Source organism: Leptopilina boulardi, unplaced genomic scaffold (genome assembly GCF_019393585.1).
Source record: "Leptopilina boulardi isolate dan_hultmark-lab unplaced genomic scaffold, ZJU_Lbou_2.1 LbouV2_137, whole genome shotgun sequence".
In the NCBI taxonomy this organism is placed as follows: Eukaryota; Metazoa; Arthropoda; class Insecta; order Hymenoptera; family Figitidae; genus Leptopilina; species Leptopilina boulardi.
Window position 1 is genome coordinate 1664465 of NW_026137682.1, and position 249726 is coordinate 1914190.

The 249726-nt window shown below is 26.1% G+C and overlaps 3 protein-coding genes, 2 long non-coding RNA genes and 1 other non-coding gene across 20 annotated transcripts; 3 read left to right on the forward strand and 3 right to left on the reverse strand.

Moving 5' to 3' along the window:
• Window positions 1-9065: 9065 nt before the first annotated feature.
• On the forward strand, window positions 9066-77083 carry LOC127291408 (uncharacterized). Its single transcript, XR_007844601.1, has 3 exons — window positions 9066-9798; window positions 18733-18771; window positions 76968-77083. It is a non-coding gene; the product is annotated as an uncharacterized LOC127291408 (long non-coding RNA).
• Window positions 46398-47326, forward strand: LOC127291407 (uncharacterized). Its single transcript, XR_007844599.1, has 3 exons — window positions 46398-46488; window positions 46847-46946; window positions 47027-47326. It is a non-coding gene; the product is annotated as an uncharacterized LOC127291407 (long non-coding RNA).
• A 15032-nt stretch (window positions 77084-92115) lies between the features above and the next one.
• Window positions 92116-151635, reverse strand: LOC127291390 (echinoderm microtubule-associated protein-like 2). Of its 12 annotated transcripts, none has more exons than XM_051320497.1 (19): window positions 150878-151635; window positions 143394-143503; window positions 126908-127138; window positions 114738-114900; window positions 113837-113950; window positions 113385-113516; window positions 111265-111333; window positions 105777-106082; window positions 101789-101858; window positions 100073-100279; window positions 99110-99347; window positions 98566-98723; window positions 97771-98028; window positions 97260-97397; window positions 96733-96849; window positions 96552-96575; window positions 95651-95738; window positions 95054-95280; window positions 92116-94790 (listed from the first exon to the last, which is right to left on the reverse strand). In XM_051320497.1, exons 2-19 carry the CDS (start codon window positions 143437-143439, stop codon window positions 94665-94667), a joined length of 2712 nt encoding a protein of 903 aa, XP_051176454.1. In that variant the 5' UTR covers window positions 143440-143503; window positions 150878-151635; the 3' UTR covers window positions 92116-94664. The 12 variants fall into 12 exon arrangements, with proteins under 12 accessions (XP_051176454.1, XP_051176453.1, XP_051176455.1 ...); XM_051320496.1 differs by having other exon boundaries at window positions 143394-143507; window positions 150878-151634; XM_051320498.1 differs by having other exon boundaries at window positions 143394-143507; window positions 151560-151574.
• Window positions 151636-156232: 4597 nt separating this feature from the next.
• Window positions 156233-156314, forward strand: Trnas-cga (transfer RNA serine (anticodon CGA)). Its single transcript has one exon. It is a non-coding gene; the product is annotated as a tRNA-Ser (tRNA).
• A 475-nt stretch (window positions 156315-156789) lies between these two features.
• Window positions 156790-159567, reverse strand: LOC127291403 (MD-2-related lipid-recognition protein-like). Its single transcript, XM_051320529.1, has 4 exons — window positions 159404-159567; window positions 157646-157768; window positions 157138-157307; window positions 156790-156962 (listed from the first exon to the last, which is right to left on the reverse strand). Exons 1-4 carry the CDS (start codon window positions 159489-159491, stop codon window positions 156873-156875), a joined length of 471 nt encoding a protein of 156 aa, XP_051176486.1. The 5' UTR covers window positions 159492-159567; the 3' UTR covers window positions 156790-156872.
• Window positions 159568-163459: 3892 nt separating this feature from the next.
• Window positions 163460-222617, reverse strand: LOC127291388 (putative mediator of RNA polymerase II transcription subunit 26). 4 transcript variants are annotated; one of them, XM_051320486.1, is made up of 16 exons: window positions 187031-187810; window positions 186774-186919; window positions 183399-183673; window positions 178945-179082; window positions 173524-173588; window positions 172812-173107; window positions 172352-172614; window positions 171679-172106; window positions 169292-170073; window positions 168996-169176; window positions 168550-168680; window positions 168027-168175; window positions 167551-167730; window positions 167269-167373; window positions 166898-167098; window positions 163464-164728 (listed from the first exon to the last, which is right to left on the reverse strand). In XM_051320486.1, the coding sequence occupies exons 2-16, from the start codon at window positions 186853-186855 to the stop codon at window positions 164567-164569; spliced, it is 3438 nt and encodes a 1145-aa protein (XP_051176443.1). In that variant the 5' UTR covers window positions 186856-186919; window positions 187031-187810; the 3' UTR covers window positions 163464-164566. The 4 variants fall into 4 exon arrangements, with proteins under 4 accessions (XP_051176445.1, XP_051176444.1, XP_051176443.1 ...); XM_051320488.1 differs by having other exon boundaries at window positions 163460-164728; window positions 166905-167098; window positions 186774-187811; XM_051320487.1 differs by having other exon boundaries at window positions 163463-164728; window positions 171679-172064; window positions 186774-187811.
• Between the last annotated feature and the right edge of the window lie 27109 nt (window positions 222618-249726).

A 249726-nucleotide genomic window follows, 5' to 3' on the forward strand; every position in this document is an offset into this window, starting at 1 on the left:
AATTTTAATATGTAATTTGTATAATATTAAAGAATATTCATGATTTTTTTTAGATCAAAATTAGCCCGATAACAGGTTTAAACATTAATAAAAAAAATTTTTTTTTAAATAAATAATATAAAAATTATAAAATATTAAAAATAAAAATCATTTTCTTAAAATTCAATAATTTTTGAAGAAAAAACATTTAAAACACTTTTCTGTACAAAGAAAAATGAAAAAGTTATAGTGAAAAGAAATTTACCGTGCATGGCTCTATCGGCGCGCAGCATGGGATCTAACCCAAGCGCTGACCGATGCGACCGCTAGAGCCATGCACGGTAAATTTCAAAAATTTTTTTCTCGAGAACAAAAAATAATGCATTCACCAAATTTTAATATGTGATTTGTATAATATTGAAGAATATTCATGATTTTTTTTAGATCGAAATTAGCCCGATAACAGGTTTAAACATTAATAAAAAAATTTTTTTTTTAAATAAATAATATAAAAATTATAAAATATTAAAAATAAAAATCATTTTTTTAAAATTCAATAATTTTTAAAGAAAAAACATTTAAAACATTTTTCTGTACAAAGAAAAATGAAAAAGTTATACTGAAAAGAAAAAAAAGTGTCTTAAATTTGTTAATGTAAATAACTTGAAAAATACTTAAGATTTTTAATTAAAATTTTGCACACTTATTTAAGTCCCCAAACAATACAAAAAAACGAAATATTAAAAAAATCTATGACATGACTGATCGTTTTCAAATGAAATGCCTCAATTACAATATTCAAAATTTTTCTGTAAAAATAAATTGAAGAATCACATTTTTCTTTTATACGAATATATATTTATACACATATACTAAAGCTGTTAATCGCGCTGTGAATTTACAATTGATTTACACACGTCTATAATTTATTTTACAATCAAAGAAAAAAAAAAAATAATTTGCACTTGGCAAAAGATTGCGTAGATTGTTATCTGTCATGTAAAAATAATGAAACGAAAAAATACAACGTGCTTTCAAGTTAAGAAAAGTTTATAGGCTGCGATCGCGTAGAAAATCGAATGGATAATTAATAGTCGTCGAACGTAAATTATTTGTTATATAATTTAAGAGAGTTACAAAAGCTCTCGGGATATTTAGTAGTGTGTTTAAAACCACATTGTACCGCGTTGTCGATAAGAGCAAATTAAAAAAAAAAAAGTGACTAATACTCTTCAATTATTATATTTGGTTCAATTCAGTGGCAATTTTTTTTCCCCCTTTTTTTACACACTATACACTCATAACAATTACTGCGAACAATGAAAGCGTATAAACAAAGACAAAAAAAGAATTCTTGCAAACAAAGAAATTGTCGCATTTTAATGATGTTAGAAAGAAATTTTTTTTTTTTTCCAAGAACAATTTTCATTCATCAACAAGTTGGAGACAGTGTCACTTTTGTCTATATAGTAGATGTCAAGTGTAAATTTCTTTTCTAAGAAGAATTTTTCCTCTCGTAAAGATTTTTCCCCTTCTTTTTGTAAAAAGAAAAGATACCGGAGATATTTTTAGATCATTTTTTTTTAATACTTTTATAATATCATTTTTTTTTTCTTGGGAATATTTTTTGTATTTCTCGGAGAAGGAAAAGTGTCGATTTTTTACAACTTTTTTTTCTTCAAATAATTATCGCTACACTTAATATAAAATATGGTACTCTTGAGAAGAAAATTCGTAAATGTGTTGATTCTTCATTCAAAACCCCATTACCGAAGGGGACAAATTTCCGTGTCTAATTAGGGAGACGAAATTTCTAGGCAAACCCAAGAAAGCTCGTAAGTCATTTGACAAGATGACGACCCTTGACCCTCGGGAATCTCATCTGAAATATCGTCTCTTTCCATGGAGGTCTTTTTTTTTTTTTTGCTAACCAAAGCCCATGTGTGGAAACAGGCTTGAACACCCCCATAAAGAGACCTTCACAGATCAACCAATTCTTAACCGTCAATTGGGGTGTGTTGTGGTTCGTGGGAAAGAGGAAGTTGGGCTGAAATATTTTGAACACATATGTGAAATGTAAAATCAAAGATATCTTCATTTTTCTTTAAAGGAAAAAAATTGAAAATATTATTATACAATGAAAAATGAATTTATTATTTTTTTTCATTGATAGTTTAATTCAATTGGAAAATGAGAATCGTCAGAATTAGATAGATTTGCCAATGACTATTGGACAAAACTTATTCTGTCTGTTGTGAGTACATGTGTGCCGCATCCCCAAGACGCTTGTCTCACTCTCTCCCTCAAGGGCGTAGAATCATTTTAAATCCCTTTCCAAGAAGTTGTTTGAGAAAAATAAACAAACGGCTGAAAATAAGCGTCTTATTCGACGTGGAAGGAAAATAACAAGCAGAAAAAGAAATAAATTTGTTAGTTCCAAAATATAGGAAAAAAAATTTTGGTATACAGTTTTTCCGAGTTTATATAATATACACACACAGTTTGTTTTAAGAAACTTTATTTGAAAAATTTTTTTACATACGTCAAATATAAATAATCTTGTAATTTTTATTGTTTTGAAATATTTCTACTAGAGAAAAATTTTGTATATATCCAATCAAAAATTTACTAATGGCGCAGTACTGGCACCCAGTATTGGCAACAGAGTTGGCACCAGTACTGGTAACCACTACTGGTTCAGTACTGGCCGAGAACTGGTAGTTTTGTAATTTATTGTATATAAAAAGAAAGCTTTAATTGTAACAGAGGTAAGTTTCACTCCAGGTAATACTTTTTTGGTATACTTAGAAAAAAGTGTCTGAAATTTTTAGTAACCCAACAGAAATTAAATATTAATTAAATTAGTCAACTAACTAATTAATATTTTATTATATAAAATCGAAAACACCAAGAATTTTTATTCCTCATTATAATATATATTGCAAATTATTATTTTAAAAAATCAAAAAATAAATATAAAAATATGTTTATTATAAAACCAAAGTTCTGAGAAAAAAAATATACGTAATTTTTTGTAGGTTTATAAATTTTCGGCTAAAAATGTTTAAATTTAAGTTTTTTTCAAAAGTATAATATCTATTTTTAATCACATACACAGAAAAAACGCTGGGTAAAATTTGTTGCAGGTAATTTTTATACCGATTTTGGGGTAAAAATTCTACTTTTTTTTCGTGTGTATATACATATATTTGCATCGAAGGAAATTTTTGAAAAACTTTTTTAAAAAAATAAAAGTTGTTTTTTGATTTTTAACAATAATTTAACAATTTTTAACAAAAAAGCAAAATAAAATCCATTTTAATTTTGAAAAAGAAAATCAAGGTAAAAAAATGTTTATAAACAAATATATAAGCTTATTATTGTAATCCAATTTTGCTTATTTTAATCCATTTTGGTATTAAAAGAAGCAAAATTGTATTAAAATAATAAGCGTTGCAGCTTATTTTAAAATACCTTACAATTTTCTGTGTTATCATTAAGCAGTAGTGTATAAATTTAAAAGTAAAGTTCGTTTTTTTTGTATGGTCTAAAACAATCCTTATATTACGTGAGATAAATTTCGGTGTATGTAAAGTAAATTTCAGTGCGTAAAGTGAATCACTTTACACACCGTTTTAAAAAGACCCAAGTAGAAATATCCGTAGCTCGCCGTAATTAAACACCGGCATGGTACTGATCCAATACTGGCTGTCGGTATTGACTTTCAGTACTGGCAGTGTACTGACTAATACACCGAATCAGTACTATGTCGGAGGTAAAAAAATATTAAAACCAGTACTGGCAGTACACTGTCATTCACACCGAATCAGTACTATGTCGGTGATAAAAAACATTAAATGAAAAAGTCTTTAAATTATTCCAATAGGTAGAAAACGATGATTTTTTATTTAAAAAAATGTATATTAATTTCTTTCGAATACTTTCCCTCAAAATTTTGGATGTAATTGTAATGTATTATTATATACCTATATAAAATATATTTATGTTTTTTTAGTTATTTTAGTACTCATTGAAATATGTGCATTAAGTTATTTATCATGCATACAATAACAATAAGTTGAGAATTTTTTTCTAATAGTTTTAAAAATAAAGCAAATGTAATTTTTTCACTGTAATTTTTAAATATTATTAATAATTAAATATTAAATTTAAAAAATTTTTTACCATTCATATTTTACAGTCGTCTTTTATTAACTTATTTTTAATTATGTAATTCATCAATCATTTTTGTCTGTTTTAATATTATTTACGGTAAAAATAATTTATTAAAAATATTTAACTGAAATTGATATCCAGTTTTATTTCATTAAATCTTTGTAAAAATTGAAAAAATTTTGTAAGTTTAAAAAATTTAAGAATAAATTCATTTTATTTTCGTGATCAATAGATAATACAAACTTTGAAATCAAAACTTTTGTATTAGGTGAACTACTTCAAGTCAGCACTTCAAGCCAGCGCGGCTGTGCGGTATGCGTATCTGACTTGCGTTCTAAGGGTTTAGGGTTCGATCCCCCATGCGTGCGAGATTTTTCGTTCTTAGTTTTAAGTGTTATAAGTACAATATTTGTTCATGTGTAATATCAATTATTAAATAATTATTAAATTAAGTATAAGTGCAAAGTAAAAAAAATTAAATATTATGAATTTAAAAAAATAAAAAAATTTCCAACACAAATTATTTTTTGTAAAATAATTTATTAAAAATAAAATAATTTAATTAATATAAATGATAATTATTATTTTAATTATTTATTGTTAATAATATTTTATATATTCTAAATAACATTAACTATTATTGGCTTCACATTACCTGTTCGTGGTAAAAATGGGAGTAATAAGCTAATAAGGATGAAATTTGCATTGGAAAGCGTGTTTTAGCATTTTGTAAAAAAGTGAGATTTTAAGTCCGGATGAGTACTTTGCCAGTATTATGCCAGTATTATTCTAGTACTACGTTAGTACTGGTGAGCGGGACAAAATCAGTACTGGACAGCGTTACCAGCCAGGGTTGGTCTACTACTGGCCCAGTACGGCAGTCAGTACTATTATACTGACTGGCAGTGTTAAGTCAGTACTATGCCAGTGGCACATTTCTACTTGGGGGAGCTTCATTACACACACATTTCAGTTTGTAAAAATTAACTTTAGAGGTTAGTGTTGCAAAAACAAATTTATTTATTTTTCGTTTGATCGTTTAAAAATTTTTTTTGGTTTATTGTATATCTGAAAAAAAATGAAAATCTTGCAAAATGTTTTAGGCTTGGTCTTAGGAAACTTTTTGTTTGAATAATTTTACCCACAGAAAAGCAAAATAAAGTACATTTTAATTTTGAAAAATAAAATCAAGTTGAAAAAATTTTGATGAACAAAATATTTAAACATAAAGATTCATCAGGTTCACTCTAGAACTTTTTGTAAACTTGTATTAATCAAAAAGAAAACCAATTTAGCCAGTACACGGAGAGAAATAGATGGTACGGGGTACTATCTAGATAGTACCAGGTACCATATTTGATCTTACATATACGGACAGCAATCTAGATTCTATCAGTTACTATCCAGATTGTACGGAGTAACATCTTGATTCTAGTGGGTAACATAACCATACTTTTTGTAACATCTTTGATAGTACCGAGTAGCATAATGATAGTACCGGATAACATCTACTTTTTACCATCTCAAGGTCATAAGTTCTTACCATCAATTTCTCTCCGTGTACTGGCTTAATATCGGCTCAATACTGGTTTACCAGTATTGGGAGGGTTATACTGCACCAGTACTGCGCCAGTAGTCAACTCTGGTATAATACTGAAATTTTTGTTTGGGTATTAATTAAAATGGTGTTAAACAATTATAAAAATGGAAGTATATCTATATTTGTGTAAAATAGGATTAATAATAATGAAGTAATTATTTGGAAGTTTCCGTTTAACACATTACACTTATCACTGATAAGAGAATATATTTAAAAATTTCAAACATAATAATTTAAGACAACCTGTTTACTTATTAAAAGTTTATTTTGTATAATATTGACAATGAAAAATCAGTAAACAAATATAAATATTAATTACATAATGAAATATTGTTTTCGATTTTGAATTTTCGTGTATTTATTACATATACGAATGTGGAAAAACCTGCTTTTTTAAATCCCATTGGAATTATAAATATTATAACTCGCTGTGAATTCTTCTAAACATATATCGCTATAGAAAATCTTCTTTGGAATTTTTATATCGTATATATATATATATTTTATAAGCCAACTCACCAATTGCTACAGGTTTCCTAATCATATAAATTGTAGATTCCACATATTCAAAAATTGAGATAACCTTCAAATCCGGATCCAGATTTGAATATATCATATGCGATTTTGTTATACCTATACAGAAGAAAAAAAAATGGAAAAAAAACATTTTGAGAAATTAATGTTTTTGAATTTTATTTTCCAAATTAATTTTTATTAGAAAATAACATTTTTTCATTTTTGTCATTGATATTTTATTTTTACACATATGTTATAAAACATTCTTCATTAAAAATTTTTCTCTAACTTTATTTTTTCCTATCAAACCACAAATGATTCCAAGTTGAATTTCTTTTTCTCATATATACTTTTATTTTAAACAATGATAATGTTGGATATATTTCGATATTTGTGGTCAGGATGATTTTAACATTCAGTTATTCAGTCTGTGATGACTCATCTTTTGTCGTCTCTTTTTTTTTTTTCTTAAATGCAACTTTGGTATTTAAATAAAGCAGGAACTCATCATTTACTCAAAAAAAAAAAATTCTTTATTCTCGAGTAGTTTTTAGACATGTATGAAATTCCTGACAATATTTTTAAAAATAAATTAAAATAATTGATTTTCAAAGAAATATAATTTTTTCTTTTTTTTTCTATAAAGGACATTCCACATAAGATTTCCACTCAAAAAATTTTTTAACTCCACTGAAAAGAAAATTTATTTGATTCAAATACAAATACCATTTAATTGACTCAAATAATAATTATTTGATACAAATAAATATTTATTTGATAATAATCAGGTAATCGATTATTTGTCAAGTGTGTTTATAAAAGTATAAAAAAATTTTTTCAAAATTTTTTATTTTTTTGTAAATAAATTTTTTATTTGGTTCGTAAAAAAATGTTTCTATCATACAAAGAAATATTTTCTTGAATCGTTTTTTTTTTCAAACAAAAAATGTTTTTTACATTTTGTTGTAAAGAAAGAAATTTCGCTTCAATTCTTTTTTTTATATTAGCAAAAAAAAAATGGTCTTTTGCTTCTCCCTCTCTTTGTCTCTCGTCTTTGTGAGCGTAATTATTATGAGAAAAATTGCAATTGAAAAATATGATTTTACGCCAATGTGGGGCTTCTTTTTTTTAGGTCCCTTTCGTAGGAGGCAGCACCTGCTTTCATCCCTGTTTCATTATAAGGGTATAAAACGGGGGTGTGTAACGGCAGGTCACGACAAAAAACTGAGAAGGGGAACTCGGAGATAAAAAGATATAGATTATAAGAAGCGTGTGTCTTTCTTCTCTCTCTTATTCGTTCTCTGGACCACGGTAAGAAGAGGGTCCACCAAAGTTTAGACCCATTTCTTCGTGCAGTTATATAGGAAAGGGGGGGACCCCAGTATTTTACTCACGTGTCCCTTCTTTATTATTCTATGAGACACCTGTGAGCCCGACCCGTATATTTATTTATCCACGGGGGAATCGAATGCACACACACATATATATATATATATATTTCTATATACCTGGCGAGGCGTTGTGGAGGCTGTGAATGCACCCGAATCCACTTCAAGGATGGTCCCTAAAGTTTTTTTTTTTTTTTTTTTATTTTTTTTTATAGAGGAAACCGTATAAGAGGGGTGAAAATTTACCGTGACCTTTCACTATATTCCGACAGTTATATAGTTATACTTTTAGATTTTTGATCTGACATTGGATAGAGAGAACCCCTCTGATCTTGAATTTATATGCACACCAATTCTGATTCATATTATATGCAGACGTAACATCACCCTCGTACCTGGATACAAATCAAAAATTTTACTAAAGAATATTTTCTTTTCTTCGTTTTGCATTTTTCACCTGCTATATTATAGTTTTTTGTGTGTATGTGAATATTTTTCAATAAAAAGTGAAAACTTATTGTTGATATAGTTGATGGAATATATGGAAAAGTATTTTATGGGAAAGAAAAGAAGTGCAATTTTTTATTTGTAACAAAGGAATTGTATTATAGTAATTTTTGAAATTTTATTCATAATCCCCACAGGGAGTCGATTATGTAAATCCATGTCCATTTCTACTTCTATTTCCACTTTTTCCAATTTCCATTCCCACTTCCATTTATTTTAATTTATACTCTCATTTATATTTCCACTTTTTCCAATTTCTATTCTCACTTACACTTTTTCTAATTTCTACTCCCAATTACACTTTCACTTCCATTTTCACTCCCACTTCTACTTTTTCCAAATTTAATTCTCATTTCCATTTTTTCTAATTTACACTTTTTCTTCCGCTTTTTCTAATTTTCTTTCAGATATCGAATTTTTATGTTACAAAATTACTCTCTATCCAAATTTTTATTTAAAAAATTCTAATTTAACCGAATATTAATTTAGCACAATTATCATTTAACAGAATTTTAAATGACTCAAAATTTTCCATTCATCGAATCTTCATTTATCCGAATTTTTATTTGATAGAATTTTTAAAAAGCCGTATTTACATTAGTCGAAAATAGTAAGAAAGATTTCGGCGCGAATTTAAAAATTAACCATTCAGAAATGAAATTATCAAGAAAATTTGGAAAAATGAAAGTGGAAATGGAAGTGAGAGAGAAAATTAGAAAAAGTGTAAATGGAATTATGGTAATGAAAACAAATACCATTTAATTAACTCAAATAATAATTGTAATTGTGTACTCTAATTATTTAATACAAATAAATAATTATTTAGATATAATAGTCAAGTAACCGATTATTTGAATCAAGTAAATTTTTTTTTCAGTGTATAAAATTTTTCTCTACGCTGATGGAAATAATTTTTTTCTGATAAATATATTTTTTACACTTTAAAAAAAAACAAGCATCCTATCTTTATTAGTTTACAATACACATATATGTATACCACTTTGCAAATATCGTAAAGAATAATTCTCTCATCGCGAATACACATCAATCTTTGGTTTGACTATTAATAATACCTTATCAGCGCAATAACTCGCAGTGTAACATTAATTCTGAAACGTGAACAAATTTCTCTTCATAAGTATTATATAGTCATCACTATATTCTAATGTGTACATATATATACGCAATGGAAAGTGAAATTTTGAGCTGCACAATGATTTGGACAAAACATATATTATAAGACAATCTTGAGGTTATAGACTTTGTTAGAAACTCACGGGGAAGACTATAGCTTCCGACTTTCGTTTGTTCGTTCGTTATATAGACTGCGAGAGATCATCAGGTGAGAATTCAAGACGGAGAAAGTGCTTTTCGGTATATATCGTGTAGGAAAAAGAAGACAGTCAATCCTTTATATATATATATATATAGTTATATCTTGGAGACTCGAAGAGCAAAAGGTAAACGCGAACAAACTTTCTGCGAAGGCAAGCCGCGCAGCATCCAATGAACTGGGGGAGCGACCTAAGGAAATTGTCGAGAGTCGACCGGTTTCTTCACCAATCGCTGAATAAGACGATGTCATCGTGCCAAGAAAAGTGGCATTTATTTCTCTGCTAGAAGGATATTTCAGTACATATATATATATATATATAATTTTTTTTTTCCTATCAAAATTAGTCTCTTGTTTCAACATCATTGATGTACCAACTTTGCTCTCGTATAATCAAATTTTCTCTTCCTTTATTTTCAGTACTTTCACAGAAAATTAAAAGGCATTAAAATAAGCTGCAACGCTTCTTATTTTTATCCAATTTTGCTTATTTTAATCCATTTTGGTATTAAAATAAGCAAAATTGGATTAAAATAAGAAGCGTTGCAGCTTATTTTAATGCCTTTTAATTTTCTGTGTTGACATTTGTCACATAATTAACTTTTTTTTTGTTATTCATATACGAAATGCGCGCTCTTTTAATAATCGCAATAATTTCATTTTCCTTTTGATTTAATAGGTAATACATAGTGAATGTCAGAAAATTATTTTTTGTCAACTATTGTTCTTAAGATATTATAAATATCAAATTTTTTTTCCTCTGACTCATTTGGTTTTCAATTTAATCTCTTCGATTTTTATATATTCTGCTACTTCTGCGCGTGTCATATTATACTTATTTTTATATGCGCGTTTTATCATTTTTTTTCCTGTTACTCATTTATTATTGTTTATGTCGTTTTGATCATCCAATAGAAAATCTTATAATTTTGCAAAAAAAAGTAAATCGCATTATTAGTGATTTGTAAATTGGAATAAAGTACATTTTAAAAAGAATTATCATATTTGAGGAAAGAGATATTTTTTTGGGGGTCAGAATTTCTCAATCGAATCACCTAAAATTAACAAACTTAATTTTCAATGTGAAATGGTCTTTTTACTCCTACTGTGATCAAAATAAGTTTCTGAAAACATTTAGAAAAAAAATATTGTTAAAGTTATAAATAATTGACTTCGGTGAGTTCACAAAGTTTATGTTCAAGAATTAAAAATAAAAAATATTTTTTAACTGCAAAATAATAAAATTTTTCTTTTAATTTGTTGTTTCAGAAACATTGGATAAATTTTTTCAAACAAAAAATTATAATAATTTGTATAGAAAAATGTTTTTTTTTTCTAAGTCGTTGATCATAACCGTTTTGAATTTCACCAACGTAATAATTACGATGCTGAAGTTCACGTTTATGATCAACGATTTTTTTTTGTCTCAAAAATTTTTCTTGCAATGTTTATTAATCGACAATTTATAAAAAAAAACATTTTTTTAGATATAATTGTTTATAATTTTCCGTCTTTAAATAAATTTGTTTTCTAATCGTTTATCATAAATGTTGTGGATTTCAGTATCGTTAACAAAATTAAAATTTATAGCTGTTTTAACTAAAAAAAAATATTTTTCTTGAAATTAAGTTGATAAATTAAAAAAAAAAAATTTTTTCTATAAACTTTAAAAAAATTTTTTTATTTATAAAATGTTAATAAAAAACAGTGATCTTCATGTTCTATGTAAAATTTAAATGGTTAATTTAAAATTGTTTTTTATTATTTTTAAATACCACATTCCAAGACGAGAAAAATATATAGTTTTTGTTTTTAAATTTGTCAACTGGATCTCGAGAATTTTTTTTTTTTTTTTTTTTTTTTAAGACAGCTAACAATTGTAACTATAACTTTAAGAAAAAAATTTTGGACTAATATTTTTGAATCTTATTTTGATTACGTATAAAAAAAATTTAACATTAAAAACTAAATACTTTGTTTAGGTGAATTTTTAAAAATTTTAGGTGATCCGTTAGTGAAATTTTGACCCTTTTATCCGAAAATTATATAGTCATGAAACTATTACCTGAAGGACTCATTATATATTCTAAAAAAATATATATATATGTTACTTTTATACAAATAACCGATGTAATAGAATAAAAAATTTAATGTTGAGAAAAAAACAGGAATAAGTATGTGTATAAGAAAAAAACACGAAAATAACAATTTGCGTGAAAAAGTGCAAAATATTTTGTCAAGAACTGAAATGACTAGTGATTGTTATGGAAATGATGTATCTAATAATGAGCCAGAAAAATGCAAAAGATGCTAAAACCAGTTTTGTTCCCAGAGGCCGTTGCATGAAAATTTTTCCATAAAACCGGATATTGCTTGCACATATTGGTTTGTGAATGACTTGGTGCAAATTTGACTACATTAAGCTCCCTGAGAACCGGTCAGAGGCGTCTCCATGTCCGTTTTCATATGTGGAATTCTGAGTTATTGAACCTCTAAACATATATCTATATAATGTTGTATATGATATTTTTGAATTTTTTTTACAATTTTTCCCAAATCATACATATATTTGTCTTTGTCGATTTTTTCACAAGTCAAATTCTATAATTAATTTATATACACTGAGTACATGGAGAGAAATTTCTAGGAAAATTTACCGTACTGCCACCTAAAAGTGAGTGCAAAGTATACACAGAAAATTATAAGGTATTAAAATAAGCTGCAACGCTTATTATTTTAATCCAATTTTGCTAATTTTAATCCATTTTGATATTAAAATAAGCAAAATTGGATTAAAATAATAAGCGTTGCAGCTTATTTTAATGCCTTTTAATTTTCTGTGTACATTCTGGCAGTTTTTACTGTACTGCCTCTACAATCTGTAATGCAAAATTGTAGGGGTAGTACAGCAAAAACTGCCAGAATATACTTTGCACTCACTTTCAGGTGGCAGCACGGTAAATATTTCTAGAAATTTCTCTCCGTGTAGAGAACGATGTTTTTGGTTTATATTATATTTAATTGAAACTGATTTTATCATATTGCTACTCTTTAAATGTGAATTAGTAGTTTTCTACTAATAAAAGAGTACAGATTCGTTTACCAATTGAATTAGTAACAGTTTTGACTCTTTTTTTTAGTAGAAAACTACTAATTCATGGAGTAAATTGGCTTACTAATTTAAAATAGTAAAAAATACGATTTACTCCATGAATTAGTAGTTTTCTACTAGCAATTAGTAGTTTTCTACTAAAAAAGAGTCAAAACTGTTACTAATTCAATTGGTAAACGAATCCGCACTCTTTCATTAGTAGAAAACTATTAATTCAGATTTAGAGAGTATACAGAATGATTATGGATCCCATTTACCTGCCTTGTTACCATTTAAATAAAAATATTAATCCTAATCTCGATCCTAATTTTGATCTCTTTTTCTGCAATGTTCTTTCCAAAAATCTGAATTAGTGAAAAGTGAGTTACTAATTTAAATTATTCAGCATTTTTTTCAAGAAATATATATATATTTTTTTCTTTAAAGTTCAAAAATTGTTACCAAAAATTGAAATTCTTCTGTATTGCATCATGAATACGCAAAGAATGACAGGATCTGCAAATACAATCTTGAAATTCTAGGATGTTTCTTCCAATTTTAGCTGGCTTCAAAATCCTTACAGTTTTACACACCAGCCCTAAAATTTCTCTTTTTTTCATGAAAATAATAATAAAAAAAAAAAAAAGAACAAACGTCATTTCATAGCCCTAAAATTTTACAACAGTTGTATCAAAAAGATCATAAACTGTTTGAGAAAAAAAATATGCCTTCTCTATTGCGTTTGAAAGTGAAATTTTTTTACATCATTTTAATTTTTTTTTTTTATTCTCTTTATTGTCAGAGAAACATTGTAAAAATATATTGTTTTATTTATATATGGTAGGCTGTCAAGAACGTATATGTTGTATGACGTTGAAAGTTTTTGGTGAATTGTGGTTAACTATAATATACATTATATATATATGTGTGTGTATGTATACGTTAAAAGTAAGGATCGGTTTGTATCAGCACAGCGGATGATACAACCATAGGCCTCTTAAACTCTGGCTCTTAACTCTTCGGCTTGAGGCGAGCGTGGACCAGGCACGGCCATATTTCTGACCTTGAAGGGATAAAAAATCTTCAAGACGAGGCTTGGGGCGCCCTCTTTCTCATTCTATCCTTATTCCTCTCTTTCCTCTCTCTTTCTCGCGCGCACTCTCATCCAAGTTCTTTTTTTTCAGTTTTTTTTTTTCTTTCTTGAGGGGCGTCTCGACCTCTCGCTCTTGTGGATATCACTCTCTCTTTCTTCACAGGGCTGTAGTGAAATCACAGCAATTTCTAAATTTTATTCTTTATTGCAAGAGTATATATGTATTTTGTTTTTAAAATATATTTATCACGTTCAATATATTAATGATTATTTTTTTATTCTGCTTTTGTTGCATAAATTGTGTGAGTTTTTTTTTTTTTTCTATTTGAAAAATAATTTTGTTTGTCTTACATTTGTTTTGAAATAATTCTAATCAAAAAAATTTTACTAATCTAAATTTGATTGAGACGGTAAAATTTATTATCCTCACAAATACTATGGATAAAATTTTTAATTTTAAAAAAAGGATATTATCGAAAACGTATAATGGATTAGAATCACTTTAGAATATAGTACAATTCACAGTAATAGATTAACAGATGGTACTAAATGAATTGTAAAAGCTTAACACCAGATTGTAAATGTATAGTGCTGAATTCTTGGGATTTTTTTTTAAAAGGGAAATAGAAATAACATGGTGGATAATAGTTTAGGATTTTTTTTTTTAGTGAGAAAATTTGATTAATTGGGAACCATTGAAGACGTACAGCCCTGATTCTGCATCAGCAAAAGTTTTGCGACTGTCTCTGTCTGTCTCGTTAGGTTTCTTATCTTAAACTCGCTCCGTTCTTGGCGATACCCATCGAGCCTTTCGCAAAAGGGGACTCAGTTACACGCATGTAATATGTTGCATGTGTGTGCCAGCGGGGTTATATCAATTTCTCTGCAATAACAGAACTTATGGTTCGAAGAGCGTTGGTTCTGGTATGTTTAGTCTTCATGTGTTGTTTGGCCATTTCGATTTTACTATAGTCAAATATATATTTTCTAACCAATTAACCAAACAATTGATGTCAAATAGTAGCCCTCCTGCAACAATTGCTTCTATTAAATATGGTCCACTGGATGTGACATGACATTTCTTTATTAGTTACTTATTGCTTTCAAAGCATATTAATAAATATATATATATGTGTAAAATTGGGTCATTCATTAAGAAAACACCATCTTGTTGATCAACTATGAAAACATTTTACATTATTTATTCTCATATATATTTTTGACTTATTTTTACTTACGAATATAAATATTTCTCAAAGGTTCGTTTTTAAGTATTTTGTTTCTTAATAAATATCCAAATAGCATGTAAAATATAGTGTGGCAAAATTTCCGTAAGCTTCAAATTTCTTACCTATGGTAAGCGTACAGTGTATAGGCTTGAGGCAAGTAAAACAAGAACTGTCCGCAGTTTCTGATAACACAGCCCCACAAAAAAAAAAAAGTGTCATGTACTTTTGACCGGAATACCCTAACCCTATGTATTTTGACGCGCTGAACACGAATCCGAAGTCCGTTTTGCTCCATCACGTCAGGATTTTTTTCTAACCTCAAAAAACATGTCGGATTTTGAGAAGTAGGCGATTTTTTTAAAAATTGATGTATTAACTTCAAACTTGGTATCTGGGGGTTTTTTGTGTCGCTGATTACGAATCTGAAGTTAGATTTTCAAAATCAAAAATGGCAGATCCAATATGGCGGACGAATTTTGAAAAAATTTTAAGATTTACTTCAAACTTGGTATCTAGGGGTTTTTTGGGTCGCTGATTACGAATCTGATGTCAGATTTCCGAAATTCGATATGTCTGATTCAATATTAAGGAATTATTTTTAAAAAATTGTCAGATTATTATGAAATTTGGTATCTACAGGTTTTCTAAGTTGCTGACAAGTAACACTAGGGAAGTGCCATACGCCGATTGTTCTGAAACTTGGCAGTTTTGTAGTTTTTTGAAAACAATTTGACACGTATGTTTTGTTTTTCCCCAAAAGCTGTTTTATGGGGAGGAAATACCCCTTGAATTTTTTTTGGTAAGGGGACATTATTTTACGAAATTTTTCAAAAATTAATGTGCAATAGTGTATCTGGGGGTTTTTTGGGTCACTGATTATGAATCTGATGTCAGATTTCAAAAATTCAAAATGGCATATCCAACATGGACTTCTATCGGCCACATTAGATACGCCATTATCAATTTTTGAAAACTGACATCAGATTCGTAATCAGCGACCCAAAAAACCCCTAGATACCAAGTTTGAAGTAAATCTTAAAATTTTTTCAAAATTCGTCTGCCATATTGGATCCGCCATTTTTGATTTTGAAAATCTATCTTCAGATTCGTAATCAGCGACACAAAAAACCCCCAGATACCAAGTTTGAAGTTAATACATCAATTTTTAAAAAAATCGCCTACTTCTCAAAATCCGACATGTTTTTTGAGGTTAGAAAAAAATCCTGACGTGATGGAGCAAAACGGACTTCGGATTCGTGTTCAGCGCGTCAAAATACATAGGGTTAGGGTATTCCGGTCAAAAGTACATGACACTTTTTTTTTTTTGTGGGGCTGTGTAATTTTTACTCCAGAAATAGTAAAATTTACTCCTGAAATAGTAAAAATTATTCCGGAAATAGTAAATTTAACTATTTCTGGAGTAAAAATTGCCAGACTAACTGTTTTGTGAAAACAAAATACTTTTTTCATTTTGTACAATAATTAAAAACATCGCCTGCAAAGTCCTGAACGTTAGTGAAAATAATAAATTATTAATTTATTATTTTCGGATACAGAAGGAAAATATTTTTTATATAGTAAAATTTGAAGTTAAAAAAGAGTAGTAAACAAAAATTGTCTTTTATAATTTCAGGCATATATGAGAGATTCTTTTTCAATCGCCCCAGCCCAAAAAGTCAATGTTCTGGGATTGGCTTCATACTTTGGTAAATTGTTGTCCTATATGATAGTAATAAATCCCTAAAATATAAACTAATTAAAAAAATATTTGTAGAAAGTAGAGGGGGTTGAAGTTTTGACGTTAAGGGTAACATTGTCATTTTCAAATCCGTTTAACTATGACAAAAGTTAATGGATTTTAATTTATCTATAATGAATTTTATTGAATTTTTCACGTACTTTTCAAAAATGTATATGAAATTTAAAAAAAAAAATTTTTAACCCCTTTTTTGTCAAAATCAACCCTTATTTTTCGATTTTCACCCCTTCGGGTATTTTTTTTTTTTTTTTTTTATTTTCATTGGAAAGCTGAGGTTTTTTCCGATGAGCTATGTAAATATGAAAATGGGACAACAATAATTTTGTGAGTAACAGAATATTAAAGTAGGCGGTGCCGATAAGGGGTGTACCTGGAGATCATCTTTGAGGATTTAGATAGGCACCGCCTAATTTAATATTATGTTTCTCACAAAATTATTGTTGTCCCATTTTCATATTTACATAGCTCATGGGAAAAAACCTCAGCTTTCCAATGAATATAAAAAAAAACAAAAAAAAATTCCTGAAGGGGTGAAAATCGAAAAATAAGGGTTGATTTTGAAAAAAAAGGGGTCAAAATTTTTTTTTTTTAAATTTTGTATACATTTTTGAAAAGTACGTGAAAAATGCAATAAAATTCATTATAGATAAATTAAAATCCATTAACTTTTGTCATAGTTATACAGATTTCGACAGATTTGAAAATGACAATGTTACCCTTAACGGCACCCTTATCGGCACCGCCTACTTTAATATTCTGTTTCTCACAAAATTATTGTTGTCCCATTTTCATATTTACATAGCTCATCGGAAAAAACCTCAGCTTTCCAATGAAAATAAAAAAAAAAAAAAAAAAAATACCCGAAGGGGTGAAAATCGAAAAATAAGGGTTGATTTTGACAAAAAAGGGGTTAAAAATTTTTTTTTTTAAATTTCATATACATTTTTGAAAAGTACGTGAAAAATGCAATAAAATTCATTATAGATAAATTAAAATCCATTAACTTTTGTCATAGTTAAACGGATTTGAAAATGACAATGTTACCCTTAACGTCAAAACTTCAACCCCCTCTACTTTCTACAAATATTTTTTTAATTAGTTTATATTTTAGGGATTTATTACTATCATATAGGACAACAATTTACCAAAGTATGAAGCCAATCCCAGAACATTGACTTTTTGGGCTGGGGCGATTGAAAAAGAATCTCTCATATGTAAAAAAAAAAAAAAAACATTTGAATTGGTTAAAACAGAAAGGGGAAAATAAACGAAAAATATACATTTTAGAAGATACCTAATTTCAATTACAAATGACATAACTTTTTTACTCAGATAAAATTTTTTTTTTAGAAGAGTTGGATCTAAAACCTGTTTTTTGAATGTTTCTGGTTCCATTACTTATTTTTTTTTTGTAGTGCTCATTTCTGAGTATCAATTCACGTTTTTCCATTTGAGCACGCCCCCAGGGTCGTTTTAGATAAACAAAAATTAACGTCGCGCTGCCTCGCGACACGTTTAAAATCCGGTTGGAGCATTTCGATACGGTGTGAATATTGTGAAAATCAACGTATACTGTATGTGAGACGTACCTCTTATGCACCATCATCCTTAACCCTCGACTCTCATCCCTTCTTGTCGCAGGTCAGCAGCAATTATTGGTCTAGCTCAGGGGTCCTCTGTTGCATCAACTTTGACAAAATAAATTTCCATTTTGGACAAGGTAAAAGTTAGTGGGCTTTTATATATATTTTTTCTTACAATACACACACACACACAGAATATACATAAACTTCCTTAAGCAGTCTAGACTTGTTTGAAGTAATGGGACTTTAAATTTGACCCTGAACAAAAGCTCTCGAATGTTTTTGGGACCTTCAAAAATTATTTTTAAAGCCAAAAAGGAATTTTTTTTCTATATATATGCTTATTTATTGTGCAATTTTTAATCTTGAATTATTTGTTTATTTTTCTCATGTAGAAGAATAGTAAATATTTTTGATATTTAATTAATTGTACCTATTGTTATCATTTTTTTTTTAAATACATTTTTTATTTTTTCAGTTCACGCCGATATGACAACCTGAAGGACAAAAGATGAATGTAAGTAAAGTAAAATTTTTTGTAATATTCTAAAATTTGTCTTTGTTTTGTTTGGATATATATATACCCTATCAAAAATTGGCTACTGTCACAGTACTGGCGTTGTACTACTTTGGCAATTTTTGGTATGTATTTTATATAAATTTTGTGAATATTAAAATATTTGAAAAATTAAAAATTCTGTTAATTTTGGTAAATAATTTCTTCGGTAATTTAAAAAAAGAAAAATTCTCATATATTTTCAACTTGATTAATGTTTGGATTAATTGTCTCGTGTTTTGAATATATAAAAACTTCAATTAAGCCCATTGTGGAATACTATGGAGGGAAATGTTAATTTTAAATTGACATGGCGAAGTAAATGCTATTGTCGAGGTCAGAAATGTACAGCTGCAGTTAATTTTAATTTTTTTTTTTGGCCCTCTCCTTTCGTTTTTGTTTTGAAATTTTCTCTCTTTCTCTTCCATATGTTGAAAAGAAATGCATTTTTGTCCTGTCACATGGGAGCAAGCCAATAGATTTTTCAAAAGAAAAGTTTCGCCTTTCAAATGGTCCCAGATCGGTGTCAGACCCCATGCGTCTGCGATGGATCAAGATGCGAAATTTGCCTTTTTGGGGATCTCTCTCTCTCTCTCTCTCTCTCTCTCTTTTTCGCGTTATATTTATATGCTTTAAAGAATCGAAGAGATGGGTTCTCTCTGCGGTGAGTCGAGAGAGAAAAAGAGAGAGAGAGAGAGAGCCCTGCACCTATTCGAGTTTCATTTTTCAAGGGGTCTAAAGGACCTGCTCTTTGCCCCCCCCCCCTCTATCTCTCTCTTTCTTTCGCACATATGGGCCCCTCCTTCAGTCAGGGCTATACAAAATGCTTTCTTATTTTGGTTCTTGGTTCGTTCCTCTCCAAGGGCCAACTCACGTTGCCAGATTTCATCTCAGACACGACTTATAACCAGTACCTTTTTTAAAGTAGTTTTTTCTCTCTCCGAATTTCGACCCAAGTTCTATGTACACATATTTTTATTTATTTATTTTTTCTTCAATTTAATTCTAACTGTTCCAAATTGTTCCAAATTAGAAAAAATTTATTTTTCATTATTTATATTAGTTAAATCTATTTTATTTTTTCATAATTATACCAAAGATAATATAATTCTATTGATTAAATTAATTATTTTTATTTTTATTAAAATTTTTTTTTTCATAACGAGAAATGAATATTTGTGATTTATTTATTTTTAATTTTAATATTTTGGCATAATTTTTATTGTTATTTGAGAGAGGGAAATTTGGAAGAAGAAAAATATTTTTGTTATGAATTGGAACTTTGTGTAAATTTTATGATTCAATAATCGTTCCAAACTGATGACTAGAAAAAATAATCCTGTCAAAACAACCTGCCACTCATTGAACTCTGAAAAGTCGCATCGTAATCGATGCATGAAGAGCCATCCTTGAGACTCTCCTCTCTTGTGAACTTTTATTATAAAGAATTTTGACGAGAAACGAATATATATATATATATATATATATATATATATATATATATATATATATATTATAGTAAAATGCACCTCTTCACCCAACTGCAGTATGCTTTCGTAACCATTTTCACTAAGTGCCTGTTATTAATGAATAGGACAGACGTCAAGAAATAAATAAACAGAACAATAAAATCGTATTGAAAAGGAAATGTTCACAAAACGAGGCGTTTATAAAAGTTTTATGAGCCAAGGAAAAAATTTTATTTAAAAATTAATTTAAAAGATATTTTAAAACTACTTTTCAAATTAATAATTGTCAAAAAAAAAAAAATTGAAATTAAAAAATAAGAAAAAATATGAAATTGGAGTAAAAAAAAAGTTTAATAATTAAAAAATGAAGAGGTGCAATGTAGACCTTTTTATTTTATAATGATAATAATAATAATAAAAAATATTAAATATTATTATAATAATATAAAAACAGTTTTAACATAAAGTAAATATTAAAAAAAGTTGAATTTATTAATAACTTCTTTTTGGATTAGGTATAATAAAATTTAATCGCGTACATATAAAAATGTAGTTTATTACATAAAATGAAAAGTGTAAGTAAGCAAAAATAATGAGAAGCCTAAATTACATTTTTTTTTAGTTCTCTCAAGATAAGGGGAACTAGAAATAAAAGCGATTTATCAGAAAATGTTTCATGTGTGAAAAACATTATGAAATGATTAGTTCATTATCGTAATACTATATAGAGATAATAGAGGCAGAAATTTTATTTATTTTTATTTTTTATTTCCCAGTGATATAAGAATCACTCTAAATTTCACTTGATGTTCAAAGTTTAATATAATTTAGCAATTTTTACCATCATTAATTTCGCAAACGTTCACTATATATATATACACTATTGAGAGTTTCCCCTATTACTCCATTTTTTTATCTATATTTTAAAGAATAATTTCGTGGTCTATAGCTTCACCTCGATAATTTCCGGTTTTAAAATATTGGTGTAAATTTTGTAATTTATATATTTATTACTTTATCGTCAATTTTATTATCAACTGTTACAAATTGTACATATTTTGTTATATAATTTATTATTTTATTTATTATTTCATTTGTCATTTAATTTTTTATTACATTTATTATTTAATTTATTAAAATATAAATTTACTAGTTTTTAATTTGTTTGTAATTTTTTTTTAAGCGAAAAGAAAAAAGTGAGTTGAAAATCATGTTTTTTTTCAGTAACAATTATGTTTACAGACTTTAACGTATCTATAATTAAAACATTTATGAAATGATCATTAAAGTACAGTAAATATGAAAAATAACGATATTCAACAATATTATAGTTTGTAAATTTTTGTATTCGACTGTACGTGGCTCAGTTGTTTACATTTTAACTGGTGGCAGCGTTGCCAAGTCTAAAAAGACCTGTTGCTCACATCACGTTAAGCATTTCCCATTAATGTTTGGTCCTCGATTTAATTCGCCATCCCCGTAATCTTGATTATCCACTCATTTGAAAAAAGGGACCAAAAAAAAAAAACAAATTCCAAATTAAATTTCATCTTTCGTGACACAAAACTTGAAATGATCTTTTAGATAATTCTATATTTTTTGTTTATTTAGATAAAAAATAATAATAAATTCCATTTCGTTTTTTATGCAATATTTTTGTCATTTTTCTCTTTTTTAATTTTTTGCTTTCTCACTTTTGAACTGAATATAATTTATTATGTACACGTATAACTTGTATCAGAAGAAAAATTTGGATCAATGCGAGTTGGTGAAAAAAAAAAAATATGTGGGTAGAATTATTCATATACATATATATAGGGTTCGTTGATTCAATGACCTTCTTAACTGATAGTCTCATTCTAATATTATTTGAACTGGAAACTCTCTTTAACGTCAGGTTTTTTTTTCCAAGTTTTATATTCTAGGTTTTCATATATTTCACAGACAGCGAGAAACTCGAACTTTAGAGTTTCCCAAGTAAAGTATATCGGGTGTATAGAGATGATAAGGATTCTACTTGCGTGGGTTCGTATGTGCTGTTGAACGATAAGAACTTATCATATCCGGCTCCTCTTACACATATATACTTGGGACAGTTACTTTAGAAGTATAAAATTTAATACGAACTCAATTTGACTCACCCTTTTTTTTCATCTCTTCCCTCTCGCATCTTTAACCTTCACTATTTCATCTTTAAATTCATTTTTTTCTTTTATCAGAATTGTAAATAACTTTTGATAAAGAAAATATATATATAATCTTGAGAAGTTTCAAAATTTGATAAAAAAAAATCTGCACTAAATAGAAATTTTGCAAAAAAAAGTTATGTATTTTTTTTCTCATATATTACCTGAAATTGATTTATTTTCACTTTTACTTTCAGTTATTGCAAACTTTCAAAACTTCCGTATTTATTTGTGTTAAAAAGAAAAGAAAAAAAAAACTTTCAGTATATTGTATATATTGACAGTTAATCATGGACCATGAAAGATTAAATTTGCAGTAGAGACAGAGAGTGATATATAAGTTGAAAACTATATGCTCACAATTTTTTTGAAATTCAATACTTTGCAACACAGACATTTTGACAATGTGAATTGTCATGAACCACTTGTAACCGGTTTTTAGTAAATATACACATATCTTAAAGTAATTGTTACAATCATTATATTGCATTTAACAAATTATATTAAACTGGTTTATCTAATCATTACATTCCTTACAATACATAGTTTTATTATTATTCTATCAATCTCTACGTGAAAATAATTTCGGCATTCTTATATAATTACTTTTTTTTTCATTTTTATCGACAGTCTTAATTAATTCAATTTCATTTGTGTCCTTTTTTTTATTAACCCATTGCTTATCGATAATTATGAATCTGACATCAATTTTTTAAAATTCAAAATGGCGGATCCAATATGGCGAATCAAAATTACTAAAAATGGGCAGATTCACCTGAAACTTGTTACTCAGGGGTTATTGGTGTCAGTTTTTCAAAATTCAAAATGGCGTATCCAATATGGCGGAAAACTGTTTAAAATTGATCGACTTCGCCTGAAACTCATTATTCAGGGGTTTTTGGAGTCGTTGATTATGAATTTGGCATCAGTTTTTCAAAATTCAAAATGGCGGTTTAAAATTGTAATAATTTCGATCCGCCATTTTGAATTTTGAAAAACTAAAATCAAATTTGTAAGTAGTGTCCTCAAAAACCCCTGAGTATCGAGTTTCAGGCGAATATGATGAATTTTTAAAAAGCTGCTCGCCATATTGAATCCGTCATTTTGAATTTAGAAAATTTTTAAAAACTGACATCGTATTCGTAATTAGCGACCCCGAAAACCTTAAGATACAATACTCCTTTTTTTTACCGGAAAAATACCTACGGACAGTCTAAACAAAAGTTAGTCACAATTTCACATTTTCGTATTTTTTGATTAAAAAAAAAGTATTTAATACCATTCTTAAACCGCTGAATTTTCATTTATTTAAAATTGCAAATGGCCAAATAAATATATCAACAGAAAGAATTCGGAGCTGCTTTGAAAATTTTACCATTTTCTTGTTAATTTATGATTGGTCAATTTTTAAAAATCGCGCCGAAATTTTTCTCTTGATTGCATATTCGGACATTTGCAATTTCGGACAAATTAAGAAAAAAAAAAACAAAATTGTTTTAAAAATTATATATCAAATATAAGAATTCGTACAAATAAAAATTCCAACAAATGAAGATTTTCGGCGAGTTAGAAATTTTGACATTATTGAAAAATTCGTATCACTTATTAAAATATTCTTTTAAATAAGAATTATGCTAAATTAAAATTCAGTTAAATTAAAATTATTTTGAATAAAAAGTTGCGGGTAAAAAAAATTCCGTAAAATAAAAATTCTGCCAAATAAAAATTCGGTCTAAAAATTATTTATATCTTAATAAAATTCTTTACTCTCTAAATCTGAATTAGTAAAAATCTTAACTAATTTAAATTATAGTGATTCATTTTTTGCTTTTGAATTAGTAAAATTTAACTAATAGAAAAGTAAAAAAAAAGCCCTGAAACATTATAGTTCCTGAATATATTTTTTAACTTATAAATCCATAAATAAAATGTGTGCTTATAATTAAAAAATTTTTATATATTTATATTGTTAAATCGTACGGTTCCGTGGATTTGTCCATATTCGCGAGGCGAGTTTTCCAAAGTAAAAATGAATATATGCTCATTAATATCAATTATTCGGTCCTTGCAATAAACTGCTATGATTTCCAGCAGCTATGCCCTTTGCTATTTCCGATTGCTTATGCAATTATGCATATTCATTTATATATATATATAAGTGAACGCTTATATTGCCATAGAGTAACTCATCGTGCGTTTTCTTGTAATAGTAATAGCGCAGCTCCAGCAGGTTTATTAGTCGGCTCGTGCTTCAACAGTTTAAAAAAAAAAAATCCCAACGCGCCGCTGTGCAAAAGCCGATCTATCCTTCCTTTTTTCTCACGTAACAGACCTCGTGTCCTGTTCACCCATTTCCGAAGGACCTTATCCAACCATGACCAAAGTTGCCTATGTTGTGTACTTGCACTTATTTATGCTAACCAACTATACACTGGAAGATATAGCTTCACTGTATAATTTAAGATATTCCCCCTCGTTTTTAGTGTTGTTTAATTGTTAGATAATCTTTTAATAAGACGTTATTTTTAATTTTACAGTGGAATATGAGCAAAAAATGTTCTTTACGTTCAAAGGTCTTTATTTTCATGGATCTTTAAAGTTGTATACAATATTAGTAAACAATTTTATAATATTTGAAAATAATGCAGACAAATTTTTTTTTCATTGAAACACAAAAAATGTCAAAATTTAAAAACATACACCGAAAAAAATAAAATCTTAAAATGAGAAGAAAATTCCTCTCAACATTTACTTTTACATTTTATTTTCAATATGTGAATATTCATCTAAAAAATAGAGGATTCTTTTTTTTAATTAAGAACATTTTGGTTAGATGATTACTTTTAATCTTTCTTTTTCAATTGAGATTTTTTTTCTATAATTGAGATTATTCCTCTAGAAATATAGTTTTTTGTTTTTTTACGCACACCTTCAAACTGTTCGAAAACTGACAGTTAAAAAATAAATAATGGACATCCCACTAAGAAACCTTCTATGTAAAGTGGGACTAACAAATTACATGTGTAATTTTGAAAATAATATTAATTACTTATAATCAATAATGTTATTATAATAAATTACGAAGCTGAAATACGCAACGTTTATGATAAACGATTTTTTAAAATAAAAATTCTATAATTTTTTGCCTAAAAAATATTTTTTTTATAATTTGCTGATTAATGAAAACTACAAGAAATATTTTTTAGGCAAAAAATTACAGAATTTTTCATTTTACAGCTTCGTAATAAATTAATGTCAATTTGTAGGAATGTTTATAAATTAATTTTTCGATTTTTTGGAAGGAAGTAAATAAAAATTATTCTGTAAATAATTCATAAACTTTTTCACTTGCATACTATTCATTTTATTTTTAAATTAATCTAAGTTAAAAGTATTTTTCATAAACTAAAAAATTTTAGTATTTTTATTAAATAGAAAATCGTGTTTTTGCCATGTTTCGTTCTCTAAAATGATTTACTTTCCTATAAATAAATAAATCCAAGTTCTAAAGGGTGAACTAACCCATATAATTTCTTTTAATTAAAAAAAGAAGATTGACATTTCTGAACTTAACGTAGGATGAATATCTCTGTATTTGAGATTATTCCTCTCAAAATATAGAAGAGGAAAATCCTCTTAATTAGATATGAATACTTTAGTGCTCATATATAAGAGGAAAAAATGCGTCAAAAGAAGAGAAATCCTCTAAAATTAAGAACTTATTTTTTTCGGTGTAATTATTTATGAAATTTTATAATTTAGAGAAAAATCTGTAATGGGATATTATTATCAATATTAAATTAAAAGTTATATCCTTTTTTATTAAGTCAAAAACGATATTTAATAAACAAATATAATGTATTAAATAATTTTATTTTTGCCACTTTGAACTTTAAAAAATTTGCCATTTGATAAAGATTAAATTTTCTGACATTAGGACTAATTGATTTTGATTTGAAAAATAATAGTGGTACTGTACAATAGAGAGAGCATTATTTCTGTTTTCCATTTTTTTAGTATAATTTTTTTCTGTGTATATAAAAATATTAAAAAATATAGTTGAAAGAAAATATTATCTTTTACTTTTCATTTTGTTATTTGAACGAAAAATGAATTAAAATTTTATCTAAATGTACATAATCCAAAAATAATTTGAACACAATTCTTGTTATTGTGATAATAATTTATTCAGACGAATTCCTCATGAATTGTTTGAAAAATACATCAAAATTCAATATAGTTTTTACTCGTTTACTTTATAATAAAATTTGAAAAAAAATTTTTTAAATAGCAAGAGAAAACGGCAGAAACAACCATAACTCTTTGAGAAAAACACATTTAATTTTTTTTTTCATTATTTGATTATACATACATAAGTACATACATTGTGCTATAACTTTTGATAGGAGTTAAATTTCATCATAAAATTTTAAACCTGCATTCTAGAGACATTAAGAAAAGCAAAAATGCAAAAAAAAAAAAAAATCGAAAAACATTTGCTTTCATGAGGAATTCCCTTTAATTTATTGAAGAATAATTTTATCATGTTATCATTGAGATATATAGACTTATAAGAAATTTAAAAAATTCGATTTTATATTATTATTAAATAAATACACTTTCTATCGTTGTGTGAATAATAAATATTGTATAATTATGGCATAATTTAAAGACAACAATAACTTTTAACTTTCAAATCCATTTGGCAAAGGTATAATTTTAAAACTGAAAATTTGCTCCTAGGGTGAAGAACGTTATATAATTTTCATATATTATATTATACTTGTTAAAAATAACAAATGAGAAATAAAAATTTGAATGTTACAGATGATAATTTGCCAAAGAATATAAATTCAACTGCTTATATTATAAATAATAATTAATATTTCTTAACAGTTGTAAGAAAATTTAAAAATTTTAAATATTTATCAGATTATAAGGTCACACCACTATATATTATTTACATATGCTAATAGAATTTTTTGAAAATTCTTATCATATGTTAAATATCTATTCCCGCAATAGAAAAAAAAATGTTAATATTTAACTAGTATTTTTTATTCGATCGAAAAAAATAAATTTTTTTTTTTGAGAATAATAAAAAGTTTTGTGGTTGTCGCATACACACACACACATTCTCAATTCGCAAGTTCAGGTGATGTCAATATAGATTCAGGTGCATAATATATAAGGTATTTGGTATGCAAAAAGATAACAAATAACCAAAAAGAAATTTTTTTTAAAGACTCAACATGTTTCACGATATGACTTTTATCTATATGTATATAATAATAATAATAATAATAATAATAATAATAATAATAATCAAAATAAGTATTTGTAACAATATATATCATAAACATTTCTATGTGCGAAGATCTTTATTTTTATTTATTTTTTTCATCTTTTTATGTAAATTCTCTCAGCATTCTCTAGTAATTCGTGACAAGATTTTATATTGCGGAAACGACACCTTTCCTCATATATATACGTATCTTATTCACCTGAGTGTTGGATATTTACAAGCGGAATAAAATATTCACTATCGGACATAAAAGACAATATTTCCAAAGTCTTGAAACCTTCAACATTTCTATATTCCACGCAGGAGTTTATTTCCAAATAAAAAAATCCGTTAATAAAAAGAATTTGAATTAACTATTTTTTTCTTGTGGAATTGAAAATGAGAATGAATTAAAATTTTAAATATCGTTTATAGCAAAAATGATATTTTTTTTTTATTGTAAAACTTAATATTTTTTTAATATACAACTTTGGAATTTAAATTTTATACGAATGTAGTTTCCGCGTATTTAGTTTTTTGAGAAAAAATAAACATGGAGCATTTTCAAATTAATAAATTTCAAAATAGATTATTTAGTGAACTATTGATTTGTCTGGAAAAAAAGTATTATGTAAATTTCTATACAATCAGAAATTGCAAATACCGGTTTAAATAATAATTTGGTTAAGTTTCTTTTCGTCATTGAACCGCAACTCGCAGTTTCAATAACTTGATTCATTGAGAAAACAGGTCATTTATATATACATAACAAGAAATTTATTACTGGCGCAGTATTGGCGCAACTTTAGGATGATTTTACCAGTATTGGTTATCAGAGTTGGCACCAGTACTGGTTCAGTATTAAATTTTTGTATTATTGTATTAAAAATCAGTACTACTAGATTACTCCCATGTAATACTGGGCCAGTACTGGACGAAATTATTGTGTACGAAAAGAAAACTTTAACTGGAACATATAAAGTTTCACTGCAATAGTGAATATTTTCGCTATTCTAATGAAACTTATCTCTGCTCTATAGGTAATATTTTTTTTTGATGTCCTTAGAAAAAAGTGTCTAAAATTTTTAAAAACGCAAAACAAATTTTATGAAAGAAATTAAATATAAAAAAAATATAAAAAAAATTATTATTATTAAGACTGTTATTATTATGATTTAAAGAACGTGGAAAGAAAAAATATTAAATTAAAAAAAGAAAATTTAAATGAAAAGTTAAATTAATTAAAAACCGATCAGTACTGCTATAGTACTGATATAATACTGCAAATTTTTTATTGTGATAGAGATTGGAGAATTTATCATTTTTCCTACACGGAGAAAAATGGGATTGTTTTGCAAACAATTTTTGGATTGTTGTCAGTAGATTTGTTGATATTACAATTCGAAATGTTAATATTACAATTCAGATTGTTGTCAATACAAATGTATGTTGTTTAAACACACAGTAAACTTGGTTGTATCTTTTTCTATTGCAACGTTTTGATGCACATAAGTTATATCAAAAAGAGATCGTTTTGTGTATCATTTTTAGAAATGATAATATACGAAACGGTCTCATTTTTTGATACAAAAAATTTAATCAATTTATATCAATCATGGCCGAATTGAATCGACTCAAAATTAAACGAATTTTTTTCAGATATTTTGGTAATAGTACAATTGCGGAGACCATTTCATTATTTAATTTGAAAATGAAAATAACAGAAAATCAAAGACAATGTGCAATTCGATAATTAAAAAGTGACAGCTTATAAACATAACCTAAAATGCATGAGAAAAAATTTGTCGATAAAATCAATATAGCCGAGCTTTATAGAAGGTAGATGGCAGTTTTGCTTTTTATAAAAACGATTCAGAAAAAATTTAAAGAAAGAAAATAGATGAGTGCTGCCATCTACCTTCTAAAAAGCTCGGCTATATTGATTTTATCGACAAATTTTTTCTCATGCATTTTAGGTTATGTTTATAAGCTGTCACTTTTTAATTATCGAATTGCACATTGTCTTTGATTTTCTGTTATTTTCATTTTCAAATTAAATAGTGAAATAGTCTCCGCAATTGTACTATTACCAAAATATCTGAAAAAAATTCGTTTAATTTTGAGTCGATTTAATTCGGCCATGATTGATATAAATTGATTAAATTTTTTGTATCAAAAAATGAGACCGTTTCGTATATTATCATTTCTAAAAATGATACACAAAACGATCTCTTTTTGATATAACTTATGTGCATCAAAACGTTGCAAAGATTTGATGCAATTTTTGGTCTCAATTTGATACTTTTAGGAAAACTGTGGCAACAATAAGAATTTTTTGTTGTCAGTTTGCAATTCCGTACAGTTGTAGAAGCAAACTCTCTGTCGATTGCTGATGGAACAATCCGGATTTGTTCAGCTGACAGGTTTATTGTTCCATGTTACGTGTTCATCTTATATTCTCGCAAACTGGCGTGCAGATCGTCGCGTCGTTTGCTTTTGGCAAATGTGCCACTTTTGCTTTTATTATTAGTTTTTTTTTTTAAAATGACAAAGTGCTGTTAAATAATGAATACGGTTAAAGTGAGAAATCTTTTGCAAGTGTGGTAAATGGTTGAAGAGACAATTTCATCGTTTATCGGTAAGTTATACTCGGTTACTATTGAACATAACCTCACCCTAAAAAATACAAAGTGTATATTAAATATTATTTAACAACAAATTTCAACTCAAAATAATTTTTTGGTTTCAGGTCAAAGAAATTTGATTCAGAAGCTGCATGTTCCACAGATTTTAATGCAAATGAAACTTGTGATATGACCTACGGAAATTATTTCACAGAAAACTAAAAGGTATTAAAATAAGCTGCAACGCTTCTTATTTTAATCAAATTTTTCTTATTTTAATCCATTTTTACTTAATTTAATACCAAAATGGATTAAAATAAGAAAAATTTGATTAAAATAAGAAGCGTTGCAGCTTATTTTAATACCTTTTAGTTTTCTGTGTTTAGAAGTCGAAGGAACTGAACAAATTGTATTAGACGGATCAAAGCTTTGTTAATAAAACAAATTGTATTGCCGATTTAACAATTTAGTTTTGTTATTTCAACTGTTCCATGACAATTTTCTTTGTTTATCAAACAATTCTGTTTGTTTACCGAACAATCCGAATAGTTTTAATAACAATCCCATTTTAACAATTTTTTTTTGTCCCAAAAACAAATAGGAACTGCTGGTTCTATATTGAACAATCCGGAATTGTTGCGTGGACTTAATTTTTAGTAACCACAACAATTCTTTTTTCTCTGTATGTATATATGTACTTTATTCTCACTATGTCTTTTACTCTCGGTTAAAGAAAAAAAAATTTTCCTCCTTAAAACTCATATATATTGAATGTCAGCTTTTGCCATTTAATTCTTGTTTGACTATACATGTATATAGCTTACTCAATATTTTATTGGTGTTCGATCCTCTCGGGTGTGCCGAATTTGTTACGAAATTTCCAGCGAAATTTGAGTTTATTATTATTCGTACCTGTGATATTTACTTTCTCTTTCTCTTTTCTTATATAGGAGACAATTTCACTTAAAACATTACGTCTAATTTGGATATTAGAAATTTTTCAGATGAGACTAATGCTCGTAATTGTTAAATAAATGTTAATATTTTTGGAAATAGTGATAGAAAAAAAAATGCAAAATACTAATTTCATTAGTAAAAATCTTTAAAGTGTTTGTATTTATCTTTAGATTATACGAAAGTTAAGGTGCTTTTTCAAAACTTTCTCATCGCGTCTTTTCGAGTGTGTACCTGCTACAAAAGATCAGAATCTAATTTAAATAATGACTTTTGGGTTCTAAAATGATGACGGTCTTAAGTTTTCTAACAAAAATATATATACACACATATATACATATATAAGAAAATTTGTTTTTGAATACGTGCGATATTTGTCTTTTTGTGTATAATTTTTTTTTTCGAATTTAGCATTCTTTTTTTTTGTATGCCAGTTAATATTAAGGGATAAATGGTTTGAAAAAATAGATACTTTGAATTAAATAAGGATTTTCACCTGTTATTATTCGTTTTTTGATGAAAAGCAAAAGGAGACAGGTATAACAATGAAAAGGACAAAGAAGATTCGAAGAGAAAGGAAAATTCAAAAGTCAACTGTCACTCCCTCGAAAACATGACATGAGAGATCTGACGCGTTATTCGGGATTATCCTTTTAGAGTTATGCCTCTTACCTCCACTTTTTTTTGTACCTGTATACATATATATATATATATATATATATATATATTGTCTTCTTGCTCTTCAGAGTGCTCCATGTACCAAATTTACGGTATTTCTCCGTAGAGAAAGAGAGAGAGAAAAAAAAATAGAAATCCTTCGAATGTCTCCCACTTTTTCACCCTTTGTATTTTTTTTCTAAAGCGAGTTGTTATTCTTCTTTTTTTGTCATCTAAATTACGTATTCTTCTCTTACACAATTGTTAATGTCTACTTGGAATAATTTGTCGAGTACCAAAATTTCACTTTTTGCCATTTTTCAAATTTCTTCAAAATTGGAAAATCTTTTATTTTAATTATACATTTTTCTTTACAATAAGTCTATATATTTTTGTTTTAAATGAAAATTTTTTCAAGTAAAAGAAAAAGTGATTTTATTTTAAATAAATAACAACATATATGTGCGTGTTATCGAATTTTAAATAAAGATGAGATATTTGAGTCTCATGAAAATATATATATATATATATATGTATATGAGAGGAAGAGAGAGAAAAATATTTTCACACTTCTTTTTTCGGAGTCGTCTTTCTTATATTCTAGAAAAGAGATTTTTTTCGTATGTTTTGCACGTCCTAAGCAAATATTGTGTTTCTTCGCATGATTGCTGCAAGGGCTTTTTACTATTTTTCTTTACTTTTGACTTATATATTCTATTCGAAAAGAAAACGCTTTACGTTTATGATCTTCACTTATTGTTGATGGCACGTTCGTGCCGACTACAAAAATAATTATCGGGTAAGGTCCCTATATTGCGCGGTGTAATAACTTCAAATTTTATTTCAGCACCCGCGGCTCACAACCGCATCTCTTGGGTAAAAAAAGAAAAAAAAAAAGAGCAAGGAGAACTTCTCTCGAAAATAATATCCCCTTGTCTCCCATTCATCAACTTCAGTTTCTTTCACAACCTTCGAAATCCGTGGAGAAAGATTTTTCAAAACTTATAATATACTCTCATTTGAACATACATGTCAATGTTTTGCAAAAGATATCCTCGAAATCATTCAAATATGAATTTTTCATTTTAAAAATAAACTTTGTCTTTTTTTTCTTATTGAGCGAGTGAAAATTGTATTTTTTTTTTTTGAACATTTCGACTATAAGTGTTTACGAAAAATTGTCTAATTCTAAAGTATTTTGGAGAGTTGATAATAATAATAATTAAATATACACAGTGTGAATTTTCGAGACAAGTGACAGTTGTTTTTTTTAATATTAGGTCTTGAGCATGTGCAATAATAAAAAACAAAAGAAAAAAAAAACATCAACCAGTGGAGGTAATGCGTTAGGGACCTCGTGTGGGGGCAATGATATTTTCTTTATCCAGTGTATATTCGCATCGTGCTAAAAAACCATTCGGGCCCCATGGACCACCTCTCAAGGGCGCAAGAAACCTTTTACATTTTTACACGCCCCACGCTGAGAAACAAGTGAAAAGATCGTTTCACACTGAAAAAAATTTCTTTTCAAAAATGAAATTCTCAAATTTTTGTTTTGCCTATATAAATTTCAAATAAATTTCATTTAAATTTTAATTAAAAATTAACTCAATATTAAATTTAATTGAATTTCAATTTATTATCATTAATATTATTATAATATTTTACATGTGAATATTTTCTGAAAATGAATTTTAAAAGTCTTAACAAATAGTAAAAATTAGTCAACCTTTTATTTTTTTTTTTTAAACAGTATTAAAAAAACATTTTTAGCACTTTTTCTTTTCTTTCCTTTATGGACTAGAAAAAAAGTTTACTCGATTCAAATAAATATATTTACTTGAACAAAAAATTATTTTTTATTTCAATTAGACAAACTGTATTTATGCATTAAGGTATTTTTCTTGCTAGATACAGGAATTCAGAAAAAAAACTATAATAATATTACCTTTTGAAGAATTAAAATGTTTCTCTAAATTATATAATGTAGAAGAAAAAATTTCGATTTTTTTAGGAAAAATTTTTGTAATTTAAAAATTTTGTATTTACCCATATTTTTTGGCAATCAAACTTTTTTTATCATTATTACACAAATTTCTAAAAAATATGCAGTTTTTGTTTACGATGACTTATTTTCTATAAATAAATTATCTACAACTTCATAAAAAAAATTTTTTGAAAATAATGCACCGTTTTTTAAATATGATTATCATGTTTAATAACAAAAATGTGCAATTTTCTTTAGTGCATTTTTTCCAAAAAAAAAACAAATAATTATATTTTCGAAATGGTGGGTTTTTTTTGAAAATTTTTTTTTTTAGTGAAGTTGTAGATATAATCTATTTAGAAAATAAGCCATAGTAAACAAAAATTGCATCATTTTTAAAAATTTATGTAATAGCGATATGAAAAAAAAATTTGATTGCCTAAAAATTTGTGTAAATAAACAAATTTTTAGATTATAAAATTTATTCTTTAAAATTTTACATTTTTTCTTCTGAAATTTAGAAATACATTTTAATTCTTCATATATAGCTATAGATAATAATAATAATAACAATAATAATAATAATAACAATAATAATAATATTAATAACAATAATAATAATAATAATAATAAAAATAAAAATAATAAATAATTCAATTGGTAATAACTTGAAATAAACACTGAGAAAAAAAATTTAGTGTTTGCAAGAAAATTGTTTGATTAGGCAATTTTGGTTCTTGTAACCAAATTTTGGTTGGCTGAAACAAAGTCGTAGAGTTATCTCAACCAAACATTTTGTTTGGCCAACAAAATTATTTGGTTGAACATTTTTAAATTCCAACCAAAATTTGGTTTCGACAACAAAATAATTTGGTTAACACAACAAAATAGTTTGGTCTAAATCTTTCACAAGAATGGGTAGTCCAGTGGTTAGAGCTCCCGGCCTTCAGTTTTAAAACAGATGTTCGATCCCAGGCGGAGATGAGATTTTTCAAAGTCCTCAAATATTTTAATTGGATAAATATAAATTCAATGTTAAATTGATAATAAATAAATAATGAAATAAATAAAAATGATAAAAAGAAAAGAGATAAGGTAGAATAAAGTTTTTAATCTTACAAAAAAAACTGTTGGTTTCATCAACCAAACATTTTTGTTGACCTAACAAAAAAAATTTGGTTAGGCTAACCAAACATTTTTGTTATGCCAACAAAAAACACTCAACCAATTTTTTTGGTTGACTCAAATAAATAGTTTGGTTGCTTAAATACCAATAAAATTTTTTTGTTGGCCCAAACAAATTTTGGTTGCTTTGACTAAACATTTTTCTCAGTGAATGAAATATAATCCCAATCAAAAATTTACTAATGCCGCAGTACTGGCGCAGTACTGACAAATACTGGCGCAGTACTGGCACCCAGTATTGGCGCCAGAGTTGGCGTAACTTTGGGATGATAACATTTTACCAGTATTGGCTGCCAGAGTTGGCACCAGTATTGGTAACCACTACTGGTTCAGTACTGGCCGAGTACTGGCAGTTTTGTAATTTATTGTACACGAAAAGAAAGCTTTAACTGTAACAATATTAGTTTACAAATTAACTCCTCACAAATATAATGATTTAATAAATAATGAATACTAAATTCCTGAAATTAGGTAATTATTAAAAAAATTATCTAAATTATTTTTAAATTAACATTAAATTTTTGTTTATAATTCACTTTTGAAAAATAAACTGAAGAATAACATCCAGAAACAAATTACAATAATTTTATTGACCATTGAAATATATAAGTTTGTAGGTTTAATTATTTTTTATAATTTCTATTAAGAAAGGTTAATTATATACTTTATATTATTGATAATATAACATTTGTGCAATTTTACTTGCGATTGTATTTAATTCTTTAAATTAAATTTATATTATAAATTTTATTTTAAAAAATATTAATTTTTTATAAACAAATTTATTTATTTTTAGTTTAATCGTTTAAATTTTTTTTTGGTTTATTTCATATCTGAAAATAAAAAGAAAATATTGCAAAATGTTTTAGACTTGGTCTCAGGAAACTTTTTCTTTAAATAATTTTACACACAGAAAAGAAAAATAAAGTGCATTTTAATTTTGAAAAATAAAATCAAGTTGAAAAAATTTTGATGAACAAAATATTTAAACAAAAAGATTCATCGGGTTCACTCTAGAACTTTTTTTGTAAACTAGTATTAATCAAAAAGAAAACCTATTTGAGCCAGTACTGGCTTAATATCGGCTCAGTACTGGTTTGCCAGTACTGGGAGGCTGGTACTGCACCAGTACGGATACAATGAAAATACCAGTACTGGTTCAGTACAGACTGCCCAGCCTCGGCAGCCAATACTAAACCAGTACTGCGCCAGTAGTCAACTCTGGTATAATACTGAAATTTTTGGTTGGGATGTTAATTATATAAATAATTTTTGTTTTTTATTTTTTTTTGTCTATTTTATTATTCAATTGAATAATTTATGTATATTAAAGATTTAATTAGAAAAGTTAATAGAATAATAATAATAATCTGATAGAAATAAGATAAAGAGTTCTGATAAAGATAAAACACTTGACAGAATTGTTTGATACGCCACTGTAAGTGCAAACTATATACGAGCATCTAGCACGCTATTTGTGATACTTATAGGGCACGTGATGCGAATCACGAGAGCTAACTCTCTTACGTTATTAGACCGATCGTACGTGGTTGTGATATCCACTATTAACCCCTTGAGGCTGTGAGTCTCGATTTTGATAATAAAATTGATTTTAACGCTCCATTGGATCTTCACTTTATAAGTTAACACTTATTTCTCAGAGGGGAGAACAAGATTGATTGAGTCCAACAATTCCAAACTCATTTTCAACAATTGGTCAATGGTCATCCTTTTTTTTATACTAATCAAAATGAATATAACAAGAGGCATCGAAATATTTCATATAAATAGTGTTTCATTAATCATTTCGTTAAAAAGCTTTCTTTAAATATGCAATCAACTTAAAAATTAAATACCGGTTTATACGCGAAATGATGTTTAAAAATATAAATATAACAAGCGATTTCTTGTGAAATTTTTAGTCTACATTTTTAGATTCGGTTAAATACAGTGAAGAAAAAATTTATTTTATTCAAAAAATCAGACACTTGACTTATTTATCAGATAAATATTTATTTGCATTAAATAATTATTATTTGAGTTAATTAAATGGTATTTATTTTAAATACATAAATTATTGGTCCAAATAAAATGTATTTAATTCAATTAAAAATTATTTGATGTTTATTAAAAAATTATTTGGTTCAAGTAAATATTTATTTGATAGTTGTCAAATAATCGATTATTTGAATTAAATAAATTTTGTATATTATTCTTTTGTTCTTAAATCATTTAATTGTTAAAAAAATGAAGTTCAATAAAAAATAACTAGTTTTTAGTATTAAAGACGATTAAAAAATTGTCTATTACTATAAATTTATTTAAACAGAAAGTTGCAAATAATATTATTAAAAAAATTTTTTTTTTTTTTTTTTTTTACAAAATCTTCTTAGTATTCTTAGGTATGTATTAATAAATAAAGTATTAAATAAACAACTCCAAAGGAAAAAAATTAATTTGTTTATAAAAATTATTATATTAGAAATAAATATGGAAATTAAATCTTTCAGATTAAAATAAATATAGTTTTATTTAGCTATATGAGACAATAAATTATATATTTTTATTTAATTAAAATAAATTATATATTTTTGGTTTGAGTAAAAAAAAATTCCACCACGGTCGTAGGGATCATAAATATTAGTGCAAATTTTTTTTTTCAAATAATTTACGTTTTTTAAATAGACGAAGGTGTCACTTTGAAATTCGTAGAAACTTTAAATTGAACAAGAAATTAGAGACCTACGCTTTATTTGACTTGTAATTTAGAAGAAATTTGTTTCACAAAAAAAAAGAAGAAGAAAATAAATAAACTTATATCAGGTTAGTAAAATAGATTTTCATTTAGTTTTTGATAAAATAAATAAAATTTCCCCAATGGAAAAAATAGATTTATAATTTATTTAATTTTTTTTCTAATGGAAAAATTTGAAAATTGCTAAAATCAGTAAAGTAACTAAAAAAAAAAAGGTCAAGTGTAAAGTTTGAGAGTCGAAAAATATTGAAAAAGAAAATTGTCGAGATTCCGTTTGTTGTTTGTCAGCTGATTATCATCATCGCATAGATATTCTCATTATGTGTGTGTGTATATATGTATTGCTGTATGTATATTGGTTGAATATTTTACAGTGTAAACTAGGCTCACTATAAGTTTCAACCTTGGCGTGTCTTAAAAACACAGACGTATACTAAGACAACAACAAGGGGTATCTCTCCTCATTTGAAAGTTTTCTGAGACGAAAGATAGGGCCCCGGACCCCTAAACTTTTTAAATAGTTCCAAGATAGGATCCCCGATATATATACACACTTGGTCCTAAACCAAGGTTTGTCTCAAATCTCAAACTTGGAACAGGTCAAAAACAATCCCGAGTCCTGTCAAAGGATATTGACCATTAAACCTACTTGAAATTTGAGCACCGAAAATAATGATCGACTGTTATCGAGACTTGGAGACCTAGAGAGAAAAAGAAAGAGAGATAAAAAAAGGAAGAGAGAGAAGGAGAGGGAGACCTTTAGTCGACCCCTCGTTATGCCTCAATAATCTTTTTCCTTCCTTTTTTTTACTTCTTTCGACAAACTACATTTCTACTCTCGACCCCTCCTCATACTTTGCTCTCGAGGCTCAGAAAGACTTAACATGAAAACGTGCTCGAATGATGCAAACCAGACCTCTTAACGATCCCGGGGTGTTTTGATGGTCAAACTGTGTTTTGGGCGGCCATGAATTGCCAAAGGAATATAACGAGAAAAAAAAATCAAAAGAAACTTTAATAAACAGAAGATATATATATATATATATATATATTTACTTATGTTATGTTATTCGTTAATCATGATGTGGCTCCAAATTTTTTTCTTCGAAAACAAAGCGTAATTGCTAATTCAGGAACATAGTAAAAAAAATATTATTTTTAGTTAAATTTAAAAAAAAACAACAAAGATTCGAACATTTCCTACAAACTTCATTTTCAATTTTTTACATGTCAAATAGTTATTGAGAAGCATGAATAAACTAATTTGGTAGAATTTCTATTTGATGGAATTTCATTAGATATAAAATTTTCTTTTAGTCGAATTTTTTTTTGCAGAATTTCAATTAAATCGATTTTATATATACTACAGAACTTTTATATAACCAAACCCAATCAAAAATTTACTAATGGCGCAGTACTGACAAATACTGGCGCAGTATTGGCACCCAGTATTGGCGCCAGAGTTGGCGTAACTTTGGAATGATAACATTTTACCAGTATTGGCTACCAGGGTGGGAACCAGTATTGGTAACCACTACTGGTTCAGTACTAGTCAAATACTGGCAGTTTTGTAATTTATTGTATACGAAAAGAAAGGTTTAACTGTAACAGAGATAAGTTTCACTCCAGATAATACTTTCTTGGTATACTTAGGAAAAAGTGTCTGAAATTTTTAGTAGCCCAACACAAATTAAATATTAATTAAATTAGTCAACTAACTAATTAATATTTTATTATATAAAATCGAAAACACAAAGAATTTTCATTCCTTCTTATAAAATATATTGCAAATTATTATGTTAAAAAATCAAAAAATAAATATAAAAATATGTTTATTATAAAACCAAAGTTTTTACAATATATAAAAACAGTTCAGTAAAAATAAAAATGTTTATAAAATATGTATAAAAATATATATAATAAAAATATATTATATATAAAATTATGCAATTAACTATTTAATTATTTTATTATTCACTTTAATTTATTAATTATTATATCAAATATAAATAAATTAACATTGAAATTCAATTCAATTTACATAAAACAAAATTAGTTTACAAATTAACTCATCTCAAATATAATGATTTAATAAATACTGAACTCTCTAAATATGAATCAGTGAAAAAGTCACTGGTCCCAAATCAGTCGCTAAATTCTAGCTATTTGAATCAGTAGTTATCACTGACAGTTAGTGACATTTCACTGGAGAATCAATTACTTTGACTGAAAATCAGTGAAATGTTACTGATTCAAATAGCTAGAATTTAGCGACTGATTTGAGACCAGTGACTTTTTCACTGATTCAAATTTAGAGAGAATACTAAATTCCTGAAATTAGGTAATGAATAAAAAAATTATCTATATTATTTTTAAATTAACATTAAATTTTTGTTTATAATTCACTTTTGGAAAAAAACTGAAGAATAACATCCAGAAACAAATTACAATAATTTTATTGACCATTGAAATATATAAGTTTGTAGGTTTAACTATTTTTTATAATTTCTATTAAGAAAGGTTAATTATATATTTTATATTATTGATTTTTACTTGCGATTGTATTTAATTTTTTAAATTAAATTTATATTATAAATTTTACTTTAAAGAATATTAATTTTTTATAAACAAATTTATTTATTTTTAGTTTCATCGTTTAAAATTTTTTTTGGTTTATTGCATATCTGAAAACAGAAAGAAAATATTGCAAAATGTTTTAGACTTGGTCTCAGGAAACTTTTTGTTTAAATAATTTTACCCACAAAAAAAAAAAAATAAAGTACATTTTAATTTTGAAAAATAAAATCAAGTTGAAAAAATTTTGATGAACAAAATATTTTAACAAAAAGATTCATCGTGTTCACTCTAGAACTTTTTGTAAACTAGTATTAATCAAAAAGAAAATCTATTTGAGCCAATATTGGCTCAATATCGGCTCAGTACTGGTTTGCCAGTACTGGCAGAGTGGTACTGCACCAGTTCTGATACAATGAAAATACCAGTACTGGTTCAGTACAGACTGCCCAGTCTCGACAGCCAATACTGAACCAGTACTGCGCCAGTAGTCAGCTCTGGAATAATACTGAAATTTTTGGTTGGGAACATTTAATTCACAGAATTTCTATTAGAACGAATTTTTATTTGTCAGAACTTTCATTTGTTCGAATAAAAAATTGTCAGAAATATGTTTCGACGTGAATTTAAAAATTAACTAATCAAAATTTCACTGTAAATAGAAAGTACTAAAACAGTACCGATTTTAGGTATATTAAAATAGAACCAAATGATAATTTAGTACCCAAAATCGGTATTAAATTAATACCTTTTTTTTACAGTGTTTATAGGTAATTTCTGATTGGTTAATTTTTTAAATTCGCTCCCAAAAAAAGTTTCTGCTGGAAATTAATTCTTGCAAATGAAAGTTTTGCAAATAATAAGTCAAACAAATAAAAATTCTCAAAAAAACGTATTCTTTTTTTATTTTGTTTAATAAGAAAATTTACCAACTATTTTTATAATAATAATTTATAAAGCATATTTTTCAATTTATGTTATATTGTTAAATTATGTTAAAGTACTCATTTCTTTCGTATTAATTTTAATTCCATATAATTAAATGTGTAATAATGATAATAATAATAATTTATTGGAATATAAAGGCAGATTTAAATATGGAACCTCTGACCTTTGATATCTGGGCTAAATAGATACAAAAAGAACGTGTACGTGAAGCGACATTTTGCAATCAGTGAATTTCTATTACCCGATTATGAAATTTGCAAATGATGCGTGAAAACTCGACACAAGTTTCATTATTTTTCAATTTAATATTAATAATTATAATAATTTATTTACAAATTTTAACGGATTTGCAAAAAAAGCAAAAATTTTCTTTCATACTCTTCAAAGAATTAGTAAAAATTTTAACTAATTTGAATTGGTGATTGACATTTTTCTTTCAAATCAGTTAAATTTTACTAAATTCAAAAGAAAAAAGTCAGACACTAATAAAAAATAAAATTCATTTCAAAATTTATTAAAACTTTTTTAAAAATATAAAAAGTTTTGCCTGTCGTATGTTTTTAAATTTTTAGAAATTTTAAACAATGCCTTATTTATATGGTGTTCTATTGACAAAAGTAACAATGACACAAAAATAGACAACAACAATGAGAGTGAAAAATTGTTCTCTAGACATTAAAAAAAAAGGAATTGTCTTTTTTTTGCTATTTAAAAATACCAATATAAAAAGCACAACAGGAGAACAAAATTATTCGATTTCTTTAGAAAGGATACTTCCTTCTAAAGAGGAATGGATGTAAAAGAAGGAACAGCACGATAAAACAATTCATGAGAGTAGAGGGTCATGTTGTGGTCCCTCGTCTGGTATTCCAAGAATGGTAAAACTGTTCCAAAGTGTTCTACTTCCTTCTAAATAGCATCGATGATCAAATATCGACTGCTTCAAGTAAATGGATCTTTTATGCTATTGGAAAATAGAACAACGACCCTGGAACGTATATCTATGGCAATATACTTATATTGACATATGTATATACAGGAAGGAATTTCACATAAATTTTTTTCTTCGTTTTCAAGTGCAAAAAAAAAAAAAAAAACGGGACGCATAAATAAGTTCTAAAAATCATTAGTTAGAATTTTCATTTTACAGAATTTCATTTGATATAATTATATCTTTGAGCCGAATTTTTATTTATTTGAATTTTATTATTTGAGTTTAAAAATATTTTTTTATCACTTTTATTATTGACAATAAAATGGAAAGGAAAGTCTTTATTTATATAAATGGTATAGAAAAGAAAAAGGATTCATTGAAATTTCAAGACAAACGCGTCCCTTTTCGACAGATAGACGACGTTTATCTCTATAGAAGTAGCATATATATAGAAAAAAAGAGAGCGCGGCTTCTCGTTGTGATTTGCCCTTCGCGAAGTCGACGCATTTCTTATCGAGTCAACTATTGTTCTCCCGCAGGTGTCTTCAACGGTCCTATGTCTTTCAATCTCTTCTCAGAGAGACAAAGGCAAGACAGATGAAATTTCAAGATCATCATTCTCTTATTTCCGTGAAATCTAAACCAAAAAAAAAAAGGGCAACGATTTTTATAATATTTAAACCTTTCTATTGTACTATATATATGTATAGCATTCCATATTTTTATCATTGTTCTAGATTTTGTTAAGTTATTGAGAAGAAAAATTTTCTATTTTTAAAAAAATTAAAATTTCGAACTTGAAGATTATGTACTTTTGGTAAATAATATTTTGTTTTTAAAGTTATGTTTTTTTTTTTTTTAAATAGAAGTAATTTTAAATATTTAAATTTAAATCTTAAAGATAATGGAAAATTTCAGATGTAAATTATAAAAGCGTCTTATTAACATCGAAGAAGTAGTATTATAAATTTTCATAAGTCACTGTGGTTGCGTGGTAAATTACATGCGCTTCGCGTCTCTATGGCCCAGGGTTCGATTCTCTATGTGTGCAAAAAATTTTAATTCTTATATTTTAATATCACATGTACAGTAATTGTTAATTAATCATATCTACTCAATCAAAAATTTACTAATGGCGCAGTACTGGCACCCAGTATTGGCGTAACTTTGGCCAATACTTTACCAGTATTGGCTACCAGAGTTGGCACCAGTACTGGTAACCACTACTGGTTCAGTACTGGCCGAGTACTGGCAGTTTTGTAATTTCTTGTATATGAAAAGAAAGATTGAACTGTAACAGAGATAAGTCTCACTCCAGGTAATACTTTTTTGGTATACTTAGGAAAAAGTGTCTGAAATTTTTAGTAACCCAAGACAAATTAAATATTAATTAAATTAGTCAACTAACTAATTAATATTTTATTATATAAAATCGAAAACACAAAGAATTTTCATTCCTTCTTATAATATATATTGCAAATTATTATTTTAAAAAAATCAAAAAATAAATATAAAAATATGTTTATTATAAAACCAAAATTTTTACAATATATAAAAACAGTTCAGTAAAAATAAAAATGTTTATAAAATAATTATAATGTATATAATTATGAATTATGCAATTAACTATTTAATTATTTGTAATGAATAAAAAAATTATCTATATTATTTTTAAATTAACATTAAATTTTTGTTTATAATTCACTTTTGGAAAAAAACTGAAGAATAACATCCAGAAACAAATTACAATAATTTTATTGACCATTGAAATATATAAGTTTGTAGGTTTAACTATTTTTTATAATTTCTATTAAGAAAGGTTAATTATATATTTTATATTATTGATAATATAACATTTGTGCAATTTTACTTGCGATTGTATTTAACTTTTTAAATTAAATTTACATTATAAATTTTATTTTAAAAAATATTAATTTTTTATAAACAAATTTATTTATTTTTAGTTCGATCGTTGAAATTTTTTTTTAGTTTATTGCATATCTGAAAACAAAAAGAAAATCTATTTGAGCCAGTACTGGCTCAATATCGGCTCAGTACTGGTTTGCCAGTACTGGGAGGCTGGTACTGCACCAGTACGGATACAATGAAAATACCAGTACTGGTTCAGTACAGAATGCCCAGCCACGGCAGCCAATACTGAACCAGTACTGCGCCAGTAGTTAACTCTGGTATAATACTGAAATTTTTGGTTGGGTAGAATCATTTAAAAATTCATTCATCATAAAACAAACAGAAAATTCTGTTTATTAATAAAAATTAATTAAAATTTTTTCCTTATTTTTTTCTGGAATATATATATAATTTCGAGGGAAAAAACTGCTTTTTCATAAATTTTATTGCGTCCCTGGATCGTTTACTTAAAGTCCCATATTCGTTCGAGTCATTAACTTCCTTACTGTTAAAAACGAAGGTAAAGAAGCTTGACGATTAAATTCACATGGTGTGACGCCACCGTTGGAGAATTGAGTCCATATATATACGAATTTTTTATAACGATCTGAAGCGCATATTTATAAAGTTCAAGAAAAAAGCAGTAGACATATATATATATATATATGTTCACTGTTGCCAGACAATTTTTGTTTATACCATCAGAGAAGTTAAAATGTAGATGAATCAGGGGGTTTTACCTTCGCAATGAAAATAACGTTACACATTTTTACGTACATATGAACATTAAAAATGTATATGTGGCTTCTTGAATATACATGTATGTATTTATAGGGTAATATTTCGCTTTGGTAGGACTTACGCATATTTATATACACACATGTGCATCACGCACGTGGGCGTCATTGACGAACAAAGGAAACTTTGCTGCACTGTTTTTGGAAGGTATATATATAATGATCGTTCAAGGCCGGAAGTTGTTGCAAATTACACCTGTACTTGAGAATCAGTGCGCGAGAAAGAAGAAGGAGAAAATTAAGAGACTCACAAAAATAGAGTTTTGGTCCACGCTTAATAAAAAAATATATATTTAATTTCAATAAGAACATTAGAAATAGTAAACATTTTTCAATTTAGGAAAAACGTGTTAAAATGTGAAATATTGATGTAAAAAATATTAAATCTCAAAAAAGAGTTTGTAGAATTATTAAAAAATTTTTATTAAAGTTCATAAATATGTTTATTACGATTTGAAAAATATTTATTTAAAATTGAAATATATTTTTTACTTTCTGTATCAAAATTTTTTATTTTGAATTTTTAACATAAGTTTCTAAACTATTAAAAATTGAGATGTTTTTTGCATATATTTATTTATTTAAAAACAAAAATGACGTTAAATTAAAATATAATGTGCATATTAACATATGTGTGTAAGTATGTAACAATAACATTAAATAAGGAAACAAGTTGTATAGTCTGTTGTTCTAAATAAATATCTCCATTCATTTCTTTTATGGCGACTTCCCGTAAGTAATAAAAATCTTTAAAATTACTTCCGTCACTAGAAATCGTTGCTTGTGTGCGAAGTAGAGAAAAAAAACATATCCAGACGAGATATATAGTAACTCGAACGTGCTTCTGCGTTATATGGAATTCAAAAAGGGACGAGAAAGATTGCATATAAGCAGAAAACAGAAGGCCTATATGTATATGGGGCATTCCACGGGAAATTTTAATTCGAAATTTTTTTCTTTTGACCGAAACATTTTTTTTTCGAAATCTGTGTGAAAAATAAGAAAATACGTATTTTTTTATTTGATAAAAATGAAGAAAGTTATTATTTTTTAAAATTTAACCTTCATTAAAGGCAGTGTTTTGTTGCTTTCATTATAGGTACGTTATTTTTGAGCATATATTTGAAAAATTTAAGAATAATTAAAAAATTTCATATACCTACAGCATAATTTTTTATACATTACTCTCTAAATTTAAATCAGCGGAAATTTCGCTGATTTTCTCAGTGGCTTTAACTTTCACTGAGAATCAGCGACAACCGGTGGAAAATCAGTACATACAAAATTGTAGGTTTGATTCTGCGCAGTAAATTCTATCAAAGCGACGCGACATTTTGTGCATTACGCGTATATGTTTATTTATAAGATAAAAGTTGAGAAAATTAACAGATATCAAATAAAATTGTTAAAATAGTAAGTATATTCACAATAATTTTATGTGTCTTCCTTATTGTAAGTTTCATGTCAATTAGTACTTCAAATTAAATCCAATTTTGGCAATGATTTACTTCTGTTTACATCAGTTTTGTTTATATTTTTGTAAGAAATTTTATAAAATATTAAATAATGATAATTAATTTTATAAATTATTTTTTGTACCATGCATTATTATTCTTATTTGTGAAGTGTATGAATTTAAACTCATGTGAAAAATAATTGACTTATTTAAATTGAAACATAACTTCACTTATTTGCTTTACATGATTTTACACTATTATGTTATATTAATTATTTATAAAATATAGACTTAAGTTTTCTTTTAAATTTGTAGAATAATAGCTTCAACGTGAAATGGATTCGGAATTTATCAAGAAACTAAAGGAAAATAATGTTCCAGAGGAATGTTTACAAATTTTGAAAGGTTTGTACCTGTAAGTTGAATTTAAAAAAAAATTTAATATTAAATAATTTAATGCAAACTTTTTATCCTGTACAATTTTCTATTTTATAGGAAGGAACAAATTTGCCGAACACAGTTTGTGATGTGAGAAAAGAAGTATCAGCATCAGTCCAACCATATATCCTTTTCGTGAAAGGATCAAAACAAAATTCCTTTTTAGTCCAAGGGGATGGAAGTTCTGTCAATGGCTTCGACCTATTGTTTAAATTTTATTACGTGTTAAATCTTTGTTATCCACCCGGGTTGCAAATTTTTTATAATTTTATTGAAAATTATATTTATGGCCTTAACACAGGAGCTCGAAGTGTTGTTGCATTGTTGCATATCAATTTGTGTAATATTATCGGGGAAGAAAACGAAGTGATTTTTATTTTTTTAATTAATGTATTTGAATAAAAAAATAAATAATCAGAAAACTTTTCTTCTTTCTTTTGTCACAAAAACTACTAGTAATAAATATTTATTTCACTGATGACTTCAGTGAAAACTAATAATTAAACCAGTGACCGTTCACTGATCACTTCAGTGAATAAATTTTTCACTGATTGAAATAGCGAAAATTCGCTGATTTTCAGTGGTATACTTATAGCTATTTCAATCAGTGACTATTCACTGAGAACCAGTGGGATTTCGCTGATTCAAATTTAGAGAGATAGTACAATAGATAAAAAAAAATGTTTCAAAAATACACTGCTTTTGATGACGTTAAATTTTAAAAAATCATAACTTTTTTCATTTTTACCAAATAAAAAATTACGTATTTTCTTATTTTTCATATATAGATTTCGAAAAAAAAAAATGATTCGGGTAAAAAAATAAATTTTAAATGAAAATTTCCCGTGGAATGCCCCATATACATGCAAAGTATATATTTGAGATGAAGTTTTAGTCATTCCTATAATACTCCCCCTTTGTTTGTGTACAGTATTCTAAATATACGGGGTCAGAAGGTCCCATTGATATTTTCTTTCTCAGCTGATGACTCCGTGTGCGAGTGTATAGTGTTTACGCGCAGGAAGTTTACTGCAAAAAATTACTAATTCTGGATGCTGTTTTAAAATTCAAACGATATATTGTACCGCATATAACACATACATAATATATTAAATTATAATGTAGTCGATTTTTCTTTTCTTTTTAATTTCGAGTTAGGTCGAAAGGTTTTGAGTATTAAATTTTAGAACTCGTATATTACGTTCATTCATTTTTTTCATATTAAAGAATGTAAAATATAATAAAATCTATCATAATATTCGGATTGATTCGGACGATTGAAAAAAATGTATATGGGTGATTCTCCGCGTAGCAAAATGATGGTTTAGCTTTTTAATTTGTATTTTAAAAATAATATTTAATTTTATAAATTAAAATGACAATAGACTTTTGTTTGTAAACACTAAAGTTACTTTTTCACGTTGGATTCATTGCAATATGTACAATTTATTTCTTAAAAAACACAAGGGATATAGAATTGTACGCTTCGTGGAGAATTATTCATATATATTTTTCATTCGGAAAATAATAATTAATTTTTTACCTACAAGGAAAAAAATATAAAGTATCTTGTACTATTTACAAAGTGAAACTTTTGTTCCGGAAATAGGCAAAATTACTACTGAAATAGTCAAATTTACTCTGGAAATGGTAATATTTACTATTTACGGAACAAAAGTTCTTAAAAATGCGCAGAAATTACGGGTATAGCTTAGGATTTACTACGCAGAAAAAACCTGGAAGTGCAACAAAAATGAACCAGGTTATTGGTGACGCCACTATCTATGTCGTTTAGCATTGGCTCATTTTGAGATGCAACAACAATGATAGACTAGGTTTTTTCTGTGATACGGAAGTATGGTAAAAATTACTTTTATTTTGTTTTCCATTTTTCCTAGCTTTTATTTTATGTTAATTTTTTTAAAATTACTCTATAAAAAAAGGGAATTAGACTTTAAATATACATTTGTAAAATAAATATTTAGCTCTGAGATAAATAAAAAATTTTCTCTTCAGATACATTTACCATAGAATCAAAACCAATTTGTTTCACCTCATTTTGCTTTCTCATGAAGAAGCTTCGCATTCGTGACGATTTTCGATTTTTTAAAATTGGGTTATATGGACTCATTTTCATCTATAGATATAATATATATGAAGTCCTGAGCAAATGTCCAGATGTCTGTGTGTGTGTATGTCACAAAATATTGTGTACAAATTATCTCAGAAACGTTTTAAGGAATTGTCCTGAAATTTTGTATGCTTATTGTAATCATTAATAGGGTAAATGCACCAGTGGTGGATCAGGCACCAATGGTTCATCAACAGCGTTAAATAGGTTAAAATAAGCTATTTCTAATTGAACTAAATGTTTCAATAGTTTAGGGGAGGTGTATAGATAAGTTTTATGAAATAAAATCATTTGAAAATATTTAGGAAAACAGAGCAATACAACAATTGTTGATTTTATGCTTTTTCACATGAAATCTTAAAAAATAATTGTTTAGTCTAAATTTTTTTAATTTTTAGAGTAGAAAGTAATCAATTCTTTCCATATAGAATACTTTTGGAAAAAAATTTACATCATTAAGTTATTTTTGTGTAGTGTAAAGGGGTAAATGATCCACGACTGGAGCAATGTCATTTTATTGTTGAATGGGAGTGTGAGGGGGTGTAAACGTTACAAGCAGGTCGAAAACTACACGATAGTGTCCTTGGAGACTTGTTAATTCATACTATTATAAAGATTACCCTATATTTTTCATCTGAAAAAATCTGTACACCTTTAAAGTCAAAATAATAAATTTAGTAGGCTTAATTGATCCACCACTGGTGCAGTTACCCTACTTAAAATCTGACACAAGAATTTCCGAATATATTCACAACATTTTATTTTTTACAATTTTTTCAAAATTTAAAAACAAAATTTTTTTTCAAAATATTTTTTTCTTTGTCAATTTAATTTTGTTTACTAAAAAAACTTATTTCTTGCATTAAAACGAGTCGATTAGCCTATATAAAGTTCATATTTTACTGAAATCTATAGATTAAATCATTTTTTGGAGTTTTTGAAAATAATCGTTTTTCGTATTTTTTGCAATAACTTTTTCTGATATAAAAATTTTAATTAATTCTTGTCAAAATTGTATTTCTGGCATAAAAACGAAACGATTGAGGTGCACAAAGTTTACATTTTACTAATATTTATAAAATTGATCGCTATATTAGTTGTAATCCTTCTTTTAATCTTGAATATAAGTGTATCATGATGAGGAAGCTAAATGGTCATGAAATGAACACCTATAGTTATTTTTAAACACAGAAAAAGAACAATAATTTTTTATTGTCATTTGAAAAATTTTCAATGTACATAATGTAACAAAAATATTGTTTTTGTTAAATTTTTATAAAAGAAGAGGAAAGAAAAAGAATATTCTCTTTGTGAGTAAAAATTTATTTTTGAACTTTTAGTTTGTTTCGAATAAGTTGAAAAGAAAGGAAAGAAAAATAAAGAGAGAAAATTTGCATTTGTAAATACTTCCGAGGAAAATATGAGTTGTGACAAAGGTTCTTTCTCTTGGTTATATTGCGAACGTTGACTGCACATGCGGCGGTCTTTGTCATCACGATATAGCGGCCGTGAACATAGAGTGTTAATGAAAACAAGACAAAATGATCGAACAAGGACTCAGCGGGATTTTCTTGCAATATACATATATATATATATATATACATAAGTATTTCCATCTCTGTTCTTTTTCACCCTTTCTTTCTCATCTCACTTCATGTTCAGTATAACTTCCCTTTTGGTCTCCACCTCCTCCTACTCTTCCACCCAACCCCCGTCACTTTTTCCAATGACTGTACACTTCTCAGAATTACACGGTTCTCCCATATAGTATATATAAGAGATGCTGCGAGTGTATATGTGTCTGGACCATTGGTTATCTCTCTGACAGTGTTTCTCAGACAGTGTGTGCGCGCGCCTATGGGGTTGTCGATCCTTTTCTCTCTCTTGCACCTTTTCAAAGTCATGATTGTCTGTCTTTTTTCCGACCTTGGTCCACGCTCTCTACATCTCACTAGAATTTTATGTTTTGCAGACTGCCTTCAACAAAAGGCTATCTACTACAATTTCAGGGTATTCTTTTTCTCTTCGGCGATATTATATATGTATATATATGGTTGTGTGTGCATTTCAGTAAAGAAGAATTGAGCGGGTGGTGGGACGATGAGATAAGTTTTCGAGAATTTACAATTCTCGTTAAAAACATGTCAAATTTCTTCTTCCCATCAAATTTTTATCAGAGTGGCATAAATTACACTTTTTTTCTACACGGAGAAAAATAGTTAGCTATATTAGTTAAAATTTAGTTACCTTAGCTAACCACAATTGAGGGGCCGGAAACAATAACAACCAGTACGCTCGGCCGGTCGCTTTGAAGCCAATCAACACCTCAAAATTGAAACTCAAAATTCGGATTTTTCAGAACCAATACCTTATAGAAAATAAAAAAACATATCTTTTTTCTCTTAGAAACTTTTTTTTAAATCCAATATTTTTGATAATAAAAGCAAAAAGCCCAAAAAAAATTTTATCAAATGTAATGAAATTTTAAAATGTAAACGATTATTTCTTTCACAAATAGTAATAAATTTGTTTACAACTTGGTATACATACTAAATTAGGTCTAATAAAGCCATTAAAAACATTAGAAAAGGCAAAAAAAATTATTGTTTTATTATTTTTAATTAAAAATTGAAAGAGGTCGATATTCACATTTTCTAACTTTTGACGATAAAATGTCTGCAGGGAATTTCAAAACTGTAAGAACTTCTCTTATAATATTTATTCACTACTATTTCAGGAAGTTTTCTGCAAAATTCCAAATCAATTCCTGTTACAGTTTTTAAAAAAATTAATTTTCAAGAAAAAGCGGATAGCCCATCGCGTTCACTTAACCCGCTGGAGACTCTTTCTTGAAGTATGTGAAATTATTTCGGCTCGAATAATAAGAAATTAGTGAAATAAGAAGAAAGTTATGTTTATTTTTTGTGATCAGTATTTTATATGTATGTACATTAGTATTAGAATTGTTAACAATATTAATATTAGTAACATTTATAATTCATACTTGATATTTTGTAAATATTTAAAATACGCATATTATAAATATAATATAAATAAATATAAAGAATATAAATATTATAAGAGAAGTTCTAACAGTTTTGAAATTCCCTGTAGACATTTTATCGTCAAAAGTTAGAGAATGTGAATATCGACCTCTTTCAATTTTTAATTAAAAATAATAAAACAATAATTTTTTTTCCCCTTTTCTAATGTTTTAATGGCTTTATTAGACCTAATTTAGTATGTATACCAAGTTGTAAATAAATTTATTACTAATTGTGAAAGAAATGATCGTTTATATTTCAAAATTTAATTAAATTTGAGAAAATTTTTTTTTGGGTTTTTTGCTTTTATTATAAAAAATATTGGATTTAGAAAAAAATTTCTGAGAGAAAAAAGATGAATTTTTTTATCTTCTATAAAGTATTGCTTCTGAAAAATCCGAATTTTGAGTTTCAATTTTTTCACCTTTTTGACGTGTTGACTGGCTTCAAAGCGACCGGCCGAGCGTACTGGTTGTTATTGTTTCCGGCCCCTCAATTGCTATTATATGGATAGCAATTATTGTTAGCTAATACAGCTAATAATTAGCTTCCAAAGCTAACATGTTTTGCTGTGGTAGCTAAATATTAGCTACCGCAGAGCTAAAAATTTGCTATCCATATAATAGCAAACTCATTTTTCTCCGTGTACAAAAAAATAAAAACAATTTTTTTTTATTAATTAACAAATTTTTATGTCATCCTTATCCTGTCAAATCTTGACTACTGGAAATTTTTGGTAAAGAGGGTGGCGACAATATGAATTTTCCTTTGCAGAATTTGATAAACAGTTTTAGGACTCATTACAGTGAAAAGAACCTTATATAGTTGCAAAAAAATTTTGTGTTTTTTAAATTTTACATTAGTGATTGTATATTGAGAGTTAACCCTAGACAGAACAACTGGGGTAGAAAAGTACCCCAAAAAATTCAAACTTTGTCATTTTTTGCTGTTTTTGTGTTTTGGTTTTTGTAATTTTTTCACCATATTTTTGATTCTAACGAAAAACAAAAAACGCTACACGGAAGAAAAAGAATTGTTGTGGTTACTAAAAATTAAGTTCACACAACAATTCCGGATTGTCAATATAGAACCAGCAATTTTATTTGTTGTTGGGACAAAAAAAATTGTTAAAATAGGATTGTTATTAAAACTATTCAGATTGTTCGATGAACAAATAGAATTGTTTGATGAGCAAAGAAAATTGTTATGGAACAGTTGAAATAACAAAACTAAATTGTTAAATCGGCAATACAATTTGTTTTATTATTAACAAAGCTTCATCCATTCACCACACTTCCAATAGATTTCTCACTTTAACCGGATTCATTATGTACTTAACAGCACTTTGTCATTTTAAAAAAAACTAATAATAAAAGCAAAAGTGGCCAGTTTGCGAGAATTTAAGATGACCACGTGACATGGAGCAATAAACCTGTCAGCTGAACAAATCCGGATTGTTTCATCAGCAATCAACAAAGAGTTTTCTTCTGCAACTGTGCGGAATTTCAAACTGAACAAATCTGACAACAAAAAATTTGTACTGTTGTTTAAAACAACATACATTTGTATTGACAACAATCTGAATTGTAATATTAACATTTCGAATTGTAATATCAACAAATCTACTGACAACAATCCAAAAATTGTTTGCACAACAATCCAATTGCCTGCTAAGGTAACGTTTACTACCATAGTAACGGTTGCTATGGAAACGGTTTCTATGGTAACGGCTGCTATGGTAATGGTTGCTTTAAAAATAAAAAAATTCACAGTTGGATTAACTTTTTTTCCGATTATTTGTCTGATTCTTCCTTAAATTATCGATTTCAAATTTAATTTGAGACTTGTAGGTACATCTTAAAATAAAATTTCCTTTTCATTGTATTCTATATCCGCTAATTGGTTTTTAACCTATAAATTAAACATTTAGTGAAAGACTTTTTATACTTTTTTTTACTATATATATATATATATATATATATATAGTAAAACAGTGATTCTTTCATTTATTTTTGAAATTATATATATGAATGCAGTTCTCGATGAAGTAGCGATAAGATATGAGTGAATACGAATTCCCACGATTTCTGTGAAAAATATATATTATATGTATAACACTAAAAACCGGAATGAAAGTCATTTTAAATTATCTGGTAGTTTATACTCTTTTGCTTTGTATTCTACTATCATGTAAAAATGGAAAGGGGTGGCTGGCAATCGTCTGCCGTCAACGATAATTCTTATTTTCTTTCTTTTTTTTTTTCATTCGATATGACTTTGCATTCTGTCGAAGTGGCTGTTTTGGTGATAAGCTAACTCTGAAAGAGAAAAAAAAAGGAGGTGGTTCTATGATAAAGGTATATCTTGCAGTCTTAGAGAAGGGGACACACAGTTATTGAAAAGAAACAACGTAGGTCTTTGTTGGTTTTACTATATACAGACATATTTCTATATCGACAGTTTTTTAAATGATACTATTTTACTGTTCTAAGAAATACTTTTTATTATATCAGTTCATTCATTTATATTTACTCCATTATTGCCATTATTATTATTATTTTTTTATTATTTATTAAATTCTAAAATTGACTGTATATTTGAAAAATATTATTTTATAAAAAGTATATGACGTCATTTATATATTTTTTTTCAATGAAAATTAGTCAAAAAAAAAAATCACTAATTCGTAGAATAATATTAAAATGGAAAAAATTAACAAAAAGTTATAAAAGTTTCTTTCTAGTTGGTATTTGTTTCTGAAATCAACTGATTAAGCATTTAAAAAAATACATTTTTTATCTTCTTATGATGCTTTTGATGAAAAAAAAACTATTTACAATATTAATGAAATTATAGAATGAAAATCATAATTGAGTATTCAGATAAGAGACAAACAAAAATGAATCATGACAATCAGTGACTCAGTGAATTATAAAGCATTAATATTAACTTAAAAAAAAAACAATCAACTCAAAAGATTATATGTTTCACTGGCAATTTTTGCTTCAATGACATAAAAATTAATAAATTACCGTTATATCGCTGTAAAAATAATTAATGTGCTTATCATTTCAATATAGTAGATTTTTTTTGACTAATATACAAAAAGATAGTTACTAATATAAATATATTATTTAATTTGTATTATATATTAATTAATTACTACTAATTAATTAATAAGTTAATGCCAGAATGAAGTTACTTGTGAATTTTTTACTTATTTAAATTTAGAAAATATTACCACCAACGGGAATCGAACTCGGGTTAGCTAATTTGCAGTCAATCGTTTTCACATTGATCTACCAGAAAACAATTTTTTCCCCTCTTTTATTTTATCACAAACACAAATAAATTTGTTTTTTTTTAGTAATTCATAGAGAAACTTATTGATTTATTTTTATGTGAAATAATTTTTAATAAAAATTCTTATTAATTCAATAAGTAAACTGACTCATCATTTTTTTTTTTTCATGTAAATTTTTATATAAATTAAAATTGAAAAACATATGATGAATATGTACTTTTAAAGAAAATGTATATATATAGAATATTATTTATTGAAATTAATTTTTGAAAATATGATGAAAAATCTATATAGAGAAAATAAAATTATGTTTATTATGTAATTTGGAAGTAAATTATAATTGAGTCGCACAAGGTGGCAGTAATTTGTTCATCCCTAGAGGGTATATCAGTGTGGACAATAAATCTTATTTGCATTAAATTGACAAGTGTATATAGTGATGGACGCGTGTACCATTATCTCTCGAGTCTTCTTTCGTCCCTGAATTGCCATGGACAGGTTCTCGAACCCGCGCGCTCTCTGTTCAACGAATAAGATAACCTGCGTGGAAGTGCTTGTCGAGAACATTCATTGATACGCAATCGTCTTTTTCATTTATTGCCTCTGCCATCAATAATTTTCTTATTGCGCAAATCCAATCGCAGATTATAAATGCGGCCTTTAATGATCATTTTCTTTTATTTCTATCAAAAAAAATAATCTTCTATTCAATATCAATATGTGTGTGTGTGTGTGTGGTTTTATGTATTATTAATTAAACTATCGGTTTATTTTTTTTTTTTAATGTAGAAAAATGTCCCATTCTTTTTTTTCATATTATATCCGATCGAAAAGAAAAAAATTCACACTCGATTTGGGATTGGAAACAATTTTACTAATCGATTTTTTTTATTATATTTATTTATAAAATTTTTAATATATAAATAAACTATTATAATTATTAATTATTATTATAATTTTATAAATAAACTATATTTGAACCAATGATTTCTGTATTTAAAACAAATACCTTTTTAATTGACTCAAAAATTATTTGGTTCAAGTAATTTTTTAAAATTTAATATTAATTTCATTTGAATCAAATAAATTTTTTTTCCAGTGTATCAAGATTATTAATTCAAAATAATCAATCAAAATTACAGTCCTTTATTATAGGTTTATAATATAGTATATATTATAAGAGAAAAAAATGTATTAAATTAAAAAAAAAAACACATTTCTTGATAGTATAGTTACGATACGCGCCTATCAACCCAGGAAGACATGATTGATTAGGGGGAGACAAAAACGAAAGTTACAAAATCTATTTTCGTTCATATATATATTTCATTATGAACTGCGCAAAGACTTTATTAAAGTATATATATACTTAAATCTCGCTATGCTCATTATTTTTGCGATTTCTGATTAACGTAAATTACTTCTTGTGTATGTGAAAAGGTTATCACTTTTCGTGCGTAGCAATTTTCATATCTTGTTGCTAAAGAGGCATATTCACTTTGCAAATGAATGTGCTTGTTATCACAGACACGTAAAGCGAAAAAAATTTTTTTTTCAAATATTTATAATTTTAACCCAATAAATTATTTTTTTTAATCTAAAAAATATTTAGTTTTGAATTTGAATTTAATTTATTAATATTAATTTCAATTTCAATTCAATAGAAATTTTTTATTCATAATGTGACGCTCGACAAGAAAAGGGACCTTATAGGTAAAAAATTTAAGGTTATTTTTTCTTCTTTCTTTTTTAGATTGAAAATAAATGAAGAGAAATAACTCTTAATACAAACTACTCTGTCTTTATATTAGATCTAAAATATTAAATAGAAAGTGATTTTGATTTCACATAATTAAAAATAAAAATAAAATTAATTAAACTATCACTAATCATAATCTAAAATTTTTGTTTCTTTAAGGTCCCCTTTCTCGTGAAGCGTCACATATGTAAAGTGACTTTATTTTGTGACCAAATAATTTTTATTTGAATTAAATAAATTGTATTTAAACCAATAATAATTTTATTGACGTTTATTTTAAACAAATAAAATTTATTTAAAGCAAATAAAAATATATTTGTCTCAGAGCTTAATAACTTTTTATTTGTTTCAAATAAAAAAAATTATTAAGCACAAATAAAATTTTCTTTTTTCTTTCTTTCGCTTTTTTCTCAAAATATTTTATATATTTATATAAAAATATGTATATATATATATGTATGTATATGGGAAGAAGACGAATGGAGATCGAGATAATTGTTGTTCGCTGAGAAGAGGGTTCCTTTTCAGCCCGGAAAAATATAAATTGAAGACGATTCGAACCCTGACCTGAGTGATAAGTTTTTGCCGATTCGTTGTGTAAATGAAATGAGAGAAAAAAAAATCGAAATTACTTATCAGCTGGTGGCCTGCGTCAATTGAGTCGCGTTATCTCTCGACGCTATAGTTAATTGCCTTTTACGAATCTCATTAACATTATGACGTTAACTTCCCGTTGTCTGACCAATCAAAATACGCGACCCATTTGGTACGACCCTCAAACACTCTCATCTCGTGGCTTTCTTTAATTTAGTCACGATTAATATATTGCTCTGACTTTTGAATAAAAATTCCATGACGAGCGATATATATATACATCTATCTTTCTATAATTTTATATATATATATAACATTTACGTTTGGTAATACAAAAACGGTTATCTATTTTTTAATATATTTGTATTAAATATTTCTACATCGTTTCTTCAAATCACTGAATTATAAAATATAAAGAAAAATTGATAAAAATTTTGTCGACTGGTATTTTGATATATATTTTTGATGATTATTATTTATCGAAATTATCAATTTTCACATTATCTTCTCTTTATAAATTTGAATTAGTGAGAATTCATTCATTAATTTAAATTAGTGAAAATGTTTACTAATTTTTAGTCATTTTGCACTAAAACTTTATAGTAAAATAAAAATAGTAGATATATTTATTAAATTAAATAGTAATATTTGACTGGAAATTAGTGAAAATTTCTACCAATTTTTAGTCCATTTTTCACTGAAACTTTAGTAAAAAAAAATAAATAACTAAATCAAATAGTAATATTTAACTAAAAGTTAGTGAAAATTTAGACCAATTTGAATAAGTAAACGAATTCTTACTATTTCAAATTTAGAGAGTTGATTTTTTAATTGTCACCTATTTAGATCTAAATTAGTGAAAAATGAGGTACTAATTTAAATTAGTAAGATTTTTCACTAATTTTTAGTCACTTTTTACTAAAAATTTAGTAAAAAATTTTTAAACTACTAATACAAATAGTAATATTTTACTAAAAATTAGTAAAAATTCTTACACTGAGAAAAAAAATTTAATGTTTGCAACAAAATTGTTTGGTAAGGCAATTTTGGTTCTTGTAGACAAATTTTGGTTGGCTGAAACAAAGTCGTAGAGTTATCTCAACCAAACATTTGGTTAGGTCAACAAAATTATTTGGTTGAACATTTTTAAATTCCAACTAAAATTTGGTTTCGACAACAAAATAATTTGGTTAACACAACAAAATAGTTTGGTCTAAAAAACCAAATGATCGTTTGTTGTCCTAATTAAAATTTGGTTGCGACAACCAAATAATTTGATTCGCTCTCAGCTTATAGCTTAAGAGGACAGTTAGTTTAAATCTCTCACAAGGATGGGTAGTCCAGTGTTCAGAGCTCCCGACCTTCAGTTTTAAAACAGAGGTTCGATCCCAGGCGAAATGTTATTGGGCTAACCAAACATTTTTTTTATGCCAACAAAAAACACTCAACCAAATTTTTTGGTTGACTACACAGAAAAAACTTGGACTCATTTTTGTTGCAACTCATTTTCTTTTGGGTATCGAAATGAGTATGGGACAAACTTTATGTTATTCAAAATGATATTGGCTGGAATTTCAGATTTCTAAGTTGGCATCATAAGCAGAGTAATTTTGTATTTCAATTATTGTTTCTAATGTTTCAACAACACCAGAAAGATTATTTTGACAGTACGAATATTTAGAAGTTTTTAAATAAAAATTATTTATTATTATTTACGTAGATAATAATTAATTTCATAAGTTTTTAAATTTACCGCTATTATTTAAGTTGGCAGTACCGTTCCTGTTGTCAAAACACATGTTTTCATTTTTCTAACCTAAAAACATATTTCCTTTATTATTTTATTACGCGATTACAAGCAATTTTTAATCAAATATATTAAGTCTAGCGTGTTATTTACTTCTTTGTAATTATTATATTTCATGTTTTTGTGCAAAATTATTCGTTATTTCACAATATTTTTCCATTTTTCTTTTTCTCAAAATGAAACTTGCCTGTTTCATTTTGATACTTTTACCTTAGAACTCGAAATGAGACAACCAGTTTCATTTTTGTTGCGAATCAAATTGAGTATAGAATCTATACTCAATTTGAATTCAGGTTTTTTCTGTGGCTCAAACAAATAGTTTGGTTGCTTAAATACCAACAAAATTTTTTTGTTGGCCCAACCAAATTTTGGTTGCTCTAAATTTTTCTCAGTGTACTAATGTCAATTAGTAGGACCACTTTTTACTATTTAAAATTTAGAGAGACAGCTATAATTTTTATTTCTTTATGTTACATTAAATTTTGATTGGAGAATTTTTATCGATATATGTATATAAGCTATATTTTTTTTGCACGAGAAAATGTTATAGATAAATTATATAACTATTATAACGAGAATCCTGTTTGTTCCGTCAAACTTTTTAGTTTAGATCATGATTATAGAGATTAAGAGCTCACGAGATGTAACTTCCTGAAAATTTCTTTATCTATTTATATATTGGTTCGTGGGAATTCATTGTCGGCCGGATGATGACCGCGTTATTAGCAATTTTTATTAAACATGAATGACCTTTCATCTTTTACCTAAGGTCTAAACTATTATTTATATCCATACACGTATGAAGTTTATAAGCAGAATCCCGAGCATAATTGTTAACTTCTGTTATAAGACAAAGATCACACGACAAGCGGAATATGATAAATAATTTTCCAGATTATGGGTTTAATTAAATTGCACCTATATTTAATAATAATTAATCAATCTAGTTGATTAATAATTGGGGCCCAGATTTATTTATATTAATTTTATAATTAACATATTATGAATAAAGATATACAGTTTAAAATGAAGACAAAGAATAAATTTGTCCAATATTTTCGCAATGAGAGAAGGGTAATTGTATTTAATATATAATATGGACAAAAAATATTTCACAGATGAAGAGAAAGTTACATTCAAATTTGAATTATATTTTTTTATGACAATTTCCGCATTTTTCTTCACTGATAATTATATAGACGAACTATCGCCTCTATTTTACAATAATTGCATAGAGCCGACAATAAAGAGAAAGAGGACATTGTTCTCTTTGAGAGAAAAAAAAAAGTGAAAAGTGAAATCGTTTTTACTTTCAGCCGAAAAATGCCTTTTTTTAAAACAAATATTATTCTTTTTATATTTGCAAAGAAATTTTCATGCTTATCTCAAAAGTTAACAGAGAATTTGAAATGGAACTCGCGAGACAATCAGTTTTTTTTACTTTTACTGTAATTAAAATAAGTTTCTAAAAATATTAGAACAAAAAAATTTTTTTTAACATTTAAAATAAAAACATTTTTTAAAACAAAAACTACTTTTTATAATAACGAGAAAAACATAATTTTTTGTTTTTAAATTTTTTAACTGGATCTCGAGAAATTTTTTTTTTTTATTTAACACATAGCTAAAAATTTCAATTGTTTATAACTTTAAAAAACAATTTATTTTTCTTCTAAATATTTCAGAAAATTATTTTAATCACAGTAGGAGTAAAAAAAAACATTTAACATTAAAAATTAAATTTTTTTGATCCGTTTAAAAAATTCTGACCCAATATTTATTTTAAAAAAAAAAATTTTTTTTTTTTTTGTTAATTTTGATATCTATTTATATAAAAAAATACCTAGATGGTTTGTAATATATGAATTGTTTTGATATATGGAACAATTATAATTTGAAAGTTTCAACGACAAAGATATAAGTTATGATAAGTTCGGACATATACATATATAAGAATATAATGACGTCAGCGGCGACATCAACGGCACCCTGTTCATTGTTTCTAATCCAACAATAAATTGAAGCAGCTGTACAGACAATTGATACAAATAAAACTTGTACAGTCTGATTCAGAACATTTTTATGACAAATTCAATTTATTATCGTCAATCATCGGGGCTATTATTGTACAAAAAAAGCAATTTTTTTTTCTATGCTCAATCAAAATTCTAATTTTTATAAAAAAATATTTTCAACTATTTAATTGTGTTTTGGACTAATAATTAATTCCCCACTTGGAAATATTCCCCGGAAAGTGCCCCCTGAAGGTTCTATCAGAATTCCGCCGGAATTTCCAACGTAATTCCGTCGGAATTCCAAAGAATTTTCGATGGGATTCCGACGGAATTCCGATTAATTTTTTCAAAATTTTTAGAGTCCTAATTCCATCGGAATTCCGGCGGAATTCTGATAGAACCTCCAGGGGGCACTTTCCGGGGAATCTTTCAAAGTGGGCGTGAGCAAAATATTAAAGTATACTAATTGAAAAAATACTAAAATTAAACTAATTCAGATTTAGAGAGTATAAATACGTTTTTGAATTTGAAATTTTCAATGTGAGTGATTTTTTTCACATATATATATATATATATATACAATATATACATTCTCACTATATATAATCAAACACTATCCCTATATTTTCTTGGAAGTTTTGGAAATATTCTAATTCAACACGATTCTAAATGTCCCGATGTCTTTACACATGTAACAACAATACAAATTACATATGCTGAAGATGGAGCGTCTCGGGGAGGAATTTTTTTTTTTTTTTCATTATTTCTTGTTTGTACCCCAAGTTGATAACAGTGTCACGTACCAGACTTCCTACATGCTCTTCTGAATATGAAAAGCTTTCGTCCGATCTTAAATTTTTAAGGCGCGTAAAGAAACTATCATCGATATATTTCCTTTAAAAAAAAACTTTTAAAAAAAAATAAGAATTATATACTACAATTAGTAATTTTTTTCTATAGGATTAATTTTATTTTTGAATCCATATTAAGACTGTATTTTGCAATAATTGTGAATTAATTATTTAAAAAAATTTTGTTAATTAAAATTTTTATTTCATCAAAATTTTTAATTAATTAATTGGTAGACAAATGTTTGGTTAATCAAACCAAGTTTCTTTTTATAATTAGGTTTTTTTTTCAATGCGAAAATAAATAATCACTGAAAAGTATAATATGAGTGGTAATTCAGTTTTCACTTGAAATCATATTTCAGATAATAGAATAATAATAGATGTATTTCTCGGCACAGTTTTGCTATTAAAAATTCTAGAAAAGGTCGTCTTTGTCAAGTAACAATGTAACATAAATAGTACGTGATTTTGCAACTACTTCTCTCCACACCCAACACATATTATATACATTTATTTTACATTAATTTTTTGATTCTAAAAAAATCAATTCTCAATTATTGACAGGAATTTTATATTCTCTTTTTCTCCACTTTATTATGTCGTATAAGGTTTTTTTGCTGAACGTGCAAATTTTCAAGATTGTCTCATCTCGAAGCTGGTTTCTTCCATAGAGATTACAAATTCTTATTTGTCCTCACTTTCTTTATAATCAAAACGTTATTTGTGTTACGTCTACGTGACAATAGTTGCGTACATTCATATATAGTTATAATTATATCCTGAATCTTTTTCGAAGAATTATATTTCCACAATATATGTATGTGAAAATTTTTTCTTCATTTTTTTCCTCGTTAATTAATTTAATCCTTAAAAAAAATAGTTTTAAAAAAAATTTCTTAATTTCTTAAAACTCAATATAATTACCAAAATATAGTGCTTATTTTTGCATCTCGTGAGATATAATCAATTTCTAAATAAATAGACAATTTAGATTTAATTCAGTTTTTTTCTCTATTGGGAGGCTGTATTTGTGTTAAAATTTTGATATAATTCTGAATAAAGAATAAAAAAAATACAGTTCTTGAAATGCGTGAAAGTACAAAATGAAGTGCATCTAATGCTATCTCACACAGATATACATATATATATATATATATATATATATATATATAATCATGAGAGATCACGTACGATAAGACGAAGGCTCCTATTAATGAATACTGGCTCGCGAGAAGATTTCAAGGAAAGAAAATTATCATTCTAAAGCTAAACGAAAGCCATGAGAAACTTGCAAGGTCTTTTCACTTTTAACAGTTTATATAATATATAAATAAAAGGTGTAATTTTCGGTGAATGAATCGTGCGTGAGAGAAAAGAATAAGTTGTAATTTTCCACGAAATTTTTATACTTATATATATTTTTATAATACTTTTGATATTCGTATTTATAACTTTTATGAAAATACAAGTAAATTATATTTGTAAAATATATTTTTCATACGCAACTATATAGGAAAATTACACATAGAGAAAAGATATATTTAAAATAAATTTTATTTGGTAATAATTTTCTTTTATTTATTAAAATAAATAAAAAATTATTATTCTCTAAGACAAATATATTTTTTATTTGATTCAAACAAATTTTATTCTATTCAAATAAATTCTTTTTTTTTGTCTCAAATAAATCCAAATAAAAGATTTCTCTGTGTGTATAAAAGAATTAAAAAAAAAAAAACTCGTATTAAAAATTTAATAATATTGAAAATTATATATTACAGAAAAATTCCATTATATCCATAAAGTAGAAAACTACGCCAAAAATGATAAATATGTATATACCCAATTCATTATTATTGAACTCATGAAATCCAGGATGTGAATATATAATACTATATTTTAAGCGTATTCAAATTTCATTAATTTTTTTTTTCCACCTATCGAGGTAGAGAAAAAATTTGAAATAAGATAAAACTAATAGTTTTATCTCATATAAATTATTTTTCCAAACTGGACGTGTCAATGACTAGATTTAACCTTGAATAAAACATAAAAGGGCAATGTATTTAGTTACACACACTGAAGTTTACATTTCACGATATAGCTATATATACATAAAACAGAAAGTATGTAAATGGATATATACGCACGCATGTATATATTATAAAAAAAAAGAAGTATAAAAAATGTGGGTGTGCAAATGAACGAGTACCATGTATATATGGCGAATTATATTTATAAATGAGTAATGGGAATGAATCCTGATGAAATCACCTACATTTATGTTCATGTACATCCTTTGTAAACTTTCCCATAATCAATATATTAAATATTGAGTGTCGATTTATTAAGCAATTAAATATTCTTTTCTTTTAGAGAAATAAGTAATTTTACTTCTATATCGAAAAAAAAAATTATTCTACGATAGAAGGAAATTTAAAATAATTAGGAATATTAATATGTTTCCATTTCAATAAAAGAGATCGTGCTGAAAAAAATAAATGTCATGCTAATAAACTTGAAAAATCAGAAACACCGTCCGACACAATTTTTGACCCACAAAAAAATTTAACATTTTCGGAAACTAGGACCCAAAAAAATACCCGTATCTGGTCGTTTGTGGTTTTTAGAGGTGAAAACAACCCCTAAATGAAAAGTGACAAGTTATCTTTTAAAAATTATTAATATTTTATAAAACTTGGTATCTGGAGGTTTTCGGGGTCACTGATTATTAATCTGATGTCAGATTTTCAAAATTCAAAATGACCGATCCAATATGGCGATCAAATTTTTAAAAAGTTATTAATTTTTTATTTTATATCCGCCATTTTGAATTTTAACAATTTAACATCAGATTCGTCATCAGCGACCCAAAAAAACCCCTAGATATCAAGGTTTAAAAAAAATTTAATAATTTTTTAGAATTTTGACCGCCATATTGAATCCGCTATTTTGAATTTTGAAAATCTGACATCAGATTAATAATCAGCGACTCCGAAAACCCCAGATACCAAGTTTTATAAAATATTAATAATTTTTAAAAGATAACTTGTCACTTTTCATTTAGGGATTGTTTTCACCTCTAAAAACCACAAACGACTTGATCTAGCAAAACGGCCAGATACGGGTATTTTTTTTAGGTCCTAGTTTCCAAAAATGTTGGATTTTTTTGTGGGTCAAAAAAAAGTTGAATTTTGTCGGACGGTGAAATATATCAATTTAACTCGTAGTCTAGTGGATAGCACTCTTGACTTGCAATACAGATTTCGGGGTTCGAATCCCAACAGTGTTAAGATTTTTTCCGCGACATCTTAGCAAATATTTTACACCACTGACTATATAACATTGTAAATACTATTGTTTATTACTAGTATAATTATAATTGATAATTATAATTATACCAATAATTACAGGGACTGTCACGAAAACGATCAATGTCGTGTTAAACTGAACCAAGGACACGAAAACTTTTTAAAAAATTAAATGTGTTATTGTCTTGACACGAAAACATCAAAATATTTCTAAATTGTTGTTGCCTCAACTTTTGAAAAAATCAAATATGTTCGTGTCCTGTACAAGGTTGGAGTGCGAATTTTTTTTTTTTTTTTTTTTTTTAATTCCATTAAAGAAGGTTCATTAAGAATACAAGTGTGTTATTAAAATCCCTCATTTATAAGAGAGTTGCACCATGAAGAATTTCTCATAAAACTCACTATATTTTACTTTCATCATTTTTTTTTCTTCTATCTCCTGCGCTCATTCTTTATTGTAACTCTTATAGAATGTTGTCTTATTATTATATCTGTTATCTTTTGTTGCAATCTTATCCCAGTTTTATTTTTATTAACCATTTTTATATTATACCTCTATCTAGATATATTTTAATTTCTTTGCTGTAACGATTTGTATCCTCAGATCAATCAATAGATTTTATTAATTTATAGTTCTGAAAAGTATAGATGAAAAAATAATTATTCTTCAGATTTATGGTAAACAGCTATTTCAAGTTATTTCAAATATATATATAAAAATGCTTTAAATTATAACCTTTTGCACTCGAGTGACTTTATGATAGAGAAAAAAAAACTAGTATATTACCTTATCAATTACTTATCTATTAGTGATTGAGCCAATTACTTATTATCACAATGTATCATTACTATCATCTTTCATGTATACTGATTATTATTATTTTTTGTAAAAAATGTTTATTGGCAATTATACGCGAGTTTTCACACACACACACACACACACACACAAATAGAGAATATTTGCAATAATTATCATCGGGAATTTTTGCATAACTAGGCGTGTTAAATAGTGCAAGCAATTGCTGATGTAAATTTTCTTTCTTTTTTTTTTAATCCACTCATATTCAAGTAAACACACATTCATGTAAAAATCAATAATAAAATGCTTGAATAAATATTCAATCATTTTATTATTGATTTTTACATAAATCACTCTTCTCCAATAAAACAGTGGTTATTTTAATTTTTAATTTAATGTTTACATCTGTTTTTGTTAATTTGTATATAAAATAAAATTTGTTGATTCAATTAGAAAAATTAAAATTAATGAAAAATAAAATTTTTTCATAGTTTATAAAAATATTATATTTAAGTTAGTCAAATTAATATTAATTCCTTTAAACAAAAATTATACTTCAAAAATATTATTAATTTTCTATTTGTCTTAATTTGTTCAATAGAATTATTTAAATAATTAGTATAAAACAATAACATTTGAATTAATTATTTTATTATAAAGAAAATTTATTAAGAAACAAAATGTGCCATCTGATTAATTACACATACATAGCTTGTGTCAATAAAAGATTGATTGATTGATAAAAAATTGACTATAGATTTACAGCTTGATTTGATGATTAGGCAAGATTAAGTGGCTGATAAAATTAAATTAATTAGGATTTTTTTTACAACCGACTAATTTATCGCTTTTTTGTATCATTAAGAAATACGTTTTCTTTATAAATGACGCACCTTATATATAAATACTTTGTAGAGTAAAGGAATCAATTGTCGATAGAAGTACTTTATTTGTTTATTGTATATTATATATAGTGTTAAGAAGGTTATTATTATTATTATTATTATTATTATTTTATATTGTAAACGAGGGGGAATTTACTCAGGTAGTCAAGTGTACACTCTTTCTGTAATACTTGTGTAATATCGTATAATACCGTGTAATAATTCGTTATTACTGTGCTGTAATAACGCAAAAAAGTCTGTAATATCTCTGTAATAATGTGTAATACTCTGTAATAACGTGTAATGCTTAGTAATAAGGGTAATATGAGGTGTATTACCGGTAGTCAAGTGTACACGTTTTTAACTAGTAAATTCCCCCTCGATTGTAAATATAAAACAAATTTCACATCATCAAAGATATAAAGTATTTACAGGACAAATTTTTTATTTTATTATAAAAAATATTTTATATTTTAATCTCAAAAATTGGAACTACCTCAGAATTGCTATTTGTATAAAAATAATTTTTTTTTTTCAAATCATATATAATATACTTTTTGCAGCAAAAAGATCCTGAGAATTATTAAACATTTTTTATTGTAAAAAGAAATAACTTTTGAATAATTAGAATTTGTGTTGAGATAATCATATGGCTGGGCCTTTAACAAAAGGTTGTTGATTGACTTCACTCCCGCTGATTGCTGAAGATTTATGTGGAATCCGATTGCTGACATCAGTTGTTCAATTGAAGAGCGATGCGAAATAATACCTCAATAATATTATATGCACCAAGTTCTCATTTACGATTTTATTATCAATCAACAAAGTACTAATAGAAAAAGAAAAAGAAAAAGAAAAAAAATTTTTTTACTCGGATTATTGAAGCGTTAAATTTATTCACAAATATAAATTTTCTATTTTATACAATGTGTGTGTGTGTGTGTGTGATAAATTTTTCTCTAATTTCTAAAAACCATTTTTTTTTTCTTAAAATCGCACTTGACAAGAATTTTACAACTCAACATAAATTAGCATCTTTTTGTCGAAACATTTCAAGAAGTCACTTGAAAGATTTAAATAAATTTGAATATTCACTCAAGTTTAACTGCTGATAATTTCCAATAGCATCTCATTGGATAATACCGAGAGATGTTTATTTTAATTGGTCTTAAAAAGTGTCCCGTAAGAATTATCTGTCAAACATTATAACGAGAAACTTAAACGGAAACTATTAAATGCAAAAAAAGCTAATAATAATAATAATAATTAGCCTTGAAATAATAACATTGAACGTGAAATTGACACGGAGAAAAATGGGATTGCTGTGCAAATAATTTTTGGATTGTTGTCAATAGATTTGTTGATATTACAATTCGAAATGTTAATATTACAATTCGGATTGTTGTCAATACAAATGTATGTTGTTTTAAAAACAATAAGAATTTTTTGTTGTCAGTTTTGTTCAGTTTGCAATTCCGTACAGTTGCAGAAGCAAAATCTCTGTCGATTGTTGATGGAACAATCCGGATTTGTTCAGCTGAGAAGTTTATTGTTCCATGTCACGTGGTCATCTTGAATTCTCGCAAACTGGCGTGCAGATTTTATTTATTAGTTTTTATTAGCTTAGCTTTTATTATTAGTTTTTTTTAAATGACAAAGTGCTGTTAAATACATAATGAATCCGGTTAAAATGAGAAATCTATTGCAAGTGTATAGTGAATGGATGAAGAGACAATTTCATCGTTTATCGGTAAGTTATACACGGTTACTATTGAACATAACCTCACCTTAAAAAATAAAAAATGTATATTAAATTCTATATTCATTTAGCTTAACTGGAATAATTGACCTAATTCTTATTTGGCCTAATCTTTACTGCAAAAAGAAGTATCTTATTATAAGATACATTGGAAGCAAGTTACCAAAAATATCTTCCTATCCATCTTATATCTTAAGAAACTAATGCATTTGAAGTTGTTTTAGATAACTTAGAAGCAAGTTATAAAAAACATCTTAAAAAGGCGACCAAAACATCTTAAAATAAGATACTTCTTTTTGCAGTGTTTTTGCAACCTACTTCTTATTTTGCCTAATTTTTGTCAAACCTAATTCTTAAGGGGTCGGTATCATATTGACACAAAATTTTTTGTGAAAATTGTTATATTGTACAAATGAAGATTATGTTATTTTGTACAACTTGTAAAACGAAAAATGTTATTTTGTATAACATTGAATCACAAATTTGTTATATTGTATAAACTTAACTTTTTTTTGCTAATTGTTATATTGTACAACAAAAATTATGATCTTAAAAAAAACGAGAAATAGTTTTTTCTTCGCATAATGTTTTAAAATTTTACATGTTTTCAAAACACACAAAATACAAGTTAGTGTTTTAAAAATTTTAATTATAGCTTGAAGCTTGTTACTTCGGACGCAAATTGAAGTTAATGATTACTATTCTTTCATCACATTTTAAAAATTTTAAATGGCACATTTAAGTGCCCAAAGTACAGATATTGATTAAATTTTTTAAAGTTTAGGGGTCGGGAACTAATTATTGGAACTTTGATTTAAAAAGTAAACTTAGTTGATAAAATTGTGAAATTATAATTATTGTAAACTAATTAAAATTTTTGTTTAATTTAAAAGTTTTAAATTTATAAAACTATAAGTACAAAAATAAATTTTTAAAGTAATTGGTATAACTAAGAATTTATTAACTATTATAATTATTAACTATTATAATAATATTATACAATATAACAAATTTGTAATTCAATGTTATACAAAATAACACTTTTCGTTTTAAAGTTGTACAAAATAACATAATCGTCATTTGTACAATATAACAATTTTCACAAAAAATTTTGTGTCAATATGATACCGACCCTTCTTAAGTGATCTTATATCTAATTGATACATGATTCTTATTTGGCTCAAGTTTTTATTTAAAAATTTAACCTAATTGAAATTGACCTAATTCTCATTTGGGTTAGTCTTTTTGTAACCTACACCCTAAAAAAAGTAATTTTCAATCTAGAGGATTCCTCTAAAATAAATGCATATTTTCCTCTTAATTTTGGTATCAAAATTATTATTCTTCATTTAAGAGGATTTTCCTCTTAAATTAAATGTCGACATCCAAACCTCGTAAAATTGTTTTTAATGTCAAAGCCATCAATAAAATATTTATAATTTCAATCAAATAATAAAATCTTTGCAGAAAATACATTTTTAAATTAAAATTAAGTAAAATTATAATAGTTCATTTCAATATAATAATAAAAATTGTTTTTTAATATAACATTAACAATGTCATGTTTTTGATTAATTATCAACATTTTATATTGATAATTAAAATACAAAAAATAAGTTTTCATTAATCAGTTGTAATGATCAACGAGATTTTCAGCGCAAAAATAATTTTAAAACATGATGATATGTTTAAAAGTTAACATTTTTTATAGGACAGAAAAAAATTTCATATATGAAATTATTTAACGTTTTAAAACTTTTTTAAAAAAGTAAATAAAAAGATTTAAAAAATTCGAAAGATTCAAAAATGGGGTTATAGTATTTCTATTTACCTGAGTAGTAAAATTTCACAAGAAATATCCAAATTTTTTTAAATCTAAAAATAGCGTTAAAAATATTCATTTAATTTGAATTTAACTATATTTTCTGTATTTTTAATAAAGCAAATCCATTTTTTTGTCCTTTTTGTTGACATTTTACCAGAAATATTAAAACTGAAAGGTTAAAAAACAACTTCACAACTATCATACCCAGGGAAAGGGATCAAACGATTACATTATTTTTTTCCGTTTCCTTTTTTTAAATCTTCTAAATTTAAAACGGAAAATCTTAATTAAAGAGGAAAATACAAAAGGAATCCTTTTGCCATTCTTCCATTAAAATGAAGAATAAAAATATTCTACATTTCAATTGAATAATCTTGTTTTAAGAGGAAATATTTAGAGGATATTAGAAGAGGAATTTTCCTCTAAGTATAAGATTACTTTTTTTTGGGTGTACTTCTTTGCCTAATTTTTGTCAGACGTAATTCTTATACACGGAAAAAAATAGTTCGCGAAACTTTCGTAAACTAGTTTTTCACTTTAGGACGGTCCCAAAGTTTGGAAATATTTCATTAACTTTTTCCAAGATTTCACGAACGTTCATCACTCTTTTTATGACAATCAATGTCTGCGCACGCGCACGAAAAAAAGTTTGTGGAATCTTGAAAAAAGTTAATGAAAGATTTCCAAACTTTGAGCCGAGCCAAAAGTGAACAACTAGTTTACGAAAGTTTCACGAACTATTTTTTCCCGTGTAGGTGATCTAATATTTATTTGAAACATATTAGGCCAAATAAAAATTAGATAAAAAAATTAGAAAAATTAGAAAATTTTAACAAAAAGAAATAATTCCAATCAAAATGTCATCAGGTAGCGATTTCGGGCTCAAAGCTCGTTTTAAAATGTCCTGCATTTAACGAAGGATCAAAAAAAAAAAAAAAGAAGAAGAAGAAGAAAGTCAGTAGAGAAGCTGCATAAGGCTCGAAGGGAAGAGTCGTCTTCTTCTTCGTCGTCGTCGTCGTTGGGTCCGGGTTTTGCTACCCCCGGGGTCCATCTTTACTTCTCCTTTTAACTGGGTTTCTTTTTATTTTTTCTTTTGCCTTTGCTCTCTTTTCCTGCGTCTTTTGCTCGCTTACCTCGGTGCGGTACACGCAGCCGTGAATTAACGAGCAAGGACGTTGTCCAAGAACCGACTATTTTCCAACATCCACCCTATATATACCTTATACACATATATATATATATATATACTGATATGAAAGGAATATAACGAACACGAGAGCCTCGATGAATCCTTTCAAGAATGAAACGCAATATATTTTACTGAAATTAATATCCTCGTTCTGCAGCATCAATCATGTTTTAATGCTGTCCTATTGGTTATCTCGCGTACCACTTTATTTTTCAGAATTACAAATTTTTTGTCATTTTGATATTTCTTTTTTCAGAGAATTAATATACCGCTGTATTTGTTTTTTAATTTTTTTGAAAGTGAGTTGTATATGAAAAAAATTATTTTACCTATATATATATATATATATTTGAGACGGGATTCGAACGCCGAACTCATTTTGAAGTTGTGCCTTACGCCCCACAGCTAATTTCTTCTTTTATTGTAATGGCTGACAAAATTTTGCCCTACTTCAGAATCATGGACCAGACTATACTTTTCCGAAGCATTTTGACGTGCTGAATTTGAATTTGACCTCAGAATTGACTCAGCACCTCAGGTTTTTGAGATATTTTAACCTACAGCATCTAAAAGTACTATTCTTACCCTTTAAAATGCATTTTGAAACTTTAGAAAATCTTTATTTGGCTCTGAGTTATCGTTATTTGAATTTTCTGAGTGGTGAATGTTTCAATATTCTGTATATGCTTGAAAAAAATCAAATGACGATAACTCAGAGCCAAATAAAGATTTTTGAAAATTTCAAAATGCAGTTTAAAGGGAAAATATAGTACTTCCAAATGCTGTAACGATCTTTTTGAAAAAAATGATCTCTTGTTGTGTTACATATGGTAAAAACAAAGGTATTTTTTTTGCACTTTTAGGTCAGTAGTAGAAGTAAACTTTGAATTGGGCCAAAATTTTGTCTGTGTTATTTTTATTATTTCTATTACTCATTTCGTATGGAAAATGAGTGTTTTAGGCCTCATAATTTTATCGCAGTACTATATATTAAAATATGGAGTAAGTGAACAAGCCGGTGAATTTGCAAAGCTCCGTAAAAACAAGATCAATTAAAAACACTGGTCCTATAAAAAGATAATGAAATAAAAAGTATATGTCCGAACGTCAATTACTATACAGCTGATACATTTTGTTCGAAACGAGTTCAGCCCAAAAGGGACTCTCATATTCGGGAGAGGGTTAATTTCCATCTTTATCCTTGTATCTTTATATGCACGTGAAGCGCCGAAAGCCATAAAGGGTTAATTTTAATGCTGCACGGCTTTCATGAGTTCCTTCTACTTCTTCTTCATCTTCTTCTTATTTTTTTCTTTGTCCTTCTTTCTTAATTTCTCTTTTTATATTATCGTTTCTCTTTCATTCTCTCACCTGAATCGATTGTGCTTTTCGTTCTTCTATAAGTGCATATATGTATAAGATAGATATAGAGTCTTAATGAAATGCGATAAGAATTTATCTAAGCTAAACCAATTCCCTTTTGAAATTATATGCGTAGTGTATATATATATTTTTTTTTTTTTGGTTTCGTCTCTCGTGTAATCTCGTTTCACTATATAACGTCTCTTCGAGACAAAAAAAAAATCGGAGAGAGTGAAAAAAAGCTTGCTCGAGTCTTATATGTAAGATTTTTCTCAGAAGAGAGGATACGACCTTATCCTCAACCACTGATGGAAATATGGTGTGTGGAGGCATATTTAACCGTAAAATATGGATGGTCCTATCACATTTATCCTTGTGAAGAAATGAGTTAGCCCTGAAATTATAGTCAGTTTAAAACGATATTGTTCTCTCGCATATACTCGTTTTTGGCTCGTATATTTTCTTTTCCTACTTTTGCATTTCTAATTATTATATTTAGATTTTGCCCATTTGCATGTTAAACACTTGTTGATTTTATCGTTTCTATAAATTTTCTTCTCTTGACAAGCAAAAATATATTAAATGCTTTTAAGTATTTAAAAAAAAATTATGTTACATATTTAATTGGTAAAACTGCTATTTTTTTATAATTTGTGTTAAAAAAATTGAAACAATGTTATTACAAAATTAGTTAATAACAAATTATACAATTATTTCCCTTTAAAAAAGGGAACAATGTCAAAATTATTTTTATGTAAATTTTAAATTGGTCCAAAATGAAATAAAATAACATTAATTCAGTAATGAGAAGATAAAAAATATTCTAGCCGCACAATATCATAATATCAATATTTTAGTACCGAGAATAACAGTTGCAAATAAAATTTCTCAAAGAGATAGAATTTTTTTGCTTGTTTATCTCGTTTGCAGAAATAATGTTTAATAAGTTCATCGCACCCTCGTATAATAAAAAAGTATGTTTCTAAGAAATAATTTATGATTACTAAAAGAGGAGAAGAGCGTGTGTTGTTACAACAATGAATGATAATGCAAAAACGTGTTTTTTTTCCTTAAATAAAACTATCATATATGGTGTGTATATATATATACATTATGTCAATCTAATTTTCCAAACCCGCATTATATATATATATATACACATACAAACTCTGATTTAATCGTAAATAATTATTTTAAAAAAATATTCTTTTTATATATTACTCACACCTAATGAATTATTTTATTTTATTTTTTAATATCAAATTAACATTTTTTATTCTTTTGTTCTTTGTAATTATTATTCACTTTTGATTTTTTTGTTTACGGATTACTATTTTACAATTATAATATTTTTTTATTCTTTCAATAGTTTTCCTATATTTTTTTCATTTAAACAATACTTAAATTCAGTATTAAAAGGTAGGTCCTAATTTTTAATTTTACACAAATCTATTAATCTTTTTTTTTTTTTAAATTTAATTGTTATATCTTTAAAAAAAAAAATTTAATATCCTTTATAATAAATATATTTGAATGATAAAGCCATGAAATTCTGTGATTTTATCTTGTTTGTATAATTACAATAATTGTCTATAGAAAATAATAGTCTGTAACGCAGTAACTGTTAAGTAACATCTGAACAATAATTAAATATTACGTAAAAACTTGTTGACTTTTTTTTTGAAATTTTATGTTTACAATCGATATTGGAAATTTTTTCAAGTTGAAAAATAATTCTTTTCATTGTTCTAAAGACAAATTCACTGAGAAAAATGTTTAGTCAGAGCAACTAAAATTTGGTTGGTCTAACAAAAAAATTTTGTTTGTATTTAAGCAACCAAACTATTTTTGGTTAGGACAACAAACGATCATTTGGTTTTTCAGACCAAACTATTTTGTTGTGTTCACCAAATTATTTTGTTGTCGAAACCAAATAATTTGGTTGGCCTATAACCAAATGTTTGGTTGAGATAACTCTACGACTTTGTTTCAGCCAACCAAAATTTGGCTACAAGAACCAAAATTGACTAACCAAACAATTTTGTTGCAAACACTAAATTTTTTTTCTCAGTGTATCCTATATAATTTAAATAAATAAAAATTAAGAAAAATTAATAAAAATAAATAACAAGTTGAAAATTAGGTTCATTTTATGAATATTTGCTTTCTTATAAATTTTGTCAACTTGTTTTGAATTCAAATGAATTGAATTTGAGTTCAACTTCAACGAATCCTGTGTATTATATAAACTTTATATTATGCCAATCGCTTTTTTCTTTAATGAACAATAATTATTTAAACTTAAAAGAAGATTTTGAAATAATCCATAATTTTAATTTTTTTTTAAAATAAAAATATCAACTACTTTTTTTAAGTATTAGTAAAATATTGTATATTTAATTTATAGATTTTAATACAATCCATTTTTAAAAAATCGAAAATCGTCACGAATACAAAGCTTCCTCGGTAGGTGAAGAAGCAAAAATGTATAAAAATGAATAAAATTAAATAAAAGTAAAAAAAAATACATTGAAGTATGTATATATATTTGATTTTTTATCGTGTCGGAATTACAACTGATATTCATATAGGGTCATTTTCCGAACCCGCATATAATCATACAATTTGGAAATTGGTCTTTGTGTATTACTAGGTCGCGTGTTGCTGAAATACGGGCGCATTAATTGTCATAAATTGACTGAAACGCGGTCGATAATAATAATATATTATATAGTCGACATTCATAAATGAATACTCCGCAACAGAAGTGACTATCTCTTTAATTCAACAATAATGTTCATTCTTTTCATCTTTATTCCGTGACATAATTTATCATTGCAACATATATTGTATATATATATGCTACTAAATAGATATTATTGTGCCTTTTTTCCTGCTAATTATTTTTAAAAATGTCAAACATTATTTTGAAAAAAATAAATATTCCCTAAAAATTAATAATACAATTTTTGTATAAAACCTCTTGATTAATTGGTGATTTAAAAGGCTTTTCGGTCATGTTAAGTATTAAATTTTTATTATTTTCAAAAATATAAAAATTATAAAAATGTCGATTATTTTTGAAAATAATAAAAAAATTTTTGAAAATAATAAAAATTTAATACTTAACATGACCGAAAAGCCTTTTAAATCACCAAAATATACTTAACGGTCACTAACTTCAAATAAACTCTTGATTAATTATTATTATTATTATTTAATTATATTTTTATTTTAATCAATTAATTATATTATTAATTAATTATAATTTAATTACTCATTATACAAAAAAAAGTGTATTATATTTTTCTGTAATTGTAAATATTTCAATTGTTTACTAATTTGTAATTATATATTTTTACAGGAAATTGTACGGGGATTAATATTCAAAAACATAAATGAACTACTTTTGACGGTGAGTAATTTTGTAATTTTATTTTATAAATTAGATTAGACTAATAGGATATCAAATTTTTTCCCTACTCGTATTTTATGAAAGTAATAGGACAATTAGAATATGGTTAACAAAATGATTATCCGAATATTCATTCGACAAAATTTTTATTTATAGTTTTAGTTTAGTTTTTTGAAACGTCAAAATTTTAATAAAACTGACCTGCTTGTTCGAAAAATCGAAATAAGTGTCATTTTTTCAAATTATTGAATTATTACTCGGACGTTAAAGATTACGATTTTTATTATATCAAATAAATCCTTGGTTGTCGACGAGATTTCCACTGTTTGGATCAAAAGTGTGTTGAAAAAAATTTTAACAGAATTTCATGAAACTTGGTATATTAAAGGTTTTTAGGGTTGCTGATCACGAATCTGACATCAGTTTTTCAAAATTCAAAATGGCGGATCCAATATGGTGGATTGAAATTTTAAAAAATGTGCGGATTCAATTATTGTCATATTGAATCCGTCATTTTGAATTTTGAAAAACTGATGTCAGATTTGAAATCAGCGACCCCGAAAATCCCCGAGTATAACCAGTTTGAGGAATATTTAAGATTTTTTTAATCACTTTTTATAAATTGCGCTGTATATGCGTCAGCGAAAGGCAACGGATTAAATAATTATTATATTTGAGTCAATTAAATAGTATTTGTTTCAAATATAGGTACCCAGATAACCAGCGTACTAGTACGATGCAAGTACAATACGAGTACGGCGTACTAAGCGTACTAGTACTGTACCCGCCATCTACCTCCGTAGGGTACCAGGTACTGTACTGGTACGTCGTATTATTACGCTGTACTGGTACAATACTAGTACGATAAAAGTATGGCGTACTGAAAGTCTTTTGTGAATTAGTATAACGTACCGTTATTGTACTGGTACAATACTGGTATGCTGTATAAAGTAAAAATTCTATACCCCCTCCCTCTCTCCTTCTACAATAGTATTTTAATTATTTTAATTTATTATTAAAAAGGAAAATCTTTGGGAGGACTGAAATAATAATAATTCATTTTTATTTATTTTTATTCAATAATTTTTTTTATTTATATCATATATGTCTTTGCATATATTATATAAAATATGTAACTTGTATTCTCACTTATCTTAGAATATCTCATGTTTTATATTATTCTAATTAATTAACTTTATTAAGTATTAATTGACTGCTTGCTTGTATTTAAACATTATTTCAAAAGAATTTTAAACTTGATGTTTCAAATTGTTTTGATGTTGGGTGAAACATCTTATCACATCCTAACCTATAAATATGTTATATATGTATAAGAAAAACTATAGCGAAGTAACACAATTCAATTTATATTAATATCATCAAGATTAAGTTTACGAATTTTTTTCAATATAAATTTATAAAAAAGTTTATAAAAGAAAAGATTTAGATTTTTTTCAATGAAAGAACACTGTGGCACAAAGCGTCATGTCAAAGCAAAACAACATAAATCTTATAAAAATCGATAATTTAATATAAATTTAATCACGGATATTCAAGATAAGTACAGAAGCACAAGTTACAAACGTTAAAACTTTTTTGCTGCATCATAAACCACTTTTTTCACCAACATTTATTGCACCGTTTTCAGTGACGCGTTCATAGTTGACAACTGTTAAGAAAGTGAGGTTAGGTTGGCATTACCAGCAAAGAGTCACAGTACGACGTACCAGCATTATACTTGTATCGTACGAGTATGTTGTGCTTCTTATTTCAGAAGTACGACGTACTGGCATTGTACTAGTACTATACTTTTATCGAGTACTCACATTTTATAATTCTAACAGTACGACATACTTTTATTATACTAGTACTGCACTGGTACGTACATACATAATTATTTTGTACTGGTATGAAACTAGTATAATACCAGTACTCCGTACTCGTAAATAACGTTTAGTACGCTTGGCTATCTGGGTACATAAAATTTTATTTATTATTTTTATCTATAATTTTATAAACAAATATTTGAATAAAATAAATTTTTTTCTATGAACGTCAATATTTAATTTTTCAACTAAATTCTTCTAAATCGTTTCAATATATAGAAATGCAGTTCAATTATATATTGACAATTTTCTTTATGTTTCGTATCTGAAGCCTGTCGCCTGTAAAAATCGATCTGCGAATGAAAAAAAAAAAAAAAAAAACAGGGAGAAAAATAGAATGATGAAAATAATACAAATGATTTTAGATTGAGAGACCCGTTTTTATCGATGCGCACGACCGATCGAGTTCGACCTTTAAAGTGATCGGTCATGTCATTTGTGCAATGTTTGTGAAAAGTATTATCATCAACAACACGGAAGTAACATCCTGTGTGTCGCGTTGCAATGTTTCCTTCCGGCATCATTCTCGTTATATATTTATATACACCCAGAGAAATATTTTATTTGAACCAAATATAATATATTTGAATTAAATAAACGTATATTTTTCTCACAGCCTACTATCGCCCATTTATTTGGCGTAAATAAATTTTTTTATTTAAATCAAATAAAAATTTATTTGAATCAAATAAATATTTATTAGGCTCTGAGACAAATATATCATTTCTCTGGGTGTATTTCTTGGAATAAAAAGAAATGCAATTGTTTATTATTGACTGTAAAAATTTGCAAAGAAAATATTTTCCCTTTCGTGTGTCATTGACATCGACTTTTCTCGTCGTTTGCCTCTTTTGTTATGAAGATTTGTTTTTTTTTTTACAAAATAATGTTGCATAAATGTCATCGTTAACCGTGAAACTAACTCACGTGTCTTGTTCGCTTCAGTGCGATTGGATACTTATTTTATGAAGTGGATTTTACGACAAACAAGGTTGCGCTATATTGCATATTTTTCACATGAGTTTCAAATTGAAAGAGATATTTTCAGTTTTTATATTCCATCTCCTTGAAAGGAAAATTCTTTTAATGCAAAGAATTATATATACGCTTGTTATAAAGTTGTTGTTGTTGTTATTTGCGCGAGTTTATTAACATAAAAAAAATAATAATAAATATTAAATTATAATAATTACTTTATCACAATTTTCATGGAAAAATAAAAGTTGGAATATAAAATTTTCAAATGATTAAATAAATTTGTTTTTTCTTAGTAATTTTACTGTGCCTTTTAAAAACCATATATTTTTAGATTGGTAATAAAATTCTTGGTCTCTGCATTTTGCAGACTGTATTCGAATTCGAAACGAGTATTCGTGCAGCAATGCATTTTGTTTAAGAATTCCGCTCATCTTTTATGTGCGATTTGGATTTCCTTCGTCGTGTGTTTAGTTTGTCCTCGAGTCTTTTTAAATTTAAAATAAAGTCCTCTTATTGTAAAGTGCCTGGTGAATTTTAGGGGAATTTGCAACAACAAAAAACTATTATACTTTTTTTTATTTTAATATTTAAGAGAAAAAAAAAATAATTACAAGAAAAATGCCATTTTTTTACCCTTTGATGAATTTACGTGAAATACCCCATGAACGAAATCATTTTTTTTTTTTTAATTTGCATTTATTTGCCTCAAATAAAAATATATTTGTCTCAGAGCCTAATAACTTTCTATTTGTTTCAAAAAAAAAAAAAATTTATTTATACCACGAATAAATTTTTACTTAACGCAAATAAATTCTATATTTAAACAAAATAAAATTTAATTCACTCTGAGACAAATATTATATCTTTTCTCTGTGAGTGTATTACACTGAAAAATAAATTTATTTGATTCAAATACTCGATTACTTGACTATTATCAAATAAATATTTACTTGAACCAAATAATTTTTATTTGAATTAAATAAATTTTATTTGAACCAATAATTTTTGTATTTTAAATAAATAAATATTCAAATAATATTTATTTGATACAAATATTATAATTATTTGATAATAGTCAAGTAATTGAGTATTTAAATCAAATAAATTATTTTTCAGTGTAAACTTTTAATAAATTATTTGTTTCTTTAGATATTGAAAGAAATATTTTATAAAATAAATTAATTTTATAATAAAAATGCCTTGTACGGTTTTATTTTAACAAATATAGCAAATATTTTATAATAAAATTTGAAGTTAAAATAGTAGTGAACAAATTTTTTGTTCATTTGAACGTTCTAAATTTTAGGCACATATATTATTTCACTCGTAAGTTAAAAATATTTCATTTGTTTAGTCACACCGAAAAAAATAAAATCTTAAAATGAGAAGAAAATTCCTCTCAACATTTACTTTTACATTTTATTTTCAATATGTGAATATTCATCTAAAAAATAGAGGATTCTTTTTTTTAATTAAGAACATTTTGGTTAGATGATTACTTTTAATCTTTCTTTTTCGATTGAAAGTATTCTTTTTCAGTTGAGATTTTTTTTCTATAATTGAGATTATTCCTCTAGAAATATAGTTTTTTGTTTTTTTACGCACACCTTCAAACTGTTCGAAAACTGACAGTTAAAAAATAAATAATGGACATCCCACTAAGAAACCTTCTATGTAAAGTGGGACTAACAAATTACATGTGTAATTTTGAAAATAATATTAATTACTTATAATCAATAATGTTATTATAATAAATTACGAAGCTGAAGTACGCAACGTTTATGATAAACGATTTTTTAAGAAATAATTTTTTAAAATAAAAATTCTATAATTTTTTGCCTAAAAAATATTTTTTTTACAATTTGCTGATTAATGAAAAACTACAAGAAATATTTTTTAGGCAAAAAATTACAGAATTTTTCATCTTAAAAAATTTTTTCTTCAAAAATCGTTTATCATAAACGTTGCGTACTATAGCTTCGTAATAAACTAATGTCAATGTGTTTAACCCCTATTCTTTCTATGATTAGAATTTTGTAATATTCCAGTTAGAATTAATTTTTTTTCAGCATCATAATCTATAAATATTATTTTAAAAATATATTCATTTTTATATAAATAAAAATAAGAATGAATTTTTCTCTTCCATATTTTTATTTGTAGGAATGTTTATAAATGAATTTTTCGATTTTTTGGAAGGAAGTAAATAAAAATTATTCTGTAAATAATTCATAAACTTTTTCACTTGCATACTATTCATTTTATTTTTAAATTAATCTAAGTTAAAAGTATTTTTCATAAACTAAAAAATTTTAGTATTTTTATTAAATAGAAAATCGTGTTTTTGCCATGTTTCGTTCTCTAAAATGATTTACTTTCCTATAAATAAATAAATCCAAGTTCTAAAGGGTGAACTAACCCATATAATTTCTTCTACACCCAAAAAAAAGTAATCTTATACTTAGAGGAAAATTCCTCTTCTAATATCCTCTAAATATTTCCTCTTAAAACAAGATTATTCAATTGAAATGTAGAATATTTTTATTCTTCATTTTAATGGAAGAATGACAAAAGGATTCCTTTTGTATTTTCCTCTTTAATTAAGATTTTCCGTTTTAAATTTAGAAGATTTAAAAAAAGGAAACGGAAAAAAATAATGTAATCGTTTGATCCCTTTCCCTGGGTATGATAGTTGTGAAGTTGTTTTTTAACCTTTCAGTTTTAATATTTCTGGTAAAATGTCAACAAAAAGGACAAAAAAATGGATTTGCTTTATTAAAAATACAGAAAATATAGTTAAATTCAAATTAAATGAATATTTTTAACGCTATTTTTAGATTTAAAAAAATTTGGATATTTCTTGTGAAATTTTACTACTCAGGTAAATAGAAATACTATAACCCCATTTTTGAATCTTTCGAATTTTTTAAATCTTTTTATTTACTTTTTTAAAAAAGTTTTAAAACGTTAAATAATTTCATATATGAAATTTTTTTCTGTCCTATAAAAAATGTTAACTTTTAAACATATCATCATGTTTTAAAATTATTTTTGCGCTGAAAATCTCGTTGATCATTACAACTGATTAATGAAAACTTATTTTTTGTATTTTAATTATCAATATAAAATGTTGATAATTAACCAAAAACATGACATTGTTAATGTTATATTAAAAAACAATTTTTATTATTATATTGAAATGAACTATTATAATTTTACTTAATTTTAATTTAAAAATGTATTTTCTGCAAAGATTTTATTATTTGATTGAAATTATAAATATTTTATTGATGGCTTTGACATTAAAAACAATTTTACGAGGTTTGGATGTCGACATTTAATTTAAGAGGAAAATCCTCTTAAATGAAGAATAATAATTTTGATACCAAAATTAAGAGGAAAATATGCATTTATTTTAGAGGAATCCTCTAGATTGAAAATTACTTTTTTTAGGGTGTAATTAAATAAAGAAGATTGACATTTCTGAACTTAACGTAGGATGAATATCTCTGTATTTGAGATTATTCCTCTCAAAATATAGAAGAGGAAAATCCTCTCAATTAGATATGAATACTTTAGTGCCCATATATAAGAGGAAAATATGCGTCAAAAGAAGAGGAATCCTCTAAAATTAAGAACTTATTTTTTTCGGTGTACTTTTTTCGAAATAAGAAAATTTAAAATAAAATGATTTTTAACAAAATTATTATAATTTTTCTTAAACAATATTGTTTTATCTCAGTCAGAAATGTTAATAATGATATCGTTGAGTATTTTTCTTTTCTTATGAGTAACACATATAATACATATTGTATATTATATATTATTATCAACTTAAAACAAAAATGAAAATAATTGTTAAGAGCTGATATTAGCGTCACGTTTCATATGATTTATGAAGAATTTGTAAAAATAAAATACTTCCACTGAAGTATATTTTTATTTATAAATTATATTCTATTGAAAAATATTAAAATATGAAGTTGAACTTTTCTTTCGATTCTGTTGAACGAAATAATTTTATTTTTTTTTGAATTAAATAAAGTGTATCTAAAGCAATAATTTCTGCTTTTAAAACAAATACCATTTAATTGACTGAAATAATAATTATTTAATAAAAATAAATATTTAGTTGATAATATAGTCAAGTAAACGATTATTTGAATCAAATAGGTAATTTTTTTTTCAATGTATAAAAGAACGTTTAGCTCGATTTTTCTAGTATGTAGTAAGTACTATCTTCATAATCCGATCTACCTGGCGTCTGTGCTTACAACTGGAAGCCTCGCAATCGATTGAACGTGACCTTCTCTAATCGAGAAATTTGACCTCTTATTAATGATGAAATGAAAAGGTCGATAAAATCGAATGCCAATAACGAATATAGGGATATATTATTATTATTGTTATTATTGCGTGGGTCTAGGCACATTGGTTTCGTCCTTGATGTTGTATTATACGGATTAAAGAAAACCGCAGGGGTCAGTGAAGTCACCCAGGGGTGGTTTAGGCAGTGCCCTCAGGCATCTTGGACACCTGAGAGGATCACACACTGGAAAAGGAAAGGGTAAATCTTTAAAAAAAAAAAAAAGAGGAATAAAAAAAAAATGTCGAGGAAAAAAAATTGGGCCCCCAAACAAGGAGGGGAGACCGGTTAGTCTGGTCCTTGATTTGAAGCCATGCCAAGTTCTTCTTTTTTATGCTCTCTCTTTTTTTTCTTTTCTTCTCTCTCCCTCTATTTTTCTCTCTTTTTCGATGATGCCATCTTCTTCCTCAAGCCAAAGCGATTTCTCTCTCTCTCTCTCTCTCTTTCGACGTACATTAAGGGCGTTGGCTATATCGCCACTGAAATCACGCTTCTTTGTTTACTAACAAATCCTGGGCCTTCGAGACTCTTCGAGGCCCTAAAAATGAAAGGTCCCTTTTGGTGCCTTCATATAATGTTTTAGTTGTCAATAGTTTTTATTTTATTTTATTTTCAAGTTGTGTAAAATGCATCCCAACTTTATATATGTATAAAATACACACTAACGAGTTTCTGCCACCGAAGCAAGTGCAAATAAAATCATTCGACACTAATTATAAGAAGGAAAATGCAAATGAGGATTGGTGAATATGAGATTTTTTTTTCTTTTTTTTTTTTTGAACGACAAGCATTTATGTAAAAGGTCTTTAAGCACCTTTTTCAACAAGGATTATCAACACTTTAATTAAAAATCCCAACTGATGTTTGCAATAAAAAAAAATATATATATATAGCAGCAATTTTATATTTGCTTTTAGATAAGCAATTTCGTTTTTAATTAATAATTATGAGTCAAATTTAATTTTTTTTTAATAATTCGGTAAGAAACAAATTTTAAATAAAATTTGATATTAGAAATAGAAAGTTTTAATCAACTTACGGATGAGAATTAATTTTCCAAGGAATCTATACGCTGGTATATTTTAGTCTAAACTGAATTACAGTGAAAGAGCATTATTTTTAAATAATATTTTTTAAACGAGACATACACTGGAAAAAAAGATTTTGTGTTTGCAACAAAATCGTAGAGTTATCTCAACTAAACATTTTTGTTGACCTGATAAAAAAATTTGGTTGAGTTAACCAAAAATTTTTGTTATACCAACAAAAAACACTCAACCAAATAATTTGGTTGCTTAAATATACCAACAAAATTTTTTTGTTGGCCCAACCAAATTTTGATAAACATTTTTCTCAGTGTATGCATGAAAAAGTTTTCTGTAAATTTTTAATAATTAACACTAATTTTGTTTATCACAGTAAACTTTTTCGTTGTGAAAGGAAAAAATTTAGCTGTGGTTACTAAGTTTGTTAGATCCGATAGCAAACATAAATTAGTGTCTGTAAGCAATTTATTTTTTTTCCGTGTAAAAATTTCTGAGAAATATATTTATTAGTGCGGATATATATATATATATATATACATATATTTGAAAAATTATTCTTTTCACCTTCGAGTGAAATGAAAGGCTCCGAGTTGAAGATGGTGTTTATCGCGCCTTTGATGAAAAGATTGTTAAATGCGTCAGCGATTAAGGCTATGTATGAATCTAGGGCGCAGTTATACAGTACTTATGTTATTGATAAAAAAAATTAAATTCGAAGGATATTCAACATGGTAATTTCTGATATCACTACACTCAAATTGCCTGTCAATTATAAGTCTTTTAATTTTAATTGACCTCAAAGCTCTGCGCTTCACAAAAACAATAATTATATGTACATATATGCCAATGATATTATAATAATTATACAATCATATACGTGGAAAAATTAAGCAATTTTTTTTTTTTGGCAATATTTGTAATTTGGATAAAGGAAAAAATATTTATTATTATTATTATTATATTAAATAAATAACTAAGTAAAAATATTATTAATTTAAATAAATTAATTAATGTCAATTTTATTAATTAAATTTAATGAAATAAATATTGTTAATTTATTATGTAAGCGAAATTCAAGAAATAAATGTTATTTAACATTTAAAAATTATTTTTAATTAAATGCCTATAATAATTAACAATTTATAATTTAAAGTCATATCAGTTTTAATATAAGAATCAGAAAATTTATTCATAAAATTATTATCGAATAAAATACAGAATAAAAAATACCAGGTCAAAGAGAGAAAAAAAAGAATGTAAAATGGATAGAATTTTTAAACACTATTATATATATAAAGATTTTTGTATTACATAATTCAAAATAAATGGATTGCATAATTATTAAAATCAGGAACATTTTCTCGTCTGACCCATTTTTCAAATATACATATACATAATAAAATTGTGTTTCGACCGTAAAACATAAATTTATTTTTCTTGAATTCTTTGACAATTAATTTTTAGAAAAGCGACTTCTCGGTCTAAAAACTCGCGCAGCGAGTTTTCGTTTTCACTCATGGCGTGCAACGCGTTTGGAAAGCAAAAGTTATCCCAACAGGGATGGTAACCGAAACCGAAACCTACATTTATATATCTTTTATAATGATCTACGTGTTATATATATATATATATATATATATATATATATATATATATATATATATATATATATATATATATATATATAAAAGATTAATGGTAAATTTAATTTCCTAAAAGAAGATTTGATTTTTTTTTTAATTTAAGAATATTATAATCTAAACATTTATAAGAATAAATCGCAGACATGATTTTATTTTCAAATAGATGACAATATTGATTCTTTATTCAATTTTTTTTTTTTTATTTATTCAATTTGTTCTGTTTTTTTGAATTGAATAATAAATATTTTGAGGCCTCTAAAAGTTAAAAATATTTAAATAATTAATTAATTATTATTAATATTGTATTACAAGTTTATTTGTGCGTATACCGGAAATCCGTTCAAAGCCAAATGGCATGATCTATGAATAATAAATAATAAAAAATAGTTCTAATAATACTAATACTAATACTAATTGTATTAATTTATAGAAGTTTCATTAAAATTTTAGTTTTTTTTTCAAAACCTAAAAATGAATTTAACTAATAATAATAATTAGTTAGTTTTAACAAAATGATTAGTAGAAAATATAGAAATATTTCTATTTGAATTAGTGACTAACTTTTTGCTATCGAATTATAGTTATTTTTTATTCATTCAAATTTAGAGAGTACATGAGTTATTATAATAACAATATTAATTAATATAATAATAATAATAATAATAATAATAATAATAATAATAATAATAATGATAAATAACTATTAACAAAAAATAAATAAAGAAGGAAATTTCCAATACATTAGATCGTTAATGAAACATCGATCATGATCAACATTCCTGGATATTATACATATATTTCGAAATATATTGTATATGAGGCATTTCATATGAGAATACTGGGTCATGTCTCGGATTTTTCTTAAAATTCGGTAAATTGTAGTGATAGTGGTGCTAAATAAGTGTACAAATTTTGAATTTGAAATTTTTAATGTTTTTCGAGATATTTACAATAACAAATTTGAGCAATATTTTTTTGCTTTACTTATAACTTTTTCCTTACTAAAAATAGAGAAAAATGTTGTAAATGTTTTTTACGCAGAAGACCTTAAACTCTTAGAAAAAAATTATTTTTTAAAAAAAATATTAATTTTTAAACAATTTGTTTAAAAAAAATATGTTTATAACTTTTAAACATGTTCTCCCTTATTTAGAAGCGCGAAAAAAATCATGAATATTGTTTAAGTCATAATAAATCGATAGTTACATTTTTGAGATATGGCATTATTTTTTGTTTTCGAGATATTAATGCGTAAAAAACATTTACAACATTTTTCTCTATTTTTAGTAGGGAAAAAGTTATAAGTAAAGCAAAAAAATATTGCTCAAATTTGTTATTGTAAATATCTCGAAAAATATTAAAAATTTCAAATTCAAAATTTGTATACTTATTTAGCACCACTATCACTACAATTTACCGAATTTTGAGAAAAATCCCAGACATGACCCTGCGTATTCTCATATGAAATGCCTCATATATATATATATATAAACTGTATGTAAAATATCTCGATAATAAATACAATATAAAAACAATAGAAAAATATGTAAGCACACAATATAAAATATATGAAAGTAATAAAAATCTATAAATATATTCAAGTAGAAAGCTCATGATCTGATCGACTCTCTTATAAAAAGATCAATATATTTCCATATATGTATTTATCTGAAATTTATATTGGTATAGGTTTATATGATCCATACAAACAACAACTATAATGGAATATGTGTATGATTATATATATATATATATATGTATATACTTATTTATTTATTTATTTATATGTAGTTGTATATACAGTACGTTATGTTGTATATTCAAGCAAGCAACTTAAGGGAAAGTGGTGTCCTACTTGTGTGCCAGTTACCAACACGGCGACAAACTTAAAGAATCCTTTATGTAATCGAGCGTGTAACTCGGAGAGCGTGTCGCAAGATTCCATGAATGAATCGCTGTTTCGTATATATATATATATATGTATAGCGCGCCAACGGATCGATCAATGACGATTCGATAGACAAATCGAGTGATTGCTCTCCTCCTCGCACTGGAGAGATCAATCGATTTGCTTGACCGAGAACTATACAACCAATTCTGGTTTTTTTCTCTTCTTCCTGCATGAGGAAATAACCGCAAAATCCAAGATAGATATTTTATGGTTTTCGACATCAGAATTCAATCTCATTTTCGCGTAGAGGATTAAGAAGAAAAAAAAAATTATATACATTTACTCAGTAAAATGTATTTTTGAGGTCTATAAGCATTCATTTCTTTTTTTATTTATAGCAGTTAAAATAACATTATGTTTTCAATATCTTTTTTTTTTTGGTACGGTTTCCCTAGGAGATAAAAAAAAAACTAGAAATTGGATTGCGGATTTCATTTTATATTCGTTATTTAGATAATATTTCTTCCTTCACTGAATAGCAAAAGGGAAAAAAATTAAATTTCAAATATCCTCTTTTTATATTCTTGGAATTAAAATATGATACAAAATAAAAATAATTTATTGTTAATATTAACATTTTCCTCTAAGATTAAGAGTTGATAGTAAGATTACTTTTAAAAGAAAAAGACATATTCTTTTCATGTTGTAAATATACACAAAAAAAAACATATTTGCGCCTGAGAACTAAATAAATATTTATTTTTTCAAATGAATTTTATGTGGTTGAAACAAAAATTTTATTTGCGTAAAATAAAAATTTATTTCTATTAAATAAACATTTTTATTTGTACCAAAATAATCTTATATTTGAAGCAAATAAATATTATATAGTTATATCCTACACTAAAAAAAAAGTTATTTGATTCAAATAATCGGTTATTAAATAAATATTTATTTGGATCAAACAATTTTTATTTGAATTAAATATTTGTTTCAAATACATTTTGAATAAAAATTATTTGAATCAATATTATTTAAGTTAAAAAAATCTCTGAATGTATAAAAGGAAAAGTTGCATAATATAAATATAAGAGAAATACGTTATTTTTTTTTCTCTATATTGTAATGAAAAAAATAATGTATAATTAAATTAATATAAATTTTGTTTATATTTATTAAGACTTTCGACTTGGAAAGTTTTATAATATAATTTGATGAACTTTCTTGAAGCTGTCAATAATTTCAAAATCTTTTGGGATTATACTTTCACTTTTTAGAAAATAATTGAGAGTGTTTTTCATCTTGAGGAATATAAAATATTATATTAGACCTTTATACATATATAAATTGGATTTTTTTCTCTTACATAATAAAGATTTCATGTAATAATTTTATTACAACGATATTCATTAAGAATTTACAAAGTTGTAAATTTGTAGGTCTATTGCATAAGCATGAGTAATTAATAAAATTAAGAAAATATTCCGTATTTATATGATAAGAGACAAAAAAAATATTTGTTTGTGTGCCTTATATACATATAGAAAATAATGTTCGATTTGTCAATAACAAATCAAAATATAGTAAAACTGCAAGAAAGTGATTTCACTTTCTATTTCAGCTTTCAAGTGTTTTTTCTTTTAAAAGTAAAAGTATTCCCTATAATTATACTATTCATATTATACACATATAGGTAATCTTTTAAGAACATATATATATATATGTATATTATTCAGCGAACAGGTCATTAACATTTAATTGAACGTATAATTTCTATTCAGCATCGCGCAAAAAAAAATTTCAATGCTCTTTATAATTTTTGGTAACTAAATTTTTATTTTCATTTTGTTTTCAAAAAAAAAATTTTTTTTTTTTTATGCTACTTTCTCGTTATTATTTTGGAGTTTCAGTTGCTTTTTTCACGCACTCACTTTCTGTAATTATTCATAAGTCATTCATTATTTTAAAGACAACTCGAACAACTTTCAACGCTTATTAAGAAATATATTTTTTTTTAATTCAGCAAACTACTTACAGTTTCTAATACATGTTTGCCAATCTATTACTCAAAGGTATATCGATTTTACTTATTTATTAATGAAATCGTAAATAAAATTGAATGAAAAAAAGAAAGAAACAAAATTTAAGCTAACCTATTACAAAAATTGTAAATAATTTTCAGTTTAATTTGAATTAAAAAAAAAAAAAAAAATAATTCAAATTTAATTTAAATATTAAATGTTATATGAATTATAAATATCAAAATAAATAGTATTTAAAAAAAACTTTCTTACATAACTTTTGGTTATTAAGTTTTTTGTTCTATATATTTGAAACAAGATAATTACTTTATTTTTTCAATCGATGTTCATCGTGTTTCAAAAGTGTCAGATAAAATCCGTGCTCGCGCACCATTACGTAAATGTTTATTATTTTGATAAATTAGTTTCATAAAAGTGGATTTCAATCAACAAAGATATATCAAAATGTCAATAGATAAAATTTAAGAAAATGTCTCAAACAGAACAAAAATTATTATCATACATGTAAGGAGAAATAATTCATTATTAATTCAAATAACCTACATATACATTTTAAATGCAACTTTTTTCCATAATCTTTTACTTTTTAAATATTTTTTTAAAAATTTAATTTTAATTTAATTTAAAAAAAAAAAAAATTTTTTTTTGTAATTGTTATTAAAAATTTTTCTAACAATATATAATAATTAATTTATTTCAAAGGCAAATGAAAGTCAATGAATTAAATTCAAAATTCACATGGAACACTGATCCAACGCGAAATGTATTTTTAAAAATGGAATGCTATAAATTACGTGATGAATTATTAAATGGAAATCGAGAATTAATAATGAAAAGAAGAGAAAATTTAAAAATGTTATTTTTGCAAGATGCAATGGACCAAGAAAAATCTATGAGAGAACATGGTTACGCCTACATTCCTACACAACCGTGACGACAAATAATTATTATTTTTATTTCAAAACTCATTTCTCAGGCTTCTCATTATTTTCACGATCTTGACCGATATTTTATATTTTATCATCTTTGAAAAAAAGACAAAAAAAAATAAAGTCATAAGAGTTTACTAAATTATTTCCATATTTAGATTTCGCAGAAGGAAATCTCTATTCAATTAACATTAATTAAAATTAATAAATATTGTCAATTTTCTATACGTTTTCTTAAAAAAAAAAAAAGGACAATGACGAGACATTTTTTATTCAATATTCATTTGTCCTTAGGAGAATTGCAAATAATAACATGTTTTCAGGAAAATTCATATTTATTATATATACTTCGAAGAGCTTACAATTTTATCATCATTGACAGACATAAATAAAATATATATGTATATTTAGGTAAGATATCTTACACGATCACGGAGAGAAGAAAATATATTGAAAAATTCTCGCGCGCATTTATTAAGTATGACTTTGGTTCATTCCAAAAAAAAGAACAGAGAAATTTTCTTCTCTTTGATTTTTTTTTTTTTTTTTTTTTACTGAGAAAAAGGCCTCAATTATATATATATATATTTGTCTTGCATTTCTCTTATCTTTGAAACTTTACACGCATATATGAAGGAATGAAAATTTTGTTTCCTACTTCCTATATTTAATTACTACAAAATTACATTTTTTTTTTTAAACTTGCAATTTCGCTGAATATTTTTTTTTTCTTTTCAATAAAAATTATAATCGTATACGATTTTAACATTTTTCATTTAAAAAATATTGCTTTTTAATTTTTATTAATTATTATTGCCAGTTTCTAATTAGATTTTCAATTTTTTGCTTTCAATTTATTAATTAGCTATATTCTGTTCTAATTTGAACTAAATTATTTTTTATTAGTTATAGTTAGTTTATTAAATTTCGAATTTTTAATAAATAAAGCTTCGAATTTTAATACATTGAAAATTCGAAATTAAAAATTAATTTTTAATTAAACTTCTCTTTTTAAATTCAATTGAACTAATAAATATTTTCAATATATTTACACCAAAATTTGTGTTTTTTTTTTTTTTTTTTAAATTCTAGAGAAATTTTCACTCACTTGCGATCTGAATATTGTCAAAGGCCTCTGACTGGTTTGGCAAATTTTTTTTTTTTTTTTTTTTTACAATTTTGTCGAATCACCTTGAATTTATATCTTGAACTTTATGGACGGCAATTGTCGCATATATGGAGTTTATTAGTTTGACGAAGACAAGAGACTAATAAAATTTCGAAGGTTATTTTTCATTTCGCTATCAAACATTATAAATAAGTACTTTTTATAAAGTATAATATAATTATTTAATAATACAATTATTGTGCATTTATTAACATAAAGTATATTTTTTTTATGTTCCTATTCGCGCATAATAAAAGATGAAAATTAATCCTTTTTTCAACGTCTATAAATAATTTTGATTTTTACAAAACCAGTTAGGTCTACTTTTAAAACGATAATTCCATATATCTAATTAATATCTAATTATAATAATTTATAATAATAGTAATAATAATAATAATAATAATAATAATAATAATAATAATAATAATAATAATAATATTACAATACATATTTTAATATTTTTGAATATTAATTACTAATATTACTTAATTAATTGATAATACATATTATTACTACATACATTAATTTAATATTATTATTTAGTAATAATTATGCAGACATTTTAATGTCAAATAATAGTATTTGGCATGGCAACATGAACAAATTTTGTGCGCAGCGTTTTATTTTTTCAAATTGAAACAGTATTTACGCCTTAAAATATATTTATTTTAACTTTTTAACATCTAATATCTTCTCGTGATAATTCAAATAAATAATGCAGTATAGATTTTTTCGTAAGAAAAAAACTTAAAATTTTATGTTTAATACTTTCTCGCATAACATAATTAAATGATTATTTTTTTAATAATAATTATAAAAAAATTGTTTCGTCAAGTCTCTTGTCTTCGTTTAGAATTCGAAGCTTTCTTTTTAACAACAAATTAAAATTTATTCATCTCAAAAAACTATAATTTTGAAACTAACATAGCTTATCGAAAAATATTATGTATTTCAAATAGTTAATTTCTGATTTTAATATGTATTCGATATTTCTATCAATACAATAATAACATATTTTTGTTATGTGGACAGAAATTTTTTTATTTTTTACAATCCTGCTTTTTATTGTGCATAAAAAATTTGTCTAAAAATAGTATTTTCATTACATGAGAGGTATATATAATTGTTTTTATAGTTTATAAATCTGATTTTTCTTTTTTTTTTTTCATAAATTTATATATGTAATTTGCAAGTTTTCGTTGAATAAAATTTATCAAGTCAAACTTTTTGGAATAAATATCTAAACTTGAAAAAAAAAAAATGAAAAAGAAATATTGATAAATTTATTGAAACTGTTTTTGTAAAAATGTAATAAATAATTTTTGAGGCCTTTAGAAGAGAAAGAAATTCGTTTCTTTAAATTTTTGTTTGAAAATATAAAACTATGAAATCAACCTCAAAAATTATTAATTGAAATATAAATATATATTTCATTTTTTATTATTTACAATCGAACGCGCTAATAATTGTAAAATTAATTATAAAAGCGAAATTGCATTTGATAGGCGGACATAAAGACACGGTTGAGAAACACTGTTTAAAACCGAAAGTCGTCCTGTTCGGATGTTGAAAGAAAGTGATTTCGCGTCTCGCTTTCTCCATTTTTCATCTATCGATTAGTTTGGAAAGAAAAATGGTGTTATCGCAAATTTCCGATGATGTCATTTCCGTTTTTTTTTTTTTTTTTCATGAATCTAATTTACAATCCACTGTAAAACGCTGGTATCACCCCCTCCAATTGATACAAGTCGAGTATCATCCTGTAGAAAGGCCACATTTGTCACATGACTCGAATGACCTCCATAAGAATGATGAAGAGACTAGGAGGAAAAAAATCCAAAATTATTATGCAAGTGAAATTTTAAAATTCGATTTTTAAATAAAAATTTTTTTTTAATTTTCAATTTTTGAGATTTAAATAATTGAAATTTATATTAATTAAATAATTTTAATTTTAATTACATTTTTGCAAAAAAAAAAGTACAATTTTTATTTTTAGGAATTGAAATAAATAAATTTAAAAATCAAAATAAAAAATATTTTAACTGTTACGAAGTTTTGAAAAATATTTTTTGACTCTTACCTTTGGTTGGCAAGCTGGATAAGAAAAGAGTTTGACTTTACCAAAATCATCTCCAGTGGCAAGTAACTTGCCATCGCCACTACGAGAACAATTATTAACATCAGTACCGTCGGCACCATCCGGCCAAATTCCAATTGTTTCAAAAGAAATAACACAACTCTGCGTTGACCAATCAACATCCCTTAAACTTGATGATTGAGGAATTTGTCGGCAAACTCCCGGATTCCCTAAAAAAATCGAATTTGAATTTTTTTTTATTATCCACTGTCAGTAAGGTAGATTTCATTTATTGTAGAATTTTCTCTTTACTAGACAAGATAATTTTTATTTTATTTATTCAGAAAAAATGTTATTTGTTTAAAATTGTTAAAATTCTTTTTTAAATTTTTACAAATTTCTTTCAATTATTTTATAATTTATATCAAAATCTTCTCTCAATCTTTCAAAATTCATAATATTTTCTCGAAACAAATTCAAAATCTGTTTTTAAAACTTTTTCATAAAATTGAAAAAAATGAAATAATTTTCAACAATAAAACAAGAAAAAAAAGAAACAAAATAAAAGGTTTTAAAAGTAAATTTAAAAATTATACTCACAATAAAGTAATTCGTAATCTCCGCTGTTACTTCGAAGATAATTTCCATCTGCCGACCAATCTAAATGAGTTATAAAACTGGAATGTCCCTGAAAATAAATAAATAATTTTAGTTTGATTTTTTTTTTTTTAATAGTTTTATAATTAAAAAATATATTACTACATTGCATTGCATTTTCTTGTACAGTAAATTCTCGATATTTGATCATGTTATGGTTTGAGAAAAAGTTGAAAATAAATTTTTTATAACTATAAACAAATTTATTGAAAATACATTGTATATTTATAATTATTAAAATACACAGCACCTATTAAAATCAAATTACTTTGCATGATTTATTTCTCAATGTTAAATAAAAATATATTTATTTCAAAAAATTATCGAGACGATACTGTTAATAATTTTTAGAGAATTTTTAAAAACTAATCCTAAATTTGTCTCGAACATGCGGTTTTGCTGCAAAATAATAATGATGCAAGAAATGCTATAAAAATATATAGAAAACAAATTTAAAGCGTGCTTGTGATGAGTGATGGCTTGTCTATATATATATAATACTTATTTTTATATGATAAAAAATAAATCTCTACTTTCTATTTTTCTAGAAAATGGTTTTTTTTTTAAACGAGACATTTTAAGATTTTTCAAATTTCAATTTAATTAGCTAAAATTTATAATAATCAAATTTAAATTAAATAAATTGTAATTTTCATATATTATTTTAGAAAAAGAAGAAAAAAGGAATCAGAAAATATTTTTAAAAAATCACAAAATAAGTCAATGAAAAATAAAATTATACTAATTTTTTTTTTAAATTATAATCTAAAAATTAAAAAACTATATATAGTTTTTGAATGGCATTTTGAAAATGTCTCTTTTAAAGATGAATGACAAATCTTACTCCGCGTCTTCGAATCCTCTTTGGCTGGAATGCGAAAAAAAATGATATTACTTCAATTATTTTTGATAAAAAAAAGAAGCCTTGAAATTTTATGACATAATTAATATTCTCGATTTAATTTTTATAAAGTTTTCCAAAAAAAAAATAAATAAATAAAAACTCATTGAATATTTCAACCTACCATACAACGTCCAACTCGACTGTATTTTATTGCTTCTTCGTTCACTTGATAAATGTAAATGTGATTATCTCTAGAACCAATAGCAAGCAATGAGCCATCCGGGGAAAATTTCATTACCTAAAAAAATTATCATTATTATATTTAAATCTTCATTGATGTTTTGTCCGAATTAATATAAATTATAATATTTTTTAAAATTTCGTCAATTTTTTTTTTCAAAAAAAAAAAAAAAAACAAAAATTCGTTCAATCTAAGTGTAATTAAAATTTTTTTTTTTTATAAAGACAGAGGCTAAAATTACGTAAAGTTTGAAAAAATTGTCAATAAAGTGCAAAATTGCTCAATTTAATTGGAAGATTTCCAAAAAGAAGTTTGCCAATTTTTTTTTTCGCTTAATTTATATGCTTGATGAGAGAATTGGGATACATTTACTATAAGAAAATCACAATTGTTACAATTACATTATCTCAAATTGTTCATATTGTTTTCCCTATTATCTAGATATATATTGCAAAATCAATTCTCACCTGAATTGGCTCAGAACCATCTGTATGATGACTGTATAATTCTCTAGTTTCACTGTCAATCACTAACCATTTTCCATTTGTACAACCGACAACCAATATATTTCCATCTGGCGAAAAGCAGACACTTTGCGCTTGCTCCTAATAATAATTGACATTTTCAATTAACAATTTACTCCAAATAAAATATTAAATAAGAACAATAAAATTTTTTTCAAAAAAATATTTTAATATATAAATATTTTTCCTATTTATAAATTATTTTAACAGTTTATAAATAAAGAAATAAATTTTAAAAAAATTATTTATAACAAAAATTATTTTTAAATACTTTGTTTCAAGACAAGAAAAATATATTTCTTTTTTTAAATTTGTCAACTGGATCTCAAGGAAATATTTTTTTTTTTTTTTTTTATTAAAAAATTTCAATTTGTTTCTAACTTTAAGAAACAATTTTTTTTCTGATATTTTCAGAAACTTATTTTTATCACAGTGAGTAAAAAAAAAAACTCACCCCGATGTCCTTACTCCAAACGACAGTGTGACTGAGACTATCCCACATTTGTAATAAACGATCATGAGCTGCAGTTGCAAATTGTGGCAAAGTTGGATGTGATGCCAAACCCCATACCTCGTCAGCGTGTCCCAAAACCGTTGGATGAAATTCCATTTCCATATCACCAACCAAAATACAATTTCTCGTTGTACCCACTAAAAATTGAGAACCTCTGCCTTCGTTGACTGTACGAATTCCACCAAAGTGATCCTCAATCTGGCAAAAATTGTTTATAATATATAACAGTGAAATTACCCAATCTCTTCAATGCCACGACCTATATATATATGTATATAATAAGAGACCTTATTGTAATTTTGGACAACGAGGACATTTGTGAAACGAGATTCATTAATATATTCTCTCCTTTTAATTTTAAGTTTAAATTTCAGTTAACCATATTTAACTATAAAATTATTTTTAACCAATAGAAAAAAAATCTAGAAAAAAGCTTTTTTCTATCAGAATCACCAATCAATAAAAAATCGATTTTTTCAGACATCCTTTTATCTGTCCAGATCAAATTTAATAAATTATTTGATTTATTTTTTTGATATCCTATATAAAGCAATATTTTATAATAAAATTCAATGTTACAAAAATAAGTAAACAAATTCGTTTGTTTGAACGAAACTAAGAAAAAGTGTTTTATTTAAAACAAAAATTTTTGAAATAAAGCATTTGTAAATTAGAAAAAGCTTTTTTGAATAAAAAAATTTTTTTTTGGGATTAATAAAATGGTTATTTATCTACCTGTGCACTTTGGCCAGTTTTGTTCAAGGACCCATCAAGATGATAAAGCATTCCATCCTTGCCACCACCTGTGACGATATTTCCATCCTTTAAAACACACATGGAAAATATCGATCCCTCGTGGACATTTTTCACCAGCCTTGCAATTGTATTCGTTCCTTGTAAGAGAAAAATAGAATTTTTTTTTTTTATTTATAAAAATATATTTACAAATAAAAAAGTTTTTATCATAAAAAGAAAAATTTGTCAGTTAATTTTTTTTTTCAAAGTAAATCGTAATTTGATCGAAATTTTTTCAGTATCGAAATATTTCAGTTTCAATTTAAAATTAAATTTCAGATTAAAATAAAATAAAAATTTTAAATTACTTTGATGGACCAAAGGCCAGAAAATCCTTACTTTTTTATACTACTAATTAATGTCCTTGAAAATCAATAATTGAAAAATTCGAATTTTAGATTAAATTTAATTTATGTATGTTTTTTTTTTTTTTTTAATATTATTTGAGAAATAATAAATAATTCTTTACTGATTTTGTGTATACCTCTTGCCCAAACAATAATGTTTCCATTACTATCACCAGTGAGGACATCACCATTTTGATTGAAAGCAACACAAGTCACGTATCTTGGCTTTTCGCGACTCTCAAAAACTCCCATTTTCTTGTAAAGCATTCCACCATTGTCCAAGGACCAAAAGGATACGTGACCTTTGCCACATGAGACAATCTGATTTCGTTCCAGCGGATGCCATTCGGCGCATACCACCGTATCAACCGAACACTGTAATTGAAAATCGTCGTCCGTTTAATCATTTACTTCCGGTACTAAAAAAACAACATTTAACAACAATATAGCTAACGAACCAAAAAAAAAAGAAAAGAAAACTAATGTCACGATTTTTCTGTTTATTTGTATATATATATATTTTTTTTCTTCAATGTTAAATTTTCATTAGATGGAATTTCATTATACTATATAGAATTTACTATTGGTTGAATTTTTATTTTTTCGAATTATTATTTAACAGAAGTTCAATTTAAACGAATAGAAATTCGTTTAAATTGAACTTCTTCTATCTTACAGCATTTAACGAATTTTCATTTGTTAAAATTTACATTTCACAGAAGTTTTAAAACGTTACATTTTTTTTTTTTACAGAACTCTCGTTTGTACGAATAAATATCCGAAAGGAAAATTAGCGCTCAAATTTTTCTGACAGATATGTTTATTTGAAAAAATGAAAGTTTTGTAAAATCAAAAATTCGTCGTTTTATGAATTCTCTAAAATGTAAATTCGAAATATAATGAAAAATTTACTAGAAACAAATTCTTATTAATTCCCATTCTTTCTGTAAAATAAAAATTCTTTTAAATAACTATTTGGTCTAATAAAAATTCGAGCATAATAATTTGTAAAAAATTATTATAATTATTATTATAATCAGTCAAAATGGATTAATTTTAACAAATTAATTTTTGAGCTTAAAAAAAAAAAAGAATCTTACCTTCGTCTCGGTGACTTTGACGCCTCGATCACCTTTTTGCCAATCCCAAATGGAAATATTATGATCCGCAGTTTCATCAATAGCGCACAAAAAATTTCCCCCATCTGCTTTTGAAAATGATAAACAGCAAATTGATCCATCAAATTCACCGCTACCGATTACTGACAGTGTTGTTAAACTCACTGAATTCCATATCCTAATGTGTGGCTAAAAATATTTAATCGAAAAATGTATAGTAAACAAATTATTATAAGGTTCAAGTTAAAAAAATTAAAAAAAAAAAAATTATACTCTTAATTTAAGAGGGCTTTCCTCTCAAAGTACAATTTTTTTTATGATAATAAATTAATTAATATTAAATTTAAATAAATAATAATATTTATAATATAATTAATAAATTTATTTAAATAAATTTATATACGTGCCATTCCAGGAGTTTTTTAGTACTTTTCGGAGTAACCTTTCCAAATTAAATGAAACATTTTTTTATTAATATTTATTAATATAAAGGTCCAAAAAAATCACTTTTTAAGTAAAAACAATTGTTTATTTAAAAAATACAACAATAAATAATGCAAAAAATTCACTTTTTTCCTGCAACTCCAAATAAATTGGTTTAAAGATCAAAATTTTCCTTATCTTTCAAGCTTTAATACCGCACAAGAAACATTGAGTCCGGGAAAATATTCAACTCACAATTTTTTAAACAATGTTTGTTTACTTTTTTGTATTTTATTTACTGTGAAACGTCTGCTAAAGCTGCGCGCGACGTTTGGAAGTTGTCGCTTTCCTTATTGAGCAGAAGCTCATTACACTAGCGTAGTAAAAAACTTGTTGTGTGAAAAGTGAGGTTTTTCATCCTTCAAAAATGTTTTTTATGATTTTTTACTGCAAAGTAGATAATTAAAAACCATTCAATGTGATAACCAGAAATTTTTACGTTTCGTTTAATGACAACATAACCTCACTTTTCGCACAACATGCTTTCTACTACGCTAGTGTAATGAGCTTCTGCTCAATAAGGAAAGCGACAACTTCCAAACGTCGCGCGCAGCTTTAGCAGACGTTTCACAGTAAATAAAATACAAAAAAGTAAACAAACATTGTTTAAAAAATTGTGAGTTGAATATTTTCCCGGACTCAATGTTTCTTGTGCGGTATTAAAGCTTGAAAGATAAGGAAAATTTTGATCTTTAAACCAATTTATTTGGAGTTGCAGGAAAAAAGTGAATTTTTTGCATTATTTATTGTTGTATTTTTTAAATAAACAATTGTTTTTACTTAAAAAGTGATTTTTTTGGACCTTTATATTAATAAATATTAATAAAAAAATGTTTCATTTAATTTGGAAAGGTTACTCCGAAAAGTGCTAAAAAACTCCTGGAATGGCACATACAATTTTTTATTAATTTATTTTCATATTTATAATTTATAATAATAAATAGTAGTAATAAATAAATTTGTTATTCAGATTAAAAATTCCTCGTGTTTATCTTTAATACTTATATATCAGTAGTAAAAAGAGGTGTTTAGTCAGACAGAACTTTTGTGAATTCTTTTTTGTAATTTTGACATCAAATAAAGTTTCAATCAGAATTTGTTAAAACTTCAATAGATATATAAATAATATATTTAACTTTAATTAAATTATTTTATTGAATTTTGCTAAATTTTTTTTTAAATAATATTTATAATTTGATATAAATAATTATTTACCATAGCATTTCGATCTACGCCAGCAACTTGACCAGTGGCGACAACTAATTTATTAGGATGTATGGCCATGCTGGAAAAAAATATTTTCTTTCTTTTATAAACATTTTACATTTTATATTGTCCATTAATTATCATCGCAATAATCATTAATTAAATAAATTATTTTTGCACTTTAATTATAAATATCGGACGTTTATTTTGTTAATTTCATTTAATTGAATTAAAACAAATTAATCGGTTATTTTTTGTGATCACCGATTACGAATCTGATAACGTATTTTCAAAATTAAAAATGGTGAATCCAATATGGTGGACTTTTTTTAACTTGTTATAGATTTACTTGAATGAGTTTTTATACAGGGTGTTCCAAAAGTATGGAAACTTGCAAATATCTCGAAAACTACGAATTTTCGTAAAAAAATGTTCAACACAAAAGTTGTTTCAAACAAAAAGATCTACATTTTTGAAACCAAAAAATTGGTCCCGAAGCCCAACGTTGGGCCCTATAATGAAAAAAGTGCGGTTTTCTTAAATGAGACTACCAATTTTCAGTATCAAATTCGTAATTCCCATGAAATTTTGCGTTCAGACATGTGGTATAAGTGCCCAAAATATTGGGCCCAAAATTTTTCTATAGATAAATAAATTTTGAAAAATCAAACCTTGGGGGGTTTTCGGAGTCACAGGTTTAGAAATTCTCAAATAATTCTTAAATTGGGTACAGAACCCAATGAGAGATTTCGCGGCCCAATATGAGGCCCAATTAAAAAAATTTGTTTTCTTAAATAAAACCCTTCTAATTTTCAGTATCCATTTCGTAATCTTAGTCTCATCCTCATACTTTTTTACCCACCCTCCTCTCTTCATCAGATTCACAAACTTGATTCTAATTTTAGTGATGTCATTTAAAAAAAAAAAAAATTTACTGTGGGCCTCAAATTGGGCCGAAAAATTTTACATTTGGCTCTAAAAGACTAATTTGAAAATTAGCTTCAAATTTCTAATCCTGTAACCCCAAAAACCTCCCAAAATGAGATTGTTTTAAATTTATTTGTAGAAAAAATGTTGGGCCCAATGTCTGTGATTGGGCCCAATATTTTTCACATTTGTACAATAAGCCTAAACCCAAAATTTCATAACGATTACGAAATAGATATTGCAAATTAGAGGGTTTTATTTAAGGAAACAAATTTTTTAATTGGGCCGCGGAATCTCACATCGGGTTCTGTGCCCAATTTGAAAATTATCTTGGAATTTCTAATCCTGTGACTACAAAAACCCTCCAAGGTTTGATTTTCCAAAATTTATTTATCTGTAGAAAAATTTTGAGCCCATTATCTTAGATTGGGCCCAATATTTTGGGCACTTATACCACATGTCTGAATGCAGAATTTCATGGGAATTACGAATTTGAAACTGAAAATTGGTGATCTCATTTAAAAAAACTACTTTTTTCATTATAGGGCCCAACGTTGGGCTCCGGGAACAATTTTTTGGTTTCAAAAATGTAGATCTTTTATGTTGAACATTTTTTACGAAAATTCGTATTTTTCGAGATATTTGCAAGTTTCCGTACTTTTGGAACAACCTGTATATGGGCATATCTCTGGAACTTTTAAACTTTGAGATATTAGAAAAATTAATTTTTTTTTCAGGGCACATTCGTGAAACAAATTTTATTGTCTTCAGTATTGATCAAATACTATAAAAAATTTGCGTAACTTATTTTTACACATTGTTACGCAGCACAGTGGGCCTTATTGCAAAAAACCTGCCCAAAATCTCTAGATGTGTTTAAAACTGACTGAAATTTGTTACTCGCGGATTTTTTTGGTCGCTGATTACAAATCCGACGTTAGTTTTTCAAAATTCAAAATGGCGGATCCAATATGGCGGACGACTTTTAAAAAAATTGTTCCAATTGGCCTGAAATTTGTTACTTGGGGGTTTTCGTAGCTTAGTTTTTGTAACCATGTACATAAAATTTAAAGTTTCATTACTAATATTTAAAATGGTGTATCAAATATGTCAGAAAGATATTTTTCAATTATTCAATTTTTTAAAAAATTTTGTTTGCAATTTTGGATCCATCATTTTGAATTTTGAAAAATTAAGTTCAGATTCGTAATCAGCGACCCCATAAACCCCCGAGTAACAAATTTTAGGCCAATGGGATAAATTTTGTAAAAAGTCATCCGCCATATTGAATCCGCCATTATGAATTTTGTAAAACTAAGTTCAGATTCGTAGTTAGCGACGCAAAAAACACCCGAGTAACGAATTTCAGGCCAATTGGATCAATTTTTATAAAAGTCATCCGCCATATTGGATCCGCCATTTTGAATTTTGAAAAACAAAGTTCAGATTCATAATCAGCGACCCCAAAAACCTTCGAGTGAGAAATATCAGCCAGATTTAAACACATCTATTAGTTAATACTTACTTTTCTTCACAAACTATGCGTCGGACAGTTTAGGTTTATATTCATTATTAATTATACAGTTTTAATGAAGTGTGCAAAGGTTAACGATTTTTCTGTAGACTTTTATAATGCATGAGAAGAGATTACAATGAGTTGGGAGCATTTAGAAGCATAATTCAACATGTGTTTTTCAAATATGTGGTTTTTTTATATGAGTTACGTTTTAAAATTTAATGTTTGAAGTCATTGCATTCTTTGTGTAAAGGAGGCACACATTCCTGTATGGGTTCAAATTACTTCTTATTAGGTAGATAATATAATCCCGTTGTGCCGTTACTCAAAAACCTTCGTTAAAAAAGTTATATCAGTTTAACTGCTAACTTGTAGAAATTTTGAAAAACTTGTCTCGCAAGTTTGAAGCTACATATTTTTTATTCAATTTGAGGCACATGATTGTTTCATGGATTTTTTGGTTCTTTACACTCCCACCTACTTCTATTGCAAGCCACAAGACACCACAGAAAAAACTTGGACTCATTTTTGTTGCAACTCATTTTCTTTTGGGTATCGAAATGAGTATGGGACAAACTTCATGTTATTCAAAATGATATTGGCTGGAATTTCAGATTTCTAAGTTGGCATCATAAGCAGAGTAATTTTGTATTTCAATTATTGTTTCTAATATTTCAACAACACCTGAAAGATTATTTTGACCAGTACGAATATTTAGAAGTTTTTAAATAAAAATTATTTATTATTATTTACGTAGATAATAATTAATTTCATAAGTTTTTAAATTTACCGCTATTATTTAAGTTGGCAGTACCGTTCCTGTTGTCAAAACACATGTTTTCATTTTTCTAACCTAAAAACATATTTCCTTTATTATTTTATTACGCGATTACAAGCAATTTTTAATCAAATATATTAAGTCTAGCGTGTTATTTACTTCTTTGTAATTATTATATTTCATGTTTTTGTGCAAAATTATTCGTTATTTCACAATATTTTTCCATTTTTCTTTTTCTCAAAATGAAACTTGCCTGTTTCATTTTGATACTTTTACCTTAGAACTCGAAATGAGACAACCAGTTTCATTTTTGTTGCGAATCAAATTGAGTATAGAATCTATACTCAATTTGAATTCAGGTTTTTTCTGTGACACAATGTTTCGTTAAAAAAGTTACAGTTTATAAACTAAAACAAACAGTCAATATCACACACTAGAAACTGTCGATTTCACCACTTTAACTTACGTTTGTCATTTCCTACATAATTAAAAAAATTATATAACGCATGATACATTTAAAAAGCCCTATAATTTGTCAAATTATGATATTGAAAAATTATTAAAAAAATTCTTAATGTATCATAATGAGCGATAACATAAAGTTTAAAAGTTCTAGAGATATGCCCATATATATGAATAAAGTTAACTGAATATATAGGAATTTTTCGATTAGGACAGCTGGTGCATTAAAATTTTTTCAGAGCAGTTATATATTATTTGTTTTTATTAAATTAAAAAAAAAAATTGAAAGCCATAAATAAATAGAGTAAACATACCACTTGACATCGTCAGTATGACCAATGTAATGTCTTTGACTGTGAACTTCCATATTATAAAGGACAACAACGCCAGCGACAAAATAGACAATTTCTCCAGTTGGAAGGAGATGTAAATTATTTCGACAGTCTCTTCCTCTGTATCCATAGACCCAGTCTAATTTCAATTTACTCTGAGGTGGTGTATTAACCTTATGGGGATCGTAGGTCTCCACCAATGGAGTAGGCACATAAAGGAGAATTGGTCGTCCTCGAAGGTATATTCGTACAGTACCATCATCCTCGTTGTACTGCATGTCTCTCGTGCTGTCAAATAACAAAAACTCATATAAATTTTCCACCTTCCATAAAATTATCCCCATAAATCATATTTAAATATTGAAAAAAGGAAGAAATAATTTTATCTATATTATTTCTGACAGAGTATACGTTTTATTATAGAAATTTATTTACACTCGTTATATGTGGCTTAAATATATATTTCCTGATATTCTCCATACAATATATTATTTTATTTAATTAAATCTTCGCTGAATTTTTTTTTGTACTTTTTTCTCAGAAAAATGAAAAAATCCAGTCTTTGTTTTAATATTTAAATTTTAAATCTTTCTTTTTATTCTATCAAAATTTGACGTTGGGGAACAAGATACTTTTTATGCTTATTGCATTTTTAAAATCTGATTTAAAAATGAATTTATTAAGGTTAAAATGTAAGTATTTTTAAAAACTGAAGTTTGATGTCTGATTATTAATTTTAAATTTAACTTAAATTTATTTTAAATTTAAAATTAACTTCTGTTTCCCTTACGTTAAACTATGATAGAATGAAAAGGAAGATTTATTTTAAATATTAAAACACTGACTGTATTTTTTCATTTTTCTGAAAAGGAGTTATTAGTATTTCAAAACCAGTGGAAAAATTTCAAAACCTCAACATTGAAGATAAAGTTTTCAATATTTTTATAATTTTACATTACACCCAGAAAAATGGTATATTTGTCTCGCAGCCTAATAAATATTTATTTGATTCAAATAAATTTTTATTTGATTTAAATAAAAAAATTTCTTTACACCAAATAAATGGGCTAGTAGGCTGTGAGACAAATATAAGTTTATTTAATTTAAATATACTATATTTGGTTTAAATAAAACATTTCTCTGGGTGTAAAAAATTTATCATTATCTATATTATTTTTGTGTTTTTTAATTAAATTTTTACAGCTGTCAAATTAACCTTTTTTCCTTGCTAAGTACTCATATTTTTAAAATTCAAATTCCAAGTTAAATATTCAAATTTTATTAAATAATTGTCAAAAATGAATTGTACGTATATTCAAAATGATTATTATGAATTATTTTTAGTATTGACCCTTATCGTAATATTTACACTTGATTTAATTCTTTATGCTTTATTTTTTTTTAATTAAATTTTTTTAAAATTAAGTTGGTTTTACTGACTATATTTTTAGTTTGATCCTTTAATATAAGTTTTGGTTTTATTTTATTATTCACGGATAAAAAGATTTACATGGAACAGCAAAAGGTTTCACTATAGAATAGTAAAATATTTAACTGAAACAATTAAAACTTTTGCTATTCTAACGAAATCTTTCTTTGTTCCAGGTAAATCTGTTTTATTATAATTTTTTTAATAATAATTTTTATAATTATTTATTTTATTATTTTTATAATTGAAAGTTTATAAAACTTACATATATATACACTACTATTTTTTGTTGTTAATTAATTTAAAATCTTTTTTGGTTACATGGAAAAAAATCTTCACCTGGAACAGCGATAAGTTTCACTGAAACAACGATATATTTTTCTAAAACAGCGAAAGTTTTCGCTATTCCAAAGAAACATATCGCTGTTCCAGATAAAGATTTTTTTTTCCCTGTAAGTTACTGCGAAGAAAATTGTAATTAGTTATTTCCATTGAATCAATTAAATGGATCATTTAAATTTCTTGCCTTATTTAAAATTACATGACTCACAAAATGATCTAGGACGCTAACTTGGTAAAGTGAATTTAAAAGTGCAGCCACTCCAGCTGGAAGCTGTTGCACCACTGGTTTACGAGTTGGATTACGAGGATGAAATTATTGGTAAAACGGAGGGACTTTTTTTTTGCAAGTCGCTGACTCATTTCTGTTCTGTGCGCGAGGACTGCGAATGCACCTTCTCGTTCTCATGTTCACTCAAAAGTAACAAGACATGCTTCGCGAATCACGTCGCGGTTTTCATTATATTTTCACTTTTCTTTGTCTCAAACGCACATTCTAGATAAATATATTCAAATAAATATATATATATATATGAGCAAATCCACGAAACTTATAACTTTTGTGATTCTCAAATTGAACACTTAAAAATCTGAATTATTTTTAATTAAAACTTTGGGTATCATTTTTTTTTTTTTGCTAAATTATATACAAAGGAACATTTATGTACAGTATTAGAACAAAATATTTTTCAATTTTATATGTAATTTATTAACATTAAAGAGTTAAACATTGACGGCGTGAGCTAAAAATGAATCACGCATATGAATTTGTAGTGCTAAAATGTACTTGAACGTGTATACAAAAAGTGACATCAATGTGCCTGCAAATTAAAAAAAGAAATTTTCTTTTTCTTGAAAGTTAAAAGTTTCGTGGATTTGCCCATATCTTCTTTTATCCTCAGCTGTATATTATATTTGAAAATTCAACTTCCGGTTACAGATTCATTATTTCGTAAACTTTGAAATTTTACTGATTCACAGAAAATTAAAAGGCATTAAAATAAGTTGCAACGCTTATTATTTTAATCCAATTTTGCTTATTTTAATACCAAAATGGATTAAAATAAGAAAAATTGGATTAAAATAATAAGCGTTGCAACTTATTTTAATGCCTTTTAATTTTCTGTGTTATCATTAATAGATGATAAAATTCCAAATGAAAATAGAAGCACCTTTGAAAAGGATAAATATTTTGCATTATTTTTTAGTTTATTTTTTGTTTTCTTTGTTTAGCATATACAATTGTAATTTTAAATTTGAAGACCCAGATTCGGAGGAAACGTGACTTCCGGTTTCGAACAGAAACGACATTGAAATTGTTGAGGAACTCTCATAAAAATAAATAGAGTTACTACTGTGGTTTTTTTTTTTATTACACTCTCAGAGAAATACAATATAATTGAAATTGGATTCTTGTAATTTTCAGAATTGTTCAAGTATAAAATAAATAATCTTTAATGTGTCCTTCATATTCGGATTTTGTAATAATTTTAATTTTATCCTGTCCCCAATTAATTTAGGGCAAGTTTTCACCAACTCCGATTAAGAGTTAATTAGCGATTAAATATTAAATAAATTAATCGAATTATTTAATTTTTATTGTCAATAATAATAATAACAATTAATGATATATATTTTTCTTTAATTATTATTATTTACATTATTATTGCTATGATGATGATTATTATTATTATTATTTTCACAATTATTTGTAGCGTAAATTAAATTTTTCTTGATGAAAAAGAATTTTTTTTTTCCATTCATGTGCGCGACAATGAAATGTAATGATGCATTTCAAGTTAAAATTAAAAATTGCTCTCTTCATTAACACCATTCGCCTACTCACGAATTAAATGAACCGTTGTGAAAAAGAGAGACACGAATGTAACGTGTATCCAGGTTAGAATATCCTCATCCAATTACCTGAAATACCGTTATTAAGTATATAAAGAATGTCTTATATAATCCAAGTTTGCAATCAGAAATTTTTTCTCATCTACATAAATATTTATACAAGCAAAAAAAAAAAAAAGTAACGCACATTTAATAATAATCAATCTTTTTTCGACTCTTTCAATTTTATAATTAAAATCAACTTTCTTGTAATTATTTTCAATTCAATTTTTTAATTGACACTAAAAAAAAGAATTGTTTTCTTTAAAAATATTCAGAATGAATTATTTTATTATTTAATTTGTCAAAAAGATTTTTATTATATTTAATTAATTATGTTTAAATACACGGAACATAAAACAGCTTATTTTGAAGATGTATTTGATTGTCTATAAAACAAAGATATTTCTAATTTGAGATTTATATCGTTAAATTTATCGGTGCAAAAAAAAAACTATTTAATGATATTCAGGAATGCTAGTATTTCCTTAAAGGTAAAACGCGAAACTCCTTCGTTTTGATAAATATGGAAACTCGTTTTCTACTTGACGGAGAATTGAATTTAAATTTATACTAAAAAGCCAAACAAACTAAATATGTAGTGGGAGTATCGTTTATTTCTTTTTCAACTTTTGATTTAATCGAATTAAGTCAAGATTTAATTCTTTTCCGAGCATTGACTTGAAAAATCGGTATATATTTATATGATCTCTAAGCCAGTTTATCAACCCATAAGTATCTACGCAAATTATGCAAGCCGCCTCTGCCCACCTTCCGTATAATGAGAGTTCCCCAACCTCGGAAATATCTCAGATTGTGTATACATTATTATGCGATTCACATAATTGATATTCATTCCTCATATCGAAAATTGGTAATGCAAATATTTGGAATATATTGAATTCCAAGGAGGAAGTAGAAAATTATTTTTTTTTTTCCATATAAGATTCAATGATAATTAACATAATTATTATAGTTAAGATTTTTTACGTTATTTATGCATAGAAACAAAATTTCATTCATTGAAATAATCCGAAATAATCAGTTACTTGACTATTATCAAATAAATAATTATATTTGATACCAAATAATTTTTATTTGAATTAAATAAACATTGTACTACTAATTTCTGTATTTGAAACAATACCATTTAATTGACTAAAATAATAATTTATTTTAAATACAAAAATTATTGATACAGTTTAGTTAATACAAATAAAAATTATTTTCTCCATAAATAAATATTTATTTTATAATAACAAAGTAAACAGACTATTTGAATCAAATAAATTTTTTTTATATACAAGTCAAAATATTATTTTCATGCAAATTATTATACAATATTCTTATATCTAAATAATATTATATTATATATGTTAAAAATTATTTAGAATTGGAAAATTTAAATAATAATTAGATAAAATGTAAAATTTTGAGTAAGTTTTTAAAAAATTATCTCAAATTCCATATTCGCAGGAATTTTTTGTTTTATAACGTATTTTATTACAATTCTTTTTTGTTAATTATATATTAGGTAATTATTTTTTATTTTTAATTACATACATTGAAGTTAATTATTCAACTATTTTTTTTTTATAATTAACATTATGTTTAAAATTTTGTATTTTATTCTTAAAATAATTTATTGTATGGAGAATTGTAATGAAAATTGAGGGAATTTTTTTTTTTTATATAGGAAAAGAAATGTTTCCTGTATAGAATAATTAAATATTATAAATTATTTAAAGGTGTTGGTTAAGTATATGAAATGGAAATTAACTTTCCCTAATTACTTATTGATTTATTTACCCGTGTTTCACGCTGTTTGGCACTGGAGGCTTGAAGAGGTTGAACAATGATTTGGTGGAGGCAGATAATCTACAATGAATGAAAAGGCAAACAAAAAAAAACAAACCATGCGACACAAAAGAAAAACATATCATAAATGCAATCATAAATTTTTTTAAATCTTCGTTTAAAAAAATTTCAAATAACTATATAAATAGTGAAATTTAACTTAATTCTTTAAAGTATAAAAAATTATATAACATTCCTTTTTGTTGCAAAAAAAATTTACACAAACAAAATGTAATTATTCCAATTTTTGTAAATATATTTTAATATTTAATTACAAAGAATTAAAAATTATTGTTTAACTTATACTTTAAAAAATTAATCGTCTAAAATAATAATCGTAAAATAAACTATAATAACTGTCTGAAATAATAATTATTGTTTAAATTATAACAAATTATCAATAACAATAGTTATTAAATTTTTTTCTACGAAGTTTTTAAGGGGAAAGTATACTTAAATTAACAAAAGCTATATATACATATAAAACATAAATCAACTTCATAGTGCAAACATCAAAACGAGCAAACGAAAAAAAAAATGAAGAAAGCGGTAGTTATATTTATTTTAAAGAGTATAAATATAATTATTGAGCAATATTAAAAGTAATATAAAAGCAGAAAAATTGTAACTCGCGGAATCATTTTGTAAACAAATTTCGTAATTATTCATCCAGTATAAAAATTTATCAGTGATAACTTTAAAAATAGTTTATACATTTCACCGCGAGTATTTAGAATTACAATATTTTTCCAATGATTCACTGGGGTTTTTTATTATTGAACAATTTATTATTATTGAAAAGTAGTTTAAAATATTAATTTTAAAAATTCAGTAAATATTTTCTATGTAGATCTGAATTACTGAAAAGTGAGCCAATAATATTATTCGAAACAAAAAAAAATTAAGATAGTATCATTACAATAATAATTATTTTTACAATTATTATTACACTATATTATTATTATTATTTTTATTATTATTATTATTTTATAGAATTTTTTATAAATCAGTACAGTTAAATTGAAATTTTAAGAAGAAACTAAATATTTTTAAGTCAAAATTTAAATATTAATTCTAAACTTCAATAATAGCTTGTGTTATTCAAGTTTTTCTAAATATTTAAATAGACCTGATCCATTTCAAATCAATGGGATATATTGAGAATTATAATTTCCCAATAAAATATGTTTTTGTTGCTTTAGAAAAATAAAGGAAAAAATATGTGTTCTTTGAAATTTATATAAAAACATTTTTTCCACTTTTTACTAATTTGTTTTAAAGATTTTGACAAAAAAAAAAAAAAAATAATTTTTTTGCATAATTAATTATAGTTCTTTTCATGACCATTTTATATGAAAAAATTTTATTAAAAATAAAATTCAATTATTTTTATTGAACATTTTTCATAATAATATCCTGATTTGAAACAAATATACCATTTGATTGACACAAGTAATAATTATTTGATACAACTAAATATTTATTTGATAATAGTCAAGTAATCGAGTATTTGAATCAAATAAATTTTTTTTCAATGTATATAAAAAATAAAAAAATCACTCTATCAGTAACTAAACAGCTTAATTCTGTCGAAAATAACTAAATTTTCAATAAAAAATGTATGTTTTTTTTTTTTTTTTTGTTAAAATCTTTCAAAGTTTGTAAAAATGTAAAAAAAAACTTAGGAAATTTTTTAAAAAAATATTTCTTATTCTTCAAGCAAAAAAACATATAAATAGTGCTTATGTGATTAAAGATTTATATTTTTTTGTACGTCTATATAATGATATTGAACATCACTTTCACATATATATATATATATACAACAAATACCGTGAATTGTTTAATGACAGACTACAAGTGCATATAATGCATAAATTATAGATAAGTAGATATCTAATCTGAAATTGTCTTTTCTAGTACCTAAAGTAATTTTTGAATTCCGCGGCATGAACGACTTTTGCACTTAAAATATCTTTTCTTGGACCTTTCTCACTCTCTCTCTAAAGATTTAAAGCGGATCGAGTCAACACTCCTGATGTTAACGGGGAAATAAATGGATTTCAACTTACCTAGAACCGGCAAGTTGAGTGTTATTTCCGGGACATTGAGGGGAATGCGTAAAATCGCCCGTTGAAGACCATCTCTTTGCTCTTCTTAAACTACTAGGCGGTGGTCCATTCGTTCTTGTTGTTAGAGATCTGCTGAGGATTTTACACGATACTCGTTCGTTTTATCATTATCTCTCTTTCTCTCTCTCTCTCTCTCTCTCTCTCTCTCTCTCTCTCTTGTTTTATTTTTCTTTTTTTTCTAGCTTTACCGTCAATTTATTAAAATTAAATTTTTTATTCCAAAAAAGCAACAAAAAAAAAAAAAAAAGAAAAAAAAATCTCCGTGAAATATATTATGCATTTTTTTTCTCATGCAAAAAAAAATTCTAGCAATGACAAAATAAAAAAATTCTGTTTGTTTTCAGGCTTGTGTCATGCGAGAATATAAAATAGATTTAAAGTGTTATATTTACCTTGCAGCAGGAAGTGGCGTAGCCCTAGGACTGGGCGATGGCACTGGAGATACGCTACTACTGCTTGGGCTGTCAGAGTGTAGAGAATTTGTTGATTGATAGTGGACGGATCTTCTAAAAATTCAATAGACAATTAATACTACAACTCAAAATTTCTTTTTAAGAGTGATTTAATTTTTAAATTATTGGAATTGAACGATTTTTTTTTTATTATTATTAATTAATTAGTTAACATTGAGAAAAATATTTTTTTTCGGATTTACAAAATTTAAAGTGACGGATTTTTTAACTCGTGCAGAAATTGCCCCATTTTGCCCTATTTAAAGTAGGATTTTAGTTAGGGCCTCGACAGTTTTCCCTGTTTGAAGAAAATGTTAATAAATTAAATTTTTGAGATTACCGTTTGTAAAAAAATTATTAATAATTTTTTTAAAAAAACCATAATGATAACCCGAAATTATAGCCATTTTCACCAGCTTAAAATAAATAAATTTTATAGTTTACTATTTGGTTGCAAATCTTACAAAACATAAATTTTTGTTTTTCATTGTTATAATTAAAAAATAGTTTGCTGTGTAAATTTTTTTTTGGAAATATACTCTCTAAATCTGAATCAGTGAAATTCCACTAATTAAAATCGCGAGAATTGATTTTCAGTCAAATTTCACTGATTCAGTTTTAGAGAGTATTATAAATTTGTGAGTTACTTCCGTTTAGGAAACAAAAAATATTACAATTTTTGACAAAATGATGAGAGAAAAAGTAATTGTCTTTTTTTGCAAAAATACCGCAATAAGGGAAAATTGATTTTGAAAATCTCCTTTGTACTCTTGAAGAAGCAATTACCCTATAGGGATTGAAATGACTTTTTTTTAATGCCAGGAAGTAAAATGGCTATTACCTTTGAGGAAGTTGCGACGGTGAAGTATAATTTCCAGGTCGTCTAGGGCTTGAATTTGCATCTCTGACATCATGAGTTGATCCTGACGTTGGAGAACTCCTAAGACCAAGAGAAGCCGTTTGTCGCAGTCTTATGTCCTTTAAAGGAACTGAATTTTGGTTACCTTCAAAGAGAAATGCAAAATTGAATATTAATGAACCGTGCAAAAATCAATATCTATATTTATTTAAATTAATTGACTTTTGTATATGTGAGCCTATCTTTCATGACCCTGACCTAAAAGAGTAAAGTTTTGTCCGTGTGCTAATGCGGCAATCGTGTTTCATATTTCTAATGTCAGAATCAGTGTAATAATAAACAGATGTGCAAAGAATCCAATTGTCTGAGAAATTGAATTTGCTCTTGTTTTGCACTAGCATGGTTTTAAAACATCATCGCGTGCGCGAGTTTTCAACCCCCTCACCGCACCCACAAAGTTTCGAGCTCAAATGGATTTAACCTCGTGAGGTTTCCATTCGCAAGTCATCAAGTACATTTCAAATTTCATTCAAGGTAATTCGAGTATACCTTCCAACATGCTTTTATTTTGAAAAACTTTATTTTCCTCCATTTAATAGTATTAATTTTAGTAATTTTAATTTAATTCAAATAATTGTATTAACTCAATTTAAAAATGTTAGTCATGTGAAGTTGGCACCAAAATCTCAAAAAATGAAAAATCCACAATGAGTTCTGGGTAGATTATCAATAGTTCTAGAGTTCTATAAGTTTTAATTCAATAGTTCCGTAGATTTAGACCAGAAAACATGATATTAAAAAAATAAGGTGCTAACTTCACCCAGCACTATAATTTTCGCAAAAAAAAGTTCTGACATATTATTCCGATAGAAAATACAAAGTTCTAGAGTTCTCTTATAAAACAAAAAATAGTTCCGCAAAATTTTAAAAATTTAAAGTTTTAGTTGATTTGACCATAGTTTTGGCATCTTTATCAATAGATCAACAAATTATTCTTATGAAATTCTACTCTAAACTCAAAATAAAAAAAGTGTTGAAATTTAAAATTTAAAAAAAAAATTTTTCCAAAAATTTGAGTTTTTATGAGTTTTGATAAGAGTTCTGCCATCTTCATCAAGAGTTGTACAAATTATTCTTATGAAATTCTATTCTAAACTCAAAATAAAAAAAGTGCTGAATATTAAAATTTTCAAAAATTTGAGTTTTTATGAGTTCTAATAACAGTTCTGGCATCTTCATCAAGAGTTGTACAAATTATTCTTATATTTTACTCTAAATTTAAAATAAAAAAAAGTACAGAACTTTAAAATTTTCGAAATTTTTTTTTTCAATTTGAGTTTTTATGAATTCTGATTAGAGTTCTGGCATCTTCATTAAAAGAAATTTTACTCTTAATTAAAAAAAAATGAACTTTAAAATTTTCAAAAAAATTTGAGTTCTCATGAGTTCTGATTAGAGTTCTGGCATCTTCATCAACCCGTGCAGAAATTTCCACCCTTCTTCCCGATTTCCGACCTGGCCCCGGCCAGATTATCTGGTCCGGCCCTGGGTCAGTAAATGTTAGTGGCCCCGGTCGTGGCCAGGCCGGGTTGCCCCAATAATAAGATAAGTAAAAATAAATTTTTATAGAGGAGTGCAGAACTCAAGAAGGCTATAGAAACAGGAAGTACACGTTAGGTAGTGGGGGTACGTGACAATTTGGTTTTCTGAAATGGGTGGATAAGTTGCAAGACGCAGTAGCCTCCTGCGCATATTACGAACAGGTGATAATAAAAAAGCAGATATTTATTTTACCGAAGCATATACGTACGTATAGAATCAGTGTTAATATTTTATTCTGAATTACCGCCAGATGGTAAGTCAACAGTTAGTCTGCGCAGAAGACTACCGCGACTTGCAACTTATTCTATTGCTCTGCCTATTTCAGAAAACCCTTTTTCTTACGTATTCGTACGGTACCTCCCATTTCTAGTCTTCTTGGCCTAACTTTTGTTTTATTTTGGATACATAAATTATTTATTTCTGTGAATAATATGCCAAAACACAAAAGTACGAAACGTGTACGGAAACATCGACTGTCAACCCAATTTTCATCTCTGCCAAATATATAAAGTCGTAAGTAAAAAATATTATTCACATGATATTACATTACCAAATAAAAAATAACCTAAAAATAGAGATTTTGTATTCTAACTTTATAAATATTGTTTTTATTTTATTAATGATACATTAGAGAATACAGTATAATAAGACACGTATTAATTTGGAGTGATTATTGCTAAAATTTTTGAGAAAATTGTAGATTACTAATTTACCATATTTCTAAACAAAATCTACATATTGTTCAAAAATTTTAACAATATCCACTCTAAATTGTTAGGCAGATGACTACTGTAGGGTTTACCATACCACAAACATTTGAATGGTGGTCAAATCGGGAAAAATTTGATGGCCCCGGTCGGGTCCCCAGCAGGGAACCAGATCGGGCGCCGAGCCATGGCCCCGGTCGGTTTTATTGTTTCATCCAGGCCGGGGGCAGGCCAGATTTCCCGAAGTGGCCCCGGTCTGGCCCTGGCCAGGGCCCGGTCAAAATTTCTGCACGGGAAGAGTTCTACAACTTATCCTTATGAAATTTTACTCTAAATTCAAAATCAAAAAGAGTGCTAAACTTTAAAATTTTCGAAAATTTGAGTTTTCAGGAGTTCTGAGAAGAGTTCTGGCATCTTTATCAAGAGATCTACAACTTATTCTTATAACAGTTTACTCCAAATTCAAAATAAAAAAAAAAGCTGAACTTTGAAATTTCTGAAAATTTTTTTTTAAAAATTTGAGTTTTCATGAGTTTTGATTAGAGTTCTGGCATCTACATCAAGAGTTCTACAAATTATCCTTATGAAATTCTACTCTCAATTCAAAATAAAAAAAAGTGCATTTACTATTTTCAGAATCTACATTTAACCCCTTCACTTTCAAAAAAATCAAAATTTTTTAGAGTTCTGAATAGTACTAACAGAGTTTTAGATTTCTCCTTTTTATCTAAAATAGTTCTGTACGAAAATTTTTTTTATTTTAAAAAATATTCAAATTACGTGTTCTTTAAGTTCTGATGGGTGTTCTGTTTACCCCCCACTAAGTTCTACAAAAAACACACCTACATTTTTTTTCTAAACTTAAAATTAAAAAAACTACGTGACTTTGAAATTTAAAAAAAATTCAAATAATTCAAAATTGAATTACAAGAGTTTTGATTAGAGTACTGTTTGCCCCTCATTAAGTTCTACAAAAAACAGTAATAAAATTTTTTTCCATTTAAATTTCTTATCAAAGAAACTACAGGACTTTCAATTGACAACAATTAAAATATTTCGAAATTCAGTTCTAAGTATTCTGATAGTAGTTCTGTTTTCTCCCACTAAATTCTACAAAAAACCCTTAAGGGGTCTACCCACTTTAGACGCGATAAAATGAAGTTTGTTTTCTAGAATTTTTCTAATTGGTTTATATTATAAATATTGACATATAAGTTGTTAGACTAAAGAAATACACTCCCGGAATACATGAAAAAATTTTTGTTATTTGTTTTTGTAAATTTTATATGCATGAAAATGGTAGTTGAAAAAAAATCCCACAACAATTTTTTTTCCGCGATCCTTACCAAATTTTTACCACTAATTCTTTGGGACCATAGCTCTTGCGCATATCAAGGGATTTTAAAAATTTTGATTCTAAATATTTTTTTGGGCCCAAAACGGTCATAAACAACGTTTTTTTACATTTTTTTCGAAAAATGTCCGCCATTTTGTCAATTTTGCATAAAAAAAATCGTATGATATGCGCAATAGCTATCAACGTGCTGAATCTAATACCGTTTGAATTTTTTGTTTCAGACCATCCGTGTCAAAAATTTCATCAACAGCGCGCACCACACTTTTTTAAACATATTTTTCAACATGTATTTTTAAATAAAAAAATTAATTGAAAAAAATCAAAAATATTTTTTTTTTGCATTTCGAGAGTGTATTTATTATGTGCAATACCTCGCATATCAATATTTGTAATATAAAACTAAAAAAATATATGAAAATAGCCTATTTTTAGCCTGTCTAAAGTCCAAAGTCTTAGAAATCAAAATATGTTAAATTGAACTCGCAACATAACTCTTGGAACTCAATTTTGAAACATTTTTTTTTTTTAAATTTTGAGGTCATGTAGTTTTTGTAATTTTAAGTTTAGAAAAAAATTTTAGGAGTGTTTTTTGTAGAACATAGTGGGGGGGGGGGGTAAAAAGATTTCCCATCAGAACATGTGCAACTCGTAATATAAAAATTTATGAAAGTAAAAAAATTTTCGACTGTATATTTGCAGTTCTATTTTTAAAAACATAGGGAACTCTACAACTCTGTTAGAACTACTCAGAACTCATAAAAAGGTTAATTTTGAAAAAAAATTTGTTTAGAATATCAAAGTTCACCCATTTTTTTAATTTTAAATTTTGAGTAAAATGTTCTAAGGATAAATCGTAGAACTCTTTACGAAGATGCTAAACCTCTTATCAGAACTCATAAAAACTCAAATTTTTGAAAAAAAATTTTCGGAAATTTCAAAGTTCAGCACTTTTTTTGATTTTGAATTTAGAGTAAAATTTGATAAGGATAAGTTGTAGAACTCTTGATGAAGATGCCAGAACTCTAATTAGAACTCATGAGAACTCAAATTTTTTCGAAAATTTCAAAGTTCAGCACTTGTTTTGATTTTGAGTTAAGGGTATGTGGGCGAAGGAGGTTTTTTTGTGGTTTGAATCTTTCTCTGAAATAAAAAATGATTTTGGGTTGAAATTCGGGAGAAATGATTTACTTTGGTACAAGGAATCTCGCTGTTCTACTTTGTTTAAAGATAGATTTAAAAGATTAAGCCAAAAAATCATTCTCTTACGAATTTTCTAAATGTTATGAATTTGAAAAACTCAAAAGTTTAAGTAAAAACCGATTTTCTCACGGTGTTTGAAACTTTCTCTTTTCTTTTTTTTATACATAAGTCTAACTAAACAAAAGTCTATGGAAAACTGCAAAACATGGGTTTAGCATGTGCTGGCCAGGGCCGAGCGCAGCCCTTTTTTTATGATATTGCCTGCAATCGACCCTGGCGGGCGCATCTCATCACGTTTGCAAGTTTCTTCCTAAAACACGGAAACTAAAATATTACAGAAAACTTTGCTTTTCCCCCTCTTTTCTCACATTTTGTACATTGAGTAAAGGATAAGGCCCTTTTTCTCAAATCGACCGCTCAGTTCGCTTTTGCCTAAGTACTAGTTAACTCCTCGCAAAAGTTGCAACTCCTACAAGAGTATTCTCAATCAATTACGTTTTTTAAGTACTGAGTTTTTCTTACAATATTGCTGAATTTATACAATAACGAAAAGTGCATAACACTCTGGCAAGGTCCCTTTTATGTACAAATGTACTAAGTCTCTCCCTTGTGGGCCCTTCTGAGTGTAGTTATCCCTGCAAGGGACCATTATCGACCTTCCAGAGGGTTATCTTTGTTCTTTTGAAAAAAGCTCAATTATTATAATTTATGTTTTATGGATATACTTCCGAAGTAGGGGTACCTCCGATTTTAATAAAACTTGGTATACTAACGTATTTTGGTGCGCTGATTACGAAAATGATAGTGAAAATTGGCGCAAATTTGATTATCATGGTAAAAACCATAAAAAACACCATAAAATAATGGTTTTTTACGATTATCTCGTAAAAAACAAAAAATTTCGAAAAAAGTTTTAGACATAAGTTGTAGATCTCAAAAAAACACACATTTTATGTTTTATGCATTTTTTACCAAAAGTCATTATTTTTCGAGAAAAATGGTCCGAAAGTAATTTGCGGAAATTGTGGGGTGGAGTCTACAGCAGCGGTAAATGCAAAATAGTAAACACGGCCTTCGGCCGCGTAAGGTACTGCTCGCTTCTCTTTTTAAGAAATCTTGGCGAGAGGGGGTGGATGTGTCCGAAAGTAATTTGCGGAAATTGTGGGGTGGAGTCCACAGCAGCGGTAAACGCAAAATAGTAAACACGGCCTTCGGCCGGGTAAGGTACTGCTCGCTTTTCTTTTTAAAAAAAACCTTGGCGAGAGGGGGTAGATATGGCCGAAAGTATTTTGCGGAATTCGTTAGATCCTGACTAATGGTGAATATGATACTATATACGAGTCAAATAATATGTCTAACAATGACTGCTGTATATGTTTTCATTATCATGGTGTTTTTCGTTTTTTGGATTTTTCTCGAAAAATAATGACTTTTGGTAAAAAATGCATAAAACATAAAATGTGTATTTTTTTGAGATCTACAACTTTTGTCTAAAACTTTTTTCGAAATTTTTTGTTTTTTACGAGATAATCGTAAAAAACCATTATTTTATGGTGTTTTTTATGGTTTTTACCATGATAATCAAATTTGCGCCAATTTTCACTATCATTTTCGTAATCAGCGCACCAAAATACGTTAGTATACCAAGTTTCATTAAGATCGGAGGTACCCCTACTTCGGAAGTACACCCTTTAATTCTATTTGTTTTTGATAACAGAACAATAAATTGATAATTTGTGTATTTTTTTTGGTGTGTTTCATTTTTTGTGGCCTTTCTTAAAATAAATTGATATTCTCCAAACATACTTACTTACTACAACTTAACGCAAAAATAATAAAAATAAAGCAATAAATAGTAAAATAATGTGTTTTATCGTAGTTCATTCAGCGGCCATTCGCTTAAATTGGCGTTGTTTACTGGAGCACTGACACACTCAAGCAACGACTCTGTATGCGCCGCCACACAGAAAAAACTTGGACTCATTTTTGTTGCAACTCATTTTCTTTTGGGTATCGAAATGAGTATTGGACAAACTTCATGTTATTCAAAATGATATTGGCTGGAATTTCAGATTTCTAAGTTGGCATCATAAGCAGAGTAATTTTGTATTTCAATTATTGTTTCTAATATTTCAACAACACCAGAAAGATTATTTTGACCAGTACGAATATTTAGAAGTTTTTAAATAAAAATTATTTATTATTATTTACGTAGATAATAATTAATTTCATAAGTTTTTAAATTTACCGCTATTATTTAAGTTGGCAGTACCGTTCCTGTTGTCAAAACACATGTTTTCATTTTTCTAACCTAAAAACATATTTCCTTTATTATTTTATTACGCGATTACAAGCAATTTTTAATCAAATATATTAAGTCTAGCGTGTTATTTACTTCTTTGTAATTATTATATTTCATGTTTTTGTGCAAAATTATTCGTTATTTCACAATATTTTTCCATTTTTCTTTTTCTCAAAATGAAACTTGCCTGTTTCATTTTTATACTTTTACCTTAGAACTCGAAATGAGAAAACCAGTTTCATTTTTGTTGCGAATCAAATTGAGTATAGAATCTATACTCAATTTGAATTCAGGTTTTTTCTGTGCATCTTTTTTTCATTTTCGTTTAAAAATCCCACTTTTTAAACTTCATTTTTTTAATAATTTAACGCAAAATTATGTATTTTTCGGAGAACAGCGAGATTCATTGTAAGTACCAAAATCTATCATCCCTCAAAATTTTAGACAAAAATCTTTTCTCGTTTTAGAGAAGGATGTATAATAACAAAATACGTTTTTCCATACTAGGTCACGTGGGAGGTTCCCACATACCCTTAAGAGTAGAATTTCATAAGAATAATTTGTTGAACTATTGATAAAGGTGCCAGAACTTTGGTCAAATTGACTAAAACTTTAAATTTTTCAAAATTAAAATTTTTAAATTTTGCGGAACTTTTTTTTGTTTTATAAGAGAACTCTAGAACTCTGTATTTTCTATCGGAATAATATGTCAGAACTCTTTTTTGCGAAATTTATAGTGCTGGGTGAAGTTAGCACCTTATTTTTTTAATATCATGTTTTCTGGTCTAAATCTACGGAACTATTGAATTAAAACTTATAGAACTCTAGAGCTATTGATAATTTACCCAGAACTCATTGTGGATTTTTCATTTTCTGAGATTTTGGTGCCAACTTCACATGACTAAAAATGTTAAAATAACTCAAGATGTTAGTAGTAGATTTTACTACTTAAAGTGGTTCAATAGACTTTAAGAACATTTTTTTGTAGAATTAATAAATCTTTTGTAATTAAAACTACTACTTTAAATAGTAGATTTTACGAGGGGGAATTTACTAGTTAAAAACGTGTACACTTGACTACTGGTATTACACCTCATATTACCCTTATTACTAAGTATTACACGTTATTACAGAGTATTACAAAGATATTACAGAGTTTTTTGCGTTATTACACGGTATTACACGTTATTACATAAGTATTACAGGAAGAGTGTACACTTGACTACCTGAGTAAATTCCCCCTCGAGATTTTACTACTTAAAATAGGAAAATAAAATTATTAGGTTGAAAAACAACATGTTTTTAATTAACAAATGGAATAATTTATAAACTATTCATCCGTTTAAACTTGAAGTTTTTTCATTTTGTTCAGTATCATGAGGGGCACATTTTCAGAAAGTTTCACTTCAATCGGATTATTATTAACAAAGTTATTAAACAATTAAAAAAGTACCATTTTTAATGGTTTAAATTCAATAACTTTTAAACAAATAATCCGATTTTAACTTTCGACCCACCATTTTGTAGGTATTTTTAATACCTTTTTTTTCTAATAACAACTTTTTCCTCTAAAATGTAGAGGAAAGTAACGAGCACGCAAAAACCACATTTCACCAACTTCAACCATTGTTTACAACAACTTCTGCAACCGGAAATCGAGAGCAAACTGTGGGGCCTTTATACTACCCCCCCAAACTACCAAATTCCGGTTAGAGTTGCCTGTCTACATTTAATGGCACTTTTTGTCTTTATTGACTGGCCTACGACCCTAACGCTCGCAATCCGATACCTTAACCGACTAACCACGCACGCTCGCTAAGACAGTCTGCAAACTACTTGAAGACTACTTTCTGCTTGTCCAATTGGTAATTTAACTATTTAAAGTAGTCATTTTTACTACTTTTATTAGTTGCTATAACTATCCTTTTTAAGTTTTGACTTGTCAATTTTTCATCTTTTAATTATATTATAAATTGTTTAATTGCATAGTGCAGTAAAATCTACTATTTAAAGTGATAGTTTTAATTGCAAAGGATTTTCTTAAAGCCTATTCAACCACTTTAAGTAGTAAAAGCTACTACTGAAAGTAGTAGTTGTAATTGGAAACGATTTCTAAATTTTACATCAAAAACGTTTTTCAAGTTTATTGAATTAATTAAAATAGTAAAAAATTACTACTTAAAGTAGTAGTTTTAATCACAAAGGATTTGTTAATTCTACAACAAAAATGTTCTTAAAGCCTATTGTACCACTTTGAGTAGTAAAATCTACTACTTACAGTAGTAGTTTTAACTGGAAACGATTTGTAAATTCTACATCAAAAATCTTCTTTAAGTTTATCGAATTAATTAAAATAGTAAAAATCTACTACTTAAAGTAGTAGTTTTAATTACAGACGACTTGTTAATTCTACAACAAGAATTTTATTGAATGATAGAAATTAATAAAAAATTTACTACTCAAAAAGCAGTTATATATTAGCAGTTATAGTAGTTGGATTTACTACTCTTCAAATTTTGAGTTGACTACAATTCCACTTGTTTTTATTACTTTAAGAAAGTTAATTTTACTACGAACCTGTAGTTGTACTTTAACTACATGAAACATGATTAGATTAACTAAAAAAGTATTTATTTTTACTACTTTCTAGTCAACTACTTAATGGTATAGTTGAATTTCTCGGCAACATTTTTTTCAGTGTAAAATACGTTGAAAAAATAGAGTTGCGGAATTTTTTATAGAACTAATTATTATTTAAAAAAAAAGATTTTTATTATGACTGTGAAAAATTTGAATACAAAGAGTGTACTTTCTTTAAAGACACCCTTTATATGACTTTAAGCAATAGCGAATGTGGAGAATGTCAACTGACATAAATCGTGACTAAGTATTAGAGGCGTTGTTCTACATGTATATATTTGATACATGACCTGAAACTTGAATATTTTACATTCCCTTTTCTTATCAAAATACAAATCCATAAATTTTTTTTTGTCCAAAAACAAATTAAATTATTTTTTTTTTATATAGAACTAATTTGAGTTTTTATATGTAAACTTTTATTGAAGCGTATAAATTTTTCATAAAAATCATTAGTGAAAATTTTTATTTTAAATAAATTTTTTATTAGATATATATATTTATTTTTTAGACAAATTTTCATTTTTCAAATTAGAAATCAACAGAATTTCTTATTTTAATCGAATTTTTACTTAATAAAATTTTTATTGGACTAAATTATTTATTGTACACAATTTCTCTTCACCCAACTTTTTATTTAAACAATTCTAATTTAATCGAATTTAGCAGAATTTTAAGTGATTCGAATTTTTTTTTTATTATTTTATTTGCCCAAAACTGCAATTCGCTGACAAACAATCGAATTTCAGCGCGAATTTAAAAATTAACCAATCAGAAATTATCGAAAAATTGTTATTAGTCAATTTTAAAATTAGCGGCGAAATCTTTTTGTCGATTGTTTCTTCGGCCGCATTTGCTCTTTCTGATAAATGAAAATTTTGCGTTTTAAGAATTCTATTAAATAAAAATTCGTGCAAATAAAAATTTTAACAAATAAAGATTCGGTAAATTGGATATTCTGGCATAAAATTGAGTAAAGAGAAATTCAATAAAATAAAAATAAAAATTCGGCACCTAAAAATTTTTGTTAAGTAAAAATTCGATTAAAAAAAAAAAAAAATTCTGCAAATTGCTAATTCGAAAAGTGACAATTCGTCTAAAAAATTATTACACCTAATTAAATTCTTTAAAATGAAAATATCACTTTTATGGAAAATTCATGTGTCCCCTTTTTATTTATTTATTAATAATGTTTTCCAAATTGTAGAAAAGGAAAAAAAAAGGTTTTTCCTCACTTAAAAATTTTAATTGATTCAAAAATATCCTCTTATGTAAATATTTATAAACACTTTGCTGCTTGTATAAAGAGCATCATCAGGAAGAAGCAAAACCTCTTTTTGCACACATATGCATCTTATATTCAGATAAACATATACGAATTATTTTTGGCGACTCGATAATAAGAGTGCACTTTGGACGACACGCATAAAACAAGGATAAAAATTGTGTTTCTTATTTTTTTGTTTTTGGTAAAGGTTTTATAAACAGGAATGACGTGAACATATACACAGTTGCTTATATAAAAAGAATTTTTCGTTTTTGAAAAAAACAAAAAAAAAAAATGACAAAAATTAAATACAGGTAACGAAAAATTTGTCGAAATTTGTAACAAACAATTTTTCTTTCACTCAAAAAAGGAAGCTATTTAATTATAATGAAAACTGCTGCATATAATGGAGGGACGGTGAAAGTTTCGCGAGCTCAAAGAAGGTAAAACTAATTTACAAAAGATAAACTTGTCGGAAAACCTTCAACTTCTTTTATGACCGCGAGAATATAACAAAAGGATAATAAGTCATCTAAATACCTACTTTGCTTATTCATACAAGTCATTTTTTTTTAAAAAATAGTTTCTTGTTTATAAGAAGCAATTTAAAATCTGTACAAAATCCTGTCATTTGGAAAATTGTGTGGGTGGATATTATGTATTATTTTCACATATATAATGTACGACATTATAAAAACCTTACTAAAAAATATATCTTTTGTCTCATATACCCCGAAAGCATGACATTTTAATTCCGAAATTCTTCTCGAATTAACGTAATTTTTTTTTGCATACAATTAATTAAGGGTTTTTGGCCTTTCCTTTTTTTTCTAAAAATTCTAAATTTTACAATTTATCTTGTTATATCATAATATTCATTTTTTTTTTTGTTTTCATTCAAGTTAAAAGTGATTATTTTTTCTGTTATTTTTGTTCTCTTTTGTTTTTATGAAGAGCTTATAGGAATTGAGAGTCAGGTTATTGTGGGTAGATGAGGATAATAATAATTATTATAGATATATGTTGTGAGTATATACACGTCTCATTTTCGCACACAGTGAATTTAATTTCACTCACTTCTAAATGGAACGTGTCCGTTCCTCAAGGGCGAAGAGAGACCTCTCTCGTTTCTCCTTTCATTTCTGTCATCCTCCCGCTTCTCACGACCCTCCAATTGAGCGATTCGCCTGAGAGCATCCGCCAAAGTCGCTCGAAGACAGACAATCTCGTCTCTTTGAGCCAAAGACTGCTTCTCCAAGTCGGCGACTCGACCCAATAGCGATCCAGTTTCACACTCCAACATCTCGTCTGAAAAAAAAAATTATTTTTTAAATATTTCTCTATTAATAAACTATTTATAATTCATAATTTGATATTATCATAGAGAAAAAAAAACATTTATCTCTGACAAAAAGAAAGGAAAACATTTGATTAATATATGTGACGCTTCACGAGAGAGGGGACCTTATGTTTAAAAAATTTTAGGTTATGTTTGTGATTTTTGAAGTAAAAAAATACTCACAGAGAATCAATTCTTATAGTACAAAATAATTATTATTAACTCAAAAAATTCAATAAAAACTCATTTTGATTTTATCAAATTAATAAGAAATTTTTTATCAAGGTGAAAGTATCACTAAACATAACCTAAAATTTTTTTAACATACAGGCCTCGGATCGACTTAAAGGCACAAAAAAAAGTCGTTTTAGTCGATTTATATTCCAAAAAAAGTTGAAAAAGTCGGTTTTTTTTTATTTTAACAAAAATATTTTACAGAATTTTAAATAAATTTCTTTTTTTTTTAATAATAATACTTTTGGAAGGGATTTACAATTGAGATTTTTGAAATTAATTGAACTTCAAGTGATTCTTAATTAAAATTTTTTGATGATTTTACTAAAAAATTAATTAGAAATTGCGGACAAAAATACAATAATTTGAAATCCATTTTTAATTGAAAAATGGTTTCAGATAGTTGAATTTTCAAAGAATAAATTATAAAAATAGTTAAAAATTATTGAATTTTCTTTAGAGTTATCATTGAGGAGCCGGATCGTAGAACCGATTCTTCACTAATGCGCAAGTCCCCCGCGCAGCTGAAAGCTGGCTCACTTGAGGGACTCCGGAGAGAGCGAAGAATCGGTTCTACGATCCGGCTCCTCAATTGAAATTATTAAATTTCAAAAAATTTTCGATGGAAAATTTTAGAAATAATTAGATTTTAGAAGCTTTTAAATTTAAAATTTTGAAAATAATTGAATTTTAATTGAAATTTTGGATAATAATTTAATTTTAGTTGATTTTTGATTGAAAATTTTAATAATAATTAATTTTGAATTGAAATTTTGGGTAATAATTGAATTTTGTTTGATTTTAAATTGAAAATTTTGAAAATAGTTGAATTTTAAAAGATATTGAATTGAAAATTTGGAAAATAATTAAATTTTAAAAGATTTTGAATTGAAAATTTGGAAATTAATTGAATTTTAATCGATTTTGAATTGTAAATTTTGAAAATAATTGAATTTCAATTGAAATTTTGGAGAATAATTTAATTTTAGTTGATATTTGATTGAAAATTTTGATTAATAATTAATTTTGAATTGAAATTTTGAATACTAATTCAATTTTAATTAGTTTTGAATTAAAATTTTAGGTACTAATTGAATTTTAGTTGATTTTGAATTCACACTAATTTATAAATATCAAATTGATACCAAAAATATCAAATTGATATAAAAATTCGTATCAATTTGATACTTTTAAATTACTGTGTTGAAATTTTTGAAAATAATTGAATTTTATTTGATTTTGAATTAAAAATATTTGGTAATTTTATTTGATATTTTTTTTAAATTATGAACAATTTTTAAATTTGATTTAAATTTTAATTTAAAAAATAATTGTAAATATAATTAAATTTGTGATAAATTTCATTAAAATTATTAAAAATAATTAATTTAGTGAAGAATTTTAGTTAAAAATTTGTTAAATAATTGAAATAAAGAAGATTTGCATTTTATACTAAAAAAAATATATTTTATTAAAATTTTTTTTTTAAAATGTGAAAAAAAAGTCGAAATAGTCGCATTTTATTAAAATAAGTCGAAAAAAGTCGGAAATAGTTGAAAAAGTCGTATAATCCGAGGCCTGTAATGTAAGATCTTTTCTCTTGTGGAGCTTATAGTTATTGGAAAATTAAAATTTTTTTTTAGTCGAACCAACGAAATGTTTAATTGTATTAATCAGAGAACAAAAATTTTGGATATGTATATAAACAAAAAATTCTGTTTAAAATTAAAATTAATCTTTGTCAAAAACAAAAATTTATTCAATGAACAAAAACGATTTCATACTTTTTGGTTCAAACATAAAAATCATTTTTCTCTGTGTGCAAAACAAGTCACATTGTGTATAATAATTTTGAATTTTAAATAAAAATTTCTCTCTTTAATAATTTCTTTTTTACCAAAAAATACTTCTTTATTGTTGGAAAATTTTATTTTATTTATTATTATATCATACAGATTGAAAAAGAAATTTTTTTTTTATTTTAACATTTCAAGCACATAACTGATTTTTGATATTATCAGTTTAACGAATATAAGTTAATTTTCCGTTCATTTAGTTATCTACTGAATTGTGTGTATATCAATAAAAAGAAAAAGAAAAAAGGAATGAAAAAAGAAACAAGTTGTTTGGCAAGTGAATCAATTTCAAACTATGATCACTGGACCGATATCACTTTTGATCAGAAGTAAATAAACACACACACACACACACAATGTTATACGGTCTGTAGATTTTAGAATATCATCCCCTTTCATGGCAGACTGCACTTTTGATCAATTCTCTGACCATTCTCTCGTGACAACTACACAATTTACGTCAATTATATCCTAACAACATTTAAGGGGGCATGTCAAAACTGCCGAAACAAATTTTTTTTATCAGAAAAAAAAAATTGACGAGTCATTCTGTTTGAAAAATTGAAAAATGTCTTTTAAAAAGAAATTAGTATACCTAAATAAATTCTTTATTCAATATTTAATGGACAGAGAGTGCGATCTTATCAAAAGATCAATAATATATATTTGCTTGTAATCTACATAATCATTATTCTTGATTTATCCATAGAAACAAATTGAAAAAAATAAATGACTTGCTGCAGGATTTTAAACATTTAAAAACTATTGATATATTTTTTCTATTAATAAAATAAAAAAAAAAGATAAAAAATAAAATTAAATACAAAATTTTATTGCGTAAAATAAATATTTATTTATTGCCTTATAGGTGTACATTATATTTAATTAGAATAAAAAATTTCTCTTGGTGTATGTAACAAAAATAAAAGAAAGTTTAAAATTTTTAGCAAGGAAAAAAAAGTATAATATATATATAAAAATTGTACCTTATAGTCTTTGTGCATCAAAGGAAAAAGCCGTGGGTTTAAATTTTTTTTTTCTATTCTTTTAAAAAAACGATTCTTTACAGAGAAGCTTTTAGAAACTCAAACAAAAAATTTTTTTTCTCAATTTATTTTCTTTTGTTGTAAATATGAGCAAGTAATGAAAAATTCAATTTTTTTGTTTTTTTTTAATTTTTTGGTGAATTTTACTTACGCCAAGCATTCTCAGCCTCGTCGATTGTGTTCATCGTGTCTGGCATAGCCATCGCGATTAACCCCTGCCGATGACCCCGACGTATTAATGCGTTATTCAATTGAACTGATTAACGGAACTTAAACAGAGCCAATGTACTTTCGCAGTCATCGTGTATATTTCATATTTTTCATTTCCGTTATAATCACATTTTCAAATTTCTTCACGTAAAAAATAAAAAGAAAACACACACACACACTGCTGCAACTATATTGGTCAACGGTAAAATTTATTATTAACAAGAATCATAAATTTAAACGCGTCATGAAAAGATATGAAAAATCGGAAATTTATATATTCATTTCAATATTATAAATTGATGGTATAATTTAAATTAATTTCTCATAATAAATAAAAAAATAATAATATATTAATTAATTTTTATTAATAAAAATTAAAAAAAATATTACAGTTAATTATTTATTCAACTTTAAAAAAATTCTTTTAAAGAAAGAGATCATCTATAATGCAAAACACTTAAAAATTGAAATTCACACTGAACAAAATATTATCACGACAATTTTAAACACAATTGCCATTTTTAAATATATAAATCATGTGACTAATTAAAATGTGCTTGATTCAAATCAACTATAAGCGACACTTGTATCGTTACACGTGGACTACGTGCTTATGCTCATCTAGACAACAGTCGTTGAAAATCATCCGAAAATAAACTACTTTCAGCGTATATATATATATTGCGCCGGAAATATTTTTTTTTGTCAAGTAACCAAAAAAAAGTAGGGGAAAAATATATTTTTTTTTCATTCAAGTACACTTATTACTCATTATTAGATGATTAATTAATTTTTAAAATTACTTTCCTTGAATAATATATTTTTTTTAGAAATAAGTAGAAACAAATTAACTTTGTATTAATTTACATTTAACTTATCATGAACTTAAAGAAGAATTTTCAAAATTTTAGTCTTCTATTCTTGTATTATATTGTTGCATGAAATTCTTTCGTAGGGAATTTTTTAAAATACCTATTTTAGAATTTATTATATTTTTCTTCTAAATTAACAAAATGTTAATTAAATTAGAATTTTTTGTGTAATTATAACAAAATTTGAATTCAACTACTATAAAGAATTCTTGTAATTATTTAGAATTTAATTTTAAAAATTATTTTTTCACTTAACAATTAGTAATTTTTTTTACTAAATAATTAAACAGTTTTTTTTTGTACCAATTTGCTGATGCAGCCAATATTTTACTAAAATTTAGTTATTTAATAAATTAAAATAATAATAATAATAAATTAATAAAATTATTTTTATTAAAAATAGTTGGAAAAATTTTTTTCACACATTTCGAAGAAATTTTATGTGAAATTTCAAAATTTAAAATAAAAAATAATCATAAATAAAGAAAAAAAGTTCTTGTATATATGTATAATGTTGAAATTGTATAATCAAATGAGCTCACTGTGTCAATCTTTCTGAGCTGATTATATTGCACTGAAAGCAGATCTGAATAATGGCTTGCTAAGGTACACATATGTCACATATGCCGGACGCGTGGCCTGTGTTGATGCCGGTCAATTATGTAATGGCTCTCTGTATATATATATGTATTCTACTCACATGATATAACAGAATTCACTTTTCATTTTTTTAGAAAAACACTTTCTATGAATGATCACTTATTTTTATCTCTCTATTCAAATTTTAATTAATTGATACAAAAATGGTAATTTAAAAAATTAATTAATTTAACCTGCATAAAATAAAAATAATATTAATAATAAATAATAATAAAAATAATAATAATTATTATTATTATTATAAGTAATAATAAGTGATAAATAATAATAATAATAATAAGTAATAAATAATAATAAAATTAATAATAATGTTAATTATTGCTAAAAAATTTCTACTAAGAAAAATAAAATAATAGCAAGTGATTTTACTCCGAAAACAATTTCAAAAAATTTTCTTGAAAATATTGTAATTTTTGCTTTAGTGGTGTATATAATATATTGAGAGGCTTAATAATTTTTAAATAAGAAGCTTTTTACATAATTTTTCATTTGAATCGTTTTATGTAACTACATTCGTTATTTAAAAATTTTATGTGTTTTACAAAAAAATTTTCCTTCAAATCCAATTTATAGTTTCGTCTCTCTCTATCAGATGTCACTGATCAATGGCGCAATATTTTTGAAACCTCTTTTTGATTTCCTTTTTTTCTACTTTATAGATCATTTCAAGCCGTAATGTAATTACGAAATTATTGAATATTTTGATGATACTCATTTCTTTCGTCCTTTTTTTATATGACAATTTTTTTTTTTTTTTATTACAAATTTTATACATTCCTCTTTTTACCTCCATTTTTCATTTTATATAAGTATTATTACCTATATATATATATATAATTTTTATTGCCTTAACAGTCCGTTCATTTCTATAGAGCAATTTCTGCATTTTAATGGGGACTTTTTTTCATTCTATGAATCCATAAAATATCTACTTGACGACATTTTAACGTCTTGACTGGTTAAAATTACTTTTTCCCGCCATAACTGCGTCACTACTATACGTATTGTCCTCGTTTTCTATATATTCCTTGCAATTTATTCGGAAAAATTTTATATATATTTTTATTTTTTTACAAATTGTTAAAAAAAATAAACTTTTATAATTAATTTTTTTTTCTCCTAAAAGAATTTTCCTGTGATAAATACATATTCTTTTATTTCAATTAATATTATAAAAACTGAAGAGAATGAAAATTGTTTTTTTTTTCTTTATTTTTTATGATAAATTTTTATATTTGTTGATTAAATTAGATTTAAATATATTATTTATAAATTTATTTATTTTCATATAAAATCAGTTATAAAAAAATGAATAAATAATAAAAAAAAACGAAGAATATAAAAAGTAAACGATTAATAAATAAATATGAATAAGAAAACAATAAACAAATAAGAAATAAGCAATATAAATAAATAAAAATTGTCACTTTTTAAAAAAGCAAAATTTTATCAGTATTATTAAAACTTACGAATGTTTTTGATCATTATTAATAGTTTTATTATTATCGTTGATAAAAAAAAAAGAAATTTTTAATTTCTCTTTTCTTAAGAATATTTTGTTCAGGGAAAATTTAATTTTAAGTAGATTGCAATTTATGATATATGCACCTTTTTTTTTTGTTATGGTGTTTGAAATATACATATATATATATATAATTTTTTTTCTCCCCTTTTATCATGTCACTTTTTCTCGATTGAGGGAAACTTCCCCTAGAAATGTTGTTACCATTCTCGCGAGCGTGTAACACGTGTATGTTTTCCCCAAGACCGCCCCGACGCTACTGTCGGCTAACTCCAGCTGCTTTAGTCACGATCAATACGTTTCAGATAGTTGAGATGAGAGGAAGTTGTATATAGTATATTATAGATAAAATGTCATTTAATGGACAAAAAACGCACTATAATATCGACGTTTTAATATATATATATAAAAACACGTGTAAAATGCTAAACTCTAATTTATCGAATGAACGTCATCGCAGCAAAATTATATAGACACGTTGTTCACCATTCGATTCCCCTGTAAATATATATATATATATATACCTATATACACGATCGTTATGAATAGAGTGCGTACAATCGAATTGCGAGCCAAACGGACATTTCCGATGCGCCGGCGCACCTCTTTGAAGCATTCAAATTTTATTTTGTTGCCCTTCACATTTTTTTGTATAATAATAAACATGTATCTGAAAAAAAAGAATGTTTTCGTACTCTATCATGCGAGACAATTTAGATTTCGAGGAAATTTATTTTTACAGAAAAATATTTTTTTATGGAATTAGAGTAAATGCACTAATTACGGCGCGATTCGAGTCAAAACATTTTTGAAATAGAAAATTCGACATTTCTATTGTATAAAGTTAATTTAAGACTTATATTAAACTAAAAGCTTATGTTATTTAGATATTACTGCAAGCTTCAAATGTCCCACCTGAACCAAGCTTGCATGGTAAGCTTACCGAAAGATTGCAGTGTAAGGTTACTGCAAGATTGAAAAATAAGATTATCGCAAGTTTGCTCAGTAAGCTTGTAGCAAGGTTGGTGCAAGGTTGCCAAATAACCTTATTTTGAACATAAAAAACTTTTTTTAATTTTTCGTCTAATTTATATATTTTAATTATATAAATTTTACTATATAAATTAAATGAAACATTTTTTTTTTTAAATTTTATAGTTTCAAAGTAAGGTTATTTGTCAATCTTGCACCAACCTTGCTACAAGCTTACCGTGCAAGCTTACTGAGCAATCTTACGATAATATTATTGTGCAATCTTTTGGTAAGCTTACCATGCAAGCTTACTTGCAGATATGGGACATTTGAAACTTGCGGCAAGTTTGCCGTGCAAGGTTGGCAATATTGGGCGACAAGCTTACCGCAAGGTTGCTGCAAGCTTACGTGCTATCTGTGGTAGGATCCAATGTAGAATCATTTGTGGGTTCACGTGCAATAAGGAGATACGCATGAAAGTGAAAGTTCCCGCGTGCAGCGATTCTGCGGCTGCGCGAGGGGCTAACGAAAATCCTGCGCGTCCCTTTAATTTAGAATTAACAAGTTACAAATACGTTTTTTTACTCTTTTTTCGAAAAATGTTTATGTTATAAAAGGGAATTTCTAATGTAAAGCAATTATTGATTCTGTGGTATCAAAATAATCATAGTAAAAATAAAATGAAGCTTTTAAATAAATAAATATATATATAATTTCAAATATATATAATTTCAAAATGAATTCTTTAAAAAAATTTCAAAATCTGTGGACATAGGGAATTTTTAAGGAAATTCCAAACACTATACAGTGCGGTCTCGTAACTGCAACATTCTCTGAAATTTCCCACTCTTTCGGACTTGATACTGCAACATATCCCACTACCTACCATTTCAGGGACGTACATACCTACTATACGCGAGAAAATTTAAGACCCCTGAAAAACGGACTACTTTCATACTTTCACTTTGAATTTCTCTTTAAAAAAATTTTTGGGAAAAAATGACAAAAATCCTTTAAAAAATTTAATTTTGTTAATAAAATTTGCTTATATCAAAATTTTGTTTATCTTATCAGATAAATTAAATAAATATTAAAAATAATTGTTATACATTCTATAATTCTATAATTTGTGTGTATTGAAATCTATTAAGAGGTGTTTATATTTTCAAATATATGTATTATTATTATTTATTAATTACTACGCAGAAGATGAATATCAAATCCAATTTGCATATTATATATCACTAATATTTTAAAAATGACACCAAACTTTTATATTTATATGAAACATTTAATAATTACATAATTAAATTTTAATTATATTTTTATAATTATTTATATATTTATTTACTTTATATATTTTATAATTTATTTTATTTATCAATTTTATTTTAAATTTTAATTATAAAACAATTTTAGAGTTTTTTTTCATTTTTATTTATGAATACTTGATATTCATTTTCCGCTGTAGATACGGCACTGAAAGCTGCCGACGTCACGTTTCAGTTTCAAGTCCGGTGGTCGAGGTGGGGTGTTGCAGTAACGAAACTGTTGCAGTTTCAAATGTTGCAGTTACGAGACCGCACTGTACCATTAAAATTTTTTCACTTGAGTCATGATGTCATGAATGATGACCTTGCCACGATGATACTCAATAGTCTATCGTATCACAATGACTTTGATAAAATAATTTAACTACTGATATATTTTTATACAAAATAATATACAATCATGTTTTTTTCATAAATTAATACTATAAAAGAGTATCAAATTTTGATACAAATGTTTAATATCAATTTGATACTTTTAAATTAACTAAAGAATTGATTCCGATAAAGGTTGAAACTGTCGCAATGTTTAAAAAACTATATCAACAGTTAATGTATAATGTAAAATATTTTTATCTCGAAGAAAAGTTTTATTTAAACTAAATATACCACTTTTTTTTATTAACCCAAATTTTTTGGTTATTTTAAACAAAAATTTGTTTAATTCAAATAAATATTTATTTGATCTAATATAAAAGTTTGGTTTTTTTAAAATAAATTTTTCTAACAAAGAAAAATTTTTTAGAGCCAAATAAACTTTTGATTGATTTAAACGAAAATTTTCTTCACTTTATAGCAATATGCATTTATTTTGTTGATTTAACCAAAAAATTTGGTTGTTTATAATAAATTTTTTTCTAAGTTTATAATTATATATAGATATATGTGATGAGAATAATATCCAATTTACAAGATGGCATATATTTTATATATATTCCAGGTGAAAAAATTAACGTTACTAACGTTACTAACATTACTAACGTTACTAACGTTACTAACGTTACTTATGTTACTAACATTACTAATGTTACTAACGTTACTACCTATAAAAAAATTAAGAGTTTCTAAAATATATTTTCACAGAAACTTTGCCACTACTTTCCCATTACCACTTTCACTTCCACTTAAACATTTTATAATTTTCATTCCCATTTCCACTTCTACTTTTTCTAATTCTCATTCGCACTTCCATTCTCACTTCTACTCTTTCTAATTCTCATTCCCACTTCACTTCCACTTTTTCTAATTTTCATTCCCATTTCCACTTCCACTTTTCTAATTTTCATTCCCATTCCTATTTCCACTTCCAGTTTTTTATATATTCATTGCCACTACCACTTTTTCTAATTCTCATTCACACTTTCACTTCCACTTGTTCCAATTTTCATTCCCATTTCATCTTCCACTTTTTTATTTTCATTACAACTTTTTTATATTTTTACTCCCACTTCCATTCCTAATTTTTTAAATTTTCATTAACACTTTCACTTTTTCTAATTTCCATCCATGATAATTAAAAAAAGTGGAAATGGTTGCGTAAATGGAAATTAGAAATAGTTTTAGTCGAAATGGCAACAGCTAATGAAAATTAGAAGTGGAAAAAATGGGAGTAAAAGTGGGAATGAAAATTAGAAAAAGGGAAGTGGGAATAAAAATTAGAAAAAGTGGAAGTGGAAATGAAAATAAAAAAGTGAAAGTGGAAGTGAAAGTGGAAACGAGAATTAGAAAGAGTGGAAGTGGGAATGGAAGTGCGAATGAGAATTAGAAAAAGTGGAAATGGTAATAAAGAAGTGGAAGTGATAATAGAAATGAAAATTATAAAAAGTGCGGGAAAGAACATTAAATACTTCCTGGTGGTTGATTTTCGAGAAGTTTCTGCAAAAATACAATTTAGAAACATTTTCTTAATTTTTTTATAGGTACTAACGTTAGTAACGTTAGTAATATTAGTAACGTTAGTAATGTTAATTTTTCTACCTGGGATAGTTTAAATATTCTCATCTTTTATAGAAATGTGATGTGTTCTTCTTTAGGAAACATTATTTTTTATACTTTATTTATAAACATTAGTGTATCCGTAATCTGTTATTAGCGATGGAATGTCAGAGGTGCAAAACACTATTTTCCCGCTCGAATACAAGTTTATTATCACAAGATAATAACGTTCTGACGTTATTAGTCTGTACTCTGTATCTTGAATCAAGTTGATAATTGGGAAAATAATATACCAATAAATTTCATTTTACTGTAAAAAAAGTTTGTGATAAGTAAAGAACATTAAGAAAGATTCGTTATATTTTATATTAGAGAAATAAATGTTATTAAACTCTAAAAACAAAAAGTATTTATTGGTCTCAATGAAGGAGACCATATTAAACGGTTTCAATTTTAAATTTCAATTTCTAAAATTTTTGTATAATTAAAACTTCTTTATTATAATTAAAAACAATTTTAAATACTATTTACAGTATTTCTTTTAAAAAAATTATTTTAATAGCTATCAATTTAGTTCTTTTAGAGGAGCAAGTAGTGATGGTTGTATACATAAAAAAAACATATAGAGTTGAACCATTAATGTCTCAACATTAATCGCGTTGTTGGAGGTATGGTTAAGAAGGAATTTAATGTTGTTTTAATGTGTACTTTCTAGGGTTTTATCGTTTGTACCTTGTAACTTTGAAGTACCGCACGATGAATTTGTAGTGTATATTTTTAGAAACAATTTATCATATACCACCTATGTCATAAATGGGTGTTGTCTATAATAATAATCGTAGGAGTCAGTTAATTGTCGACATTATCACTTCTAATGGCGCCAATAACTTTAGAACACATGCATTTTATGTCACGCGAATCTTCAATAATTTATAATATATATCATAAAAAATATTAATCCAAAATCAAAGCAATAATAATTTATACATATACTGTTAAAATAGAAAGAAAAATTTTAAACAGATTAATAAATTAATTATATAATTAAAGTTATAATAAATGAAATATTATAAATTTTGTATTAAAAAAATAGTCATTTATACCCAATCAAAAATTTACTAATGGCGCAGTACTGACAAATACTGGCGCAGTATTGGCACCCAGTATTGGCGCCAGAGTTGGCGTAACTTTGGGATGATAACATTTTACCAGTATTTGCTGCCAGAGTTGGCAACAGTACTGGTAACCACTACTGGTTCAGTACTGGCTGAGTACTGGTAGTTTTGTAATTTATTGTATACGAAAAGAAAGCTTTAACTGTAACAGAGACAAGTTTCACTGCAATAGTGAAATCTCTGCTCCAATACTTTTTTTTAGGAAAAAGTGTGTGAAATTTTTAGTAACCAAACACAAATTAAATATTAATTAAATTAGTCAACTAACTAATTAATATTTTATTATATATAAAATCGAAAACACCCAGAGTTTTTATTTATTATTAAGTATAATATATATTGCAAATTATTATTTAAAAAAATCAAAAAATAAATATAAAAATAGCTTTATTATAAAACCAAAGTTTTTATAATATATAAAAACAGTTCAGTAAAAATAAAAATGTTTATAAAATAATTATAATGTATATAATTATACAATTAGCTATTTTATTATTTTATTATTATTTGCATCAAAATAAATTTTTGAAACATTTTTTTAAGAAAATATAAGTTGTTTTTTAATTTTTAACAAGTGTTGTCAAGAAAATTTTTTAAAAATTTTATTTTAAAAATTATTAATTTTTTTATAAAAAATTTTATTTATTTTTAGTTTGATCGTTTAAAAAATTTTTTGGTTTATTACATATCTGAAAACAATAAAAAAAACTTGCAAAATGTTTTGGAATTAGTCTCAGGAAACTTTTTGTTTAAATAATTTTACCCACAAAAAAGCAAAATACAATACCTTTTAATTTTCAAAAATAAAATTAAAGTGAAAAAATTTTTATAAACAAAATATTTAAACAAAAAGATTCATCAGGTTCACTCTAGAACTTTTTGTAAACTACACTGAGAAAAATAATTTCGTAATAATAAGAAAATAATTTAGTTGAGCTTTTTTAGTTGGCGTTACTAAAATATGGTTGTCACAACAGAATAGAAAGTGGCAATAAATCGGGAAGTTTAGTTGGCTCTACCAAAAAATATATTTGAAGCTTTCATGTTTACGAACTAAATAGTTTGGTTCCCAGTACTAAATAGCTGACATGCTGTATTGCGCACGCGCTCTTCTCGTAAATATGGCGTCGCTTCCCATTCACGGGATGTCAACATTAACCATATGTCGTTCGCGTCGTGAAGTTTCAGTGTTGAAGTTTTTATGTTTTTCAGACATTTTTTTAAAAAAAAAGTTTGTGTAGTGAAAATAAATAAATAAAACTTGTTACAAGAACGAAAGTTTTTTTCCAGCTTTTATACATTGTGAAAATGATTTAATCTCAAATTGTTAGTAGGATTCGTAGAGTAGTGGTCAGCGTTCTCGACTAGCGTTGCGTAGTCTGAGGGTTCGAGCCCCAGCAGTGTTAGGTTTTTTCCGCGATAGAAATTAATTTAAGTAGGCATAGGTAGGATATATAAAGAGAAAAGCTCGGAGAAAAGGGTGAAACAAAAAAATAAGTTGGTTGAGAAAACAAAAAAAAAATTTTCATTTAACTAAATTTTTTGTTTGCTTAAAAACAATAAGTTAGTTGTGCAAAACAAAAAATTTGGTAGACCGAACAAAATGATTCAACGAAAAAATTTAGTAGCCCGAACCAAACGGATTAGTTGCACATATATCAAATAAAAAATTTGGTAGAGAGAACCAAACTTTGGTAGATGATACTAAACATTTTTCTCAGTGTAGTATTAATCAAAAAGAAAATCTATTTCAGCTAGTACTGGCTCAATATCGGTTCAGTACTGGTTTGCCAGTACTGGGAGGGTGGTACTGCACCAGTACTGATACAATGAAAATACCAGTACTGGTTCAGTACAGACTGACCAGCCTCGGCAGCCAATACTGAACCAGTACTGCGCCAGTAGTTAACTCTGGTATAATACTGAAATTTTTGGTTGGGATAATTACTGAATTAATGAATTAAAAATATTTTAATTTAAATAATGTATTAACGGAATTCTACTTTTATGTATAATTATAAGAAATTGTACATTCTTATATATACATATAAATACTAGAGGGGCTACGCCCCCCTGCGCGCTTCGCGCGCCAACCCCCCTATTTTAATCATTTTTTTTTAATTTTCCATTGATCTTATTTTTCTAAATGAACTACCTATTTCAAAGAATTATTATTACAAATTCATTAAAATCTGAATAAATATTATTAAAATTAAAATTATTAAATTTTAATTAATAAATTAATTAAATTAATAATCAATAAATAATTAAATAAATTAAAATCGACTTTAAGAAATTATTTTTAAAAATAATTTCAATGAAATTGCCTAAAAACCAATAAATTATTAAAAAGTCTTGAAACGAACATAACCTTTAAATTCAAGTCATTTTTGGCGGAAACTCCACCTTCACTTGCGGCTATATTGAAAGTCTTGAAATTTACATAACCTTAAAATTTATGTCATTTTTGGCGGGAAATATAGAGAGAGATGAGGGAAGGGGGAAGGACTTACTGCTTTATTAGGGTCTTAAAACAAACATAACCTCAAAATTTAGGTCAATTTTTGACGGAGGAGGGGAAATGAGAGGAGGGAGGGGGGACTTGCGGCTATATTCAGAGCCTTGAAACGAACATAACCTCAAAATTTAGGTCATTTCTGGCGGGGGAGGGGAGGGGACTTGCGGCTATATTCAGAGTCTTGAAACGAACATAACCTCAAAATTTAGGTCATTTTTGACGGAGGAGGGGAGGGGACTTGCGGCTAAATTCAGAGCCTTGAAACGAACATAACCTCAAAATTTAGGAGGGGGGACCCCCGTCCTAGGTCAAGAATTCTTGAAACAGCGGTGGCGGCGGAGGCGGCGATATCTTTTTGTAATATAGGAAGATATATATAAGTAATTATTTTGATTAGACAATAATGAATTGGAATTTCAAATCGTATAATTGCATCAAACAGATAGAAAATTGCAACGTCTTTCTAATTATAAAAATTGCTATAATAGATCTATTATTAATGAAGTAATTCACATTTTGTCGTGCATTTGCATTCTTTATAAATAAAAGAAGTGAAAGTTGAGAAGATTTCAGAATAAATTTATATAAATTTTTAATTCTCAGATGCTTTATGTATATATATCTTCATATTCATTTGATTATGTTTTTTTTCCATAAATCAATAATTCGAAATTCTAATTTTATATTTTGTATATTTAAGTGCTATGGCTCAAGGAGACCGCTGGGTCATTATATTAAATAAAAAAAAAAATAAATAAATATGAATAATAATTTTAGAATTGAATTTTTTTTCTTACATTTTATTTTCATTTTAATGAATTTTTATTAAAATGAAATTTTTTTTCTCAGAAATCCATTGTTTTTGGAATAAATTTTTCAGTGCATAGAATTTGTATAATTCTGTTAAATAAAAATTTGATTTAATATAAATTTCAAATTGAGTTTTGCCTAATGCAATTTCCTATCAATATATACATAATATAATAGAAGTTCCGGCATATGAAAATTTGGCTAAAAATAAATTCTATGCTAAATAAAAATTTAATTTTAATAAAAATTCCAGGATGTGTAAATTTAATTTAATTAAAAATTGACCTTAAAAAAGTTAGGCTATAAATAAAAAATTCGGCCTTATAAATTTTGTCTAAGTGAATTTTAGGGATTACTTTCGCGTCTTATATATATAAATTATCTACAATGAATTTGTGCCCAGAAAACAAGTGTTTTGAAAATATTTTGAGATACTTTATAATGATGGAAATAATATTAAAAATGATTTTCAAGTATTTTGGCATGAAACTTTTTTATACAATAACGCATAAATAACCGTTATAAATAACCGGTTAAGAGTAAAAGACGATATCGAGGTATTTAATAATATATATCTGAATAAGGAACAGGATGGACCAAAGGCGGCGCACCTTATACAATGTAACGTCATTTTGCCACCTTGAATGGCTTACATAACAATTGCCACTGTGCAAATACAAACATATATATTGTTTGGGTCATAGGTGTATAAACACGTAGGTGTTGTTTAATACATAAGGACCAACCCTCATAAAAACGACCTTTCAAAGCATATAATAATCTTTTTAAAAGCAACACCTCGTCCTTGAAGTATGACTTCTTAATTATCCTTTACATTTACACTAAACCAAGACCTTTTGTTCTTTACATCTATATCAATATATATATATAGATGCTCCCAAGAATAATATACGCCAATATCATAAATTGCTTGATAATTGATCCTTTCCTTTTTAAATATTATTAAAAAATTTTCCATATAAAGAACAAATTAATTTTCTAACATAATATTGCTTTATAATAAAAAGGAGTATAATAATAGTAAAGTAAAATAATAATAAATTGCAAATATTGTATAATATTTACCCATTTCGTGACTCGTATCCTGCAGTTGATGCCCGTTTACGCGCATCGTCGAAACCAGAATTTTCTTTTCATAATTCGAAGACCATACACATACACACACGTTCTCCTCTCTTTCTGAAAACATTGACATTATCTAAGATTAAAAACTTTAGTCTGCGAAATCGATTATAATTGCATAACTTTTTGATAAGATATTACATATATATATAAATATTTTTCCGGAATTGACATATAAAGATGCTTTTTATACATTTACAATTGCACTTTCAAGTTAATTCAGAAAAACGAATTATAGGTTATGTTTATCTTGATTAAATGTTCCTTTTTATTTATAAATATATGAAATCAAAATCAGTTTTTATTGAATATTTTAAACTTAAACATTAATGATTTGTATATTGAGAGTTGATTTCACTGAGAGAAATGGATAGTAAGAATTTGATAGTAAAAAGAAAGATTGTACAAGGTACTATCATTGTGTTACTGACAAGAATCTACTATCAACATTTTACTATCCAAGATGTTACCCAAAGACGTAAAATATGTTAGCTTTTGGATTGTAGTCACTACTATCAAATATTGTAAGAATTAAATGTGAGCGCATGCGCTGATTGTGGTGTATACTTCGCCTATTCAATTGCGGTCCTTGTGTTTTCACGCACGTGTTTATATATAGTGAAAAAAGTTGTGAATAAAAAAATGGACGAGTGTGTTAAAAATTTATTAATGTCGTGGAATATGGAATCTTTGATTCCATCTTTTGGAGGTAGGTTTATTATTTTGATTGAATTAGCGAAGACTGAAGTGTGAACGTGTTTATAACCTTAAAACAATTTTGCGTTGTTTAGACGGTGAAATTGATGAAGAATCGTTTTACTTACTGGACAATGATACAATATCACTCATTATACCAAAACCAGAACCTCGCTTAAAATTTTTTAAAAAATTTCAAGATTACAAAAATCAAGTAAGTTTTTTTTTCGTTTGTATAAATGTACATGTGTTTATTGAAATTTTTTTTTGGAAAAAAAACTTTTTCATATTTTTTCTTACTTTTTTTAAACTTAAAAATTAGTAAAATAATACAAATTCAATTGACTCTGTGAAAAAAATATACCGTTTGATAAATATATTTATGTTTAAGCAAGTCCTTTTTATAGACGGAGTGAAACAATAGACATACTCTTTTTTATGTAAAAAGTTTAAAGTTTAAATTCTTATCGAAATGTCTTATTAAAATAAAATGAAATTATTTAAGTTTACAAAAAAGCGAGGTTAGGTTCGTGTATATTTGCCACTCGAGAACGTAAAGAGATCGTATAAAATTTTTAACATCAAAGATTGTAAATTGTACAATCAAATTTCTATAATCATCTGATAGTAAATACTACAATCTATATCGCTGTCTGTATATTTAGCACTAAATATGGTTGCCCTTAACATCATTATGTTACCCAGTAGCATAAATTTCTCTCCGTGTTGCTTTGTCTATTTTCAATTAAAAATTTTAAAACATAACCTAAATTTTTTTTTTGCTTCTTATGTACCTTTCTTCGAAGCACGAAACATATATGATATAATTTGAAGATTTTATAAATCCCGTACAGAAATTTTTAAAGGGCCCTGGCAGAGCTCGCGTCGGGAAGCTCCAAATTCGTATGAAACAGGGAACCCGATTGGAGCCACATCGATTTAAATCGGGGCCCAACCAGGGCCTGGTTTGGCCCCGGTCGGTTTCCCTGTTTCAACCAGGTCAGGGTTAGTTTGTTGAATTTCTGCACGGGATATAAGAACTCATTTAATGTTCTCAGTATGTCTATATATTAATAGAATCTCCTTTCAATTTGAGAGGATACAATACTCTTCATTCAGAACAAAATTCAGAATAAAATTTTTTAAGTTGTTTGAACCTAAAGATTTTTTCACCTCTTAAATAAAGAGAAACTTTCCATGAAAGAGGAAAATGCTAAACATACTTCTTTTGTTATTCTTCTTTTTTTTTAAAAAAAAAATAAAGGCTTCTAAAAGAAAAAATATTTTTATTTTGAGTGGGTAACTTGATGGGCTATATGATTTTAAAAGAGGAAGATATTTTTCCTCTCAAAATAAAAGGAATCAGATATCGAGAGAGAATATTTTCTATTTTACACCTTTATAGAGGCAAATTTTTTTCCTTCATTTCGCTGGAAGTCGACAAGGCGAAACGCAAAACCGGTAAGCATTGACCTGGCAGCAGAATCCTGCCTTATTGGTCCAAGTCAAACCCCACGGAGCTTATTTTACTTCAACATATACGCATATATATATATATATATATATTTGTGCAATCTCCGTAACACCATAATTGAATGTAGATTGCTAACAGGCCCAACATGATGGAAAAAAATTTGCTATGACAGTTTACTAAATCTTTTGAAAATATTCAATATGATAATCATCATATTTCAATTTTTATGTCTAAAATATTCAATTACTAGAAAAAAAAATTTATTTTATTATACCAAAGGGAATTTTTTATTTATTTTATTAATTCTTCGATTCTTCTTTTATTAATACAAATTTTATATAAATAAAAATCCTTGATTTTATTATTCAAATAATATATATCGGTGTAAGGGACCTTAGCCGCAAACAAATTTTAGGTTATGTTTATATTTTTTAAAGTAATTCTCCAAAAAGATGATTAACTCTTACACTGATGTTTGAATTTTCATTAGATCAGAAACTTTAAATAAAAACTGATTTTGATTTTGCATATTAAAAATAAACGATTAATTAAGGTAAAACTATTACTAAACATAACCTACAATTAGTTTGCAGCTGTAAGGTCCCTTTCACCGTGCAGCGTCACAAATATATATATATATTTGAAAAAGAAATCAAAAGTGATTTTGAAATGTACAATAAAGAAGAATGACAAACATTTTTTCCAGTTGATTATTGAAAGTGAACACATTAAATAGATTTCCAAATGTTTGATTAACAAATGCCTTAATGACATAATGATCAATTAAGAAATGATAGATCAAAAATTAGAGCACTAAATGAGGTAGAATGAAAGGAAAATTAATGATCATATATTGAATAAAACATGACTCATTATAGAACTCTTTGTCATTAAAGAAAAATGAAAAAAATTGACGAAACTATGAATTTATAATTATAATTTCAACAATCGTTTATATATACTGAAATTTCCGGTTCAAGGAGAAAAAAAAATCGGAAACACTCACTTTTTATTATTCTTTGTAAATATTCCCACGTTTTGCTATAAATTCTCATTATTGTTTGCGCGACGTTGGTAAATTTTCTAAAATGATCCCATTAAGATTTCTATATGTTATTCGTATATAATATTCGTATAATGAATAATTAAAATATAGTAAATTAATGTAAAAATAAAAAAATTTTGCAAATTTGACTAATTGAATTAGTTACAAAGAAATTTTTTTTTATTTTAACATAATCAAAAAATGAATTTAACAATTGGTTATTGTTAACTAAAAGATTAGTGGAAATTAATATTTTGCGGGAAATAAAATAAAATAGAATATTTTTTAGGTGATATTTGTTAAAATTAAATGAGATAATTTCCAAATAACTGGTTTTTGTATTAAGACACACATATTTGCACTTCTATAGAGTGGACTACCTTGCTTGCTACCATCTTGGTTGCACACCTATAAGGTCAGTCAACTGCAACGCCATGCCAACTATGCATTTGCATGTATACACACAACCATATTTGTATATATATATGTTTGTCATTTTTTATATTCCTTTACATCATCAAAGTTATTGTGTAATCCATAAAAGTATATATATATTTATTTATACAATAAATATTGGAAAATCTTCTGAACAACTCAATTCTAAAATATATGATATAAAAACATAAGAGAACAGAAAAATAAAAATTTCAAATGGAAATTCTTAGGTAGAACAATATAAAAAGAAAATATTGCCTTTAAGTAATCTTCATATTAAACTTGAAAAAAAAAACTTTACTATACTCAAAGCTGGTTTACGACAAAATTTAGGGAATTAAATAGCAGAATTTTTAGATAGATACTGGTGTTTGTTTAACAAGAATTTCTGGTTAAATTGATGAACCAAAAGTTTTGAACGTTCAAATGAACAAAAACATTTTTTTCAATCTATAAATTATTAGAAATTATAATGTCAATGTAAAATGAAACAGTAAATTAAACAAATATTAAATTAATAACTTCTTTTTAGATATATTTAAAACAATATTTTTTAATAAAATTCGTACTTAAAGAAGATACAAAAAAAATTTTGTTCATTTGAATGTTCAAAACTTTTGGCTCATTTAAATTGACCGGAAGTTAACAAAAAAATTTTCAACCATTTTTTCTAATATTTCTAACCAGCAAAAGTATTTAGGATATATATTTAACATTTTATTTTGGTTAGACTAACCAGGATTTTTTTTTATATTTTACAGTATAAAAAATATTAGTTTTTCAAATTCATTTATAGAGAATATAATATATATATATATATATATATATATATATATATATATATATACCTATGATAAAACACAAATATAATTATTATTCTAGGGTTTAATATTGATTACATTTTCATGTGATTTTTGCGCTTAAATTAAGCAATTAAGAATGATAGACATCATTATGAAAGAAGATGTATTTTTTTCCAGAATTGTAAATTAAAGCAGATTTACGTTCTATGTTTTCTTCTCACGAAAATACGATTACCATGACGAGGCTAGAGTTAAAAATGACAAGTATTGTACCTATGCTTTATATATATATATATATATCTGACATAACAAGAAACATTGCGCCTCAGTGTGAGAAGGATAATATTCACCCGAGCCAGTTATCTCTTGGTATAATAATAATAATAATGATAATAATAATTTAGAATTCATTGATCCATAAGATAAGAAGATATATATATATATATATATATTCAATGTTGCATTGGGATACAATTTTGATTATATATTATACATATTCCAACGTGTGTGATTGAATTCAATTTTATTGTATTCATATGTTAAAAATTCTACAATTTCCCTTGAAATAAATTACAGTATACATTATTCTCATATATATATTTAAATATAGATCCGATAATTTCCTATATGTATATTAACAATGTTGTGAGATTTCATATGATTTTACATAAAAATTATTTTTTTATCTGTTCCTATTTTCGATTGCATATTATGTAAATGTCAGTTAATAAATGATGCTGAAGTCCGCAACGTTTTTATAAACGAAAACGAAAAAATAATTAGACAATATCTATTACTTTGGGTTAAAATTAAATTTATTCATGGGTAACTGATTTTTATAAAAGTATATTAATTTTTTGAAAGTTTGTGCAAATCAAAATTAGACATAAATTGACATGAAAAAATAATTCTATTTTAATTTTTCGTTATTGAAAACGTTGCGAACTTCAACATCATGTTAATAAATAATTTTTTTAAATTTTTTCTTTTTATTTATTAAATTAATTTAATTTTTTAATAATAATTAATTAATTTTAATAATTAAATTTTTCTTTTTTATTGAATTAATTAAACTTGATGATCTTTTCATTCACCTATAAGATAAGTAGAATAGAATATGTATTTTAATGTATAGTTAAATATTTATGATAATTTGATAAAATTTTTTATAAAACTGATAAGACTGATAAAATTTAAAGACACTTTTTTTTTAATTAAAGAGAAATCGTGCAGAGAGTATATATATATTGTCTTAACACTTAGAATAAAAAATTATTATCTGTATTTTTAACTTTTAAAATGAATTTCTTTGATTTAAAAAAAGAGTTTTTTTTTACTGAACGAAAGCATTTTGAAAAATTTTTTCTATTTAGATAAAGTTTTCTTAAAAAACAATAATTTTGATTTTTCTAATATATTTTTATAGAAAATCAAAAATTCACTTAGGATAATTTTTTTTCTTTTTTTCTAGAAATATCTTTTTTTTATCCTTTTTAAAGAGCAACTATATTTCAAATTTTAATGACAATTGATTACAAATCATTGAAGTTGAAATAAGTAAGAAACTTTCGAGAAAATTGTCACCTTATATAAGCTATATTATATTCACCATTGGATTTACTAGATCATCAAATAATTACTTGTCAAGTATCAAATATATGAAGACTATATATATGAGAAATCAGGTCATGAATTACAAAAATTATATACATATTTCAGTTTAATGACTATTTTACAAAACTTTAAATATACATAATTATAAAATTTCACGGATTAGTAATTTATCGAAAAGATTTCTTCATAAACCTCTGCTACAGTTTAAGAATTTTTTTTTTTCATTTTGGACTTGTTACAGTAAAGAATGACACTAACAATAAGTATATATAATCAAGTAAAAAAAAGAGATTTTATTAGAATGTTTTTACCGGTTAAAAAATGTATAACATTATATGAGAAAATTTTTTTTATTCTATAACTGTAAAATGTGTTAAGTGATAACAAAGTGTTTCTTCATATTTTTTTTCACTTAGAAATAAAATATTAAAGGTATTCATTAGAGAAAAATTTAGGGAAAAAGAGTTTATTATTTATAGTAATACCTTGTAACGTTTCTTTTTTTTATATACATATATATATGTCAGGAATTTTTATGAGAATATTCTCCAAGATTTTTTGGTGAACTTTTTTTAAAAAAAAAAAAAAAAAATTTGTTCAACTTTTGCAAATGACGTATACATTTTATGGACATTAACAAGTAAATTTACACAAACTCTTTTATAATTCAAACATAATTTAACGAAGAATTTACTTCTGAAATTATTTTATAAACAATTGCGACGCAAGTATGAAAGGATTTTAAATAAAATAATGTTATTTTTCTTTTCATATATATATATATTTGTAACTTTTGGAATTTGGAGAATTTACAAATTTCCATGTCATCAAAAATTTTAATTAAAAAATTTAATTCAAATCTAATGCATTTTCAAAATATTAAAATGTTAAGCCATTTTGGAATTTGGAAAATATCCGATTTTAAAAATGGAAAAATATATAATTTTTATTTAATTATAATTTAAGTTTTAAATTTATTTAAATTTACACTTTAAGTATTTTTCTTTGCTTTCTAGAAGAATTTCCGCAACATTAATTTTAATTTTCAATATACAAGCCGGAGATTAATAATTATAAAGATTCTCCAATTATTATTTGATTATTATTGTTATATTATTAATTTTATTATTATTATTATTGTTATTCTAATTATTAAACTCATTAAATTTAATCAAATTGGCATATGGTAATAAATGGGAAATGATTAAATAATATTTGTAAAATTCGAATGTAAACAGAGAATACCAAAAACACGTTGAAATGTATATATAGTTAACATATACAACTATGTAGAAAATCGCACACATGGTTAAACAGCCTCTCGATATTTGCAGATCTAAAAATATATATTCATACATACCTGCGTGAAACGCAAACGTATCGTATTTCTCGTTTGGTTGTTGCGAGATTTCGTCTCACTGCAATAGTTTCTCAAGATACATTCTAAGCTGAGGTTCAATAATAGTGAGTTTGCACATTCTTAAAGACTATATGGTCACACACACATTTATATATAGCAAAATATATTGCAAACTATATATATATATATATATATATATATATATATTATAAAATACACCCACACTTTGTTTTCGTCGCACACCCGTCAAATGAAAAGTAACTTTTTACTTTTATATATTTATAAAGTAATTTCACCGTTTTTCATTTGCAAACAATAAAAATTTATTTTGGCGAAAAAAAAAGAAATTTTCGCACGAACGCGTTATGGTTCACCACTATATATATATATATATATATATATGCGAAAAGAAAAAAGAGGAAGCGGCGCCGGAAGTTCCACTTGGTCGGCGTCTAAAGTAGCTAACCTTTCTTTTTTTTTCTCTCCCACCCCTCTCCTCTTTGCACGTTTTTCCGAACTTTAAATATTTAAAAAAAAATATATACAAATATTCTCTTTTTTTGCTAAAGGATTTTTTTTTTTTTTAATAATTGTTTTAAAATTATTTAACGTTTAAAGAAAAACGTATGGAAATATTGTTTAAAAGTTAAAAATATAAGACACAATATTTAATATTGTTCACCAGTTATGTATCTGCAAAGAAGGTAGCGATTGACGGAACCTTACACTCGAGATCGCAACCAAGTACTGGCAACAGGTGAGTCGTGCCAACAGTTTGAGTCCAGGGACGGCTGTTTTACCTACCTTGTGGGTGACAGGTGTGCTCTCACTGCTGTTTCCTTGTCAGTTGACGGTTTTACGATTATAAGCGAAAAAAAAAGAAAATAAAAATACCTGACCATGACGAGAAAAATAATTCAAGGGTTTTTCATTTAAATTTGTATACGTTTTAATTTGAAAATTATTCATTTATTTCATTAATTGTTTATATTGTTTAAACAATTTTTTTAATTGGAAAATTTTTAATATTAATGAAACTTATATATATATGTAATAAATAATACAAAGAAAATTGTTTATTTTTTTTCTTAACAAAACATATTTGATTGAAGAAAGGGACCTTAGAAGCAAAAAATTATAGATTAGGTTTTAAAATTTTTAAGTGAAAACATAGGGTCAACTGGGGTAAATCCGAACGCTTTTAGTAAGTTTCAACAATAACATAAGTTTTTTCTTTAAAAAAAAAATACTTCCGGTATTCTGGTGCATGAAGTTGTTACTTTACTTCCATAGAACAATTTTATGGGGTAGAAAAAATTTTTGATAAATTACAATCGCAGGAAACTTAGCGTTCGTATTTACCTCGATACTTTGCAACTTTCCTAAAATATGGGGGTAAATACGAACGCCACTGTATTTCAGAAAAATCTTAGGGAAAATAAATTTAAAGTATTGCAATTGTTAAACTTATATAAAAACTCAAAAAAAATACGATAATAAACCTATTATGTAATAATGCATCATATATAAATACAAAAATCAAACAGGTTAAAAATTAAAATGCATTACACAATTAAAACCTTCAATAACTTTATCAAATCATAACGGATTTTTGCAAAACTTGCTACAGAAAGTATTTTGGAATGATTGAATGTAAATACAAAAATAAAAGTCAAATTTTTTAAATTCAAAATGGCGTACTTTCCTAAAACTTATTTTTAAAAATGATCAAATTTGCTAACCCTGAAACCCCCCGAGTAACAATTTTCGAGCGAATCCAATGAATTTTTTAATTCTCGTCCGCCATTTTGAATTTTGAAAAACTGACTTCAAATTGGTAATTAGCGACCCCAAAAACCGTAGAATACCAAATTTTATTAAGATCCTGAAAAACTTTTTTCAACAAACCATTTGGCAAAAAAATTGAAACACTCCTTCGAGAGAACAGAGATTAAGTTTCTGCTTATTAATTACTAACGAGGATACGTATAGAAAGAAAAACTTTTTTCTATGTACTTTTATAATGTTAAAATAATAGTGTAATCAAATAAAAACAATTTTGTGTGGCTTTGATGTAAAAAAAAATTATTAAAAATACCGTTCGGATTTACCCCAGTTTTCCAATTTTCTTGGGTAAATACGAACGGTCTGATATTATTAATAAAATTTTACAGAAGGCAAAAATCAAATATAGTTTCTGTTCTAGTATTCATAACAAACAATTATAAATAATAAAATGAATTTTTAGCTTCTTTTTCTTCAAATACGAGACAAAATACTGAAAGAGTGTCATCTTTGATTTTCAATCTTTTTTGCAATACTTGTTATCTTTGTTTATGCTGTTGCTAATTAACAAACAAAAAATGGGATAATACTTAGAATCTCTTCAAGAGGATCTGAGGTAAAAATTCTCATATCGAACTTATTTTTAAAAATTTTAATTAAGCTGAAATAATTAGCGTTCGGATTTACCCCCCGTTCGGATTTACCCCAACTGACCCTACACAAAACGGTTCAACTCATAATTCAAACTAATGATCTTCATTACATCCAAAATGTTCATTAAAAACTTATTTCAGTTTTACAAAAACAAAAATAAACTTTTAGTTCAATAAGTAAAACTGTCGTAAACATAACCTATAATTTATTTGCTTCTAAGGTCCCTTTCTTCAGATCGCGTCACATATATTGTGTGATTACATATATATATTAATAGTTTAATTAAAAATTTTGATATATCGTATATTTTCTATTTTAAATATAATAAAACATATTTGACAGATAATCAAAATTTCATGGTAAATTTTTTACATACTCTTTAAATTTGAATTTGTGAAAATTTCTACTAATTTTTAAACATTTTTCACTAAAACTTTGTTTCTACTAAATTCACAAATATTCAAAAGTTAATATGTATTTTTTATTTATTTTTAGTAAAAGTTTTCTATTTAAATTAGTAGTAATTAAAAAAAAAAAAAAATTCTAAAGTTTTAATGAAATTTCCTTTATTTAAATTCAAATTTAGGGAGATAAAAGAGAAATTAATTATACAATACAAATGATAATTAAAATTAATATTCTTACAATTAAAGAAAAATCGGATAAACGCAGTCAAAGAAAAAAAAAGTTATGCCCATAGTTTTGTATTTTGAAAACACAATTTTTAAATTAAAAGTTGCATTCGCGAATAAAGATTTACAAATTTTTTACAATAAAAAACAATTGTCAAATTTTACGCTATATATGTCTTTTTAATGATATACAAAACATATTAAAAATTGATTTTGTTTGACGAAATTTTCGGAGACATTCCGAAATTTATTTCCGATCAGTTTCTATCCGAATCTATATATAAATTTTAATGATAACTTAATAAAATAATCTTTCCAAACAAATCCGATTCATTTCGAAGCTGAATTTTAATTCTTTTCAATTCTGTTTTTTTCTATCCAAATACATTCGTTTATTTATTCCAAAACTAAATTTTAATCCTTTTGAATCCTGAAATTTTATTCCATAAATCAATCCTATTGGTTTGGAAATGGAGTGAGATGCGGATTTAATCGGAATGAAATTTCATAAGATTTAACTTCGGAATTCAGGATTAAAAAATATTAAGGTAACCCAAATTACCACCTATTTTATTTACAACTTTTCTTACTGTATTCTAAGTTTTTTAAGCAATATTCATAATATTTTTTTTTTAACTGATAGGAAACATAATATTATTGAATGAAACGAAAATAAAAGTATTAATATTTATGCAAAAATTATAAGCAATTATAAATAAATAATTTGTTCACAATTTAATTATTTTGAAAAAAAAAATTCATTACCAATTATGAATCTGAAATCTGTTTTTAAAAATTCAAAATGGCGGATCCATAATGGAGTACGAATTTTTAAAAATTAATTCGATTTGTTTGAAACTCATTACTCGGGGATTTTCAGGGTCGCTGATTACGAATGTGGAATTCGTTTTCAAAAATTCAAAATGGCCGTAGAATATGTTTATAATACAAGACGAGTTGTCGCCTTATTTAGTTGCCATTGAGTAGAAAGTAAGAAAAATATGTAACATAAGTAAATAATATACAACTGCGAAGACTCGTTTGCACGTGGACGTTGAATTGTCGTCTTTTTACCTTCTGAAGGTATTATATTCTTTTTTAACTATATTCAGTCGGTAAAGTATACAAATCATAACATTCTCATATTGATTCTTATATGGTATATATATATATTATACTGTTTTCAACAATGTGGGTTTAAAACGCCCAAGTAAAACATCTCATTCAATTTGATCTACTATTTATTATTCTCAAGAGTACAATATATAATAGAGAATAAACACACGTTCCTCCCGCGTATAAAACACAGTAAATACGTAAATTGAAAAATAAAAAGTTTTGTCAAAATTTCATGTCACGAAAATGATGATGCACTTTTTCTTATTCTTAATTTAGGCAAGTTAAAATTTTTTTTTTAAATTTTCAATTGATAATATTGTTGTACACTCTTAATTGATTCAGTAAAAAGTAAATTTTATGTTAATATAAATTTCTAATTATAGGTTAAATAAATAAGGTTGTCTTAAAAATGTTGCACATTATATATATATATAAAATAAGACTAATTTCCCCCTTTAAAATAAGATTTTCTGTTTTTTTTTCATATGAGTCAAATAAATGTGTTTAATTGTTCCAAATAAATATTTTCTTTTATCACAAAAGATTGTATTATATTGAAATAATAAAATGAAATTCTCTTTTTTTTTAATCTAATTATTGATATAAAAAAATAATAACGCGTTTAATATTATTTTAATACAATATAATTTTCTGCTGGTTCAATTAAAAACTTTATTAATGCCAAACAAAATTTTTATGTTAATTTTAAATTAAAATTATGTATTTTTAAATCAAAAATTATAATTATGTAGATATTATAGTCTTTATTTTAGTAAAATTGATTACTAAATATTAATAATTAATGATTTTAAAATTAAATAATGCAAAAATGATATTGAATTCGAATCGTTCAAATTACATAGGATGGTAGGTTAATTTTGTAATTATTCATATTCAATGATATATTTTAGGTTTTCGTATATTTTATTAATAATTAGTGATATATATAATGATAACTCCCAGAACATTTCCGCTGATGTTAAATATATATTTTATAATTACATTTTATATATTCAGTTTTTTATTTATTTTTAACTATTTATTTATGAAATAAAATAAATACATTAAGGATTTGAAATTCCCACATTTCCAACATTTAGTATTGAATGTGTTTCGTAACACAGCCCTCAACTTATATCGTGAAGTTTCGAAACGTCTGACATGAGCTGCGGTGTCCGAGTGGTTAAGGAGTTGGACTCGAAATCCAATGGGCTTTGCCCGCACAGGTTCGAATCCTGTCCGCAGCGATTTTTTTTCAAAATTATTTTCAATTTTCCTTATTTAATCCTTTTTATAAAATGACTAATTTTAATTAAAAATAATAACAATTGTTATATTAATATTTTTTTTCAATTATTAACTGACTTTTCAATTATTTTTATTTTTTAATTTGTATTATTATACTATGAATTCTTCTTCTTCTTCTTCTTCTTCTTCTTCTTCTTCTTCTTATTATTATTATTTAAAATATATTTAATATTAATTATTTGATAAATAATTTTTATTTTTAATTGAAATTTTTATTTATTTTAATATATATATATATATATTGCTTCCTCCGAAGAGGAAGTATTGTTTCTTAGTATTTTAATCATGTTGAAAAAAATTATTTAAATTAATAATTAAATTTGATTGAATTAGGTACTTTTTTTTATATTTGAATTTATTGTTGAAAAATATTTTACTTGTTTTTAAATAAATAAGAAATGAATAACTGTAGAATTTTTAAAATCAAAAACATTTATTTATTTAATTAAATCACTTATGTAAAATTAGAATTTTTCTTATATCTCAGTTACAAACAATTATGGCATTATTCTAATGTTAATAGTAAAACAGCATAATTCATCTACTTGTTCCTTATTCCATAGTTTCCACTTCACCTTAAATTCTTTCTGTATAAATTTAAGAAAAATAATTTATTAGTTTTTGTCTTTAATTAAATGATTTTAAATATATTATTATTATTATTAACTATTAAAATGAGATCAAATAAATTGTATTAAATTTCTTAATTTTTTTTTCATGAAATATATAATATTTCATTAATTTAAAAAAAATAATACTTACGGAGGGAAACAATTTACTCATATGTATCTTTATATCATAATAGCTACTTTCGTTTTTAACAATAGGACATTTGGTATTTTTACAGGCATTAGTGTTCATTCCAGCCAATGCAATATCCAAAATGCCCGAATCCCAATATGCTTGAGACACTGCATTTTCAGCATTAAAGTCTGTTAAAATAAATTAAATAAATGAATTATTGTCGAAAATTAAAAAAAAAAGTTATTTATTATATATCGAGAAAAAAATATTCTCAATGTATAAAAATATTTTATTCTTGGTATTAGAATATTTTTTTTTTGCATATTTTATTCTTCCAAATAAATTTTTTATTGCAACTAAATTATAAGATATTTGAATTAAATAAACAAAAATATATTTTTCCTAAATAATAAATATTTATTTATACTTTTTTGTAAATTAAAAATTTGCTTTGACTGAAAAAATTTTTTTAATATTTTTATCTAAATAAAAAAATATTATAATATATATATATATATATACTCACTTGCTGTGTAATTAAATGTGATTTGTGCATCTTTTTCTTTTTTTAATTTACACGGTTGATTATTGGCTGCTTCTTTACAAGGAATTACTTGAACATTTTGAATTGTACATAGATTTTGACTTTCTGCAAAATAAAATTCATTCATATAATCATTTTTATTATCTCTTATAAAATATAAAATATTTATAATTTTTCTCGATAATAATTATCTTGATATATATATTTTTTGTTTCAAAATACAGTGAAACCTCGATTATCCGAACTCCTGTTATCCGTACCTTCTGTTATCCGAACCGTAAAACATTTTATCCGAACTTCTGTTATCCGAACTTTTTTTTGTCTTTTCATTTTATTAATGTATTTATATCTTAATTATTATTTAAAAAAAAATATATATATATATTTAATACAAATATTTATTTGTAACAAATAATTATTATTTGAATCAATTAAATGCGGTATTTGTTTCAAATACAGTAATTATTGGTTTAAAAAGTACAAATTTATTTAATTCAAATAAAAATTATTTAGTTGAAGTAAATCATTATTATTATTATTATTATTATTATTATTATAGTTTAACTGTGACATTGTTTTACTTTAATTATATATAAAAACATTTGAAATTTCTATTATCCGAATTTTCGTTTATCCGAACCCGGTCCTGTCTAAATTAGTTCGGATAATCGAGGTTGCACTGTATATACCTATTTGGAGAAAATTATGTCGTATAATATTATATACGTAATAACATTGATGATCTTTACAACACGCGCATGTATACAGTGACGTTAAACTTCCGCGCAGTTCAAATGTCATATAGTGAAATGATTCAGAGTAATTTTAAAACGCTATAAATTTTTGCGTGTGTGTAAGCAAAATTTTTGTATTTTATACTTTATATCGAATTATAAAGTCATTACCGACTACATATAGCGTATATAATTTTAAAAAATTGTGATATTTTGCAGGAAAAATTCTATATATGTTTCTCTTAGAATATTAAAATGAAAGGAATTTTAATAAAATTTTTATTATTTCTTGTAAAATATATAAATTTGAATTCTGAAAACAAATTAAAAATTTATCAAATATAAACTAAATACTTGCAACGAAGATACAAATATCTTCCTAGCACGCTTTTAAAAATATTTTTATATTAATTTAGTTATGATAATTATGATAATATAATTTATATTTTAAATATAAATATTATTGAAAGTTAAAATGAATTCATGTAATTTTATGTTTAAAATATTTTAGAAATTTTTTCATTTAAAATTAAAGAAACCAAAATTTTAATATATATAATTTTTTTTTCGTTTTAAGAAATAATAAATAAACTTTATTACTTGTGTAAGAGTAACGTTACAATAGTAGTAAGTCAATTAAAATTTAATCAAAACGTTGGTGTTACAAAAAAATTTTTGTCTGTTTATTATATTTTTTAAATTGAAATAATTTATATTTAATTATATTAAACGAAAAAAATATCGTATTTATTAAAATTCATTTTTACTGAGAATTGCAGCTTTTTTTTCTCGCACTCAGTTTCTGACACTTGTTGATAAAAATTTTAAAAAAACTGTATTTATAAATTCAAAAATTAATTTTAATAATTAATTTGAGATAAAATTACTATTTGAATTATACAAATTTTTTTCCAAATGTTTTAGAAAAAATTTTTTCAATTAATTTCATGTCTTTGTTTGTTTGTTTTTTTTTAACATTTATTTAAATTAGCAAGTAATTACATACCAGGATTGCAATAATGCCATTCAACTTCTTCAGCAAAAGCTGTGGAAATCAGCAGCAAAACGAAAGCAAATACACTTTGGCTAATCATTCTTGATGAAGGGTCAGCAACTAAGTGAAAGAAAAACGTTGTGATGATCAAGTTGGGTGGACTGATAACGAAGAGAAGGGGGGCCACAGTTCAATTGAGATAACTATAGTTAGTTTTAAATATTCACAACCTAAATCGTCAATGCTATTTTTTTATGAAAAAAAAAATATAAATTTTTTATAATTCCTTCATTTGGAAATATAATCTATAGTATTATTTGTTTTTTTTATAATTTTTTTTTAATATTAAAACTAACTTTTGTGTAACTGTAAACCATACAAAGTTTATGATGAACCATTAGAAAATAATTTTTTTTTAAGACGAAAATAAATTTTTTTTATATTTTATATTAATGAAAATATTGTAAAAATTTATACACACAAAGAATAGGATTATTTTGTTAATTTTAAGAAATGAACAAAATAAAAATTTACAATTATAAACATTTTTTTTTTTTTTTTTTTTTTTTTTTTTTTTGATTACGTAAAAAAAGAAAAATAAAATTCAAAATTAGTCACTAAATTTTTGCTCACGTGGACCAAAACTAGCGTGATCTCAACTAGTGTGTTCACTAGAAAAATAATTGACTCCAATTGTTAAATTGTGCATTTCCTTTATTTGACATCTGGAAGTCGTTCGGTAGTTAACAAAATTTTTAAGTGTAATAAATTATATGAAGAAATCATTTAATTAAAATTGACAAATTTGAAAAAAGGGACCTTAGCAGCAAAAAAAATATAGGTTATGTTTTGAAATTTTAAATTGAAAATACATAAAGAGAATCAACTCTCAATGGAAATAATTGATATTTAAATCTACATTACATTCAAAATATTTAATAAAAACTGATTTTAATTTTACAAAAGTAGAAAGAAACTTTTAATCAAGGTAAAATTATCGTAAACATAACCTATAATTCGTTTGCTTCTAAGGTCCTTTTCTTCAGAGCGCGAGAAACTATTCGTGACAGGAAGAAAATATTTATTTAAAAAAAAGATATTTCTATTTTGTTTAATTTGACATAAATAAATTGAGCGAAAAATCTTTAATATATAATTGAAAACATCTTTACTGTTGAGAAATTAAGCTGATGTCCCAGTTCAGTGACTCCCCTTTATATTCAATTGTGTCAAAGCAATTGTAGAGATTACATCACATGGTGTTAAGATAATTGAAGTAACTTTCAGATAAGTTTTTTTTTTACAAAGCATGAGATATTATGTTAATGTTTGAGAAAATTTGACATAATATATGGGATCTGGTTAAAGGTTGTAAAAACAAAAGTTTTATTTTCCTAAACAAACATCAAGCAATGAAAGTTCAAATATATACTAGTAGCAAAATTAAAAGCGGGCATACGCGCGAAATTTACTGTTGCTTTGTTTGTTATAAAAAAATTTAAAGAAACCAATTCCCAAATTTGAAAACACAATTACACAACTTTGTCAAAAATGAGAAAAGTAATTTTCAAAATTTGACACGTCATAACATTACAATTCAAAAAAAAAAAGGAAAATCAGAATAGACAAACTTCAACTTAGGACAGAAGGACAGACCAAGCATTTTATAATAATATAAATTTAGATTGAATGTTTTCCTAGAAAATGAAAAAATCCCTTACAAAGTCAAATAAAATCAAACAGCATGTCTCCATTATTTTTTTACCTTCAAACAACACATATTACCTTAAAAAATCCCTACCAATTGAACCTAAATTGCATGAGAATAAGAACAATCAATTTTATTCCATTTTTTTAGATAGAATGTTTTCCTGGAAAATGATAAAATCCCTTACAAAGTAAAATAAAATTAAACAGCATGTCTCCATTATTTTTTTACCTTTAAACAACACATATTACCTTCAAAAAACCCTACCAATTGAACCTAAATAACTGGAGAAAAAGAACAATTAATCTTATTCCATTTTTTTAGATAGAATGTTTTCCTGGAAAATGAAAAAATCCTTGACAAAGTAAAATAAAATAAAACAACACCTCTCCATTATTTTTTTACCTTCAAACAACACATATTACCTTCAAAAAACCCTACCAATTGAAGCAATTAATATCTCAAATCTGACCAAAGGATTTTAAAAAATACCAAAAAAAAAATTTTATCGTCTTTTTTCCAAAATTTTTTTTTTAATCGAAAAAATTTTTAAATAGAAAAATTAAAGGTAATATATAATAAAATCGTATTCCTTACGTCAAGACAAATCGATTGGTATACCTATATAAAGTATAGTTTCAATTTAAATTCAAAGAATTAATGAAAGTTAAAAAATCAAAAATTCACATTTTGGCAATCAAATTTTGCGATTTTTTAAATTGAAGTTTATATATGAAATAATTGTATTTCTTGCATGAAAACGAATTGATTGGTATCTATATATAAAGTATACATTTGAGGTAAATTTAATAAATTTAAGAAAGTTAAAAAAAAAAATTCCCATTTTAGCTGAAAAATTTTGTATTTATTTAAATTCAAGTTTAAATATAAAATAATTGTTTTCCTTGCATTGAAACAAACCGAAACAATTGTAAATAATTATAAATTATATTATTATTATTATTTTTCATTAATTTTCAGAAATTTCAAATAAAATGTGAATTTTTGATTTTTTAACTTCCATTAATTCTTTAAATTTAACTCAAATACATAGGTACTCAAATGTTTATATTATTATTATATTATTTTTGAAAGTTTATTTTAATGTTAATGCTTTCTCCACGAGGAAGCATATTTTTTTGCTGATCGTAAACAGGAAGAAAATGTTCATGTAATGAACATCTGAATTTATAACTTGTTGGGTGTATTTTGCACAAGAAATTGCAATAAAATAATCTGCCTGAGAAGAATTGATTTTTTTTGGCAATTTTTCTATGACGAAAAGTGCTTTAACGGTGCTAATAGGGGTCTTCCTCTACTCGGATTTGGCTGGTAATTTTTTTCTACACTTTTACGTGTATTTTCTGCAAGAAATTGCAATGAAATAGTCTGCCTAAGAAGAATTGATTTTTTTGGCATTTTTTTCTATGACGAAAAGTATTTAATGGTGCTAATAGGGGTCTTCCTCTACTCCTATCATGCTGTCAATTTTTTTCTACACTTTTGGGTGTATTTTGTGCAGGAAATTGCATTGAAATAGTTTGTCTAAGAAAAATTGAATTTTTTTGTCAATTTTGCTATAACAAAAAGTACTTTAACAATTATTACCTTAAAAAAAACCCACTAATTGAACCTAAATTGCAAGAGAATAAGAACATTCAATTTTATTCTATTATTTCAGAAAGAATATTCACCTAGAAAATGAAAAAATCCCTTATAAACTTAAAAGAAATCAAACAGTATGTTATACTTATTTTTTTCTTATAAAACAATGTATATTACCTTAAAAAAATGTAACACTTGTACTATATTTAAAAAAAAATAAAAATATTCAATTTTATTCTATCACCAGTAAAATTAAACTCGCTCGAAAGCGGGTATGTAATTGTTTATTATTAATTAAAGAAAAAAATAACAAAATGTTATTTAATAATTTTTATATTACTTCCTCATATAGAGGAAGTATATTTTATTAATTTTCTCACGTAGAGAAAAAATATATTTCTCTCAAAGCTAAATAGAATTTTTTTTTATTTCTTTATTTGTCTCAAATAACTTTTATTTGCTTCAAACAAAATTTTTTTTTATTAATTTAATTTAAAGAAATTATATTTGGTTTGAATAATAAATTTCTTTGGGTTAATTTCAAAAATCAATTAATAGATCAATTCTTTTAGACCATTTTTATTTTTAATAAATATTACAAACAAACTCCAAAAAAAGATATACAATATAATTGCAGAAACATTCTATTTTTAAATATATATATATATATATATATATATGTATAAAAAATGTAAATACTGATTATAATTAGCATTTTCAATGCTAACAAAAAAAATCACTTACTAAACTTATTAAACAAAAATACTAATTATAATTGGTATTTTTAATTTCATTTATCATTATTTTCATATTTTATGCAAATTAATCATATATTTTAGGATTAATTTTTTTTTTTGTAGAATTATAAAGAAAAAAAAACCTCATCCTACGAATTTAATATATTACAAAGTAGGATTTTGAAAAACTTATATTATATGAGTATTTAGCGGTACTATTTGTTCTTTAAATATGAATGTAAACAACGCAACAATATAATTAAAAAAAAAAAAAAATATTTCCTATCACGATTGATAATGATTTTTTTTTTGCACTGTACATTTGAAAAGAATTTCATATCAAAAAAGGAAATAACTTGTCGGAAATTATTTGGCATTATTCAAGAAAGTACATTTTTTGTTTTTTGTTTTTTTTTGCTTTTTGTCAAAAAAAATCAGCATTTTACATTGTCTATTTTAATACATAATAAGACAAATTATATTTTTCAACAATCGATTAATATAACAACAAAAACATATCGCTCTTTGGCAAAGGCGCTCTTGAATTTCATTTATGCTTTATCTATTAATCCTTGGTTTTTTGTTGAAACTTTTTACATTTTCATTCTATTAGAAGATATCAATAATTAATTAATTATAAATATCATTATAATTATTAAATTAAATAAAAATTTTGAATTCTATTTCTTAAATGTTTCTCAAAAGAAAAAAAAATGAAATGAAAATGATATTTTTAAAGAAATTATAATGTAATTTATAATTAATTAATTAATTAATTAAATTAGGAAAATATTTTTTGCTAAAGAAAATGAACAAGAGTTTGATAACTGAGCGAAGACATATTTGAACTATTTGTGATATTTAACATTTTAAATAGCACTTAGTTTATAAAGTTGTAAAGTCTTTTTTTTTCTTTTTTTTTTTTTTTTGATTAAGTTTTCCGGCAAATTCACTTTTCTTTTCTACTCGAGAGAAGTTGAACACAGGAAGACAGTTTGAATATAAAAAAGGCGCTTTATTTTCACTGTTCTTTCTCTCTCGTTCTCTGGACACTTCTCTATATAAAAGTTCCTTTTGACATTCTTTTTTCTATTTATTTATTTTTTGTCTTTTTTTGGTACATGGTTACACCACGTACACTGGATCTTTCAGTACGGATATCCTCGCTTCTTGCAAAATTCTCAGTCTTGGTCCCAATGGGACACCCATCTTTTGCAGCCTTTCTTCGCTCAAGTAGGGTAATTCAACCATTCCTACTCTTTCTTTCTCGAAGGCGCCGGCGTATTTCTATGTGAAAATCACATTTTTTATTAGATTCAAAGGAGAATTCAATTTAACAAAAAAACTAGATAAATTTTTACATTGAGATTACTTTCCAAATTCACAAGAGCTTTTGCTTAATAATATTTTACATCATTCGCGAATAATGTATTTCAAAAAATAATATTTACGTGCCTAATAATTTAATTTTACAATTTTTTTTTTTAAATCTTTTTTTAATATTCTTTAAAAATATGTCATTGTTTAATTAAATTAAATAAATAATGGTATAGTGAAAATTAATTTAATTAAAAATTTTTTTACATTAAAATAACAAGTTACTTGTAAATAAGAATATGAAACATTAAATATAAATAAATCTTGCTTCAATTTGAAAATTAAATCAACTTATTGTCATATTATTAAATAATTGATAAATTATTATACAGATTGTTCAAAAAGTAAAGAAAATTGCAAATATTTCGAAAAGTACGTATTTTCGTGATATTTCTATTTTCACTGTAGTGCCTCACATTGGACTACGGGCCCAATATTTTAGGTTCAAAAATGTAGAACTTTTTGTTGGGAACAACTTTTTGTGTTCAACATTTTTCACAAAAATACGTACTTTTCGAGATAATTGCAAGTTTCCATACTTTTTAAACATCTTGTATATGGGTGAAAATTTCCCAACTGAGACACCTAAAACTGACTTTTCAAATTTAAAATATTTTTTTTCATAATCTATTGCAGGAAGCCGAATTAAAAACATTCCTGAGATGCGTTTTTAAAAAAATTAATTTTTTAATTATTTATTAACAATTGAATATTTTGTTACCTTTCCGCACTAAATTTGCAATTACTCTGTTGCTGGTTAATGAAATTTAATAAAATTTGGTGAGCATATAGAAAAATTATATGTCTCTTTGAAATGCAATAGAAATTTCAATTAATTTTTATTGTTTATGCAAAAAAAATTGTTTATTTAATAAACAAATGAATATTTAAACTATTTCTCATATGTTTAGGAAAAAATTTCAAAAACGACATAAATCTACACTTTCTCAATTTTAATTTAAAAAAAAAATCTTAGTACCTTTAAAAAATGAGTAAATTACGCACTTGAACAATCACCACTGCCGCGCGCGGCGCGCTACTACGCATCGAAGCCTATTCTCTGTTATCGAATTATACTAATTTATACTAATATAATTTATAGTAATACTAATTTAGCTAAATAAAAATTTGGTTTAGCGAAAATTTAATTAAATAAGAATTTGGTTAAATAAAAATTAGGCTTTAATAACAATTCTATTAAAAAAAATTCGATTAAATAAAAATTCTTTAAAATAAAAATTCAGTTAAATAAAAATTCTGCTATTGAAAAATTTGGTTCTACGTTAAATTAATTTTCTAAAATTCAAACTTAGTACACGTTGTGCGTCCCAATTAAAATCTTTTCGATTAATTGAAATTTCTATTGCATTTCAAAGAGACATAATTTTTCTATTATATGCTCACCAAATTTTATTAAATTTCATTAACCAGCAACAGAGTAATTGCAAATTTAGTGGAAAGATAACAAAATATTCAATTGTTAATAAATAATTCAAAAATTAATTTTTTTAAAAACGCATTTCAGAAATGTTTTTAATTTGGCTTCCTGCAATAGATTATGAAAAAAAATATTTTAAATTTGAAAAGTCAGTTTTAGGTGGCCCAGTTGGGAAATTTTCACTCATATGTATAAATCATGCATTATTATAAGGTCATAAACAGTGCAACATGTGTAAAAAGCTACTACTCTGAAGTATATAATCATTAAAATCATTTTAAAAATATGGGAACAAAAAATTTTTTCACTTCATTAATGAGGTTTATTCTTTCTTAAATATCACAATCAAAAAAATTCTTGGATTGGTTTGAAACTTTTGTAAATTCTTGTCCCATGTGAGAGTAAAAATCCCTTAAATTTTAAGTCGTTAAAAAAAAATTTACAGAAAGTAAATAACAAAACTTCAACTCTCACTAGTTTCTACAAATTTTTTTTAATTATATTTTATTATATTTAAAAAAAAAGTAGGGGAAAATATTTTTTTTATTTTTTTATCTAATAAAATGGATACTGTTTCAAAAAGGAATCTTTCTGAGAAATCTTCATGGCAGTAGTTTTTTTTTGTGTGCGAAGTACTTTACCTCATACCCTAGTTCCCGGAGAAAAAGCCTGATGAGTGGCGGTTCTGTTCCAAAAAACTTGGTGAGCTTTTTCACCCTTGAAGGATTCGAGAGGGCTGGCAATTCCGAATCCTTGATGAGAGGCTGAGACTGTGATCTCACCATTGCCATGCTCGTTTGAGTTCTTAAAGCCGCAATTTCACCCCTAATGTTTTCCATTTCCTGACACAAGGAAAAAAAAAAACGACAAATGAATTTTATTGTCATTGATTTAGATGACTCAATAAAATAGAAATTAATTATAAAAATTAATTATCTTAAGTACTTTTTTTTTAATTAATTAATTTTTTTTTCTGTTCTTCTACAAGAAGGGTAAGTCAATTTTTTTTTACCTGCATCATTAAATGCTGTGTTCTCATCTCAGAACTCAGATGCGCTACGGATCTTGCCAGAGTCACCACGTGAGATTCTAGCCTTTGAAAGCGTTTATTGATACTCTGAAAAATAAGGAGAGTAACTATTTTAAATTATTTATAACAGTAAAATATATTTTTCAAAAATATCAATTCAAAATTAAAATTTCATTCAAAAATTTTAGATAAATAATTTTTTTTACATTATTTACTGAAAAATTAAAGAAAAAAAAATTTAATTTATATAATAATGAAACGCACTTTAATATCTTTAACTTTTTTCATTCTGTCATCCATAGCGTGTGATCTTCGTTTGTCGTGATGCCTTGTCACTGGTCTGGAAGAAACTGATGAAGTTGGAAGAGAAGAAACTGAGCCGTAACTGGTGAGTCCTCTTGATTTTCGCTTTTTCTTCACACTTCCGCCAAGTAATTTTAAAACCTGTGCTCAAAAAAAAAAAAAAAAAAATTGGTTTATTGTCAAGAGCTTTTGAAACATGTTTTTTTTTCTTTTTCTTCTTCTTCATAATTATTCTTGTAATTTTTAAGCCTATTTATTTAATAATATTTAATGAAGATAATATTTCATAATGATTTGCATTTAAAAAAAAAAAAAAAAATTCTAAAAGAGAAAATTAAAAAGGAAATATTTAAAAATGATTTTTTAAACTATTTATATAATTTCCATTTTTCCAAAATTAAAATTCAAATTTATTTTCATATAATGTAATAACTCACTTCGCTATACATATTTTCCAGACCCTCCAATTGTTTTCTTATTGTCCTTGCATCATTTGTACTCAGGTCAGAATCACTTCTGTCTAGCATCGAATCTAAATCGAGCCCGGTTGTTGTTGATGTTAAATCCGCGGCTTCCACACCGAATACTAAGTGGAAATATTATTGTTTACTTTTTTGATTATAAAGTTTTTTTTTTTGGAAAAATTACATTTTAATAATGTTAGAAAAAAAAGAACCTTCTTTTAATTCAACAAACAATTTTTTTTTAACAAAAAATAAATTAAAATCTTTTAAATTCTTCGAATGACGTCGAAGAAAAGAAAATATTACTTTAAATTAAAAAATGATTATCGAAGAAATATTTTTTGAATATCAGTTTACATATATCAAGGGCAAAATGTTTCTGATTTAAAAGAAATTTCCTTCATTTCCAAGAAGCATTTGAGAAGCGTTCAAAAGTGAAAATTTGACTTTAATATTGGCAAGATATACGCGTTAACAATTCAGTATTTGATCTTACAATGAGAGAACTTTTTCGTAGAATCTTTCTTTGAAGTTGAAGCACCACGATGCTTAGAGGAGCTCGGGTAGTTTCTTTTGTCACATCCTTTACTATATTCATTGTAGTTTGGCTTTGATCCATACGGTAAGCTGAAAAATATTTTCAACAACACAAAATAAATAATGGAGTAAATAAAAAAAATTTTTAAGTAAAATTTAAATATTACTAAAAATAAACAATAAATTATGTATTAAAATATAATGATAAAAATTTAATTTCTAAATAAAATTATGCGCAGAGTGCGTAAATATTGTAGAACACTTGTGTTTGTTCAATATTTACTACGCTAAGAAATAAATTGAAAAGATGATGAATATTCATATTATTTGAAAATATTCAGACTTGGTCCACAAACGCTTCAACGAAGATATATGCATTATGCAGAATATAAAAATATCATTTACCTTGCTGAATATCTATTTCGTGGAGTTCTAGGACTGCCATGGGGCGATAAAGGAGGCAAGGGAGGTGTTACAGACGACACACTTTCGGATAAAGTGGAGTGCGCCATTGCCGGAACATCTCTTGGCTCCAAAATGCTTCTCAATTCTGATTCCACAATATCCACCCACTCAGAATCTTGACCTAGAAACGAAAAATAAAATATAATTTTCAAATTAAATTATCTGCAATTAATTTTTTTTGGGAAATTAAAATTATTTAAAAAAAGAAAATTCATTTCTAAATATATCAATACTACCTTGAGCGTGTCCTTGATTCTCGGGAGGTGGTCGTCTTCCGCTTGAATAAACAGCAGATCCTCTGCCAGAATCCACATTTGATGAACTCTGACCTGCCTTATCGTAATCAGAACCTGAACCTTGACCCTGAATTTTCATTCTTGCAATTCCATGTTCAATATCATCCTTATTTCTTGTTTCATTTTTCATATAATTCTCCTTATTATTAATAATTTGTGAATTTTCCATTCTTTTTGTAATATCCATTTTTTGTCCCGAATTTCGAATTATATCTTCATTTTCACTGCCCTCTTTAGAAAGTTTCGCTGTATAAATACCGTCTTGTTCATTTTTCTTTTGAAGTTCCTCTATTCGTTTTTGTACTGATAATGTTTGATTAGAATTTTGAGCATCTTGTTGTTTATTATTATTATGATGATGATGATGATCCTGTTCTCTTTTTGATGATCGCGCCTCTTCACGACGTATTCCAAAACTTGTCTCAGGTCGATATTCATCTTTTCTCTGTGATCCACTTCTACCGAAATCCATTTGATGTTCCTCGACGGTGATTTCATATTTCTCCTTGTCCAATGGATCTACAGAGGCACTGATTTTCATTGGTTCGGTGGAATTATTGTTGCGTTGAGTGAAGCTCTCATTATTACCAAGTCGTTCTTCTTCAAATGATAAATGTGGTTGAGAGGCAGCTTTCTCAATTCCCTTGGTGGTGTTTTGCCTTTGGTATTCAACCTCCTGATTTGGCGTTTCGGGCTTCATGTAAACTTGAGGCACTCCATACCTTGAAAATAGAAATTTTAGATTTTAATCATTAAAATATCTCATTTCTATAATTGCAGAGGGTCCCTTATCCTTTTGTTTTACTTTTATGAATATAAAAATTCTAACTGTAAATAAGAAATAAGTTGATTCGAAACAAGATAGCTTCAAATCAGCGCATAGTAAAACTTAATAAACACCAAGTGAAAATACTGGAAAACAAATTTGGTGCGGCAAATGTCAAAGCTATTTTTGGTATAGGATTTTTCATGCTGATTACAAATCCGTAAATTCAATTCAATTTTAACTAGTCAAATATTGTTCAAAAAATTATTTAAAAACATGATTCTTATTTTCAGTAGAATTGGAACCTGACATTAGCTGTCGAATTGAAGGCAGAGGAATCTTAGAAAATCTGGAAAAAGTGTGAAGATTTTCAAAACAATTTCACAGGCGCTTTTTCAAAGTTTCGAAGTTCCGGATTTCCTAGGATTCCTCTGGCCTTAAATTCGAAAGCTAATATCACGTTCCAATTCTACTGAAAACTCTCTATAAGAATTATATTTTTCTATAATTTTTTGACAAATATTTGACTAGTTAAAATTTAACTTTAGTTTATGTTATCAGAAAAACCAGTTTTTTTTAAATTCGTTGCTAAAAACACAAAAATTGAAATTAAAAAAAAGCTTCCGGCGAATTTTGATTTTTCTTTTAGGAAAATATTCAGTGAGCTGGTGCCCCGAACAAGTTGCAACAAAAATCGGCCGAGGGTGTTTAGAAGTTATCATAAAATTTTTTCAAGGCTTTAGTTTATCTAATTTATATGCTTCGGATTTGGAGGAAAATTGTTGAAATTGAAAAAAAACGGTAAATTCACTGTTTTTTGTTATTGGACTTGAAATTTATTGACAATTATAATATTTTTAATGTTTAAACAATTGAATAACGATTTTCGATGGTACAGAAATACTCTTCTTTACCTACTGAAATCTACTATACTATAAGTATTAGATATTTGTTTCTGCAGTAAAATTGTTAAAAAAAAATTTTAAATCTATGCGACGCTCAAGTCCCACCCATACCTAGAGGGTTAAATGGTAGTAATGCCAAAAAAGAGTTCTATCCCTTTTTGTTTCAGTACTATATAGATATTGAAAATTTTCTATAATCTGTTTTTGGAGTTTTAAAAATAACTATTTTCTTGAAATCAATGGTGCAAGAATGTGATTTTTAGAGATTGTAGTCAAATGTTCAAACTTTAATTAAAGCCCAAGAAAAAAATGACTGATAATGACCAATGACTTTGGGTTTACAGTGCAGAAATGTGCTTTTCAGGGATTGCTATCGATTGTTCAAGCTTTAATTTGAGCAAAAGGTTCTAGCTCGATTTTTTTACCCCTTGAGCCTAATTTTCTCAAAAAATATAGCTGATGGAAATTTTTCACTTATGAATTCAAAATCAGCATGAAAAATCCTACCAAAAGCAACTTTGACATTTGCCGCACAAAAATAAATGTTGTCCTATGGCTATTTGTAATTAAGAACGGAAGAGAAGAAAGGGTATGTAATTAAAACCCCTATCATCTTTACATAATCTAAGCAATTTATAAATTGATTAAAAAGATACCTGGGTCTTCCTTGAGCGTAGTGATAGTAAATTTCCTGTCCGGACACTCGGAGATCCTGAGTTTGTCTAGAGGTACTCGGTAAGTCTATCTGAGATCTGGACATAGGTTGTCTAGCCTGCTGAAATTGCTGATAAGAAACATTTCCTGGAAAGTGACTGTTTTGTGTTCTTAAAGCATGAGAATTTGTTTGTTGTCCACCAGCAAGCTGCTGCTGCTGCTGCTGCTGTTGTTGTTGTTGATGCATCTGTTGAATTAACTGACGCTGATGCATATTTTGAGCATGCTGTTGAGCGAATCGTGGACTTTGGTGATGTTGACTCTGATGCAGTAGCTGCTGAGGACTTTGGTAACTTTGATGCGATGACTGATGCGCATTTGATGATTGCTGTAGCAATAGACCGACTTTCATCACTGGCAAGCCATGATTCTGATTTTCACAAGGTAGATAAAGATGAAGATTAAGAATATTCAGTAAAGTAAAGAATGATGGACGATTTTTTAAATTATTCAAGATGCAACAATTATTATTATTTAAAAAATTCCAGATAAAAATGAAAAATAAATATTCGAATTGAAGAAATTAATGAAATAAGAAAGATTTAAAAAAAGAAGAAGAAATATGTGCGGGAAAATAATAAGTGCAGTAAATAGATTCTACTTGATTTTGCTTACCTGATTCATACCACCAGTTCCTTGTACCACGTATTCCCTGTTTACATTTTGAACCGGTTGTCCAGCATTTGTGGATTGAACAAAACCAGATATTTGTGTTTGATGAGCCATTTGAACTCCTCCTGGTGGTGTATGATGAGTCACATGAAGTTGTGCACTTTGTCCCGGCAAACTCGGTTGAATTTGAGACGGAGACTGAAGTTGTCCTGGTAGTGGAACCGTTTGTTGTCCACCTTGGTAACCATAAGAGTGTCCATATTGGCCTACAACACACGAAGGGGGGGGGGGATAATGTATTTTCATAAGCGAAAAAAGATAAATTAATTGGAAACAAAACATGGAGAAGAAAAATAAAAAAGAACAATCAATTTCTAAATACGTATTCAGTTTTTCATTTTTGAAAATTTGAATTTTTAAAACTTTACTATTTCAGTAGTAAAAATTGAATATTATTATATACCATAGGAATTTTTTGAATACTGTTGTTGCATATTGAGTGTGGAGTCTTGTGCTCGAGGTTTTCCATAAATACCGTCCTTCTTCTTGATCTCGTCCTCTTCAATATCACGTGTCGATTTTCTCAATTCCTCCGTCACATTATTTAAACTTGCTTCGGGTTCTGGATCAACTTCTTTTCGATTTGGACCAAATCGACTTGAGATCATATCCTTGATGGTGTGATAAGTTTTTGATAGGGTCTTGGTCTTTTCCTCATCGACTTTAGTCGTTCGAGGAACAGCACCTGTAGCCGTGGAACTGCGGAGAAATTTATGCAAATCACTTGCTTATAAGATATTCTGTACATTAAAAAACGAACAAAAAAAAAACAAATCTTTTAGCATTTTAATGATATTTAAGATTAAAATCTATTCATAATGAGATGGAAGTTGTACCACCAGTATACAGAGACTCAATAATATAGATGTCTCAGGTTTCTATAACGACTAATTTAAACTTATAGATTACTCGAATCAATTATAAATATAAGATATCTTATTTGTCAAACTCTGTAATTTGTTTTAACTTATTAAATTCTTGTCTTGTTTTTCTTCTTTACTATTAATTACATTAGTAATTAATTTTTTATATTTAATAAAAATAAAAAAAACATTATTTGTGTCCCAATATTAAATACAATAAAATTAATATCTGAACAGTTGCGGATTACTTACGAGTAGGTTTCTGGAGATTGGTAGTTTCTCTGACTTTCTTGTCTCAGTTCCTGCATCTGATTTCCCTGGAGCAAAAAATGGATTAAGTTTTTTTTTTTTTCTCTTCTTATTTTTTATGAAAAAGAAAAAAAAATTAGAAACGAAAGAAAAATCATTGCTATATAGCTTAGACTTGATTAATAAGTCGAGTTAAAATTTTAACAAGAATTTTAAGAGCGGAAAACATTCAACTTGCGTTTGAAGGTGCATCGAGGTGCATCGAAGCGAACTTTTTCGTTAATGAAAATCGTGGAAGAAAATAAAATTATATCTTAAAATCAAATAAACTTAACGTGTATTTCAATTTTCTTAATTCCACGATCCGAAACCAACTGGAAGTAATAATTAAAACAACTCAAAACTATAATAATAATCACATGCGATGATTACGCATTTATTTATTATATAGTTATTTCTTTGCAATTAAAAAAATAACGCTAATATCTTTATCGCGCGAGATTCATTCTTCGTGTTACTATGATTCAAATAAATAATTAAAACATGGTTAATTAATTTTTAATGATTATAATAATATATGTCACAAAGAAATTTTTTTTTTTTTATTTATTTCAAATATAATTAGTCAATTAAATCTTTATTATAATTATAATTATTTTGATGTTTATATTATCAAACTCCGCTGAAAATGAAGTACATTTGTTACTTGAATTTAAAACTAAATTACATGGAAATAATTTAAAATCATTGTCCATAGTGAATTTATTTTGCGAATATTTTTTTTCCGATGAAATTTTGTTTTTAAAAAAAAATACTTGTTGCAGAATTTTGCGATAATTTTTCCAAAAAAATAAAATTCTTGCTATAATAATAGGTCGAAGAGGGATATTATAAGCTGTATGATGAATTTCAAAGTTTGTTAGTCGGTTCTTCGGTTCTTAAGAAGGAAAGCAACTGGAATAACAACACAACATTTTGCTTGCAAACCCCGCTAAACTTTCTGTGGCACGCTTCTTGCATACCGAGAAGGTATATATGTACCTATATATATATATTTGCAGTTGGATATGTACAAAACGTATTTTCAAGATTTTTATTTAAAAATAACGATACATAAAAAATGATTTATAAAAACATTAATTTTCAAGTTTAAAGAGGGAAGAACTTTTATTCTTATATTAAAAATATTATATTTGAAAAAGTTATTACTGAGAAATTCTAATACTATTTTTTTTTCTATTTAGTAATAAAATATATCATTATTATCATAGTAACTAGAACCTATATAGTAACAAATATATTCTCCACTTCCCTTGTTATAAACTTGTTTCTAATTATTTTTCAAATCATTTTCTTGTGTCTTGTTATAAAGAGACTGGTTTTTAATTATTTGTTGTATGTACTATTATAAAGGGACGTGTTTTACACCACAAGAATCTTGTGCGCTTGAATTATGCGGGAGGAACGTGTTCTCCCTTTTTATAATTTTTATCTCCTTTTTATGTATTTTGCTTCTCGTTGCGTGCAAAGTCTCGTCAGTTTTTTTTCTTGTTTTTTTTTTTTACACAACGATGCGTCGAGGGAAGAATAGAAGTTTTTCTTTCCGATCGTTGAGTATAATAGAGCGTGGAGAATCGCTAACTCATCTAACGGTTACGATTGAGATCAATATTCATGTCTATTTTCTGAATCTCATTGAACTACCTACTGTTTGAAAAAAAAGAAGTGTTCGCAGTCGAGTATTTATAGAAGAATTAGGATAACAATAAAATCCAATTTTCCATGCATGGAGTTCTAATAATACATTGAGAAAATAAATTTATTTAATTTAAATAATCGGTTACTTGACTATTATCAAATAAATATTTATTTGCATTAAATAATTATTATTTGAGTTAAATACAGAAATTATATTGCATCAAATACAATTTGTTTAATTCAAATAAAAATTATTTGGTAAATATTTATTTGATATAATTGTAAAAGTAAAAGTAACCGATTATTTGAATCAAATAAATTTTTTTCAGTATATTTATGAAAAAATTGAATTTCATGCTAAATATTCTATTATATATACTCTCTTGACAATTTTACAAAGTTGAGAATTTTTTTATTTAATATAATCTATCATCTATAATTACGTATAAGTAGCTATACATGAAATTTCTTAATTTAAAAAGTGAAAGCTTGGGAATTTTCTATATGTGTATACGCGCTATATTGTTCCCTATATAATTTCCTTTTATGAAGTGATATAAATATTATTCAGAAACTAATAAAAAAAAAAAACGGAATTAGGTCGGTTGTTTATATTTCATACAATTGTCCCCGCATTTTAATTGTCTATCAGTAAATACTTATCAAGAAAAGATTTCAATTAACGAAATGGGAAAAGATTCTTTTCTTTCTTGACAAAATTTTTGTAGAGATATCTCTACAAAAAATTTTTATATACCTATTTAATCAGGGTTTTATTTTAATACAACTTTTGCAATATATAGAATAATTATGTATATAAATTTTTTATGGATGCAAAAAAAGGCATACATTTTTTAAAAATTAAATATTAAACTTTAAAAAAAATGTCCCACTGATGACGACTCTCCTCTAATACGTGGTAATACAGTAATACGCATAAAAATAATTTCTATTTGGGCGATTTCAGATTAAATTTACCTATGACCTTTTAAATTCGGATAAATATATTTTTTTTTGTTCTTTACATAAAAAAATTGTATTCCTTTTTTTTTATTTCTTTTATAAGTGCCTAAATGGGGCATGTTGTAAGCAAGAGAATAAATAAATAATTATTTTTTAGACAAATTTTTATTTTTCCAATTCACATTTTTTAGAATTTATTTTTTAAAAAAATTTTAATTTAACAGAATTTTTAGGCTACGAATTTTTATTTGGTAGAATTTTTAAAACGCTGAATTTTTATTTGTCCGAAATTACAAATGGCCGAACAAACAATCGATTTTGGCACGACTTTTTAAAATCCACCAATCACGATTTTTTTGACAACTTTTGATTGGTGAATTTTAAACATTGCGCCGAAATTTTTCTGTCGATTGTTTGTTCGGACATTTGCAATTTTGGACAAATAAAAATTCGATACATAAGAATTCTGTTTAGTAAAAATTTGTTAAAAAAGAAATTCTGTTAATTCGAAAAAATAAAAAGTCTAAAAAATAATTCTTTCTAAAATAATTCTTTAAAATGAAAATTTTAACTAATGATTTTTATGGGATAAACATTTTTTGTTCTTCTACTATAATTTTTACTATGACATTTCAAAATGAGTATATCGTACGAGGATATCATTTAGGGTTTTTTTTTTTTTGCGTGATAATGAAAATCCTCTTACATAGCAATCTTCGACAAATTTCTACAGCTAATGGAGCGAAAAGACATAAATATTACGAAGGAATAATGTGTAAATATTAAAAGAATGAAGAAAGTTGGTCATTTTCAACGCTAGAATGAATCGGGATCATCGAGAACTTGTCGATTTGTATAGAAAATATGTATAAGAAAACTTTTTTCTCTATATATAATATTGATGGCTATGAGTATATATATGTGTATTTTTTTTTTAAAGATGGCAATTTGAAACAATATCATTTATATTAATCGAGACTCAGGGGAGTCTCAGTATATGCTATCGTAACGGTAGAATCTCACGATTCGGTGATTAACTTAATTAAATGAGTCTACCGTCATGAGTAATGTTATATACATATACTATCGATATTGCATGTTATAGCGTTTCATGTGTGACATATAATAATAAAATTACCTCACATTTACACTTTATCTCCCCCTATTTTATATATATGTATACATTTTCTATTAAATCAAGAAAATTATTGTTTTAAGGACCTATTCTTTGAAGAAAAGCGATTAAAAGTAAAAGTATATATATATATATAATTATTTTCTTGTTATATTAATCGAAAGATTATGGTAGATCAAGTGATACATATATATATAAAAAAGTTTAATGATATAAAAATGCAATTTTTATGATCGCAAATAAAATGAAAATAATTGACCTGCAAGTATTTTTCTTTTTCTTGTTGCGCAGGTATACTTAAGTATATATGTACTTGGGAAATGTCTTTTATTTCACTTTTTATTTACATTTTACTCGAGTACTTATGTATTTCCGTACACAAAAGCCAAGTAATTGAGTTAATTAGACAAGTCAGTAAAGAAAGGGTAGTAATTTTAACGTTATATATATATAACATTTAAGTTAAAGTAGACGAAAGCTTTCGTAAAGGACTTTTAATATAAAAGCTCTCATTATATATTTTTTTTCGTTTTTTCTTCATTGAAGAAATGTTTCTTTTTTAAATATTAATTCCCCTTTTTTGATGTTTCCCGAAAATGCAGATTTTACAAATAAATATAACAATAGAATTTATTTAAATTTATTTATCTTTTAATTTTGTTTTTTTATATTTCTCTAGTATATATATATATATTTTTTTTTCTTTTGAAATGTTTCCAGAGAATTTTACAATAAAATGAACAAATTAATATGCAAAAAAGGGTAAAAATTAAATTTAATTGACCTTGGCTGATTCACAGAAAAAACCTGAATTCAAATTGAGTATAGATTCTATACTCAATTTGATTCGCAACAAAAATGAAACTGGTTGTCTCATTTCGAGTTCTAAGGTAAAAGTATCAAAATGAAACAGGCAAGTTTCATTTTGAGAAAAAGAAAAATGGAAAAATATTGTGAAATAACGAATAATTTTGCACAAAAACATGAAATATAATAATTACAAAGAAGTAAATAACACGCTAGACTTAATATATTTGATTAAAAATTGCTTGTAATCGCGTAATAAAATAATAAAGGAAATATGTTTTTAGGTTAGAAAAATGAAAACATGTGTTTTGACAACAGGAACGGTACTGCCAACTTAAATAATAGCGGTAAATTTAAAAACTTATGAAATTAATTATTATCTACGTAAATAATAATAAATAATTTTTATTTAAAAACTTCTAAATATTCGTACTGGTCAAAATAATCTTTCTGGTGTTGTTGAAATATTAGAAACAATAATTGAAATACAAAATTACTCTGCTTATGATGCCAACTTAGAAATCTGAAATTCCAGCCAATATCATTTTGAATAACATGAAGTTTGTCCCATACTCATTTCGATACCCAAAAGAAAATGAGTTGCAACAAAAATGAGTCCAAGTTTTTTCTGTGTTTGAGAACGGGCAATAAAGTAGAAAATCAACCTGATTACCCTTTAGACCAGAAGACAAGTTCTCACAGTCTTTTTCTTAGGAGTGTATAGGATATATATATATATATATATTCTTCGCCAAAAAATAAAAGAAAATTTGACAAAAAAGGGTCAGAGTGCCTGGGTACAACATGCAATTTCGTCTCACCTCCTGAACCCAAGCCTGTTGGCTGATTGGTGCATCCGGTGCGATTGCCGCCCTTCCGGCACTTCTTTGCTTGTACTCGTGAAGAATTGGAATTTTCGAGTTCTTGTCTCCTGATGAAAGAACAACTTCACGTTCAATCTGTAAAGTACAATGAATATAATGTTGATTAAGTCAATGCTTTGTTCTTATTTCATTTTGATTTTTTCTTTCGAACATTTCCATAACAGCATGGGATTATTTCATTAACATTGATGAAATGTTTAGCATATTGAAACATTGGAAATAATGCAAAGAAATATTCCATCCATATTCCAGGAATATTAAAACGTTCGAACTTTGGAACGTTTCTTTGGGATATATTATGGGAATATTCCATTGGAACCATTCCATTAAATCAAATTTAAATTCAGCGACCCCAAAAACCCTTATACGAATGTAGCATAACTGAAGCACACTATTGTCTAAGAAATTCACTGATATTCAATCATATTTGACATAAAAATTAATAGAATTATTACAGATTAAAATGTACATAAAAACTGCTGTACTAATTGTTGATAAAACAGATGTTTGACTATCTATCAGTAAAAATTTTACTAATTTTTTTTTAAATTAAAATCTTTTACTGAATTACTTTACACTGTAAAAAATTTTGGGAATTATCACCAACCTTTTTTGGTGAATATTTCATATTTTTGAGGAAAATGTTTTCCTCAAAAAAATTAGTGATTATTTTCCTAAATTTTGGTGAAAATTCCCTAAAATTCTAATGTATATATATTTTCCCTAAAAAAAGTTAGTGAAAATTTCTCAAAATTCCAATGAATATATTTTTCCCCAAAAACAAGTGGTAAATATTCCTCAATTTTTTTGAAATCCTTCTTCAAAAAAGTTAAACTTTAAACTTACTTAAGTTACAAAAAGTTATTTGTAATTTGTAATATAATTTATTCATTTCATAGATAAGTTAATTATAACTTAACTAAATAAGTATTTCTAAGTAGACAAAAATTTATATTTCTAAAGATTTAAATTAAAATTTATTTAATATTTGTTTAACAGATCTTATTTTATTTATTATATAACATAAGTCACAACTATTTTAAACGTTTGTTTCCTTTTTTTAAAGTTACAAAGCATGTCTACTTAGTTTCATCTTATATATTGAAATTATCATTTTATTTTCATGAGCCTCATGATAATATTTGATAATTTTCAAGAAAACAAATTTTCATCAATAGGTACCAATAAATAATGTAAGTAAGATATAAATGCTACATGAATGAAATTTTTAAATTTTTATTTCAATTTTTTAAACTATTGATATTAATCTTTGGGAATATTCACTTATATTTGTGGAATATTCCCTAAAATTTTAGGGAATTTTCCACAAAATGTCCTGCAAATTTGCGTCACTATACTCTCTAAATCTGAATCAGTCATATTTTACTGATTAGCAGTAGAAATCTACTAATTGACATAGCGAGAATTGAGCAACTGACAATTAGTAGAAATTTACTGATTCAATTAGTAAATATCAATTACTGATTGAATCAGTAATATAAATATATGGCGGCGGCCACAAAATCTACTGATTTAATAGTTAATTTTAAAGGTTATGTTATATACAAATTACTGATTTACATAAGTTATTTTCTATTGCTTGCATATTCACTAATTATATTAGTAAATTTCAAAAAATAACTGAAACTTCAGTTAAAATGAAAAGTACTGATTGAATTAGTAAAATTTCTACTGATTCAGATTTAGAGAGATAGAATTTTGGGGACTTTTAACCAAAAAATTTTTTACAGTGTACAGTTGCTAAAGTCCAATTATTATTAATCTCTAAATTTGAATTAGTGAGAATTGATTCACTAATTCAAATTAGTATAGAAATTTTCACTAATTTTTTAATAAAAATCGACTATGTAATTTAGAAATATTTTTCTTTTTATAGAGTGTTTTAATGTGACGTCATTCTTTCTTCACACAGAAAAAACCTGGTCTCAAAATGAGTCAGAGGTTAGTGGCGCCCTTTTCTATGTCGTTTAGCATTGACTCATTTTGAGTTGCAAAAAAAAACACAGTTTTCCTAAAAGTATTAAATTGAGACCAAAAATTGCATCAAATCTTTGCAACGTTTTGATGCACATAAGTTATATCAAAAAGAGATCGTTTTGTGTATAATTTTTAGATATGATACACGAAACGGTCTCATTTTTTGATGCAAAAAATTTAATCAATTTATATTAATCATGGCCGAATTGAATCGACTCAAAATTAAACGAATTTTTTTCAGATATTTTGGTAATAGTACAATTGCGGAGACCATTTCACTATTTAATTTGAAAATGAAAATAACAGAAAATCAAAGACAATGTGCAATTCGATAATTAAAAAGTGACAGCTTATAAACATAACCTAAAATGCATGAGAAAAAATTTGTCGATAAAATCAATATAGCCGAGCTTTTTAGAAGGTAGATGGCAGCACTCATCTATTTTCTTTCTTTAAATTTTTTCTGAATCGTTTTTATAAAAAGCAAAACTGCCATCTACCTTCTAAAAAGCTCGGCTATATTGATTTTATCGACAAATTTTTTCTCATGCATTTTAGGTTATGTTTATAAGCTGTCACTTTTTAATTATCGAATTGCACATTGTCTTTGATTTTCTGTTATTTTCATTTTCAAATTAAATAGTGAAATGGTCTCCGCAATTGTACTATTACCAAAATATCTGAAAAAAATTCGTTTAATTTTGAGTCGATTCAATTCGGCTATGATTGATATAAATTGATTAAATTTTTTGCATCAAAAAATGAGACCGTTTCGTGTATCATTTCTAAAAATGATACACAAAACGATCTCTTTTTGATATAACTTATGTGCATCAAAACGTTGCATTAGAAAAAGATACAACCAAGTTTACTGTGAATGAGACTATAGGTTTTTTCTGTGATAGCTGGTGGTAATTTTTATAATTTTTAATTATATACACATATAGAAAAAATTTGCTGTGACAGAAAATTATTTGCTGTATAATATCAAATTAAGTTAGCTAATATATAGGGACAGCGAACAAATTTTCTGTGAGGTCAAAAAAGTTTCCTGTGACAGTAAATTTTTAAAGATTAAGACTTTTATTCTGATCTGACAGTAAACATCCTACCACCTGCGGTAGAAAGAATGACGTCACATTAAAATAGGTATATACTCTACTAAAGATTTAGTGAAAAATGACTAAAAATGAGTGGAAAATTTTCACTAATTTAAATTAGTGAACAAATTCTCACTGATTCAAATTTAGAGATTATAATTTCACTGCTTCAAATTTAGAGTGAGAGAGAGAGAGAAAGAGGGAGAGAGTGTATAAATTTTTTCGATAATGATCTTCCCGTGGTGCACTTTTTATTTCGATTTCTCGAAAGTGTAAAAAAAAGTTGCGTTAACAGAGAAGTGCACTTTGGTGAAATCTTTGGTAACAGTTCATTGTACGCGTGTTACATGCACTCTGGGAATATTCTCAGGGGTTTTCTGTATGTAGTGTACCGTTTACCGGAAACGTGTTTGGTACATCACTTTTCCTCTAGGAATCGTCGCGTTAATATATATACTACAACCAACTGTACATCATTTTCTCTACGTATTTTTATATTTATATATGATAAAGTCGATATACAAGATTGTTGTTACAACTGACTTACTGAGGCGATAATTTGTTTTTACCATCGCAACCGTATATAGATTAAAAACAACAAAAGAAATCAGCGTTAAATCTTATTGACTCTCACGTTCTAGATTTTTACCATCAAGAGGGTGGCAAATTATGTTGTAGGAGAAAATATATATATATTCATATCGAGTTAGCGTAATGATTTATTTCACACGTTGCGTTTCTAATTATCCTCTTTCATGTTCAGGAAAGAAAGTTTCGAGTTATTAAATTCTTATGCAGTTTTATACTTCCAGGCAAATTCATATATTATATATATATATATATATATATATATATATAAATTGTACATAGGTACTAATTATCAATTTCATCAAAATGGAGAAACTTTAAATTGTTCTTTTTTTTGTTCTTGATAAAATTAGTTTATTTTCATTTCTTTTTTCCTTATAAATATAGTGGTGAGAAAGTATTTTTTTTTTTTTTTCAATTACTAACTTTATTTGACCCTAATATTGCTAATAAAAATATTCAACCGGAAATTTACACAAAAAAAAAATTCAAAAAAATTTCTATAAAAATTTCCGTTTGGATTTTTTCTATTATCTCTATAAAATCAAATTGATAAATGGAAGTTTTATTCTTAAAAAAAAAAAATTAAAATTCTGTATTATAATGAAATTGTGTTTATGACAAATTTTTACAAATTAAGGTGAAAAAAAATGAGATAAGAATATATGAAAAGAATAAAATAAAAAAAAAAGAAAAAAAACTTACCGGAAATTTACTACTATGCGTCTGAAGATTGGATGCTTGTTGAGCCTGATTTGAACTCTGCTCATCGCCATATAAAGGTGGCATCCTGTATTCTGGGGCAGGAGTTTGTACGGAATTACGAACAAGCGTATCCTCCCCCGATTGACCGGAAGTCACCTGTGGGTACGATTCAACTATCGTTTGATGTTGATGCTGATGATGAAAGTTTTGATTATTCTTCTGATTATTCGACACCGGTTTTGGTGGAGGCACCGGCTTATAATATTCCTCCTCATCTGAAAAGCAAATTAAATTTTTACATATACATAAATTAAATTTTCTCTATCTTATCTGATTTCATAATAATTTTTTTTTCAAACGCGCTCGTTCTTATTTTTATTCATTCAAAGAACTCAAAAGGAAATTAATTTTATGCCTGGGGAGTATAATCAAATGTTATAACTCACTTTTGGAGTTGATTTTTAACACCAAAAAGTTAAATCGCCTATTTCGGGTTTTCAGCGTCGCTGATTACGAATCTGACTACAGTTTTTCAAAATTCAAAATGGCGAATCCAATATGGCGGACGACAAAATTAAAAATTAATCGGAATTGTTGCCAATCACAATTCTGACATCAGTTTTTCAAAATTCAAAATAGCCCCAAAAAACCCTCGAGTAACAAGTTTCAAGCAAATCCGATCAATTTTTAATTTTGTCCCCCGTCATATTGGATCCGCCATTTTGAATTTTGAAAACCTGATGTTAGATTCGTGTCAGCTCAGTAGCGAATATTTGAATTTGAATTATAACTTTTTTAAAAAGTAGGTAAAAAATTTGTGATTACAAAAAAAGGTCCCATCCCAGATTATTAATTTCATATGTGAAAAAAAGAAAATTTAAACCATAATATATTATGATTAATGAACTAAGAAAATGTTCAAGTTTAAAATAATTATTTAAAAATTAGATATAATTTACTCGAAATTTTGCAGATTTGAACGTGCATAAATAAATACAATAAAAATTGAGCTAACTTTAAAATTGAAGTTCGTTGCTCAATAAAAGATGTAAAACACTGAGAGGCAATATGCAAATGAAATTTTCATCCGAACTTTAATTGCACTGGATAAATTGAATTTGTGTATACGGGTCCAGTGTGCTTCGTTGACATTTTGTGATTGGACCTATTGTGTTGGAATTGATGCTGTCAAAAAGATTTTTCTTTTTAATTTGTTTTTTTTTTAAATGCAATTAAAGAAATTTTACATTTAAAATTGACATTTAATATATAAAATTATCAATTTTTCACCAGTTGCTTTAACGAATTTGAAAGTCGTATATATATAAATATATAAACCTGATTTTCTATTACAGATTTGTAACGCATCATGTATACGCATGTATATGTGCGTCTATATAAATAAATGTGTATGTGCAGATTGTAGAGAGCTGCTGAGCAGCCAATGTGACAACTCAGATCCATGCAACTTTCTTAACATTGAAGACACAAGGTCAATCTTGTTAACTTGATTCTTTCCCGTGACAGTTTTGTTTTCTCTTTTATTATTTATCGTACACTCTTGGTTAATAACTGCAATGGATGAAACTTTCAAAAAATCGATCAAGTTTTTTACATTTTTATTTCTTTTCATTGAAATGAATTCTTTATCCATTTTTATTTATTTATTTATTTTTTTTTTTTGAAAGAATCCTTGTTTTTAGTAAAGGACTATATATTTGACTATAACTAAATATTCGAATACAGGAGAAAGAAAAATAAAATCCTATATCCTGTGTCGATATATTTTTAGCTCGAGTTTCGTAGATTAATGGTATCTTTTTACAGGAAATTTGAGACTTTATTGATGCACGCTTGTATTTCAATTGGATTGTGAAACAAATTATATATATAGGTTTTTATTTTAACTGTAAAATTTTATTTGCGAAAAAATATTTATTCAAACAAAAATTATCTTTGAAGTTAGTTTTAACCGATATTATTATTGATTAATAATATTGTATTTAAGTTATATAATGATTATTAAAAGTTACCACATCATTAAAATCATATTTATCATTAATTAAACATAACATTGAAAGTACATTGTTAACTAGAAGGTATCAAATTGATCCTAATAAAGAGGATTAAAACGTTAGTTACATCTCAATAATTTTATACGTATTATAGTATCAATATGATACTATCAAATTAACTGTGTATAAATATTATAAATTGAAGCTTCAATTATTTAAAGGTTCTTATAAAGAATTGCAATATTTTGGATGTCAAATTTAAAAAAATCAAAATGGTGGATCCAATATGGCAACCAAATCTGAATAAATATTATTAAAATTATTAAATTTTAATTAATAAATTAATTAAGTTAATAATAAATAAATAATTAAATAAATTAAAATCGACATTAAGAAATTATTTTTAAAAATAATTTCAATGAAATTGCCTAAAAACCAATAAATTATTAAAAAGTCTTGAAACGAACATAACCTTTAAATTCAAGTCATTTTTGGCGGAAACTCCACCTTCACTTGCGGCTATATTGAAAGTCTTGAAATTTACATAACCTTAAAATTTATGTCATTTTTGGCGGGAAATATAGAGAGAGATGAGGGAAGGGGGAAGGACTTACTGCTTTATTAGGGTCTTAAAACAAACATAACCTCAAAATTTAGGTCAATTTTTGGCGGAGGAGGGGAAATGAGAGGAGGGAGGGGGGACTTGCGGCTATATTCAGAGCCTTGAAACGAACATAACCTCAAAATTTAGGTCATTTCTGGCGAGGGAGGGGAGGGGACTTGCGGCTATATTCAGAGTCTTGAAACGAACATAACCTCAAAATTTAGGTCATTTTTGACGGAGGAGGGGAAATGAGAGGAGGGAGGGGGACTTGCGGCTATATTCAAAGCCTTGAAACGAACATAACCTCAAAATTTAGGAGGGGGACTCCCCCCTCCTAGGTCAAGAATTCTTGAAACAGCGGCGGAGGCGGCGGCGATATCTTTTTGTAATATAGGAAGATATATATATATATATATATGTGACGCTCCACGAGAAAAAGGACCTTAGAGGCAACAAATTTTAGGTTATGTTTTTGAATTTTAGATTACAAATACAGAAAGAGGATCAACTTTTAATAAAAACCAGTAATGTTTATGTCTTTATAAGATCCAAAATAAATATTCAATAAAAACTGATTTTTTTTACATAATTAAAAATATTTAATCAACCTAAAACTATCACTATAAACATAACCTAAAATTTATTGCCTATAAGGTCTCTTTTCTCGTAGAATGTCATATATGCTTAAAAAATTTTAAAATAACTTCACATTTATCAAAATGAAACAGCATAATATATAAATAAATAATTGTATACCTTGATTTTGATTTAGTTTCCTTAATCTGTTTCCCTGTTTGACTTTGCGAACAGTGGTAGCCATTGCGTGTTGACTAACCATTTTCTAGTTTTTTTTTTTGTTTTTTAAATTTTAATGCGAAAATATAAATTCCCGCAATGAGTTTCTGTCGATAATATATTATTTATTATTATTTCAATTTCTCTACATATTATAGAAATATAATAATAATTATTTATGGAAATAGGATAATTCCAAAAAAAAGATGATCACACACCGAAAAATAATTATGCAAATCACACACCGGAAATAATACGAATTCTTTTTTTTATTATACACAAAAAGATTCCACGATTTTTATTATACACACGTTGAGAGAACTTGATTCTACATTTTTCTCTGAGTCATATATAGATATATATATACATGGCTTTACTTCTCTTCACCGCGCACTTTGTTCACTATATATTTGAAGCACTTTTTTTTCTCATATTTTCCTAGCTAGAGGTATTTTCCGTTCCATCAACATTCTTTTTTATATCACATTTCAAAAATCAAAACTTTCATTGGTTTCATCACTGAATTTTAAATAAAATCACTTTCTAATAGTATTTTTCTGAACTATTTTAACACGGTTTGTTTTTTATTTTACACATGTCCAAAGTTTTTCATTTGGTGAAATTTTAATTCAGTTCTAATTAATATTGTCACAATATTTAATTTATTAAGTCGCTCCAATTAAAATGTTCTATTATTATAGTTTTTTTTTTAATTAATATACTTTAATTATTTATTAAAACTAATTCAATATATTTGTATAATAATATGATATACATTCAATGAATTGAGTGTCAAGTTTGTTGACATTTTAAGACACGTACTTCTATTTATTTATAATATATTGTATACTACATATAATTGGCATGATTAGAGATAGTAAAATCTAATTTGTAGGAATTTGTTTGAATGGAGCGACAAGTTGAATAGTTTGTTGTCTACGTATTCACAGAAGAGACTGCCCACTTGGTGAGCCTCTTGGCCATACTGAAAGACTTTCCATTGAGTGAACGCCTGGTTCCGCTGTTGTGAGTTCACTTCCTGTATCATCCCACCATGCAAAGAAATCATTATAGACCCATAGAGACACCCTTGATAATTTATTCTCAGTCCATACGTCGCGCTCAACGCGTCCAAGAAAAAAATATGTATATATACATACATGCACCTTCTACGCACTCGAATGAGTATAAAGTACACACTGATCCCCCAGGATGATTTTGCATACAAGAAAGAGATATTTGCGAGATAATATATAAGAGAGAGAGAGAGAAAGATAACAATTTTTATTCATGCAAATGAAAATCATATTTTCAATTTTTAGTTTGTCTAAATCTTTTTATAAAAAATTTAAAGGCTCTAAAATTAATTTTTTAGAATTTTACTTTAAGCTAAATTTTTAATTTTCAAATTATTACATTACTCGAAAAAGGTACTTTTTTTAACAAACTTGTCATAAAATGCATTAACCTGATTTGAGTACGAATTTTTATTTGATAGATTTCTTATGAAATGTACGAATTTTTCATTTGACCGAAATGACAAAATGTCCGAACAAACAATTGAATATTACTGAAAGAAACAATATTCACAATTTCAGATGCTACGGAGAAAAATGGGATTGTTGTCCAAACAATTTTTGGATTGTTGTCAATAGATTTGTTGATATTACAATTCAAAATGTTAATATTACAATTCGGATTGTTGTCAATACAAATGTATATTGTTTTAACAACAATACGAATTTTTTGTTGTCAGATTTGTCCAGTTTGCAATTCCGTACAGTTGCAGAAGCTAAACTCTCTGTCGATTGCTGATGGAACAATCTGGATTTGTTCAGCTGACAGGTTTATTGTTCCATGTCACGTGGTCATCTTAAATTCTCGCAAACTGGCGTGCAGATCGTCGCGTTCGTTTTCTTTTTAGTTTTTTTAAAAAAATGACAAAGTGCTGTTAAATAATGAATCCGGTTAAAGTGAGAAATCTATTGCAAGTGTGGTGAATGGATGAAGAGACAATTTCATCGTTTATCGGTAAGTTATACTCGGTTACTATTGAACATAACCTCACCTTAAAAAATACAAAATGTATATTAAATATTATTTAACAACAAATTTCAATTCAAAATAATTTTTTGATTTCAGGTCAAAGAATTTGATTCAGAAGCTGCATGATCCACAGATTTTAATGCAAATGAAACTGGTGATATGACCTACGGAAATCTGCTATCGATTATTTTAGAAGGCGAAGAAACTGAACAAATTGCATTAGACGGATCAAAGCTTTGTTAATACAACAAATTGTAATGTCGATTTAATTTACAATTTAGTTTTGTTATTTCAACTGTTCCATAACAATTTTCTTTGTTCATCAAACAATTCTGTTTGTTCACCGAACAATCCCATTTTAACAATTTTTTTTTTGTCCCAACAATAAATAGAACTGCTGGTTCTATATTGACAATCCAGAATTGTTGTGTGTACCTAATTTTTAGTAATCACAACAATTCTGTTTTCTCCGTGTGTGTTTATATAAGTTGTGGTGTAAAATTATTTAAAAAATTTTTTCTACGTTATGTCAAGAATTTATTGAAAATTCAATTTTCTTTTCTTTTAAATATTTGTAAAATCCGTTGACTTTTGGCTTTAGACCATATAGGAGGAAGGAAGGAAGTTATTTGTGAGTTTTACTGTACGTCTTCTGTTTCCCTTCAGAAGGTAGAGTGGTATGTAAAGTATTTTCCTGCTCAAAGGAAAATATGGGAAAACATGGTTCGCATAAATCCATAATACATATGGAGTAGGACAAAAGAAAAATATTAAGGTGAGGCAAAAGCAGTCTAATATCACAAAATTGTCACAAGGGTTAAGTTTTGTAAAATTGTGAGAAATATGATAGAAAAATTTCCATACATATATATGGATCACGTAAACAATTTTAAAGAAATTATTTTTATTGCTACTTGAAAAAAAAATTTTTTATACAATTACTTAAACTAAATTACTTTTGCAATTTTAACTATACATCGGCAATTTTTTTACATACTTTTTCAATGATTCTTTAGAATCTCTTGTATGGATTTTCAAAAATTTTTTTTAAAAATACAAATTCCCAAATGATTCAAAATTAAGATTTTCTTTTTTTGACCACACCGTATGTTTTTAGGACCCGCCTGATGCAATAAAAAATATAACTTTGTGCGATTATTAACATTTAATAGGGTCAAATTAAAAATGGCGCCTTTCTTTAAAATTAAAAATATTTCTGAAACTATCACATAAATTAGAATCAAATTATTCGAGACAAATGATTATTTTAAATAAAATAAAAAGTAAAATCACCAATTAGTCCTGATTTCTCGTACTTTCAATAATTTTTCCTTTAAATATCTTAAATCATTGTATAACCTTCATAAAACACTTGGGAACAACCCATAAATCCACACTCCGATGAAATAAACAATTTTACTGGAAGGACACGTTTCATAACCTTGGACATACTTGAAACGAAAATTACATAGTCTTTAAATGTACATCGTCTTTATTGCACACACACACACACACATATATATATATATATATATATATATATATATATATACGAGCGATTCCTCCCGAAATATTCATTTTTTTGAACTTTAAAAAATATGAAGAAAGAAAATTTTTTTTTATTAATTTTTCTATCATTGAATTACGTTTAATTTCATAAAATTAAATAATTATTAAATTATTATAATTTTATAATTGTATACAAGTATAGAAAATTTTATTTTCTGAAGTCAAAAATTGTATAAAAATTAAAAAAGAAGTAGTAGCTATTCTACACAATTAAACTCTACATAAAAGAATTCTACACAATAATTAACTCTACAAATTACGTTTGGATAAGTGGTATTAATTCTAGACAAATAAATTTTATTAAAAAAAATTCTACACGCACGTTACAATATTAAATTTTATAAATAAATCTTTTTTAATTTTCAAAGAAATAGAAAAGCCATATCGAAGTAATAAAAATCTGTTATTGTCTGTCACAATTCTCCCATTACTCCCAAAAGAATTTTCACAGCCCACGTCAATTTGAAAAATATTTATCTCTAATAAAATTACAAAACATAATTAAATAATTAATTTTCAACTATTTACATTGATCTCCAGAAATATTTTCCATTTAAGAAAAAAAACTCAAAAACTTAATTTTTCCTTGTAGTTTCTACGCAAATCTGTCAGAAATGTGACCGTTTTGTCTTTGTATGACATACAGAAAGATTCAAATTCCTATATAGAAATTTGCACTATGTTTTTATAAAATATATAAATATTTTCTTAACACAGAAAAAAATTGAGCTCAAAAGAAGTAGTTTACGCTATTCAATTTGAAACGCATCAAAAATGTGCCTCGTAGGTGGCGCCACATTTTATGTCGTTTATCATTCGCTACTCTTTAAACCTAAATTAGTGAAATTTTACTGACAATCAGTGGGTCTATTCTCGCTATTTCAATCATTGAAATTTCACTGATTGTCCAATTAAAAAATTACTGAAATTTTCTGTCACGTATATTGAAAATTTCAATTATTTTTTAACTGATTTTCAGTAAAATTTCACTAATTGAAATCGCGAGAATAGACCCACTAATTTTCAATCAAATTTCACTGATTCAGTTTTAGAAATTTTTAAATGCAATAAAATTGAGTTCAGATTTTTTCTGTGAAACCAAATAATTTTTTATTTGAGTCAATTAAATTTTATTTGAATCAAATATAGAAATTTGTTGAGTGTTAATTTAATTGAAATAAAAATTATTTGGCTCAAGGGTCAATCCATTATATTTCGACTGAAGTGGTCGCTGACTAATTTTTAAAAATTATAATACTTTGCAGGAATGATTTTGAAGTTATCAAGATCACGAAATGAAAAGAATTTTATTAAAATTTTAATTATTTATTGCAAAATATGACTTTAAAGTATATGAGGTGCTGAAAACTGTCAATTTTTTAGCCATTAGAAAATATGCAAAAATACGTAGAATTTACCATAAAAATAAAAAAATTTTTTTGTAATTTACTAAGAATGAATAAATTTATCATTATCAATTGATGTAATTATTTAAATATGTGAAATAATATATAAAATATGATTTTCAAGTTCGCCTGTCAAATAACCTAAATTTGCAAATTTCATCTATTAAATGTGAGAAAGAGAAGTCATTAAATTGAAAAAAAACCTTACCAAATATAAAGTACCTGTGACTAACTTTTAGTTTTTCTTAGCACTTTTTTCCTTTTTTCTTCATAAATGTGAAATAAAAAGCAATAAAAATTGGCACTTTGCTTATTTTCACTATTTTCAAATGTAAATAACTTTCTTGGAGAAAACTGAAAAATTACAAAACTTGGGCAATATCTAATTGATCACTAACTACACACACTGGAAAAAAATTCGCTTTGGTCCCGAAGATACTTTTTGAGATAATTAAGTTTAAATTTTTCACAATTTTTATGAGGTTAATGCATGTGATTTTTATAAAATTGAAGTTAGTTCAAAATATTTAACCAATAAAACCTAACTTCGTCCTTAAAAAACTACATGTATTAACCTGATAAAAATTGTGAAAAGTTTAAACTTAATTATCTCAAAAAGTATCTTCGGGACCAAAGCGAATTTTTTTCCAGTGTGTGTATTTAGTGATCAATTAGATATTGCCCAAGTTTTGTAATTTTTCAGTTTTCTCCAAGAAAGTTATTTACATTTGAAAATAGTGAAAATAAGCAAAGTGCCAATTTTTATTGATTTTTATTTCACATTTATGAAGAAAAAAGGAAAAAAGTGCTAAGAAAAACTAAAAGTTAGTCACAGGTACTTTATATTTGGTAAGGTTTTTTTCAATTTAATGACTTCTCTTTCTCACATTTAATAGATGAAATTTGCAAATTTAGGTTATTTGACAGGCGAACTTGAAAATCATATTTTATATATTATTTCACATATTTAAATAATTACATCAATTGATAATGATAAATTTATTCATTCTTAGTAAATTACAAAAAAAAATTTTTATTTTTATGGTAAATTCTACGTATTTTTGCATATTTTCTAATGGCTAAAAAATTGACAGTTTTCAGCACCTCATATACTTTAAAGTCATATTTTGCAATAAATAATTAAAATTTTAATAAAATTCTTTTCATTTCGTGATCTTGATAACTTCAAAATCATTCCTGCAAAGTATTATAATTTTTAAAAATTAGTCAGCGACCACTTCATTCGAAATATAATGGATTGACCCTCAAAGTAAATATTTTATTTGATATTATTAGTTAAGTAACCAATTATTGGAATAAAATAAATTTTTTTTTATTCAGTCAGGCGACTAAATCGCGCGGTGATAGATATATAAGTTTGTTGCATCGCACGCAATCGATTAAAAACTGGCACTCTCTTGATATTTCTCGATCAATGATTAAAGTAGCGTTTCTTTCTTCTTTTTTTTAACCCCCTTTTCCGCGGATGTGTATAGGACTCGTTCTATACTATATAGTGTAATTCACCTGTAATGCTCGCAAGTACGGGGAACCATGCATGGTTGAGTTACTTAAGTAGTTTGCTGGTGAGTTCAAGTCTGGCTTACGCACTTTGCTTCCAGAAGGCTTTCTTATACTCCTATATATATATATAGTGAGCGGGCGTGTGTCCCCCAACGGATTTTCTCACGGATCATGAGTTTTAAAACCTCGAAATCTGCCATATTGTGTAGAGGAAATAAGCAAGGATGTCGCACATCGTCGCCCCCTCAAAGTCCAAGAGGGTCTTCCTTCTAATGTCTCTCCCTTTCAAAATTTATTCCTTATTCGACTTCCTTAAAGTATATGAACTTGAGTGTTACATATAATAACAACAGTTGTTTTTGTCCATCTTATACCTATAGACGCAAAAAATAACTGTTATTTTTGAGACTATATAATTTTAATATACGAGAAAAAAATAAAATAATTTATTTATGTAAAATTACATAGTCACTTGGAGAAAATTTTTATATTTAAGAAAAGGAAGACTTGTAATAATGACGTTATATTTTATAATACACATTTCATATAACTATGTGAAAAATTTTTTTCATTTTACTTTTTCTGACTTTTTTTTTTTTTTAATCGTGTGAATAAAATTTCACGAAAGTGACCGCTATGTAAATTACTATTCTCCCGTAGAAAAAATAAGAATGATTATAAATTATAATTCATTTTTAGGTTATGTAAAAATTAACCACTTCGATGGGAGGGCGTTCCAAATGACGTTCCACGTTGCCTGGCCAGAAGTGGTGAAAATCGTGAAATGGCGTTCCTGTTTTAGGACAATTTTTAAAAACAATACTCAGCTTTTATTTATCACAGAAGAATATTTCTATGGTTCTGACATCTGGGAACACGAAAATAATAATAAAAATGATGTTTTTTTAAATTTAAAATTTTTTTTTATGTTGAAAATGACCAATTTTGATATTTTTCCCAGAAAGCCGTTGCAGCACTTTCAAACACAAATATGTAAAAAAATTGTTTGTCAGATTGTCTTCAAACTTGTTACTCGGGGGTTTTCGATGTTGCTGATCACGAATCCGGTGTCCGTTTTTCAAAATTCAAAATATTTCAATCATCACATTCAAGTACGCAGCCTAGCTTATTTGACTTTTACGGACATTTTCAAAACAAACTAAATCAACGTTCTCTTTCTTCGCAACTTGTCACATATGTTTTTAACATATCATTATTTATATAATTATGTATTATTTTAAATATTTATAGCTTTTATAATTATTATTATTATTATTACTATTTTTTATATTATTATTATTGATATATTAATATAATAATCAGCGACACAAAAAAGCCCCCGGGTGTCGATTTTCAAGCGAATATACCCAAGAAGCACGTAATATAACCTAAATATCAAGGTAATATTACATGTAAGATTCGTAATATAACGTTGTAATATTACAGTAATCTTACAGTGATATTAAAATGTACGCCTCAAGGTAATATTACCGGTAATGTTACTGTAATATTACGCGCTAATATTAAGGTAATATTACAGTAATATTGCAGTAATATTAAGGTAATATTACAAGAGAATATTACAGTAATATTATGGGAACATTTCTTTACGAAAAAAATCTACCCATCCAGGGAATCGAACCCCGAACTCAAAGCACACGAGTCCAGAGTTTTACCAACAAGCCAAATTGACTTATAATATATTTACGTTTTTTATGCTTTATGAATAACTCAAATCAGTCTGTAATATTACCGTTAATATTACAGTAATATTCCCGGTAATATTACCTTGAGGCGGACATTTTAAGATCACTGTAAGATTACTGTAATATTACAACGTTATATTACGAATCTCACGTGTAATATTACCTTGATATTGAGGATATATTACGTGCTTCTTGGGTATTAATTTTTGAAAAGAATTGTCCTCCATATTGGATCCGCCATTTTAAATTTTGAAAAACGGACACCGGTTTCGTGATCAGCGACATCGAAAACCCCCCGAGTAACAAGTTTGAAGACAATCTGACAACAATTTTTTTACATATTTGTGTTTGAAAGTGCTGGAACGCCCTTCTGGGAAAAATATCAAAATTGGTCATTTTCAATATAAAAAAAAATTGAAAATTTAAAAAAAACATCATTTTTATCATCATTTTCGTGTTCCCAGATGTCAGAACCATAGAAATATTCTACTGTGATAAATAAAAGCTGAGTATTTTTTTTTAAATTGTCCTAAAACAGGAACGCCATTTCACGATTTTCTTCACTTCTGGCCAGGCAACGTGGAACGTCATTTGGAACGCCCTCCCATCGAAGTGGTTAAATAGATAGAGATAGAGTTATTTCAACCAAATATTCGGTTATAGGCCAACAAAATTATTTGGTTGAACATTTTTAACACGGAGAAAAATGGAAAAACGAATAAAGTAACTTTTACTACTTTAAAAGTAAAATTGGACCTGTCCGAAGTTTCTGCGCATCTCTGGCAACTTTTACTCGAAAAATAGTAAAATTGACTATTTCTGTAGTAAATTTTACTGTTTCCGTAGTAATTTTTACTATTTCTGAAGTAAATTTTACTATTTTTGGAGTAAAAGTTGCCAGAGATGCGCAGAAACTTCGGACAGGTCCAATTTTACTTTTAAAGTAGTAAAAGTTACTTTTTCTTTTTTTCCGTGAAATTACAACCAAAATTTGGTTACTACAATCAAATAATTTAATTAACTCTCAGCTCGTACCTTAAGAGGAGCGATTCCTGGAGATGAGATTTTTCAAAGATTAACCAAACATTTTTGTTGACCTAACAAAAAATTTGATTGAGCTAACCAAACATTTTTGTTATGCCAACAAAAAACACTCGACCAAATGTTTTGGTTGACTTAAACAAATAGTTTCGTTGCTTAAATACCAACAAAATTTTTTTGTTGGCCCAACTAAATTTGATTGCTCTGACTAAACATGTTTCTCTGTTCAATTATAAATTTAAATATAAAATTATAAATAAAATAAATAATTGCATTAATATGTTTACTATAATAGATAGTCCAATGAAACTGAAACTGGCACCCAGTTATCAACTTCAAGTTAATTTTTGAAAAAATTTATGTTGGTAAGAACTTTTAAACAAATGAATGAAACATATCAAACAGTTTGACAGTACTTGCGCAAGTTACGCAAATCCTTAGGTTATAATTTGAAAACAAAAGAATTAAAATCAAAAACATTCAAACCACGTCATCAAACACTGAACAGAAATATATGATTAATAAAAATAATAATAATAATAATAATAATTATAATAATAATAAAAAAACAAAAATAATCTTCTGTCATACAAAATAAACTAAAATTGAGAATTTCAAAAATATAAAAAATACGACAACTCAAAAAATGTTTTTTTCCCGAAAATTGCAAAAAAAATTCGAAAAAAATTCATAACTTTCGCCTTGACGAAATCTAAAACATAAAATAATTTTTTTTAGCTTCCACTTACTCCTACAAAGTACGAAAAAAACATTAGAAGACGGTACGCGGACATCAACCCCTTCAAAAAATGTTTTTTTCCGGAAAATTGCAAAAAAAATTCGAAAAAAATTCATAACTTTCGCCTTGACGAAATCTAAAACATAAAATAATTTTTTTTAGCTTCCACTTATTCCTACAAAGTACGAAAAAAACATTAGAAGACGGTACGCGGACATCAACCACTTCAAAAAATGTTTTTTTCCGGAAAATTGCAAAAAAAATTCGAAAAAAATTCATAACTTTCGCCTTGACGAAATCTAAAACATAAAATAATTTTTTTTAGCTTCCACTTACTCCTACAAAGTACGAAAAAAACATTAGAAGACGGTACGCGGACATCAACCCCTTCAAAAAATGTTTTTTTCCGGAAAATTGCAAAAAAAATTCGAAAAAAATTCATAACTTTTGCCTTGACGAAATCTAAAACATAAAATAATTTTTTTTAGCTTCCACTTACTCCTACGAAGTACGAAAAAAACATTAGAAGACGGTACGCGGACATCAACCCCTTCAAAAAATGTTTTTTTCCGGAAAATTGCAAAAAAAATTCGAAAAAAATTCATAACTTTCTCCTTGACGAAAAATAAAATATGAATTATTTTTTTTTAGCTTCCCCTTACTCCTATAAAGTACGAAAAAAATATAAGAAGACGGTACGCGGACATCAACCCCTTCAAAAAATGTTTTTTTCCGGAAAATTGCAAAAAAAATTCGAAAAAAATTCATAACTTTCGCCTTGACGAAATCTAAAACATAAAATAATTTTTTTTAGCTTCCACTTACTCCTACAAAGTGCGAAAAAAACATTAGAAGACGGTACGCGGACATCAACCCCTTCAAAAAATGTTTTTTTCCGGAAAATTGCAAAAAAAATTCGAAAAAAATTCATAACTTTCGCCTTGACGAAATCTAAAACATAAAATAATTTTTTTTAGCTTCCACTTATTCCTACAAAGTACGAAAAAAACATTAGAAGACGGTACGCGGACATCAACCCCTTCAAAAAATGTTTTTTTCCGGAAAATTGCAAAAAAAATTCGAAAAAAATTCATAACTTTCGCCTTGACGAAATCTAAAACATAAAATAATTTTTTTTAGCTTCCACTTACTCCTACAAAGTACAAAAAAAACATTAGAAGACGGTACGCGGACATCAACCCCTTCAAAAAATGTTTTTTTCCGGAAAATTGCAAAAAAAATTCGAAAAAAATTCATAACTTTCGCCTTGACGAAATCTAAAACATAAAATAATTTTTTTTAGCTTCCACTTACTTCTACAAAGTACGAAAAAAACATTAGAAGACGGTACGCGGACATCAACCACTTCAAAAAATGTTTTTTTCCGGAAAATTGCAAAAAAAATTCGAAAAAAATTCATAACTTTCGCCTTGACGAAATCTAAAACATAAAATAATTTTTTTTAGCTTCCACTTACTCCTACAAAGTACGAAAAAAACATTAGAAGACGGTACGCGGACATCAACCCCTTCAAAAAATGTTTTTTTCCGGAAAATTGCAAAAAAAATTCGAAAAAAATTCATAACTTTCGCCTTGACGAAAAATAAAATATGAATTATTTTTTTTTAGCTTCCCCTTACTCCTATAAAGTACGAAAAAAATATAAGAAGACGGTACGCGGACATCAACCCCTTCAAAAAATGTTTTTTTCCGGAAAATTGCAAAAAAAATTCGAAAAAAATTCATAACTTTCGCCTTGACGAAATCTAAAACATAAAATAATTTTTTTTAGCTTCCACTTACTCCTACAAAGTGCGAAAAAAACATTAGAAGACGGTACGCGGACATCAACCCCTTCAAAAAATGTTTTTTTCCGGAAAATTGCAAAAAAAATTCGAAAAAAATTCATAACTTTCGCCTTGACGAAATCTAAAACATAAAATAATTTTTTTTAGCTTCCACTTATTCCTACAAAGTACGAAAAAAACATTAGAAGACGGTACGCGGACATCAACCCCTTCAAAAAATGTTTTTTTCCGGAAAATTGCAAAAAAAATTCGAAAAAAATTCATAACTTTCGCCTTGACGAAATCTAAAACATAAAATAATTTTTTTTAGCTTCCACTTACTCCTACAAAGTACGAAAAAAACATTAGAAGACGGTACGCGGACATCAACCCCTTCAAAAAAAGTTTTTTTCCGGAAAATGGCAAAAAAAATTCTAAAAAAATTCATAACTTTCGCCTTGACGAAATCTTGAACATAAAATAATTTTTTTTAGCTTCCACTTACTCCTACAAAGTACGAAAAAAACATTAGAAGACGGTACGCGGACATCAACCACTTCAAAAAATGTTTTTTTCCGGAAAATGGCAAAAAAAATTCTAAAAAAATTCATAACTTTCGCCTTGACGAAATCTTGAACATAAAATAATTTTTTTTAGCTTCCACTTACTCCTACGAAGTACGAAAAAAACATTAGAAGACGGTACGCGGACATCAACCCCTTCAAAAAATGTTTTTTTCCGGAAAATTGCAAAAAAAATTCGAAAAAAATTCATAACTTTCGCCTTGACGAAATCTAAAACATAAAATAATTTTTTTTAGCTTCCACTTACTCCTACAAAGTACGAAAAAAACATTAGAAGACGGTACGCGGACATCAACCCCTTCAAAAAATGTTTTTTTCCGGAAAATTGCAAAAAAAATTCGAAAAAAATTCATAACTTTCGCCTTGACGAAATCTAAAACATAAAATAATTTTTTTTAGCTTCCACTTACTCCTACAAAGTACGAAAAAAACATTAGAAGACGGTACGCGGACATCAACCACTTCAAAAAATGTTTTTTTCCGGAAAATTGCAAAAAAAATTCGAAAAAAATTCATAACTTTCGCCTTGACGAAAAATAAAATATGAATTATTTTTTTTAGCTTCCCCTTACTCCTAGAAAGTACGAAAAAAACATTAGAAGACGGTACGCGGACATAAGCCCCTTCAAAAAAAGTTTTTTTCCGGAAAATGGCAAAAAAAATTCTAAATAAATTTATAACTTTCGCCTTGACGAAATCTTGAACATAAAATAATTTTTTTTAGCTTCCACTTACTCCTATAAAGTACGAAAAAAATATAAGAAGACGGTACGCGGACATCAACCCCTTCAAAAAATGTTTTTTTCCGGAAAATTGCAAAAAAAATTCGAAAAAAATTCATAACTTTCGCCTTGACGAAAAATAAAATATGAATTATTTTTTTTTAGCTTCCCCTTACTCCAAGAAAGTACGAAAAAAACATTAGAAGACGGTACGCGGACATAAGCCCCTTCAAAAAAAGTTTTTTTCCCGAAAATTGCAAAAAAAATTCGAAAAAAATTTATAACTTTCGCCTTGACGAAATCTTGAACATAAAATAATTTTTTTTAGCTTCCCCTTACTCCTAGAAAGTACGAAAAAAACATTAGAAGACGGTACGCGGACATAAGCCCCTTCAAAAAAAGTTTTTTTCCGGAAAATGGCAAAAAAAATTCTAAAAAAATTCATAACTTTCGCCTTGACGAAATCTTGAACATAAAATAATTTTTTTTAGCTTCCACTTACTCCTACAAAGTACGAAAAAAACATTAGAAGACGGTACGCGGACATCAACCACTTCAAAAAATGTTTTTTTCCGGAAAATTGCAAAAAAAATTCGAAAAAAATTCATAACTTTTGCCTTGACGAAATCTTAAACATAAAATAATTTTTTTTAGCTTCCACTTACTCCTACAAAGTACGAGAAAAACATTAGAAGACGTTACGCGGACATAAGCCCCTTCAAAAAAAGTTTTTTTCCGGAAAATGGCAAAAAAAATTCTAAAAAAATTTATAACTTTCGCCTTGACGAAATCTTGAACATAAAATAATTTTTTTTAGCTTCCCCTTACTCCTAGAAAGTACGAAAAATACATTAGAAGACGGTACGCGGACATAAGCCCCTTCAAAAAAAGTTTTTTTCCGGAAAATGGCAAAAAAAATTCTAAAAAAATTCATAACTTTCGCCTTGACGAAATCTTGAACATAAAATAATTTTTTTTAGCTTCCACTTACTCCTATAAAGTACGAAAAAAATAAAAGAAGACGGTACGCGGACATCAACCCCTTCAAAAAATGTTTTTTTCCGGAAAATTGCAAAAAAAATTCGAAAAAAATTCATAACTTTCGCCTTGACGAAAAATAAAATATGAATTATTTTTTTTTAGCTTCCCCTTACTCCTAGAAAGTACGAAAAAAACATTAGAAGACGGTACGCGGACATAAGCCCCTTCAAAAAAAGTTTTTTTCCGGAAAATGGAAAAAAAATTCTAAAAAAATTTATAACTTTCGCCTTGACGAAATCTTGAACATAAAATAATTTTTTTTAGCTTCCACTTACTCCTATAAAGTACGAAAAAAATATAAGAAGACGGTACGCGGACATCAACCCCTTCAAAAAATGTTTTTTTCCGGAAAATTGCAAAAAAAATTCGAAAAAAATTCATAACTTTCGCCTTGACGAAAAATAAAATATGAATTATTTTTTTTTAGCTTCCCCTTACTCCAAGAAAGTACGAAAAAAACATTAGAAGACGGTACGCGGACATAAGCCCCTTCAAAAAAAGTTTTTTTCCCGAAAATTGCAAAAAAAATTCGAAAAAAATTTATAACTTTCGCCTTGACGAAATCTTGAACATAAAATAATTTTTTTTAGCTTCCCCTTACTCCTAGAAAGTACGAAAAAAACATTAGAAGACGGTACGCGGACATAAGCCCCTTCAAAAAAAGTTTTTTTCCGGAAAATGGCAAAAAAAATTCTAAAAAAATTCATAACTTTCGCCTTGACGAAATCTTGAACATAAAATAATTTTTTTTAGCTTCCACTTACTCCTACAAAGTACGAAAAAAACATTAGAAGACGGTACGCGGACATCAACCACTTCAAAAAATGTTTTTTTCCGGAAAATGGCAAAAAAAATTCTAAAAAAATTCATAACTTTCGCCTTGACGAAATCTTGAACATAAAATAATTTTTTTTAGCTTCCACTTACTCCTATAAAGTACGAAAAAAATAAAAGAAGACGGTACGCGGACATCAACCCCTTCAAAAAATGTTTTTTTCCGGAAAATTGCAAAAAAAATTCGAAAAAAATTCATAACTTTCGCCTTGACGAAAAATAAAATATGAATTATTTTTTTTTAGCTTCCCCTTACTCCAAGAAAGTACGAAAAAAACATTAGAAGACGGTACGCGGACATAAGCCCTTTCAAAAAAAGTTTTTTTCCCGAAAATTGCAAAAAAAATTCGAAAAAAATTTATAACTTTTGCCTTGACGAAATCTTAAACATAAAATAATTTTTTTTAGCTTCCACTTACTCCTACAAAGTACGAGAAAAACATTAGAAGACGTTACGCGGACATAAGCCCCTTCAAAAAAAGTTTTTTTCCGGAAAATGGCAAAAAAAATTCGAAAAAAATTTATAACTTTCGCCTTGACGAAATCTTGAACATAAAATAATTTTTTTTAGCTTCCCCTTACTCCTAGAAAGTACGAAAAATACATTAGAAGACGGTACGCGGACATAAGCCCCTTCAAAAAAAGTTTTTTTCCGGAAAATGGCAAAAAAAATTCTAAAAAAATTCATAACTTTCGCCTTGACGAAATCTTGAACATAAAATAATTTTTTTTAGCTTCCACTTACTCCTATAAAGTACGAAAAAAAATAAAAGAAGACGGTACGCGGACATCAACCCCTTCAAAAAATGTTTTTTTCCGGAAAATTGCAAAAAAAATTCGAAAAAAATTCATAACTTTCGCCTTGACGAAAAATAAAATATGAATTATTTTTTTTTAGCTTCCCCTTACTCCTAGAAAGTACGAAAAAAAACATTAGAAGACGGTACGCGGACATAAGCCCCTTCAAAAAAAGTTTTTTTTCCGGAAAATGGCAAAAAAAATTCTAAAAAAATTTATAACTTTCGCCTTGACGAAATCTTGAACATAAAATAATTTTTTTTAGCTTCCACTTACTCCTATAAAGTACGAAAAAAATATAAGAAGACGGTACGCGGACATCAACCCCTTCAAAAAATGTTTTTTTCCGGAAAATTGCAAAAAAAATTCGAAAAAAATTCATAACTTTCGCCTTGACGAAATCTAAAACATAAAATAATTTTTTTTAGCTTCCACTTACTCCTACGAAGTACGAAAAAAACATTAGAAGACGGTACGCGGACATCAACCCCTTCAAAAAATGTTTTTTTCCGGAAAATTGCAAAAAAAATTCGAAAAAAATTCATAACTTTCGCCTTGACGAAAAATAAAATATGAATTATTTTTTTTTAGCTTCCCCTTACTCCAAGAAAGTACGAAAAAACATTAGAAGACGGTACGCGGACATAAGCCCCTTCAAAAAAAGTTTTTTTCCCGAAAATTGCAAAAAAAATTCGAAAAAAATTCATAACTTTTGCCTTGACGAAATCTAAAACATAAAATAATTTTTTTTAGCTTCCACTTACTCCTACGAAGTACGAAAAAAACATTAGAAGACGGTACGCGGACATCAACCCCTTCAAAAAATGTTTTTTTCCGGAAAATTGCAAAAAAAATTCGAAAAAAATTCATAACTTTCTCCTTGACGAAAAATAAAATATGAATTATTTTTTTTTAGCTTCCCCTTACTCCTATAAAGTACGAAAAAAATATAAGAAGACGGTACGCGGACATCAACCCCTTCAAAAAATGTTTTTTTCCGGAAAATTGCAAAAAAAATTCGAAAAAAATTCATAACTTTCGCCTTGACGAAATCTTAAACATAAAATAATTTTTTTTAGCTTCCACTTACTCCTAGAAAGTACGAAAAAAACATTAGAAGACGGTACGCGGACATCAACCCCTTCAAAAAATGTTTTTTTCCGGAAAATTGCAAAAAAAATTCGAAAAAAATTCATAACTTTCGCCTTGACGAAATCTAAAACATAAAATAATTTTTTTTAGCTTCCACTTACTCCTACAAAGTACGAAAAAAACATTAGAAGACGGTACGCGGACATCAACCACTTCAAAAAATGTTTTTTTCCGGAAAATTGCAAAAAAAATTCGAAAAAAATTCATAACTTTCGCCTTGACGAAAAATAAAATATGAATTATTTTTTTTAGCTTCCCCTTACTCCTAGAAAGTACGAAAAAAACATTAGAAGACGGTACGCGGACATAAGCCCCTTCAAAAAAAGTTTTTTTCCGGAAAATGGCAAAAAAAATTCTAAATAAATTTATAACTTTCGCCTTGACGAAATCTTGAACATAAAATAATTTTTTTTAGCTTCCACTTACTCCTATAAAGTACGAAAAAAATATAAGAAGACGGTACGCGGACATCAACCCCTTCAAAAAATGTTTTTTTCCGGAAAATTGCAAAAAAAATTCGAAAAAAATTCATAACTTTCGCCTTGACGAAAAATAAAATATGAATTATTTTTTTTTAGCTTCCCCTTACTCCAAGAAAGTACGAAAAAAACATTAGAAGACGGTACGCGGACATAAGCCCCTTCAAAAAAAGTTTTTTTCCCGAAAATTGCAAAAAAAATTCGAAAAAAATTTATAACTTTCGCCTTGACGAAATCTTGAACATAAAATAATTTTTTTTAGCTTCCCCTTACTCCTAGAAAGTACGAAAAAAACATTAGAAGACGGTACGCGGACATAAGCCCCTTCAAAAAAAGTTTTTTTCCGGAAAATGGCAAAAAAAATTCTAAAAAAATTCATAACTTTCGCCTTGACGAAATCTTGAACATAAAATAATTTTTTTTAGCTTCCACTTACTCCTACAAAGTACGAAAAAAACATTAGAAGACGGTACGCGGACATCAACCACTTCAAAAAATGTTTTTTTCCGGAAAATTGCAAAAAAAATTCGAAAAAAATTCATAACTTTTGCCTTGACGAAATCTTAAACATAAAATAATTTTTTTTAGCTTCCACTTACTCCTACAAAGTACGAGAAAAACATTAGAAGACGTTACGCGGACATAAGCCCCTTCAAAAAAAGTTTTTTTCCGGAAAATGGCAAAAAAAATTCTAAAAAAATTTATAACTTTCGCCTTGACGAAATCTTGAACATAAAATAATTTTTTTTAGCTTCCCCTTACTCCTAGAAAGTACGAAAAATACATTAGAAGACGGTACGCGGACATAAGCCCCTTCAAAAAAAGTTTTTTTCCGGAAAATGGCAAAAAAAATTCTAAAAAAATTCATAACTTTCGCCTTGACGAAATCTTGAACATAAAATAATTTTTTTTAGCTTCCACTTACTCCTATAAAGTACGAAAAAAATAAAAGAAGACGGTACGCGGACATCAACCCCTTCAAAAAATGTTTTTTTCCGGAAAATTGCAAAAAAAATTCGAAAAAAATTCATAACTTTCGCCTTGACGAAAAATAAAATATGAATTATTTTTTTTTAGCTTCCCCTTACTCCTAGAAAGTACGAAAAAAACATTAGAAGACGGTACGCGGACATAAGCCCCTTCAAAAAAAGTTTTTTTCCGGAAAATGGAAAAAAAATTCTAAAAAAATTTATAACTTTCGCCTTGACGAAATCTTGAACATAAAATAATTTTTTTTAGCTTCCACTTACTCCTATAAAGTACGAAAAAAATATAAGAAGACGGTACGCGGACATCAACCCCTTCAAAAAATGTTTTTTTCCGGAAAATTGCAAAAAAAATTCGAAAAAAATTCATAACTTTCGCCTTGACGAAAAATAAAATATGAATTATTTTTTTTTAGCTTCCCCTTACTCCAAGAAAGTACGAAAAAAACATTAGAAGACGGTACGCGGACATAAGCCCCTTCAAAAAAAGTTTTTTTCCCGAAAATTGCAAAAAAAATTCGAAAAAAATTTATAACTTTTGCCTTGACAAAATCTAAAACATAAAATAATTTTTTTTAGCTTCCCCTTACTCCTAGAAAGTACGAAAAAAACATTAGAAGACGGTACGCGGACATAAGCCCCTTCAAAAAAAGTTTTTTTCCGGAAAATGGCAAAAAAAATTCTAAAAAAATTCATAACTTTCGCCTTGACGAAATCTTGAACATAAAATAATTTTTTTTAGCTTCCACTTACTCCTACAAAGTACGAAAAAAACATTAGAAGACGGTACGCGGACATCAACCACTTCAAAAAATGTTTTTTTCCGGAAAATGGCAAAAAAAATTCTAAAAAAATTCATAACTTTCGCCTTGACGAAATCTTGAACATAAAATAATTTTTTTTAGCTTCCACTTACTCCTATAAAGTACGAAAAAAATAAAAGAAGACGGTACGCGGACATCAACCCCTTCAAAAAATGTTTTTTTCCGGAAAATTGCAAAAAAAATTCGAAAAAAATTCATAACTTTCGCCTTGACGAAAAATAAAATATGAATTATTTTTTTTTAGCTTCCCCTTACTCCAAGAAAGTACGAAAAAAACATTAGAAGACGGTACGCGGACATAAGCCCTTTCAAAAAAAGTTTTTTTCCCGAAAATTGCAAAAAAAATTCGAAAAAAATTTATAACTTTTGCCTTGACGAAATCTTAAACATAAAATAATTTTTTTTAGCTTCCACTTACTCCTACAAAGTACGAGAAAAACATTAGAAGACGTTACGCGGACATAAGCCCCTTCAAAAAAAGTTTTTTTCCGGAAAATGGCAAAAAAAATTCGAAAAAAATTTATAACTTTCGCCTTGACGAAATCTTGAACATAAAATAATTTTTTTTAGCTTCCCCTTACTCCTAGAAAGTACGAAAAATACATTAGAAGACGGTACGCGGACATAAGCCCCTTCAAAAAAAGTTTTTTTCCGGAAAATGGCAAAAAAAATTCTAAAAAAATTCATAACTTTCGCCTTGACGAAATCTTGAACATAAAATAATTTTTTTTAGCTTCCACTTACTCCTATAAAGTACGAAAAAAATAAAAGAAGACGGTACGCGGACATCAACCCCTTCAAAAAATGTTTTTTTCCGGAAAATTGCAAAAAAAATTCGAAAAAAATTCATAACTTTCGCCTTGACGAAAAATAAAATATGAATTATTTTTTTTTAGCTTCCCCTTACTCCTAGAAAGTACGAAAAAAAACATTAGAAGACGGTACGCGGACATAAGCCCCTTCAAAAAAAGTTTTTTTTCCGGAAAATGGCAAAAAAAATTCTAAAAAAATTTATAACTTTCGCCTTGACGAAATCTTGAACATAAAATAATTTTTTTTAGCTTCCACTTACTCCTATAAAGTACGAAAAAAATATAAGAAGACGGTACGCGGACATCAACCCCTTCAAAAAATGTTTTTTTCCGGAAAATTGCAAAAAAAATTCGAAAAAAATTCATAACTTTCGCCTTGACGAAATCTAAAACATAAAATAATTTTTTTTAGCTTCCACTTACTCCTACGAAGTACGAAAAAAACATTAGAAGACGGTACGCGGACATCAACCCCTTCAAAAAATGTTTTTTTCCGGAAAATTGCAAAAAAAATTCGAAAAAAATTCATAACTTTCGCCTTGACGAAAAATAAAATATGAATTATTTTTTTTTAGCTTCCCCTTACTCCAAGAAAGTACGAAAAAACATTAGAAGACGGTACGCGGACATAAGCCCCTTCAAAAAAAGTTTTTTTCCCGAAAATTGCAAAAAAAATTCGAAAAAAATTCATAACTTTTGCCTTGACGAAATCTAAAACATAAAATAATTTTTTTTAGCTTCCACTTACTCCTACGAAGTACGAAAAAAACATTAGAAGACGGTACGCGGACATCAACCCCTTCAAAAAATGTTTTTTTCCGGAAAATTGCAAAAAAAATTCGAAAAAAATTCATAACTTTCTCCTTGACGAAAAATAAAATATGAATTATTTTTTTTTAGCTTCCCCTTACTCCTATAAAGTACGAAAAAAATATAAGAAGACGGTACGCGGACATCAACCCCTTCAAAAAATGTTTTTTTCCGGAAAATTGCAAAAAAAATTCGAAAAAAATTCATAACTTTCGCCTTGACGAAATCTTAAACATAAAATAATTTTTTTTAGCTTCCACTTACTCCTAGAAAGTACGAAAAAAACATTAGAAGACGGTACGCGGACATCAACCACTTCAAAAAATGTTTTTTTCCGGAAAATTGCAAAAAAAATTCGAAAAAAATTCATAACTTTTGCCTTGACGAAATCTAAAACATAAAATAATTTTTTTTAGCTTCCACTTACTCCTACGAAGTACGAAAAAAACATTAGAAGACGGTACGCGGACATCAACCCCTTCAAAAAATGTTTTTTTCCGGAAAATTGCAAAAAAAATTCGAAAAAAATTCATAACTTTCTCCTTGACGAAAAATAAAATATGAATTATTTTTTTTTAGCTTCCCCTTACTCCTATAAAGTACGAAAAAAATATAAGAAGACGGTACGCGGACATCAACCCCTTCAAAAAATGTTTTTTTCCGGAAAATTGCAAAAAAAATTCGAAAAAAATTCATAACTTTCGCCTTGACGAAATCTAAAACATAAAATAATTTTTTTTAGCTTCCACTTACTCCTACAAAGTGCGAAAAAAACATTAGAAGACGGTACGCGGACATCAACCACTTCAAAAAATGTTTTTTTCCGGAAAATTGCAAAAAAAATTCGAAAAAAATTCATAACTTTTGCCTTGACGAAATCTTAAACATAAAATAATTTTTTTTAGCTTCCACTTACTCCTACAAAGTACGAAAAAAACATTAGAAGACGGTACGCGGACATCAACCCCTTCAAAAAATGTTTTTTTCCGGAAAATTGCAAAAAAAATTCGAAAAAAATTCATAACTTTCGCCTTGACGAAATCTAAAACATAAAATAATTTTTTTTAGCTTCCACTTATTCCTACAAAGTACGAAAAAAACATTAGAAGACGGTACGCGGACATCAACCCCTTCAAAAAATGTTTTTTTCCGGAAAATTGCAAAAAAAATTCGAAAAAAATTCATAACTTTCGCCTTGACGAAATCTAAAACATAAAATAATTTTTTTTAGCTTCCACTTACTCCTACAAAGTACGGAAAAACATTAGAAGACGGTACGCGGACATCAACCCCTTCAAAAAATGTTTTTTTCCGGAAAATTGCAAAAAAAATTCGAAAAAAATTCATAACTTTCGCCTTGACGAAATCTAAAACATAAAATAATTTTTTTTAGCTTCCACTTACTCCTACAAAGTACGAAAAAAACATTAGAAGACGGTACGCGGACATCAACCACTTCAAAAAATGTTTTTTTCCGGAAAATTGCAAAAAAAATTCGAAAAAAATTCATAACATTCGCCTTGACGAAATCTTAAACATAAAATAATTTTTTTTAGCTTCCACTTACTCCTACAAAGTACGAAAAAAACATTAGAAGACGGTACGCGGACATCAACCCCTTCAAAAAATGTTTTTTTCCGGAAAATTGCAAAAAAAATTCGAAAAAAATTCATAACTTTCGCCTTGACGAAAAATAAAATATGAATTATTTTTTTTTAGCTTCCCCTTACTCCTAGAAAGTACGAAAAAAACATTAGAAGACGGTACGCGGACATAAGCCCCTTCAAAAAAAGTTTTTTTCCGGAAAATGGCAAAAAAAATTCTAAAAAAATTTATAACTTTCGCCTTGACGAAATCTTGAACATAAAATAATTTTTTTTAGCTTCCACTTACTCCTATAAAGTACGAAAAAAATATAAGAAGACGGTACGCGGACATCAACCCCTTCAAAAAATGTTTTTTTCCGGAAAATTGCAAAAAAAATTCGAAAAAAATTCATAACTTTCGCCTTGACGAAAAATAAAATATGAATTATTTTTTTTTAGCTTCCCCTTACTCCAAGAAAGTACGAAAAAAACATTAGAAGACGGTACGCGGACATAAGCCCCTTCAAAAAAAGTTTTTTTCCCGAAAATTGCAAAAAAAATTCGAAAAAAATTTATAACTTTCGCCTTGACGAAATCTTGAACATAAAATAATTTTTTTTAGCTTCCCCTTACTCCTAGAAAGTACGAAAAAAACATTAGAAGACGGTACGCGGACATAAGCCCCTTCAAAAAAAGTTTTTTTCCGGAAAATGGCAAAAAAAATTCTAAAAAAATTCATAACTTTCGCCTTGACGAAATCTTGAACATAAAATAATTTTTTTTAGATTCCACTTACTCCTACAAAGTACGAAAAAAACATTAGAAGACGGTACGCGGACATCAACCACTTCAAAAAATGTTTTTTTCCGGAAAATTGCAAAAAAAATTCGAAAAAAATTCATAACTTTTGCCTTGACGAAATCTTAAACATAAAATAATTTTTTTTAGCTTCCACTTACTCCTACAAAGTACGAGAAAAACATTAGAAGACGTTACGCGGACATAAGCCCCTTCAAAAAAAGTTTTTTTCCGGAAAATGGCAAAAAAAATTCTAAAAAAATTTATAACTTTCGCCTTGACGAAATCTTGAACATAAAATAATTTTTTTTAGCTTCCCCTTACTCCTAGAAAGTACGAAAAATACATTAGAAGACGGTACGCGGACATAAGCCCCTTCAAAAAAAGTTTTTTTCCGGAAAATGGCAAAAAAAATTCATAACTTTCGCCTTGACGAAATCTTGAACATAAAATAATTTTTTTTAGCTTCCACTTACTCCTATAAAGTACGAAAAAAATAAAAGAAGACGGTACGCGGACATCAACCCCTTCAAAAAATGTTTTTTTCCGGAAAATTGCAAAAAAAATTCGAAAAAAATTCATAACTTTCGCCTTGACGAAATCATAAACATAAAATAATTTTTTTTAGCTTCCACTTACTCCTAGAAAGTACGAAAAAAACATTAGAAGACGGTACGCGGACATCAACCACTTTAAAAAAAATTTTTTTTCCGGAAAATTGCAAAAAAAATTCGAAAAAAATTTATAACTTTCGCCTTGACGAAATCTTGAACATAAAATAATTTTTTTTAGCTTCCCCTTACTCCTAGAAAGTACGAAAAAAACATTAGAAGACGGTACGCGGACATAAGCCCCTTCAAAAAAAGTTTTTTTCCGGAAAATGGCAAAAAAAATTCTAAAAAAATTCATAACTTTCGCCTTGACGAAATCTTGAACATAAAATAATTTTTTTAGCTTCCACTTACTCCTACAAAGTACGAAAAAAACATTAGAAGACGGTACGCGGACATCAACCACTTCAAAAAATGTTTTTTTCCGGAAAATTGCAAAAAAAATTCGAAAAAAATTCATAACTTTTGCCTTGACGAAATCTTAAACATAAAATAATTTTTTTTAGCTTCCACTTACTCCTACAAAGTACGAGAAAAACATTAGAAGACGTTACGCGGACATAAGCCCCTTCAAAAAAAGTTTTTTTCCGGAAAATGGCAAAAAAAATTCTAAAAAAATTTATAACTTTCGCCTTGACGAAATCTTGAACATAAAATAATTTTTTTTAGCTTCCCCTTACTCCTAGAAAGTACGAAAAATACATTAGAAGACGGTACGCGGACATAAGCCCCTTCAAAAAAAGTTTTTTTCCGGAAAATGGCAAAAAAAATTCATAACTTTCGCCTTGACGAAATCTTGAACATAAAATAATTTTTTTTAGCTTCCACTTACTCCTATAAAGTACGAAAAAAATAAAAGAAGACGGTACGCGGACATCAACCCCTTCAAAAAATGTTTTTTTCCGGAAAATTGCAAAAAAAATTCGAAAAAAATTCATAACTTTCGCCTTGACGAAAAATAAAATATGAATTATTTTTTTTTAGCTTCCCCTTACTCCTAGAAAGTACGAAAAAAACATTAGAAGACGGTACGCGGACATAAGCCCCTTCAAAAAAAGTTTTTTTCCGGAAAATGGCAAAAAAAATTCTAAAAAAATTTATAACTTTCGCCTTGACTAAAACTTAAATCTAGATTAAATATTACTTGTTCTTCTATTTTTATTGTTTTTATTATGAATATTAATAATTTAATTTTTATTTTTATTTTTTTTATCAATCATATATTTCCATTCAGTGTTTGATGACGTGGTTTGAATGTGATTGAATTTCATTCTTTTGTTTTTAAATTATAACCTAAGGATTTTCGTAATTTGCGTAAGAATTGTCAAACTGTTTTATATGTTTCATTCATTTGTTTATATGTTAGTACCAACATAAATTTTTTCAAAAATTAACTTGAAGTTGATAACTGGGTGCCAGTTTCAGTTTCATGATAGTCCAAATAAAAAAAGACAATAATTTTGATGTGTATGCTAATTCGAATTCAATGGTTCTCTTTAAAGAATCGTGGTATAGAAAGTGAATATATAGTCATATATATATATTGAAGCAGAGGTTCAACTACATAGCAACGAAATCCTATTCTTCGATAAAGAAGCAATCGATCCTATTTGATCTCATTTGATCTCATTTCTATTCAATTGCTTACTTTGAAGTCCAACTCAATATCATGAAAACTTTATTCACTTATTCCCTTGTGTTGAAAAGTCACGTCTAAGAATCAAAAGTGGGAATTGCAAATGAAGGCAAATCAAATACACTTCCTTAATTGCCTTTATATATAAAATTTTTAATTTCATCAAAATTGTTATATTTTTTTTTTATTTTTATCTGTTTAATATTAAAATAAAATAGAAGCATACAAGATAATTTTTTAAAAACAAAATTTCTCACTAATGACTCTGGCAGTAATTAATAAATTCTATTAAAAAAGACAACAACAAATAATTGCGGATTCAAAATTATCTTCAAGATTATAATTAGAAATTGAAATATACACAGAAAATTAAATAGCATTAAAATAAGCTGCAACGCTTATTATTTTAATCCAATTTTGCTTATTTTAATCCATTTTGCGGTATTAAGCTGCATTGCAGCTTATTTTAATATACCTTATAATTTTCTGTGTACAGGGTGTTCCAAAAGTATGGAAACTTGCGAATATCTCGACAAATTACGCATTTTCGTGATACTTCTTTTTTCATTTTTGGGTCCCGCCACATTATAAAAAGAAAGTACTAAAATAGTACCGATTTTAGGTATCAAAATAGAACCAAATGACAATTTAGTACCTAAAATCGATATTAAATTAATACCTTTCGTTTTACAGTGCACGGAGAAAAATGGGATTGTTGTGATATATTGAAAGATAAATGAGGGAAAATAATCCCCTATATTTAAGCATATAAGTTGTGTATATAATATATGTATACAGTGAAAAAAACTGTAGAGGAGTATATCGCAAGACACGAAAGTTGAAAGACTCGATATTACACCTGCAAAGAATAAAACTATAGAACACCTCGTTATATATCCTTCCTCGAAACACTTTGTGCTTCTACTGCAGAAGCCCTTTGCGATTTCACGCTATGTCTTCCCAGACGTTGAACTTTTTACATTCCCCTTTGTATATCTAAATGTTTGACTCATTATACTCCCCAGCAGGATATTAATTTTCATTCCAAGCTTCTAATCAAAATTGTCAATTTAGAAAAAGTTCATTTTTTTTATCACAAAAATAATTTTTTATAGTCATTTTGTTAAAATTTGTTTTTTTTTCTATATATAATGAAGGTAAGAAATAAATTCCGAAAATATTTTTTAAAAAAATTGTAGAAAATAGTGGGGGGTTAAATTTTTGTATTTTTTAAGTAGCATGCTGTCATTTTCAAAATCCATATAAAATTATGATAAAACTTTATTAAAATTTTTATAAAATTTAAAAATAATTTTTCATAAACCTATAATTATTATAATTATTTTAAAAAAATCTAATAAAATATTGTCTATAATTACCCGTGCAGAAATTCGCCAACCTGGCCCTGTCCTGGTTGAAACAGAGAACCCAAGCGGGGCCAAACAAGGCCCTGGTCGGGGCCAGGTTTTAATAGATTTTAATCGCGCTGAAATAGGGCTTCTTCGGTGACACCGATCGGGTTCCCTCTGTTTCATGCGAATTTGGAGCTTCCTGACCTGGGCCCTTTCAAAATTTCTGCATGGGTATATTTACTGGTAAAATACAAAGTTTAAATAAAATTGATGCACCCTTGAGAATGCATTAAATATATCTTCACTTATTGAGGAATCCTTAAATATAATTATAAAATTTTGTATAATAAGAGACGTTTATCGGTTTTCTTCATTTTCTTTGAAAATGAGTGATCAAGACGATCTATCTCTCTTTCTCTCCAATTATGTACAAGATGGAATCGTTTGGTGCGCTCTCGCTACCAACGCAACCCTCTCTCGTTCATTTCCTTTTTCGTTATTCGTAGCACTTCCGACTTCATTTTGCTCTCATTTTGTTGTGTTCAAGTGCCGGCCTCTCGTCGTGTATTCCTTCTGCGTGCTACAAACGGCCTTTGAATAGCGTCTAGTTTTTGCGCCACGCAACTAGTTTTATATATACTGGCTTTTCATTCCCTTGCACACAAGGATTCGCCCCATCGTACCACAAATCGATTGGGCCCCTACCCATTAAATTTATACCCATATATATATATATATATATATATATATATATATATATTTTTATATTTATATTTATTTTCACTTTCAAACTTAACGGGCGTCATTTGTTATATCAATCATTTTTCAATTTAATTTCATTAATCACTCCGACACAAGAGTATATTTTTATTTACCCCCTAAACAATATTCTTCTTTTCGTATCATAATCAAAATTTCTTTATATATCATTACCTATACGTACTTTCGAAAATTTATTTTCATTTTATTCAAAAATCTAACTCTAATTTTTAGCTATTTTTCACTAAAACATTAGTAAAAAAAAAAATATTACTAAATCAAATATTTTTACAAGTTAATAGTAATAATAATTATATTTTTTATTATTATTAATTAATAATTAAATATTAATATACCTAATTAATTTAATAATAGTAATTGTTACTAATTAATTTCAATAGTTTTACGGAAAATTAATCAAAAAGAATAATAATCATTGAAAACATCGTTAAATTATTGTTATTATATTTATTATTATATAAAGGTGACATGTATTGCAGATAAAATCTTCTCGGAACTACAAACGATTGAAGGTATTGACACTAGAAGCTACAACTAATGAAATTACTGGCGATGAAGTTACCACTAATGAAGTGAATTATAACTACAGTAGCCCTCTGATTTATCGCACTTTCACCTATTGCGAATCTATAAAATGATTTTTTTTCTAAAAATACCCCCCTCCTTTTTTTTGACACGATTTAAATTTTCCCTTCAAATTTTAAAATTATTTTAATCATTTTTAAATCATTTTTCCATATACACGGAGAAAAATGGGATTGTTCTGTAGATTTGTTGATATTACAATTCGGATTGTTGTCAATACAAATGTATGTTGTTTTAACAACAATACGAATTTTTTGTTGTCAGATTTGTTCAGTTTGCAATTCCGTACAGTTGCAGAAGCAAACACTCTATCGATTGCTGATAGAACAATCCGGATTTGTTCAGTTGACAGGTTTATTGTTCCATGTCACGTGATCATCTTGTATTCTCGCAAATTGGCGTGCAGATCGTCGCGTCGTTTGCTTTTGGCAAATGTGACACTTTTGCTTTTATTATTAGTTTTTTTTTAAATGACAAAGTGCTCTCTAAATCTGAATTAGTAAAAATGTTTACTAATTTGAATTAGTGACTCACTTTTTGCTTCTAAATTAGTAAAATTTTACTAATTATTAGTAACTTTTACTAACAATTAGTAAAATTTAACTAATTCTAAAGCAAAAAGTGAGTCACTAATTTCAATTAGTAAACATTTTTACTAATTCAGATTTAGAGAGTGCTGTTAAATAATGAATCCGGTTAAAGTGAGAAATCTATTGCAAGTGTGGTGATTGAATGAAGAGAAAACATCGTTTATCGGTAAGTTATACACGGTTACTATTGAACATAACCTCACATTAAAAAATACAAAATGTATATTAAATATTATTAACAAGAAATTTCAACTCAAAATAATTTTTTGGTTTCAGGTCAAAGAATTTGATTCAGAAGCTGCATGTTCCACAGATTTTAATGCAAATGAAACTGGTGATATGACCTACGGAAATTTTCTATAGATTATTTTAGAAGCCGAAGAAACTGAACAAATTGTATTAGACGGATCAAAGCTTTGTTAATACAACAAATTGTATTGCCGATTTAACAATTTAGTTTTGTTATTTCAACTGTTCCATAACAATTTTCTTTGTTCATCAAAAATAATTCTGTTTGTTCACCGAACAATCTGGATAGTTTTAATAACAATCCCATTCCCAAGAAGCACGTAATATAACCTCAATATCAAGGTAATATTACATGTAAGATTCGTAATATAACGTTGTAATATTACAGTAATCTTACAGTGATCTTAAAATGTCCGCCTCAAGGTAATATTACCGGTAATGTTACTGTAATATTACGCGCTAATATTAAGGTAATATTACAGTAATATTGCAGTAATATTATACCGTAATATTAAGGTAATATTACAAGAGAATATTACAGTAATATTATGGGAACATTTCTTTACGAAAAAAATCTACCCATCCAGGGAATCGAACCCCGAACTCAAAGCACACGAGTCCAGAGTTTTACCAACAAGCCAAATTGACTTATAATATATTTACGTTTTTTATGCTTTATGAATAACTCAAATCAGTCTGTAATATTACTATAATATTACTGTAATATTACTATAAAATTACTGTAATATTACCGTTAATATTACAGTAATATTCCCGGTAATATTACCTTGAGGCGGACATTTTAAGATCACTGTAAGATTACTGTAATATTACAGCGTTATATTACGAATCTCACGTGTAATATTACCTTGATATTGAGGATATATTACGTGCTTCTTGGGTTTTAATAATTTTTTTTGTCCCAAAAACAAATAGAATAACTATTCTTTTTTCTCCGTGTATGTAAAATAAAATAATATTACAAAAAATTAAATATAACAATAATATGAAAAACTATTTAAAAAAATAATTCTAAGTTTACATATATGTGACGCGATCTGAAGAAAGCGACCTTAGAAGTTAAAACTTAGAGGTTATGTTTGTAAATTTTGAAATAAAAATACAAAAAAAGGATCAACTGTCAATATAAAATCATTTATGTTTAAGTCTTCATTACAACTAAAATATGTCATAAACACTGATTTTAATTTGCAATAATTAAAAAGAAAATTTCCATCAAGAAAAAACTTTAAAAAAAAACATAACCTTAAAGTGATTTGCTTCTAAGGTCCCTTTTCTTCAGATCGCTTTACATACCTATATAAAAAATATTTCTTCCACTGCAAATTTTTTAAAAATAAGACATCTTTTTTATTAAATATAATAGTATTAATTATAATTTAATTATTTCTTATAAGTACCTAATTATTTAATTTATTTATATTTTTTCTACAAATATAACCTTTTTCCATTAACATTCATTTGTTTTTTTTTTTTAATAAAAACATACTAAAAATCGATGCGTCAAGCTTAGAAATTGTAAATAGTAATTTAAAAACTAAAAGTACCACTTTCGCAGATAGGGGAAAAAATTCTTCAGTCATCAGAGATTTGAGAAAAAATGATCAAATTTCATATATAGCATAATTTTTAATTTCTTAGTACAATAGATTAAAAAATGTTCCAAAAACACACTTTCTTCGTTGACGTTAAATTTCAAAAAATCATAACTTCCTTCATTTTCATCAAATAAAAAAATTAAAAAAGTACGTATTTCCTTATTTTTCATATAGATTTCGAAAAAAAATGTTTCGGACAAAAAAAATTTTCAATAAAAATTTCCCATAGAATGCCCCATATATATATATATATGTATATGGCATAAAACCCTTGATATGAATTATGCTTAACACTTTGTCTCAGAAGTCTTCCTATATATGCGCGCGGAAGATTGATAATCTACCGCAACAATGAAGATTCTCAGCCCATCTACTCTCGTTCTTTCATATTTCCACTTTTTGCTATATATATATATACATAAACGAGCATCATTCCCCTTTCCATTCACGAGAATTCTAAATGATCGTGAATCTTACCATAGAAAATATGCTTTGGATCCAGCATCATTACATCTCGTGCGTATATATACATATATGTGTATGTGTTATATGCTCTTCATATATATGCCCTGTATATGCTTTCAAAATAACTGTATATATTGATTGCTATTTTCTCCTATAGTACATTATATAGCAATTGAACGTTCGATATTCTGACGTTCATTTTTTTCAATTTTTGTTGTTTTTTTTTTTTTTAGAAACGCGAATAAAAGCTATAATCTTATATTCCACCTATTTCTATATATACTGGATTAAAGGAATGAGATCGTAAACAGCGCGCACGCGAGAAATTCCTTGTTGACGATGATAAAAATTATTTTCATTTATAATCGGATTACCTAATCCTATATATCCTCGAGAAAAATATTTTTTTTAATTATACATATTATTTGAAAAAACTGATTTCTTTTTTTAAAAAAATATCTATACCGTCAACCGGGGTAATTATAAAATGTTCAAAATTGCAGTAAAAATGACATATTAGAACCTGCCACTAGGTCTCGAAAATAAAAAAAAATATATTTAAAATGATTTCAAGTAATTGTTTCTTGATTTTTGAATTAAAACTGCAGGCCCTGAAATGTAATTTAGAAGTATGTATAATTATTTCATCTCTTCGCGAAGCAAAAGGATTAATACATATCCTATGTAGTAAATTTTTGTTCTATAGAAATAACTGGTTCGGTTAGTTTGTCTCCTCGTAGATCGTCATCAGAAATGAATAAATTTTTGTTATCTGTGGATATGTTACGATTATAATGTAATGGTGTATTACACTGCATTAACTTGATTGTTGGTTATTTATATATGCGAGTTTTTAAAAAATAACATAAAAACTAATTTATATATATATATATATATATATATATATATATGTGTGTGTGAAATAGGCGCTAATAAAATTGCGATTCCTATTACATGGCTATGAATACAAATAGTGAAATTAGTCTTCCACTATTGTGCGAGAGATGTTTTCCCTTCGCGATTCAGGATTTCATGTGAAACGAGCAAAAATATATAAAAGGTGAATGTCTCTTAATGTTATCTCAAGAGGCAAATAAATAAAAGTAGGTACTCATATTCCAGTAATGAACGGTATGCTTTTACTTTGCAGTATAAGAAATTACATTGTAATTATTTAGCATACTCTCTCTCTCTCTGTCTTTCTTTATTTTTCTTTCCACCCGTAAACAAAATACTTGAATAACTTATGTATTTAACAATAAATTTCTAAATTTTTAAATTTTGTAAACGAAATTTTAGTTTAAGTATGAAATTATTTAATTATTTAACAATTTTGATATATTCAATCGTAACTAATTTATTTCAAGTAAATTGGATCAGAATTTCTCAAACGGATAATATACAATTTTCAAAAAGTAGTTATGTTTCAATGTTACATATTGTTTTTTTTTTTACTTCTACTGTAATATCGAAATAAGTTCCAGAAAATATTAAACTAAACAATTTTTTTTTAAGTTATATAAACTATTAAAATTTTTAGCTGACAAATAAAAAAAAATTCTTTTAAAATCCAGTTGATCCAAATGCAAAAAAAATATAATTTCGTTTAATAATTTAAATTTAAGTAGGTCAAAATTGAGGGTGGTACCTCCCGTTAAAATAAAAAAAATTTTAAAACCATAATTATTTTTAAGTACTTCTTTTCAAAATGAGAAAACCCTATTTTTTGTTTTTAAATTTGTCAACTGAATCTTGAGATTTTTTTTTTATTTATTTAAGACAGCTAAAAATTTCAATTGTTTATAACTATATTTTTCTACGAAAGGGCTTGTCCCGTTTATAAAATTAATAAATTTTAACAAACAATTTGGTTTTGTTCTAATATTTTCAGAAAGTTATTTTGATAACAATAGGAATAAAAACAAACTATTTCAAATTGAAAATTAAATTTGTTAATTTTAAATGATCCGTTTGTGAAATTTTTGACCCAAATTAAATATATTATAATTTTTCTGATTTTGATTTCATTTTAAATTGTAATTATAATAAAACATAATTCTCATTATAAAATTATAATTAAAACGTCTAAAATAAAAATCAAGCACTTATCATCATTCATTCATTGAACAACAGAGTAACTGTATATATAGGTATATATAGTCAAGAATTTGATTCCCCATACTAATAATTGAGCAGGTACAATGAATGACTGAAAACTTTCATTTAGAATCGTAAAAGCCACGTTTGAATATATGTAAAATAGTCACCAAAGCTAATAATATAATAAAACGGAAAAGACATTTGTTACGTGCCTTTTCTTTATTTTTTTCTTATGTAAAAGCAGACAAGTTTTTAAGCCTTTTTTTTATAGCATAAGTTAAATTTTATGTTGAAGAAAACGGATCAGGAATTTTAACACCAAATAGGATTGGATTCCTCTTTTTAAAAATACATATACACAAAATAATGAAAAAAATATTTTTATTTTCTGCGATATTATGCATAATTTTTAAAATAATGTAAATAATTGATTTAAAAAAATTTTTTAATTCAATATTTAATTACTGTTGACTTTAATCGTTAGTAACAATTTTAATTGTAATGAAAGTTTCCGATTTAACAAAATAACTCAATTAAGAAAAAAAGTTTATTTGATTCAAATAATTGGTTATTATTATCAAATAAATATTTTCTTGAACCAAATATTTTTTATTTGAGTCAATTAAATTTTATTTGTCTCAATTATAGAAATTATTGATTTAAATACAGTTCATTTGATTCAGATAAAAATTTTTTTGATACAAATAAATATTTATTTGATATAATAGTCAAGTAACCAATTATTTGAATCAAATAAATTTTTTTTTTCAGTGTGAATAACGGTTAATTTTTTTTTAACCTAGCAATTGCCATTTTCCAAGTTAAAGAAAAAACAATATTAATGTGAGTTTTTCTCAAAATTCAAGTAAATTAAAATTTTTACTAATTCAAATTTAGAGAGTACAGAAATTATTAGTTCAAATACAATTTATTTAATTCAAATAAAAAAATTATATTTGGTTAAAGGAAATATTTATTTGATTAAATTATTATAAAATCGACTAATTAAAGTATAATTTTTAATATAAGTTAAATATTATATTGTTGTTATTAACATTAATTATACATTATTGAAAAATGTAACAAGTGAATAATAATTGCATATATATGTAATTATATGCATTATAATGTAATACATATTGCAATTAGCAGTATTATCATTATTATTACATTTCACAGCGTCACTAGTCGCTGATTTCAAGTTTTGAAAAGCCCTTAATCAAGGTACATCATGCAAGACTCATAAATCATATTGAAGATACACTCACGAGAAATATACGTATATATATATCTAATATATATAACATATAAACGGAAAAAAGATTTTTCAAACGATTTAGAAGAAATATTGAGAGAATAAAGAAACTTATTCTTTCTTTGAAGAATTCAAAGATATATATATATATATAGGGAAGAAAACGAAGGGGATCAAAATCAGAAAAATTAATGATCCATGAATTTCAAAATGGATATTTATTCGCAAATAGATTTACATATAACTCTTTTGAAAAGTTTTCTCTATATATATCTGTGAAATGTCAATAATATATGTCTCTATGCGTATATTAGATTACAATTTTATTTATTTTTTAAATCTCAATTTCCAATTTCTTGCCGTTCAAAAAAAAAAATAAATAAGTAAAAAATAAAAACCGAAAATCATTGACTGGAAAATTTTCCTTTTAACGAATTTTTTTTCAATCAAAATTTTTTTTTATCCATTTAAATGTTCAATTTTTAAACATATATTTTTTATTTAATTAAAATAAAGCATTTATTTATAGATCTTTTATTCGATAATTGGAAATTTTTATTGTGCCCTTTGGTCATATAAATGGAAAAGTTATTTATTTTTTTAAATGTCAGAATTTTATATATTTTGCCTCTAAATTTGAAACGCATATAGTGAAATTTAGAGGCGCAAAATATACAAAATTCTGACATTTTTAAATAACTTTTCCATTTATATGACCAAAGGGCAGAATAAAAATTTTCAATTATTATAAAGTATTTAAATTTACGTATTGTGTTTAATTAAATAAAATTAATATCGTTATAATTTTAAAGTCTGAAATTATTTATCTCAGCAATGAACAAAAATTTTCCATTATCGTAAAATAAACACAGATATAATTTTATTATAAAATATATAGTGATTAACTATATCTCTAATTTACAGCATCCCTAATTACTTTCATTTGCAAAAGAACGTAATAGTTAATGCAATATATTCTTTCATATCACACCTATCGATAATATAATTCCAGTAAAACATATATATATATATATATATAGTATATTTGCAGCAAATTTTCTTACCTGTTTCTTTGCATTTCGTGCATGCTGCACATGCAAAACTGGTGGTTAGCACATTCCTCTAAGCTGATAAATCCCATCTTAACACACAAAGTTCAAATGCAAAAAAGAAAGAGAACCAGAAATTTCTACAGCCAATAATAAATTAATAAATATTGAACTTTACACGAAACAGTACATTTTCACAATTTTTCAATTAGACACTATAGAATTCGAATTGCGGTGCACTTTTACACTCATTCTCAATTTCAGCATCACTATTAATTTTCCAAATATTTTTGTATCAAATTTTAATTAATTTAATGTGTATCAATTTTTATTTATTTTCTTAATTAAAAGTAAATAAATTTTTTTTTTAAATTAAATTTACAATTTGGAAATCTATTAAACACTGAGTATAAATCCAAAAAAAAGTTGATTTAATTTATTTTTTTATTGAGACTATATATGAATTCCATTCGTTTTACACCCGGCGCCAGTCTTTCTTGAACTCTCTTTCCTCTCTTTTCATAAGGAATGTTATAAGTCCGCTTTCATTCACTATATTATTTTGAAGTGAGCGCGATTAATCGGAAATTGAATTTTGGTTTCTATGAGAGAGAAACTATTAGCAGTGAGGCACTTCCTAAAGTCGAGCAAAGTGTATATATATATATATATGTCCCGAGGTAAATTAAATTGATACCGACGTCGAAACGTCTAATTGTCTTTTCTTTTCATCAAGACTCGCGCCCGCGAACAGACGCCGCACTGCTGTAAAGAAGAGAAGAATGAAGGTGGCACATAAGTGAGAGAACGCCAGGTGGGAGTGGATGGGCCCATAAAGGCCCCCTTTTCCCCCACCAGCACCGTCGATGTAAGGCCCGCGAGAAAAGGATCAGGCCCTGAGAAGATAAAAAGGAGTCTCATTTACGACAAGACATTTATTTTGAACCCTTGGAATTTCTACATTACCGATACTCCATCGATAACAATATCAATTTCTTTTATCATTCATCATTGTCTTTTGAGTCAAAAAATTGGATATAATTAAATTATTTATTTATTATTAGTATATAAGTATTAGTTTTTTTTTTTTTTTTTTGATTTCAGAATTAGTAAAGTAATCTTCACGCAGAGAAATGTTTTATTTGAATTAAATAAAATATATTTGACTTAAATAAAAATGGATATTTGTCTCAGAGCCTACTAAAGTTTTCTTTGTCTCAAATAAATTTTTATATTTAAATTTGAGACAAAATAAATTTTTATTTGCTACAAATATATTTTATATTTAGGACAAATAAATAAAAAGTTTTGAATGTAATATATTTAATTGCAAAATTGCCTGGTATTCAGGTATAACCTCGTTTTCACTACGTAGTCCGACATCTTTAAAGTTATATCGTATACAGTATTCTGCGCATGCTTGCGTTGAACTCGAATAAAATTTTATTTGAATTAAATATATTATTTATTTGCCACAAATGTACCTTTTTAAAAAGTACTAATAAAATTCTTTATTTGTAAGAAACATAAACGACAATTTCAAACAAACATTTATTTATTTAATTTAAATAAAATATTTATTTGAAATAAATAAAAATGATTTAAATATACATTTTTATTTAAAACTAATAAATTTTTTCTCTGGGTGTTTACTTTATTATTATTTAATAACTGTAATAATGCTTTTTATGTATTTTCAATTTAACAATATTCTGTTTGTGCTAGAGAAGAAAAACACAAAAGTGTAGAGGAAAAAACCAATTTTTTAACAATGGTAATATGTGATGAGTTATTAAAAAATACAGACCAAACATTTACGTAGGTACTATCTTTTAATGGAAATTTCAGAGAGAAATTTTTTTTTACTAAATAATAAAACGAATTTTGCAAAAATAGAGAACAAAAGACATTATAAATTTGTAAATGTCGAAAAAATATAGTGAATCAGATTTAGTGTAAAAAATATTTATAAAAATTATTAATTTTCTCTGATAAACAGAAAAAAATTTTAGCTTTTAGTTATAATTAATTTACACTACCATTCATTAAAATTAATGTTAAAATAATTAAATATAAGCCATAAAAGTTAAATATGAAATCATTATTTCAACAATTGTTCAAACGTAAAATTGTTGTTAACTTTTTATACAAAAATGTGGATATTTTTTCCAAATTTGCAACTTAACTAAAAAAAGTTAACAAATTCATATTGAAATCTCCTAATTATATATATATATTTTTTTATAATCTATATTTATTAAAAAATGTTATGAATTAGAAATAAAAAAAAAATTAAATTAAAATTTAAAAAAATTTTAATCCTTTTAATTAAAAAATAAATCCTAACATGATTATATCTGATACTATTATTCTTTGTTTCTTCTTGTTTATAATACGACAAATCCTGTTATTATTTTTTAATTATAATTATTAAAAATGAAAAAAAAAATAAAAAAAACATCTACAGTTATTATTATTTAATATATCACTATTGTAGATAAAATTATTAATTATAATTAGATTTTCTAAGAGAAACTTTCAATCTGGATTCGCATCAAGGTATAATATAAGTGTATATAAAATAAGAAAATAAGTTTGTACTCACTCTTCGCTGTATGGATGACAAGCCCCTGCTTCTGTAATAGACAGGTGGTATATAGACAAGTAACAGGTGTTAGACTAATTTTAAACTTCAAAGCAGCTTGGCTTACTTGGAAAATATAAGCGTAATTTAAAAGCGCAATATTTTAAGTTTTACTTATCCCTCATCGTGTACATGTGTATTTCTTATAATTCTGATTATTCTAAACAATGAAAATTAAAACCCGAATTCCCAAGAAGCACGTAATATATCCTCAATATCAAGGTAATATTACACGTGAGATTCGTAATATAACGCTGTAATATTACAGTAATCTTACAGTGATCTTAAAATGTCCGCCTCAAGGTAATATTACCGGGAATATTACTGTAATATTAACGGTAATATTACGGTAATATTACAGTGATATTACAGACTGATTTGAGTTATTCATAAAGCATAAAAAACGTAAATATATTATAAGTCAATTTGGCTTGTTGGTAAAACTCTGGACTCGTGTGCTTTGAGTTCGGGGTTCGATTCCCTGGATGGGTAGATTTTTTTCGTAAAGAAATATTCCCATAATATTACTGTAATATTCTCTTGTAATATTACCTTAATATTACGGTATAATATTACTGCAATATTACTGTAATATTACCTTAATATTAGCGCGTAATATTACGGTAACATTACCGGTAATATTACCTTGAGGCGGACATTTTAAGATCACTGTAAGATTACTGTAATATTACAACGTTATATTACGAATATTATATGTAATATTACCTTGATATTGAGGTTATATTACGTGCTTCTTGGGTTATGGGCTAGTCGAAAAATCAGATATAAATTAATTAAACTAAAGTGAAATTAAAAAAAAATTCAAAAAAAGGGGATAATGAAAGTACACCAAGAGAAATTTTTTGAATACTAATTAATTATACAATGCATGTTAATTATAAATAACTGAAAAATAAATATAATTATTTATTTGTTTCAAATTAGAATATTTTTTCGCACAAATAAATATTTATTTAGCTCTGATTTATTTTGTAAACTGTTAGGTGCCACTGAAAAAGCTAAAGTTTCTAGTGTACACGGAGAAAAATGGGATTGTTGTGCAAACAATTTTCGGATTGTTGTCAGTAAATTTGTTGATATTACAATTCAAAATGTTAATATTACAATTCGGATTGTTGTCAATACAAATGTATGTTGTCTTAACAACAATACAAATTTTTTGGTGTCATTTTTGTTCAGTTTGCAATTCCGTACAGTTGCAGAAGCAAACTCATTGTCGATTGCTGATGGAACAATCCAGATTTGTTCAGCTGACAGGTTTATTATTGTTCCATGTCACGTGGTCATCTTAAATTCTCGCAAACTGGCGTGCAGATCGTCGCGTCATTTGCTTCTTGCGCACATGTGCCACTTTTGCTTTTATTATTAGTTTTTTTTTAAATGACAAAGTGCTGTTAAATAATGAATCCGGTTAAAGTGCACCGAAAAAAAATCCTCTTGTTTCAAAAGGATTCCTCTTATTTCAATGCATATTTTCCTTTAGTATATGCTGCAAAAGGATGTCCTCTAGGTTCAAGAGGATTATCCTCTATGTAAAATTATTCCTCTTAATTTAAGAGGATACTCTTATTTTAAGAGGAAAATATCATCTTAAAAAGAACTCTGAAATAATAAAAATGCAATCATCTAATTTGTATGTCATAGATATAATCTATAAAATTAAAAGGAATAAAATTTGTTATTCCATGATTTACATCTATTTGAGTATAAATAAATTGAAGTTGATTTTAATTTTTTTGAATAAATCAACTAAATCTATTTTTAATAATATTTTTATGCGCAAAACATATAATTCATTAAATTTGAAAATTTATTTTAAATAAATTTTCAAATAAATTTAAAATAAATAAAAATCGTAATAAAATAAATTTTTAAATAGCATAATCTTAAAATTATTTAAATTTTCTTAAAAATTACTTTTAAAAATTTCTTTTACCTTCAAAAATAGGCACATATTGTGTAAGTTGCAACTCTATCAAAATATTTAAAAGATTATTATCCATTTTGGTTTATTCCCATTTTTTCACAGAGAAACTAAAACTTTTTCACGCATGATATGCGATTTATTACGCCTCTTAGAATTTAGAGGAATATTCTTAAACATATAGAAGATTATTCTAAATTCTAAGAGTATTATTTTTATTCTAAAAAGATTATTCTGTATATAAGAGGAATGCTCTAGAATAGTCCTTTTGTTTCGATCCTCTTGAAATTAGAGGAAAATATTCTCATTTAAAGAGTAATACTCTTGTTTTAAGAATAAAATTCAAGAGGATTCTGTAAGAGGAATTTTCCTCTGAATACAAGAATATTTTTTTTCGGTATGAGAAATCTATTGCAAGTGTGGTGAATGGATGAAGAGACAATTTCATCGTTTATCGGTAGGTATACACGATTACTATTGAACATAACCTGACCTTAAAAAATACAAAATGTATATTAAATATTATTTAACAACAAATTTTAACTCAAAATAATTTTTTGGTTTCAGTTCAAAGAATTTGATTCAGAAGCTGCATGTTCCATAGATTTTAATGCAAATGATACTGATGATATGACCTACGGAAATTATTTTAGAAGTCGAAGAAACTGAACAGATTGTATTAGACGGATCAAAACTTTGTTAATAAAACAAATTGTATTGCCGATTTAACAATTTAGATTTGTTATTTCAACTGTTCCATAACAATTTTCTTTGTTCATCAAACAATTCTGTTTGTTTACGGAACAATCCGTATAGTTTTAATAACAATCCCATTTTAACAATTTTTTTTGTCCCAACAACAAATAGAACTGCTGGTTCTATATTGACAATCCGGAATTGTTGTGTGGACTTTTAATTTTTAGTAACCACAACAATTCTTTTTTTTTCGTGATACTTTCAAAAAAGAATAATAAACAAAAAATGTTTAAATACAACCCAGTAGAAAAGGATTTTTTGAGATAGCAGTTCGGACAATTGAGCAAACGGCTTGCTCAATTGTCCGAACTGCTATCTCAAAAAATCCTTTTTTACTGGGAAGACAAGGGACATTAGAGGCAAAAAATTTAAGGTTATGTTAAGTTATAGTTTTACATTGATTTATCTTTAATTATGAAAAATAAAAATCAGTTTTCAATGAATATTTTGAATGTGACGAAGATCAGTGGTTTGTATTAAGAATTGATACACTTTGTATATTTTCAATATCACAAACATAACCTATAAAATTTGTTGTCTCTAAGATCCCTTTTCTCGTGTTACATATATAGTAATGAAAATAAAATCAATATGACAAAAAACAATAAAAATTAAATTTAACCCGTTTTTTATTGTCAATTACGTTGTTGAGCGTAATTAATAATTATTAATGGTCCATATTATTGGGTCAATAATGCCAATATTCCGACCTATATTAAAAAGTTCTGTAGTAAATTTTTCTCCTCTGGGGTTTGCAAAAAAAAAGAACAGGTGTTTAAACTGGTTGAATGAATAGACCTTTGAAACCTCAAATCGTCCTTGGAAATATTTTAGGGTTATTAAATCTCGTTCAGCGACCCTTAAGTTTTGACTGGAAAGGTGTGATTACATATATACTCTATATATATATATATATATATTTCTTAATAACCCGAGGCACTTTAGAAAGCCTTTTATTTTTCATATATACACGCATTTTACTTTTGAACTGCATTTATATTTTGGTTTTAAAAAAAAAGAAAAGAAATTTGAGTGATTCGTTATATTAGTTATTGGAGTGTGCGATTATTAAGTCGAGATAAATCTTTCTGACGATATACTATTTCATTTTTGAGAACTGCCTCACCTGATAGTTATTTCGCATTTGATTCACGTTCTTCGTCTGCATTCTCTCTCTCTCTCTCTCATTCACTGTAACAAGCAAAGAAACACAATTTAAGGATCGTGTAATTCCAAGGCTCGTCGCGCTCGAAAACAATGGCCAACAACCAGATCGCTCCACGCACCTTTTATCTTATACCAACTATTTTAATTTTAATTACAACATAATTATATTCATTTAGAGCTCTTATTGTTAGTTACACCAAAAACTATATGTATAAACAGTTATAATGATTCTTCGTGTATTTCAATTATATTTCAAATTATAATTTTGTGTTTTTTATATTTCGAAAAAGCAGTCAATTAGTAGCCAAATTCATTAAATTAATAGAATTTAAAAAAAAAATTATTAATTTTATAAACTGAAATTGAAATAATTGACTTTATAAAAATATTTTATGATTTATGGACTTTTATATAATATGCGCTAAAAAAAAAAACGTCGGTGAAGTTCATAAAAACGTTTATGATCAACGATTGAAGACCGAATCCATGTGAAATCATGCAGGCAGTCCGATGATATATTGCGAATTATTAATTTCAGAATGAAGTATGTTATTCTACTTGAAAAATAAAGAAATACGTGTTTTTTATATTTTGATTCGATTTTGTGTGTAGTTTTTACGACTTTTTAAAGATTTTTTCAAGAAAATTAATTTTTTTACATTTTTCGCTTAAAAAAAGCATAACTTTCGTAATTTTTAACCTTTTTTGTTGTTCCTGGACTTATTTTTTTCTTTTTTTTTACTCTTTTAAAAAAAATTGCTCCGAATGAAAAATATTAAAAAACAAGGATAAAAATGGAATTTTTCGAAAAAACAAAAAAAAATTTTTTCTCAAAAATGTCACCTTTTTTTCGCCCCAAATTTTCAGGATTTATTAGTACACATATGTACTACATACCATAAAAATTTCACTTGGTATTTTTTTGTTTCTTAGGAGAAAAAAAATATTTTCATTTTTTTGATTAAAAACTCTAAAAATCATCAAATTTAAAAGGTTTCTAACTGCTCCTTGATTCATTTTTTTACTTTTCAACATTATTTTCGAAAATTGCGCACAAAATAAAGAATGTTAATAATTTGCAAGAAAAATAACTTTGTTTTAGAAAAAATAGAAAAAAAAAAATTTCAAAAAATTTTCAAAATTTTTTTTTAGATTTTTTATGTATTGATCAATTCTAAAAGCAATATTTAGAAACAAAACAATTTCAACAATCCAATCAATCGAATTATTTTCGAAACAAATAGGTTTCAAAAATATTTTTTTTATACGTACATTTTTTGTTTGTTAAATCGTTTTAAAAGAAAATATAAAAAGTAGTTTTATAGAACCCGAAAAAATAACAAACAAAAAATGTACGTATAAAAAAAACATTTTTGAAACCTATTTGTTTCGTTTTTTTTTCTCTAAAAAAATTAGATATTTTTAAAAATTATTAACATTCTTTATTTTTTACGCAATTTTCGAAAATAATTCGATCGATTGATTGGATTGTTGAAATTGTTTTGTTTCTAAATATTGCTTTTAGAATTGATCAATACATAAAAAATCTGAAAAAAAATTTTGAAAAAAAAAATTTTTGAAATCTTTTTTTTCGTTTTTTTCTAAAACAAAGTTATTTTTCTTGCAAATTATTAACATTCTTTATTTTTTGCGCAATTTTCGAAAATAATGTTGAAAAGTAAAAAAAATGAATCAAGGAGCAGTTAGAAACCTTTTAAATTTGATGATTTTTAGATAATTTTTTAATGTATGTAGTACATATGTGTACTAATAAATCCTGAAAATTTGGGGCGAAAAAAAGGTGGCATTTTTAAGAAAAAATTTTTTTTTGTTTTTTCGAAAAATTTCATTTTTATCCTTGTTTTTTAATATTTTTCATTCGGAGCAATTTTTTTTAAAAGAGTAAAAAAAAAGAAAAAAATAAGCCCAGGAGCAACAAAAAAGGTTAAAAATTACGAAAGTTATGCTTTTTTTAAGCGAAAAATGCAAAAAAATTAATTTTTTTGAAAAAATCTTTCAAAAGTCGTAAAAACTACACACAAAATCGAATTAAAATATAAAAAACACGTATTTCTTTATTTTTCAAGTAGAATAACATACTTCATTCTGAAATTAATTCGCAATATATCATCGGACTGCCTGCATGATTTCACATGGATTCGGTCTGAAACAAAAAAAATCATTTTTCACGAAATAAATAATAATATTTTTGGCTTACAAATTTTTCTTATAAAAATTGTTAACTTAACTAACTTATATACTTCTTGTAGAAAGTTTCGTATAAAATTTTCTAATGTTTTAAATCTCATGTAAGAAAATTTCTAATGTAATCCAATAGCAATTGGATTTTTTGAAAATCAAAAATATTTTTGAATTTTTTTTTTTTAAAAGAGCCTTTTTATTTATTTTTTACATCTTAAAATGAAGCTTAAAATATAATAAACAAATTAAACAAAATGTCGTTTTTTCTTGTTTTCTAGATAGTAATCCACCAATTCAAAATATGTATACTTCTTATATAAGGCTCGTTGGATGCGGAATTACGTTAACTTTCAATTGGTAAGTTCAAAATTACGGTAACATTATTTGTTTGCAAAATATTTCATTTGTTATTAATTATTATTTAATTATTATTAATTAATTAATTAATTAATGTCTCGATAACAGAAAAAAACGATATTTTATTTTATTTATTTATTAAAAGTATACATTTTAAGTTTCTGTTTAAGCGGTAAAAAAAGAAATAAAAAGGGTCCTTAAAACAAAAAATTCAAAAATATTTTTAATTTAAAAAAGGGGTAAATTTTAAATGAAAAAAAAAAAATTTTTTCACTATTCGAAAAAGCAGGAAAAAATTTTCGAAAACATGCAGGTCAAATTTTTTTTCATCCGATTATACAATGGTTATGATAAACAAACAAAGATAAACTTCAAAAAAAAACATCACTTTCGCGTATTAGGAAAATAAAATCCATTTTTTATAATTTTTATTAAAAAATAAATCGATAATTTCGTCTTTGAGAAATTTCACTTTTTTAACGAAGTCCACAACGTTTATGATCAACAATTAGAAAACTAAATTTTTTATAAGAAGAAAAATTAAAAAATTTGGTATCTAAAAAAAATGTTTTTTATAATTTGTTGATCAATAAACAGTGTAAAAAAATATTTTTGAGACGAAAATTAATTACTGTTTTTATTTAATTTTTTATTTCAAAAATAAAATGTTTCTTTTTGGAGAGGAGAATACGTTAAAAAATGATAAAAGTATTTTCACAAACATTTCATTTAAAAGAATCTTGACATAGAAATCTACTCACGTCGTGTGATTTTTCCATATTTGTTATTTGCCGCGTATTGTTCAAGTAGTGTATATTGACATGCTACAATTTCAGAATTATATTATATATATATACAACATATAAGTATAACTGTTAGAATGTTTCCATATTTATTTTACACCTATTTGTGTTATCTCATTCGTTCCACATTAGTACACCCCCTCGTGTGATACTTCTCAGAGAATTATATTTTAACATATTTTAACAAAAAACAATCCAAGAGGAAAACTTTATTATATGTTTAGACCAGATATATATAAATTTTATAATAGAAAATAAACTCAAGTTATTATAGAAATTGTAATAGAATAAAATATGAACAAAACTTTAATTTTTTAATTATTTTTTCAAAAAACAGAATTTGAATAAATTATAACTTTTGTTCTAGACAAATTTTTAATTTTCGAATTTTTGTATTAAATATTTTTATGAATTAACTCAAAGTTTTATTAAATAGAATTTTTATTTTAAAGAAATTCTATTTTCCTATTTTTTTTTATTTAAAAAGAAAGGAAATAATTTTAATTTATTTATAAGAATTCTAATTTAATCAAATTTTAATTTAGCATAATATATTCAATTGACAGAGTCGAATTTTTAAATGCAAAAATTTTCGTTTTACCGAATCTTCATTTGTTTGGAATTTTTATATGAGTGAATTGTTATTGCTGAATAAACATAAGATTTACACTGCAAAAATAAGTATCTTATTTTAAGATGTTTTGGTAGCATTTAGATGTTTAAAATGACTTAATGTCTTAAAAACGCTACCAAAACATTTTGAAATAATAAGATAGGGTCAACCGGGGTAAATCCGAACGCTTTTAGTAAGTTTCAACAATAACATAAGTTTTTTCTTTAAAAAAAAAATACTTCCGGTATTCTGGTGCATGAAGTTGTTACTTTACTTCCATAGAACAATTTTATGGGGTAGCAAAATTTTTTGATAAATTACAATCGCAGGAAACTTAGCGTTCGTATTTACCTCGATACTTTGCAACTTTCCTAAAATACCGGGGTAAATACGAACGCCACTGTATTTCAGAAAAATCTTAGGGAAAATAAATTTAAAGTATTGCAATTGTTAAACTTATATAAAAACTCAAAAAAAATACGATAATAAACCTATTATGTAATAATGCATCATATATAAATACAAAAATCAAACAGGTTAAAAATTAAAATGCATTACACAATTAAAACCTTCAATAACTTTATCAAATCATAACGGATTTTTGCAAAACTTGCTACACAAAGTATTTTGGAGTGATTGAATGTAAATACAAAAATAAAAGTCAAATTTTTTAAATTCAAAATGGCGTACTTTCCTAAAACTTATTTTTAAAAATGATCAAATTTGCTAACCCTGAAACTCCCCGAGTAACAATTTTCGAGCGAATCCAATGAATTTTTTAATTCTCGTCCGCCATTTTGAATTTTGAAAAACTGACTTCAAATTGGTAATTAGCGACCCCAAAAACCGTAGAATACTAAATTTTATTAAGATCCTGAAAAACTTTTTTCAACAAACCATTTGGCAAAAAAATTGAAACACTCCTTCGAGAGAACAGAGATTAAGTTTCTGCTTATTAATTACTAACGAGGATACGTATAGAAAGAAAAACTTTTTTCTATGTACTTTTATAATGTTAAAATAATAGTGTAATGAAATAAAAACAATTTTGTGTGGCTCTGATGTAAAAAAAAATTATTGAAAATACCGTTCGGATTTACCCCGGTTTTCCAATTTTCCTGGGTAAATACGAACGGTCTGATATTATTAATAAAATTTTACAGAAGGCAAAAATCAAAAATAGTTTCTGTTCTAGTATTCATAACAAACAATTATAAATAATAAAATAAATTTTTAGCTTCTTTTTCTTCAAATACGAGACAAAATACTGAAAGAGTGTCATCTTTGATTTTCAATCTTTTTTGCAATACTCGTTATCTTTGTTTATGCTGTTGCTAATTAACAAACGAAAAATGGGATAATACTTAGAATCTCTTGAAGAGGATCTGAGGTCAAAATTCTCATATCGAACTTATTTTTAAAAATTTTAATTAAGCTGAAATAATTAGCGTTCGGATTTACCCCCCGTTTGGATTTACCCCGGCTGACCCTACTTCTTTTTGCAGTGTAGACACTTAAAAATTGACTAATAATATTTCTTTAGTAATTTTTTGATTGGTCAATTTTAAAATTCGCGACAAAATTTTGGTAAAATGAAAAATTTTCAGTTTGCAGAAGCAAACTCATTGTCGATTGCTGATGGAACAATTCAGATTTGTTCAGCTGACAAGTTTATTGTTCCATGTCACGTGGTCATCTTGAATTCTCGCAATCTGGAGTGCAGATCGTCGCGTCGTTTGCTTCTGGCACATGTGCCACTTTTGCTTTTATTATTATAGTTTTTTTTTTAAAAAAATGACAAAGTGCTGTTAAATAATGAATCCGGTTAAAGTGAGAAATCTTTTGTAATTGTGGTAAATGGATGAAGAGACAATTTCATCGTTTATTGGTAAGTTATACTCGGTTACTATTGATCATAACCTCACCTTAAAAAATACAAAATTTATATTAAATATTATTTAACAACAAATTTCAACTCAAAATAATTTTTTGGTTTCAGGTCAAAGAATTTGATTCAGAAGCTGCATGTTCCACAGATTTTAATGCAAATGAAACTGGTGATATGACCTACGGAAATAATTTTAGAAGTCGAAGAAACTGAACAAATTGTATTAGACGGATCAAAGCTTTGTTAATAAAACAAATTGTATTGCCGATTTAACAATTTAGATTTGTTATTTCAACTGTTCCATAACAATTTTCTTTGTTCATCAAACAATTCTGTTTGTTTACGGAACAATCAGAATAGTTTTAATAACAATACCATTTTAACAATTTTTTTTTGTCCCAACAACAAATAGAACTGCTGATTCTATATTGACAATCCGGAATTGTTGTGTGGACTTAATTTTTTGTAACCACAACAATTCTTTTTTCTCCGTGCAGTTAAAATAAAAGGGCAAGGGAGAAAGACCCTTTTCTCGGTTCCTAAACCGCAGTTGAGAGAGGGTTCCTCTCCTCAAAATGAGGTCCAGGCGGTGATTATTTTGGTAAAGGTCGATACACTTGAAGATTTTGTTGGCGCATTTTTTCGCGAACTCTCTTTCTCTTTTCCTTTTGACGCACACACAACAGAAGCGCGCGGTCCTTTTTTCGTGAGAAGATTCAAATACGAGTTTTTTTTTTTTTTTTTTTGCTTTTTCATTCTTTTTTTTTTTACTTTTTTTTAAAAATCGAAACCGATTTCTTGGTGTAAACACGGCTACTACCATCACGGTTCAAACATCGCCAAGTCAAGAAGAAGGAGAAGAAGAAGAAGTTTGTTCCGTGATTCAGGATCATTATGAGGATACCTCGCTCTAATTATATGTCTAGCCCTGAAATCTACGGCTTTATTGCTAAATATGCTCCGGCTGTGTTATGGAAAAAATCTAATTTCTACTTTGGGAACGGTATTTTGGTCCTGTGAGAGGAGAAATATATTTTTTTTTCAAAAAGATGATGCAGAAAATCACTGTTTCCGTTTATGTAGACGAAGAACACCCTTTCCCTTCATATAAAGACCCAATTATAATTACTATAGACTTTTTTTTTCTTCTTTTTATTAAAAGCGCACACGAATCCTCATAAACATGACGTTTAAATTTATATCGAATCGATTCAATTTTACAATTTTTATTCACATTCTGAAAATTAATAAAAACAAAAAATCTTTCGATTTTATAAATAGAAAAACAAGATAATAATAATAAAAATAAATAAAAACATAATATTCTTGTAAAATTTTCTATTTTTTTCATAAAAAAAAAGTTGCAAAAATATGATATTCATAAATAGTGTTAATAAAAAATATTCCAATGAATATAATCGTTGAACCATTGAATCAGAAAACATTTCACCGAAACAGGATATCCTTCATTAGTCTTTAGCCCAATTTTTGCGTGTTATTTATTTAGTTGTTTTTTTTTACTGAAAGCAGAAGCAGACATCCGCTCACGAATTTTTTAATAATTCAGAATTCATAAGAAAAACTAAATTTTATGAATGAATGAATTCATTTAAATTTTGAAAGGAATAATACTATTTTTTCATATAATATATATAATATAAAACAGAGCAAATGTAATTTATTTATATTTCACATTTTGCTAATGTAATACTGCTTTGAAAAATTTACAATGACTACGTGAAGAATCATGGCCGCGTTATTATATTTTACTTGAAATAATAGGAGGCAATTATAACAGAACATTCGCAAGTATACAATATATGACTTTTAATATACAGTTATTTTAGACTTTTGCATTATAAAAGTGGAAAAGTAGCTCGTGCGAGGGCGTACTTAGTAATTCTTAGTTTTTCAAATTATAAAACATTAAACACAATTTCATTTTTATATTTTATTATCAGAAATATTTTTAATTATTAATTTATATTGATGAAAGAGGATTAATAATTTCAATGCATATTGCAATTTATAATTTTATAAATAGGATCATCTAATTGAAAATATTATTAAATTTATTATTTAAATCACGGAGAATTTACATATTTTTCAATTTACAATAATTTATTCATTACAATTAGGAGAATTATTCTCCCCATTTGACACACAATTGTAATGAAAAGTTGAAAATTTTAATACCAAAATATATTCAATTTTTTGCTTTTATTTAATTTTACAATTAATAACGATAATTAAATGATATAAAATATTTTTCTCATCGATATTGAAATTCGATTTATTTTATAAACTTTATCAAATTTTAATTAAAACGTCAATATCATTTTTAATAAAAAATAATTTAATGTTATATTATTTATGATAAATGAATTTCTCGGATATTTATTTATATGATTGAATAAAATTTAATATGACGTTGAAAATCACGATAAATTTAAAATATTAATTCATTGAATCAATATGAAATTTACTCAATTTTCAATTATATATAAACTTTTTTTGACATAAACAAAAGGTATAAATAATTTAAACGAAAAAGTAATTTACATATCCAGAAAAATGTTTCTTTGAATCCAGGAAGTATTTTTTTTTATGTAGGATCGAACAAAAGTTTTCTTTAATTTAAAGAAATATACTTTTTTAATTTGAAACAAACTTTTATTTTTAATAAAAAAAATGTCCTTTAAATATTAAGAAAAAATTACAAACAAATTTTTATTTAAAAAAATTTCTTTAAATTAAAGAAAACATTAATTCTTTGACCCTATAAGAAATACTTGATTGATTCAAAGAAACATTTTTCTGGGTATAAATACTGATGCTTTTTATTTTGTGTTGGGAATAAATTTCTCTATAAAAAAAAAAGAATAGAGAATTTTATCCGAGGATAAACGAGAGTGTAACGTATATAGTTCGCACAATGTTTTATTTTCCTCAGAATGGATAATATACATACTTTACGTCAATGTTGAAGAACATTATTAAATCCATACTTTTTTCACTACTATACTCCACCTCTATATCCTAACTTTGATGCGAGAAACTTGAAGTATTTATACAGAAAAACAAAAATTTCTTGGTTAGGAATGAAAAAAATTCAACTTCACGCGAGGGTTAAAAGGAGTCTCGACTATATGGAAGATAATTAGCGGATAATTGAAATTTACGCGTAAAAATTAGACGAGGGAAATTTTTCTCAATTTATAAATTATAAAATACAAAGATGAATATTCTTTTTTGAAATATTTTCCCTTTTTTGCGCTGCGAGGAAAATTATTATTTCTCAATATTTTAATCAAAATCGATTTTTTTTTTAAATTCTTTTTCTTTACTAAACTTTAGTCACTTAAAAAAGTTTTCATAAAAAGAAAAAACCTACTTTTCTTTAATAATAAAATGATATTTTATTTAAATATTATTTATTGTCCCATGAAAGAAAAATTTGATTACAAAAATATATAAATAAATGCATTGGTTTATTGTTAATTTCAGTGTTTTATTTGTATAAAAAAAACTATTCACTATTATAGTATACATATATATATATATATTTGAAAACGAAAAATATTTTTTTGAAGTGATGCCAATTTCGATATAATACACTTGAAAGTGAAACGACACGATCAATAACCACAACTTTTCACATCGAGAACAGAATTTTCCGTGTCATAAAATACGAAAGGATGATGATTTGAGCAAAATTTAATTTACTTTTGAAATCGCCTTTATGGAAAAATTTATTTTTTTTATTTATTTTTATTTTTTTTAATTTATTTTTTTATTTTTTTTATTTATTTTTTATTTTTTTTTATTTTTTTTATAAAAAAAACCGTTTTTTTTTATTTTTTCACAATTTATACTGGTAAAAAAATTTACTTGCATATATATATATACATAAATGGGGAAGGTGACAAAAAAATATATCTTTACCTTATTTATGTTTATTTAATCATTGAGAAAAATGATTGATTGAGATGCTGTGGCGAAACTTTATAAACGCACGTCGTTTCAAAAGCGCGCTTTAAAAGAAACTGCCAACGATACAGTTCAACGAATCTTTTGACTTCGATCGAACCATATATAGTTGGTAATCCTGTTTTCATCTTCTCAGGACCTCGCGATCACGATTTTTATAATTTTATTGATACATTTATAAATATAATCCATTTAACTAAGATAAATGACTGCGATAATTTAATATCAGTTATACTATTACTATTATTGTTATTAATATATATATTTTTTTTAATTATTATCATTAGTTTTTGGAAAATTTTCAAAATATTTTTCATGAGAAAAAATATTAGTTGAAAAAAAATTTCATTTTTATCTAAAAATAAAAAGTAATTAAATAATTTATTTAAATACACAAATATTATAAAATAATTGTGCTAATAAGTGAACAAGATAATTTAATAAAATTAGAGAATAAACAGTTTAAAATAAAAAGTAGTGCAACTTGTTTAAGGTCAGACACACGTTTTATTTATTAATATAATAATTTTCGATTCTAAAATATAATTGCTTGTAATTTAATTATTTTTTATATTTTCAATAATTTCTTAATTAAATAAATATTATGATCAACATATTATTATATACATATATTTTGATTAATATATTTTTTTATTTTTATTCAATAAATGAAAGACTAAAATTGTTTGGATTTTCTTTATATTTGATAAATGTTCTAATATTTAATTATTGGCCTAAATTCGATTCTCACAATTGTTCTATATGCGGCCTAATTCTTGCTTTAACCTAATTTTTATTTGGCCTAATATTTATTCTTTATCTCGCCTAATCGTCATTTTAGGCCTACTGTTTCTGTAAATTAATTCTTATTTAGCCTAATCCTTAATGATAGCTAATTCTTTTTCACAAAAAACTTTATGTTTAAAAAAGTTTTTTAAATAGAAGAATAAAGTCTTTTTTTTTATTTAAACAAATTATTTAAACAAATGGGTTCATAAAGTCCAGTGTTTCCAAGTTTAAAATAAAAAAATTTGAAAAAATCATATTTAAATTAAAAAAAAAATTAATTTGTTTATAAAAAATTGCTATTTTTTTAAAACAAAAATTGAAAAAAAAATTTGAAAAAGGGCTACATTGAAAAAACCAAAATTTTGAAAATTCAGTCACTTTTTAAAAAACAAAAAAAATAGGTATATATCTTTTTTTTTTCTCTAAAAAATGGAAAAAAATATATATTTAATCGAATTTAAAAGGTCGACCTAGGATAAAATAGAGCTTTATAACAGGTCAAGTTTGATATTTCAAGAGCTCTTTGGTACATTTGTGGAAGTTTATTCCTTTCAGTTTACACGTTATCTGACAACAGAAATAAATGAAACTTTTGAAAACAATCGAATTAGGTACACCACAACGAGAAAAGTTATGGGAAAAAACGTATGTACTTCACTCGAATCTTTGTATTTCTTTGTCAGTCAATTCTCCATTGTATAGAAACTGTAAATGTTTTGTTTTTTCTGTTTTTGTGTATTTCTTATGTTTTTTTGGACTTTTTTTTAAATTCCTTTTTAAAATATTTTTTCATTTCTTTTGTGATTTTTACTTTTAACTATTTCTTTGTTTTTTTTTTTAATTTCTTCTTTTCATATAAACTATATTTTTTCGTTTTTTGTCTGTAATTAAATTACAAATTAAATTAAATTAAATTTTTGCATTTTTTTAATTTCTATTCTTTTTTTTTTAATTATTTTCAAAAACAATTGAGTATATAATTTTTAAAGGTAAAATAATTATATTTTATTATCTATACAAAAAAAGGAACTAAATAATACTTAAGTGCAGATTTTATAGAAACTTTGAACTTTATAAAAGGCACTTTGAAGTTTATTATTCATATTGAAAGCAATGTGGTTCTATATTAATTATGAAGAAATATTTCCGAAAACTTTCTCAAAGTTTTCACTAAAGTTTAAATGAACGACTATTATAAAGAAATTGCTAAAATTCCTTACAATTTGAAAAAATTTATAAACTTTTCAATTAAGGTTGTAAATTTACTTTTTCCTCTTCATATTTTCAATAAATAATAAATAAAACAAAATTTTACCTTAAAACTAAAAACAAAAAAAACAAGTTGTAAATTCAGATGTTCATTACATGAACATTTTGCTTCCTCTTTACGATCAGCAAAAAAATTTGCTTCCTCGTGGAGAAAGCAAAATTTTAATTGCTAAAATGTGAATTTTTGATTTTTTAACTTTCATTAATTCTTTAAATTTACCTCAAATGTATACTTTATATATATCGATCGATTCGTCTTGACGTAAGGAATACGACTTTATTATATATATATAACCTTAAATTTTTCTATTTAAAAATTTTTTCGATTAAAAAAAATTTTTGGAAAAAAGACGATAAAATTTTTTTTTTGGGGTATTTTTTAAAATCCTTTGGTCAGATTTGAGATATTAATATGATATAAATGAGCCTACCAAATTTTATCTAAATCCATTAAAACCTGTTAAAGTTACCTTCTAAACAAAAAAGGGATCCACACACACACATACATCCGGACAATTGATCAGGATCTCATATAACATGTTTCTATAAAGAAAAAAATTTGTTTCCGCCACTTTGAAAAGTTTTATAAACGAAAGGACTACAAAGCTTCCTCCACGAGGAAGCAAAATGAATTGGTTTTAAGTAAAAAAATTACATTTTTTTCCAACTTTCTACTTAGTTAACACAAAACTTCGTCAAAATTTTGATGCTGATAAATTATCTTAAAGTTAAAATTCAACTTTTTATTAATAAGTTTGCAATACGAGTTTGAATTATATAATATTTGAAAAAATGTACTGGTACCGACACAGTTATAAACTTTCAGCACCGAAATTTATTTCACAAGTTTTCTGTTCATCTTATTCGAATTGAAATATAAATTCAAGGGAGTAAAAATTTTTCAATATATATATATTATACGTAACTTTGTGAATTTACGAGGCTTTCGAAAAAGATTTACGATTCATCAGACATTTCTGAAATTTTACAGTTCAACGAACAAATGTGTCTTCTATAATATGATTCAATACTTATATATATATTTACTTGCATAAATGTGTGCTTTCGCCCGAAAATTTCTTCTTCCCCATACCTATATAAATTATGAAAACAGTTTGACCTGATTCATAATGTAAGAATCATCCCTCTCTACAACATGCATATTATTTTGTATATTTACATAATATCCCATAAAATATATATACTCGAATCGCTTGTTATTTGTTCAAACGGAAAAGATAAAATTTTTAAATAATGACAGTTTAATTAAGTTTACATTAAAAATTAAAATCACAAATTTTATTTCGAATTATTTATTTTCAAATAACAGAATAAATTTTTTATTTAATTTACTTCAAAAAAAAAAAAAAAATATGAATATAATAAATTTAGTTTTTCATTCGAATATTATTTTATTTTTCCATCATTTATTTATCCTATAAAATGTAAACGAATTCGTTGAAATTAATTAAAAAATGTGATACTGATTTTTATCAGTGTTTGCAAGAAATTCTCTTTGGAAGGAATTTCATTAAAAAGAAGAAAAATTGTTAAAATAAAACAAAAGAAATGATGTTTAATTTACTTTTCTCCTACTATATATATATATATATATATATCTAGTCCCATTCTACGTTCGAGAGAAAAAGAATGTAAATAAATTGAATGACACTGGATACTTCAAGTTATATAAATTTCATACTCTGAAAATAAAAAGAATATGTAAATATCGATATGATTTATTAACAGGTTGTTTTTAGCTGTTTGAGTATATTATATTTCTCGTGGGGAAAATATAAAATTTTCTAACAATATTTTTTTTTTCCAACATAAAAATGTATAACTTATATCTAGAACATTGAGAGCTACATTTATAATGCTAAATATGTGGGCAATAATTTTTAAAGGCATATTCCCTTTCGACCCTTTCTTATAAAATTTCCATTTTTGTTTCTCCCTTTTTTTCATATGAAAACTTTGTATTTTGAAGGAGAATGAGAGAAAAAATTATATATATATATTGGAAGAGGGTAAAAGAAAAAAAACTTAGGGATATCAGAAGAAATGTTGCATAACAAAACTTTTTTATGATATGGACACTAATTTTTATTTTATTAAGAACTCGCTGAAATCGGATAAATTTAGGTAAAATGGTTCTTCCCTACCAAAAATTACCAGAGTTCACTACTGGCGCGGTACTGGTACCAATATCGCGTAAATACTGGTAGTACTGGCGCTGTACTGTCCCAGTAATTAATTTTTGATAGGGTTTTTTGTATTTTTTTTTAATCAATTCTTTTTTATCTTCTTTTATATTGAAGATAAAAAGCTCTTTTTTTATTTCCAAAGTATTTGAAAATTCTTTGCTTTTGATTATTTTTTATCGTTTAAAAATATACACCTATATGATAAATTTTTTATTATATATAATTTTATATATTTTGTTATTATCGGTAATTAATTTTTTTTTATCAATACATTTTAATTATATTGATTAATTAATTTTTATAACAGAACAAATTTGCAAAAGAATGAAACTGTTCTTAAATCATATAATAAATGATTTAGTTTTTTATAAATTTGCAAACTCTGCTATATTAAAATAATGTTACAATCTGTGTTTAAAGAATTTACTCGACCTTAATATTCAGGGGCACATTCACATGGGAGACGAGCAAATTGAAGGATGGATAAATCGCTAGGAATTTATCATGAATTATTAACTTGAAGGATTACGACTTTGAATAAAAATATATTTGAAGCGTAATTTTAATTTTTCAACTGTACCAACTAGAAATAATAATTCTTATTCTAGTGGGTTTTTTTTAGATAAAGGCAAAAATAATCTTCATTAGAAAAAAATATGAATATCATTTATATTATATAGAAATAAAAATTCTTTAATTTCTTGTTTGTTTGAATATTTGAATTTTAAACCTTTCAAATAAAAAAAAAAATATGCAATTTTGTATAATAATTTCAAATTTTATATGATTTTATTTTATTTGCAATTTTGTCACAATTCATAAATCTGTAACGTTTTACAATTTACATAATAATGAAATTTTCTATTGATTTCAACTTATATCTATGTCTATTCCATTCAGATGCTTTGCTAATTCCATTATCCGTAAAAGAGGTTCTTTTCCCTCCATATGCAATTTCCCTATATGGTATAATAAAGAGAATAAACTCTCGTATATAAGGAAACGAATAAATTTTAAATGTTGATTTTTAAAAGTACATTTATATTGTCTGTTTTTTTATGAATTAATGTAAGTCAATTGCAAGGAAAATTGTAAATTTATATTTTTCAAAAACATATATTCTATTGAAAAATTGAAAATTATTTCTCCAATATAGATTATTGAGATTTTAAGAATTTGGGGATAATTAATATATTATTTAAATCTGTACGTGGTAAATAGTTATTTATAGAATATTGTATAGAAAATTTGTTGTTAAATAATATATAAACATTTAATAATGTAATTCTAAAGGACTATATAGTAGTGAAAAACATTTTAGATTTATTTAAATTTTATCTACTATTCGTATATAAAATTATTTAAACCTTGAAAGTGTTTATCATTGGAAAAACTTTTAATAAACTGCAAGTTTTTATCAAATACATTCTAAACTTTTTGTCTTTGTGAGGGGAAGTATACAATATATTTTTGCAAACATGTAAAACTAAACTGATAACTAATCTGATTAAATGACATGTCATTTTAAGTGCAATTTGAAAAAAATTAATACAATATAGCAAATAATAGTTCTAGAGAAATAATTAATATTTCTGAAAGTAAATATCATTATTTTCAATATTAAATTTGTTAAAAGGGAAAAAAATGTCAAAATTAAATTTGAATAAAATTGGTACAAAATTTTCTTTAATATTTATATTTTTATAAATAAAAATGGGATATATTCGGTAAAAATAATTTTAATTTATAATTTAAATATTACATTAAATATGTAATGTATTATTAAAAAAATTTTTTTTTGTTCAACAAATTTGAAAATGATATGAAATATAAAATATAATTGATATATAATATAATATAATTGATATGAATAATAAACAAAATGAATTTCAGTTTAAAATGGAATTAAATATTACATCGGACACACGGACAAAAAAAGAATTGTTGTGGTTACTAAAAATATTAAGTCCACACAACAATTCCGGATTGGCAATATAGAACCAGCAGTTCTATATGTTGTTGGGACAAAAAAATGTTTAAAATGGGATTGTTCGGTGAACAAACAGAACTGTTTGATGAACAAAGAAAATTGTTATGGAACAGTTAAAATAACAAAACTAAATTGTTAAATCGGCAATACAATTTGTTGTATTAACAAAGCTTTGATCCGTCTAATACAATTTATTCAGTTTCTTCGCCTTCTAAAATAATCGATAGCAGATTTCCGTAGGTCGTATCACCAGTTTCATTTATGCATTAAAATTTGTGGAACATGCAGCTTCTGAAACAAATTTTTTGACCTGAAACCAAAAAATTATTTTGAGTTGAAATTTGTTGTTAAATAATATTTAATATACATTTTGTATTTTTTAAGGTGAGGTTATGTTCAATAGCAACCGAGTATAACTTACCGATAAACGATGAAATTGTCTCTTCATCCATTCACTACAGTTGCAATAGATTTCTCACTTTAACCGGATTCATTATTTAACAGCACTTTGTCATTAAAAAAAAACTACTAATAAAAGCAAAAGTGGCACATGTGCCAGAAGCAAACGACGCGACGATCTGCACGCCAGATTGCGAGAATTCAAGATGACCACGTGACATGGAACAATAAACCTGTCAGCTGAACAAATCCAGATTGTTCCATCAGCAATCGACAAAGAGTTTGCTTCTGCAACTGTACGGCATTGCAAACTGAACAAATCTGACAACAAAAAATTCGTATTGTTGTTAAAACAACATACATTTGTACTGAAAACAATCCGAATTGTAATATTAACATTTCGAATTGTAATATCAACAAATCTACTGACAAAAATATAAAAAAAATAACAGTCGATATAAAATAACTGACAACAATCCAAAAATTGTTTGCAAAACGATCCCATTTTTCTCCGTGACAATCCTTTAAATGAAGGTACCTGAAGTTCAAATAAATACCGTTCAAATGACCGTAAAATTATTCACTACTTTTTTAATTTCAAATTTTATTATAAAATATTGCATTTTTTGTGTCCAAAAATAAATGAATAATTTATTAAATGTTTAATTTACTTTTATATTTTTCATTACTACAGTAATTTTTATAAAATTTATAAACCAAAAATATTATTTCGTTTATTCGAAGGTTTAGATCTTCAGGCACATAATGAAGGAAAATAATTGTAGTTTTTATATAGTAAATTTAATAACGTTTAATTGAGCCTCCGGAAAGTAAAACCACACATAAAATTTTTTAATAATTTTTAGTTGGCTCCCCAAGTACAGAAAAAATCAATTTTCAAGAAATAAATTGTATTTATTACAAAGTCATTGGAATTAGGTTGGAAATAAATAAAATTCATTTTTTTTAATATCAATTTTTAGGTTACCAGAGTTCAACTCAAAAGTACAGACAAATTTTATGTGTTGTTTTACTTTCCGGAGGCTCAATTGAATAAATAAATAAATAATTAATATAATATAAATATATTAAATAGTTAATATGAATTTATTAATATGACAAATTTAATTTTGAAATAGATTAATTTTAACTTCAAAAATTGAAAAACAAATTTTAAATCAATTTCTTATACAGTTCGAATATTTTAGCTTAAATAGCTTATAAATTTTGTAGAATTTATATACAAAATTGTAAAATGGCATCTTTAATAGTTAAAAAATGGAAAAATTGATTTAAAATTTGTTGACCGCTTCATGAAGAATGTCCCATATAGAGAATATTTTTATTTTCAAATACAGAATACCACTTAAATTATATACATTAATTAACTTTATTTATAAACTTATTTGCGAATAAAAAATATTCTTCCATTATATTTGTTTAATCATTGAAAATTTATATTTACTATACTTTATCATTTTATGTATATATTTATTATCCTTTTATATTCTTATAGTTATTTATTTACTTTTTATTACTTCCTATATGCACTCATAAATTATTACTTTTAAGTGTTTATTAATTAACCTTCAATATTTAATACTAACGTACTTTTATATTTTGATATCTACATCAAAAAAAATGATCAAACATTCACATAAAAAAACAGAAAACGAACAATTTTAGGGTAAACGATGATTAATAATATAGAGACCTAATTAATTTTAGGTACATGTTCTAAAGTATATGTGTGCCTTAGGTATTTTAAGGTTATTATATGCTATGGTAATTGAATGACGGTAGTTTTCCCCCTTTACTAAGACTCAACAAAGTTAAGATAATTAGTTAGCTAAGTACCTGCTTCAATTTCAACTAATAAAAAAAATAAACACATCAATGTATAAAGTGAAATGTTAATAAAATAATAAAACTGCTAAATTCTAGCACAAAGTTAATTTTTCATTGAAAAATTGAAAAATTCATTGAAGTGAAAAATAAAATGAGAAAATTAATATTTTTTATTATGAAGTTAATTTGGGACAGTATAATGTAATATTCCATTTAAAAAATTAAATTGATTTTCATAATTACCTCTTTTTAAAAAATAAGATTATTAATAAAAAAATAAAAAAATTCATTAAAATTTGATGAAATCATTTCGGGGTTTATATAAAAAGAAATAAATAAAACAATTTTTCATTTTAGATTAAGTTTTTATCTTATCTTAGTGTAATAGGAAAATTCCACCCCTAAGTTTTATATTTTAGCATCAGAAGATTAAGATTCAAGTTTGTTAACTAGTTTTTTAATTTGTATCATGTCATTAATAAAATTTACTCATCTCCACACTTTTTCCCCTCTTAACGAATCAAGACTACATTTCTTCACATGCAGTGCGGAAAATAGGGCCAAAACATCCTTAAATATAAGGGGCGCAAAGTTTGCCCGAGGGAAGTATCCTATATATCCCATTGGCCTAAATTTATAAGTTAAACTAAAGAATTTACGAGATTATAAAATAGTTAAAATACTTTCACACCCTATAAGAACTTTAATACATTATTTATATGTATACATGTTCATTTACAGAAAAGTGAATTTCTCCCAAGTGAAGAAAAAAGAAGCTAAAACAAAATTACCATTAATTCAATAACAGAAAATAATTTTTTTTGACCGAAATTTTTTAGTTTTAATTATAAAAATGAAACCCTTTTTATAGTAAAACACTCTTTGTAATAATTAATGAAAATTATTAGTTATTAATTTTTGGTGATTTTTTAGAAAATTTTATGAAAAATAAAATATAGGTTAGAAAAGAATAATAACGTAGAAACTACATCGACTTGAAGTTGCTTTTTAAAAATATTTGTAAAAGAGGAATAATCCCTAATCGTATAGTGGAATATATAATTTTAAATATCTAAAGAAAGTATAGAATTTAATATATTTGTAAAGAAAAACTGTATAGTATAATCTTCTATTAGGATTCTCTCTCTACTTAGGAAAAAAAAACCTCTTCATATAATCATTTTCATGAATAAAAATGTAAAAAGAATTTAAAAGCGGAATATTCTTTTCATTTTGAGAATTATTTTCTTTTTTGGTGCAAGAATTGAGATTACAAAATAGGTTTTTTGAGATTTACATCCTCTTTGACAGATTATTTATTTATTTATTTATTTATTTATTTATTTAATTACAATGTACGGGCTTACAAGTAAAAAGTTAAAAATGCCCTTTAGTGCAAAAGCACTTAATATTATAAAAATATATAATGAATATAATCACAGAATGACGAAATCATGTAGGTGACTTATCGACTAATACAAAATTAATTTTCGTAAGTCGTTTGTGAATTTTCCTAAAGATATACCAAAAAAGTCTAACGCGTGACAGTACTCGTTACCTCTAGTACAAATTCTGTTAATAACACTGTTGTCTAAATAGTTAGATTTATTAAATTTAACTCTGAACAGTTTTTGATTTCTTAAACCTTTTGAAGGAATAATAAAATTTATTTTTGACAATATTGATGGACAATCGATTAATCCGTTAATAATTTTGAACAATAATAGTAGGTCCAAAAAAATAATTCTGTCGTAGAATTTTGGAACCATTAGTTTATTTCTTAAATCTGTATAATCGTGACTGAGTATGTTGTAATATACAAAAAAATAAATAATTATCGGTTATTTTCCAGTTTTACTGGAATAAAAAATATTTTTCTCAAAGTAAATGTTGCAAAGTAAATGTTGCTACACGGAAAAACTTTGTTCAAGAATCATTCCTGAATTTGTTCAGGAACTGAGGACGCGAGAAAAATTATGCAAAATTTACAGAAAAATACAAAAATCATTCAAGAAAATACTTGTATTTTTATTATGACATTTGGAAGACTTCTTGTCTGAATCATTTTTTTTAGTAGGCAGGGATTGTTTGTGTCAAATATGTTTCCAATGCATAATACCATAAGCTGCTAAGGTAGCTGAGAGATGTAAAGCGGAGTTTTTGGACTCTCGAGGACGTGGGATCGAGTCCTCCCAGAGTAAATTTTTTTTCTCGCAAACGTAAAAATTTATTCTAAAACAAGTTCAAGACTTTCTGTAGTGAGTTTAGGAAGTTGTCTTGAATTTCTCTACCATTTTTTATAGAAATACTGCTTAGAATTTTTCAAAGAAAATATAAATAAGATTTCTTAAATTATTCTCATATCCTCAGTTCCTGAACAAATTTATAGGAATGATTCTTGCACGTAGTTTTTCCGTGTATTGAAATGGTTGCTATCGTAATAGTTGCTATGGTAACTGTTACCAACACGGAGAAAAATGGGATCGTTGTGCAAACAATTTTTGGATTGTTG

Excerpts from the sequence above, each read along its gene's own strand:
- LOC127291388 (XM_051320486.1), bottom strand. The coding sequence starts at position 186,855 with ATGGTTAGTCAACACGCAATGGCTACCACTGTTCGCAAAGTCAAACAG. Across the intron at positions 172,615-172,811 it reads GTATTCAAAAAATTCCTATG|GCCAATATGGACACTCTTAT; the intron begins GTATATAATAAT and ends CGTGTGTTGTAG. Across the intron at positions 168,176-168,549 it reads TACGAAAAAGTTCTCTCATT|TATTCGGTGTGGAAGCCGCG; the intron begins GTAAGATCAAAT and ends ATTTCCACTTAG.
- LOC127291403 (XM_051320529.1), bottom strand. The coding sequence starts at position 159,491 with ATGATTAGCCAAAGTGTATTTGCTTTCGTTTTGCTGCTGATTTCCACA. Across the intron at positions 157,769-159,403 it reads ATGGCATTATTGCAATCCTG|AAAGTCAAAATCTATGTACA; the intron begins GTATGTAATTAC and ends TTTATTTTGCAG. Across the intron at positions 156,963-157,137 it reads TGAGTAAATTGTTTCCCTCC|AAAGAATTTAAGGTGAAGTG; the intron begins GTAAGTATTATT and ends AAATTTATACAG.
- LOC127291390 (XM_051320493.1), bottom strand. The coding sequence starts at position 130,508 with ATGGCTATGCCAGACACGATGAACACAATCGACGAGGCTGAGAATGCT. Across the intron at positions 127,139-130,456 it reads CGAGGCTGAGAATGCTTGGC|ACGAGATGTTGGAGTGTGAA; the intron begins GTAAGTAAAATT and ends TTTTTTTTTCAG. Across the intron at positions 114,901-126,907 it reads CGGACACGTTCCATTTAGAA|GTAACCAAAATTCAGTTCCT; the intron begins GTGAGTGAAATT and ends TTCTCTTTGAAG.